At 42.3% G+C, this 267845-nt stretch overlaps 24 protein-coding genes and 3 long non-coding RNA genes across 53 annotated transcripts in view; 12 read left to right on the top strand and 15 right to left on the bottom strand.

The window, feature by feature from the left end:
- Positions 1-21905, top strand: part of fhod3b (formin homology 2 domain containing 3b) — a 79314-nt gene extending 57409 nt beyond the window's left edge. Inside the window, exons 6-28 of the mRNA XM_053432684.1 lie at positions 958-1052; positions 1691-1802; positions 2831-2925; positions 3089-3232; positions 3417-3664; positions 4888-5031; positions 5836-6003; positions 7102-7164; positions 7610-7717; positions 7824-7958; positions 8333-8383; positions 9064-9254; positions 9450-10091; positions 10182-11110; positions 11595-11753; positions 12666-12848; positions 13378-13497; positions 14462-14623; positions 14815-15005; positions 15198-15390; positions 17591-17777; positions 19070-19231; positions 19331-21905. Coding sequence (XP_053288659.1) covers positions 958-1052; positions 1691-1802; positions 2831-2925; positions 3089-3232; positions 3417-3664; positions 4888-5031; positions 5836-6003; positions 7102-7164; positions 7610-7717; positions 7824-7958; positions 8333-8383; positions 9064-9254; positions 9450-10091; positions 10182-11110; positions 11595-11753; positions 12666-12848; positions 13378-13497; positions 14462-14623; positions 14815-15005; positions 15198-15390; positions 17591-17777; positions 19070-19231; positions 19331-19413 — 4565 coding nt within the window. The 3' untranslated portion in view covers positions 19414-21905. The remainder of the gene's footprint in view (positions 1-957; positions 1053-1690; positions 1803-2830; positions 2926-3088; positions 3233-3416; positions 3665-4887; positions 5032-5835; positions 6004-7101; positions 7165-7609; positions 7718-7823; positions 7959-8332; positions 8384-9063; positions 9255-9449; positions 10092-10181; positions 11111-11594; positions 11754-12665; positions 12849-13377; positions 13498-14461; positions 14624-14814; positions 15006-15197; positions 15391-17590; positions 17778-19069; positions 19232-19330) is intronic.
- Positions 21906-22643: 738 nt separating this feature from the next.
- On the bottom strand, positions 22644-29863 carry rxrbb (retinoid x receptor, beta b). Of its 4 annotated transcripts, none has more exons than XM_053432686.1 (12): positions 29683-29863; positions 28501-28694; positions 27754-27907; positions 27307-27486; positions 26944-26997; positions 26221-26381; positions 25914-26043; positions 24927-25053; positions 24773-24814; positions 24579-24670; positions 24383-24488; positions 22644-24272 (listed from the first exon to the last, which is right to left on the bottom strand). In XM_053432686.1, exons 2-12 carry the CDS (start codon positions 28639-28641, stop codon positions 24125-24127), a joined length of 1335 nt encoding a protein of 444 aa, XP_053288661.1. In that variant the 5' UTR covers positions 28642-28694; positions 29683-29863; the 3' UTR covers positions 22644-24124. The 4 variants fall into 4 exon arrangements, with proteins under 4 accessions (XP_053288661.1, XP_053288662.1, XP_053288663.1 ...); XM_053432687.1 differs by lacking the exon at positions 29683-29863 and adding an exon at positions 29445-29643; XM_053432688.1 differs by lacking the exon at positions 26944-26997 and having other exon boundaries at positions 27295-27486.
- Positions 29864-32536: 2673 nt separating this feature from the next.
- LOC128449487 (C-type mannose receptor 2) lies at positions 32537-35873 on the top strand. The gene is made up of 5 exons (XM_053432685.1): positions 32537-32779; positions 33153-33512; positions 33619-33957; positions 34073-34420; positions 34538-35873. The coding sequence occupies exons 1-5, from the start codon at positions 32665-32667 to the stop codon at positions 34897-34899; spliced, it is 1524 nt and encodes a 507-aa protein (XP_053288660.1). The 5' UTR covers positions 32537-32664; the 3' UTR covers positions 34900-35873.
- A 3345-nt stretch (positions 35874-39218) lies between these two features.
- On the top strand, positions 39219-52302 carry c4b (complement 4B (Chido blood group)). Its single transcript, XM_053432683.1, has 41 exons — positions 39219-39379; positions 39572-39758; positions 39839-40007; positions 40109-40179; positions 40267-40355; positions 40431-40513; positions 40603-40690; positions 40805-40928; positions 41012-41153; positions 41498-41610; positions 41696-41854; positions 41942-42109; positions 42192-42383; positions 42738-42881; positions 43001-43124; positions 43475-43546; positions 43645-43857; positions 43953-44067; positions 44270-44340; positions 44438-44577; positions 44661-44876; positions 44999-45050; positions 45136-45225; positions 45310-45513; positions 46459-46534; positions 47232-47424; positions 47514-47609; positions 47929-48091; positions 48468-48661; positions 48755-48910; positions 49009-49068; positions 49142-49232; positions 49305-49476; positions 49588-49678; positions 49793-49867; positions 49939-50041; positions 50142-50231; positions 50668-50772; positions 51533-51616; positions 51718-51850; positions 51927-52302. Exons 1-41 carry the CDS (start codon positions 39309-39311, stop codon positions 52066-52068), a joined length of 5121 nt encoding a protein of 1706 aa, XP_053288658.1. The 5' UTR covers positions 39219-39308; the 3' UTR covers positions 52069-52302.
- A 6134-nt stretch (positions 52303-58436) lies between these two features.
- On the top strand, positions 58437-63225 carry tnxba (tenascin XBa). Its single transcript, XM_053432337.1, has 14 exons — positions 58437-58557; positions 58653-58784; positions 59023-60201; positions 60306-60428; positions 60527-60670; positions 60775-60894; positions 61513-61668; positions 61763-61875; positions 61966-62098; positions 62196-62347; positions 62439-62535; positions 62627-62788; positions 62873-63036; positions 63127-63225. Exons 1-14 carry the CDS (start codon positions 58437-58439, stop codon positions 63223-63225), a joined length of 2895 nt encoding a protein of 964 aa, XP_053288312.1.
- Positions 63226-64261: 1036 nt separating this feature from the next.
- On the top strand, positions 64262-67672 carry LOC128448907 (steroid 21-hydroxylase). The gene is made up of 11 exons (XM_053431766.1): positions 64262-64370; positions 64455-64544; positions 64632-64786; positions 64949-65044; positions 65308-65418; positions 65523-65609; positions 65886-65969; positions 66071-66184; positions 66271-66437; positions 67222-67325; positions 67413-67672. The coding sequence occupies exons 1-11, from the start codon at positions 64277-64279 to the stop codon at positions 67667-67669; spliced, it is 1359 nt and encodes a 452-aa protein (XP_053287741.1). The 5' UTR covers positions 64262-64276; the 3' UTR covers positions 67670-67672.
- Positions 67673-72043: 4371 nt separating this feature from the next.
- LOC128448902 (protein turtle) lies at positions 72044-76170 on the bottom strand. The gene is made up of 8 exons (XM_053431762.1): positions 74237-76170; positions 73617-73937; positions 73265-73531; positions 73117-73167; positions 72864-73040; positions 72727-72777; positions 72526-72588; positions 72044-72430 (listed from the first exon to the last, which is right to left on the bottom strand). The coding sequence occupies exons 1-8, from the start codon at positions 74301-74303 to the stop codon at positions 72420-72422; spliced, it is 1008 nt and encodes a 335-aa protein (XP_053287737.1). The 5' UTR covers positions 74304-76170; the 3' UTR covers positions 72044-72419.
- LOC128448905 (allograft inflammatory factor 1) lies at positions 74933-76794 on the top strand. The gene is made up of 6 exons (XM_053431764.1): positions 74933-75090; positions 75225-75286; positions 75373-75439; positions 75704-75745; positions 75879-76044; positions 76364-76794. The coding sequence occupies exons 1-6, from the start codon at positions 75072-75074 to the stop codon at positions 76449-76451; spliced, it is 444 nt and encodes a 147-aa protein (XP_053287739.1). The 5' UTR covers positions 74933-75071; the 3' UTR covers positions 76452-76794.
- A 167-nt stretch (positions 76795-76961) lies between these two features.
- On the top strand, positions 76962-80306 carry LOC128448903 (casein kinase II subunit beta). Its single transcript, XM_053431763.1, has 7 exons — positions 76962-77055; positions 77418-77490; positions 78556-78658; positions 78746-78861; positions 78946-79021; positions 79131-79320; positions 79562-80306. The coding sequence occupies exons 2-7, from the start codon at positions 77419-77421 to the stop codon at positions 79650-79652; spliced, it is 648 nt and encodes a 215-aa protein (XP_053287738.1). The 5' UTR covers positions 76962-77055; position 77418; the 3' UTR covers positions 79653-80306.
- A 47-nt stretch (positions 80307-80353) lies between these two features.
- On the bottom strand, positions 80354-112342 carry LOC128448899 (uncharacterized). 8 transcript variants are annotated; one of them, XM_053431751.1, is made up of 36 exons: positions 111807-112342; positions 102554-103986; positions 101869-102168; positions 101660-101764; positions 101007-101125; positions 100505-100723; positions 100299-100386; positions 99840-99992; positions 99176-99273; positions 98578-98750; positions 98387-98494; positions 97591-97794; positions 97253-97378; positions 96276-97103; positions 95441-95671; positions 95129-95356; positions 94820-95041; positions 94511-94732; positions 94204-94425; positions 93833-94066; positions 93489-93722; positions 93070-93261; positions 92696-92929; positions 92480-92572; positions 92271-92360; positions 91883-92074; positions 91075-91280; positions 90721-90789; positions 90556-90600; positions 89817-89879; positions 88302-88481; positions 83673-84050; positions 83035-83199; positions 82712-82819; positions 82542-82622; positions 80354-82086 (listed from the first exon to the last, which is right to left on the bottom strand). In XM_053431751.1, exons 2-36 carry the CDS (start codon positions 103976-103978, stop codon positions 82057-82059), a joined length of 7665 nt encoding a protein of 2554 aa, XP_053287726.1. In that variant the 5' UTR covers positions 103979-103986; positions 111807-112342; the 3' UTR covers positions 80354-82056. The 8 variants fall into 8 exon arrangements, with proteins under 8 accessions (XP_053287726.1, XP_053287728.1, XP_053287727.1 ...); XM_053431753.1 differs by having other exon boundaries at positions 83035-83157; XM_053431752.1 differs by having other exon boundaries at positions 95129-95350.
- A 1664-nt stretch (positions 112343-114006) lies between these two features.
- Positions 114007-115566, bottom strand: LOC128448906 (uncharacterized). The gene is made up of 2 exons (XR_008339821.1): positions 115483-115566; positions 114007-114249 (listed from the first exon to the last, which is right to left on the bottom strand). It is a non-coding gene; the product is annotated as an uncharacterized LOC128448906 (long non-coding RNA).
- A 3656-nt stretch (positions 115567-119222) lies between these two features.
- kcnk5b (potassium channel, subfamily K, member 5b) lies at positions 119223-125282 on the top strand. Its single transcript, XM_053431760.1, has 5 exons — positions 119223-119521; positions 120132-120243; positions 121477-121643; positions 121733-121901; positions 122020-125282. The coding sequence occupies exons 1-5, from the start codon at positions 119336-119338 to the stop codon at positions 122706-122708; spliced, it is 1323 nt and encodes a 440-aa protein (XP_053287735.1). The 5' UTR covers positions 119223-119335; the 3' UTR covers positions 122709-125282.
- On the bottom strand, positions 124740-128733 carry LOC128448901 (serum paraoxonase/arylesterase 2). The gene is made up of 9 exons (XM_053431761.1): positions 128458-128733; positions 128290-128360; positions 128150-128205; positions 127212-127374; positions 126678-126804; positions 126314-126514; positions 126142-126223; positions 125344-125472; positions 124740-125162 (listed from the first exon to the last, which is right to left on the bottom strand). The coding sequence occupies exons 1-9, from the start codon at positions 128532-128534 to the stop codon at positions 125001-125003; spliced, it is 1068 nt and encodes a 355-aa protein (XP_053287736.1). The 5' UTR covers positions 128535-128733; the 3' UTR covers positions 124740-125000.
- A 3324-nt stretch (positions 128734-132057) lies between these two features.
- LOC128449362 (serum paraoxonase/arylesterase 2) lies at positions 132058-135779 on the bottom strand. Its single transcript, XM_053432478.1, has 9 exons — positions 135612-135779; positions 135444-135514; positions 135305-135360; positions 134351-134513; positions 133758-133884; positions 133395-133598; positions 133231-133312; positions 132632-132760; positions 132058-132455 (listed from the first exon to the last, which is right to left on the bottom strand). Exons 1-9 carry the CDS (start codon positions 135686-135688, stop codon positions 132294-132296), a joined length of 1071 nt encoding a protein of 356 aa, XP_053288453.1. The 5' UTR covers positions 135689-135779; the 3' UTR covers positions 132058-132293.
- Positions 135780-138333: 2554 nt separating this feature from the next.
- LOC128449631 (casein kinase II subunit alpha) lies at positions 138334-143680 on the bottom strand. Of its 3 annotated transcripts, none has more exons than XM_053432900.1 (15): positions 143552-143680; positions 142739-142833; positions 142377-142453; positions 142117-142245; positions 141897-142008; positions 141691-141792; positions 141548-141598; positions 141392-141451; positions 141176-141259; positions 140973-141083; positions 140720-140821; positions 139875-139975; positions 139615-139763; positions 139395-139484; positions 138334-139209 (listed from the first exon to the last, which is right to left on the bottom strand). In XM_053432900.1, exons 4-15 carry the CDS (start codon positions 142215-142217, stop codon positions 139094-139096), a joined length of 1179 nt encoding a protein of 392 aa, XP_053288875.1. In that variant the 5' UTR covers positions 142218-142245; positions 142377-142453; positions 142739-142833; positions 143552-143680; the 3' UTR covers positions 138334-139093. The 3 variants fall into 3 exon arrangements, with proteins under 3 accessions (XP_053288875.1, XP_053288876.1, XP_053288877.1); XM_053432901.1 differs by having other exon boundaries at positions 142739-142830; positions 143552-143620; XM_053432902.1 differs by lacking the exon at positions 143552-143680 and adding an exon at positions 143505-143550 and having other exon boundaries at positions 142739-142830.
- Positions 143681-144360: 680 nt separating this feature from the next.
- On the top strand, positions 144361-148395 carry LOC128449632 (uncharacterized). Its single transcript, XM_053432903.1, has 11 exons — positions 144361-144505; positions 144967-145512; positions 145695-145756; positions 146040-146075; positions 146360-146404; positions 146559-146609; positions 146695-146727; positions 146814-147218; positions 147305-147343; positions 147460-147528; positions 147722-148395. Exons 2-10 carry the CDS (start codon positions 145493-145495, stop codon positions 147516-147518), a joined length of 750 nt encoding a protein of 249 aa, XP_053288878.1. The 5' UTR covers positions 144361-144505; positions 144967-145492; the 3' UTR covers positions 147519-147528; positions 147722-148395.
- Positions 148062-149791, bottom strand: tyrobp (transmembrane immune signaling adaptor TYROBP). Its single transcript, XM_053432904.1, has 5 exons — positions 149035-149791; positions 148915-148935; positions 148682-148825; positions 148536-148603; positions 148062-148431 (listed from the first exon to the last, which is right to left on the bottom strand). The coding sequence occupies exons 1-5, from the start codon at positions 149069-149071 to the stop codon at positions 148375-148377; spliced, it is 327 nt and encodes a 108-aa protein (XP_053288879.1). The 5' UTR covers positions 149072-149791; the 3' UTR covers positions 148062-148374.
- Positions 149792-151550: 1759 nt separating this feature from the next.
- Positions 151551-153827, bottom strand: hcst (hematopoietic cell signal transducer). Of its 3 annotated transcripts, none has more exons than XM_053432389.1 (5): positions 153737-153827; positions 152837-152907; positions 152617-152637; positions 152278-152412; positions 151551-152081 (listed from the first exon to the last, which is right to left on the bottom strand). In XM_053432389.1, the coding sequence occupies exons 2-5, from the start codon at positions 152880-152882 to the stop codon at positions 152002-152004; spliced, it is 282 nt and encodes a 93-aa protein (XP_053288364.1). In that variant the 5' UTR covers positions 152883-152907; positions 153737-153827; the 3' UTR covers positions 151551-152001. The 3 variants fall into 3 exon arrangements, with proteins under 3 accessions (XP_053288364.1, XP_053288366.1, XP_053288365.1); XM_053432391.1 differs by having other exon boundaries at positions 151551-152045; positions 153737-153822; XM_053432390.1 differs by having other exon boundaries at positions 153613-153753.
- Positions 153828-156857: 3030 nt separating this feature from the next.
- On the top strand, positions 156858-164500 carry LOC128449579 (NF-kappa-B inhibitor delta). 2 transcript variants are annotated; one of them, XM_053432830.1, is made up of 12 exons: positions 156858-157051; positions 159413-159549; positions 159666-159696; positions 160874-161067; positions 161167-161351; positions 162072-162177; positions 162268-162414; positions 162498-162549; positions 162660-162817; positions 163092-163205; positions 163313-163477; positions 163593-164500. In XM_053432830.1, the coding sequence occupies exons 1-12, from the start codon at positions 157036-157038 to the stop codon at positions 163662-163664; spliced, it is 1377 nt and encodes a 458-aa protein (XP_053288805.1). In that variant the 5' UTR covers positions 156858-157035; the 3' UTR covers positions 163665-164500. The 2 variants fall into 2 exon arrangements, with proteins under 2 accessions (XP_053288805.1, XP_053288804.1); XM_053432829.1 differs by having other exon boundaries at positions 159663-159696.
- Positions 164501-164852: 352 nt separating this feature from the next.
- LOC128449913 (uncharacterized) lies at positions 164853-166889 on the bottom strand. The gene is made up of 2 exons (XR_008339923.1): positions 165860-166889; positions 164853-165737 (listed from the first exon to the last, which is right to left on the bottom strand). It is a non-coding gene; the product is annotated as an uncharacterized LOC128449913 (long non-coding RNA).
- A 1641-nt stretch (positions 166890-168530) lies between these two features.
- LOC128449912 (FXYD domain-containing ion transport regulator 6) lies at positions 168531-177339 on the bottom strand. 2 transcript variants are annotated; one of them, XM_053433267.1, is made up of 9 exons: positions 177064-177339; positions 175100-175156; positions 172864-172887; positions 172549-172572; positions 171172-171246; positions 169465-169501; positions 168985-169022; positions 168873-168906; positions 168531-168781 (listed from the first exon to the last, which is right to left on the bottom strand). In XM_053433267.1, exons 2-8 carry the CDS (start codon positions 175149-175151, stop codon positions 168902-168904), a joined length of 255 nt encoding a protein of 84 aa, XP_053289242.1. In that variant the 5' UTR covers positions 175152-175156; positions 177064-177339; the 3' UTR covers positions 168531-168781; positions 168873-168901. The 2 variants fall into 2 exon arrangements, with proteins under 2 accessions (XP_053289242.1, XP_053289241.1); XM_053433266.1 differs by having other exon boundaries at positions 175100-175159; positions 177064-177327.
- An 849-nt stretch (positions 177340-178188) lies between these two features.
- LOC128450115 (IgGFc-binding protein) lies at positions 178189-203682 on the bottom strand. Of its 6 annotated transcripts, XM_053433577.1 has the most exons (39): positions 202993-203682; positions 202370-202918; positions 201980-202174; positions 201417-201555; positions 200771-201042; positions 199549-200588; positions 198885-199091; positions 198525-198689; positions 197867-198425; positions 197585-197778; positions 197378-197441; positions 197021-197210; positions 196317-196879; positions 194878-196233; positions 194601-194800; positions 194030-194218; positions 193902-193934; positions 192493-192540; positions 190243-191484; positions 189782-190131; positions 189028-189607; positions 188321-188919; positions 187634-188201; positions 187106-187371; positions 186333-186674; positions 185592-186165; positions 185266-185465; positions 184782-184923; positions 184359-184687; positions 183653-184232; positions 182963-183561; positions 182082-182649; positions 181398-181996; positions 180743-181310; positions 180452-180651; positions 179935-180315; positions 179536-179822; positions 178604-178655; positions 178189-178500 (listed from the first exon to the last, which is right to left on the bottom strand). In XM_053433577.1, exons 18-38 carry the CDS (start codon positions 192536-192538, stop codon positions 178646-178648), a joined length of 9030 nt encoding a protein of 3009 aa, XP_053289552.1. In that variant the 5' UTR covers positions 192539-192540; positions 193902-193934; positions 194030-194218; positions 194601-194800; positions 194878-196233; positions 196317-196879; positions 197021-197210; positions 197378-197441; positions 197585-197778; positions 197867-198425; positions 198525-198689; positions 198885-199091; positions 199549-200588; positions 200771-201042; positions 201417-201555; positions 201980-202174; positions 202370-202918; positions 202993-203682; the 3' UTR covers positions 178189-178500; positions 178604-178645. The 6 variants fall into 6 exon arrangements, with proteins under 6 accessions (XP_053289552.1, XP_053289550.1, XP_053289551.1 ...); XM_053433575.1 differs by lacking the exon at positions 199549-200588; XM_053433576.1 differs by lacking the exon at positions 199549-200588 and having other exon boundaries at positions 200771-200836.
- A 620-nt stretch (positions 203683-204302) lies between these two features.
- LOC128450113 (uncharacterized) lies at positions 204303-209155 on the bottom strand. The gene is made up of 2 exons (XM_053433573.1): positions 208783-209155; positions 204303-205277 (listed from the first exon to the last, which is right to left on the bottom strand). The coding sequence occupies exon 2, from the start codon at positions 205240-205242 to the stop codon at positions 204565-204567; it is 678 nt and encodes a 225-aa protein (XP_053289548.1). The 5' UTR covers positions 205243-205277; positions 208783-209155; the 3' UTR covers positions 204303-204564.
- si:dkey-262k9.2 (uncharacterized) lies at positions 205541-219382 on the top strand. 4 transcript variants are annotated; one of them, XM_053433569.1, is made up of 10 exons: positions 205541-205710; positions 208285-208343; positions 212130-212190; positions 212533-212568; positions 213497-213529; positions 214786-214854; positions 215290-215358; positions 215494-215562; positions 215784-215826; positions 217128-219382. In XM_053433569.1, the coding sequence occupies exons 3-10, from the start codon at positions 212139-212141 to the stop codon at positions 217171-217173; spliced, it is 417 nt and encodes a 138-aa protein (XP_053289544.1). In that variant the 5' UTR covers positions 205541-205710; positions 208285-208343; positions 212130-212138; the 3' UTR covers positions 217174-219382. The 4 variants fall into 4 exon arrangements, with proteins under 4 accessions (XP_053289544.1, XP_053289543.1, XP_053289542.1 ...); XM_053433568.1 differs by lacking the exon at positions 208285-208343 and having other exon boundaries at positions 205551-205710; XM_053433566.1 differs by lacking the exons at positions 205541-205710; positions 208285-208343 and adding an exon at positions 209221-209414.
- Positions 219228-228232, bottom strand: fxyd5 (FXYD domain containing ion transport regulator 5). Of its 3 annotated transcripts, none has more exons than XM_053433570.1 (10): positions 227990-228228; positions 226650-226695; positions 223579-223665; positions 222665-222784; positions 222518-222568; positions 221846-221950; positions 221433-221462; positions 220639-220713; positions 220487-220532; positions 219228-220132 (listed from the first exon to the last, which is right to left on the bottom strand). In XM_053433570.1, exons 1-10 carry the CDS (start codon positions 228137-228139, stop codon positions 220108-220110), a joined length of 735 nt encoding a protein of 244 aa, XP_053289545.1. In that variant the 5' UTR covers positions 228140-228228; the 3' UTR covers positions 219228-220107. The 3 variants fall into 3 exon arrangements, with proteins under 3 accessions (XP_053289545.1, XP_053289546.1, XP_053289547.1); XM_053433571.1 differs by lacking the exon at positions 227990-228228 and adding an exon at positions 227873-227972; XM_053433572.1 differs by lacking the exons at positions 219228-220132; positions 220487-220532 and having other exon boundaries at positions 220691-220713; positions 221433-221528; positions 227990-228232.
- On the top strand, positions 222534-226807 carry LOC128450114 (uncharacterized). The gene is made up of 3 exons (XR_008339950.1): positions 222534-222596; positions 226271-226392; positions 226485-226807. It is a non-coding gene; the product is annotated as an uncharacterized LOC128450114 (long non-coding RNA).
- Positions 228233-233141: 4909 nt separating the features above from the next.
- Positions 233142-266933, bottom strand: nphs1 (NPHS1 adhesion molecule, nephrin). Its single transcript, XM_053432336.1, has 29 exons — positions 266870-266933; positions 263785-263979; positions 260571-260693; positions 254868-254990; positions 254167-254248; positions 252805-252908; positions 250331-250452; positions 250002-250173; positions 248547-248704; positions 247163-247304; positions 246655-246779; positions 246379-246547; positions 245719-245848; positions 245366-245538; positions 244509-244649; positions 243792-243905; positions 242185-242306; positions 241439-241598; positions 241164-241320; positions 240609-240760; positions 237049-237160; positions 236340-236521; positions 236162-236206; positions 235734-235862; positions 235116-235164; positions 234637-234769; positions 233644-233722; positions 233357-233517; positions 233142-233234 (listed from the first exon to the last, which is right to left on the bottom strand). Exons 1-29 carry the CDS (start codon positions 266931-266933, stop codon positions 233142-233144), a joined length of 3711 nt encoding a protein of 1236 aa, XP_053288311.1.
- Positions 266934-267845: the final 912 nt, after the last annotated feature.

Raw genomic sequence — 267845 nt, 5'->3', positions numbered from 1 at the left:
CTTGCCCAATTTCTAAAACATCCCTGAGCTTGATCGCTCCAGACTCATAACCCATCGTCTTGAGGAAAAGCAGGAATCTCAAGAAACAACAGGCCTTTCAAAACTGTTTCACTGTCAATGTGATTGCCTGTTTATGTTTCAGCCTTTCCCCCCGTGTCAGCTAATGTATCACCTGAAGTTGCAGCGGGTCTAAGCTGAGCTCATCTCCTGTATTCGTCTGTGTTGACTGAATTAATTCCTCATGTGTGCACGGCCACTGAGATGCTGTTTTAAGAACTAAAGGGGGACTTTAGCTTTTCTCCCCACTCTTGTCCTCCAGTGTTTGCCTCCCTTCCCCCATCTGTACCTTCTTTAACAGAAGTCCTACACTTTTTTACTGCCCCTCACTTTGACCGCCCCCCACTGAGATCCCTTGGCTCTTATGTTCTTATTTATGTATCCTGTTACCGATGGAAGTCATGTCAGCATCCAGTGAGGCGCTCTGCTCAAACATTTCACCCCCAGTTGTGTTCTGTTACTTGAGGGATGGGGGGGGGGGGGCTGTTTTTTGTAAAAATTTAACTCTGCAGGAGCTCCAGTTAAATCACTGTGGACAGATATCATTGACCCCTTTTCACTAACTATACATGAGTTTGCTTATTTGTGTGAGTGTGTGCATGTGTGTGCACGTGTGTTTTTGCACATGCAGACTAAATACTGGTCTCTCGTATATTCATATGACATCATCAATCACTCAAAAATAAAGATTGGTAAAGTACCACTGAGATTTGGGGTTTTTAAAGTGCACACACATTCAGATCAAGCGCTTACTCCATTTGGTTCTTTTCATTTTGAGCAGGACAAATGTGATGAGCTGTCATAAAAGAATAGATGAAAATTAACAACTGGAATAGCAGATGATTAACCAGACCCTAACTCTCTCTCTCTCTCTCTCTCTCTCTCTCTCTCTCTCTCCAGCTCTCGGACAGATAATGCTGTACGTGGACGGGATGAACGGCCTAATATCTCACAATGAAACGGTCCAATGGCTTTACAGCCTGGTCGGATCCAAGGTAAGGAAAGACTTCCCTGCCTCATCTCTACAGAGGATGATCTTTAAAGTCAACTCAGCAGCATCCTCTCATCTGGGCCCTAACTAAGCTGTTATAACCAGATAATTTCCTACCTCACTGCTTTGTAAACATGCAGGCAACTCTCCTATCACGTGCTCTTCAGCCCTCTAGTGGCCAGACTGTGTTATGGTGCATATTTGCAGGGCTGCAGTGGCTCTCTCCTCTTCCCCCACTGTTTTCTGTTCTCATGAAATTTATTTTCTGCATTCCTGTGCAAATATAAACATAATATTTGGCAACTATTATGTTTTCATTGTTAAATCACGATACCGTCATCCTAATCTTTTTATATGGCAAAGTTCCCTCAGCAATACTCATTTTGACCACAATTATTTGGCTGTCGCTTGTGCAGCCTTTGTGCTGATGTGGCAGCTGTTCACAAGTGACGAGTTAATGCTGATGTGTTAATCACCTATTTAATTATGTTGATTTTCACTCACTCACAATTTACTTGCACATCGTGGCTGTTACTCCTCTCTATGGTTTACTCTCTCTCTCTGGAGATCTTCATGGGTCCAACAAAACCAAATAGGACTCAAGGAAATGTTCTGCATTAACTGTTGTTTTTCTTTGTGCAGTTCCGTCTGGTGGTGAAGACGGCGCTGAAGCTGCTGCTGGTGTTTGTGGAGTACACAGAGTCGAATGCCGCGCTGCTCATAAAGGCTGTGAACGGTGTGGACGCCAAAAAAGGTAAGAGACAATAATTCAATGTATAGGATGAGAAACACCTCACAACACATCATCACTAACACAATATAAAATGACTCGGACATATCATAGTTTTAATTTGTGAATTCAGATATATTCTTTTAACGGGCACATTTTTAAATCACTCTGATAAAATAAAGTTTAAATGGTCCACAAAAGGATTTTTTACATTAAAATCAATATCTGTATAATCACAAAGCAGTGCCATTAGATAAAATGTCTGTCGTCACCCCATTGGATATAAGACAGACTGTGGACTCATTGTTTGAGAAATTAAATACATACAAGTGTAATCAGAATGTGAGTTGCTCACCTAATTAGAAATCCCCCTTATCTCTGTAAAATCACGAAAGATGCTGTCATGGAGTCCTACGCTGCTCCAGAATTCAGATATTACTTTCAGTGTAGCTTTTCCCTTTTAATTCCGCTCATAAAACCAAGCCCAGCGGCTGCAGAGCTGTCCAGCTGATCACAGATCAGTGTCCAGTTACACAGTAGTCAGATCAGTTGTCCTGAGCTGCTCCTCAGCCATGCATGGCACGAGGCTTATGGAGACAGACTGTACACTCCCGCCCGCGGTGGGGTTCGGTTACCTGCCGCTCTAAAGGCCCCAAGCTGCACCGGGACATGAAACATTGGAGTTGAGCATCAGCGTGAAGGGCTCAGGTGTCCCTCCGTCTCTGCTGGGTTTCATCCCGTCACTTCTGCTGTTGCATTAGAAGAACTTGACCCGCAGTCCCCTGATGAGAAGGGGATGGACTCGACCCTCGGGGCTGAGGCACGGAGCTGCTTCTCTCTCAGTGCTGTTTTTCTTCTGTCACTTTTCTAGAGAGAAACTGTATTTCACCTGAGGGAGCCATTAGGTGAAAAAACTGTTGATTTTTTTTCTTTGCTGCACAGTAGTGGATTCAAATGTTTCAGCAGTTTTTACGCTATAAGATGAAAACATTAGGTCCTCGAGACTTTATTGTTTTTCAGTGTCCAACAGTGTCCGATTTGTGCTTCTGCAGCAACAAAGCTGTGGTCAAACGTCGTGGAGATCCTCGACGAGAAGGATGGAGTGGACACGGAGCTGCTGGTGTATGCGATGACTCTCATCAATAAGGTCGGTGAATTCTATTTAGCGAAAGCTTTCCACATGAATACTTCACCCCCCCCCCCCCCCCCTTTCTTCTTTCTGTGATGCCGACTTTCAGACCACATTGACTAAAAGGCGAGAACGCAACTTTTTTCTGAGGAGTTAAAATCTGTTTGTGTTTGTGGTTCAGACTCTGGCAGGCCTCCCCGACCAGGACTCCTACTACGACATGGTGGACTGTCTGGAGGAACAGTGCATCGAGACCATGGCCCAGAGACACCTGAGCAGGAAGGGCACGGACCTCGACCTTATAGAACAGTTCAACATCTACGAGGTCAGGAAGCCTACACTACCGCTACCATTATCACATCACAAACAAGTTCATGTAGTATAAGTGCTTGTGTTATTATACGCTCATGCTGCAACCATGAATTAAGTTTGCATCAAATGCCGCTATCAAAGAAAAACACAAACACAATTGCAGTACACTGTTTCTCTTTGATGACTCATTCTCCCAGACGACATTGCGCCATGAGGATGGTGACGACGAAGCCCAGCTGCCTCCCAGCGGCCGAAAGGACCGCCGACGGTCTAGCGTTGGCGGCACCAACGAAAGACGGGGCCTGGAGAGAAGACGCAGCCGGAGACATTCGCTCCAGAACAGCAGAGGCCACGCCTCCGCCCCAGCATCGCCCAGCAGCCCGCACACACGTTCAGGCAGCTTCCTACCATTCGGTGGCCAAAGTGTTGAAGACATCAGCGAAAGGTGAGGCGGCAGGAGCACAGAGAGGAAGGGGGAAATGGAGGATGTCCAAGGGAAGAAGATAAGACATTTTCCTTGCTTCCATTTTAGCTTGAATTTGATCTAATCCTCCTTATTAAAGCTTCAGACTGGTGGATTTGTTTTATATTTTAGACACGGAGAGATAACAAAATAGGAATCAAAAAATGAAATCTGGGTCAATGAAGTATTACTCATTCACAGGAAACATCCTGACTGGAAGTGTTGTATAAGGTTTCAGTCACACTGATCCAGAGCCAATGCAGAGAATTTAATTATATAGTAATTTAAAAGAAAAGAGGAGACTGCTGCTGCATAGTGACATTTAAATTAATTTTCCTCACCGTCAAAGACATTCTCCTGCCCCTGATGGAAATAGGAAGCTTCTGTAAACACATGATATCAGCTATCTGCTTCCTTCAGTGAGTGGAGTTTTATATATTTATATATTTTATATATAAACCACAACCGGTGACTCAGGCAAGAAGCAAATTACAATCTTGTTGAATTATACAGTGGCCTGGTCTGTGCTTTATAACAGCAGCTGAAGAAAATCGACACTTACACTGAAAAAAAGTGTTGTTAAAGCCACTACTGATTACTGTCTCTCTCTCAGTGCTGCATAAAGGAGCATACCTGCTAATATTTCTGGTAGCACTCAGGTCTGCAGGTAAACTTAAATTCAATCCAGCAGTGTCATATGATACCAGACTAGCTCCTTCCAGTCCACCACAGGAAATTCAAGCCGGCTTTGAAGTTCAACATTTTCCATGTTGCTAATGAAATCCAGACACCCACGAGGGATCCAAATGGCTGCAGACTCATGTGCGACGTGTATCTGTTCAAACACAGAAGATCTGCCCTGCAGCTTTCTGAGTTCAGTCTCAATGTACTCAGTGGAAATAACAGTTTTTTTATGTTAACACTATAATAGAGGTTGTGCCTGAATGTGATGGTAACTACCGATTATTAATACTTGAAGAGTCTTGAACAGTCTTGTCAAAACCTACTAATTTTCTCTTGCTCTCACTAATATGTCTACTTCTCTTCTGACGAGCATGTTTTCAGTGTCTCCGTGTTGTCTCTTCTGGGCCATCGTCTTCTCTGTGTGTCTTCATGTTGTCTCTGTCCAATCTCTCTCCCTTCTCTCGCCTGCCTACATCCTCCCTTCCCTCCTTTCAACCCTCTACCCCCTCCTCTCACCACAGAGAAGAGGAAGAGGAGGAGGAAGAAGAAGAAGAGGAGGAGGAGGAGGAGGGAGAGGAGGAGGAGGATGAGGAGGACGAGGAAGAGGCAGAGGCAGATGATGAAAGTCATCCAGTCACTGAGTCCTCTAGACAGGGCGCTCACAGGTATTTTGGGTCAGCGGGTTTGAGTGACCCGACCTCCCGTTCCCTTCACATCTGCATAGTTGCTTTGACTTAGTCCCTGTTCAGACTTGGTGTTAACATTCGTCCTGAGTGAAACGATCACAAGGGAGTGGTGATCAGTGCAGGTCTGAACGTTCCATCATGCGTCCTGAGATGCGATCGCTCAGGTGACATTCGGAGGAGCGCATGGGGCAACATTCTTTTCACTGAGCGATCTCAAATCTGTCCTGAGCCACTTAGACCCCGGCCTACTGCACTGACCCAGCCCAGATTCACTATGATAAAACTTTAAGCTTACAGGTGTCCATACGTTGATTTGCTTGTGACCACTGCCCAATATCAACACTGACCAACACATAATTTTAATATTTTTCTTAAATGGGTAAATTATTTCGTCATAGCAGAACCCCACAAGACCCATTCAGTCCCTCCGGACCCCTCTCTCTCTCTCAACTCTCGCTCGCTTACTCGTACAGACACACACAGACATACACACACACACACACACACACATACACACACATACACACACATCGACAAACACTGTGACATTGTACACGTCTATAAACTCAGACTGGGTGAAAACAACATCATTTGGTCTTTTCTAACACAAATGACGTACAGGTTTGCTTGATTTGAATACACGTACGAATACACGCTGTCTATGCTATGCTATTGTAATTGGATCTCTCTGGACCAGGTCTGAACAGGGCCATAGATTACCAGTATGATTCTTTCCCTCTACCCATTTGGACTCCTGCTTTTTCTTGTATTTTGTCATCCTAGTGTGGCTCCGGCTGTAGCAGACACTTCTGTCATGTGTTTGAACTTAAAGTGTATGACCATCCTCCCTAAAGCCAGTGACCCCGAAGGGCAGAGAGATTATCTCACCGTCAAGACCAGGACGTCCTCTCCTGTGTCCGTCGCACCTAAAAAGAGGACCTTTAGTCCTTGGTGTGTTCCCCCCCCCCCCCCCCCCCCTTACCCTCCAGCCACCAGACTGTATCTCCCCTGTTGCTTTGAATGGAATGCCAGAGTCTGCACACCCTCAGTGTCAGTCCACACCAACCTCACCCCCTCTCCCCTGACCTCTCCCTCCATCCACTGACCTGAAACAGAGCCAGAGCCAGGTGTTTGTTGGGTTTGCAGGTAGTGGACAGGAGCTAGTGTACAGTTCATCTTGAGTGGCCATCACACCTCACAATGTGGAAACCCTCCCCCATCACTGGTGTCTGTGTCTCTATGTCACTCACTGTACTCTAAGAAGAGACACATATGAGCATCATAAGAACAGCAGATTATTTTAATGCCAGATTTTTTTCTTTTCTTTCAAGTGTTCTTTTAAATTGTATCACACAGTTTTTTTGGTCAACATGCTTTAGCTTAGTTCCTCTCTACCTCTTTCATCCTTTAAAGAGTGATCCTAGTCACCAGAAACTCCTTGATTCAGATGTGATTTATGATTCATCTGTCATCTCTAAAGATGCTCCTTACATTCAGAAGGACGCTCATAATTACTTCCTTTTCTTTGTTGCTGGAAAGAATTATTTAACAGACATTTGCCGCTCATCTGTCTTTGCTTGTGGCGTCTACACCACAGTAAATCCAACACAAACCGATAAATTAATTCCAAGCATTAAGGAATTTAAATAACTCTCGTGAGTCGCTTGTCTCAAAGTCGTTCGTATTACGGCAGAGATCAGTTGCAATAACAGGAGACCAGATCTGGACTGGCAGAGCAGTTCCTCTGCGTGAAATCATGCCTTGTTTTCTATACAATAACACATGAAGCTATTAAATCTTTTTTACTTATTTAGAGGACCAATAGTTTCACTGCTTTCTAAACAGCACACTGAATAGATGAGACACACAGAGAGATAGATCCCCCCCCCCCTGCCACTGTCAGCTTAATCCTTTGTGTGGTCTTGCAGCCCATTTACCTTCTACCGCTGTCTCACTATCTTGTCCGTGTTTCTAACATTTAACTATTTCAATCTTTGGGGTTTCTGATCTGACTGATACTCTCTTTTTCTGTCTCAACTCCATCTTCAGTCTGACAGATACAAACGCCTCTTCTCCGTCTTACTCAGCTAGAAAGCCTTGCTGGGCTGAAAGGTAAGAGGTCAGGGGTCAAGAGGTCAGGGGACATGATGTACATATGACGGTTCAGAGGTTTACAATTTTTGTACTTTGATTATTTTAAATTTACACACAGTGTATGGGGAAACTATTCTTGGACAAAATGTGCACAATTTCCTTTTTGATTAAAAACAGCATGGACAAGGCCCCAGAGAAAAGAGTTATGCACAGACACGGAGGAGCGATGCACCTGCAGAGTTTGAGTGCATGAGTTTCTTCTCAGGAAAGTTGCTTAGACGCTTTGGGAGAAATGTGTTAGAGCGCTGTACTCTGATTCAACACAGTCATATCTCAGCGGAAACTGTCCAGCCACAGGACATTGGAATCACATCACATATTCTTGAAGTGCTGTCATTTCTGTCCTCAGTGAAAAAACATGTTATGAGAGAACAAAGCATTTATTTTTGTCTTCTTTGAACAGAATCAATGCCAATGGCACTCCGTACCCTGGCAGGCACCAGGCTCCCACATCAGCCGCACATCGCTTCTCCAGTTCAGCGGCCTCCGCACCAGAGCCCAAGCCTGACAGGTCAGCATGTCAACTTGGATTTAACTCAAATAATAAACACACAAACCAATCACTCAATTGTAATTATGTAATCACATGTTATTCTTTATTTCTCTTTGGCGAGTAGACCCACTTTAGGGGGCTTGTTAACGTCGTCGTACCGACAGCATCAAGAATCGCTGGCTGCAGAGAGGGAACGGAGACGCCTGGAAAGAGAGGAGCGTCTGCAGAGAATCGAAAGAGAGGAGAGGAATCGCTTCAAGTGAGTCTCACCTTACGAGTCAAGGAAAAACACTGCATGGCTTCATATGACAGAGGAGATATTTACATACTTGTAAATAGAGGCATACTGGATTTTAGGGGAGCAGCGACAGCTTTAATTCAGGAAGGATAATTACAAATCTCTGATGAGTCTAAGAAACACTGGAGTGTCTTTTCTTTTGAGGATCTTTCAATAGAATGAGTCATGGCAGGAGGACTAGTATACATTGAGTATAATCAGTTTGCTTTATTTGCTCTTATAGCTCTCAGTTAAGTAATCATCACATTTTAAAAGAAAGTCATAATTTATGTCGGCTATCAATGCATGTTCTAAATTGTGTCTTCTTTGGCTCTGTTCTCTTCTTTTGGTCTCAGTCGAAATTACGCAGACAAGCTGGAGGAAGTACGACACGCCCGGGAAGAAAGGTGAGTTTATTGCATCTCATGGTTTTCAGGTAAATTCACAATAGTGCGGCACTTGTGAAGGTAGATCAAAACCTCAGGTGTTTTTTAAATGCTTCTCTTAAATTGATAGCAGATGTAAAGTAAGTTGCAACCAAGCTCTGACTGAGTTATAGTCGTCCGGGCCCCTCTGGACCTGCTCACCATTAAGACGTCCCAATGTTAACTGGACAAGTGTGTAATTGTGTTTTACCATGGATGTGGTGTGGTTATCTCCCTCTGACCGAGTCAAAGTGTGTGTATGTGTGTGTGTGTGTGTGTGTGAGTGTGTGTGTGCACAGTATTATTTATAGCCCCTTCTTATGCCATCCCTTTTTTTACCCCTGTGAACTGGAACAGGCATCTCATTCAATTTCATAGAAAGTGTGAATTGAGCTTTTGGCCACATTATCAGAAGAAGGATGTGATTCGTCATCTTCGTTTGAGCTCATAAGGATCGATTTACATATCAGTCTTTCCAAAGTTACTGAGGAATAAGAAACATGGCGAATGTAAAAACCTGAATGAGTCTAAAAGAATAATTCCAGTTTGCTTGTACTATTGTGTGGGTCTACCTCATTATACCAGAGCTGTCAAATAGATGAGCTGACATTAACATTAACTGAGATAAGCAAACATATGAATCCTACGTGTTATTATTGCAGGTACAAGGCTGTGGAGAGGGTAGCTGCAGAGGAGTTTGAGCGGGAGCGACCTCGAGCGCCGACACGCGGACGGACAGAGATCACGTTGTGTTTGAGTTCCAATCCCGCCAGCCGCTCGGCGTCCCGCTGTGCCACGCCCTCGTCCATCATCTCACAGGAAGACGCCGTCCCCACTGCACAGCGACCGTCAGGTGAGCCGGGAGGAGAATTGTGCTTTGTAGAATCACTTCTACAGTCTGAATATGTACATTGTGTTCAGTCAATCTCTCAATTAAGGACAAGTCAGGAAACAATTTAAAGCTGTTTTAACTGAAGAATATCACGCACACAACTGAAGTGTTTAAAGTAACTTTTGTTCCCACTCATTGTTTTCACTTCTCTTCCAGGAACGGACCACACCTCAGAGCCAAACCTTGACCCACAGACAAGGACCAAAAGTCCTGCGCCAGAATTAACAGTATCAGGAGCTCCCATCACACCTCTCTCCTCCGAGCCAGAGAGTCAGCAGACTGAGCCAGAGTTGCCGGCAGAGACGGAAGATGTTGCTGAGTGTCATCAGAATGTAGTGGCAGAGCCGGCATCAGATGAACAGTCCGGCAAGGAGAGAGAGGAGAGACCGGAGCAGGAGAAGCCCGAGGAGCACGAACAGTGCAAGGATGAGGCAGAGGTGCAAGAGCAGGTAGAGGAAGCAGAGGTAGAGGAAGCAGAGGTAGAGGAGGCAGAGGAAGCGGTGGTAGAGGAAGCGGTGGTAGAAGAAGCGGAGGTAGAAGAAGCGGAGGTAGTAGAAGCGGTGGTAGCAGAGGTAGGAGAGACAGATGTGAAGGTGGAGGTAGAGTTAGAGGAGGAGTGTGAGAAGGAGCAGCCGACGGAAAGGGATGTAGAAGATAGAGTACTGCTAAGTGAGAAGGAGAGACAGAATGAGGAGGTGAATGAAAAAGACAACTGCTCTGCCTCCAGCATCTCCTCCACGAGTAGCACTCTGGAGAGAGAGGAGCGGGAGGAGAAGCTCAGCGGGGATATCGACGCAGGTAAGATTGGTGCTTATTTCTATTCTCTTACTTTGTGCGCTATTTCTATTTCTCCTTCTATTAAAAGTGTGTCCATATCAACTTCAACAGGCCAATGGAGTCAGTGCATTAAAGAAGCAGATGTGAACGACCAGTGCAACAAGATTCTCAACAGCAAGCGCTTCATGCTGGACATGCTCTACGCTCAGACGACCACCAACGTGGATGAGGAGAATGATGCTGAGACAGAGAAAGAGAAATGTCAGTGCGAGAAGGAGACGGAGCTCAGTGACTCGGCGGTGGCGAGTTTGGCCAGCAGGATCTCCACCCTGGAGGCTCACAGACAGGCCAGAGAGGAAAATGTGAAAAAGATGGAGGTGGGACATCTGGACAACCAGGGCAGTGTCCGAGCAGTGGCGGAGAAGTTTGGAGATTTGGTCAAAGGGTTGTCTTCTCCAGAGATGGAGGCCTCAAAGGAGCAGCAGCAGCAGCAGCAGACGGACAAATCCTCGTCGACCGCTGCCTCGTCAGCTTTACCTCCGAAGAAAGAGTCGGATTATATCTGGGATCAGCTGATGGCGTCTCCCAGGGAGCTGCGGATCAAAGAAATTGACTTCACGGACCTGAGGGATGAGGACGACCTGGACGTTTTAGATATGGACACTATTATGGGGTCAAGTGACCTGATACCACCGCCTCCCCCTCTTCTGTGCAACGCTGCCCTGCCACCACCCCCGCCACTGTTTGGGTGCCCACCACCTCCCCCCATGCTTGGCAAAATGATGCCGCCGCCCCCGCCGTTCATGATCCCGATCCCTCCGCCCTCCCCTCAGCTCTGTCGAGGGGAGGTGCCTCTCTTCCAGAAGAAGAAGAAGACCATCCGTCTCTTCTGGAATGAGGTTCGTCCTGTGGACTGGCAGTGTAAGAGCCACAAATTCTGTAAGGAGTCCCTCTGGTCCAAACTGGAGCCAATTAAACTGGACACGTCCAAACTGGAGCAGCTGTTTGAGTCTAAATCCAAGGAGCTGCCTGTCACGAAGGTAACTAAGTACTGTCCTGCTCTCACAGCATTAACGTATGATTTTTTTAGAAAGCTGGTTCGTTTTGCAGTCAGCCCAGGCCTTCCTGCTATCAGACATTTAACAGATTCATTCTGAGTAAAGATTTAAAGTAGATGAGCCCTTCTCTCTATTAGTGAGATGAATCAGGGCTGAAATTAGGGATTCTAAGCTCTTCACTAGCTCCTTGTTAGTTTACCCCCCCCCCCGACACCCACACATACACACACACAAACACAAACACTAGCATCAAAGTCTCTACATAGGCCACCATGTTTTTTACAGTAGCCCAAACTGGGAAAACTAAACACCTTTTGAGTTTTTATGACAACTGAAGGCTAACACAGTTTCTCTTTCATGTTTTGAAGGCATCATTTATTTAAGCCATGAAGAACTGCATCAACTTTTCAAGATACATGATCTGAGATGTCTCTTATTTCTGATTTCTGTTCTGTGTTTCTCATAGAAAGCAGCTGTTGATGGAAAACGACAAGAAATCATCGTCCTGGATTCTAAACGGAGCAACGCGATAAACATCGGCCTGACAGTCTTACCTCCTCCCCGCACCATCAAGACTGCCATCCTCAACTTCGATGAGTATGCATTGAACAAGGAGGGAATTGAGGTAAGCATGGAATGATTGGATTGCTGTTCGTCTTTCTTTTAGCAGGATTACACAAGAACTACTGGACCAATTATATCCTAACTTGGTGGAAGGTTGGCGTATGAACCAAGGAGGAACTTTTGAACTTTTGGAGCAGATTCAATTCATTTTTTACGTTCTCTCACATTGCAAGATAGAGTGTTACCCTTGGTGGAGCTATGCGCTCTCTGAATGCCCTTTCAGCTTTTAATGGGATTCTGTCCCTCGACACATACATAAAAATTTGCTCTGTATATTATAAGTTCTGACTAGTGCAATCACATCACATTAAATCCATTCATTTTCATTGGGTCCAAGATAAACACAGTTTTCATGAATGATATTTAACCCAGCACACCAAAATACACTGGTGGATTCCCCTGAAGTAGAGATTTAGCATTGGATTGCCCACAATGTTGACATATCATGTGAGTTTCTGGCTGCAGGGCTGGATTTTTGCCTGATCTCATTAATCACAGAGATTTTCGGCTTGTTTTTAAAAAAACATTAAAACCTCTGGGCGATTTCAGCAGGTAATGGTCTATGTTGTCATCACTCTGGTGTAATATAACCTGCAGGTGTCAGAGCTCCTGCTTGAATTCATTTTCAGCCGAGAGGAGGTTTCCTCTGCACGTCTTGTCTCTGAAGGGATATTCAGCCAGACAACAAACACGAGGTTGAAAGTTCAGATGTCACACAAGTTTGTGGGGAAGCTGGAAACATCGTAGATAATCAGAGTTAAACATGTCAGCATTGTTTTTTTTTTGCTCTCCATCGCTACGATTTACTACCTGACTTCTAATGTAAAAAGTTTTACACAGACACTGAAAAACAGGAATCTATAAGCCTGCTCCTTTCCTAACCCCTCCTCTCATTTCTCCCTCCTTTGCCCAGAAAATCCTGACAATGATCCCCACAGAGGAGGAGAAGCAGAGGATCCAGGAGGCTCAGCTGGTCAACCCTGATATTCCCCTGGGCAGCGCTGAGCAGTTCCTCCTCACCCTCTCCTCCATCACAGAGCTGTCTGCTCGCCTGCAGCTGTGGGCATTCAAGATGGATTATGAGCTTATAGAAAAGGTCGGACTCATTCCTGCTCTCTCTAATCACATGCAGATACATCACACTTTGGAGCTGCGTTAGAAATCATACGTATTTCTAACTTAATAATACACGTGCTGTTGTAATTTTTTGGGGCATAGTTGCCTTCATACGAGTCTACCCTTATTCAGATTGAAGATAAAATGTATATAATTCCTGAACCATATCGCAGCCAGCCACCAGGTGGCGATCAAGATGATCTGGCTTTCCTTTAAGGGAGCTGTCATATGGTCCATCTTAAAGTTAAAGTATGGGACTATCTGTTGGCCTAGTGGCGTGGCTGTGACAGAGTAATGCTTCATTAGCTGTTCCCCATGTTCCCGTTTTATATTAAGCTAAGCTAACAGACTACAGACGGCTGACTGTAGCTTCATATTTCCCATACAGACATGACAGTGGCATTATCATCCAACTGTGCATATTTATCAGGAGAGAACAAGAGCAGTATTAATTGGCAGAAACGTGAACAGGAAACATCCTCATTGACCGTGTTTTCATATTGTTTTAGGAAGTGGCCGAGCCTCTACAGGACCTGAAGGAAGGGATGGACCAGTTAGAGAAAAACAAGACACTCCGCTACATCTTGACCACACTGCTGGCCATCGGCAATTTCCTCAATGGCACTAGTGTGAGTGATCCTCAAGACTTATATGGCTTTGACGTTCCTCTGTTCACTCACTTCCTCCATTTCCTCCCACACTCCTCCTCCTCCTCCTCCTCCTCCCAAGCCAAAATATGTATTTGGCAAGGATAACAGTGGAGTCTGTGTGTAGAAGAATGTGCTGTCGGACTGTCTGCAGCAGGCGCTGTCCTTCTACAGTATAAAATGCTTGTGGAGGATTCTGTGCCTGCCTCTTTCTGTCTGTGTTTGTCTGTCTGTCTGTCTGTCTGTCTGCCTATCTGTCTGTCTGTCTGTCTGCCTGCCTGTCTCTGTTTGCCTATCTGTCTGTCTGTCTGTCTGCCTGACTGACTGTCATCATGAGAGGGAAAAGGCGGAGGGAGTTGTGCAATTGTTTTTTTTCTGGAGTTGTTTGTCTGGCTGCTTGTGTGTGAACTTCCATCTGGGTCTCTTACTTTATTATTTCCTATTTTTTTGTGAGTCTCAATTTGTGATGGGCGTATCTGTGTTTACTGCAGCCCTGCGAGGGAACATCTGGGATATGAGAGCCAAACATGCGAAAGGGAAACATAAGTAATCAACATCAAAACAAGTAGTTCCTGCTCTTAATGGCTGCATTTATATTTTGCAGTAAGCCATTTGAAACTGGCACGAGAACAAGGGAGACCCTGTTCAGATTATGATCCTTCGTGATACGTTCCGGCCTTTTACATTTTTTTATTTTAGCTCTGCTGTGCTTATCTGAGCAGTCGGTTAGGACTGAAGTAGATTGTGGTTGTGATAATCCCAGTTTAATGAAACTACATATCTACTGGGCACACTCCATTGAGCCCTTTTTTCCCTTCGACTGCAACAAAAAGGAAATTCACTGCAATTTGTTCCTGGAGTAAAGGCCCTTGATTTTTTTTATCTCAGAAAGTTGTTTGTGTTTCATATTGTGAGCCTGTTTTGCTGTTTGTTCATGTTCCTTTAGGCTAAAGGTTTTGAGCTGAGCTACTTGGAGAAAGTGCCAGAGGTGAAGGACACGGTTCACAAGCAGTCTCTGCTGCACCACGCCTGCGCCATCGTGGTGGAGAAGTTTCCCGACAGCACTGACCTCTACTCAGAGATAGGAGCCATCACCCGCTTGACAAAGGTCAGCCTAGTTTATTACTCAGAATCACATTAAAGAGAATTGGCTTGGATTTTTATTTACAATATCAGTCGCAGTGATGTTAAACTAGACGGACACATGGACGGGGCTTACCTCCACCAAGGCTGATTGCCCACTTTATCACCATATTACATGTACATGGTCGAATCCACTGAATCCGATGTTGTTGCCAGGTGGACTCTGACCAGCTCCAAGACAACCTAACCCAGATGGAGCGAAGGTGCAAAGCATCATGGGATCACCTCAAGGTCATTGCCAAACACGAGATGAAACCAGCGTTGAAACAAAAAATGTCCGACTTCGTTAAAGACTGCGCAGAGAGAATTATCATCCTGAAGATTGTACATCGGAGAATCATCAACAGGTATATTCAGCTGTAAAGCCAAAGACTCCATGTGGAATTGAATTAAAACTTTAATGCATTTTGCTAAATGTTAATCCATTATCACTCATCATGGTTTCAGTGACATTTCAACTGCAAATTTAACTACATATTCTTTCAAGTTTAAACATTGTTTCCACCAGAGTGTCTCGTGACGACATGATGTGTTTGCAGGTTTCATGCCTTCCTGCTGTTCCTGGGCCATCCAATATATGCGGTACGTGAGGTCAGCATTCATCGCTTTAGCAAAATCCTGAGCGAGTTTGCCCTGGAGTATCGCACAACGAGAGAACGTGTGCTGCAGCAGAAACAGAAGAGGGCCAACCACCGAGAGAGGAACAAGACCAGGGGGAAAATGATAACAGATGTAAGTGGTCTTCAGTCACATGTGGACGTTCTCAATTTCCTGATCCTTGTCTCTGTTGGTTTACATTTTCTCAATTCCAAGAAACAATATGAACAATCCCTCAACACTGGTTATATTCTTAATCTGGTTAAAGCACCAAACGTGGCCGTTTGTGACACACACACGGCATGCATTTGTCATGACATCAGCACGGTTGCTCGACGCTGACATGTCTAGGTTACTGTAACAACAATCAAGTGAATTGTTTTTGGTGTATCCCATTCTGTAGCTGCAGCGGGCTAAGAAAGGCCAGAGCAAATACCTCCCTGCATGATTAAAATCCCTTAAACCCAGAGGAGTCGGCTGCTCAGAGCGGACTCCGCGGCGAGAGCGTTGGCAGGGGCCCCTCGGTCTTCAAAGGGACTCTAATTCAATCACTGTGTGAAAATTCAAACCTTTGGATGTCCCTGAAGGAGAAATAACAAGACCCACACCTTAACCGCGCTCTTTCAGAGGTGTTTAGTCCAATGTGCGTCTTTGTTTCTTAGCTTGTGCATATCTGCTGTTTTCTATCTCAAAGCATATTTGTTTGAAATAGTTTGACATTTTGTGAAAGACCCTGATTCTTATCCAGGGTGAGATGAGTAGATTGATACAACTCTGTTATCTGTTTAAAATTATACTGACCACAGTGGCTGCTCAGCATAGCTTAACCAAACTAAAAGCAGATGATCACAGGAAGCATTGTTATATCCAAAAGTACAAAAAAAGCAAACTTCCAGCTAGAATGACACAGCCAAGGGCTCAAAAGCATTGATAAAAAAATGTCTGGTTCAGATCTGCACCAAAATCTATTATTGTGCTGCAGCAGAATTTTTTGCTTCTTCTTTTTCTTTTTTTCAAATCTTTTAAATTATTTCTTGGCCCATGTCCCATCCTACCATTAAGTTTCATAGAAATGTTCTGTAGTTTTTGCATCATCCTGCGGAAAATCTGAGAGCACGTACCTCCACCAAGGCCCACTAGCCCCTGAATGAAATCACACTTCATTTCACTAGATCCCAATTTTCATTTGAATCCGTACCAAATTACACACACTGATACATATCAGTGCCCTCTATGTGCCTGTTTTATTTCATTAAGGTCAATTATATATTCTCTGAGAAATATAGGAAAATGTGAAAGTGAGAAAGGGACCTCCCTGCACATCATTCCATCAAATTTCAAAGCCATATGTCAGTAGTTTTTGTGTAAGCAAGCAAAATAACAAACAAACAAACAAATAGATGGGAACATAACCTCCTTGGTGAAGGAAATAAACACATTTTGCACAGATCAAACTAAATATTGATTAATGTGCTTTAGAGGTGGTGCTAAGCTTAATTAATTTCCATCATCAGGTCGGTATCAGTCTCCTTATCACAGCATAAAAACAAATGTCAAACTATTCCTCTAAATTTAGAACCAAACTATGAGCTTCTTTGTAATTTGAGAAAAAAACGCTGCGTCATCATGTAAGTGTCGTCAGTTTACATGTCTGAAAACCTCAGACAGCTTCCTGGGGGATTTTCAATTGACACCAGCACTGAACACTTCTTTGTTTACAACACACCTCACTGCATATTTGTTGTCTATCTCCTTCATCTCTGTAGAGTGAGGATGACGATGAGTGTGAGGTAGGGTGGACGGGGCTGGGGGATTGTGTGTGCAGACAAGTGCATGCTAACTTTGTGTGCTGATTAACGTTCAACAAGACCGAAACGTTGAACAATAACTTGTGGATTGGTAAAGAATAACAAAGGATGAGTCATTAGTGAGATTGACATGTGTATGTATGCACACGTGTGTTCCTGTGACCGCTCATGAATGAGGAAGCTCGATGGTGTTGACAGGGGGAGGAGAGGCGGCTGCATGATGTCAGCTGAAGTGAATCTCAGCAGGAGGAGCCTGGTGGAAAGTAATGGCGCCCGGGAGGACTCAGAGCTGAACTATTCAACCGTGCATGTTCGCAATGTTGCAAGAAACAGTCATGAAGCAATTCTGTGGCTCTTTGAAATGACTAACTGTGTTGGAAATTTGCTGTTTCACTTGTTGACCAGTATAACAAGTTTGATATATAAACCTTTAACTCAAATAACTACATGTTGCAGAGCATGGAGTGGAGATTTAATGTCTTTTATCACATATCGTAATCCCCGTCTTTCCTCTCCACCCCTTGCAGAGTGGTAAATTTGGCAGTTCCCCGTCAGATGCACCAGAGAGCCAGCCTCAGGGCATCCAGTGCGCCGAAGACGCAGCTGAACATGAGAACATGAAGGCCGTGCTGAAGAGCAGCCTGTCGGAAGGAGGGAGCGGGACGTCCACGGTGCCCGGCCTCCGCACACGCACCAGAGCAGCCGGCGTCAGAGGTCAGTCTCATAAGCAACTGTTACAACCCCCCACACAGCTTCTTTAGTCATTTCAATTGAGACTCCCTTTGTGGTCATGAACGGTCCTGGAGCAATCTTCATTCTCTGAATCTAATTCTACCTATAGCCTTCAAGCTAATCTTTCACTAGCCCTAGTTTTCTTTTTGACAGCTGCATGATATCGCCATGAAGATGTCACACTGTCAGACACTTTGGTCCAGACTAAATTATACCAACAATCATGTGGGCTTGCCCTGAAATACTGAGATTCATGATCCCCAGAGGATGACTCCTTAAAACTTTAGCAATGACCTAAAGCAGCAGCGGCTTTATAGTTTTTTTGAGTGAAAAGTCTTTGGTGACGCGAGTTAAAAGGTCATTACTCAAATTCATGTCACTCATTGATTATTTGGTGATCCTGAAACTTGTCATCTGGTACATTTTTTGTCTCTACCAGGGAGGTTATGTTTTCATCACAGTTTGTTTGTTAATGAACAGGATTACGTAAACACTATCCAATAAATTTCCGTGGACGAGTCTACATATTATACTCTGTCTACATATTCTTACACTCACAGTATATTATATTATCTATTGTATCGCCAAATACTTATATTGATACCCGTACTATATATCATATATTATATCATACTCTTTGTATATTCTTTGTATATATAAGTCTATATACACATATTTTATTTATACATGTGTACATGTTATTATTATTATATTTTACTATTATTATTATTATATATACTGTTGCTGCTATTATTACTATATACTGCTATTATATTGGTATAATTACTATCATATATAAATATATATTATATACTATATATACTGTACTATCTTTTTATATACTGTCTAACAAACACATTACCATCACATCATCAGTACTATTACCATCATCTGCCACTGCACCTTATCTACCTATTTTATCTTTTGTTTCTGTTTTTATTCTTTCTACCGCAATATTTTATATTTTATTCTATTATATTGTATTTTATTGTATTCAAATGTACCGGCTGCTATGATGACTTAATTTCCCCTCGGGGATGAATAAAGTAATCTATCTATCTATCTATCTATCTAGCATGTCCTGAGGAAGAAATAAATAATTTAGGAGCTGATTGGAGCTGCCAAGATTAGGTGTTAGCCTCAGCGAATTATCTGCGCTCTCAAAGTGTCCTTCTAGTTTGTAAATGGCTACACGCCGTCGTATATAAAACACCTCAGCTGTATATCATTACACCTGTTTAGTATTGTCATGTCACTGTGCTCTTATTTTCTAGGTCGTGTTGCCCCATGGTGCTCTGCCACTGACGACCCAGTCAACTGCACAGACGACACGGCTGATGAGATCATGGAGAGGATTGTCAGGTCAGCCACTCAGGGGCCCAGCCAGCGGACGCAACCTCGAGAGAGGAGACGATCTCGCGTCAACCGAAAATCACGTGAGTCACGTCAGCTGAACCATAGCACACGACAAACACAAAAAGCTCATGTTTATAACGTGTCTTCCGTGTGTACACTTGTTCTTCCTGACGACACAGTGAGACGGACACTGAAGAACGGTTTGACGACGGAGGAGGCCAGCGCTCTGGGCTTGTCCAGTGGTTCGGAGATGCAGGTATGAGATGGGCCTGGATCCCATTGGACATTAAGATGCCTGGAATCCCTTTTACCGCCCCCTCCAATGCACACCACCAACCTGGCAACCCTCTGCTCCCTGACTTGGCACTTATCCTCCCTTAGCTTTGATGAGTTGATCTCATTTTTTTTTTTTGCCTTTGGTTTACATAGGCTTGACGCAAGGGCTTCCTGAGGAGAGTGGATAGAAGGCTGAACCAAGATTTGATTCACAAGCCTGCAGGGTGGAGGGAGCAAAAACAGAGCGCAGCATTCAAACCACCGAGCTCTGCTGCTGCTGGATAAACATCGTCGATCTGCACTCACAAGGCGTAATCACCATCATCCTTCGAACGTGACATCGCTCACAAACACTCGCGCTTAAAGTGTACTTTTTTAAAGACAAGGTCATGAAAAAAGTTGGCAGGGCGTGAGGTTCGATCTCGGTGGCCTTGACTGAATCAGGAGGGCTGAGAGTGTGGTGCAGACTCTTCACCGACTCAGGTTTAGTGTCGGTCCCGCAGCTTTAGCATCGAAATGGATCGAAAGACGCTTTCATCTATTGAATGGATGGATTTGTGCAGAGCTATTCTGTTAGATACTACTGTGGTAGTTTTGTGTTTCTGTTCCATGTTGCTCAAGAAGGTGCTCAAATAAGAAATAAATTGCACTGGATGGGAAAGTGAAATCCTTTGACACTGATGAACCACTCTGACATCTGAATCCGAAAATACACTCAACTATTTTACCAGCAATCTAACAGTAGCACAGTTTTTAAATAATATGAATCAAAGTCGACAGGTTCAAGGCGGAAGTGTGTTAGTTCACCGGCTGAGAAGGAATTTACCAGAGAAACGATGCAAGTACTTTTTGAGGAGAAAGAGACGGTTGCTGTGGTGTAGCTGCTCATCTCAGACTAATGCTCGTCTCAAACATTTTCAGTTAGAAGTTCCATCACGTGACCTTCTCTCACTGACGGTTGGGGACAGGTCGAGTTTTGGGGCAGAGATTTGTGAGCAACCTTCATAAGTTATGTCGTTTTATTTTCTAGAAACTATGAGCTGCACATTTCAGAGTGCCTTTAAAAGACCGTTATTTATTAAGATGTTTTCAGGGAAATAAAAAAAAATAAAAAAATTAAAGGAGATGTTACTACAAATGTGCAGTCTGTGAGGGGTGAGACCATCATGTTGCAATCATCCATGAGCTGTGATTTATTTTTAAACCAGTGTTTTTTAAACTTGTCCTGACAAGAATTTCTGTTTTTTCTTTTCACGTTATCTCTTGGATCAAATAGTTGTGTTATGAAGATAGCTTTAACGTATTTATGACAACTTAGGGTTGGTTATGCACATGTAGCTGTATCCTGTGGCCTTACTGTAGTATATTGGCGTGTGTTGTTCCACTCTAGTCGAGCTCTAGGTACAAATGTTACAGTAAAAACAATAAAAAATAGATCAGGCCAAATTAACGTGTAGTTCACTGGAGATCTCTGTTTGTCATGTGGAGTATTCTTTCATTATTTAACTATGAATGTGAACATCAGGGGTAACATGATAATCAGTAACAAGGGCGCACAGTAAAATCGAATTTATCTACGTTCAAACGTGTATAGAAGTGAATAAGGAGCCTGCAGTTCAAACTTTTCAATGTGTGTTTGAACTAGCGATGTACTTTTAATCTAGAATGGCCTTGGTTACACTATAACACGCTTCCTTAAACTCAATATCATGGCTTGTAATTTGCAAAGTTAACTCATCCACTCGCAAATTTTTGTGGTGGAAACACAGCCATTAAGAGAAAACTACCGCAACACAATGCTAAAGCTACGAGGAAGAAAACACACACCAGCAGTACGTTGTTTTTGTTTCATTTAGATTTTACTGAAAACTATTCAGCACCTTAGACTCAATGTGTAGCATGCAACGTAGACCTGAAGTTACGAGGGAAGTGGGCTCATTGTGTTTCCCCAGATTGTACTGACTATTGTCAAAAACGAGACACAATAGATGTGTAAAGTAATAAAGGGCAATGCTGTAAAAGTATGTACATGTCATGGCGATGTGTTTGTGTTCTTGTTTGTTTGTTTGTTTCCTGCTCCATGTGTAGAATAGTGTATTATAGACTAAAAGCAGTATTATTCTAAATATAATTTAAGGTGGTTTAAAAAGGTGTCACTTCTGCTTGATACAAAGGGAGGTTCACTGTGGTCGTCGGAGCTGTAGGGTTTGTGTGCGTGTTGATGAGAACGTTGTACTTTACGGACTGGTTTTTAATTTACCAGCTACTCCCTTAGAAGCCTTTTGATGACGTTGCATCCTTCGTTTTTATTCTTTTCATTTAACGTTCGCTTACCACGCACACACAAACACACGTCGCTGCCTGTGCCATAACATCACTATGGAACACGAGCACTACACAAACAAGGCTTCCGTTGCATCTTTGTGCCCACAGCAAAAACTATGTAACAACTACAATAAAAAGGCTCATTAAAACGCAGTTTGCCTGTTTCTTTTAATTGTCTTTCATTATGTTTTCACTACTTTGTTGTTTCTTTGTATTACATAAAAACAACGGAAAGGATTTCCATGAAACTAAGTGGAAGGAAGTGGTGTGGGTTAGGGAAGAACCCATTAAATGTTGGTGTGGATCAGGATCAGGGGGTAGATCTAGGATTTTTTTTATCTAACTTAAAATCCCTCCTCATGTCCGTATAGCCATCAATAAATAAAACTGAACTTAATTAAATGATAAACTGGCATACCTACCTGTCAGTGCTCTCGCTGGCGTAGGGCCCTGAAGCATAGACGATACCCAGAAGTTAGTGAGCTAGTCACACAAATCTCAGCTTCTAGCAGTTGTCAGTCCACGATCATGTGTTGTAGGGACGTACCGGGAGAGGGTAGGACGCACCAGTTGCATATTTTCAAAGTGTTGCATAATCTTGCGATGGCTTTTTCCAGGATAAGCATCCATAGATTCAACATTGTGAGAGGGTGTATTTGAACATTTTAACCACTTTCCCAGAGTATACTTCATGGATCTTGATTTTGGGGGGGGGGGGAATCTGGTACGTTTAAAAAGGGACAGACAAATCTATGTTTATGTGAAATTTGATGCCGATCGATTAGATTTAAAGGAACTGTTTTACCTTCGCGTAGTTGTGCGCTCTACTGAGTGTCCTTGAAGTTTGTGTTGTTTTCTTAAGTGTCACAGAAGAAAAACACAATCCCCAAAAAAACTTAAGCCTCTTTATTTTTAGTCCACACAACCCATGCTTCAAGTCACTTTATGATCAAGATCATACAGAGGTCAATGACAAGCTTACCAATACAGCTCATCGGGTGTTTGCACATGGCCAGCACACAGACCTAATTTTGGTCTTGTTTAAATTTCCTATTTCCACAGGTGTTATGGATCTAAATGTGATTATGGTTTGCTTTTAATAAATTGCAGAGACATTACAACGAACAAGACAGCTACCTTTAAAAAAGGGGAGGGCGGGGGTGTAGGAAATACAACTTAGCGTCCAAAAAGGGGGGGGGGGAATTTAGCTGAAACAGTCTCAGCAAATCCAGTGCAACCCAAGACACGTTCTGCTTTATACTAGCTGAAAACTAAAAACAAGGGAACATAATAAGAATTATATAATTTGTATCTCCTGATCATAATTCAAATTTATCAATGTACATTTTCCCTGAACAATTACTTTTGCACAGTACCTTAGAATTGTATAGATAAATTACAAAATGGAGTATTCCCTTTCCACCAGACATGATTTACTTTGTAAAACCCCTGAATGACAGGCAGAAAGCTCTTTTACATTTTATATTGCTACATTTTCAACAAAGATTAACAAAAAAAAAAGGATTTTCAGTTTTGCATATTTTTCTTAGGTCTGTGGTTCGATGTGCATCTGCACCAACGTCAAATTATCTCTGAAATAGCACCAAAAGACAAACGCCTGACCATTTTAATAGGCCAGGGGTTTATTAAAAGTATGTTTTAGAAATAGTACATAGCAAGTGTGCAGTGCAGTCTAATCGTCAACCACAAAGTGATTAGATTTATAAAATGGCAAAGAAGTAAACAACACTACCTGTATATTACTAGACACAGAGCTGATCCTCAATCAACATGTACAAGTCCGACCTGACAGTCTGAATCACCGACTTGTCGTCTATCCCAGGGTCACTGTTGGAATTTTATATTCTGCGATGGATTCAAGAGAACTCAGATCTGCTTTAGATCTGGTTGGAAATTATATAAAGACGACCACATCCTTGATGCATACTCACAATTCAGGTTACCTTCCTTTTTTTTTTTTTTTTAAAACAGAGTTTAGGTATCAGTTCATCTTGAGAAACAACTGAAGCTTAATGTTTAAGGTGTCTAAAAAGTTTATATAAAAATGTGTACCCAAATTATAGTTATTCCTGTGAGGGAAATATGTAAATGTTTACATTGTTTTTTAAAAATACTTTTTTAAAACCATAGTTACTCATGAAGTTATTTCAACATACAGCACCAGCATGGTGATCATGCCATGCCTTGGGTTTGGTCTAAAGAGCAAATCTGTGCTGCACTAAGAAAAGTGTAACCCAGAGAGAAGTGAGACAAATTGACAAATCTTCAATGAACTTAAAGTGCCACTCCAGTCCCACTCCAGCTTACTAGACTTCAGCTATCTCAACCTAACCACAGTACGCATTTCCTAACTAAGACAACTGATGGGGGGCTTCAAGCATTTCCATGAGGAAAGTGTCAATAGGTGTGTCACCGATCAGCTTGAAGAAGAAGAGATGCTCCAAGCACTTCAAGCCAATGGATCGTAGTGCTGGCAGTCGAAGAAGGAGCTTGGCAAACCTACAGGGAGGAAGAGCAGGTTGTTCATTTTGACGAGTTAAACAATACACCGGTGATGTTCAGCAAATAAATCAAACTCTGCTAAGTTGGTCAAAGCTGAAGTCATTTACCTTCCCTGCTGCTCGGGGTATTTCTGTTTGCAATAGGATTCCAATGATGCATAGACCTTTTCTCTCAGGAGCTCCACCTCACTGGTGTTGGAAAGCCCTTTAGCATCTGCAGGAAAATGCACAACATTTTTTATTAGGAGCTAGACACAAAAAATCTCTTACTGAAATATCGGCAGTGTTTTGCACAGTTAGGCACCTGGATTGAAGAGGACAATCGCTCGGAGGCAGCCCAACTCTGTTTTGTCCATTTGCATATCTCTCATTTTGTTGACAAGCTCAGTAAGAACCCTACACAAAGACAAACGGAAAAATTGAAATGATTGCAATGTAAAATTCAAAGGGAAGATGACAAAACATTGTTACAAATATTAAAATAATAAATTAAGTTACCTGTCAAATATGGCGCCGACCTCTGCACTCTGCACACTCTCCCTGTGTCAAATGAAAGCTTATGAAGATACTGAACATACACACAATGTTACACAAAGGCATTAAAATAAGCTGCAATTTAATAGCTGAAAGGTTTTTGTCTCTATTTGAGTACCTGTCGAAAATAGCTCCAACTCCTGCACTATGTGCACTGTCTCGCTGCAGCTCAGAGGCAAGGAGGACTCCATCTTTCATAGCGATGGAGCGATGGGAGAACGAGGCGATAAGGAGCTCATTCCACCCTGACATATGAAATACAAAAACAACACAGGTTAGTAGTGACAGAGAAAACACACTAAATAGCTGTTAAAACGTAAAACTATCAGCTGTGGTAAACACTTCACTGCGTGAAACCAGTTCTGTAAAAAAGACTGGTGGGATTTCAGTGTGCCTGTGTCCATGTCACATGAGGCTGCACCTGGACTGATGCAAGACCTGTAACCTGCCGACCAGTTCTCTTTGAGATCCACTTCCATTATTTTTGTGACTTAGTTTGTCAGTTCAACACACTCAAGTTAAACGTGTTCCCTTTAGACAAAAGACACTTGTGACACCAACACAGTAGGTGGCGGAGTCAATAACAGTCTGGTGTCATCTCAGCGAGTAGCCTCACACTCTTCTATATAAATCCAACCACCACTGCATTCGTTTTTGTATACAATTGTAGGACAAACACATCCTCAACTTCCTAAAAATATTTTTTGTGCTTTAATTTATTATATTCTTATCTTTAATTGAGACCACTTTTCGTAAATTTAGGTGCACATGACCAAATTAAGGGGTTTTACGGTTTGTAATCAACTATTAAGTTTAGTCTCTCTATGCAAATATTTCCATGTGTTATAGCTTTTACATTTAAATTGTTTGTTAAGTCAAGCAGTGAAATACAATATTGTTATTATTCTTTTCTGTCATTGTTTAAATTCAGGTTTACCCTGAAACAAGAAAAAACTATTCCAGCAAATGTTCTTGGCCTAAATACTGCAACATTCATAATGGGCCAGTTCGAAACTTGTGAAGATACAAGATCGATCTGATCCGTGTTGATTTTGAAGAAACAGTTTCAGGTGGATCATTCATGACTTCCAGTGCTGGATCGTACCTGCACGCAAAAGGATGACCTGGTCATCAAGGGGCAGTTCGGAGAAATGAGGGATTCTCTTTGCCCACTCCACCAAGGCAAACAGCTGTTTGTCGGCAGTTTGACAGATGTTGGTGACTGCATCATGGGGCTGAAACCAAACAATACATCAAGATAAGAATAGTTATATATCTGTGACAACAACCTGATGGCAGATTTTTCTCAAGAAGAAATCTTGAGCTAAAACTAATAGTGCTGCCAGGAAAAGCTGTTGACTGACACTTATCATTTATAAACAACCACAGATTGCTTTGTTCCAACCACTCACAGAGTTGCCTGCAGAGCCTCCATCTGAGTGAAGCTCGGTCTTCTGCTCCACTGCCGTCTCTGCCTCCAAGATCTTCTCCACGGGCATCTCCTCATTCACTCCAACGCTGAATTCCAGCTCTCCTTCGCGCTCTCGATTCCTCTGGCGCTCCTCCTGGACCGCTGCAGACAAAGCATAAGGAAACCATGATGATGAGAAAAAAGAAATGAGATGATGGTAACAAGAAAGAATGACAAGACTGCTGCATTGAGAAAGTCCACTGTCCAATTCATTGCACTCTCTCTCTGTCCTTCCCACTCCCCATTGGCCGCGTCAGTGTTTTTAGTTTCTACCATCCTGGCAGACGGACAGATCTCATCATAGTTTCAGCTGTAGCTTAGCATGTTCCCATGAGGGGCATGCTGTTCTCAGCAGTTAGCCAGTCTCTCTGTGTAGCCTGTCATTCAAGATCTGTTGCACATGACACCAAACTGCATGTGCTCACTCCCCTGCCCCCCTTTTCTGCTTCAATACCAATCCACTCCATGAGACTTTTACGCTACACACATTCAGCAAAGAACTACAGCTGGCTAACTGTTCACTTTATAAACTATCACACTAACACACATTTGAGTAAATTTTCACTCAGAAATCCCCCAGTTAACAATTTTGCATGTCTAACACAATGGGCTATTTCTCTGAGCAACATTTAAAAACAATATCTTTAGCATTTTAGTGCCATACTCATCCATCCCTCATCTTTTCCATCTTCTTTTATCCATTTTACATGTTTGACCACTATTGAAAGATGGAGAAAGGGTAGAGTAGGAGAGAGTGAAGGGGAGAGATGGAGAGTGGGTTAGTTGTATAAACCATCCCCAATAGGCCCTACTCCACCCTTTAGAGAATCTAATCAAGCATCCACCCTCACATAGGTGAGTTCTCCATAGGTGAGGGTGGATGCTTACGGATGGTACTCAACTCTTGTTTGTACAAATCTCTGATATATATATATACGTTCCCTTTTTGCAGCAGCATGACAACCCACACCAAACCAAGCAGGCTCTCAGTATTAATATAAACCTCTGATACAACCTTCTTGCATACCTTCCCTCTTCATGCCCATGGCCAGGCACTTCTGGTAGCGGCAGTACTGGCAGCGATTGCGCTGGCGTTTGTCGACCAGGCACTCTTTGTTATCCCTGCAGGTGTAGCTCAGGTCTTTACGCACAGTTCGTTTGAAGAAACCTTTGCAACCCTCACAGCTGTACACGCCATAGTGCTTGCCTGTAGATTGTGAACATTTCAAAAAATAAAATAAGTTTGAGGCCAATAGGAGGACCAAAGACAACCTATCAATAGTGAAGGCAACAGTCTGAGACTTTTTAATTTTCATTAGGTACAGTTACAGATTTATTTTGTTAAAATGTTGAGGAAACACCAGTAAAGAAATCAAATAGTAAGGAATTATCCACCCTATAGTTGCCACAGGATTAAACAGTGTCCAGCTGATGTTTCACTTTTGCTAATCCTGCTCTTAGTGCACTCACTCACCAGAAGAGCGGTCTCCACAGATGACGCACAGGCGTTTCTGAGACAACATTATTCCAGGGCTGTGGGCTGGCATAGGCCTCAAGCCAAATGGAGGCTTGATATCCTCTGAGCTGCTGATCGAGTGCATCCCTGATATGGACGCTGAGGAAGAGATCTGGACACACAGTGCAACCAAATTTAACTTTTGTATGCAGTGATAACAAAGATTTTTATTTTATCTGATATTTAAAATCACCTTTAACTAGGATAAATAATGATGCGATGAAAATGAAATAAACCATAGCACACCTGGAAAAATGTAAAAGCCTGGCTAATGCATGGCGAGTAATCCGCCCTTTACTTCACGGCCGTGGCCCCAATGACTGTGCATTTTTTTATTTCAGCATTGCACACCAATAAAGGCCGGTTTATTTTTCCACAGCAGACTGCCTTGGTTTATTTTATTTCTGAATCAAAATGTAACACCCTTGCACCAAAGAGCACCTTGTGGAATGTTTCCCTAAACAGACATGCTGCTCTCTTTTTTGGGGCCTTTCTCGGATAAATAATGTTTCTACATCAGTGTGTCCAGTGTGCACAAAATTCATGCAAAGTGATATCTACCACATTGTGCACATTGTCTAGAAAAATGCATCCCGGTATACCCCAAACTAGCATCTGCCTCCTGGAAACAACACCAACGCCGTAAACAGCTAACACTGAGTGGAGTGTGACATCAGTTCTCAGACTCTCATGTCTCCCAATTACCTGACTGTTGCTGATGGGTCCAAATCCCAGAGAGGGGGAGACCACGGGGGAGTTAAGTGAGGGACTAATGACTGAGAAAGGAGAACCCAGGATGTTGGTGGGGCTGTTGGAGGCTGAGCTGTTGGGCTGCTGTGAGGACATGGCTAGTGAGCAACCCAGTGGAGAGGAGGTTGTCCCGTCTGAAGGATATCAGTCTGGGGGGGACAAAACAACAAGACCATTAGGATTTTTTTTTTGATCGACCATATGCATAACATCGGTGGACATTTTAAGATGTGTCTCCCCCCCCCCCCCCATTGTTTTTCTATCATTTTAGTGAGTAATCGTGAGTTGCAGACTGACATTTAACACACAATGGCGACGCTTATCAATTTTTAAATACAACAGACACGCAGAAATGGTGGTTTGAAGGACTCATGTGATGGAACCGCACCAGTTACACGCTGTACTGGATCACACAATCCGCATTGTTTCAACAATATCACCCGCAGCTCGGTCAAACACACTGGTGGTTGATAACGCTGCAAGGAGCGTTGATAAAACTGAATAAACCAGGACATGCATTCAACATTTGCTTCAGTCTGCGTTTGATTAAGTTAGCTGGCTCCCGTTAGCATCGCATTGACGTTACACGTTTGCTAAATGTTGCTAGCGATACGCAGTTGCGCTGACATTAACGTCACACTTAGCAGATTAAACATTACAAAACGCAGAGCACAAACCAAACATGCGCTGACAACGAGGTTTTGCACGCGCTTACATGTGTATTAACCAGTCAACATAAACAACACCCGTATGTTTCTTTAATAGTTAGCTAGTTGGCTAGCTGCGAACGCGTAGATGTACGAAAGACCTCGGCTAGGTGACGTTAGCTAACGCTAGTAGCCATACGTTTGACCGCTGATGCGTATTTAACGTTTTATAAAACTAAGAGAAACACATACCCGGTTCGTCATCAAAAAACAACTATGGAGATTGATAACACGGCAGCGGCCGGACGACTTCAATAAAATCGCCCAACTGGCGCAGTGATCTCCTACGGTCGCCGCGATTAGCCTGTTAGCTGCGATTACGGCTAACTTAGCTAGCATCGGGCTAATGCGAGGCTCAAGGTGATCGTCTGGAGAGGCAGTGGCTAACAAAAACAACCGGCGGGGCGGTCGGAGGCTCGCGATCACTCACCAGACACTCCTCCGACGCATTGTTGGGAACCACTCGACGGCGCTGGTCGTGTTCGGGGGAGAACCGGGACGAGAGGCCGACACTCACATCCAGTTTCCTTCAACTTGACGCTGCCGCTGCTGTTGTTGTTTACAGGCCATGGCGGCTCGGTGCCAGCATCCCCTGAGCCGAAGCGTCTCATGGGACCACCCAGAACAGCGGTCATATGATCCTGCTGCACCACATGCTGCTTTTAATCACGCTGACTTCATTTGCCTCTCATAGATTGTAATAATACAAACAAATATTAATATAATTCTGATAAGACCGCTTTTGACTCGTGGTATTCTGAGATTTGAGCTACTGAAAAGTCATCACAGCTGGAGACCCCTGATGCATCGAAGTGTGTTTAATGGGAAATGAGCTGCACAGCACATCTGTATTTATACTGACGGACCAAACGTTTCTTTGTGTAAACTCATATGCTGTATTTGTAATGATCATAATTCAGGGTTGTTCAAGTATTCAGTTTTGTAAATAGTCGCTCTTTACAAATATATCCTTGTGTTATAGTTTTCCAACCATTGTGATTGATTTTAAAGTCAAACAGTGGAGTACAATATTGTTTTTATTCATTATTTAAATGCAGGTTTAGCCTGAAACAAGAAAAAAATATTTCAGCAAATGTTCTTGACCTTGTTATTTAAGTCGTCCACTTTAAAATACTGCAACATTCATAAACTGCCAGTTTGAAACTTGTAAAGACGCAAGATACTGTAGATCTGATCTCTCTGTTATCTGTGTTGATTCTGAAGATACAGTTCCACGTGGATCATTCATGACTACAGGTGCTTGATCAGAAGGATGACCTGGTCACCAAGGGGCAGTCCGGAGAAATGAGGGATTCTCTTTGCCCACTCCACGAGGGCAATGCTTTGATATTGCCTCTCATGGTTTTAGCCAAATATTATTGTATTGCCAAAATGTATTAAAAATGATTATGATAAAGACATGTGTGGTTTGCAGTGGTGGGAAGTAGCGAAGTAGAAATACTTGTTACTGTACTTAAGTAGATTTTTCACATCTGTGCTGTACTTGAGTACTGAGACCCTAAAAGTCCGGATGTTGGTCGGGCTGCCTTGGTCGACCGGGGTCAAACAGGCTGTTCTGGTAACGATCCCTCCGCAGGTTCACCTTCAGAAGCTTTGTTAAGAGTTTTACTTCCTCTAGATCAGCCATTACCAAACTTAAGAATGCCGCGGGCCAATTTGAAAACTGAAAAATGTGTGCGGCCCACCCACACCTTTAATCACAACTATATGATCCACACACAGGACTAGAATCATACATATAATTTTATAGAAAAAATAATTGTATATGAACGCAGGCATATGCAGTGCAAATCCAATAACATCCCCATTTAAGCATAACAATTTGCAAAGCAACCAATGTAAAAAAAAAAAGAAGTGCCAATAGGGGTGTTGTTGTTATTGTTATAAATATATTCTTACTGTTTGTATAACAGAGCACTAAAAGGATATCCGGGAGAAGACAAACACAGTTGAGGCGTAACCAAATATAATTAAAGCGTTTAAGCTGGGCCTGAGACAGGTACTCACTTGACTCCTTTCTGCGAGTCCTCTTTTTAGTTTTGAAGGATTCAGTTGGACTTTCTGATTTCAGAAATTTGGCCTGCAGCAAAACGAGACTGTGTCCAGTGGTTTTTCTTCTTCTGTGTACTAGCACCGTGCAGGCTGTTAACAAAAGAGAAACTATATTATTTTGTGTGCCCTAGGGTTAGGGTACTTTTGATACTTAAGTTAATTTCAACACCAGCTCCTTTTGATACTTTAAGACTTTTACTCAAGTCAATTTCTGACGGGTGACATTTACTTTTACCGGAGTCACTTTCAGGTAACATATCTGTACTTTTACTCAAGTATAGATTTCAAGTACTTTATACACCACTTTGTGACTCATGATATTCCTGATGATACAGCTAGATGCCACGGATGCATTCAAGTGTGCTTAATGGGAAATGACTGGCAAAACGCATCTGTATTAACTCTGACAGACTAAAAGTGTCCTGCCTCGATAAACTTTTATTGTTTGGAAAAGATAAACTAAAATGTAAAACTGAATCAAATCAGAGGTGCTGTGTAAGCTGATCCAATTCAAAGCTGTCACACCTGCAAAACTTTCTGTGATGCTTTTGTCTGTGACAGGATGGGCACAATGTATTTGGTAATATGTTCCACTATCTATTTCAACACAATGGTTTTATTTTTCTTTGAACTTCCTCTTCCTCGAGGGTGATTATGCCTGTTTACAGAAGTGACAGAATGACCTTTAAACAGCTGTTATGTCTCTTTTTCTATTCTCATGGTTAGATCGCTTCAGTAATAATTTAGGCATCAACATTTTAAAAGAAGCGGTTTCTAATCTCTGTGTCTGTGTAAATTCACACAAGAGTAGCTCTGGCAAAAACATGACATTTTCCAAAATACAGGTCCAACAGTATCAGTGGATCACGCTATTCTTTATTTTAAATTTTTAGATGTGAATGTTTTTTTTTCAAATATGATAAGATAAAATAAAACTTTAATGATCCCAAATTGGGGAAATTCCCTTGTTACAGCAGCAGACAAGTCAGGATGAGGTAGACAAGAGAGTAAAATATAAAATAATTCAACTGAATAATAAAAACAAAAATGATGATGACATGAGTGGTTTGTTGATTTAGGCACAGCTTTTAATCATATTTTTTTATTTCATCTATACAACCCTGTGTCATGTACATAGTGAAAAACCTGAAAAACTGCATTGGCTGTAGTTTTCTTCCGGGGACGTGTCTCCTAACAGGCCAAGTGGCATTCTTCCTGTTTGGAGCAGCACACTGTTGACAGCGTGCAGCTCAAAACAGCCTGACACACAGCCCTCAGCAGAGCTGCCGGTAGCTTGTGTCAGGACCAGCACCTGGTCGTAAAATTATTTTACATTAACATGTATGCTTCTTTAAGTATTTTCTTTTCAACATTTTTGTTTGTTATGATCATGACTGAAAACAGATCCATCCTGGCGAAAAGGAGTCCAATTTTTTATCTGCTCTTACTCACAGGTTTGTATTTTCCCTAATTTTTTCTGCTGCTATTCAAACTGCTGTGAGGACATTTCCTGCTGTATGATGTAAATGTAAAATGTATAAAATAAGTAAAGACATTGATGTTTTTAAATAGGGATAAAGGTTTATTTTTTTAAGAATGTACAGTAATGTCAGATAAAGGTTAGAAATGATCAATGGCTAAAATACAATTTTTGTGGCTGTTGTTGCTGGTATTCAAACTGATGTGTTAATTTCCCCTGCTCTACAATATAAATAAAAAAATGCATAAATTAAGTATAGACACTGGTTAGATACAATCATAATTTAGTGGTTGCTGTTGCTGAGGTTCAAACTGCTGTGACTCCACACACTGTCTCTAATTCTACAGGATTCAGCTCCTTTACTGTGGGATCCTCAGACTTTCACTTTATTAATGATGGAAAGACCTACAAGGAAGCAAAGAGTTACTGCAGAGCGACATACAACGATTTAGCCACAGTTCACAACTTGGCCGATATGAAGAGTTTGACCACTTTAGTTTCAACAGCTGCTGTCAGAGCCTGGATAGGACTGGAGGCCAGAGCTGTGAGAACGTGGCACTGGTCCTGGCCTGATCATGAAGTGGATTTTTTAAACTGGAGGGCAGGAGAACCACTAAAAAACAATGAGGATGCATGTGCGGCATTGGATCAAGCTGGCAAGTGGTTTGAAAGTGACTGTAGAACGAGGAAAAGTTTTTTGTGTCGTGGTAAGTGAAACTGTTTGCTTTTTTTCACATTAAAAAAATTCCTGGTTAAAAGCAAAACTGCATTGTATTGTATGTGATACAAAATGTCCATCCTTGGCACTTGCAGGTAGCAATGAATCTAGTCCTCCCATATTTATTGCCACCACCAAGTCATGGAGGAATGCTCAGACTCACTGCAGGAGCCTGTCAAGTGATCTGGTGAACATACTCTCAGAGAAACAGAATGAGGAGGCACATAATGTGGCCACGTCACAAATTGTGTGGATCGGCCTCTTCAAAGATCCCTGGGGGTGGTCGGACGGAAGCAACTCATCGTTCCGTTACTGGAAACCAACTCAGCCTAACTACCTAAGACAGCAGGACTGTACTGCTGCCATATTCAAAGATGAAGGGCTGTGGAATGACTTGAGGTGCAGGAGAACATTGAAGTTTATCTGTCAGGGGTGTAAGTTGTTGTTCTTTATTCCGAGAATACTGTAGAAAAGTGTCTTACACAATATACAACAGAGCTACATCTGTCCTCCTCTCAGTGTCTATTCACTCGTTACTGATTTTTACAGCAAGGAAATTAAGTCCAACAACCACCAGTCCGACAACGACACAGAAGACGACGACAACGAGTCAACTGCCAACACATGCGACGACTCTTCCCAACACCTCTCCTCAAGAGGTCATGACAACATTTACTTCCACTGCTCCTACCATTCAACCGAATACGACCAATCTTACCACAGAAGGAGAAACAACTGCCACTGACACGAAAACTGCGAATACCACAGATGTCGTACACAGCACCTCAAGCCCTGAGGTCAACAGCACAACTCGTGAGCAAGTGACCACCACTACCCAGAGCACAACACAGCTTTCAACCACAACTTCCACAGGAAACAATCAGTCTGTTCCTCCAGGTTTGTTGACAGTCATGTGCCATTAGATCATTTTGCATGTTTAGCAAAATTTGCATCCGATGTACTTCCTGCAACACAGATTTAAGGGTTGTTTCTCTTTGTGCTGTCTTCCTAAAGGAAATCTGATACTGATCCAGCAGAACATGACATGGATTGATGCGATGACGTACTGCAGGGAGCACCACAATGACCTCGTCCACGTTACCACCAGAGAAATTCAAGAGGAGGTGGCTGAAAAGGCGAAGAACGCCAACTCACCCCACGTCTGGCTCGGCCTACGCTTCACCTGCAAGTTGAACTTTTGGTTCTGGACCAGGTCGACGTCTGCCTGCTACCAGAACTGGGCCCCAGGACAAGGCCCTGAAAGGACATACGACTGTGGTGTTACAGGCGCCGCTGAGGCCACTGGGAGGCAGCAGTGGGTCGGCTTGCCTGAGACAGACCGACTGAACTTCATCTGCTCTACATGTGCTAGCTGAGTGTGCAGGGCCTGTGACACTGCAGATGAAGTAGAACGTGCAGTTGGACTCATTCTGTGTGAAGGATTAACACCTTTGTGCTGGTTATATTCATATTGTTTTTCATGGTTGATCTTACATTCATGATTTTGGCTATTGAAACGCTAAGCTTGTGAACTGTGACGGACTTCAGCAGCGGTATCATGGCTGTTTTAATGTTCACGTGTGACGTCATACTTTTACCTTTGTTAAAACACAGCTGCCTTCTCTATTGTTGAGCCTGAATTCCATTATATATGGAAAAACTGGTGCAGCGTGGAGGCGTGCACATTCACAGTCATGGGCAGCAAGAGTAATGCGAGAACACTGATCTGCTCTATGCCTTTCACTCGGGGGTTACTATTTGCATGTTGACCCCTTGGGTTGGGCCCCAAGATTGTCTTTTTTAGACCACCGGAGTACGGCCCTGTTTCTGACTGCCGGCTGCCCTCAGTGACCTGACCTTCGCCGGCAGCCACACGGAATACAGAGCTCACAGACCCTCACCTTCCTCACTGCACACACAAGGTACCTGGAGCATCTATAACCACAGGACCAAGCATTGCTGCATTTTCAGCAGCGAAAACTGCAATTATTAATTCTCAAACTGTACAACATGAATACAACCGTGAACAGACTCTTTTCACTCTCGTCGGACTGACTCAATCGTGGCTGTGAAATTTAACGTAAATTTTTTTAGCTTGCGCATCATAGTACAAGCTTCCTTACTTTTTTGAAATAATATCTCCACATACATGTTCGAATGAGCTTTAGTGCAGGTTAACATCAACGCTCCTTCTGGTCAAAAAAGAAGAAACTGTGTCAAATGAGTCACAACACAGGAAATATTCACTGTGATGGCTGTCACTTGAAACTATTGGAAAATAAATGATATTTGGTCTGTGCTGACTTCTTAAATGACCAACTGACAATAAAATGATATTTAAATCATAAAATATATCTGCTGTGTTTTCTGGTTTGGAAAGAAGTGAAGGTAATGTTTTTAACACTTTTGATATTATCCAGAGGTGAGGATATCAACAATTAAAACATTTTTATCAGTATATGACTATGTTTGCATTATTGAATGGAATAATCCTATAAAACCGCTGAATACTGGTGTGTATATAGTAATCGGTGCTGAATTCTGATTACGGCTTTTGCATCCTCAATGAGGGGCCTTGTCACTTCTCAATTACCACGGACCATTACACATGAGTGTGTCATAGCTTAGTTTCTCTCTGAATGGCCATTGGTCAGCGAGCCTCCCATCAGTTCAATGTTAATGTCCCATTGGGTCCAGTCGGTCGGTTGGTGTGCCGCCTCCCCCTCACCACCTTTTCTCACCCTCATCTCCTCTTGTGTGCTGTCCAGCTGGCTCTGACCTTTGACCCTTTCACCCTCACTCCTGACCCCTGGAAACATTCCCACGCCACACCCTTTTGTGTACATCTCCCCATGGTAACCCCGTGGTCACTCCATCTGCATTTGTAGAGATTATGGTCATAAACATAATTCACCTTCCCTAAGATCAGTGTAATGCAACCTAATTTGGGACTTATCCCAATTCAAGCGTGAGGCGCAACAAAACTGAAACCTATATTAGAATTGAAGGTGGGAGAACATTCTTAAAAAATTAAGAATACAAATTTAGAATATACTGTGTAACATGTTTTTTTCAGATAAGATATAAAAAAAAACTAAAGGTTAAATGCGGGAACTGAATGAAGCAATTCTAGGTTAAAAACACTTGACTGGATTTATCCATGAGTATAATCAGAAAACACCATTTCTGGATTTTTATTTAGTTCAGTTCACTTTTAAAGTTGAAACTTTTTGATTTATATAAGAGCGCAAATATTAGTGTTTAACTTTACATTTCTCTACCTGCCATGCACACTCCTGTCTTTCCCCTCTCCCCCTTTTTCTTTTGAGTCTTCACCCCTACGTAAATCCCTCCCTCTCTTTTCCTTCTGTCACTTTCACAGTTAATTGTAGAAAAAGAGATTTTCTCCATTGTGGCCGGGTCTCTTAGGTTACCCCACTCCTGCATGAAATGAGATGGATAGAGGGGAAGAGACAGAGAGGGGGGACAGGGACAGGCACACGGAACAGGCAGCGGTCGAGGACGGACGCAGAGGAGCGTGGACTTAACGATATTTGAACAACGCTAGAATGATAGAATAATACTTTAATATTTTATATGCAAAAGGACACATGATTAATAGATGCTTCTCTGGGACTATTATCATTTTGTTATTGATGATCCATAATGTGAGTATCAAAACTGTTAATTTTTTAACATATTAGAACAAGTTAATTTACTAATACAACATTTTATGTATATACAATAGAGGGGATTGGTAGATGAAGAATATGTGTATTTAAAAACAACATTTCCTCTTAAACTGTTTTAAAGAAACAGCTCCTCTTGGATTTTTAATTGTTTATTTTGACAGATCATTACTTCTCCTCTGTTTAAACAAGCAGCAACTACTGAAATTAATGTTTATAAGATTTTCAGCACATTCTCTGAGAGCCATTTTTGTATTAGCTCTAATTCATCTGTAATTATTTTGTTTCATCTTCCATCCTCTGCAGGATTTCCACCCCGGGCCAGGAGATGCCACTGACGCTCTTCCAGAGTTTGAGAGGGATTCTGGTGTTGATTGTCCAAACGCAATTCTTGTATCATTTGTCTGTACCTAGGAGTTGTGCATGGACATCATACCCCAGTCTCCCATTTACTTCGTTTTACTTATTACTGTTATGCGATCCAGATCACCATCAGATTTTGCTATCATCATTGCTAAAATAATATTGGTTTTACAGGGCTCAGACTGAATTAGGAACATTTTTAAGTGTACTATAATAGAATATTTGTAATTATCCAAAAATCGAGCTTATTAACATTTCCAGACCCTGGACTTGGACATTGCAATTCTATGAGTCAACTCTTTTAGGCTCTGTACCATCTCCAAAGCTGCAGAATTAAATCGAATTTCTCAATTTTCTGTAAATTTCCCTAAAACTGAAACTGTTATATTTGTTTACTAAACTGAACATGCATGTGGACCATCTTATTTAGTGGACAGCTAAATGTTGTTTATCTTGCTATGTGCGGTGAATAATATTATTTTGGTTGAGGAGATCATTTGGAATAGGGCCACATGGTTTGTAAAGTGAAATGGAGGCTGACAGATCTTCCATGTGCTGAAAGAATCTTTGGATTACCGACCTATTTCATTAAGATTTCGAATTAAAACTTACCATAAGCAAATTTGAGTTCATATTACTGCCGCTTAGTTTTTAAATCATTAGATTCTGGGATGTCTATTTTACACAATTCCATTATTGTCTCACATAATTTTTTATATAACAGAATATTACATAAAAAGCATAGAAAAACATTAAATTTATATATAAAATAGAAGAAAGAGTACATCACATTGGAGCTCAGGTTGACTCTAACATCAATGTGTTTTATGTTGAATATCTTGATGCCTCCTACATTACAGCAACACAAGACACATGTGAATTCATGACCTTCTTCACTAAATCTTTAATTGAGCTTTTCATGTGGAATAAATAAAGTTTCTGATATTGTCTACGTGTCTTTGTCATTAATCACACTTCTCCATTTGGCCTGAATCTGGTAGAGTTTGGCAGCTTTTTTAATTCCCTTCAGAATGCCATCAGTTCACTGATGACTACATGGATAATGGGGATTAGATTATGAGTAAACATGTATAATGGGTTATATAAGAAGCATAAGCAACTACAGATGAGTCACAGAAGTGAAGCTACAAATAAAAAAACTGTTGGATCACGAGGGTAAACTTTGCTCACACTAAACTAACTCCAGAGTCAAAACTGGATTTCTTGTAAACCACATGATTTGGGGGAAATGTGTCGGACTTGAACAACCAATGAGAGGATGAGTACTCATTGTGAAACAGAAACAAACACTTTCTATGCTGCATGTTAAGTTCTGCTATGAAAATAACTTCAATAGAGGCAAATATGTTTTGATATGAATTGCATCAAAAATCTGATTGTGTATTATTAACCTGGTATATTACATGAATCAATTTAGATCACCCACTTTTTGTTTATGCAGAAATTTACATATGACTTGACTGAACCATATAGTTTATGTCACTCATTTGTACTGGCACGCATAATATGTGGCAGAATGATGAGTTTATCACTTTATGTATTGCCATTTGGTGCGTGGGTCTGAGGAAGTATTTATTTTTCTCAAAGAGGGACTCAAAAGAGGGAGGGCAATGAGGGATCCAACGATTGAGAAACACTGGGGTGGATAATGCACAAAGCCCCAGTTGATCAAAATACTGTGTCAGAGCAGGCAAAGACACAGCAGCTGCACAATGAGGTGTCCTGCGGTATCATTGCTGCTCCTGATCGTCGCTGTGGAAACAGGATTCTCAACAGGAAGCAGGTAACAGCTTCTAATAATGCAATGTAATGCAATGTAATGCAACGAAAGTGAAGTGTTTATGTATGTTTCTATTTAATATAGTATATGATTATTATGTCATAATGTAATGGATAAGACATTGCAGATCTTAATCCATAGCTATAGATGGTATCGAATGTAAAATATGAGATCATTTTCCACCTCTGTGTGCAGATTCTTCATCTCAGCTCCAAATGTGTTTCATGTGGGAGTTAAAGAGAAAGTGTTTGTCCAGATGGGAGTGCCTCATCTCAACATGCCTGTCACTCTCTACCTGAAGGACCAGGTCAACCATGTTCTGTCCCAAGAGATAACCGTTGTGTGCACGAGCCAAACGGACATCCAAACAGCTGAGCTCATGGTATTGACTCACACAAAAATAGCAAACAATCAACACAGGACTGAGATGTCAATTCAACTTTAAATCTGCATCTTTTACAGATTGACAGTGAAAAAATGTCAACATTAGGAATAAATCCTACACACCTGTTGTTAGTGGCAGAAAGCCGAGCCTTCGGTGAAAAGAAGTCGACATGGGTCATGGTATCAAAGCACAGGGGTTATATCTTCATTCAGACTAATCAACCTATGTACAAACCCAATCAGAAAGGTAAGAAGAAAGTTAAAACTGGGAATAGATGTCAAACAATGTGAAATAAATCTTCTTTCTACCATATTCAAAGCCATTGACCTTAATGTTATCTCTTCAAGTGAGTTACAGGATATTCACTCTCGACCACACGCTCAGGCCTCATGAGGCAACGGTGCACATATCAGTATTTGTAAGTACACACATTTTTTAGGAATAAAGAGGGCTTTGATTTGAAGAAGTAAAAGAAATGTTTCATGCTTTTATTATTTTCTGACAGAATGCAGCTAGAAACAGAATAATGAAGACCTCCAGGAAAACAAAGGGGGGGATATTCACAGACACTTTCCCCATACCTGATGTTTCTCGGTACGTTATGACATATTTACAATACACCTTGACACTTAAACTAACATAACAATAACACATTTTGTTTTTACCAAGAACCGGCACATGGAAGATTACAGCTCACTATACAGAAGATAAAGCTAAAGCTGCTTCTCGAGAGTTCAAAGTTAAAAAATTTGGTAAGCTTACAGTTTTCTTGAATTATACTTAAAAAAATATATGTACAATACTTCAGCCTGAAAACATGTTATTGTTACAAATTCCATAGTTTTACCAAGTTTTGAGGTGAACGTCAAAATGGAGCAGAACTGTGTTTTTTTGAAAGCTGAAGAGTTTGTCTTCACCATCTCGGCCATGTAAGTGTTGATCAATTCGAAATTAAATCTGCGTATTGTCGAGCATTGGTTGACAACATAGGCTAAAGATAAACTTAGAGATTTTACATTTTGTTTCTGAATTTCTCCCTACAGGTATTCCCATGGTGAAAAGGTTAATGGGGCTTACCACTGCAAATTTGGCGTGTCAACAAGAGGTGGAGCTTCTGGTGAAAAAGGAAACACTGTCATTATCAAAGGACTGGAGCTGACTGGCTCGGTAAGAAATCTAATTTCTATCCAAAATTTATATAAAGATCTAATCATTAGTTGAAAACCAACAATTTGTGCCATTTCTTGCAGGTCCAGGATGGAATAGCAAGAGTTTCTCTTCCTAAGTCCGATTTAAATGAACGACTCATGAAGGACCTGAACCTGACCCTCTCTGATTTACAGCAAACACGAGCACAAGTCTATTTGGGAATATTCGTCACCAACATAAAAAGTAAAGGACATATTTCAAACCATGGTTCAATAAAAAACACACCCAGTGGGGTTAAAAGTGTAATTAGAATTAGTTATGATTTAATATTTAACTGAAATATTTGTTTCAATCAAATATCTTGTGTCTTGACCTATTATGTTGTAGGGAGAGAATTAGCTTACACTTTTGTAGACTTGTTTACATATAGGCATATATTTTCTGGGATTATATTTACAGAAATACTTGATACAGGTACAGATACGTGATATAATAGCTGATTACAAACCCTAAAGTACCAATTTGACTAAATAATTAAACACTGATAACTGCGGCTGATATAACTGTGTGTAATGTCTTTGGCTCAGGTGGTGAAATGCAAGAGACAGAAGTTTATCTTCCTGTCCTCTCCCACAAATACACCATGGATCTCTCTCGAACTCGCTCACACTTTGTTCCTGGATACCCACTAGATGTGGTGGTATGCATGTCACTCACAGATACACAGCTAAGTGTGTTACTGTCATGGTTTACTATGTCAAAGAATATGTTTGTTGTTGTTACAGGTGATCTTGCGTCTCCCAGATGGGTCTCCAGCACCTGATGTGCCTGTCAGGATTGACATACCTGGAAGTTCAGAGCTATTTATGCAAGGCACTACTGACCAGGAGGGGGCAGTGCACCATACCTTTAATATTAACACTGCAGATAAGATTGCTGTTGAAGTTAGTTTCCCCCAAACTCAGAAGATCTAAATGTTTCTTTTTGTTGTTGTTCAGTTTTAACTGTTTCCATCTCTTGGCTCCAAAAAGGTGACTGCAGACGACCTGCATCAGAGGAAAACCATTCAACGTGCTTCATCTCCAAGTGGCAGCTACCTTTACATGAGTTTTACCAACAAGCTGTACTCTGTGAAAGAAGTACTAGCAGTAACGTACAACACCGTGAATGGCCCAACGGATGGGTATATATACTACATGGTGAGCCACATCACACTGACTACCACACGGTGCGAGCAGCAGTTTGTCATGAAAAAAACATTTCTCTCTGTCTCTGCTGCAGGTCCTGAGCCGCGGCACCCTGGTTAAAAAAGGATCTCTCGCTTTTGGCAACTCAGTGAAAGACAACCTGCAGATAACACATGATATGGTTCCATCCTTCCGTCTGATAGGCTACTTCTACAACCAGCGTGGTGACATCATCGCTGACTCTGTGTGGGTAGATGTCAGGGATGAATGTGAGCTAAAGGTCAAGGTGAGTAAACAGAAGAGATAAGAGTGCAGCCTGGGCAGCGAGAGAGACAGTGGACAAACAGAACTTGAACTATTTTGAAAAGACTATAAAGTGGAAAAGAGTGATTCAACATAACTGAGACCCTTGTTTTATATTTTTGAATTTGTTATACACGAGGTGGAGGAGAGTGTCATACAGGCAACATAATCTAAAGACTGTAAATTGACTTGGGTGGGCGCCATCTCAATAAACACAACCCTACGACCCTAACCCAGCCTATGTGTTTTCATGTGTAGAACTTAATGTTTGGTTTTAATCTGACATTTGCCAACAACATTTATATGTCTCTGAAATTGCTTTACTTACTACTTTCAGGTTACACATAAAGGACGTTTTGAGCCTGGAAAACAGGCGACGCTGGAGTTTGACTTACCTGGTCAGAGTGCCAGAATTGCTCTGCTCGCTGTGGACAAGGCCTTCTACGCTCTCAATGCCGATAATAAACTCACAGCCAAACAGGTGGAACTTTTAAAAGCACCTCGCACATGATTGCCCTCTCTTAAAACACATTGATCTTGTTTTTTTTCAATCTATTTATTAGAATACGGTAAATACAGCCACTTTCTCCCGCCTTTCAGGTGTTTTCTGCCATGCAGTCCTACGACCTTGGTTGCTCATATGGTGGAGGATCTAACCCAGTATCTGTAATAGAAGATGCTGGTCTGTCTTTCATATCCCAGCACAAGTCAGAGAGTGGTGCAAGTATGTCAAAATATTTTTTTCATCAATTTATTTATTTATTTAAAATTTAAATTTGTCACGACCTACATTGACTGAATACTGTGTCACTGATGAGAAGAAGAGAATACCTTGATACCATACTTAGTGGAAATGTTAAATTATAGTTTATATTGTGTTTAGTATGTTTTTATATTTATTGTTGTTTATAGCTAACCACTGCTTTAAGTATCTGCAACCGGAAATACAGAATTCCCAGTTTAAAAAAAATGATTGTTTTCATTATACCAACAACCATCCAAACTGTATCTTAAAAGATGCTGTTCTCAGCCTATGCCATAAGCTTTCAATTGTTATGTAAACTATGATTCCAGAATTTGGCTGTGGTTCACAATCTGCACGACAGAGACGCGATGTGGACCTTCAGCTGGAAATGATGACCTTAAGTAAGACAACGTTATAGCATCACAACTTTGGTCTGCGATAATGTGAGATACTTCTGGTAAAAAATATTTTCACACAAATGCCATTTTTTTACTTTCAGAATCAAACTATTCCGATGAAAATCTTCAGAAGTGTTGTGGTGACGGGTTTTTTGTCATCCCCATGAACCTGACCTGTAACGACAGAGCAAAGAGGGTCTCTCTGGTGCAGAAAAGTCAAGAGTGTGCAGACGCCTTTTTAAAATGCTGCCTGGAGGGAGAGGCGCTGAGGCGCAAAAAGATACAAGAGGATGCCCGGAAAGGATTTGGCCGGAGTGAGAATAAAATCACATCTAATATATCATGTAATAGCTGTGGCATAAATGTAACAGAACTAAGAATTACACCTTTCGTCTTCTACTGTCTACAGCTGCAAGTCATGCTGACATTGAAGAGTTCTTCTTTGACACTGCTCAACAGTACATTCGACGATTTTTCCCTCCCAGCTTTGCATTCACTGTATTGAATGTCAATGGTAAAGGCAGGTAAGAGGTGTATGGTTTCAATGTAATATTTTCCAAGGAAATACTTTGAATAAAGACATTAAAACATTTGCTGACACATTCTTTAGTTTATATCCTTTGCATTTGTTCCCATCTATTGCTTCTAATATCATCAATGTGAGAATTTCAGCTTTTCAGTAAAATGAATCTGGGTAAATCCACCTAACAGCTATTTCTCTTTTAGGTATTCTCTGGCTCTGCCCGATTCCATTACTACATGGGAAGTTCAGGTCATCGCATTATCTGCAGCCAGTGGTGATACCATGCTCCCAATTTCACAAATGCATAATGGGTGTTTGACTAAAGTTTCTCAATAATAACAGCAACTCACTGACTCTGTGTTTCATTTCAGGTTTTTGTGTGGTTCAACCGACTGAGGTCAGAGCCTTTAAGAGGATGTTTGTGTCTCTGAGACTGCCGTACTCAGTGAAAAGATACGAGCAAATGTCCATTTCACCTGTTATCTACAACTATGGCGACGACAATCTACAGGTAGCTACAACCTACTGCTGACATTAAGTAGCAACTAAACCAGTAAAAATGAAAACACTGAATTCACTGGGTTTTTATCACAGGTGGCCGTTCATATGGAACAAACTGAAGGACTCTGCTCCCCTGGCTCCGCCACCACCACAGCGTTTGTTAACATCACTGTGGAGCCACATTCTTCCCAGTTTGTCTCTTTCTCTGCAGTCCCCATGGTAACAGGCTCCATACCCATCAAAATACGTCTCTATGATATAGAGAATGAGATGGGAGTGGACGCAATTGAAAAGACTCTGAATGTGTGGGTGAGTGACGAATAATGTTTTTTATATCTCATAATCCAAATCATCTTTTTACAATAGATATTTACAAATACAGCGACATGGAAGGGAAGCACAGTAATTTGTCTCCCTGTTGTTTTATGTAGACTGAAGGATTAGAACAGAGACTAGAAGAAACCCAAGTGATTAAGTTGGATGGTAAGTTGTTTCAGTTTTCATCAATTATTTCTGTTCTCAGATATAACATCTGCTTGAATCAGTTTACTTTTCTCTGTCATAACAGGGGTGAGCACAAAGACCTTGTTTATTGATGGAACTTTACCAGATGAAGTCATCCCAGACTCCAGCTCCAATTTTTTTATTTCAGCAGAAGGTATCTGCTTTTAGAGATAAACATGCAATTCACAAATCTGTGTAGATGACAGTGTCTTGACTTTCCAACATCCTCACTCGACAGAGAATGGATTTCATGCACAAGTGAAAAACCTTCTAAATCCGAAGAGGGTTGCCGGCCTGATCGTGTTGCCTACAGGATGTTTGGAACAGACAATGTCAAAACTTGCTCCTACAGTCTCAGCCCTACGGTACCTTGATCTGAGTGAGCAATGGTTATACTTGCCTCCTGGTGCCAGGGATGACGCTCTTGATAAGATTACCAAAGGTATGAACGCCTTAATTGAATAACGACTACAACTCTTTATTTATTTATTTTTGGAAGCATGCACACACAAATCTTTAGAGGAGTTAAACTTAAACTCTGTTGTTATTTCTAAGGCCCTCATTAAGTGCTCTTTTTTTCCTGTTAGCAGACTCTAAAGTTGACTAAGTAAACAGGTCTGTTTCTGTAGCACCTTGTCTTGAGAACCCCTGGCCATGATTGCTATGAGATCTACTGTGGATACCCATTGTGCCCACAGAAAGAATTCCTATCGACCTCTTGACCTACAGCTTCAAGCCAAACTTTCCTTTTGTGCACAATAAATATCAAAATAAGAAATATAACTTATTGCCTTGCTAGAATGACAGACAAATAATAAGAAGAAATATAAGCATTTCATTAAATGTTTAAATTGCAGACAACAAACACAGTTAGGAGTGAAAACAGAGGCATTAAAGCATGATGGGGGTAAACTAACTTGAGGTCTGAGAGTTTGCTGACCTGACCCCCAGAGGGAGACTGTTCCTAACCTGTGAACCAGGACAGAAAAAGCTTTGTGGGCTTTTGATGAGTCTGTGTCTTTGGGTAAACGACACAGAGCCTTTGTTGTGATGACGCCTCATGGACCTTCAGTATTAACGATCTTTATCTCATTGAGACAAGAAGCACATGGTTATTAGAGTCTGACTTATTTAACAGGTTGATTAATCATCCATTATTAGCTCATTAGTGAATTGCACATATTAGACGCCATTGTATCAATACTGGCATGTATGTCAGACACCAAATGACAAGAAATAGAAGTATACATAGAAGAGTTTATTTTTTCTTTACAAGTTAATTTTATAATATAATACAGGTTTATTTTTCAAACTCTAAAAACACCAGTCCTTGGTGTTACATTGCCCCCTCTACAGGTGACTAACAAGGACAATTTCTTTAAATCAGGTTATAACAGGATTTTTGAATTGACGAAACCTGGCGCACATTATGCAGCATGGCAGGCTGTGCCATCCAGTCACTGGTGAGTTTTTTTTCCTGTATCATTATTGATCTTGTAGGCTATTTATCTTTTGCTTATATTGGAGTCTTAAAGGTTCAGTGTGTAGAATGTAGTGACATCTAGTGGTGAAGTTGCCTGTTGCAGCTGAAGACCCCTCACCCTCCCCTTCCAAACATGAAGGAGAACCTGTGGCATCCTTCAGATGTCATAAAAACTCAAAAGATGTTTGTCCAGTCTGGGCCACTGTAAGAGAGGACCCTCTCTGATGTAAATGTAAAGTATTTAAATATAAAGGGTAAAGGAAACAACAATTTGTACAATTTAGTGAGCCCATCACTAGGATTAATTTCTGCCAATAGATTCTTTTCACCTAAATCTCACACTGAACCTTTAATTATTGACGAATAATTCCTGTATTATTGAGCACTTCACATGTGAGTCTCCCACCACAGAACACAGAAACCCAGCCATTAAATGTGGTAGTGATATTGTGATGAAAGTATTTGAAGGAAGTTTTGGTTCAGCAACTCCCCAAATTTGTCTGTGCAGTTTTTAAAATGTTTGGGGGGTTGGTTAAATGTAAAATCACAATTAAGAAAATTGATTTATCATATGATCATATGATAAATCAATTTTCTTAATTTCTAGTATGTCAACTTGTAAATCAGCTTATTCCTTCAACTTTGCTCCCTTCTTTTTTCTCTTCTCTTGTCCTCAGGCTGACTGCCTACGTAGTCAAATTTCTGTCTTTGGTGTCGCAGCGTCAGACAGCGGCTTCAGGACTGCAGGGCCGGATAACTGGGGTTGTGCCTGCAGAAAAGATCATGCAGTCAGTCAGTTTCCTGCTCTCAGTACAGGAGACAGACGGGTCATTCATTGACCCACGTCCTGTGTTACACAGAAATGTCCTGGTAAGCACAGTGTGTATATTACATGTCAGAGTATATGAAACTGAGCAACTGTGATTTAATGCAGCATTGTCCATGTGTGTTAAATGTAGGCGGGCAAAGACAAAGCTGCGTCCATGACGGCTTACATCGCTCTGTCACTGAAACTGTCCCATGAATTTCTGCAAAGTGAAGCACAAAATAATGTGGTAAGATGAAATAAAAAGGTGTTGATGTTATTATTAGAAATTAAACTTTAAAAAAAATTAATGTTGCCCAGAGGATAGATCCTGATGACTGTGATCGTCCCTGACTTGTTAACATCAATTCAAAATTGCGTAGTCATCAAAATATCTGCATGAATTGACAAATGTTGTCAATTCATGCCACTTTGTGCTTAGAACCAAATGGCAGAAGTAAGAGATTCATTATGAATGTGTATTTTAACACACTGTTATCAGTTCATCTTCTGTGCAGATGGTTTCAGGAGTGAAATGCAATGACCGCCTTTATGCTACTTTCTACCAGGATGCAAGTATTTCAAGATCAACAACATATCTCATGTCCAACTCGGAGGAGCTTCAGCATCCATACGCTGTTGCCATCACTGCCTACTGCCTCGCCGTTTGCATGCCAGAGGGAACAGATCTATCACCTGTTTGGACAAAACTTGAAGCAATGGCAACCGAAGGCATGTCCTATCATAACAAATAGGTGGTATATTGGAATTGGTAAAGGTCATTTCATTATTAATTCCATATTGCCAATGGAAAATCAAGCAATGGCTTGAAGATAGAATCCCAAATAACATGGCCAGTGTCCCATCTTCTAACATGGAGGAGCTGGGGTTTATGATCTATACTGTTGCTAGCCAGCGGGGGATGATCAGGATTAGTTGGCTTCACTTTTGAGAAACTGTTGTGTCATCCATCATTATTTATCTTTATGTCTATGAGCAAAAAGTGTTATCATTGAAAAGTATGTCTCATCTCATTGCCTGTATCATCATATTACTATCATGTTTATTTAACTGAATGTTTACTTATTGTATATTTCTGAACTATCAGGGAAGGATGGCTGTTACCTGTGGACAAAAGATGCTAGCACAAAGAATCAAAAGATGGCTGACAGCATCAGAGTAGAGACTACGGCCTACGCCCTCCTCACTGCAGTGAAACTAAAGAAAACCCAGGCTGCAGATAAAGCAGCATGCTGGTTAGTCACTCAAGAAAACTCCTTTGGAGGTTACAAATCCTCACAGGTGATTGTGACACAAGATTGACAATCGTAAAGTCAGAGTTTACTGTCGGATTGGAGTTGTAACATATCATTCATGTTTTGTTACCATGTTCAGGATACCATCATGGCACTGGAAGCCCTCGCTGAGTATCAGCTAAATAGGCCTGTCAGTTCCGATTCAACTTTATTTGCAGAGTTCACTGTCCCAGGAAGGACAGACATTGTAAAGCTTGAGCTGGAAAATCAGGAGAAGGTGGAAATAAACCTGAAGGTAACACAGATCATTTCAGACTCAACTTAGACGCACACAAATGTTTTGCCTCATAACTGACCTTATGACCTACTTTCCTCTTTTGTCTGTTGCCCCAGAAACTTATGGGGAACAACATCAATATGCAGTTGTCAGGAAAAGGAGGCATCAAACTAAAAGTAAGTTTCAAACATTTTCTGTATAAAGGCTGACCAAGATCCGTTCTTTACTGAACATCGATTTCCTTGGCAGATGGTGAAGGCTTTCCATTTACTGGATCCCAAGGATGCCTGTACAAAACTGTCTATCAGCGTCACAGTGGAGGGGAAAGTAAAGTACACTGGTAAGTTTTTGTTTACTGATTTCAACTTACAACTAAATGTATTGAAAACCACATTAACATCTGTCCATCTAGCTAAGGTCATAGAAACATATGAATACTATGATGACTACGATAACAACGGGGAAAAAGAGTCGTCAGTGTCACAATCAGCGATTGATCAGTCCAATGATCACACCCGAAGCAGGAGAGACGTCGATACCACCGGAAATTTAAACAATGTTGTCACCTATACAGTCTGTGTCCGGTCAGTTCAGTGACACATTTGCTCTATGAGCATTCATGAAGAGATCACAAATTCCAACCAGTGTCTCTCTATGACTATATTTTTCATTGTTTTGTTTGTGTTTCTGTGCAGTTCTAAGGTGAACAACAGTCTCACAGGAATGGCGATTGCTGATATCACACTACTGAGTGGATTTGAAGTTGAAACCGAGGACTTGGACAAGGTTAGTGGATCACAGCCTCCTCCTCATTTGTGTCATCCTTCTCAATGCAAAGTGGTCGGAGATATTTTGCGGATTTCATGTCACGTAAAGAGTTAAAATCTTTCCTCCTCCCAGCTAACAAAGTCACCTGAGCAATACATTTCCCATTATGAAGTCTCCTACGGAAGGGTGCTGATCTACTTCAATGAGGTGAGGCAGAAAACCATTTTAATTCACAAAATTGTACATGTCCCATACTAATAGAAATATTCTCTCACCAGCTCTTTGAGCCAAAGGAATGTATTAGTTTCGATGCCGTACAGAGAGTTCTTATCGGCCTTCTGCAGCCTGCTCCAGCTGTGTTCTATGACTATTATGAACCTAGTAAGCAATTTGTTTTTTATTTTTGAGCATTTTTGTCACGATAGCTGGGACATTTTAGTTGAATACAGGAATTTGGAGCTAATTGTGCATTTCTTTGAAGGCCGAAAGTGTACTGTGTTCTACTCTGCCCCCAAAAGAAGCAAGCTGGTCTCCAAACTGTGTTCAGAGGATGTGTGCCAGTGTGCAGAAAGTGAGCCATCACTCCAACACCCATAGGGACAAAACACCTGTGAATAAATGTAGCTTTAAAGGTTCAGTGTGTAGGATTTAGTGAAATCTAGTGGTGGAGTTGCATGTTGCAGCTAAATGTTGAGAGAGAACCTGTCGAAGCGTTCAGTTGTCATAAAAACTTAAAAGGTGTTTAGTTTGTCCAGTCTGGGCTTCTGTAAAAACATGGCAGCCTCCGTAGAGAGGACCCACTTGTGATGTCAATATAAAATATTCAAATATGAAGGGCCTGTTCCGGGGTAAAGGAAAGGACAATTCTTATAATTTAGATGAAACACACTAGTGAAAACGTAACTAGGATTATTTTAGATACTTTCTACTAAATCTTACACACTGGAGCTTTAAACATCAGGTTTTTGTAAACATCGAGAAATCCATTATGTTCATCTTTCCTTTAGGGCCGTGTCATAAACAAAAACTGACGTTTAAATCTGAAAGATCTGGAACACTGACAAAGAATGACCGCTTTGAACATGCTTGCTTCTTCCCCACAGTAGATTACGGTGAGTACTACACAGAAGACAATATTGTGTTATGTATCTAAATATCAATTTCATTCTTGCATACTGTACACTGACACTGAACCAAATTATTCCTCAGATGAATGTATTTCATGCCCTCATGATAGCGATAGCCAGTACCCGGAAGTATCAAACGTTGAGGTTGTCCATTTGTCCCAGTCTTGTGAACACGATAACTTCAAAAAAGCCTCAGAGGAATTTCTTTATATTTGGTTCTAACGTAAGGATGAATTGATTAGTATTTGGTCAGAAGCCGCTGGCACCTCACAGATCACATTTTTAGCTTTGTGAACACAATATCTCAAGAAAACCTTGAGGGAAATTTTTCTAGTTTTGTACAAATGTGATGAGATTTTGGGGGTCAAAGTTCAAAGTCATGGGAAACTGTGACATATTAGGAATGCTTAAATAGATTTTAAGAATGAGCTGATTCAAATTTGTACACAAAACCCCCTTTTACCTTGTGAATGTGTTAACTCACGTGTTAACTGATTCGATTTTGGGAAGTACAAAGTCATGGTGGCCTTTCAAAACAAGTTTTTTTCCTCTTGCACTTTTTTGACCAGGTGTCACTTGAACTCTTGAAAATGTGTTGATTAGATGTCAAAGGTCAAAGGTCACAGTGACCTCATATCCGAATGCAAAGATAGGGCATATTGATTGAAACAGAACTGGTTGGCGCAAGCATACAACTTCAGGATGTTTATGAGATAATAATTGGTTGATTGTTGTTCATCTGCAGCGTACATTGTTCACGTTGTCAGTGTTTCATTGAGGAGCAACTTTGAGATGTACAGGTCTACAATAACCAAGGTTCTTCGATTAAGTGAGTAAACCATTACTACAAACACTCACAGATTTATTTTCCTCATAAACCTTTAGTGATAAGACCCTTCATGAATATATAATCTTTCATCCGTCTGCCAGACGGAGATATGCATGTCGATGAAAATTCAGTTCGAGTGTTTGCTAAGAGGCTTCAGTGCAAATCACAGTTGATTCTGGGAAGCACATACCTCATCATGGGCAAAGATGGCTCCACAACCGACTCCAGTGGAGAGTAAGTAGTCAATGATATGACGGTAACGTTTACTGTGATCGATCCTCGTTTTGTTCACTCGCTCCTTCTCTTGTAGGATGCAGTATCTGTTGGACTTAAACACCTGGGTGGAGAACAAGCCTTCAGACAGAGAGTGTAACAAATCTGCTAATGAAGCTGCCTGCACAGGCTTTTCTACATTCGTGAACGAGTACAAGCTAAACGGCTGTAAACAGTGAAGCCAATCTGAGAGCTCTTTTCTCGCTGCTCATGATATCATACCTCTGCATTGCTTATAAACCATGATACATGAAGAGTCTCTCATATAAAAGCATCTTTAAGTGCTGAGACATTACTGCTCGCCTTATTCAGTCTCCACCATGGTATCAATTTAATATTTACCGCTTCAGTGACATATGTTTATGACTGAAAAACAGCAGCCAGTTTTCAAATAAAAAACAACAGCAAGTGCCTTTCTTTGTGTATTTTCTTTCAGCTGCTTGTGGGAATTTTAATGAAACTCAACTTATTCTCATCCACAAACGTACATTTGCTCTTTAATGTCTTTCCAAACAGAGTGATTCAGTTTGTTTTAGCCTTCCTGCTGAATACATAGATATATTTTTTTTACTGGCAGTAAAGGATCTGAGAGGGGTCTCTGTGTTCAATGCAGCCCCTCTCAAACTTACCCCCTCCTTACTTAACATCTGCAAGGTGAGGAGAAGGGAGAGGGGGGTTTCCAGGCTCATGAGACTGGCTCACTTGCTCCCAGTGGAGTCCCACAGTGGCAGGATTTGAATAAATTATTACCTCATAAGGATAAAGTCATTCTATTAGAGAGAGTTGATATTCTGCCTCTCAAATGTGGTTAGAAACATGCTGCAAAAAGATTTTCATTGCAATTATAATGTAGAAAGTTGTCAAGCTCATACTGCGGAGAGAGAGAGAGGTGATGGGAGAAAACCAGGGGTGCAATGGGAGGGAGCAGTGCCGAGGGAGAGGGAGGGAGACTTGGGCGGAGAAGTGAGGAACAAGCAAAGGCTTATGTGCTTATATTATTCTAATCTCTGAGGCCAGGTCCAATGTAAGCAACACGGGAGGACTGACCATCACTTCAATCACAGCCAGATCAATGGATGCACTGTTTCAGCCATCAGCCATTTCATTAAATTTGAATCAATAAAGGGTAAATAAATATGCAGACGTCAGCATCACACATTTTCATCTCAGGATGACTTTAGTGCCTTGTTAGTAGCAACAGTGTATTTGGAAAAAATAAAGTAATGAATTGTTTGTAATGTAATGAGTAAACAGGGTAAACTGTCAGCAGTAATATGTCACATGTTAAATATTTTCACCTGGTTATTTATTCATGCAGAGTTTTTACCAGGGTTGTGTGTGCAGCATAGTAAAATATATTAACTCTACAAAGACCGACTGACAGAGATCTGAATCCAGGTGTGAATCACCACAAGAGATTTATTGTAGCGGCAAATGTTCCATGAGTGCGTGGTTGACTGACTCTGACACACCAAAGAAGCGTCTGTGACACCGGACTGGGGAATTGTGAAATATGTTCAAATGACCAGGTGTATTTTCTCAGGTGTGCTGTACGGCCTTAGTCGCCGAAGGTACTTCTTCGGCCATTTCTTCCAAAGGGCCAAGCCGGGGTCAGCGGTTTGAGGGTGGTCTACGGTGCAGATGGAGTGGAGCGAAGGCGGAGCTGTTCCTGGAGGTTGCCGCCAGATGGATTCACTGATGGAGTGGGACCACCCACACAGGAGTCCACACCCCACTGACAGCTAGTCTTTGTGTTTTATCTTAATATCCAGGTGAGCTTATCAAATACCAGAATAGATATTTTTCACACTGTTCAAACAGGTCCCAGTGTAAAAAGCACAGGTCTACGTAGTAAAACCATTATGACCTTAGTGCAATTATCTGCTTCAGTTTCAGGGTCCTGGTGATATGAGTGGTGGCGCACTGTCAAATGATCTGATCAGTAAAAAAGGCCAAAGAGGTTTTACATAGGCCTACAAATGTTTTGATGGGGATGAAATATTATTTCAGTAGGCTATGTGACATTTTTTACCCTTGAAATACAGATTATCTGTATATACCTTATCAGACTGGTGTGTGTGTTAGTGTGTGTGTGTGTGTGTGTGTGAGTGTGTGTGTGTGTGTGTGTGTGCTCCTGTACTACAGAGTGAGGACATTTTTGGAAAGTAAGTCACTTTTTCAATGGGCTGTTTGAGGGATAAGACTTGGTTTGAGGGTAAGGGTTAGGTTTAGAACTAGGTTTAGGTTAGGGTAAAGCATTTAGTTTGGATGGTTAAGGTTACAGTAAGAGGCTAGGGAATACATTATGCCGATGAGTGCCCTCACTAAGAAGAAGTACAACATGTGTGTGTAAGTGTGTGTGTGTGTGTGTGTGTGTGTGTGTGTGTTTATGTGTGTGTGTGTGTGTGTGTGTGTGTGTGTGTACTCATTTTCTAGGCATGAATTGGTCATGGTTAAGTTTAGGGATAGATTTTGGTTCAGCCTCCACAATGAATGGAAGTCAATGCAAAGTCCTAATACGGATAGCTGGCAGACCTGTGCATTCATGTGTATGTGTGTGAGTGTGTGTGTGTGTGTGTGTGTGTGTGTGTGTGTGTGTGTGTGTGTGTGTGTGTGTGTGTGTGTGTGCGTGTGTGTTTGTGTGTGTGTGTGTGTGTCTGTGTCTGTGTCTGTGTCTGTGTCTGTGTGTCTGTGTGTGCACATATGCACATATAAGGATACTCATCATACACAGAAATGCACCGATTATACAGTATATTTGGACACAAACCAGGCAGTTGTACAGATGTATGTATTTGTGTGTACAATCCATGTACATGTGTTTGTCATCTGTAAATAAGTTAGATATTTTTTATCTTGTCAAACTTAACTGGTTTCCGTTGTTTGCTGATACGTATCATTGAATGCTTGTGGGAGGTATAATACAGTCCCCACTATTGAAACTTCCAAAGATAGGGAAAACCACCTGACATTTACATTTTGCAGAAGCAGCACACAACTGACAACACTACAGGTTCAGTACTGTATGAGACATTGTGCTACATCGCTGTGCTGAAACAGTGTTGGTTAGATGTCTGTCAGTATCAGTACACACTGTACTCACCAAGAAAAACTTGCTATCTCAACACACTTGCAACTGAAATACCTCTGGGTAAATACCACGTTTACTGTGTGGGTTCTTACTTCCCTGCAACGTATCAAACTGTACCCAGAGTGAGCACATGTGACAGGAACAGAATATGAGTGAGTTTCACGTACGTTGTTCAAAACTGTTTTGCATGCTCACAGTCTTGGGAAAAAAATTTTACCACGTTAATTACAGCAGTAAATAAAATAGGCAACACCTTAGGCAGACTCATGCTACAATGCACCTATATCAGTAAGCTTGCTGCATTTTTTAAGGCTTGGCCATGACAAATCTGGGTGATACCACCAGTTACCAGGAAGGCTTTTTAACTGGATTTAAAACTAATTAGAATACATTTTAACTATGGCTGAGTACTTGCTGTTGTAGTCCAACAAAAATAAAGCATTTTTTACAAAGTGTTACAAACTTTTGTTGTTGTTCTTCTGCAAAATTCTGAAAATGTCACTTACGCCCCTGTTTGCTCTTCACAACTTGAAACACTCTTCTTCATGTGGTTTACAAAAGGTGGGATGGTGGGTGGCCATTTGGTGAGAGATGCAGCGCCCTCACAGAGCATTCCTTAAATCTGGTGGATATTTGGTCACTTACATAACTCCCACGTAGTTTCATCTCATTACCTCCAACAAACAGCCGATTCATATGGCCAGAGGTTCCTGTCCCCCAGAGTCAGCGCTGAATACCTGCAGTGTTGATGCTGTGTATTCCAGCTGAATCATGATTCTCGGCCCTTTAGGCTTTATTCAATCACAGACTGTGTCGAAGTGTTAGCGATGTCTGGAATAAGTCAAGACACTTAGATGACTGTCAGGAGCTGTGAAAAGCCGAAATACGCATGCAGGCTTTTGTTGTGTTTTCAATTTTGTGCCACAATGACAGATCAGTCCGAAATCTCAACATTTTAGACTTTAATCTGCACACAAAACATAAATTTGTTTCACACATATTTATTATGTATCCTTCTCACAGCAACACATGACCCTGGATTGTTTGTAGCGTAACATATTTACCAGGAAAATGTACATAAAACACCTGAAAAATGTGTTTTAAAAAAGAAGGTGCTATAACAGAATTCAAGACAGCAGTTGATTGTATTTGATGCAGAAATGTAAAAATCTCCCTGGTTTCGTAAGTCCAATACAAATATTATCCGTGGTGGTTAAGAGAGTGGGACCACTAGGCGTGGAAGAGGGGGGGGTTCCTTAAGTAGGAGCAGACTTTATCACTCTCCTACTTTCTAGTGGTGGTCCTTTTTCTCACCTCTCTCCTCCCTCATCATAACCAGTGAGTCCATGTGAGCTGTTCCAATCAGATGGAGGGAGCAGCACAAAGACAGAGATAAAGAACTAAACCATTACTCTGGTAAGTGATTTATTCCTCATGTAAATGTTATGATCTCAGAATTGTAACAGCAGCCATTTGAATAAGTGAACTTCAATGTAAGTTGAAATTTGAAGAAATCATCATAGTTAAGGAGTGTGAACATATTTTGTTGGTTATTACTGAGGAAATCTGAATGCTGTGCTTCAGCTGCAGAAAAAAACTATTAAATACATTTCGCAATGAGTGAAGAACATGACATTTGTGATTTTTGTGTGCAAACATAAGATAACGTTATTATATCTGCTAAAAAAAGAGAATCTCCCTGAAAGTCGAGTTTAATTAACCAATTCTTAAGTTAAATTAATAAATTTGAGTGCCTAATACTGCAGCCTGTTAGTCAATTAATCAATGCGCTCCAATGCAACTTTTCAAAGTTGGCGTGCTGTGTAGCGAAGCATTTAAATGTGTTTACCTTTTGCACACTTTATTTGATTTTCTACAGATTTAAGGCCAAGGCTGGAAATATTTCTTTTAGTGGTTTTACGGGTTGTGGGTGCAGCGGATTATGTAACCGTCTGTATAGTGAAAGACGTACAGTGTCCCACAGTTCTATACAGTGAAGCTCTGTTACCGCTCAGCTTCGTCTCTCCAGCCGCACTCTCAGGATTTCCCGCTCAAGTCAACTTCTTCCTTCCTGTTACGAATCAGTTCATTTAGACTTTACTTGGTTTGGCAGCCCACCGAAATCAACTTTTACGGTTGACTGGAACCCTGCTGCATTTCTTTTCGTCACTTTTAAATGTGTTCCAGGAAATGTTTTTATTCACTTTGAGTTTAGATTTTTTGTTGGATTTGGAGCATAAATGTGTGACGGGTAACACTGTGAATGTTATAAGAGTGAGGGGGTAAGGACAGAGCAAAGCCATTCTTGAGTAAAAAAAATATATGTCTCAAGTTAATTGTCATAAAATCTTCTGCATTGGACCAAGTCATAATTCATGCCTTTCATTTGTTTCATCTGTAGGGAAATCCTGGCCCAATCCCCCTGCGCAACTTTGAGAAACATACAGGAGAGGGTTCCTGATTTTACAGTAACATACATACAGATTCTCCAGAGGCGTTACCATCAGTGGCTCCTGCTGCTGGCTCAAGATGCTGTTTACTCTGGGACTTCTCCTCCTTCTCACCCCATTTCCCTCCTTACAAAGCACGACCAATGAGAGGAAAAACTCCACAGGAAGCGATGTGCCCAAAGCCAACGCCGTTTTCACCCTTTCAAAACCAAAGACCACTTCTACTTTCCCCAAACAGACCGTTCGCCCCAACCTGAAACCAAACACAGTTGATCAGACTGTTCTACCGACGCCAGCCTCCAACCAAAAGTCTCCGACCTTCAATGCTACGGTGACCACCAAAAGCAAAGCCACCCCGGCAGTAATTCAAACTGGGGCAGCCAGTGGCACAATCACCAACAAAGAAAAGCATACAATCGCAGCCAATCAGACAGTTTCAGCTAAGGCTCCTTCAGCCGGTGAAGTAAAGAACAGCAAAGACAAGCCGGTCCCCACGGGAGCTCCAAATGTTCCCTCAGCATCCACAAAGTCTGTGCCAGCCAGCGGTGCTAAAACCCCCAAAGAAAAACTCCAGCCTTCGGTCAATCAGACTGTTTCAGTAAAATCTCCTTCAGCCACTGATGGGAAGGTTGCCAAAGACAAGCCTGCCCCCATCGTATTTCTAAACGTTCAGTCAACATCCTCAAAGTCGGCTCCTGCCAGTGGCGCTAAAACCACCAAAAACAAGCCCACAGCCTCTGTCAATCAGACGGTTGTAGCTAAGTCTCCCTCCACCGTTGATGTGAAAAACTCCAAAGACAAGCCCGCCCCCACTGCTCCGTCAACACCAGCAAAGCCAGCTACTGCCAGTGGTTCTGCAGCCGCCAAAGACAAGATCACAGCCTCGGCCCCCACCAAAGAGAAGTCTGCCCCTTCTCGACCATTCAAGGTGGTGATCAGTGACGGCTGGGACTCGAACAAAGCCAAGGAGCAGGAGGTGAAGCTGATGCCTGGCACTCCCTTGGTGATGACGCACAAGATAAGCTTGGTGCCCGGTGGGTGCGACGGGGCATGTGAGACTGAGATGGATGCACTGAAAGGACGAGTGGCCCGACTGGAGCGTGAGATGTCCCTCTTAAAAGACAAATGTATGTTTCCTTCATATTTAGCAGATCACTGTACTTCAGACAACTCATTAGAGCTGTGGAATCAATAATTTTGGTTATCTTTGCTGCTCCCCCAGGTCCATGTTCTGCAAATTGTCCAGATGACTGTAGCGGTAATGGTGAATGTGAGAAGGGGAAATGTGTCTGTCATCAGGGGTTCATGGGTCCAGCCTGTGTTAAGTGTGCCCAAGGGACAGAGTGTCATAAAAGTAAGTATCTTAGAACCTTAAAACAAATTGTTTCACTCGGTAACACCTAAATTAATTACGTTTTTTCATATAAAAGATAGCAATTGTGTTAATTTGTTTTTGTTCAGTTTAGCAAACCCAATTCATCTGTGAGTTACCAATTGAAGTAACCTTTTAAGTTGGTACAACAATTTTCTTCCGGTACATATACCAACATGTCTTTTACACTTTAATGTAAATCTCTGCTCTGTAATTTCAGAAGCTGCCAAAGGAAAGGCCAAGGAGACAGTGGAGACAGTGGAGAGAGTGACCCAGCAGAAAAAGGAGCAGAAGAAGGAGAGTGAAGCCAAAGAGTTTGACGTCAAACCCAGAGTGACCACTAATGTTAAACCAGGTCTTGTCAAAACACAGGGGAAACAAGAAGTTTCCGTTAAAAAAATTATCATCAAAGGTTCCTCAAGTGCAACAAAGACCAATCGCCCAACTGTTGGGCAAGTTCTCCTGAAACATGAGGGAAGGAAGCTAGAAGAGGCACGAAAAGGCAAAACCATCCAGGCCTCCAAAAAGGTTCTCCAAAAAACTGACCTCAAGCTTGTTAAGGAAGGAAGTGCCAGTAAAACATTGATTAAATCTGACCAGCTGAAAGATGAACCTCATAACAACATAACTCTGCAAGGTAGCGTAAAGAAATCTAATGGCACTGTTAAAATAGTGACCATTCTGTCCAAAGGCATAGGAACAAACAAAACCAGAACAGGAAAGGAGACTCTGGAGCAGTCCACAATGGCTGAGAAGAACGTCACTCAATCATCTGGACAGAAGCGCAAGACAATCAAAGTAGAGAATATAAATGTGCAATCTATTGACAACAGAAACACTGAAGCTGGAAAGGGGAAAGTCACGCAGAAGAGTCAGTACCTAGTGAACTCAACCATCACGGCAACGACAGACGAGGCTCGAGCTGCACAGAACAAAACAAGCATCCCCGGCACTGTGGTGAGCAGAGGGACGGGAGGATCCGGATTAGGTTCTGTGAAGGTGGTGAACATCTCCTCCTACAGCTTCACCATCACATGGTCAGCACCACAGGGCATGTTCAAAAATTTCACCGTGATCCGGAGAGAGCCGCGGACAGAGGGCGATGAAGACGACCACGAAGACTTTGAGGAGGAAGCTCTTGGATCAGAGAAGGTCACTGCAGCTAAGAACCCGGCCGAAGTCCATGTTCAGACTGAGAACACAGGAACCACTGTTTCTTCCAGTAAAACTACTGGATCAGGACCTAAAGCTGAAACCAAGAGGATCTCCATGGTGGTGCCCAGCAGCGTACGCTCTGTGGAATTCAGCAACCTTCGGGCGAACACACAATATGTCCTGCACGTGTATGGAACCGGTGCTGAGAGAAGATCAAAGATTCACAGAGTATCTGCAGTTACAGGTAATGAATCTCTACCAGGAACACAATCAGTACCAATCAATTACATATTCAAGGATGTTTGACTATAAATGTTAATAAAATCCCCTTATACTTTCTCTTGCCAGGTCCTGAGCCAGCCACAGAGATGGTTTTCAGCAATGTAACAGAGTCTTCCCTCACTGTGTCCTGGTCCAAACCCAAGACCACATTCACTGGCTTCAGGGTCTCCTATACCAACATTGTCACAGGTCGGTGAAATAAAGTGCAGGTCAATATCAACTTGTTTAATGTCTGAACCTGTGGATCCTTACTCATGATATGATATTAATGCTGTGTCCTGCTATAGGGGAGAGCCACTTTGTTGTCATGGAGTCTCAGCAGTCTTCCATGGTGCTGTCCAAGCTGTCTGCTGGAGCCTCCTACATCATCTCTGTAACTACCACACACAGCAGAGTGCAGAGTGAAGCCCTCATGGCCGTTATCACCACAGGTACTCAGTTAGATAAGTTTGCTCTTATGTGCGGACTATTGTGTGTCGTCTTGGCATTTAAAAAAACAGCAATTAACAGTGCATGGATTGTCTCTTGACTGCAGTGCCCGCTCCTCCTACGCATCTTCAAGTGGTCAATGTGACGGATACCAGAGCCGTGCTGCAGTGGACGCCCAGTCTGGGCAAAGTAGACCGCTTCATAATCAGCTATGAGTCCTCCAAAAGTAAGTGTGGCAGCACTGGTAAAATGATGAGTGATGAAAAGCTCCACGCACACACACACAGAAATATAATACAAGCCAAAGACCAAGGTTGTCCTGAGACACCGAGGGGCACAGTTGGCCGGTGCTGAGACAAACATGTCTGAAGAGCGTGGCGGTCCACAGCTGTTTGAATCACCGTTTGAATCACTCTCCATATTTCTATCGCAGAAGTGTGTGTGTGCGTGTTTGTATGTGTGTGTTTGTGTGAGAGCCAGGGCTGAAGCAGCCTTGTGTGAGGACACGGAGGGGCAGGGGAGGATGAGGGACGATGTGGTGGTTTTGGGGTTTAGTTTCAGCAACGGTTTGAAAATGAACCCAGCTTTCCAGATTCCTTCTCACGAGCGGTTGCTGGCGGCGGGATGCCGCCCACCTTGGATCTGAGGGTGTTAACCCATTAGCTACATATATAAATGTCATGACGCAGAGACAGTTTACTCTGAGTAGGCAAGGCCCAAGACGGTTTGAAACACAATGTGGCCTTATAAGTCATGTTCAAGCTATAAATTCAGATTTTGTTTAAATAAATTTGGTAATAAATGTGATCTAATCTTATCACTTTCATTCTCCTTCGTGCCACAGCTCCTAATGTGACTGTGACCGTGATGCTGTCTGGAAACTCAGTGGAGCACCAGCTGAAAGGTCTGCAGAGAGGCACCCTGTACACAGTTAAAGTGCTGAGCCAGAAGGACAGTCTTCAGAGCATGGCCATCTCAACTACATTTACCACTGCTAACGGTGAGTGGGGAGGCAGGGGAAGTCCGATCCGTCATGTTTACTGGCTCAGTTCCACAGTAATCTGTGTGTAACCTGGATGATCTGTGTTCCCCAGTGGTTAAAGCCAGTGAGGTGGGGGCTCGCTCTGCACTGATAACATGGAAAAGCTCCACTGTTGTCTATCACAGCTACAGAGTCGTCTATCAGGTGGCAGGAGAAGAGGCGAAGGTGAATAATATCCCTCCATCCTTGGCACTTGCAGAACAAACACGGCTTTTTGTAGCGATTAACTTTGCATGTGTTTCTCGTACACATCAGGAGGTGACCCTGGACTCAACCATCACAGAGTATAAGATGACAGAGCTGCTGCCCATGTCACGCTACATAGTTCTGGTGCAAGGCGAGAGAGAGGGACACTACACGTCTGTTGTCACCACAGAATTCATCACAGGTGAAAAATAAATGTGAAGTAATTCCAGTTTATTTGCTTCTTGCTTACTAAATAATAAATAATCACCCAACGAATTCCTTTTCCTTCCGTTCTTTAGGTAAACTACGATTCCCTTTCCCAACTGAGTGCTCCCAGGAGCTGCTGAACGGAGCGCTGCAGTCAGGGGAAGTGGACATCTACCCACAAGGAAAGGAAGGACAGGTGGTCAGAGTCTACTGTGACATGGAGACCGATGGAGGTGGCTGGACGGTGAGACAAACTCCTGCTGCTTCGACAAGACTGTATTTAATAGGAAAAGGGTAGAATGGGTTTGGAATCTGCTGTGGTGTGGTGTTTCCAGGTCTTCCAGAGGAGGATGAGCGGAAAGACAGATTTCTACAGAACCTGGAGCGAATACAGCGGCGGCTTCGGGAATCTGAGTGAAGAGTTCTGGCTCGGTACAGTTGGAAGAAACAATTATTATCCCATTATAAAGTATTAGCCAGTAGCCTATAATCTACGTCTTCTCTTTCACCCTGTCTACTTTAGGGAATGAACTTCTCCACAACCTGACCAGCGTAGGCCCAGTGAGTCTGAGAGTGGACATGGAGTCTGGAAACGACACGGCTTACGCTCACTATGGCAACTTCTCAATCGATTCCGAGGAGAGGCACTACACTCTCACCGTGTCCGGCTACTCAGGCACTGCAGGTGAACTCAAATGTGGTATTTTCCTGAACAAGTGCAGCGGTGTGTACTATATTTCGTACTATAACGTTGCTGTGTTTCTGTCAGGTGACTCTATGAGATACCATAATGGACGTCCATTCTCGACCCGGGACAAGGACGCCGATCCTCTGGGGATCCACTGTGCCCGGGCCTACATGGGAGGCTGGTGGTATAAGAACTGCTACAAGACCAACCTCAATGGTCTTTATGGCACCAACAGCAATAATCAGGTAAGGATTAGTCTCCAATGGGGTTTCAAACTGTTCTATCGTCTGTGCAGCAACACACTGACTAGATGTCATTCCTTTTCTCCGACACAGGGAGTCGTTTGGATAGACTGGAAAGGCAAAGACTCCTCCATCCCCTTCGCCGAGATGAAGTTCAGACCGTCCAGGTTCTCCCCTGCAACTCACGGCTGAGGGTTCACCAGTGGCCATCGGAAACATCACATCTGATGTAGAAAATCCAAAGGAGGGCGGATCACACAGTCTGATTCTCCGAGCATGTTTTGATCGCTATAATGACGGCTATCACTACAGTTGATTCAATGTGTGTATGAGATTTTTAGTTTTCTGAAGAAAAATATACCAAAAGAGAGGTAAAAGTTTTTAATTGCAACTTTTTGTATAAGTTTATACTGTTCTGCCTGACCCGTACATTTCCACACAGTTTAATACCTTCCTGTGCAGCGCCATGCCACCCCACTACTACTGTAATTAAATATGCACTGTCTCACTCCATTGGAATAAATGTGGCTGTTGTGGGTCTGAAGTGTTGTTGTCTCATTGTGTGCTCTCTTTTTTCCCCGACAACATAAACTAAAGCCTGTGTCAGCTCAGATGTGTTGTTTTGCCCTTCAGCGCATAGCTGCAGTGTTTATCAGGCTGTCTCTTGTTACATGTGATGCATTCATCTTATCGGAAGATATCCTGACCGAGAAAATATTTAGACATCCTTGAGTTTTAGTGAGAACATCAACATGCAGTCATGCAGGCTGCGAGAGGGTTGAGGTGACAATAAATGGGAGGAGCAGCGTGACCATCTGCTTTCTGCAGTGGGGCACCAGCAATAAGTCCCAACATGGAGCTCTCAGTGGTCAGTGTGGGAGCTGTGTTCATGGTTTTACTGCTGCTGATGGTACTCAGCTTCGTCTCAGCTCGGAGAGACGAATCTGTTCAGGGGAATCACATGGGAGGTAAGTCAACAGGAAAATAGGCTCATGTGCATATTTGACCACACTGGTTGTATTTCCCTATTAAGAATCAATATTAGTGTTTTGTTATTACACATATAGATAACTACAGATCACAGTACAGGTCAAATGGGATAATATATTTTCCCATCATCCTCTCTCTTTCTCCATCTTACCTTTCTCTGTACTAACTCTAACCAGACGTTCCATCTGGACGTCTCCCCAGGTCCTCATCTCCCTCGCTCCCAGGTCCCCCTGGTCACTTTCTCATCGGCAACATGATGGAGCTGACACACGATCATCTGCCAATTCACCTCACCAATTTGGCAAAACGCTACGGGAACATTTACAGGCTGAAATTGGGAAACTCAAGTAATCCTTTCAGGTTTCTTTACTGAATGTTGTTGTAATCAGGTTGAGATGACCACCAGACCAAACCCCTGTTTTTTCTTTCAGCCATGGTGGTACTTAACAGTAGTGAATTTATAAGAGAAGCACTGGTGAAGAAATGGTCTGACTTTGCAGGGAGACCAATCTCATACACGGGTAAAAAACTTAAACTGATTTTTCGATGTACTATGCATGAGTAGTTAGTTACAGTATGTCCTTGAAGCCTTTACTGACTTGTATCAGGTGACATTGTGTCTGGAGGAGGGCGCACCATCTCTCTTGGGGATTATAATGAGGAGTGGAGGGCCCATCGGCGTCTCGTCCACAGCACGTTGCAGCGCTGCTGTCAACAATCTTTGCATAACGTGATCGAGAGACAGGCCTTGTTTCTGAGAAAGGTATAAATGACAAGAGGAACAGATTGTCTGGACACATCAAGCTAATCTAAAATCGTAATAGTCTATAAAGTATAAAGCATAGATCTAGCGTACAAACTGGATGTTCGTCTGTTTCCAAAGTGGCCACATAAAAAGGCAAAGTGTGGTTTGGTCACTGTTCAGGTTTTGATGGATTATCAAGGAAATGCTGTGGATCTCTCCGAGGATTTCTCAATGGCTGCCAGTAATGTCATCACCACTTTGGCTTTTGGAAAAGAAGTGAGTATCTTTCACTCACCAGTTTGGTTTGTGTCTAAGAGGAGAGTTATAAATGAGCTTTTCATCAATGACCAGTTGTGGTTGTGGCAGAGCAGAGCTTCCCGTGCCTATTTATGCAGGAGACCAGGGAATTCCACTGTTTATGTTGTCTCTTTTTAGCAGCTTCCATTACTGACGTGTGTTCACAATGTGCTACTCAGTTTCTGTTACAGTGCATTTCATTTGCAGGAAGTATTAAAACACAAATCTCTGTTATTTTTTAGTACGAGAAACGTTCCTCAGAGGTGCATGAGCTGCACAACTGTTTGAATAAAATAGTTGCTCTGTGGGGCTCGCCCTGGATCACTGCTCTGGACTCCTACCCACTGCTCAGGGTCAGTAGATATGAACCCGACTGATTGTAGGAATCATGAGGAGACTCACAACAATGTTTACAATGGGACCTCACACACATTATAACATCTGTTCTCTCTCTAAGAAACTACCAAATCCAGTATTCTCCCGGCTCCTGAGAGAGGTGGCCACGAGAGATGAGATTATAAAACAACATATCAACAATTACAAGGTTGGTAACAACAAATACCAAAGAATAAAAGGCAATATGTGTCGGGTGGGCTACTCCTGCTACAATGCTCAGCTCACACATCGCTTGTTAAAATGAGACACGTTATCCTCAAGATGCTAATGTGAAAGTAGGTTTTTACAGCTAAAGAAAGAATAATAATGAGAAATCATCTCAGATAGATTCACCTTTCAAATCAATTATTCTTTGCAGAGAAGTTGTTGAATCCCAGATCTCATCTGTTCACATTGATCAGCTGTGACTTTCTTTTCTGTGCAGTCACAAGACAATAAGAGCGAGGGCGCCATCACAGGGTCCCTCCTCCAGGGCCTCGAGGAACAGTGCAACACAGAACAAGGAGTGGTGAGGAGTGAGGACCAGGAGAGGTCAAGATGAAATGTATCGAAACAGACTATGAACTGGATTTAAAGAAGTTTTTTATATTATTCACCTGTTTGCTACAGCTCCTCACAGACACTCACGTGCACATGGCCACCGTGGATCTTCTCATCGGGGGAACGGAGACCACCGCAGCCTGGCTGAACTGGACTGTCGCCTTCCTTCTGCACAGGCCCGAGGCAGGGAACCCTTCTACTTAAAAAACCTCGAACACATTTACAAAGTTCATATCCATATGTCTGTCCTCTGTTGTTTTAATCTCCAGGTGCAGACCATGGTGCATGAGGAGTTATGCACAGTACTGGAGAGCCGATATCCCAAGTACACTGACAGGAACAGACTCCCCGTCCTGACCTCTTTAATCAACGAGGTGCTCAGGCTGAGACCAGTTGCCCCGTTGGCGGTGCCGCACAGAGCCATCAGAGACAGCAGGTCCGCAGAGCGACGAGGATATTTTGAAAATTCTCAATCTCTATGCCCCACGTAACTGTGTGTGTTTCTAAAGTGAAAGAAATTCCTGGATCACCCCAAAATGTTTTGGGTTCATCCCGGGCACATCCAACATCATTCCACTAAGTTTCGTGGGGAAATCTGTTCAGTAGGTTTTGCGTAATCCTACCCACAAACAAATTTTTTAAAAAACAGACAGACAGATAGACAGACAGACAGATAGACAGACAGACAGACAGACAGACAGACAGACAGACAGACAGACAGACAGGTGAAAACGTAGTCTCTTTGGCAGAAGAAATGAAATGACACAAAAAGAGTTACGTGTGCTGGAGATAATTTCTATGTAGGTCAGAGCCTTTTATTGACATTGGTACAAGCTGGTACAAACACACATTTCCCCCCAAAAAGAAAACAACCATGAAACAGGACGGACTGGGACCTGAAATGATGCACAATCCTATCATAAACATTAAAGAACAACTTAACGATATTGTGTAAATTAATTATGTCAGACATGGAAATGACAAAGAGAACAAAAAACATGGCACACACACTAGAATATTTCTACAGCTACAAACCACGAGCATTAATTTGAAGTGTGTTGCAATACTAAACAAACACTTGAGTCCTTGGGATCCGGTGAGGCCAGGAAAAGAACATACATTTCTTTCTCACTAATTTTGTGTTCTTCTGTTACATTTATGTGCAATATTTGATCTGCTCTTCACTTTGCATGATGACAGATGTACAATCTCATATTCAGCATTGCAGGTTACTTCATCCCTAAGAACACAGTCATCATTCCAAATCTTTTTGGAGCTCACCATGATCCCGCAGTGTGGACTGACCCATGCAGCTTCAGACCAGGTACCGCTCAAACTATCGGATAAACACCTTTCACTTGGCTCAGCAGCAGGCCTGAAATAAAGAAGCGTCTTTCTCCCTCTCCCTCAGAGCGCTTTCTGGAAGGAGGAGGAGGCTCCACCACCCGCTCCCTGGTGCCTTTCGGAGGGGGGGCTCGGCTCTGCCTGGGGGAGTCTGTTGCCAAAATGGAGCTCTTTCTGTTCACGGCCTATTTGCTGAGAGATTTCCAATTTGTCCTTCCCGAAGGCGAGGCGTCTCTGCCCGACCTGAGAGGAGTCGCGAGTGTGGTGCTCAAGGTCAAGTCCTACAAAGTTAGAGCACGTCTAAGACCTGTGATTGATCCCTGAGGGTTAGGGCTAGGTGCAGAGGGTTAGGGTTAGGGTTAGGGTTAGCATAGCTGACTTGATGCTTAAACATTAGTTTGTCTCTGTGCATATGAATGAATGTTTCTTGTTTTGCTAAATTATCCTGATTAAAACAGCATTTTCATGGGTTCATTAGGGCCTAGTCACATGTACACATATGTTACTGTGGTGAACTTTTGCCTCCTGTTCATCTGTGAGAGCGAGGAGGAGGATCAATCACTTTGTTTCCTGTGGCAGAGCAAACTGCAGCGTGGCTTCGCATGGACTTAAACTTTTGGTGAACTTTGACCCGTGATATTCGCTGTGCGTGTTTGAATGACATGTCGACATGTTCCAGGTAATAATTTAGTTTCAGGCAGGGCAAACGCTTGATGTTTGATGTATTCTTGTACTTATTATTATTTTAATATTTTATTGTACAGCACTTTGATCAACTTACGGTTGGATGTTTTAAATGTGTTTTATAAATAAACTTGATTCATTCACGAAGTCATAAAGTACTGATCAGTTTAGCACAGTGCTATGACAGTCATCATGGATTACATCAAGGTAAAACATGGAGATAACACGGAATCACAACCTGGATCAGCTGCTGTCTAAGACAATCAGAAAACTGTGGAGTTATGACTGATCATATACCCTCCAGTAAAGTCCTCATGTACTGTGGCTGAGACTGAATTATGTCCTAATGGTTTCAGGTTAAGCTTGTTACAGGTTTGACTATCTACAGGTCATTTACAAAGTACTTCCTGTTTCATCGAAATATCTGAAATGCCCCACCACAGACCAGATCCACCTTAACTAAACACTTCCTCATATTAACATAGTCTGAAGACCACAAGGGCAAAATTTGAAGTTTATCAAATTGTTAAACATGTTTCCTTGTAAACATTTCTTATAAGTAGGATGTCAAAAATTGCATGACTAATGATAATGATTTCCAAATGACAGATTTCCTGTCAGGTTGAGGGTTTGGCTCCAGGAGCCTGTTCAAAGGCTCAACGTAACAGACAAGTGTTTACCAAAGTTCATACATCTAGTACATATTTAAAACAGAGGGCTTGGATTCTCAATACTGCAGACAAGCCATTTCACCACATGCACAGCCCATAATGTAGGTCTGACAGCAGCCCCCAGTGGACAAACACGGACCATGCTACAGAAAGTGATGATCGAAGATCTTTCTCATGCTCTCATGTTACAGCTCTGGCTTGTAGAAGTGTTGGTATTTTCTTGAACATGTTTATTTGAACATGTAAAAGGAAACATATCACAGTAAAATCACAACAGACAGAACCTCATGAAGACACAGTTGAGGGTTAAATGTGTAAATGTGTAATAATGAACACTGATTCCTCTCAGGGGCTGGTTACATATTAAACATGAGCTGGGACAATGTCATTTCTTGAAAATTTGTTTCGTAAAACCTCTGCCATTAGAAGATTTGGCAATGAGCAAGAAAATCTGTACGAGAAGAGACCCTGTGAGCGAGAGAAGAAAGATGACTTCTCCTTCTCTGCTGGAACTCTGTCTCCTCTCTCTTACATGGACAACAGCTGGGGTTCAGTCACCAGGTAATGACAAAGTGATTACTAACTATCACCAATGATTATGAAAAGGTTTTCTATTCAAACTGTTTTGATACATTTTATCTGTAGTTAATTTAGTGTCGGATATGGTTTGATAAATCCAGGCTTTAAGGGTCTGTTATCAATTCATATTTCAATACGGAAAATGGAAAATTGGAAAACAATTGATCTGATGAATGAAAAACAAAAAAATTGAAAATGTATTTAAATTTGTATCCTCTTTGACCTAACTTTCAAAACGTATACTGTAAAATGAATACACAGTTAAAATGATTGGATTCCAGATAGATTAACTATCAGCTGAGTTTACAGTATGTTGAGTGTCACTGGTATCACATACATAAATTTTTCAAACATGTAACCCTGGTTGAGGTAAATAATATTTTCCTCAGAGCTATAACTTGCACAAATAAATACTTCATTTCATCTTCTCCAACAGATCATCTGGTGATCTTCTCCTTCACTATGGACAGTATTTCTTTGCCATGTGGGATTTCCTCTATTAAATCCTATTCCTCTGTTAACTTGAGCATGGTTGGAGAGTTTGGTTGGGTCACTGAGGTGGTGAGAGCTGGAAGAGTGAGCGCTCCAAGCGTCCCCAGGTTGGGCCTGCTGCAGGACTGCTCTCTGGAGATCAACCGCCCTGGGCTCAACGATGCACGGCTTTACTCTTGTGACAGTGGAGCTCTAAGGTCAAGTGTTTCCCGTCTGATTCTCCAACGTAAGTGAGTTCCTTCTCCTGGTAGGTCAAACAATCCTTGTATTTGTTAAATCGCAATATCACAGTGGTGCCTTTTTTTTGTTTTCATTCAGCAGTTAGTGAGAGAACGGATCCTGCAGAGGAGATGCCAAGGGACTCAGAACGACGTTGTTAAAGCCTCCATCAGTCACACGACAACACGAACAGGTACTTATCTGTGCTCACGCCTAATGACAGATGGTGTAGAGGAAGTGTTCGCTGCACTGGCGGGGTCAGTGTCACTCTCCTGCAGCAGCACTTCCTCTCTCGTTGTCAGTGGCATTGTGAGGTGGGCAGTGGGTTGAAGACCCCTCACACACGATAGCTCACATGAAAAGGACCAATCAGAGGCCTTTCATTTGAAGAAAGACTCGTCACTGCTCATCAGTGAAGTGACGGCTCTGCATGCAGGAGACTACAAGTGATTAGAGGCCTCTGATGAGAAAAAGGTTTTAAACTATATCAGACTGCACACCCTCGATGGTGAGTATACCTCTCTTCAACTTAGAGGTGCAGTGTGTAGGATTCAGTGACCTCTAGTGGAGAAGTTGCACGTTGCAGCTGAATACCCTTTCCCCCACCCTTCTCTTCAAATCATGACAGAGAACCTGTGGCAGCCTTCAGTTGTTCTAAAAATTCAAAAGATGTTTAGTTTGTCCAGTCTGGGCCACTGTAAAAAACATGGCAGCCTCGGTAGGGAGGACCTGTTCCCGTTGTAAATATAAAGTATGTAAATATAGAGTGCCCATTCTGGGGTGAAGAAAACCCCAATTCGTACAATTTAGATGAAACACACTAGTGAAAACATCACAAGGATTATTTAAAATTCCCTTTCTGCCAATAGATTCCTTTCAGCTAAATCTTACAAACTGTAATTTTAAAATCAAGCCACGTTAACTGCCATTAAAACTTATTTATATTTATTCTTACTTGTATGTTTTGTGTTTACAGTTACTTCACAGTGCGGAGCAGAAGGACATATTCTCACCTTGACGTGTGTGCTTACCTGCACTGACACATGTGACAAAGACTTTAATTTAACCTGGTCTGGAAGAGGCCAAACTCTCCGGCAGAGTGGTTTGATAAACCGCGGTAACACTCTCATAAACACATTAATTCTCCCAGTTTGTTCTCCGAGCTCGGCTGAAATAAAATGCTCTGTGCACCGAGAGGGTGTTGTGATGGCAACAGAGGAGTGGGGCTCTGTCAGCTGTAAGCATGCGCAGTGATATCACAGCACTTTCCTGATTAAACCAACATGATGCTCCATTGTTTCTGAAACAGGGCTTAAATGATGATAATTCATTGTCCCCAGCTTTGCAGACGCCTGCAATGGTTAGTCCTTCCTCTGGGTCTTATGATGTGTGTAGCTGCTGGAGGAGTCTTCGTTAAGAGGAAGCGCAACAAGGATGCAGGTACTGATTCAGCTCGCGATAATGAGGATTCAAGAACCTTGACGTCAATGAACCATTACCTGGATGGTTAATGTTTTCCTTCATCTCTCTTTGCAGCACATGAACAGTCAACTATTGGAATGGTAAGAGGAAACTGAAGTTAGTAGAACGTCACTCAGTAGAGCAACCACATTTCACATTTGATCCAGACTTTTATCAGGATCTGCAAAAAATTTATCCCACACTCATAAATATCAGTCCCCTAAACATGCTAGATGACGATAACAAGAAAATAATGCTAAAAGCAGAGATTGCTGCAGATTCTTTTTGTCGAGCTGATATATCTTGATGTAAAAACTCTTCTCCAATTCCTCTTCACAGACTCACGTGTATGAGGATGTTAATAATGCGGAACTACAACAGAAAAAAGATCCAACTGAGAAGCAGCCACCAGCACTGAGTTTTTATGATTTATTACAAGCTGTGAACTGGATCCTTTTATTCTTTGTGTTTTTGTCCCTATTTTAACCTAAATGAATAAATTTCACACCCATCAATGAAATAAAAATCAAGTTTTCCAAAAATGTGTGACCATTTATCAACCTGCAGATATGAATTCAAATCGGATGAAGGGTTTTAATGAAAGATCATGTTTTTATTTCATTTAAAGTGAAATAGACGGTTACAAATGGGGAATATGAGCACAGTTACTCTTCTTTTCAACACAATAATACAGTTTTAGTTCAGGGCTTTAGCTCTTCTGACATAACTTCAAACTGCACTAACTACATAAACAGGTCCAACCTAAGGTGTTGATTTGTTTCTGTATCTGGGAAAGTGGAAAAACAGCAAAATCCAAACTCCCAAATACTGTATTTCTGAACTAAACTTTTCTCATATTTTTTGAAAACTTCTTGTTTTAGCCGATGTCACATATCTGTAGATTCAGCATCAATGTCCACATCCAGATTAGACAACAAGCAGGAACATCTTCTTTTCTTGAGCAGCTTTTAATAGTGAACTGCAATAAAGGAGAGAAAAGTTGTTAATGTGTCATTTGATCATGAAGAGAATTAAAGTATGCTTCTGTGATTTAATTTTAAATGTACCACTTACACGTCATCGGGGTTTCATTGTCGTATTGATGGTAGATACTGTTGACTCGTTGGTTTAAAGGATCTGGGAGATCAAATGAAAGGTCGTCAGTGGAGAGTTGAAAAAAGAAAGATGGTGGGGACAATGTCATTTCCTGAGGGGGGGGGGGGGGGGTAACAGTGACTGAGTCAAAACAGGAAATTAGAGAAACAAGGAGCTCACCATCTGAGCATGGCATTGTCTCATAAATGTAGTCGGACTGCATCAGTATCCCTGATCAACAACAAGAGAAAAAGCAGCCGTCAGGGAGACTTCACACTGCAGTCGTGTCAAAGCTGAAGCATGTGCACAGATCAGACCTGCTGCTGGTGAGCTCTGGGTTTGCTGTGGGAGTCTCTGGGTGTCACGGCAGCAGTAAATTAACACTCCTATCACTGCAGCAGCGACGACAATAAGGACTGAAGACACAACTGCGATAACTGTTCCCCCGCTCCCCTCCTGACCCTTCTCTGAGAGAGGTTCAGTTTTTGTCAGTGCTGAGGGAGACAGGAAGTGAATTAAAGAGATTAACTGACAAGATAAATACGGTATATATATAAAAAGTAAACAAACCTTGCTGAGTCTCTGCTGCAGTGACCGGAGACGGTGTGACCTCGACAGCATCTTCAGATTAATAAAGGACACAGAAAACGCACAGCTATGTATATTGTCATTTGTTGGTGTTAATGATGATGCCAAATATATTTGCTTGAGAAATTACCTTGGACTTGAATCTTCATGTCAAAGCAGCGTTGAGTTTGCTGGTCAGTGTAATTACATCTGTACCACCCGGTGTCACCTTCTCTCACAGACAGGATAACCAGTGATATGAGGTTCACTTGAACCCTATCAGAGGGGAGGGACAGAGGCTCACCTCCTTTTACCAAAAACCAGGAGATCTTCTGGGGTCTTGATGTTTCGGCCACTGGGCAATTCAGTTTGATGGGTGTGCTGGGTGTTGCCTTCAATGCTGGCAGGACTTTGCAGTCTGAAAGAGGAGAGATTATTGTTTTTATAAGTGAATCATTTGTGATTTATTTGCAACATAATGAAAATAAAACGTGTCATCTCACCTTTAACTACTAAAGATGTGTTTTTGACCAGCGTGCAGTCCCAGCCTTGGCACATTTCACAGCTGTAAAGACCCTCATCAGATTTTTGTACATTTGTGAGAAGGAGAGACATCTGTCCTTCCTCATCCTCTTCCCACTTCACACGTTTGGCGACCTGGGACTTAGGAGGCCAGGTCAGGACATCTTCCATCCGACCAGTGTCTGCGGAAAGCTTCATCCACCTGAATCTGTAGCCGCTCTTTGGATCCGTCGTGATTGCTTTGACACAAGGGAGAGTTGCATCCTCTTCTCGAAAAGCCGTTACAGTCAATAGTGAGTCGGCTTTGAAGTGGTGACCCCACCCCCAAAGAAAAGATCACGTTTAGAGAAGCACATGGAGGAAATACTGTTTAGTGTATTTGAAAATGATCTGCTTTCAGTATCAGAAATATAAAACAGATTATCAAAGATTGTACAAGACATTTATCAAATATACATTTAACAATACTTTATACCTTTGTAGTTATCTAACTGTTATAGTATATACTGAATACTGCAAAAGGATTCTTGTCTACTGAGGAAAAGAAAGAAACCAGATTCCCTGATTAAATCTGATTAAGATTATTCATGGATCGACTCACCTCTGCAGTCTGATACCATCATGGCCAGACCTGACAACAAGAGACACTGTGGAGAAAACGCTGCCATTCTCCGTGCAAGTTCAGACAAGAGGCTGATATCCTCTGGATTTGCTGGGGTATCTGCTGGTGTTTTTTTTGTCTCCACCTATTTTCAGTTCTTTAGGTCGCACAAAAGTCTCATACGGAAACTACCTGCACAGTGAGATGTTCCTCTGTTGTCTCGTTTACGTGGCTAATAGCGCCACCATGTAGCCAGGACTAAGCGTTACATCAACTTGACCACTGGCTACTATAAAGTACATCTTATAAGTTGCCCATGGGCCTCATGGTTAAATGTGAGCAGGGAAAGTGTAAAGAGAAAGAGGAATTGACTCTGTGAAACCTTCCTCTATAACAAAAAATAACCTTTGGAGAAGAAAAAAAAAAGGCCTCCTTAACAAATTATTATTCAATTAATGTGTATTTAACTCTGATCTTTTTTTCTGACCTAATTAAAATTTCAACAGATCTTATATGAGCTTATACATTTGAATAAGTCCATCCTCAGCCATTACACAGTTTTTATCCTATCAGCAAGCATCTCTCAATGAAGTGTTACAACAGAGCTGTTTACTTCCTTATCTGGTCAAATTCAGACTTACTGTGAACATTATCATAAGCCTCCCCATTTTGACCTCAATTGGCTGTAACCTTAAATACGACGTAGGAACCTCACTTATGCAAACCGAAACTTTGTCACTTCACTTCCTCTTCTGGCTCCATTTACAAAAGCACCATCGAAAGGCTTTCTCTGTCTCAGTGGAGTTTCCACAGTCTCTCAGCTCGGTGCACAGCAATGGACAGCAGGGTTCAAGGTTAGTCAGACCTTTTCCCACTCTGTGTTTGTTTGTCATTTTTATGATCTTGAAATTCTTTAATTTTGCAAGTGCAGTTAAAACAATAGTAATTTGTTTATTTCTTGAATGGACGATTTGTTGGTTTCTCACAGGTGGTAAAGCATTTGGCGTCCTCAAGTCTCAACAGGAAGAAAAACTGACCTCTACAAATGAGGTGTGTTGAACTGAAAGTTACCATGTTAGTAATAAAGTCCCCAAGTTAAAGAAGTTAAGTAAATGTTTTCCCTTGTGTTCCTCCAGGCCTTTCTTTCAGATCCCCAATATGCAGAAGAGGAAGAACTTGCCTCAAAGCTTGAAATGTTCAAAAGTGAGTATTTAAGGGCCACTAATCTATATTCCAATGTTTCCTTTCCCACCGGGATGTTTTATATTATGGTTCATGTATTTTGTATATTGTATGTATGTATCGAACACAACATTTTTTCCAATGTTTGCCTATAAAATGTTGGGTCGCAGGTAGTAAACAAATTGACTATGGGACTTAAGCATTCACAGAGGATTTCTGTTCAGTGTTTTATTTTGTGTCCGGTCAGGTTTCTTTTGAATAAGATTGTGTTTTCTTGTATTACAGAAAAATACATGGAGTTTGATATGAATGACAAAGGAGAAATAGGTAAGAATGCAACGGTGCAATTTTTTTTTTGACATCAAGTAGCATCTGCTCACAGTTGTGGCCCAGAATAAATGTCTCTTCACAGAATATGTGTTTGTATAAATCTGTAATAATCAGTATAGTCATTTCACAGATATAATGGGGTTAAAACGAATGTTGGAAAAAATGGGTCTGGCAAAGACTCACCTGGAGCTTAAAAAGATGATGTCAGAGGTGGTTGGAGGGACGTCGAAAGAGACTTTTGGCTACAATGACTTCCTGAACATGATGCTGGGAAAAAGAAATGCAATACTAAAACTGTGAGTATAAAACGGAGAGTGGCTGAAAACCCAAAGTTGTGTAACCGGAGGTTTAGTTCTGTTCCCAAATTGCGAAAATAAAGCTGTGTTTTGAAAATTCTGAAATTCATATGACGTAATTGGTTAGGTTGATTTCCTTTAGTCTGTTCAAATTAGAAATGTGTTAACAAGTTCAACTAGTGTCTCAGTCTTTAAACATGAAAGTATCCTAATGAAGTACAGTATTTAAGATGTCTGACAGTTTTTCTGAATCAAAAGCTGTCAAAACTTTACAACAATACATTTTCAAGCAGCTGACTTGTCTTTTTCTACATTTAAGGATCTTAGCATTTGAATGCATGGGGAAGGAACAGGAGCAGAAAGATGTTGGACCACCTAGCCGCAAAAAAATCTCAGATCTGCCCTGAACATGCTCGCCATCCTAAACTGGAATCAGTCTCATTGATACTTTTTTTTATGGTAACTCCTTAATGCTTTCAAATTCCTGTCAATAGAGGGAAATCTGAAAATGTTGATTAAATAATTGAATTTACAAAAAAATATTTGTGCATTCTGTGTTGTGTGATTATGACAAAAGCTGTAATGCTACAGAAACATTCTGTACCTTCAACAAAGTGATAAGTTAACATAACAATATGAATGTATGTTGTATTTTTATTTGCTCTCCTTTTGCTTTACATATTTTTGTGATGAAATGTTATTGGAAAAATAACCACATCTTTCAATAAATACATACAATAAAAGAGGAAACTGTTGAACTTATTATTTTAAAAAGACATTAAATAAAGGGAAAAAAATCGCAATTTCTATTTCAAATAGTTGATTTAAACTAATTGAAATAGAAATAAAAGAAGTGACAATAAATATATTAAGGTTTTTATTCGGTGGTTTTATTCCTGTTCCTATGGCTTTATTTTGAAAAGTCCGGATGACCGGAAGCCGCGTTTGTCTTCCGGTGAACGAGGTCATAGGAAACGAGCTGTAAAGTTTATGTTTATTAATCTAGAGAAGGTGAGTAAAGTGATTTAATACGAACAGCGGCTTACACACAACAGAGAGGACTCCTTTATACATGCTGCTCTTAGAATAAATTATTTCCACACAGTCTGCTGGACGTTTTTCCTTTTAGTTAATCCCTGCTAGCAAACAAGCTAGCGTGTAAATCCAGAGCTAACACAAGCAGCAGATCACACACACATTCAAAGGTACATTTAAGATTATACACGAGTCACATCACATAGTTAATAAGCAACTGTTTAGCTTGTAGCTCATATTGTGTAAATATAATGTTGAACCCGTGCTTTTAACGTTGACAGCGCTAGACTCATTTCGTTTAGCCTCGAGCTAACCGCTGTGTTTCGGTCCGTGAGCAGGATGAGCAGCTCAGAGGAGGTGTCCTGGATCTCCTGGTTCTGTGGACTGAGGGGGAATGAGTTCTTCTGTGAGGTCAGTTTTCTGGATGCATGTCAATCTTAAAACCTCCTCTTCCTCCCTTCAGGCTGCGACAGCTCAGCAGCACGAAGCCAATCCTACATGTCAAACACAAGGAGTTCACTGTGCTGTGTGTGGAGCTGCAACAAGCAACCACTAAAATACTTATTTAATAGTAAAGACAAACTGTCAATCAATAAATTAATCTGAAACTTAAAGAACGTTTAAAAGACAGAAGACTGCTTTATGAATCGTTAAACTGAGTTTAGTCGGTGGCCATAGTCTCCTGATGTGAACATTTCTAATAATCAGTGGGTGAATCATAAATATGATGAATCAAAACCCCAAATTATATAAAAATGCAATTTAAGTCTGCAATGAAGAGTGGGTGAAAATGTCCCATTCAAAACCATAACAATTCTTATCTGGCTTCAAATATCATAGTAAGAACTTACTGATTAACTTACATGTAAATGGAAAAATAACTCCTTATTTTCTATTTTTAGCTAGTTTCATTTTCACAACACAGCACATTCTTCCCCCCCCCCCCCCCCCCCACCAAAAAAAAAAAAAATCACATCCCCTTTCAGTTTTTACTTTGGTCCAGAGGAAACACATTTAATATCAGATGTATCTTGTGATAAAAATGAGAAATGGGTACTCCGGGACTTCCTGTGTAACACATTTCATTTCCTTCCCTTGAACAAATGCATGTTTCACAAATTAGCGATAATGTAATAACTACCACTCGGTAGTCGTACATAGGGACTTACAACTGCTATTTGCTGCTAATCTTTCCCACTGAAGCACACAGAGCCAGACTCACAGAGCACCTTAATGAGAAATGTTAAAGGAACACTTAGAATAACGATACTAGGAACAGTGGAGTTTGTTGGCATCAGTGTGAGCCACAGTTCGAACTCTAATTTTAACCCCATGCTTTCTTTATTGGCAGTATCAAAGTAATCCAGTTAAACTCTTATGTAATGTTTCCAAACCAGTGTGCCGTGACAATGTGCTGGTGCCAGACTAATTAATGCAATTAACTGCCATCCACGGTCTCCCACTGCTGCGTTACAGGTCGACGAGGACTACATACAGGACAAATTCAACCTGACAGGTTTGAATGAGCAGGTGCCTCACTATCGTCAGGCTCTGGACATGATTCTCGATTTGGAGCCAGGTGAGAGGCCATTAAGGAAGTTGTCATGTAAAATTAGACAAAGCGGTGGGAAGAGATTTAATTGCCTGAGTTTCTTCTAACTGACAGATGAGGAACTCGAAGACAACCCGAACCAGAGCGACCTGATAGAGCAGGCTGCAGAGATGCTCTACGGGCTTATACATGCACGTTACATCCTCACAAACCGAGGCATCGCACAAATGGTGGGCTGCTGCTTCACTTACTCATCTAATTTCAAATCCTTACGTCATGAAAGCACTGATTTCTAAATGTATTGCTCTCTGTAGTTGGAAAAGTATCAGCAAGGGGACTTTGGCTATTGCCCCAGAGTCTATTGTGAGAATCAGCCCATGCTTCCTATTGGTAAGTCGGACTTTTCCTCAGCCTTCACAATAAATATATGCAAGAACCATGCTGCAAGTAGATTTGTGACTAAGACTAAGTGTCGTCATCTATCTCCTGTCTGGTGTAGGTTTGTCAGACATCCCAGGAGAAGCGATGGTGAAGCTTTATTGCCCAAAGTGCATGGACGTGTACACCCCGAAATCCTCCAGACATCACCACACAGATGGAGCCTACTTTGGAACAGGGTTCCCCCACATGCTGTTCATGGTGCACCCAGAGTATCGTTCAAAGCGACCAGCCAACCAGTTTGTGCCAAGGTCTGTTGACTTGACACTTCTGGTCACTTATTATTAATGATGATATTGCACATTGACTAAGATCTTCTGTCACACGCTATACGAATATGTTTTCATCAGTTTAATGTAGTGATAATGATCGAAAGGCAGAACCTGCACCAGATATTTATTCATTCAAATAATGTGGACTGTTTACTGACTGTTATAAGTACTAAGAAATCTCTCTGTGTCCAGGAAGTGATCATATTTTTGTTTTTTTCAGGCTTTACGGTTTCAAGATTCACCCAATGGCTTATCAACTTCAACTTCAGGCTGCATCAAGTTTCAAGAGCCCAGTCAAGACAATTCGCTAGAGCTCCGCTTTGACAAAGATGGTGGACTCAAGGACTTTGTCGTTTACTACTCCTTTGGAGCAATAGATTATATACTCCTAATAAATGCCCATACAGTTCTCCAAACTCGCATCTGTCAATACACATTTTCACAGTTTTTTCAACAAGTTTTTCTGTATTGAACATGTAATTATTCCTAAAGGATCAATCTCTTCATTGATTTTTCAACTGATGTCAATTTATCTTTTCAGATTTGAAGGTTTGTTTTAAGCAGAAGTTGTTTTAAGTGAAGGCTGCACTTTGCTGCTTTGTGGTTGATTGAATGTAACAGGAAATGTCACCAACTCCCCCCTGATAGCTTTCAATACTTAAAAGTTATTATTAAAATGCGTAAAAATCATATTCACTTGTACTGCAGAGCTAATATTGGAATGTGCTTGAGATTGTATTCTATTAATTGCAAAGTGTATGCATAAGGTGATATTTCTAAGAAAATATGGAAACCAAATGGAGTAAGAGCTCATTTTTAAATGGACCTAAGTTTGATTTCACTTTTGTTTTGACGCTGTGTTTGCTCTAGATTCTTAGGCTTATTTGTAGTTTCATCCTGTTTACATTGCATTCGAGACACATCCACTATGAGAAAAGTAAATGGCATTAAATATTTATCCCTTACCAAGATCTCATTCACATGTGCTTCACACATACACAGCCCACCGGAATGCAAAGTAATGCATATTTTATTTTTTTTCATAAAAAGACGGATAAGTCACAAAGCAACAATATTTTCCATCGTCTAAAAACTAATTTTCTTCAAGTGGAATTCTACAATTTCTTCCAGGGGAGTTTGCTGTTGTTCTTGTAACTACAATAACTCCTTTTTTGGTTTAAAAAAAAAGTTTGCTAACAAACATTCTATCTAAAAAGGGATCGTATATTTTTTAAGTATTTCCACCTCTATGGAAAGATCCAGGATAACAGCAAGTGAGAGAGCAAATCTACTACGAGTATATGGTAAAAAGGCTTTTACAAACTTGGTTGATAATGAATGGAATATTTAACATTGTGACATCTTCAGTGGAAACCAGCTTGTGTTGAAACATCACAGTACATCAACTCACATGAAACATTTCCTACTTTACAAATAAATTACTGTATAGTAGAACATGTAAAAAATACAACTTGTGCTCCTATGAGAGAAAAGCCACATATACAGGGACAGCTGCCTTCACCTCTTATACATGTGTTTACCGTGAAAGACAAGCTTTTATATGAATTGACCTCACTCAGCTGAACATAAATGTACATGTAGGTAGGGTAACAGGGATGGATATACATATATGGACATTCCACATACAGTCATGGAGGTCTGTAGTCTTACAAAGAATATCAAAACCTGAGATAAACAGACTTTTTTTTGTTTTTAAATCAACCAAATATATTGAAAGCAGTTATGACTTCTATGCTACCTAATAAAACATGGCTGTGGGAAGCACTCCATTGTCACACGTAAATTGTGAAAAGGTTTGAGAAACTTGGTGGACTACAAGAGGAAACGAATAAGAATGATTCAGGGCGTCAGGCAAGACTTAAGATTCGGTAAACAGCACATTGGCAACCTACAATTTCATGAGAAGATGGATATGAATAACTTAAAAACCTCAATTTGTACAAATACTATAAAAGCATCAATTCTATAAAATAGAGAAATATTTCAAAATAGATCAATTTGTAATTCAAACTTTACAATGACGTGTAGGCTACCATTTCCTTCGCTGGTTTGGAAAAAGAAAAGATTTTAGGTTTTTGTTTTTGTACCTGAGCAGTGAACAAAGCGAGCAAACTGTCCAAAGCACAGAATATCTTTGTTCACATATTAATGTGAGGTATGTCATTTCATAAAAAAGAAAGAAAAAGGTCTCTCCTGAATTAAATAGACCCGCAAACAACAAGAGTTACCTTGAATGTAGTCTTAACGTTCTCTCACAGCACCAAGGGGATAAATGCTGAAAACTGTGTCTAAACTAGCATGGCAACAGTGCGTTTGTATAAAATTAACAATTTAAAAACAACTAGGAAATTAAAAGCATTTAAAAGCAAACATAACTGAGATCACATAACTGAAAATGCTGTCTTTCAACCAATAGAAGTGTATTTGCTAAGCGTATTTTTCGAACATCAGGATAAGCATTTAACAAGAACTGAACACCTGTGCTGCCGCTGTCTACCTACAATGAACATTCCGACTGAAAAACAAAAAAGATTCGACAAACATTTCGTCTACTCAAGTTATTAGATTTAGTTGCAGATGTGTGAAATATTTCTTTTGGGGTATTTGTGTGCGTAGATAGAGCTGGTCAGTTGGTGCCGATCACGGGGTGGCGGACGTGGAGGGTCCAGGAAATAAATGAAAGTGGTGATTCAGTTACAATGCTGATGCTCCGCCATGTTTCTTCTGCAAGACGGGAAAAGTCAAAAGGGTCATCGTCATCATCATCATCATCATTAGAAAGTTAAACACTTTGCTGTCAAGAGTTAGATGAGAAGATCATGACTACATCTCATGTCCTTTAAATATAAAGCTACAGCTAGCAGCAGATTAGTTTAGCTTAGCATAGGGGCTCCACAAAGTCATTGCTCCCAGCTATAGACAAAGACAAAGATGGCCGACATGACAGCTCCCAAAGGTGAAGCCAATATATATATATATAAATATGTTTAGGTTTAGTGCACAGCCAAAACATAAACATCAAATTGTCCATTTAATTTTTTATGTTAAACAATTAAGATATATATAACACATTGATGAGCTTAAGAGGCAATGTTTTGCCTATATTTATGCTAAGCTAAGCTAGCCATGTTCAGGATCTGCCCGGTACTGTTTTTGTGTCCTAGGTGGAAGGTGTGTACCTTATTCTGGTCAATGTCAGAGTCTCCAGTTATGACGATCCTCTTCTCCACACGAGTCTCTGAGGATCCACCTTTCACTACCTGGTAGAGGGAAGAACAAATATGTAACCAAGATGCAAATAAAATGATATTCAACTGAAAAAGGCAAGAGCTGGATTATTGATTCTTGCCTTTGAGATGTGAGTGGTAGTGGTGGTGACTGTCGTGCCACTAGGGGTCTCTGAGGTCTGGGAGCTGGACACCGTTGTGCTGTCTTTGTCCTCGTCTGTCCCATCAACCTGAGGACAAACGGAAATGAAAAGGTGGACTGAATATCATTTTAGATTTTGTGACCCCTGAGCATCAGCCAGGGAAGTTTCTGTGCTGCCTCATGCTCAATGTGGAGCCCCTGGCCTGGTCCTCCCAGACCTGCTGAGACTCAGCTTGTGCTGCAATCTCCTCCATGCTATACAGCCGAGACAGATCTGGGCTGAGCAGGTGCTGGAGCCCCTACCTTTGAAGACTCATAGGTGAAGGTCTTGGTCGGGACGATAGGGACCTCTGTGGTGGAGATGCCGGTGGGTAAGGAGATGGAGGCAGCTGTGATGGTGACTGTCTGGGTCTGCACCAGAGGGGGCTGTGGATGGGAGCATAGCCCCATGAGTTGTTGTCTGTTTAACTGGAGAATTGGCAGCACACAGCAACCATTTTATCTCATTTTTCTCCTCACCAAATTTCATTTGATTAATATTTTTGGAAACAACAACCTTGTTAATCCTCTTCCCACCACCAGCTATCACAGAGGGGAAATAGGAAACGGAAAATATAAAGCCAGAAGTGGGTTTGTAAAGATGATGAAAGTAAAATAAACGCGTTTTGTGGCAGAAAAGAACATGCTCATGTTAAAGTGACCCGTCACCTCAGTGGAGAAGAACTTAGCCCATCACTGTGCAACACATCTGCAGCAAGCCCTTACATTTGACCAGTAGCTGGCGTAATTCACACCACAACTCGCCATATAAGAATCACAGGTTTAATGTCATGGTGCTGCAAAGAAGTGAGCAAGTGGGGCTGGCGTGAAATCATACAGAGGCCATACAGAGGCCAAGCAGAGACAGAATCAGCATCACTCTGAGGGAGGCAGGAGACTACCTGGAAGCAACGTATGACCTGTGGACCCTGGCTCCTGAAATAGGAGGCCGGGGCAGATCCGACTATCCTCCCAGCGCGCTCCGACACTGCAGGACATGATCCTCCTTCCTCCTGGGTCTCATCTAAAGCTTTACAGCCAGGCTCGAGGAAGGCAGGCAACTGGGCCGTCTCCTCCTCTAGGATGGGCCCCAATGAAGTCTCAAAAACTACAACACCATCTTGATCACATGAGTCTTCCTCAACAGGAGCACCGTGGGCTTCGACACTATCAGGCTCCCTCTTGAGGCACACAGCGGGCCTGCATGCGCCTGATGAGCCCAAACTGCTGCTGGTTTCCTCTTTCTCTGAACCATTGCAAAGGGAACTAATGAACAAACTCTAAAAGAAAAAAGATGAAACATAATCACCATGTGTTCATGGACAGGTGAAATATTTCTTATCGATATAGTATAACAAGTTGAATTTACAGGGATTCAAGATATGGAAACAATAATATGCAGCTGTTTATGCTCACACTGTATCCAGTGTATGAGGCCCTACAGACCTACAGGGAAACGGTAGTGGTCAATCTTCACTGTTTTAGTGCCACACCTTAACAAAACATTGAAGGACATGTGCCACTATCTACCCTTTTCCATATAACAAAACAATGCAACGATAGGTGACCAAATAAAATGCATACTGAAAACAGCTTTAGCTGTATAATGTAATGAGGATAGTTACCTTTTCATTGCTCTTTGATTTTAATGCATTCAATATGCCATGGAGAAATAAATATGCCAATCAATTTAGGAAGACTGATATTCATGAGTGTCCACAACTTTGTGCAGATCCGGATGAAAATCCAGTTCTAGTGAATTTGAAGGTACGGTGTGTAGAATTTAGTGACATCTAGTGATGAAGTTGCAAATTACACCACTCCCCTTCCATACATGGATGAGAGCCTGTGGTAGCATTCACTTGTCATAAAAACTCAGGAAAGGTGTTTTCTGATTTAATATAAAGCATTTAATTATAAAAGGGCTCATTCTAGGGTAAAGAAAACAACAATTCATAGAATTTAGATAAAGTAACTAGGTAAAACATCACTAGGATATTACACACTGGACCTTTAAATGTGGTTTCATAAGGGGACTGTTTGGACTTGGTGGAGGTATGTGCTCTACTGAGTGACACTAGTTATGTCAAAATTGATTTTCTGGAATCTACAAGAGGGAGAGGTTACAAAAGTGATATGATATATTAGTACAGTTATAGACTTGAGTCTATGAGTGGAACTAAAATTTCAATGACAAAATCTACGCTCCTTGAAAGGAACAAAGAGTCAATGGTGCTGAAGTATATGGAATGCCTTTTATTCTTTGGTCAAAGTTGATTGTCATAAACATCATGCAACAATAAATCCCTTTAAATTCCTACATACTGTCTGGCCAAGTACCAGTGAAGGACAAAGAGGTTAATAAGTATTACAATTAAGCTGCCTCGACATCTCCGTTCACAGGAATCACTTTACTGTGACGAAGAAAATTCCCAGTAATCAGAATAAAATCAAGTCTTGGATTAATGTTTTCCAGTGATTATGTCATGTGTGTTCAAGGAAAAAAATCTTAAATATCTAAAAATAAACAAATACATAAAATCACATCACAGTGATCATCTTATCCAAAGACAATATCGGAAGACAACTGACATTACAAATGCACCTCAGGATGTGTATAAAATCAGGCTCAAATTGATATGGTCAGACAATAAAAACAGATAAAAGTCAGGTTATATATGTAAACTGGTTGGAATCTTTTAGGTCAAAGTGAAATCCCAGAAAATGCAAAATAGTAGATGGTTGATTGTCATTTTCAGTCTTAGTCTTTGGAGCAGCCGTCGGTTTCTGACTGGAGAGACAAACTGTGCTGCAGTTGGGAACAAAAAGAAACGGAAGTCTTTTCCCACGGAGGCCAGAACAGAAAAATAAAATGGGGGGGCAGCTTCTCGAGTGGAGCAGAAGATGAGAGGATGAAGAATGCTACAGTGATGTTGCAGAGGAGGCGAAAGAAGGAGGAGGAGGAAGAGGAGGAGGAGAAGAGAAAGCGAGTGGCTTGATGGGTGGATGGACTAGGTGCGGTCTCCACGGCTCACACTCACACCTGTGTGGGGTTTCCTCAGGGTCGAGGCTGCCCCTCAGCTGCGTTTGGAGTAGAAGTCTAGCAGGGGGCCGCGCGGGAGGCGGATGACAAACTGAGGGGGGGAGGGAGGAGGAAGGGGGGAAGAGAGATGAGAGGGAGGAATTTTTTTTAAATGTCTGCAATGGCCGACAGTGAACTGCACTTGTAAGACCCATCTTTAAAAATATGAAGTCTTGATATATAGTGTACCAGAATAGTTTTCCCCCACAGAGCATGAAAATGTTATAGGAACATGCATTTAAAAAAAAAAAAAAAAATTCCATGTCCAACATTCCACTCAAGACTGAGAAGACAGAAAGTCATCCACACTGGTAGGAATACTAAAAGATGGCATGTTACAGGTTTTGGTTTCTGAGTCAATCTAGATTCCCTGAGTAGTGGTGTGTCTGAAATAACATTGAGCTGTGTTAGAGGTAGCTTAGAGCAACTGCAGCTTGTTATTAATCACTCACCATTTCAGGGCATTTTCACACCTGAAACATCACGACCATATCTCTTGGTCAGACTGAATCTTGAACGTGGTCTGAGGGACGTTTTGTTCGGTTATTGAGCTCAGAATAAATTGAAAAGTCTTAAAGGTCTGCACCAAACTAAATATATTTGAAAGTCCCCTTTGTTAATTTATTGTGCCAGGCCATTTCTATTGCTGTGTGTCTTATAAGACACATTTATGTTGACTAAACGTTAAGCAGAAACACATATTAGCTGAGTATAAACAGTGAGTCTACTCCATTTCAACATTTAACAATTTGTTATTATTTTTTACATTTTTAACAGGTTCTGTCAAACACTTTTGAAAGTACGTTAGCTCAGATTACCAGCATCACTGCAGGCTCCAAGTCGTCAGTGTAGCTTTACTTTGATTTAATTTAAACTATTAATGCATCCTGACAATATGCTGATACTCTGGGGTCTTAATCTCCAAGTGGTTTATATCCAAGCTGTTACGACTTGAATTAATGTCTCTCTGAGGTGCATGCAAAATGAACACTACACCTGAGTGTTCATGTGACAGCGGCTCAACTAGATATCTGTTGTGCTTCTGGTCCACTTAAAAGCTTTAATGTAATCATTTTAACTGCACTACAACTATTAATGCCAGTAATAGCACAATTATATTGGTTACCTCTGCCAGGAGATTTTTTTTCAACCCTGTCAATTTGGTGGTTTGTTGGTTTGTATGAAATCAGGATTACGCAAATATTAATGAATGGAATTTCATGAAACTTGGTGGAAGGATGGGACACTGGCCAAAGAAGAACCCATTAAATGTTGGCAATGACACAAAGGATCACCTTCTCAACACTGCAAGTTTGTTTTTTATTTGACATTTTCACCAGTTTCCCAGTGAATGTATGGATCAGTCAGGATTACAGGACTGACATTTTGTGGGAAAATCTGATGTGAATCCAAATAAAATCTGGATCTATTGAATATAAATGTGGTTTCATAAGGGGACTGTTGGTCTTGGCAGAGGTATGCGCTCAACTAAGTATTTCCATACTGGAATTCATATCATAATTGACTATAGAGAGAACAGTGAATGAGGCCTTGTCTCGAAATGGAAAAACAACCAAGGCTTGGAGGAAGCAGCAGCCAAAAAAGGTAAAAGCAGCATGAAAAGACTTAACATAAATGTTAAGTATTAAAAGCAGAAAAAAAGCTTCACAATGAAGGAAGGGTGGAGGGGAAGAAGAGGGGGTAAGTCAATTCTGCTCGGCGCCAGAACGTGCAAACAAGAGAGTGGTCGCTGAGTCATGCAGTACAGTTTCAAAAGTCCGGACTGTCAGTCATGCAATACGAAGTTGTCGGGGTTCAGATGCTTCCAGTGCAGGTAAGAGGAACCAAAGTGAAGCTCTCAAGAGATTTAAACAAATCCCAGACTGCTGCGACCACTTCAGTCACATCAGTGAAACACAAGAGTACAGACCCTATTCAACAACTCAGACCGCATTCCTCATACACATGCATGTGTTATATACCACATGCCATCGTCTTGAATAGGTCTGTACATGCAAACATGATCCACTCAAAATGTCAGAGAACAAGAAGAGGAATGGCAACTAGAAGAGCCTGATTCCCCTCGAGCCTCAGATTGTTTTGTTTGAATGCTCAACTTATTCAAAAGAATAAACTATTATGCAACAATTTAAGGTTTTAAATTGTAGTCAACCCAAGATGTTTAATAGAATTTCAGGTTCTTCTATTCCATCGAAAATCCATGCATACTGCTCATATTAGTGCTGTGATTTTTTTCCCCAATCGAGTACAACGATAAAATCAATCTGAAGTTGAAAAAAACATGGAAAACAAATGTGATGAGGCACATTCATTCAACTTCAAAGAGGTCAGTTCAGGAATTAAAGATGTTATTGAGATGTATTTATTTGCATGATTTCATCCAATCCCTGAACTGACTGACAGCAGGTGTTTTCTGTGAAAGACTTACCCCATCTGCACCGAGCAGAGGTTGACCATTGATACCCAGGGTGCGGAACGGAGAGTGTGTGGACAGACGCTTGTCCCACTCACTGGGCCTCTGGTCCGGGACGGCTTCCATGAAGTTCTTCTTTAGCTTACTGATGCTGGCGTGATGCCTGATCAGCTCCTCCTGAGGCTTATCGAACTCCTAGATGGAGGAAAGTCGAGAGGGAAGGACAGTGTGGCGTTGCAGAAAGAGGGTGACCGGAAGTGGAGCAAGGAAACGTATAAAGAGAGGATAAGTGGGGACAGGTGGATGGGGAGGGAAAGGATAGATGAAAGATGTGTTCATAGTTGGGGGAGAAGGAGAGATTAACAAAAAGGAGAGAGTAAAGTCAGATTATGGTGCTTTTCTGCAGAGTTTCTGTTGATTTACTGCTGATTAAATATATAAGCAGAAGCAAGGTTAATCTGTGATTCTAAAGGAACATAAATTAGAGGGGTAAATTAATCTGGACGATCACTATTTGGATTCTTGATAGATTATCAGCGACTCCTTTCCAGAGTGTAATTTAGGTCTGGCAGTGGATTAATAAAGCCAGAGTTTGGTTTATAGAGGGAAAAGGATTAGAGGAGTCTCTGCCGTGATTTATCAAAGTCGATTATCACTTGGCGTTCTGCATGGGTGGAGTCTACGAATTACACAACACAGCATTAAGGATCTATTTCACAGCATTAGGCTAGCAGTGAAACATGTCGTTAAAAAACAGGCTGCAAATGAATGAGCAGGAGACAATGGCAGACATGGTGAGAGACGAAGCCTCAGTGTAAATGGAAACCTGTTCATTCAGCACAAATAAACAAAAGCAACAGTAGCAGCATTGATTTGGCAACAGTTAGCATCAAGTTGATTTTTGTGGATGTTTTTGAAAACCACCAAACACACTGCGGACAGCTCTAGGTGTTTGTTCACTTATTGTGGTGCCGAAGAGCAACTTAATGGTAAGTGTTTCTCCAAACCTCCTTTATTTCATACATACCAGTAAAATTCACAATTATTTAGATTTAAATTTTTATGATCAAAAGATTTAATTTGTATAAATGCTAAGGAAAGTGCAATGCATTACTAGCAAGTTACACAACAAGATGGAGGTAGAGAAAGCGGAAGCAAGAACAGGAGAATACTGATGATCTGGGAGAAAATATAAATATATCATAATAATGGAGCAGCTTGTGAATCCTGGGTTGAAAATCAAAAAGTGCTCGCTGTCTGTGGTTAGACCACATCATGATCATTGGGTTGTATATATCATTGCAAGAGTAGGAATCCTGATCACAGGTTCAACAGCACTCTCCTGAAAACAATCGGATTAGAGTCACATTGCCACACACATACACCCATTTATCATCTACTATACATTAACACTGATGCAAAGAAGTGTGAATCATGCCACATGCAAGCGTGATATTAAAACAGGAGCCACTGCGCCAAAGAGCAAGAAAATACAGCTCGGGATAAGACGTCTCCAGAAGGGATACAAACCTCCAACATTAAAAGGCTATGTCTGATATAAATTGAGTCACGTTCAATTTTCTTTGCTCTTTTCTGTGAAAAATGGAAAGAACAAAAAAGTGTAGGTTTGTTTCAGTTTCCGTGTAAGCAGGCGTCACACTGCTCCACGTCGGACATGCACACTACAACGTTCACTAACGTGTTAATACAACAGACAAGAGGAGCTGAGAGGAGACTGCATGCAAAATAGTTTGGGGACAAATGACCATCGGGGCCAAACTGCAACATTATAATGAAGCAGTGAACTTAAGGCTCTAGGAGAGGATTCACTCAAGATTACATTTTTATAATGAGCTAAGAAGTAAAGAGTGGTCGACTGAAAGAAGTGTGACAAAATATGTATCATGCCCCTTTTTACTAATCTATAAACATGCATGTGCACATTCCAGGGTTTACAACAGCAAGCAATGAGAAGTGATGAATGTCTTGTTAACCTTAACATAGCTTCTACGTGTGAAACATACTTTAGATCTGTATATATTGAAGTTACGGTCACTCAATCGGTACATTATCTATTTGAACATTCTTCTACCTCTTATTATATTCTGTATGAGCATCGAAACTGACGTGGGTTACATTTAAGACCTAGTCGTATGGAAGCACAACATGAAAAGAGGGTGATATTAGTATTTTGGATGAGATGCTTGATATCATCAGAATGGAGGCGGAGAAATGGCTACAGAGACATAGACGAGGCTCAGGACCTGACCTTTCGCATTCGCACCACCTCCGTGCTTTTGACCTCTGACTCGTGCTACCCCAGGGAGGAGAGAGGGTCACAAGTTAGCATCGTCTGCTTGTTGGCTTCAAAACTCACAGCTGAAATTGTGTGTTCTATGGATTGACATGCAAGAGGCTAATGTCTGACACTAACCTGAATGTCCCCATTGATGGTGGATATCAGTGAAGCGTTTACTTCTCCCTGGTCCCTCCACGCTGCTGGCTACAGCAGCAAGAGAGACACAGTTCATTCTCAGACACAGAGAACAATCTCTGCTCGCTACTTCAGCTTCTATCATCATTAAAGACTGTAACCAATTGTCTTATAGCTAAATTATCTATAGTCAAGATACCTTGGCAATCACTGCATGCATACATCAAAAATTATTTGTTGATATTTCACTGCCACCTGATATCCTCGTAGTCATACATGATCTACATACACACAGTATGGGATTTTACATTTTCCCACTTTTGGTGATTAACAGTGATGACAGGAATCAATCACCTTGACCTCAGTCACCTCCTCAATCTTTGAGGGCTCCACGGCTTCTACGGTGACCTCCAGCTTTCTCTCGTCCTGGCGGCTGGTTTTAATAGGAGTGGAGGTCTGGGGCTGATCAAAGGGGGCCATGGGGATCCCTGCCTCAGCCAGAGCAGCCTGGGAGAAGACCGGAGCGCTGACAGGACGAGTACCCCTCTGCGTGATCACCACTGGACACAAGAAAGACCAAATGGAAATGTGAGCAAAAGGAAACAAATTTTAGCTCAATATGTTATTGGGGGATGAGAATCGATACACATCGGACATGATCAAACCCTCAGTGAGTAAAATGCACATTGAAACAGATACAACAGCTGTAAACATACAGAGACAATAGCGCATACATGCAAACATCATACTTACCCTCTCAAGCCTTGATGTGATCGAGTAAATGCAAACACTGCAGGAGAATACTGTACCTTTATTGCTCCGTTAACTTTCTTTCATGAAAGATAAGCAAGTATTAGAACCAGAGGTGGGCCAGAAGCGCATATTCACAAAGTGGAATGAGAGCAAATGCGCAGTTTAGTTCTTGTTACCATCCAAAGATGGATGCAAAGGCAGATAATGTTAGGCTGTAAAGAGCTAAAAAGCTCAACTGTGGTTGAAAAGTGAGTGAGAGAAAACATGTTCTTCAATACGAAAAACAAAGCGCGATGAGAAGGTCCTTGAATAACAGTGAGGAAGTTAATAAGCGATTCATGGAGTGAGAAAAGCGTGACCATGTATGACCTGCAAAGCCAAAAAACAAAAACACATTGAAATAAAATACCTGACTTTTTGCGGTCAACATCAAGAAGAACAAACCAATCCTCATTGACATGTGTCTTTATGAGCGGAAGTCTTTCCTCCAGGATCCGGTCCTCGAACCGAGGTCTCCTCTCGGAAATAGTGACCTTCTTTTTGGCTACAGCAGATGGAACTCTGACCTCTGCTGGGAGCTGGATGCGTTCAGCGAGAGCAACTAACACAAATGTACAACCAGGTATTATTGTGGAAATAAGGTACAAATGATTAAGACCTTAGCAGCTCAATCTGAGTAGAACCGTTATTTGACACATTACATGGCTGACTTGTGTTCAAATGTCATAGAACAATAGACTAAAGATAAAAATGGAAATGTTTTTATGTTTAGCTGGAATAAATCATTTAGATTATACCTGATTTCTTAGGAGTCAAATCCAGAAGAATAAACCAATCGTCGACCACCTTTCTTTCAATGGTTCCCACAACATGCTCAACCACAGCAACTAACACAGAAACATAAAGGCAGGTGCACATCAAATGTCAAAGATTTTGTTTGAATGAAAAAATAAACTTAAGTGGAACTGTCTGTGTGCATAGCAGGAACAAATCATTTAGTTAATACCTGATTTCTTAGGGGTCACATCCAGAGGAATAAACAAAACATCCTCCACCTTTCTCCCAGCAACAACATCGACAGCATGCTCAACCACAGCAACTAACACAGAAACATAAAGGTAAATAAATCTGCTGCAAATATATTTAAAGATTTTTGATGGACCTATTTCCGATTTCAGGCTTTTAGCACAGTGTATGCAGACTCTTTGGTGATATGAAGTACCTGGTGGTACGAAAACAGGTTTTTCTTTGACGATGTCGAACAGGACCAACCAATCATCTCCTCCCTCCCTCTCTGACGGTGATGCCACTTGGATTGGTCTAATTTCAGACAAACGTGTCTCATCTTGTCTGCTGTCCACACCAATTATCATCTTCTTCAATGTTCTGGTCTCTGTGGTTGTCACCTCAACCTCAAACGTTTCCCTCACATCCAGAATAATCTCAACAGGGGAAACTGGTACAAATAGACGAACGTCAAGGGAATTGAGACACTCGTAAATCCAACGCACAAATGTTTAGACAGAAGACATGTCATAAAATATTATGTTTCAGAGAGCATTTGGACACTGGTGCAAATAAAGATCAACTGAATACCTGCTGGTATCACGACTGTTTCTTCATGAATAGCATCGAACAGCACAAACCAGGGGTCGTTCTCTGGATGTGGCCGGGGCGGCTGCGGTCTAACCTGGTGAAGTTCAACCTGACGCTCCTTCTTCTCTATGCTTTTCACTTCAACCTGAGGTTCAACACTCGGATAAATTTGGCTCGGCACTGCCAGAGAAACTGAAAAAAGACAAACTTAAACTTCAGCTTCAGCCGAAAAAGCCGAATCTGACAGAAGCCTCATATCTTTTTTATAATTTCTGGATTGTTTATTTGAGTCTAAAGCTGCTTCCAGACATGCAGGGGTGTCCACACATTTCCCTGAATTTTTCCAGAGTGTCTGGAGACAGCTTGAGAGTCTTCTTTGGTGCAACATGTGTGTAAAGACATTTGAAGGCCGTGTGTACCTGGTGGCACATATGTAGTTTCTCTGGGAACAACATCCAGCAACAGAAACCAGTCGTCATCTCTCGCTCTCACAGGCTGAGATATTTTCAGCTCTGAAATTAATTGCATGGGCAGCTTCCTTTCCTCCATTTGCATCACAACATCTTCGATCACAACTTCCTTCTTGGACTCCAATGCTATCATTTCAGCCACAGCAGAAATGCTTTCCTCAGGATAAACCTGAAGCATGGTAACTAATGACAAAGACAATGAATGAGCACTGTGTGTCAGAATAAAAATGTGAGTATTTGCAGAGGGACAGAGAAGGAGGTAAAGATAAGATAAAGATAAAGTTGGCAATTACCTTGCGGCACAAATGCTGCTTCTCTAATGGGAACATTCAGCAGGATAAACCAGTCATCTTCTATCTCTTTTACAGCCTGTGGGCGTGCAACTATTCCCGTTTCACTCGGCTCTTGTTTTATTTGTGCATCTTCTACTACAACCTCCACTCGAGTTTCCCTCTGCTCAATGGTTGTGATTTCAACCAGAGAGACACATTCTTCTGGTGACACTTCAACACGCTGCAGAACAGCAACTACGACAAAGGAGATACAAATCCTCAGACACCACAGACTGTATGCTCTTAGTTTGGAGTAATAGCATCTGCAAAGCTCAGGATAGTTCTTTACTTGACAAAGCTGCGAAGCACTTAGGGGGGGATCTTATAAGTACCTGGTGGAACATATGACGTCTCTCTAGGAACAACATCCAGCAGCACAAACCAGTCATCCTCTCTGTTGGTCACTGGCCGCTGTGCGATTTTTTGTAGAGTCGGTGCCTCTTCTATTATCTTTCTCTCTTCAACAACCAGAACTTTAATCTCCTCTTCTGCTGCAGTTCGAGCCACAGAGACAAAACTCTCTGCCTCCATCAGGTCTCGCTCCTTCAAGATGACTGATATTAAAATAAACAGTTACACACAAGTAGTGAGCACAGTAAAAAAGGTATGATATAAGTCGTAAGTGGATTTCAGCAGTACCTGGTGGTACATAAGGAGTTTCTCTAGGAACACCATCCAGCAACACAAACCAGTCATCATCTCTTTCGGGCACTGGCTGCTGGACGATTTCTTGTAAGGTTGGTGCCTCTTCTATTATCTTTCTCTCTTCAACAACCACAACTTTAATCTCCTCATCTGCTGCAGATTCAGCCACAGAGACAATACTCTCAGCCTCCATCGGGTCCCTCTCCTTCAAGATGACTGATATTTTAAAAGAAACAGTTACACACAAGTAGTGAGCACAGTAAAAAAGGTATGATATAAGTCGTAAGTGGATTTCAGCAGTACCTGGTGGTACATAAGGAGTTTCTCTAGGAACACCATCCAGCAACACAAACCAGTCATCATCTCTTTCGGGCACTGGCTGCTGTGTGATTTCTTGTAGTGTCGGTGCCTCTTCTATTATCTTTCTCTCTTCAACAACCACAACTTTAATTCCCTCATCTGCTGCAGATCCAACCACAGAGACAAAACTCTCTGCCTCCATTGGGTCTCGCTCCTTCAAGATGACTGATATTTTAAAAGAAACAGTTAAACACAAGTAGTGAGCACAGTAAAAACGGAATAATATAAGTTGTAAGTGGATTTCAGCAGTACCTGGTGGTACATAAGGAGTTTCTCTGGGAACAACATCCAGCAACACAAACCAGTCATCATCTCGGTCTGTTACTGGCCGTTGTGCGATTTCCTGTAGACGTCTCGGTGCCTCTTCTATTATCTTTCTCTCTTCAACAACTACTTCTCTAATCTCATCAGCTGCAGCTCCACCCACAGAGACGATACTTTCAGCCTCCATCTGGCCTCGCTCCTTGATGACGACTGATACTTTCAAAAGAAACCGTTTTAGCACAAGTGGCTTAAGCACAATACAAGACATAGCATGAGTCGTAAGAGGATTTTCAGGAGTACCTGGAGGTACGCAAGGAGTTTCTCTGGGAATCACATCCAGCAACACAAACCAGTCATCCTCTCTGTCTGTGATGGTCTGTGGGGACGGGATCTCAGGTGCACTCCATGCCTGCTCTTCTCGTATTATTCTCTCTTCTATTATTATCTCTGTTTTCTCCAAAACTGCTGTAGTCTCAGGCTTTGAGATGAAACACTCGCCTTTTTCCACTAGGGCGTGTTCCACAGCGACAACTAATGATCAGAGTAAAGATACAAAATGTTTGAACTTGGGAGCCATCATGTATTTAATGTTAAATTTGATGTATTCAAATAAAATAGACAATAAAGTTGGTTAATAGGTTAAAAGGAGCTTATGTTTTCTTTCATTTTTGTCTGTATGCAGGATTACGCAAAAATCGATTTCCATTAGAGCAAGACCAAAGGAAGAAGTGGGTTCAGTATGTACTCTCTGAGCAGCTTCCCCTTTGTTATTTTTGAGATTGAAAAGCCTGCATCTGGGATATCCTCAGTGCCCCCCCCCCCCCCATTGCACCATTAGGACATGTGAAGCAGATATAATTTAGATCAGCTTTACTGTCACTTGCACTACAATAAGTCCGTCACTAAATACAGAACTATATTCAGTACAGAGAGCACTTTTATCAATTTCTCCTTTTAACAAAACGCAAAAAGGGTAGAGCATTCAAACCGAGCTAGTAACCAACCTGTTCACGTCTCAGATTAGACTGTTCAATGTAAAGGGCATACCAGGGCAAAAGGGGAAACGTTATTGATATTAAAATATAAGAGATTGGTAGAGATCTAAAGCTGTTTTGCACAATAAAAAAAACTGTACCTGGTGGTCTGTAAAGAGGTTTATCTGCAGGACGATCAAAGAACATGAACCAGACATCTTTATCTTCAACCTCAGTCTGAGGCCTCTCTGTAACCTCTCTCTCCGTCCTCTCCTCCAGCACATCTGTCTTAAGCCATATCTGTTGTTTTTCTAACCTCTCCTCTGATATTGCTAAAGTCTGAACCTGAATGCCTACTCCATCTTCCTTTTTTTTGTCTCTCTCATCTACAATAGTCACTTTCTTCTTAGTCCTGCGCACCACCTTCTGTTGTGCCACTACGGATGTGGTGCTGACAACATCTATAGGGGCAAACTTCTCCTCCACTTCATCCTGCCATTCCTTTTCTATGTGACGTAGCGTCTCTCTCAAGCTGTCGTCTAACAGACTCACATCCATCACTTCTTTTTCAGCCTCTGGCTTCACCTCAGACTCTTCAGGCAACAAACCTTTTAAAAATACCTGCTTGATTTGCTCTTCCAGTTCATCCACTTCCTCCTCTTTTGCCTCCACACAAGGGAAATTTATAACTTCCACTTGTACTTCTGTTTCTACATCACCCTCTTCCTCCTCTTTTTCTTTTATTAACTTCGCTAGCTCCTCCTTCCCTAATTCTTGCTCTATCACTTCTTGAAGTTTCTCTGCCATCTCATCCACTTCTTCGAGCCTTTCCTCCAAATCCCTCACTTCCCTTAGCTTCCTTTCCAAAGCATTTGCCTCTATCAGCTTATCCACCAAGGTCCCCATTTCCTGAAGCCTCTCAATAACCTCCTCACTGGTCAGCTCCTGCTCGTCCTTATCCTGGATCTGCAACTGTGCGTGGGGAGAGACTGGGAGGAGCGAAGGTGAAAGTAAAATTATGAACCATGAAAACATTTTTTATCAGGGAACACTGTAAAGATATTTCATTAATTGCATTCAGGTTCCATTAATGTTTGCAGGTCAAGTGTCTACACAAGAGTCACAGTAAGAAACTTACATGGTTTTTCAACAAGTGAAGACAGGCTGAAGATTCGGTCAAAATAGAGGAACCAATCATCTTGTTCTCTCAGTGCAGGACTCAAGAGCCTGTCCTCATAGCTCATGGTTGTCAAGCTGAGCTCAGCTGATAAAATCAGAGACAAAATACTCAGCACTTCCATTGATAAGAAATAAATTCTCAAACAGCAAAAAGAAGAACTGTAACACCTGTGTTGCTTCTAAGAAAGCCCTGGGGTTAATGTAGCATATATATGTATACAGCTATATGGCAGATATTTTAGAGATTGCAAAGTTAGTTTTCCTGATTCCACACTGTAAAATTACAAGTGACGATACCTTGCTGTTTCACAAAATCAAAAGGTTGGACAAAGGGAAATGGAGGATGGCGATCCAGCTGGGCAGACCACTCGTCTTCCTCTGTTTGGCTGATGGTTTGAGAACCAGTCTGACCAGTGTCCGGCCGGGTCACTGTGACTGTCTGAACAGAACACTGCTCCTCCTCCCAGGACTGAATGAAGGTTTGATTAGACTCGGCTCTGGCTGCAAAGATATGACAAGGTCACTGCAGTTATGTCATGTTTTGTTGGAGAGACCAAGCAAGATGCCAAGCGTTTGTACCGGACGACTAATTGAGGTTAGTTAAAAGCTGAATGAAAGATGCCTCATTCTTTGAGGGGTAAGAGTTCAAGCTTTTATGGCAGCAACTGGAGAAGTAATGAGCGAGTGAGCAAATGAAAGATGTTGTGCAACACACATCAAGCAGCAACTTCTTAAATGCCAAAAAAAGAGGAAGAGTAGCCTCACGACTGGAAATGCCCTTGTGCACCTGTGCTTGTGAAACTCATTGTTCTTTGTTTCATAGATCACTCACAGTGACCCAAGCTACACTGGGATCAAGGAAAGTCCAAGGTGGGCGTCGACATCCGCACATCAGAATAGGATCACCTACCTGACAACGTAAGCATCTGTGCCAAAGCTGAATGACAATGTCTTCAAGTGTTAACGAGCATGAAAGCAAATGATCCAGAAAGGATGGGCACGTTAAATGATGCGATGAGGCCGTCCGGAGCAAGAATGAAATAAAAGCTGCATCTATGCCAAAAAGCGTTGGCGGACTCCCAGTTTCTTGTACCTGGGAAATCAGGAGGAGGCTGAGGTCTGTCAGACCCCAGCATCGACCACCAATCATCAGTCTCAGACCTTGTTGACGCTGAGAGTAACTGGAGAGTCTCATCTCCAGCTGCAGGAGCGAGACAAGTCACAGAACTTTAAATTCGAGATACATGTCAGTACAGTGATACCGAAACTGGTTCACACATTTACCTCCATCTAGGTTACGCGACAGCCTCTTGCTCGCCGAGCGTGTGAAGCGAGGGGCTGGACGGTCGATCATGGAGCTCGCCTGTCGGGTCTGGGCCTGTGTGCGCCCGCTGTACCGGAATTTTGAGCCCAAGACGAGGAAGCGACGCGATGAGGGAGGCTCCACTGTTGAAACCCTGAGGGACAGATGCACTAATAAAATTTTCATCCTTCTAACACTTGACAAACATTTGACAAAACCAAAAACCAGGGGTTCAAATAAATAAATAAATAAATATATATATATATATATATATATATATATATATATATATATATATATTTCATGGTATTACACTCTCTTCATAAAATAAATTTGCTTTGTTATGCAACCACCTGTTTATCTTATTAAGAAGACAAAACCTTTGGAGGTTTAATTCCAAGGTCAGGGCCATGTGTATGTAGCTTCTGCATCTGTTGTTAAACTGCAATGGAGCCAATATAGGGATTAGGCTAGAGACCAGTTAGCCAATTATCTAGGGACAGGCAGAACCTGCGATTGACCTCCGTTACCAGGCAGGGAAATGTCATTCAAAACAAGGTGAGAGTGACCAGCTCTTACCTGAAGAAGGTGTGGTTTTCAACACAGACTTTCCACAGCTTCTTTGAGGCTTTGTAGTTGGGCAGTTTAAAACCAATTGTGCTTTCGTACTGCTCTTGCTGTAGGTGAGGAAACAAATAGTCAGATTTGAATTAAAATGTCATGTTCAAGTAATAATATGCATAATGAAACGTTTATCCCAGAACTGGATTCGAAGAACAAACAATGGATAATGTCAATTCTGTAAGAAAATTAAATACACTAAATAAATAAAACACCATTTATTAAGAGGGTAATTTACAGAAATGTCTTGTATCAATTACTGAAATGCAATTTATGAACCTATCTATTAACTTTTATTTTAATCAATTCCAAATTCAAATTGATAAACCCAGTTGTATATTCAAGTTAAACCAATTTGTGAAATCAAACACAGGCTCACAACAGTTCTAAAATGGTTCAGAATAATGTGAAGTATAATAATCGGATAATAATCCAACACTATAATTCTAATACATATGTAGTCAATTCAACATTAGCATTTAAAATACTTGTGGGTTTACACCATCTATAAATCCTACTATAGATAACCAGTATGAGTAAATTCCTCCCACCATTCCAAGGTGGGGTGTTGGCGGATGGAGTTGGTATGAGGCAAAAAATAATAAAGTGAATTCAGATTTACCTCTGAAGGACGGATCTTGATAAAGAAGCTGCTGCGTTTATAAGAGATCTTCAGCACTTTGGGCCAAGGGAAACGGTTGATCCTCAGCTTGTCCTTGTAAACCATCAGACCACCGGAGCAGACCCCCAGTGTAATGTCGACACCATCCAGATCCTGCAGTCACAAAAACAGATAGAAACTGTTATGCACTTCCAGAGAACAGTCACCAGGGGGCAGAGTTTCTCACACAATGAGGGTATGCAGTTTGAGGTCAGTGAGCTTCAAACACTACTAATCTTTCCTTTTTTTCTGTGAGGGGGCTGACATCAATTTTGTAATTAAAATCCGGATGCTGCTGATGTAATACAAACATGCTGTTACAAAATAATGGCTAGCATTTTAAAAATGAAGTCAGTGCACATTGGAACCAACAACAAGTATTAATCTAGGCTTTAAACACAATTCAAGAAAACACTGTACCTTGGCTTGGTGCAGGTCGACTCCATACATGGCGAGTTTCTTGGCATTTTCAAGAAACAACGTGTCTGCCTGGGCGGGGCTCATTGACCTGGAAGCACACAGATGAGAAGAGTCTTGTAATTACTCAAACTTGGCTAAACTTAGTGAAACTAATTGGCTACATTAACAGTAGATTGCTCTGAACAAAGCCCATCCCTTTTGATTACCTGTATGTGCGGTGCAGCTCCATCACTTTCTCCTCCAGCTCTTTGCTCTGTCCGGGGGCCAGACTCAGATCTTTAACGTACTCTACTCCATGGAGCTCTGGGTCATACTCCCCGAGGTCTGACTGGGCCGCGTAGGAACCCAGCAAGGATAGTGTGACAAAGGAGCAGGGAAGAATTCCGCGCATGATGTCCTTCCTCAGCTGGAGACATAGAAAGTACCTGGAGAAGATGTGAGAGAACAAATAAGCTCACTTTTCAAGTCATAAAAACTTTGATTCTGTGTTTCATGAGAGTTAATAATAACATTTATTGTTCCACTTCTACGGTGAGAGCGATGCAATGGAACCACAATGCAGTACGACAATGCATGACATCACCACATTCAAAGTGAATGAGCAGAGTTTTGGTTGAAGCCTCCAACACATACATGTGAGTCCAGCATTAGGAAATCATAAGTTTTTCCAAAATGCTAAAGTATTCTCTTATCACTCAATACACTCACCTGGTGAGGTCCTCAGTAAGCTGTGCTGGATCAGGAGGGTAGAACTTCACATTGAATGTAAACTCATAAACGGCACCTGAAACCTGCTTCCTGATCTCTTTTGCAGGGTCCAGCCATGTCTGCAGGAAATAGAAGGAAAAAATGTATCATCTTCTCATAACCAGTATCTTATTAGTGACTGTTTACATGGACACTCATAATCTGACTGTTGACCTTATTCTGAATAAACAATTACTCCGTATATGAGGTTTATGAGTTGCTAATATAATATTCGATTCATATTCCCGTTTACATCTTACACAGTATAGTCTGACTATGGCTTACACCGACAGTACAACCGCAACCCCATACGTCCCATTACGACATAATCATAAAACGACTTTTATGATTATGTCACCATTGTGATGTTTGTGCCCAATCAAAAACTGAATTATGTCCTACACATGGCATAACTAGAGTTTCTCCCATGTCTGAATTCTGTTAATTAAGTTAATTAGAAAATGATCTTTAAATGGCAGTTTCTTATTCAGGCTATTGTCTTAATAAGGTTCATATTAGTGTCCAGGTAAATATGTCAGTTGACATTTATAATATCTGGCTCCTCTTTTGCAGAGCAAGATAAAAGCACAGGAGGAGAAAAATAAACAAGATACCTTGTTGGTTGGGGTTTCCCAGTTACCCAGGCCAAAGTAATCTTTCTCCAGCAGGTTGACATGGTCGTAGACCTTTGTTATAAGCTCCTGGCCTTTAGCATGTTTCTAAATGATAAACAGAAACACAGTGGGAGACAGGGGTTTAGCTGGAGAGACATTTAACCCAGAGAGACACATGGGAATGTGCACAAGTCAGGGAGGCCTCTTACATCAAGCTCACACTCAAACAGAGTGTCGTCCAGTAAGGTGACTTTGCATTGCATGGTTTTCTGGCGTTTGGGGCCTTTCGCCTCTTCAGTCGTCTTTTCAGTTGTCTTTTCAGTTTTCTTCTCTTTTGCAGGCTTCTCCTTCTTTGTCACCTCTGTTGCCGTTTCCTCTTCTTTTTTAACTTCTTCCTCCTTTTCCGCTGGTTCCTCCTCCTTCTTTTCCACGTCTTCCTCCTTCCCTTCTTCCACCGCTTCGGGCTCCTTCTTTGTTGCCGCTGTTTCCTTGTGTTCCTCCTGAGCTGGCTGATGAGTCAAAACAAGACACTTAAAAAATGTCGAAGACAGATGAAAAAAATTTGGGAGAAAACAATGTACTGTTTCTGTTTTTTTTTGTTTTTGGAAACGATGACGGCACTAAAATTAAAACAACTACAGATCTTGAGACAACTGTAAACATACTGCTGCTGTTGATGAGCTAATTCACAGCAGCACAGATAATTTTTGTCCAAGCATTCAGAATAAACCAGCACAGTTACTATCGCTGAGCAGGCTGTCCACATTATAAAAAATTCAACAGGAGGAAGAAAACATGGGTCTGTCTGCTACAATAAAATCTGCAGTATGGATTTGTGTGTAGAGAAAAGTTTCAATTATTCATGTCCTATTTTCCAAAGTAATGTTCACTCACCTCTGTGCTGCTTATCGAGTGCTGATCAGGAGCCTGTTCGATGTCCGGCTCAGTTTTGAGCTCCGGCTCTGGAGCAGCGATCGGCGCTTTCACCTGCTCCTCGCTGGCTCCTTTGGCCTCCTTCTTCCCTTTGTTCTTTCCCTTCTCTTTTTTCTTCCCTTTTTCCTCTTCCTTCTTTGGCTTCTCCTCCTTCTCTTTTTCCTCCTCTTTCTTCTTTGCCTCTACTTTTTTTTCCGACTCCTTTGGTTTCTCCTCCTCTTTCTTCTTTGCCTTCTCCTCCTTTGCTTTCTCCTCTTCTTTCTTCTTTGCTTTCTCCTCCTTCGCTTTCTCCTCCTCTTTCTTTTTGGCCTTTTCCTCCTCTCTCTTCTTGGCTTTTTCGGCCTCTCTGGCCTTTTCCTCCTCTCTCTTCTTGGCTTTTTCGGCCTCTCTGGCCTTTTCCTCCTCCTTCTTATTGGCTTTTTCGGCCTCTCTGGATTTTTCTTCCTCTCTCTTCTTGGCCTTCTCTTCCTCTCTCTTCTTCGCTCTTCCTTCCTCTTCTGCTTTCCTCTTGGCTTTTTCCTCTTCCTTCTTCTTTACCTTTTCTTCTTTCTCTTTTTTCTTTGTCACCTTGTTGTCAATCTTTTCCTCCTCTTTCTGTTCCTCCTCTTTCTGTTCCTCCTCTTTCTGTTCCACCTCTTTCTGTTCCACCTCTGCCTCCTTGTCTTTTACTTCAGCAGTCGGCTTATTTTCTTCATCTTTAGTCTCTGGTTGTTCCTCCTTTGTTTCAGCAGAACGCAATTCTTTCTCCTCCTCTGTTGGTTCTTCTTTCTCTTTCACAGGTTCCTCTTCATTTTTCACCTCATCCTTTTTCACTTTCTCCACTTCCTTCTCCTCCGCTTTCTTCTTGGCCTCTTTCTTTTTCCTTTTACTGCCCTTCTTCTCAACCTTTGCCGGCTCCTTCTTCTTTTGTTCTTTTTGTTCCTCTTCTATCTTTTTCTCTTCTTTGACCTCAGATTTCTCAACTTCTGCTTTAGCCTCCTTGTCCTCACTTTTCACCTCTTCCACCTTCTCTTCTACCGCCGTGTCAGTTTTTTCCTCCTTATCCGCCTTTTCCTCCCTGGCTTTCTCTTCCTCAAACCCCTCACCCTCTGAGCATTGTGAACGCCGTTTGAGGAAAGATGAGAAGAGGCGAGAAAGGCCTTTGCCAGCGGAGGTCCGGGTACGAGGCTTCACCTGCTCCTCCTCAGGTGAGGTAGCGACGTTAGCGGCCCCAGGCTCGGAGGCCTGTTCCTGGGCCTTCTGGCTGCTCGACTGCTCCCCCTCCGGCTCAGACGCAGCCGCCTCAGGCTTCTGTTTGTTCTCGGATTCGGGCTCGGGTTCGGCACCGCTGGCCTTCTGCTTGCCCTCAGTGTCCGCCTCGCTCACCGCACTTGCCTCTGTTGTCATGGTAGCCACTGCGAAGGACAACAGAAGGGAGTCAGGGCTGGACAGAGTGTGACACTGCACAGCGCGGCTATACTTGGAACACATCAAACAAGATTAGGAGCAGTGGACTATTAGTTGCTGTGTAGCCAACATTACAAAGCATGGACTGAACTATACGCTTACCATATGTGATGCTTACATATTTGTGATTGAACAAAACAAGCCTTTAGCTAACTAAGGGACTTTTTCCCGACTTTACAGATCAAACTGTTAAACCATCGATTAAAAAAAAGTAATCAGCAGATTATTCAATATTGAAATAAGTTGCAAACAACAAATATTAACGCTACACATGCCATTGTGTTTAATCTAAAAGGTTAAAATAACTAATTTAGAAAAAAAAAATTCCATATTAATAGTCTAATCTGTATGCATGCTTCATCCCTCTCAATACGTTATAATTTTAGCTGCAGCTCCAATCAAGAGCAATTTACCATGCGTAATATGACAATAAGTAATTTACATTCCTGCTTAATGTATTGTTGGCTGCCTGTTCTGAGCAGATATTCATTCTATTAAACATGAAGCCCACCATAGATTATATTTTAACTCAAACACACACACACACACACACAAAGACACGCACACATTACTTCATCACACAATGGCCCTCCTTGTTAAAGAGTGTCTGTGTCTACATTGAGTTCCGAGGGCGAGCTCACAACACAGCCGATCACAGACTCATTAAATCTCACTGACACAAAGGAGGCATTTTGTTTCAGAGCTCCCTATTAGCATCGGAGGGATCATCCACGCCAAGCATGCCTGGCTCCTCAACTCGAACACGCCCCCCCCTGCAGAGGTCAACTCAGGCTTCTACATACACACACAGAAACAGGTGACGGGATGATATTACACATTGGAGTGATTTAAATCTCGAGAGTTTCTTTTGTGTTTACAGAGAGGTGGATCTGCATAATTGCTAAATAGAATTTGAATGATTTTTACATAGATGTGTGGATACATCTTCCCTGGGTTATTCGAAAACAGAAATTCCTTACTGAGTATTTTAACAATAAACAATATCAAAAATGTATATATTAGAACCCAGCTGATGAATTATCTCTAATCTAATATGTTATTTATCACATATATCAAAATCATCATTTACATAAGTATGTCGCACATTATACACCAGTAACTAGAAATTTTAATATAGAAATTCGAATTGTTCATGGATTTAAAAACAAATATAAAGGAACCTTATTGAAAATGTTTGTTTTTATATTTCGATATCAGTAGCAGCCTCAGAATAACAGTATTTATGCATTTATATAGTTGAGATCAAGTTCTGCAACCATACCTTTCTCAATGACTTACATTCGCCACCGATGTTAGTCAGAGTTCAAGGACTGAGTTTAATGGACATGATTTTGTATCAATGTGGCAGCTCAAGGACCAATCAGGTATATTTAGAAACTTCTAACCAGCTAATTAAATCACACAAATACACTGAAATACACTGGAGGTATTATGCAAACACACACACAAACAAACAAGACACCTCCTCCTCCTCTAAGTGAGATCACTTACGGTGGCTCACATCACAATCAATTCTTAACTTTAATGAGACATGCACGCATCCTGTCTGGACTGGGTCTTGTGACTAATGTGGCTGTGTTTGTCTCTTCCATATGTAGTTCAAGTCCCAACCCTGCCTTGTATGGCGGTGGGGGGAGGGTACGTCCTAGACAGGCGGGCAGGCCGGTCTTCCAGATGTACAGGGCCGCCCAAAAGGGTAGTGCAGCCTCGCCCTCTATACCATACACTTCCCAGTGGCACTGCAGGACAGCAGGAGAGGAGGAGGGGGTACACACACAGAGACCAAATCCTCTTTAGCCCTCCCATTGTTTGTGTCCAGTGACCAATAACTGTGCTGCACACTATTACTAATCCTGCCAACCCTTCCCCCCACAAGACCCCCCATAGGCCTATTCCCTAGGTCACAACACACACACACACACACACACACACACGCCGGTATGCATCACTGCTCATGGGCTCCTCTGGGTCTTTCAATGCTCTGTCATCTCAATTCTGATTGTCAGGAAACAGACTTGCTCCTAATGGACCAGCTGAGCTTGTGTCTGCTGCCTCCTCCATTTTGTGTTTCCTATCTAACATCTCTGCCATCAGCCAGCTGAGCAGGTCTAACCTGCATCATGACTGATTGAGACAGCAGCAGCAACTGGATCTCTCAATATAGCATCAATCTCTCATAATATGAAACGTATTTCTTTTTTTCATGTGGCGGTAATTAGATGAAATATTGTCATACTCTGAAGAAAAAAGATCTGCCCTGAATATTACATAATTAGCGTCTCTAATGAGCTGAATTATAGATGAAGTAGGCCGCCCTCCAGCTAGATTGAGAATATGCAAAAAGCTGCTGGATCAGGTGCAAACACCAGGGCTGGAGTTAAACCAGGATTCTGATTTAAAGTTAATGTGACCTTTGATTAAATTCCATTTTCCCACAGGAAGCTCATTTTAAATCTAAAGAGCTTTTATTTGACTCAGGGAATTTTACTTAAGGGAATGAGAAATTTAAATTGATTGTTTTGGGGGAAATTAAATATTTTATATGCTTAAATTTACGGCGTTGGCAAAAAAAAGTTTGAATTGTTAACTCAATGCCTTGACTGCAACTAACACCAAAACCAACTCTAATTCGCTGCTAACCCAAGTCATCAGGTTTTAAAACATAAGAATTTGTCTAGACACTTGAATGGTTTACATTATTTGCTGCTGTGTGAATGTGTTTTGATGAAACATGATGAGAGAACTGAATGGGGGAGAGCTTGCAGCAGAGGAGGAGGAGATTCAGTATATAAATAGCTGCTTGTGCCCAGGATGCAGGGACTCATTAGTTAGCCTTTACAGACAAGCTCACATCTATTTCTGTTTACAGTGCACTGAACACAACACGCATATGCACATGAGCATACATGTGTGCACAGACACAAACACACAGTACTGAATTTATAGTCTTGTTTTAAAGAAAGCAGGGGAATCTGCAATTTGTTTTAAATTAATTCACTGCTCGTTCATCACCAATATCATCCAGTGACTGTCAATTTCCAAAATAACTTTACCTTGTGGGGACACTTGGACGTAAAGAAAGCAGGTTTCCTGGGTACTGAGAGCAGGCTTAAGGAATTAGAAGGAGTTTAGAGTTAATCAGCCCCCAAGTGACCAAGTAAGATTATCTCCATCTATCTACCTGCCTGCAGAATCTATCTCACTGTCTCCCCCCACTTTGCTTCTCTGTCTCTCAGTCTGCCTCCTGGGTGTGTGCGCATCTCTGCATGTGTGTCTGTGGGTGTGGGAGAGGGAGAAGAGCTGGCAGAAGCACAGTGGCGATCAGCTGTGCTGATTCATGGTTTTATGTGGGGCCCCGCCTACCTGGCTGAAAATCATCAGAAATGAAGGAAAGGGCCAACATATCAGACCTCTGGCCACATGGTGACTCCTATTAAACCCTCTAAGTAAACACAGACAAACACATGTCTACATACACACGAACACGTGCCAGGCTAAACTCTCTGTACTTTGAGCTAACGCACACAGGTCCGCCCAGCAACATCAACGCACAAAATAGGCAAGAGCTGAAGTCTTGATGGTGCATATATTTCCTTCATCTTAATTATTCTACTAAAAAACAACAAATGCTGGATGTGGATTTTAAAAAAGCGACAAAACTTTGAATGAAACACTATATTGAGAGATTCTGTGACACTGTCTCTCTTGTGGGAACTGGGGCTGCAAAGGTTTATTTGAGTCGAGCTCACTGTGTAAACCTACGCCAAACCCACCTCTGAACTAATCAATACAGACAGATGGTCTGTGAGCCCGGTGCTGTAACATGAACCAACATGGGAAAAGAATGAAGTAGCTAGATTGATTTACTGCGGTCGCCCTGAAAGCATCTCTGGATCCATTTCCAACCTGACCTCAGCCACAGCACATTGAAGGAACAGTGTGTCTGTGCATCAGTGAATTGTTTTTGGATAACACAAAATTCAAATCCCTTACAGATATATTGTTTTGTAGAATTCAATAATGGAACAAAAATTTGTCCTGTATTGTTACTCAATATATTTTACTAAAATAAAAGAATTCTGCTAATGGATGTTTTTTTTCTTCTTACATGGTCTTACAGTCAAATCCAAGCACTCCCTGATTCATGGGGAAAAGTCCACAGGAATCTGTTGTGGAGTCTGTTGCCCATTTAGTAATGCTCATACATCGGAGTAGACGTCTAAACTGCACGAATGCATCATAACTCCCAAAAGAGGATTAACACCAGCAGGCTCCTCTGGGACCATGATGACCTCACTCTCACAAAGCAGAGCCAAAAACATCCTCCAGCTTCACTTCAGCAGCTCTGTATTCACATTACACCACTGCTGATTCAGCAGTGGAGGACACACCGAGCGCCCAGGTCTTATCTCTTTGTCATTTTTTAACCACAGTGTTTACTTCTGCCGCTCATGCAAGCACTTCCCAGTCCACCTCACACTACCGCTGCCTCTGTCTCTCCCTCGTCCTTCCTACGTCATATCTGCAGCGCTTCATAAAAGATTATCTGACTATATATATCCAGCAGTATCATCAATGGAGACAAGGCTTATTGGATGAGTTTCTCCCTGAGTGTGTTCTAGGGTAGGCATGTGCATGCACAAGAACACACATACATTGCCCTCCAGCGAAGATGGATATTTTTAACCCATACGCCCATCCAGGAGTAAAAGCAAGTTATGTCGAGCAGAAAATGGAATCCGAAGAGCAGAGCTGTCTCTGCATGAAAAGGCCAAAAACCTCTGAACATCTCAGCAGTCGTGTTCTTCAAAACAACAACCACACCTCCCCTCACCTCCGAGACATACTGACACAAGGGGGACACACATGAATCATCCCGAACAGTGACTAATTAACACCCGTACAATTACAGGGCAGTGAAATATAACAAGCACGTCACCTCCTGCCAACTCATTATGTTATTTTTAGGATTTTGAATTTTATCACGCCAAGCATTGAGGCTAAGGCTGGGCAATACCGCCAAAAATGTAAGCAAGAAAAGGTTGCTCATATCAGTAGATATCGTTAATTATCACAATAAAGGTCACATTTTATTTCCTCTTAAGTTTAAAGACAGATTTTTGCACCTGAGTGAAGGTTGTGGGTTTAAACTTAGACACTAGATAAACAACTAAACATTTGACAGTTCTGGCATAGATCAGTTGTGTGTTTTACCTCTTCACTGTGTTTGCACATAAGTGACTTTTCGATATATATCAATAGTATTTATCGATATTGTTTTATTGCTCAGCCATAATTGAGGCAATTTTTTCTCCCATATAGTCCTCATTCACATTTTATAAGATATTACATTACTTATTTACAATAATATATTTGTTGTTACGCTGTATTTCAGACTCATCGGTTCAGGTTTGTATTAACATTTAAATCTAAAAATGGCAAAATAATAATGAAAATCTTAATAATACTCAAACAGTTTGAGGTGAGTTTTGTGGTTTACGATGAACAAACTAGGTGGTTTCTTTTAGCAGAGTGATAACTGGTCCATTCATTTCCACACAAACAAGTCGCACATCTCGGCTCGTATCCTCCACTAACCTTCACGAGGATGCTCTGTATCTACTGCCACGCTCTTTCAAACTGGACAATACTGGGAGTTATATTGGTTGAATTGGTTTTAGCAATAACACGCAATACGACTTCCACCCTGTGCTTTTTAATTCCAAACCGCAGAGCCTTGCAGGGCTGAATCGGAGCCAACGTGCCAGGGTATTTAAACAAATCTGTGTACGAAAATGGCGCCGAATGTCCCACAAAACAAACAAACACTAACTAGTCCTGCACCGCGGGGGAAGCGCGCGTCTTTTTAAAATGCTCGTCTTACCTTCTCTGGGGTTCGCGTCACTGCGAGAAGCAAACTGCGCTAAAAACAAGTCCCACAAAATCCAGATATATTCCGCTCGTTCACAGGAGAGACAACGTTGCGGAGCCGCACATGCTTTGTTGTGCCGGAGGTGTCCGATGCTCGTAAAGGGGCGGAGCCTCAGAGAGACCCGGACTGGAGCTGACCAACGGAGAGGCGAGGAGAACACGCACACACACACACGCACACACACACGCACATCGACACGCGCACACGCAATAGCCGTCTCCATACTATATGGGGACTTGATTTTAGGTCCCCACAACATGGGGAATATCTGGACACACACGCACACATTGCATTGACCTACATTGATTTCCTAGAGACACACTTTAACCTTATAACCCTACACCTTTTCATAGGCAAACATAATACCTTTTCTGTTTGCTCTGTTATTATTGGTGTGTTTTAGCACTTGTTTATCATCTCACTTTGTATTTTTAAGACAAATGGGTGATGATTAGCACTTATTACATTTTACTTTATTGTTTGAACTAATCAAATATGTAGGTACTATTTTATCATGCCATATTTGTTATTTCAATGTGTGCTCACTTTCAATTTCTGTTCTTTTAGAATGGTAAGCTCTTTTTATCTATTCACTCTTATTTATTAGTTAAATCGTCTTTATGTCATGTTAACATTCAGCAATCTTGAACCCTGAGTAATTACATAACAGGCCTTATCTCCTCCTGCCCCACCTGAGTCGGTGGTCCTTTAAAAACCTTATTCCATGATATGATTTATTGTGGTGTTTCCCCTCGTAGCACTCATTAAGAGGGCAGCGTTTTAACCCAAACTTAACTTTATTCTTAACGTAAACATGTCTTCCCTTTAAAATGTAATGATTTACGTTATGGGGACTTGCTCTTTGTCCCCAGTGAGGAGACAAGTCCCGTAATGTGACTGTGTACACAGATTTAGGTCCCCACAACATGAGGAATACCTAGTCCACATACACACACACCACATGTCCGAAGTGGAGAAGAGCAGGCAATTATAAAGTGACACTGATTAGAAGTGCCCCATGCCTCTAAATATATACAACTGCATTAGAGAAACACACGTTCACTCTGAGATCCCTGCAGTAATCTACACAAGTAATCCTAAACTTTCTAAATCTGCGTATGTGCTCTCTCCACCACCATCATCGAGTGCATATTTTCTGCGGACCACAGCAAATATTTATATCAATTGTCCACTTTGAATTCACAAGTCATCACCGAGTTGGAACAATGCACAAAGCCTCATTACAAAAAGTCCCAGCAGGCATGGAGGAAGGCCAGAGAGTACAATCATTAACAAAGAGCAATGTCCATAAAAGAGGAGGGAGGGAGGCAGACAGGCAACAGGAATACAACAGTGAGTCCGGCCCAGTCTTTTTCAAGCAACAACACGGTGCATTCATCTGCACAGTATGAGGCTGTGAGGAGCGCAACCCTGAGCCAAGTGGATTGATATTGAGAGAGGCTCACTTTTAAATGTGGAAAGAGGTAACAGCTGAAAATACTGTGTATGAGGATACCACGTCTTATCTAAATCTAAAATCGCAAAACAAACATGTGCGTCTAATCACTCACACACACACACATACAGAGAAGCTGTCTTTACGGACCCCGGCATGGTCCCCACCCATCTGCCTGACCCCATTAGGGCTCACAGAGGCAGAAGGGGGGAAGCAAGGGGGTTCATTATTCTCCTAACCACATGGGGTAAGGCACCATCACCTTTGTCTCACAGATACAAGTTCATGTGGCGTGCACAGCAGTGTCACATGTCATTTCTGGCCAATTTATCTGCCATTCACTGAAGAAAAAGTCTTACCAGTGTTAAGGTTACTTCCCCAAAGTCCGACGATTTCGACTTGTTTTAAAGTCCGAAAGTAGTTTACAAGAAAAACGAGAGAAGCCTAACGATAAGAAAGAAAAGTGAAAGATACCTCTCTAGCAGAGGGACAGTCAATAATGGCATTTTTTTTTTCTTTCACTTTAGACTTTGCTCACTGAGCGGGAGCTTTCACACATGCTGCTGTTAAACATTTACTGAGACAGAGAACACAGGGAAGAAACAAGGAAAATCCGACTTCTGGGTGTAGTTGAATAGTCTGTTTTCCTCCGCTTTGGTTTCAGGTGGAGTGAGGAAGTCAGGATAGAGCGGAAGAGCGAGGGACACAAACAAAAATGATGTGAAGCCACTTGCGTCGCCTCCAGTTGCTTAGATACCCCTGCCCTGCCCTGCGCCTATACTGCAAGGAGCAGGTGTCGAGCTGGACCCAGGAGAGTGAGGAGAGACAGAGTGGAGAGGGGAGGAGAAGAGGAGCAGCACTCACAGACCCACTGTCCCTTGAGACAACAACAGACTGGAGCCACAGACTCTGAGACGACTCACTCACGCAGCACACACCCCCAAAAAACTGACTCTCTTTCCCCCTCTGTCACTCTGTCACTCTGTCACTCTCCCCTCCCCCCCTCCCCCCCCATTTGGTCACAGGCGAACATGCACACACGCACCCACACACACACACAACAGTGCAGAGCTTTACGCCAGCTGAGTGCATGGGGGTTATGTTTGTTTGGAACATCTTTATCCCTCCCTGGCTCCATCACTCAGTGATTATATAACGTCCCATACCACTTCCACCCAATTCATCTCCCTTTGACTTTCAATATCGCATCTGGGTACGCGTCTCACACACAGACACACCGTGCAGCCTTCCCCCTCCCCGCCGAATCTTATGTAAAACAAAATGTGCCTGAAAATGCTTTAAATGTGAATTTTGAGTGCATGTGTTGGAGACATGGTTGCAGGGGTTTCATTTGTGCTCAGAATCTGAGCTCTCAAAAGCACTAACGGGATAGATGGTAACAGGGCATCAATATTCATAAAGCACCATTATGTTATGAAGAATTCATGAACCTGGAATGTTCCATGTTTCTGCCCCACCCTCTTCTTTAGCTTGAATTCTCTCACACCTTAGAGACTTTAAACCTAACAACATGATGTTTTCTCAAATGGAAAGATTCAGGATATGATGTTTTGGAGATTAACTATGTCACGTGCATCAACCCAATTCAGAGAACAAGACAGGACAATTTCCCCCTAATAAATTGTGAAAAAAAAAATGTTGCACCTACTATTAAACTACCATAATATTTGCATCCACCGATGAAGCAAAGTAATGTTACAGATTAGTAAATCATTTTATATGAATATTCACACACTTGAATCTCGTCTGAGATTTAAAAAAGACTGTTCCAAGCCGCGGGCCTCACAGCACACTGAACAAATTGCAGTCGACAGTCCAGTCCAGCTAAGTGCATGTTGTATTGTGTTTGATCAGCTGACGCTACTGCAAATGCTCAGGTTGTCTTACATTACACTGCCACCTGGTGGAGAGATGGTGACTCAATGAACTTTTTACAACCATTTTGCTGATCTGACTAAAAAGATACTGTGATGGGACTTTAAAACTATCTTTCTATTTCTCTCTTACTCGACAGCACTTCATTATAAAACAGATTCAAAAATCTTCCAATACACAGTCTAATCTTGATATAAATATGACTTTTAATAAAAATATATATTAATAATATAGTCCAACATTAAATATTTGTCTCAAGAGACGGAATCCCCGCCAACACTACTCTACATTAACACCGAGCTGTGATGCATGCTGGGAACGTGTGTTCATGAGAGATAAAGATGTGTTTGCCTCCAGATGCCTGAGGGTGTCACATATTTTCTACTCCTCCCAAAACAGTCTGATGTGGACGACAGCAGGTCAGAAAGAATATTCACCATAAACTCAGCTACAGGTTATCACTGGGATTCTTTCACAATGATTTGTCCCACTCATTTTTAGCCAGAACATCACAAATAATGTTATATATTTGCAATTATAAACGAAACACAAAATAATGTAAATCAATTTTTTTTCTTATAGGATGAAATAGTCATGGTGGAGAAATAGCCCTCTCAATACCAACCTCTTCTCACTCAAATCAGTGAAGGAATAGACAACATGTAAACAGGCATCTGCAGTTTATACAATGCAATTCAGAGGATACTGATGGAATCTGCAGTCAAATTCCATCACATCAAATTAATCAAGATTCAATTTACAACAATATTTTTGAACGACTGAAAAGCTTTGAATATAAAATGGTATTTTTCTCCGCCACTGAAGAGTGTAATCTCATTAAAATGGTCAAATCATATTCTGAACTGATCTGTATGTATAGTTTTTATGAAGGTCAAACAATTGTTACTACGTGTGTGTTGTACATGAGAGTAAATCCATATATTCAATGGTTGAGTGGGATCATGGCGACAATGGAGCTTAAATGGTATTTGATACTCACATTATGTCCGTGTAGAAGGCCATTGTTCAAAGCACGGTCAGTCCCAGAGAGTGTGAGCAGGTCAGAGGCAGAGAGAGAGACAGAGAGAGGAAGAGTCAGAGCAGCAACACACTTATTTTATTAACGTGAAAGGACAGAGTTAAATCAAATCGGCGACATCACACAGAATTCAGGTGAACATTTAATTGCATTTTCAACAACCTGAGGAGATCTCATTTAAATCTCTCTCAGGACTTGGAGTGTAGGGTCCCCTCCAACTTTGTATTTCTATTTATTTATTTACTAGCTCTGAACTTACCAGTTGTGGTCTTCTGTAGTCTAAAGCAGTGTGATCTTTAAATTGCTTTCAAATCTTCATTTCTATTTTTTAATTGCAAAGCACCTTGTGATTGTGTTTTGGAAGATGCTATATAAATAATGAAACAGCTATTAATTTCTCACATAGCTGAAGGGTCTGAATCTGAACATTAAAAGTTCTGTGAGCGTAGAGAAAATAGTTCCAGCATCATCTTGATAACAGAAAAAACTGAGGGGAAACCAAAAAAGGCCCAATATATATATAATTCTTATACAGATTGTAAACATGGGGAAGACCACATTTATCTGCGAAGATAAGAAAGATAGGAAGAAAGAATCAGTATTTATACTAAGAAAAAGTGCAAATGAGCCATTTATCGTGATAATTATTGTTATCAACTGATATATTGTCAGATCCCATATCGTCCTTCCCAGCCTGTGCACTTAAATTATTCCTATAAGCCTTTTTAAATGTTGTCTCACGTGATAAGACAAGTTGGGTACAGTCTATTATCTGGTTTATCAAAGTGTTTTGGGGCCCAGGCGTCTCCGGAGCCGATGAAACATGACAACAAGTCGACCACCTATTTTGAAATCATGTCCTCCAACACCACATCATGTTAGGAGTCCTGTGTGTTGGTTTGTATGTAGGCTAACAGCACAAATAGCCTCTGACCCTGTCGCGTTGGACATAATCCCTCTAAATACGACACCGCGGTGAACTCCACACGAACCGCACACACAAAAAACAAGTCGCTGGAAGAAGAGGAAGAAGAGGAAGAAGAAGCAAATAAAAAAGTGCGGGTCATAAAGATGGCAGCGGCGGTGTGAGGGAGACCTACCTGTGTGTTCACCCTCCTGCTCCACCTGTGCGCCGCGGTTCCGGTGCTTCCTCCAAACAGGAACCCGCAGACGCTCGGTCGGTGTTTCCTCACGGAGGCGGTGACGCAGCAGCGAATGACGAAGCAGCGAGCAGGGGGGAGGAGGAGGAGAGCTAAGTGTGGAGGAGATCAGAGGTGGAGGTGGAGGCTGCAGCTTCCCATCAGTCACAGATTACACTTCTTAGGCAGATGCATCCTCACAGCCAGGGGATTTGTTACCTAGACACATCTTAAGGTGTTTAGCGCTGACCTGAATCTTGTCTCACACCCTGGAGGCGTCAGGTGACATGGTTCTTGTTTTGGAGTTTGTGGTCGCCATGCTGATAAGGGGATAACCTCGAGGGCAGGGACGTGCACAGACATTTTGAGGGGCCCTTGCTTTAGCAGCCCCCCCAGCCTACACACACACACACCATGCTAGTCTAAAGACATTTTCAGACATGAACAGGAAAGGAGAAGAGGAACCATATTACACCTGCGTCATGCTCATTCCACAGAACCCCCTGGAGAGCTGAGCTCAGCTGCTCCTGGACGTACCACTCCATGTGAAATGTGCCCCACACAGCTCTTCTCTTTGGCCTTCTTTTCAAGTTGAGAACGTTTTTTTATCCCATTTTATTTTATTTGAATATCATTAGTATTTTGATATATTAAGAAAGTTTACAAATCTTCCGCCGCAAACTAAAAACATACCTTGATAACATTTTGAAACTAACAATTTAGTAGCACTTAAATGGCACTTACTTATAGCCCTTTGTAGTTTTGCTTTTTTGAAGAAATTTTACTTTCTTTGTTCTTGTTGTCCTGGGTTTGTGCCCTCATGGTTGAATGCACTTATTGTCAGTCGCTTTGGATAAAAGCGTCAGCTAAATGTAATAATATTATGTATGTCTTTTCTGATACTCTACTAGAGGCCTGGCAGGGTTCTGCACTGTTTTATAACTGTTCCTATATATTCCTAGGACAGCGCTGCTCTGGACAGAAGCTTCAGATGTACCTGATTTGCTGGAGCCCCTCTCCCAGTTCTAATTGCATTTCACCTTCCACCTCTTTTCTAGCTGTTCTTTATACATACATAATGATATCTATATAATATCGACTTATGTGGCTGTTGGTATAAGTAATCCGCAGAACATTATATAGACTAAATGCCCCAAAGGAAAAGTGATGAGAATAGTGTTCTATCTTTTAAATGAACAATGCCCTTTTTGTACAAAATAGAGGCAACTCTTTTGCTGCATTTGTTTATATATTATTGACACTATCACCAATCTCTACACCTTAGAACCGCACGTGCCCATAACTCTCTTACTGTATATATTGTTGTTCTATTGTTGTTTTTATATTGTTGTTTGTACAGTGCACCAACCACACCAAGGCAATTTCCTGTATGTGCAAATATACATGTCAATAAAAATAATTCTGATTCTGATTCTGATTCATGTAATTATAATGTGTGTTCGAACATTACGAATTAGATCGACTTCAGGATTTTCTCTCAGTTTTACAGTGCTCCTTCACAAATAAGTCTCAGATAAGAAAAAAAAAAAAATCCGCCCCCTTTCATGTGTACCAACTTGTTTTCAAACGGTACTGGTGGCTCCACACGGGGGAGACGCTGTTCGTGTGTGCATGTGTGGAGGTGAAGGGAAGTGGCTGCTTATTATGTTTAGGCAGTACTTCAATCTGAGTACACATAAGTACTTATTTTTATAGTCACCTGGAGGAACTAAACCAAACTAACAGTTGTTAGTGTGGTAGTTATTGTTACTGGATTTGAGCAAATGATTGGTCGAGATAGTGGCTGCTTCTCATGTCTCTTCACTAAAATACATGATCACTACTGCTTTTTTCTGTGTCCCTCCAAAACAGGGGTGTGGTACATTACTAATAAATTATGACCTTGTGATAATTTTTCAGCTGTGTATCAGAGAGTGCCCCAGTTTCAGTCTTTTTCTAACATTTAACACAAAGCTTTAGATGAGTATGTCACGTTATCACTGACATTTGTAACTGTTTTCTAAGATGGCCACTATGATTATTTATGTTTATTTATGTGATGTAAATTAGGTAATTAAGCCAGTCAATTGCTGTGAATGGTTGTACTATCGCTACTATGTTGTTGTTTAAATTTTTTTTTTTTCCAGCCCAAGAAGAACAGAAAATGCTAATTAGTTATATAGGGGAATCTGGAATGTCACATGTGTTGTTGTCCTTGATAAATAAACTTGTAAACTAGATCGAATCATTACCTACTGACTACTCTCAGGTTAATATCACAGTGTGTATTTGTTAAAATGGAACAGCTCCATTTGATGACCCTGGATGTCCCTTGAAAAAGAAGAGTGAAATCCCAGAGGTGGCAGTAGACCTCAGTCTCACAGCTGCCACAGCTGGAACATCTGTCACAGCTGGGACATCTGTCACAGTAAAACACAGAGACCAATGTTCACAGTGTCACAGTAAGTGAAGAATCTGACCTTAAACGTGATGTGTGCAATTATATATCCTGACTTTCAGAATCCTACACTTCTCAGGTAATTCTGTAACATCTCTGACAAAAGGAGGATTAATAGATGAGTAGATGTATGGATGAATGGATGGATAGATAGATAGATAGATAGATAGATAGATAGATAGATAGATAGATAGATAGATAGATAGATAGATAGATGGATAGATAGATAGATAGATAGATAGATAGATAGATAGATAGATAGATAGATAGATAGATAGACGGATGGATGGATGGATAGATAGATGGATGGATAGATGGATGGATGGACGGATGGAGTAGCCCATAAATTGTCACACCGTAGACAGCACCTCTCATCTATTATCACGCAGAACAGCCAGGGAACACCCAGTGTGGTTAACTCTACACACTGAACTCCAGCCCTCTGCACGGAGATAAGAGCAACCGTCATCACCAGCAGACACATGTTAACACACTTGAATACAAACAGTATCTGTTGCCCCCTGTTGAGTGCCTTGGATGGATGAAAGTATTAGATAGATAGATAGATAGATAGATAGATAGATAGATAGAATTGATGTACACACGAATAAACACAAAACTCATCAATAACTATAATCAAATAATGTCCAATTTAAATTAACAATGGACTATTATTCACAATATTTTATTTTGAATACTTAAAGAATATTTGATAAAATCAGCACTTTTACTGGAAATTGAAAACGTATTATTTAATTATACTATACCACTATTTAACTTATAAAAGTGTATTTCTGTTGTTGAATAATAAATTCTCATTAATTCATTATTAGAGCCCCCACATTATGGACTTTGATCCCCCACTGAACTGAAATGTATTTAGTTTATATATCTATTTTCTCCCAATATTTTATTCTAATCATTTATTCTAAAGCACTTTGTGACATTGAAGAAAAATGATTATTATGATTGTTATTTATCATCACCCCACCACTGAATTTTGCCTCACCCAAAATATTTAGTAAATGAAAAATGAAACATTGTGAACCTTTTTTCATTTTGTCCACTAGTAATTATCAACAGGGTGATAATGGAATAATGTGTAGTTACATTTAATCGTCCAGATGCTTTTAGGATTGACGTCATTATGTGACGTAAGTTTACAGTTTCTAAGGTTATGGATCTATAAGTGAATAATAGAGGTGAGTCTCCACAGAAAGCAGCAGCCTGAAGGCAGCTCTTAGTGATTCACCAGGAAGAGAAGCAGCAGCAGGGCGGGCAGGACGCGCAGCACCAGCCCTCCTGTGGACGAACAGGAGCCGGTCCGCGTCGCCCCACTGATGTTATGACTTGAATATGGCCGATAAGGGGCCGTTTTTGACCTCATGTATTATTTTTTACCTCTCGGTCGGGGCCGCAATATTCCAGATTCTCGAAGAACCCAACTGGATCTCGGCCAGAGACAGATATATCCTGCAGAAAGAAAACGTTTTGAAGAAGTATACCTGCTTGACTAAAGAAGCGCTGGATGAGATTTTGGAGGTATGAACCCATCTGTTTTCAGTTTACGACGGATAAGAACAGTGTTCCCATTTATCCTGAAGGGTTAGGGTTAGGGTTAAAAGTAAACCTACTTTTTGTAACTTTACGCACGATTGAGCAACAAACCGAGGAGCTCCCATAAACTGCTAAGAAGCTAAAAGGGATCAGGTAAAACCAAAGTTCAGATATTAGCCTGTATGAGACTGTTGCTCAGTGACCATTGTCAACTTGAGCCGATACACACATTGTGCAAGAGTACGTGAGAGGTGTGTGCGAGTCAGGACACACCAGGACTTGTTTTTCCTGATCACGAACAGAAAACAAGCATCAGGCCTGAGACGGATCAGGTGACAACACAGCTCGGAAAGCGTCTTCTGTTTCAGCCCGAATTTCTCTAAAGAAGAGTCAGAAAGTTGTGTTTAATCAGGACTGGACGTTATTGCGCATGTGTCCCTGCTCCAGAGATATTTGAACGTTTGCACAAGGTGTGTCCAGGTGCAAATGGCTGCACAGGAAATGACTTTGAGCCCAAGTAGTAGAGGACTGTGGAAGAGAATAGTGTCGTTACAGTCGTGTGTGAAATGGGTGATTTACTGTGTATTCACCACAGATCGTGTCGGAGGCTGCAGGTCAAGGTGTGACCATCACTGGCGAGAAACATCGCAACACGTGGGACTGGGTCAACTCGGTCGTTTTCGCTGCCACCATTGTCACCACCATAGGTTTGTATGTGTAGGCTTGGCATGCAGTGTAGTTGCACTTGCTACTATGAATTCAATGCACATCAAATATATTTCTAATGTTTACTTTAATCATCTAACTCACACATGTCAACATTTCTCATTTTAAATTTTTTATTAGCCTGACAATTATTCTTATTTTACTAGAACTTTAGAAAAACCATAATCTTGAATAATGATATCAACTTACTGACATCTATGATTGATGATATTGATAACAAATGTAATATGTATGTATGAATAATAACAATTAACACTAGCAATACTTGAAACATTGTTTATTATAATATTGACTAATAATAGTAATTTTGTACAATCATGCATTTGCAATGGTTGTATACTAAATATGTTATTGCCCAAATAAGCATTTTTCTTTTTAAACTTTTAACTTATCCTTGCTTACAGGGTTTCTCCAAATAAAGGTTCAATATTAGACTTTTTTAGGATCCCAATGACATTTAGATAGATGGATATTTTATTCATAACAGAAGGGAAATTACAGTGTTTCAGCATCAATTAAATACATAAACACAAGACGCGAATATTATATAACCCACAGAACACAAGCAGAGGCAGATATGTCGGCGATCTGTGTGCAGACTTAAAATGTTAAATCCAGATAAATAAATAGATAGAATAAAAAGGAAGTTGTATTTGTGCCAGGCACTCCCAGGTGAGTGAATAGGATAAAATATTTGCATTGCAGCTAAAAAGATGATTCTCCTCTCTCTGCTCAAAAGGGAGTCGTTATAAAGTGTGATTGCAGTCGGTAAAAACATCTACATCAAATACTGATATGAAGGGATATCAGAGAGCTGCTTACACTTCAATGAAGATAAGGTGAACAAAGCCCAGTAGAGAATGACCCCTGATTTGCTCAGTCATTTTGCAAAGTTATAAAAGGACGATATCCATGTCTTTTCCCACAAGCCGAGTTTACTGCACTAAAATCTGACCGAGGAGTTTGTAGGTTATAAGTTATCTGTTCCATGTTGGTCTTGTTTGTATTTTTATTACAATATGCTAATATCTGTTAAGAAAAAACTGCATGGCCAAAACATTCCCTTAAAGTAGCATTTCATAAGGCTTAATATAATCAATGGATTTTTAAAAACTTCTTATGAACCAGGGGGAAACCCTATTTATATAACCTTTAAAAAAGAAAAAAGTCCATATTCCGTGCTGTGATTCAACGTTTTCTCTTGTCATCCACAGGTTATGGCAATGTCGCGCCCAAGACTGAAGGTGGTCGTGTGTTCTGCATCCTGTACGGTTTGTGTGGGATCCCCCTATGCCTGGTATGGATAAGTGAGCTGGGTTCATTCTTTGGAGACAGAGCCAAGCGTCTGTCCCAGGTTCTGATCCGCAGAGGCGTCTCAGTGGTAAGAAATGACCTAATGGTGGAGTGAGTGTTTGTCTGAATGCTGAATAAAGTTGCAATATAACATTTATATTTTCTTCCTCGTGTCAGAAAAGGGTCCAGTTAACCTGTACGGCCTTGTTCCTGTTATGGGGGGTGTTTGTGCACCTGGTTATCCCTCCGTTTGTTTTCATGTCTATGGAAGGATGGAGCTACCTGGAAGGCATCTACTTCTCGTTCATCACTCTCACAACGGTTGGTTTTGGAGATTATGTGGCAGGTAGGTTTCTTTTACGACTTGATTTAGATAATTTCTCTGAGGTCATTGTGCATCTGGACTTCTTTTGTTCCCTTTGTAATGAAAGCAGTGCCATTCCATGCTTCTATTTCCATTTCAGGCGTAAATCCAAACATAGAGTACCCCAGACTGTACAGAACATTTGCAGAGATATGGATCTACATGGGCCTGGCCTGGCTGTCGCTGTTCTTCAGCTGGAACGTCCACATGGTAGTGAAAGCTCACAAGAAGTTCAAGCAAAGACGACACAGGTACCGACACTTAGATGACGAAGAGCTCCAGCCAGAAGGGGAAAACCAGAACCCAGAAATAAAGCGGTCCGTCATCGACATCTTCAACTTCATGTCTGAAAACGGGGAGGACTACAGCACCGTCATACACAATATCGGAAGTACGGCAAAAAAAATAAACCCTGCAGAGAAAGTAAACCGCTCTAAGAGCTGCAGCGACATCCTGTCCATCCGTACCCTGGATCATTCGCCGAAACACAAACACATGATCAGCATCAGTCAGGTGTTCATGACCGCAAAATTGGATCAAGAGGAGGAGCATCCGCCACAAGAGAGCAACAGAGACAGGGAGCCTCCAGAATGTGCGAGGACGGCAGGTAGCACGGAGAACAAAGACAGTTGTGCACTTGAACCAGAAAATGATGGTATCATCTTCACTGTACCTGCCAGAGACACTGCAGAGGAACAGACTGTACAGCAGGCGGGTGGAGGGGAGAGCAGGTTCCAAATATCCAAAGTACAGGAAGATTCGGTCATGGACAAAGATGAAAAAGGGTAAAACAATACTGTTTTGTATCAAGGGGACAAACTGCATCCGTGCAATTCAAGGGTGGACTGTTTAACAGCCTCCTGCTTCACAACAGCATTATTTCATGCAAATCTTCCATTATTGAAACACACAACCCATTTGGCGGACGCTTTTATCCAAAGGGATGGGGAAGACTGAGGCTCAAACTGCCGACAGTCTGACGACCGCTCTACCCCTCAGTCACAGCCGCCCACCCAATTCTCTTCTTCTTGCAAACGTTGAATAAAGATTGTTTTTTATTATTTTTCGATCCCATATCCATCCAGATCTTTCCATACAACATTTCTAAAAGTGACTAGAACACTTCAAATCCCAGCACAGGGCTTTATGGAGACAATATGTAACTTTCCCTCATAGGAAGCTGCTACAGTGGAGTCCATTCAGACATGGTCATTATCAGCCTTTTCCTGATTTACCACTGGCTGAATCAGGGGTAGAAAACAAACGTTGTTACTGGGCAAATTCAAACAATAAAGACACTGCATCTTTTTAAAATGAAGAAATGTAACCTCAGAGCCAGGTCGATCTTCAGGGTTGTGCTTTGACAGCTTTGTGCCGTTTGGATGACAGAGCAGCCACATGTCACCTGTCTTAACGTCTACAGGTAAAGCTACAGACTAGAAACATTACAGTACAGTCCTTTACAGACACCGACACAAAATGAGTGTAAATTACAATAAGAGACTATCCATTTAACTGAATTTAAATTAATTAATTAATTCGGAAACATGAGGTGTATTGCGTAATTTTTCAGATTTTCACTATTTGATTCATTTTTAATTCTATTATTGAGGGATTATTTTGTGCACAGACCCTTTCTTCCTTGTTCCATAGTTGAGATGCTCAAAATTTGTAGTCTTCCGTTACATCTGTGTAAACATTTCGTCATGTCAAGGGTTGAATGAGCCGAGGCCCATCTCTCCTCGGGGTTGCATCTCCACCAGAGAATGCTTTGTGTGCTTCGTTCAGTTTAGTCATGTGATTACAACTAATGTATGACTCATGACTGATCATAATGTAGATGATTCATAAAGGAAAAACTAATTTATAGATTCTTGCAGCTTAGCATTCTTTAGGACACACAAACTACTGACTTAAAGTTCCGTGATGTTCAGTAAAAAGTATCCAGTAAAATATTATTTTCATGATAAATGACAAAGCAGCAATATGAACTTTTTTAATTTTTTATTGAAAATTAGGGTTGCAAAGGGGTGGCAAATTTCCAGTAAATTTTCATGTGAATATTCAGCTCGGGAATTTTGGGAATTTTGAAAAAAAAAAATTACACAAATTAAACGCTGAGCACTAAAAACATCATTCAAAACTCTATTTTAAAGATGTATGGAATGCAACACACGCATGTTGAATTTCAACCCTGCACTGTGCATTTCTCCATCACATGCCCAGATAATTCCCAGCATCCTCCACACTACAGCAGGGCTATCGAGGCCTGCTGTAGTGTGCAGGACTAGTCAAGTAAGTTTCGATGATATTACTGGGGAAAATATACAAGCATGCTGATTGAGGATTGTTCATCTGTTCATTTAGCCTATTTCTATTCATTTATCCATCAATTGTCAAATATTTTTAAAGACGATTCCAATTGTTTGGCTAACTATTTATATCTCTGGCATTGCATTAGTGTTTTTTTACAAGCTTTTTTGCTCATCTTATTCTACAGAACATTGCCATGTGGAGACATTTCACACCAGCCAATGTAGAAGGAAAGGCTGTGTACATTTGCAAATACGATGCAAAGACCCATGTTAAGAATGACACAGATCCAGAAGCATATAGTCAAGTGCCCAAAGTTTCCTCAGGGCTCAAATCAGCCTTTGACAAAACAAAATGTTTATATTTATGTCTGTATATGACAAGGTAAATACAGTTAGTACTAACTACCCACACAATTTCCAGTTTATTCCCGTATATTCCCATGGAAAGTTTCCAGCTTTGAATATTCCCGGAATTTTGCATGATTAACGGCAAAGCAGCAATATAAACTTTTTACGTATTTTTATTGAAAATATGAGGATTTATTTCACAGCGGTTCAAGTAGTTGGTCAGTTCAGTATCTACAACCATTTGCAAAAAATGCTGAAATGCCCACGACCATGAAGAAGTCAGGAAAACAAAATGCATTAATTTTCCTCCCAAGAGAATAAGAAAAAAATAGCATTTTCCACATACGAGTGCTGTGATTTATGTTAATCATCATTCAAATCACCAATGTCCGCGCCTTGCAAAGAGGTGAGTCATTGCCTACTCCAGATCACAGACCAAGGCTTTATGGTACACAGTGCCAATGAGCAACTTTCCCCCATATGCTGCTGCTACAGACGAACCAATAAGCACACGACCATCGTCTTCATACACCTGAGTCACCACAGGCTGGTCCGAGTGAATCTTCTGGACGCGGATGACCTGCACAAAACATCATCACACAGGAGAAAGAATTATAACAAGAGGAATACATGTAAAACGATTTGTCATCTGTTTAAGTAACGAGAATTAGGGTGCAGAAATTAAACGCATAAAAACATATTTTGTTTTGCAATGTTGATCATCTCACAAGTTGAAAACTGATAAAAGTGAAAGGACAAACCTCTGATCCAGGTGGGTCGTTGGGGTCCAACATGAAAAGTTTCCATCCATTAGGATGACAGCCTAACCACAGGTCGCCTGTTTCGAGGTCGACTTCAATGTTGTCACAGAGAGAACCCAGAGCCACGGACTGGTGACAGGACCAGAAGGAGATATTTACCATAAACCATTAATGACAATTCTACCACGACAGGATTTTGTACTTGAAATTACCGGCATTTATGTGTAAATTGTCTCGAAACATGATAAGACCTTCATCTTAGTTACAATAATGAACAACTAGAATAGTAGTAGAGCGCACAGCTCTGCCGAAGCCCAAAAACCCTTACATTAAAAGGTTTAGTGTGTAGAATTAAGTGATATCTAGTGTTGAAGTTCAATGTCGCAGCTGAAGACCCCTCACCTCACCCTCCCCTTCCAAACATGATAGGAACCTGTGAGAGCCTTCAGTTGTCAAAAAACGTAAAAGATTTTTCGTTTGTCCGGTCTGGGCTACTGTAAAAAACATGGCGGCCTCCGTAGTAATTTCTGCCATTAGATCCCCTTCACATAAATCTTATACACTGAACCATTAATTAATAAACAAATAAATATCTAGATTTTTTTCTCTAGGTGTATAAACTGTTCGCTGGGAAATTAATGAAAATGTAAAAATAATGGCGTTTCTCGTAAAGTTAATGAAAGGGAAAATAACGTCCTGAATTTGACCCAAAAGTTGATGGCTTCTTCCGCAAAGTTTCATTGAAATCTCTCCATTACTTTTGAATGACAAATATTACTTCAAGTCTGAAATATTTACCTTCAGAGAGACCAGTGAATTGTTTTCTTTTCGCTCCAACACATGCACATTGTGGTCAAACACATCTGCCACATATATGTGTCTGTAAATAAAAAAAAAGAATACAACAATGAAGCAATCCACATGCTTCGCACGAATTATCAACATGTGTGACCCTGAGGATCATTCCTACCCTTTGTCTGGTGAGATGTTGATTCCGTTTGCAAAGTAGTAACCTTCAGAGACGACCTTCACATCCGTGGGACTGTAGTACACAACATTAGACCAAGACAGTCCCAGAACAGGCTCCACAGTTTTCAGGATCTCATGGGAGAAATAGTGATCATTTGTTGCATAGAAGCTGTCCACGCCCACTGCAACGATGTCATTCACACTGGAAAGAAAAACTGAATTTGAACATTATTTAAATGACACAATGTTTATTTTGTCGAGTACAATATGAAAGTTTTTTGTTAACCTTTGTTATGACGAGAGATATCAGATGCACTAAAGCTCAGGACTCAGTAAGTCAAACAGTAGTTGTCACTGTACTGTACCTGTAGAGAAGTTCGTGTTTTATAGTTTTCACGTGCATAAGGAGGTTGTTGTCCTCAACAAATTGGAAGACCTCGACTTGGCTTTTGTGTTGTGGATGATTGACAACAAACAGGTAAATTGTGTCATCTGAGGAGAAACAAGGAAAGCATGGTAAAAAAACAACAACAGATCACTGGAGACAAAACCGGCCTATGCATTCTTTGTACACATCAACACTTGTGAGTTTGTTTAGTATTAACATAATGCAAATGTAGGGTCCACAGGAGCTATTATAACAGGTTTGTCCACATACTCCACACAGGCACACACAGGCTCATATCCACCAAACACGAAATATAAACTTACCTTTTACAATTATAGCTAGTCACAGAAACTGAAAATTAAATCAATTTCTCTGTTAGATTAATGGAAATAAGTAAAACAGAAATGTATTGATTTCTGGATCAACTTGAAAGACAAGCACAAAGCCACTAGACTTAGGTTTTTAACTTTTGAGACAGAATGGTGTAGTAGTAACCAGGTGTGACTTTTACCTGTGGGATCGGTGTATGCACTGATGCCATGAGGGTTGAATGAGTCCAGGTCAAAGTTTCTTGGCATGCGCAGCTCCACCGGTTTCATCCGAGGGTCTTGTAGGTCGAGGGAGAAGATCTTTCCTGGCCCCTCTGAGGCTGGTAGTCCAGGAAACTTCAGACCCTGGACATATTGGAAATACATAAAATTAAACAGATGTCAAACTAATGAAAATAAATTCTGCACAGCAAAACTAGAATCATCACTGATTGGAGACCAACCCCCAGATTTATGATAATAATAATTTATAGAACGTCCTTAATACGTCCAAGGCTGCTCAACATTCTTTACAAAAGTAAGAGGAAATTAATAAAAAAAGTTAAATCATGAAATACAGAATATAGAGGTACATAAAACATGCTAAGATGCGATTAGGGAAGGCGGTGTTATTTATAAAGCACAGTTCATACACAGAGGTAGATTCAAGGCGCTGTACAGGGTCTTTGAACGCAACACAGAGGCCCAATCAGAACATAGAAGAGGTTAACAAGAGCAGAATAAAAGAGATTAAAAGAGGTACAAGATATAAAAAGAATGTAGAACTGGACCAAGCTAAACCAGGAACAATGAATGCTACGAGCAATAAGCCTCTGAATAAGTAGCTGCATGTTTTTTCTGCACTTTAGTCATGAATACAGGTTAAGTTGACTAAAAGAGCCAAGCACATGAGCAAATGGACCTTTATTGAAAGTGAATAGTGTTTGATATGGGATCAAGAACGTGTCCAAACAAGGATTCAGCATATCACAAGATTATTGTGAACACGGTTAGTTTTCTTATAGTTTTACTCATAAAAAAAAAGTTTGGTCACGTGTTTTATCCGCAGGACTTTAATTCCTTCAGTGACTGTTTGTTCAACCTCAGATCAACTTGGCTGCTCAGCAACTCAAACACTCACAGTGCTTATAAAGGCGAGTCCGTCTCCCAGAATCGTGATGTCTTCCGAGCCAGAATCTGAAAGCAGCGCAGTCCAGCTGTTAACTTTGAGTTTACATTTGTTTGTTTGGCTTTTATTTTGTTATTATTCTCTCTACTCACCCAGGTTTTTTAACGCCACACAGTTGGGCAGGTGATTCTGCAGCAGCTCTCTGGAGGCGAGGGCCCTTTTCCTGCAGAGGGTTCAACACAAGCTGCATGAACTCAACTTTATCTCCACAGGAAGCAAACTTCGTCACCACACACACTTGTCTTTTCTTTGTACTTTACCTCAGGTTGACGATCCTCTCTCCCAACAGCGCCGCGATGGCCGCTATTACAAGCGAGGCGCACACGAGCTTTCCCATTTTCAAATTATGAACAACTCAAATTGACAGTGGATCGAAAACACCAGACTAAACTAAAGCGGCTGAGGAGGGACACGCGCAGTTAATGCTGCCTTCATGACGTTGGAAATCTGAGAACCTTACTTCAATTTCTTCTCAGGGTTGCCTGTAGTGTTGTGTCGTTCGTTTTGAACGAATCGTTACAAGGACTCAGGAGTAACGAGTCCTCTCAAAGAGTGATTCGTTCATTTTCTCGTGGCCGCGCATCGGGACTTTTGCATAGGCTGCAGCAGGTCACGTGGAAAATGATCCAAAGACTCGTATCCGGCAGATGAACGAATCACTGATCCGAAGACTCTGTTGGCAGAAGAACGAGTCACTGATCTGAAGACACGGTCGTGAGGTGAACGATTCGTTCATCTGCCGGGTACGAGTCTTTGGATCATTTTCCACGTGACCTCCATAGGCTCAGAAGAGGAAACAGTTACCTCATTCCCTATCGCGGGACCGCTGTTAAAAAGCAGCCATGACTGACAGCTTTTGTGTGGCAGATCATATTTTTTTTAAGAAAACCTCCTCTATTATATAAAGTAAAACATGACAGTTTGTATGGTTTTAAATTGTCATTTATAGTCACACTGGCATTTAATTATCACGGGAAATAATTACACTGCACTAAACTGTAAGTGTAAATGTAAAGGGAAAATAACAAAACCAGTCATTATGACTTTTGAATAGGGCTGAACGATATGGGGAAATAATCTAATTGCGATTCCCCCCCCCCCCCCAAATATTGCGATTAAGATTTAATATGCGATTCTTTTATTTTATCCTCTTTCCCCCCCAAAAAAAACGTAATGAATGATTTAAATATGACCAACACAATATTAGATACTGTACAATATTCTTTCCCACATTTTTATTTAACTGCTCATTACAGAAACAAGAATAACAAATCGGTGTGCATTTAAGTAATTTAATCAAAGTCATTGTAAGTATAAACACAAGGCATGCACTTTTTAAAAAGTGTGTGCCTAACGTATTCTGAATACTTGGATTATTCCACATTGAATTACATTTTATAAGTGTAGGAATGCGGCGTTGTTATAGTCAGTGTATCAGCAGCAGTTTAAGCTCTGTGTCCGCGGATGCGGCGGGCCAGCTGGATGTGCTGGCAGCGTGCGGATCAGCAGCTCCGTAGATCCCCGTTCATGTCCGGGCGGACGTGCAGCGGTATGGAGGCGCCGGGCCGCAGCAGGAACAGCTTAACACCTCCGTCTCGCAGATGTGCATGTAGGTGACCGGGGGGCTCTGGAGCCCCGCCGCCCCGGAGCTCGGCTTGCTTTTCCGAGGAGCGATTTTCCCGTCCGCTGCCCGCATCGCGGTCACCGGCGAAATGAGCTCGCTCTGTGTGGCTGACACGTTGGCCGAAGACTCTGTGGGCAGATGAACGAAGCACGTCGGGAGTTGAACGACTCGTTCATCTGCCGGGTACGAGTCTTTGGATCGTTTGCCCCCCCCGTTGAAACGAACGAATGACTCAAAAAGAGATTCGTTCATTCTAGTGAACGAGATTCAAAGAACCGACACAGTAAAAAGATCCGAACTTCCCATCACTAGTTGCCTGGTCCATGGAGTTACCGCGGAATTTGGCTGCTTTTGAGTCAGTCTGTGAATGACTCTCACCTGCACGCACATCTCAATACCAACCTGGCAACTCTAGTCACCCTATCCCTCAAAGCAGACCTGGTACTCTGGTCCAACACCCAACAGTACCCTGGGAGGGTGCTAATGATGTATGAATGAGAGGAAAAGGCTGTGGTATGCAGTCATGGCATTTGAGGCAGAACAACGTGGCTTGAAAGCAGTAGTTTGCCCTGTGGAGCTTCAGGGTTGGGCCCCTGTGGCTGCGGGGACTTGTTTGGCCAGAGTGTTGGGGGCAGAGATGACAGGTGATCCAGCAATGTTAGCCAGTGGCTGTGAGGAGGACATTGAGGTGATGCCTAGGAGAGACGGGAGGTGTGTTAATCATTTTGAAGTGCTTGTATTTTACATGTCATCACAATCTTGATTCACAGATAGATTTGCAGCCATTCACAATCTATTTTGAATTGCAATTACACATGACAAAAACATCTCTTGAATATTCCTGCTCCTAAGGACAATTCATTCCAGAGAGGATTACTCACCGGCCATCATACTTGAAGAGCTGACTGGTGTGGAGCTTGCATCCATCCCTCCTGGAGTGGCCCCCCTTCCCTGATCTTTAACGATGGGATCTGCGAACACAAGTGGATTTGAGCAACTCGTAAACCAAATTCATGTGTTGACAAGAGTCGAGCCACTTTAAATAAAATGCTCCAGAGTTTGTTTTGTGTGCTTCGTTCAGTTTGTAGCGTAGGTTTTCTGAATTGAAAAAATAAAAGAGTTGCGCTCCAGCCAGGGATTCTTCACCTGTCAAAATGTATAATATCTCCCGGTACGAGAGGTAACCCTCGTAGCTCATTTACCTAACTACACAAGACATCAAAGGAAAATATATCACAAGCCATAAATTCGGTTAATCAAAATATCTTCAATTAAAATTATTCACTCAAGTTAACATCAAATCAAATAGGTACGATGGATAAACAGAAAAATAACTCTTTTGACCGCAATCAAATTCATTTCAAAATAAGAACAATCAACGGTTCCTTCAAAAAACATGTGAAAGAAACTTCCATTAAGAGTTCATGTTCAAGTGTTAGTTTGTGTGTGTATGTGTGTGTGTGTGTGTGTGGGTGTGGGGTTTTGTTGGAGAGGGGAGTTAGGGTCCAATGAAAAGGTGCAGTAAGGGAAATGTTTGTTCTTGGATTTGGAGGGCCTTTATCTCCAGGTAGAGGGAAGATGAGGGGTGAATTTTACAGAGCCAGGAGAACTCGGTGAATCCAGGAGAGTGTCAAAAGTGAGACTTCTCTGGTTTATTCCATCCAGGACTGAGGGAAGCGCGTGCCGATCCGAGCAGGTTAGATGGTTTTAAAATCCACTTCCGGCTCCAGGGATTAGCTTCTGTTCCTCATGGTCCAGGACGTTGGTGCAATAACTCCATTTAGTTCTTGGTCAACTTTCTTTAAACTAGTTTATCTGTTGTTTAGCTCTCCTTCCTACAGTCACGCTCCTTGACCTGTTTCAACTCCATGCTGCCTTTGTTTGAGTTTTCCATCTCCTTTTTTTCCTCACAGGCGTGTCACCTTTATTATCTCCCTCGCCCCTTCTTTTCCTGTTGAGGCCTAAAGGCCCATTCTGTCTTTTTAGTTTTCTTCTATCTGCTACAAGTTTAGTCAGTTGATTACAACTAATGTAAGATGTATGACTCATGACTGATCATAATGTAGCTGATTCATAAAGGAAAAACTAATTTATAGATTCATGCAGTTTTGCAGCTTTGCATTCTTAAGGACAGACAAAGTACTGACTTAAAGTACTGACTTAAAGTACTGTGATGTTCAGTAAAAAGTATCCAGTAAAAAATTATTTTCATGATAAACGGCAAAGCAGCAATATAAACTTTTTACATATTTTTATTGAAAATATAAGGACTTATTTCATAGCGGTTCAAGTAGTTGGTCAGTTCAGTGTCTACAACCATTTGCAAAAAATGCTGATGTATCCACGAAATGCATCCATTTTCCTTCCACGAAAAAAACAACAACTGCATTTTCCACATACGAGTGCTGTGATTTATGTTAATCATAATTCCAATCACCATTGTCCGCGCCTTGCAAAGAGGTGAGTCATTGCCTACTCCAGATCACAGACCAGGGCTTTGTGGAACACAGTGCCAATGAGCAACTTTCCCCCATATGCTGCTGCTACAGACGAACCCATGAGCACACCACCATCGTCTTCATACACCTGAGTCACCACCGGCTGGTCCGAGTGAATCTTCTGGACGCGGATGACCTGCACAAAACATAATCACACAGGAGAAAGAATTATAACAAATGAATTCATGTAAAACGATTGGTCATCTGTTTAAGTAACGAGAATAAAAGTTAAGAAATTAAACACAAACATATCTGGTTTTACAATGTTGGTCATCTCACAAGTTGAAAACTGATAAAAGTAAAAGGACAAACCTCGGATCCAGGTGGGTCGTTGGGGTCAAACAAAAAAAATGTCCATCCATTAGGGTGACAGCCTAACCACAGGTCGCCTGTTTCTAGGTCGACTTCAATGTTGTCACAGAGAGAACCCAGAGCCACAGACTGGTGACAGGACCAGAAGGAGATATTTACCATAAACCATTAATGACAATTCTACCTGGACAGGATTTTGTACTTGAAATTACCGACATTTATGTGTAAATTGTCTCCAAACATGGTAAGAGCTTCATCTAAGTTACAATTATGAACAACTAGAATAGTAGTAGAGCGCACCAGATATGCCAGATTTTTTCATCAAGGTGCATCAATTATTCCTTGGGAAATTAATTAAAATGTCAAAATAAAGGCCTCTCTCACAAAGTGAAAATAATGTCCTGAAATTGCCTCAAAAGTTAACAGCTTCTTCCACAAAGTTTCATTGAAATCTGTCCATTACTTTTGTGTAACCTTGCTTACAAAAAAATCAACAAATCAACAAACAGAAGGACAAGAAGAGCCACATTTATGAATAATAATACTGATGAAGCCCACTGATTGAATTAAATATATTACTTTTAGTCTGAAATATTTACCTTCAGAGAGACCAGTGAATTGTCTTCTTGACGCTCCAACACATGCACATTGTGCCCAAACAGATCTGCCACATATATATGTCTGTAAATAAGAAAAAGAATACAACAATGGAGCAATCTAACATGTGAAGTATGAATTATCAACATCTGAGGATCATTCCTACCCTTTGTCTGGTGAGATGTTGATTCCGTTTGCAAAGTAGTAACCGTCAGAGACGACCTTCACATCCGTGGGACTGTAGTACACAACATTAGACCAAGACAGTCCCAGAACAGGCTCCACATAACTTTTCAAGATGTCATGGGAGAAATAGTGATCATTTGTTGCATAGAAGCTGTCCACGCCCACTGCAACGATGTCGTTCACACTGGAAAGAAAAAACAGCATTTGAACATTATTTAAATGACACAATATTTGTCGAGTACAATCTGAAAATATTTTGTTAAGCTTAGCTATGACAAGAGATATCAGATGCACTAAAGCTCACGACTCAGTAAGTCAGACAGTAGTTGTCACTGTACCGTACCTGTAGAGCTGTTCGTGTTTTATAGTTTTCACGTGCATAAGGAGGTTGTTGTCCTCAACAAATTGGAAGACCTCGACTTGGCTTTTGTGTTGTGGATGATTGACAACAAACAGGTAAATTGTGTCATCTGAGGAGAAACAAGGAAAGCATGGTAAAAAAACAACAACAGATCACTGGAGACAAAACCGGCCCATGCATTCTTTGTACACATAAACACTTGTGAGTTTGCTTAGTATTAACATAATGCAAATGTACTGATTGCGTACAATACAAACAAACCCCAGTCTAACAATCTCAGCCATTACAGTAGGATCCACAGGAGCAATTATAACAGGTTTGTCCACATACTCCACACAGGCACACACAGGCTCATATCCACCAAACACGAAAGATAAACTTCCCTTTTACAAGTCAGATTATAGCCAGTCACAGAAACTGAAAATTAAATCAATTTTGTAGATTAATGGAAATAAGTAAAACAGCAATGTCTTGATTTCTGGATCAACTTGAAAGACAAGCACAAAGCCACTAGACTTAGGTTTTTAACTTTTGGGACAGAACGGTGAGTAACATTAACCGGGTGTGACTTTTACCTGTGGGATCGGTGTATGCACTGATGCCATGAGGGTTGAATGAGTCCAGGTCAAAGTTTCTTGGCATGCGCAGCTCCACCGGTTTCATCCGAGGGTCTTGTAGGTCGAGGGAGAAGATCTTTCCTGGCCCCTCTGAGGCTGGTCGTCCAGGATTCTTCAGACCCTGGAGATATTGGAAATACATAAAATTACACAGATGTCAAAGTAATGAAAATAAATTCTGCACAGCAAAATTAGAATCACCACTGATTGGAGACCAACCACCAGATTTATGCCAATAATAGTCTATAGAGCATCTTTCATATGTACAAGGCTGCTCAACATTCTCAACAAAAGACGAAATAATGAAAAAAGTTAAATAATGAAATACAGAAAAGCATATAGATGTACACAAAACAATAAAACATGCTAAAATGAAATTAGGGAAGGCAGTGCTATTTATAAAGCACAGTCCATACACAGAGGTAGATTCAAGGTGCTGTACAGGGTCTTTGAACGCAACACAGAGGCCCAATCAGAACATAGAAGAGGTTAACAAGAGCAGATAAAATAGATTAAAAGAGGTACAAGATATAAAAAGAATGTAGAACTGGACCAAGCTAAACCAGGAACAATGAAAGCTATGAGCAATAAGCCTCTGAATAAGTAGCTGCATGTTTTTTCTGCACTTTAAGTCATGAATACAGGTTAAGTTGACTAAAAGAGCCAAGCACATGAACAAATGGACCTTTATGGAAAGTGAATATAGTTTGATATGGGATCAAGATGTTTTAAAAAAAAACAAGGATTCAGCATATCACAAGATTATTGTGAACATGGTTAGTTTTCTTATAGTTTTAATCATAAAAAAAAAAAAAGTTTGGTCACGTGTTTTATCCGCAGGACTTTAATTCCTTCAGTGACTGTTTGTTCAACCTCAGATCAACTTGGCTGCTCAGCAACTCAAACACTCACAGTGCTGATAAAGGCGAGTCCGTCTCCCAGGATCGTGATGTCTTCCGAGCCAGAATCTGAAAGCAGCGCAGTCCAGCTGTTAACTTTGAGTTTACATTTGTTTGTTTGGCTTTATTTTGTTATTATTCTCTCTACTCACCCAGGTTTTTTAACGCCACACAGTTGGGCAGGTGATTCTGCAGCAGCTCTCTGGAGGCGAGGGCCCTTTTCCTGCAGAGGGTTCAACACAAGCTGCATGAACTCAACTTTATCTCCACAGGAAGCAAACTTCGTCACCACACACACTTGTCTTTTCTTTGTACTCTACCTCAGGTTGACGATCCTCTCTCCCAACAGCGCCGCGATGGCCGCTATTACAAGCGAGGCGCACACGAGCTTTCCCATTTTCAAAATATAAACAATTCCAATTGACAGTGGATCAGAAACACCAGATTAAACTACAGCGGCTGAGGAGGGACAAGCGCAACTAATGCTGCCTTCATGACAGTCGGACATCTGAGAACCTACATTTAATTTCTCCTCAAGGCAATCTGAATCTCACCTCCACGCAAATCTCAATCCCAACCTGGCAACCCTACTCACTCTATCCCTCCAACCAGACCTTATACTCTGGTCCAACACCCAATTAACAGTATTCCGGGAGGATGCTAAGGATGTATGAATGAGAGGAAAAGGCTGTGGTATGCAGTCATGGCATTTGGGGCAGAACAACGTGGCTTGAAAGCAGTAGTTTACCTTGTGGAGGTTCGCTGCAGGGGTGGGAATTACTACACATCACCTATTCCCATTATCATAACCACTTATGTTTAGTATGAGTTTATAATGTAACTTTGATTTTATTGTCACTTCTGTTGCTTTCTAGGCACAGTCAGCATTACGCTACAACACTTTATATTTTTATTCCCCCTATTGTACACTTTATACTTTTTATTTTTAGGGCCCGAGCACTGACAGGCAGTGACAGACAGTGAAATTTTAAGGATTATTATTATTATTTTTCCGGCAAATGAATTGGATTTTTGAGGGCTTTAACATGCCCAAATTCTTATCAAAATTTGCAGAACATTTAAGTGGTGAAAATGTACGTATTCTGGAGGAATTTTCAAAGGGCGTGCAAAAAAAGGCTTAGCAGTGCCCCTGAGACCCCTGGAACGTGTTCACATTGAACTCTGGAAAAAGTGCCATAAAACGTAAAGGTTTCAGTTTAAAAATAAACCAGCTGTAGGCCTGGTGTATGGCACACACACATTTTAATATATTGTTGTGTTTTAACAAAGGACTAATGGATGTTTACCACTCTTTTAATGTAATGTTATGATGTATATGGGTTATGTGTGACTACTGTTTGCAAACCAAATGGCCCCAAGTTATTATAATTTTTTTTCATGCAAATTAATTGGCTTTTTGAGTGAATTAACATCCTCAAATTCCTATAGTTATATTTGGAAGAAGTGGACTGCGCAGGATTAATTTAATTAAATTTAATTAAATTTTTTATTTTTTATTAAAACATCGTGATTTAATGTCTGTGATTTAATGTCTGTCTACATGGCACAGCCAACCTTCTTGTTGGAGAACGACCAATCTACCCACTAGGCCATTCCTATATTATCATTAAGGATTGGATTATCTATAACCTAAGCACAAGAAGATGGACAAATTATTGTGTGTGTGTGTGTGTGTGTGTGTGTGTGTCTGTGTGTGTGTGTGTGTCTCTGTGTCATTCTATGCTGCTTTTGATACACATTTCAGAGAAAACCATTGTATTTTCTACTTTACTACATATATTTGACAGCCTTACTTAAAGGTTACTTTTATATTTTTGGTTTTTAGATACTGGATGATTTAACGTGCTTTAAAAACCTATTGTTAGAGAACATTTAATTTAATATAATTCTGAAAATTCATGCAAAACCTTCTAGTTTATATTTTCACTCATATTTCGTAGACATAACATGCTATTGTTTCGTTTACTGTGCTAAATTACATATTGCGATCATGTAATCTTGGCTCAAGCAAATCCTTCAGGATTAATATAAATCTTATTTTATCTCATCTCATAGCTGAGTGTGTAGCTCCTCATTTGGGATTCAAGACTCAAAGGACCTTCAATGTCACTGTGCATGTGCAATGGAATTTTGTGTGGAGCAGATGCCTAATTGGCAACACAATTGAATTAAGACAACTAAATAATTTTGACACAATATAGACAATTAACAGTAAAAGCTTTGAGTGAGAAAACACAGTGAAAATGAGAGCAAAAAAAATACTAAGACATTTATATATATATATATAGGCGGAATTCAAATCGAGACAATAAACAGTGCTAACATACTACAGTGGTACAGCAGAGTGCAGTAATAGTATTGCAGATTTAACAGTGAGAAATAGTACAGTAAAAGTTTTTCTTGATTAATGATACATCACTTTCATTATAACAGAGCCACTAGACTAGAAACTATATGGTGTTTGACTTCTGGTATCCTGTGAATGTAGCATGATTTCAAGGGATTAGGGCAAGTTTTATATTGAATTGTCTGAACATGTAATGGATTTAGTTTGTTCTAGATGGATATTTATGAATCAGAAAGATGCTCTGAATCGTTGGACCATAATTGACTTTGGACATTTTGACCTTTCATTTCACAATAACTAATTGGGAGCCTGAAGGGGTCCAAGGTTTACATGTGCAACAACCATTTTGAGCTTCACTTTTTTTCAAACAATCCTGAACTGTGCATATTTAGGAATTTCCTGAAAATATATTTATGCAGGATTTATGCATTTGCATCGACATGTTCTCCCACACACATAAGTACAAATGGTGGAAGCAGTCACATTCACCCTGTTCAGACGGATACAAAATAAAAGGGGCTGTGAATGTAGACATAGAGCTGTGGGGTCCTGTTTGTTCTGAACACACCGTAACCCAGACAAACTATCTTGATGGATTAGCCGACTGTGCACTTGTTTTAAACCCACTCATCAATACCAGTGCAGCATAGTCAATGACATGTGGTGCCTGCAGAAACCTTTTTTTAATGTTTATTTTTGAAGTTGTTTTATTGTAGGTGATGACTCCCTCCCAACATAAAACAAAAAGTTACAAAATTGTCTATGTAATCAAAATCATGTGTAAGAGACTTCATAAAAAACAAACATGAACACATACATACACATACAGAAGTGAAAGTAACATAAAATTGGCAAACTATTGACCCTGTGATATTCAGCATTGGGTGCATGCAACCTGACAGTAACTGTAGAATATCTACAAAAAGTCGAATTAAAGAATGATAGCATCTAACAACTTCAAAACACCAACAACTCCTGCACATTACATCGTGTGCAACCAGCGAGCACTGTTAAGCGAGGGGAGGGGAGGGGGGGGCACACCAGATTCCTGACGCTTTGTTTTGTGAAGTCGTGTAAAGGTTCACAGTGTAATACAGCAGGATCCCCATCAAACAGTTTCAAGCAAGACTGTATATTTGGAACATACAAAATAAATTTTATTATCCATTCTCTTCATGTCTACATCTTATTAGAATTTCTAGACAATGGCATTGTCAAAGAACACACCCAAATTAATTCTAATAATCCTGACAGGTGCAACAATACATTTCTGTCAAGTCCAGGTGTCAAAATATAACTGAATGTGAAAAGCAATTTAAATTTTCTTCTTTGTTATTTTCCAACATAAAAAGGAGAGCCATGGCCCTGGGCTGCAGTGAGATCTAGGCAGGACATGGCCATGAGCACACATTAAACACAGGTGGGGGAGTGGCTTCAGGGTTGGGCCCCTGTGGCTGCAGGGACTTGTGTGGCCAGAGTGTTGGGGGCAGAGATGACAGGTGATCCAGCAATGTTAGCCAGTGGCTGTGAGGAGGACATTGAGGTGATGCCTAGGAGAGACGGGCGGCATGTTAATCATTTGGAAGTGCTTGTATTTACATGTCATCACAATCTTGATTCACAGAGAGATTGCAGCCATTCACAATCTTTTTTTATTTGCAAATTACACATGACAAAAACAGCTTTAGATTATTCCTGCTCCTAAGGGCAATTCATTCCAGAGAGGATTACTCACCGGCCATCATACTTGAAGAGCTGACTGGTGTGGAGCTTGCAGCCATCCCTCCTGGAGTGGCCCCCCTTCCCTGATCTTTAACGATGGGATCTGCGAACACAAGTGGATTTGAGCAACTCGTAAACCAAATTCATGTGTTGACAAGAGTCGAGCCACTTTAAATAAAGTGCACAAAAAACTTACGAGGAGCAGTCGGGGTGATAACAAACAGCTAACTTACAGAAGTAGGGATGATCCATGGCCTCTCTGGCCGTGAGACGGGCTTGGTGGTCATAGCGCAGCAGTTTGTCCAGGAAGTCTAAAGCCTCTGTGCTGACCAGGTGCTGGTTCTCGCTGTGCACAAACCTCTCCCACCTTTTGCGGGAGTGTCTGGAGAACATACCAGGGACAGAGTTATATTGAGAGTTATTCATGAGCCAAAATTGTGCTCAAAATATACAATAATATTGAAATTGAAGTCATACAGCCAAAATGTTTTACCTTCCCAAAATGTCATTGAACCGTGGATCCAGTTCAATGTTGTACTTGTCGATGTAGTCGTACAGGTCTTCTGTGCCGAGAACTTTTGCGATTCGCACCAGCTGAAATTCAGAAAACACAGATTTCAAAGTTTTTAAAGATACATAGACATTTGCTGCATCCCGAGTAGGGAATTTTATGGGTATGGATGTTTATGACAATAAAGTGGTTATTATTATTGGGGGAAATGTCAAATCTGAATATAGATTTGGCTTTATGAAATATCTGTGAAATGTGCCTACAGTTTGAGAATGCACATTCCTCTATTATAAAATCCGACAGAACCAGTGATCTTCCCTCTGCAGGTGTTACCTCTATGATTAATGGTTTATACTAGCATGCAAAATAAATAGACAAACAGAATTTCTTTTTTACTTTCATTCTGTTTGTAGCAAAGATTCATAATTTACAGGTAAAACCGGTTTATGTTCTGCATTTAATTTTTATATACATATCAAACTATTTGTTCAACTATATAAACACCACTTTAACACTTGTGTCATGCATACCTAGTGGTGGCAGGGAATGTGGGAGAAAATGTGATAACTTCATGTCTACTAGTACAAACAGAAATTTGTCTTTAAATCACTTTGTTCTACTTTCAGAGCATCAAAAAACCAAATAGGATAATGTCTACCCTTGTTAAAAAAACATTTGAAGTGAGTTTGAGAAAAACCTTGTTGAAAACATTTGTGGTTTCAGTGTGTAGAACTTAAATCTTTGTACTATTAGACTAGGCCTAAACACTGCACTACTCGAGCCACAAGGTCTGTTAACAGACCCACAAAAGAGTGAGTTCTTCATACCTGATCGTAGTTGTCATGACCGTGAAAGAAAGGCTCCTTCCTGAAGATCATGCTGGCGAGCATGCAACCCAAACTCCACATGTCCAAGCTGTAGTCATACATCTACAAAACATATAAAAGGGGGAAAGGCTTGAGGTGGATACATGAATTAAAGTTTGAAAAAAATGTGTCCTTCCTCTCGAATAATACAAATCCTAACTTGCATTTTGGCCAACTGGCATGATTTGACTTGCAGAATAAGAATGAGTCTCACCTGGTAATCTACCAGCAGTTCAGGTCCTTTAAAATACCTGGAAGCCACTCTCACGTTGTATTCTTGGTTTGGGTGGTAGAATTCTGCCAGACCCCAATCGATTAGACGGAGCTGGAAGTTAAAAAATTTAATATAATTTAGATCATATTGATAGCACAGGTGACAGATCACATTAAGAAAATGTTTGACGCATTAGACCATACCTTTCTGTGTTCGTGATCAATCATTACATTATGTGGCTTGACATCTCTGTGCATTATCCCCATACTGTGGCAGTAATCCAGGGCCTAAATGGTAATAGAGGAAAAAGTATGTGTTAGGAGTATTTTCTGATGTGAAGTATCTGGCAAATGTAAAAAGAACCAATGAGGGCCATAACATAAACATACAGTAAATATTCAGTATCAAAAGCTGTTTACCTTTAGGATTTCATACATGTAAAACCGTATGTCGAAGTCAGATAGGGTTTGGTACAATTGCTGTAAAAAAAAAAAAAAAAAAAAGAATCAGAATTTATATATTTATTTATTTTTGTATTCACAGATTGCAAACCAATAGAACACTGATCTTCTTACCTTGAAGTCTGTGTTGTTCACATGTTCAAAGACCAGAGCAGGGGTTCGTGACTAAAAAGGAGGGGGAAAAACATCTGTTTGTGCATTTATGTATTAAAATATTAGTCCAGAATTGTCACGATGCAATAAGGAGAACAAATTACCACGGGATCTTTAACGATATCTAACAGTGAGATGATATTTGGGCCACCCCGCAGATTCTCCAGGATCTTTATTTCCCTCTTGATTTTCTTTTTCTTGACCGGCTGTGAACAGGGACAGTTTGGTGAGGTACATATATCGCCAACAAAATGAAAAACTATTATTTGCTTTACAGTTAGAACATCTTGTTGAGTGATTATCTCCATACCTTCAGTATTTTGACGACCACTTTTTCATTGTTTGTGATGTTTATGGCTTCAAACACTTCACTATATTTGCCTCTCCCTAGTTTTCTGACAAGCTGATAGTCGTCTTGGTTTCTTAAAAAAAAAAAGAGAGAATATAACAGTCAGTTTAGTCTTTGGAACATTTCCCAGACAAAGCAAAATAAATCAAATACAGCAAACAGTCCAATCAATTTGTCTTACCCCCATTCAACAACATGGGACTCATAGTCCCAGTATTCCCGAGGTCTCTGTGTGTTTACATCAGGGTAAACTCGAGAGCGGCTTGGAACAGGGCCAGACATATTCTACACCAGATCTTCTCTAAATCTCCTGAACAATAAAACAAACAAATTCATTATAAATACAACTTAACAAATCAGGTAACCATTTACTGGGCATCCTTACAGCTACTGTAAGTGTTGTGGTGCGATTATGAATAATTGTATAGAACAACACGTTACCTGGGAGGATCCCTCCAGGATCTTGGTGATAGATGAATTGGAACAGGGGTGGTTGAGATGCCTTTATGATAGGAAAGCTACAGGGGCACAAAGATATTTAAAAACAACAGTTAGAGCATGACACAACCAACACCATATGTGTAACACTGAGCAATGAATGTAACAGTTGATCTGAATATGAGCCCCTCAAAAGGAAATACAAACGTGTGTCAGGTACTGCAGAAATGCAAAAAACTTTTACTATCCATGTAAAACAGCTGCATATGTGTTGAACGAGCACAGAGACAAACAGACGAGAGAACACAATGAAATGAGTGTTGTGCTGGTGTGTCTGAATATGGTGGCGTGTGAAATGGAGAAACCTGAATGTTAAATGGGGGCATCCAACCAGTCTAATCAGGAGGTACAGGATTCAATACAGTCATCACTGGGGGCTACACCAAGGCTGGATGTCCTGCTGGAAACAAAGTAGGTTGATTAAAATCAATGCTGTCAATTAGGCAAACATGAGCAAACTATGTGAGCCATCGTACGCCAGCCCAACACAGCTAATACGGCTGCGGTACATTGCTGTGTTAGTGAGAGGCGGCAAATCGACAAATCGTTTCTCCGGTAAAAACGTACTCGTTCAGTTTGGCCCGATTTTCCCGCTTATCGGTTTCATTAAAAAAGCAGAGAGTACGCAGAAGCCCTCGGTGGCCCCGGGCCTGTTCAAGTGCAGTCAAGCTAGCAGCTGGCTATCAGGCTAACCGGGCAGCTGGCTGGCTAGGTAGCATTAGCTCGTCAACAGCAGAGGGAAAGCCGGTCGGAAAGTCAAAACTAGCTCCCGGCCACAGTGAGGGCCCGGGACGGAAAGAAATCAAACTGCCGCTTAGAAAAAGAGTCGAGTCGTCATACCGGCGGTCGAAACGGACGCGGGGCCGAGCAGCAAGCTTCGAGAATTATATTTCACAAAGCTACAAAGTGCTAAGCTAACAGGCTAGAAGAGTGAATAGCCTGCTGGCTGGCGAGGCAACTGGCTGACAACGCCTTGAAAAAACATCCTACAAACACCGTGGTCGAGCGGCGGAGCGGCACCGCGACGTGTGGGGCTCGTTCCCTGCTGTCCCCGACACGTAAAACACTGACCCGGGGCTTCGAACCTGCGACGATTTGCCGTTAAATTACACGATTACCTCTCGGCGGCGGTTGGGACGTCAATATGGCGATGCTTGGGCTCAAGAGCTTAGTGCGAACAGCCTCTCCCGCAGGGGGCGCTCTGCTTTTTCCTTTTTCTTTGAGGGGGAGACGGTGGCTCCTCTGCTACCAACAGGTCTGCTCGAGACAGGAACTTCAGCCTGCAGCCACACAGCAGCACATGTTCCCCCCCACACACATCTGTTCAGTGACTTCTCTTGCAATGAACCGCCAATTCTAACTTAATGTGTATAGCCCACATTCACAAATCACTACTTGTCTCATGGGGATTAACAAGGTGCAACATGTTCTCTTCTTAACCTTCAGCGAGAGTGAAGAAATACTAACAAAGCCCCTTTTAACTGAGCCACATGTGAGGGATCCTTTAAAGGGCAGAAGTGGCTGTAGAGCACATAAACAACACAACAATATTCACAACATTCATGAGAAAAGGGAGCGTCTTACATAAACTGAGAGGTGAATCAATGATTGTAGTATTTGTACAAAATACATGTTTGTCAGATGATTTATGTAGCACCTTTAAATGCAGAGTTTACAAAAACAAGAATCGTCAGGATGCAGCATGACAAGAAAGCCACACAACAATGTCGAGGTGGTCAAAAACAAAGTAGTGTTCAATTAAATAAATATAAGACTATTTTGGAAAACTTGATCACATAGGAGCAGTTAAAGGACGATACAAGAAATCAATAAAATAAGGTGATAAGAAAACAAACAGAAGACGATAGAAGGACGACCTCACATCGAAGCAAGTCTATAAAAATTGGGTCTAAGAAGTGATTTAAAAGAAGTCACTGAGAGCCGTATCTCCTCAGGTAGGTCATTCAAAGGCCGAGGGGCCCTGATGAAGAGAGCACGGTCACCTTTGGACTTTTAAAACAACAAGCAGGGCTCAACTTGAGGAGCCAAGGCTGCAAACAGGCACATTACAGGTCAGTATTTCTATGCTGTAGCTTGGGACCAGACCCCGAGAGCAAGTCAGAGCCATTCTCTTGAACTCTTGAAAGAGATCAGTAAAATCTTAAAATCAATTCTAAAACGGATAGGGAGCCAATGGAGAGAAACAAGGGCCGGGGAGATGTGATATCGTCTGTTTAAACCAGTGAGAATAAATGTAGTGGGACATTTGAATGTCTAAGCAGTCCAGTTGTAAATATAATCCAAGATCATCTGCCGCCACCATCATGATCAAATCACAGACCACCGCAGTCCCAGCAGAAGCCATAAAAATATATAGATCTACATACTTTAGATATGAATAGTAGTTGTCCAGCACATATAAACACTCAACAGTTAGAATTCATTCTGTGATTCTGCTCATAACAGTCGTCAAAAACCACAGTTCACATTGCGCACGAGCCTGCATTTAAAATTGTTGTACTCTTCTTTTCAGGATATTTCTACCACACTGGAGTCATTTCTCTACACTGATGCTCAGCTGGACCTGTGTGTTTAAAAAAAAAAAGCTCTTTGTTCAGACAATATATTGAGCTAACACCGGCTAAATGGACAATGGTGAAACAGTGACAGAAAACAATGCACAGCCTGTGGCTTCTTTTAAAACGCTACCTCAGTCATGCACAAAGCCCCGGGGCATTTTCCTGAAGTAACCAATCACCTATAATCAGCACAAAATACACAGACACACTGATTCTTTTTTTCTGGTGCATTTGAAAGTTGAGAAAATGATGTTTCTCAAAAAATGAATAGGCCTTTGTAAACACATCAGGATAATGAGTGCTTCTCTGCTTTCAAGTCGCACTCTGTTAAACAAAGACAAATCCCAGTTTTAAACATTCATGTCAGAATCTATAATTAACCAGGACGAGAACTATTAAAGGGTAAAAAGCAGGATATCGTGATAGTATTTAAAAGCTGAGCAACGCTGCTGCTGCCAAACAGCCCGATACATCTGGAGAATGCAGTCGACAATGAAGCTGTAAGTATTGATATTTTATCATGTAGATAATTGTCATTTTAATGATTTACTACATTCAAATGTATTTTATCTCTGAAAGCTGCAAACATAACACTCTATAATGACATACATTAGATTTAAAGATGCATTTCTCACTAAAACTAAACTAAAACATGAAGTTATTGTGATTGCATTCGTTTCAGCTTCATGCCTTGCCTCCTTCTTCTGCCATTTACAACTATGGTGCTAACATCTCCAATCAAAGGTAAAGAAAAAATGATCTAATGTGGTTTTGAGCTGACTTAGCTTTTGTAGTGCAAGTATGTTCATTAAATAGCACAGCGGCCGCCAAACTTCCCCTCATTATTTTTGTTCTAGGTCAGAGAGTAAATGGGTTAAGCTTCCTGAATGGTTAGATTATCTATGTCCTTTAAAAAAAAAATGCTATTAAATGTTTTCAATCGTTGATGTAAGAAATCCGATTGTTTGATGTTTACATTGCTACTATGAGCCGTCATCTCATCAGTATTTTATTAATTTCTCAACAGGTGCACTCGACACAAGGACAGCACCTTCAATGACAGGTCTGTGATTCAAAATGGAGCGATGTCATATGCTGTTTTAAAACCGGAAGGACTTGATATCAGATAGTGACCACCCATTTCACCAGATCCTCAAAAATACTTGAGGTTCCTCTATAACAGAAATGGTGGATTCAAAGCCCAGGTTACAAAAGAGAACAGATGCCGTACATGGCATTTCCTTGTGGAACTTGATATTCAGGTTGTAATTACTTGTGGTTGTATCTGGTCGTGACAATTTAATACTACAGAAACTATTCTCTCCAACTATTTTCTCCTGTCTGCAGCACAGAGGAACCCTCCAAGCAGACCTCTCTATACAGACTCCAGAGGTACATGCTCAAGCTTCTCCAGAACTGTGCAGCAGTTTGTTATCCACGCATTTAATAATAACCAGAGCCGCCAATACACAGGCCACACGTTAAGATATAAAACCATTGTGGATGAATGTCTTTGTCATTGGTATGATTTCATTTTCATTCACAGATATGTCAAATTCACAATCCTTAGAGGTTTTTGACCCAATTGGATTTACAGGTGTGTGATTTTCATTTCACGTATAAATGTAAAAAGTATATCTAATTTGACACTATTGCACCTAAGATTGTCCTTTGTATTACAGGAGTATCTGTTAACAATGGAGGTGGAGGCACAGGTGCAGTATCTTAAAACTGAGCTTTGTTTTTTTAGCGATGATCATGTCTGATATTGATGCAGCTGTTTCTATCTGCCCACATTCAGTCATAGGCCTCCAGAGCCATGAGATCATGATCCCCCAAGCTGTGATGATTAAAAACACACCGTCACCAAGGCAAACAGGGGCAGACAAAGACAGGATGGACCCGGTGGATGTGAGCAGAAGACCGGGTCCGGACCACGCAGGCAGAGAGCGGACTGATCTCCACAGCCAGGAGGCAACAACAGTGGATACTCAGGATGGAAATATTTTGGGAAAACAAGTTAGACGCTTGAGTGGAAGCAAAGTGAGCGATGGAGCTCATCTCCAAAGAAAGGCAGAAAGAGTTAATGGGTCGGATGTTACATTGGCCCCAGGCCATAGCAGAGTAATGCAAGACCACGGCAGTTTGGAGCAGAACAATGGCAGAGTGGCTACAGTGGGAAACAGTACATATACAGACTATGATGGTAAGACCAGATACTACATCACACACAAAATACATATCAGTAAAGAGCAATCAAATTCTGAACAACTGATCTTAATATTTCCACAGAAACCAGGGAATACATCAGCTCTGAAACTTACCCATTAGGTAAGAACAGGTTTTATTTCTATATACTGTAAATGCATTGTTTGATTGATGAGGCCGATGGTGTGTGATCTCCTGAAAGATTTCACTGACTCTCTTTCTCATGCATGATTTAACAGCGGCAGAACAAATACCCGGTCACTTGTCTGTTCCAGCCAAGATCCAACCTTCCCCCTGATCACGTGAAGGTCAGTATTTTCTATGTTTGAATCATGTTTTCCGCTTATATTTCCATCCATCCAACCCAACTTGTTGTTACAGGTTTGTGATGCACATTTAAACTCCTCATATTTCCACTTCATCTAATTACAAGTTGATATAATATCCCAGATCTTGTTTTGTGAGTCAACAGTTGTGAGTTTTTTCCTGTCTTTCTTTCAGATTCTGTCCCTTCCCCATCATGAGTCAAGGGCGGCCATCTGTTGACTCACAGAGGCCAGTTAGGATTCTTCCACATACAGTCGCTCCTGGGACTTTTTGATCCAAATTTAGGTTTTTATATGATTTTTTTTGTTTTTTTAACGTGTCTGGAAATATAAGAAAAAAAGAGATTATGACAATTTTGTCTGGGCCTCATGGAAACTCGTTATTCAGCCGAGGCTTGAATTTGTTTTCCTTTTATCTCTGTATCAAGTCTTTGTACGTGTTCTGCATTGTGGAAATGTGTAACTAACCCTCTTAAATATAAAACAATAGGACAGAAAAGAATGCTTTTTTTTTCTCCACTTCCTTGGTTTTAGGATGTTTAATAGATAGTTTTCTTAAATACAAATACATATTTCAACACAGCTCAAGATTTACAAAAAAACAAGAATGTAATACAGCTAACATCACATAAAACACAACATAACAAATGAATAAATTAGAAATACTTTACTTTTTCCTTTAAAATAATATCTAATACTGTTATTACCTATAAAGCTGCAGAAGTGTATATGGCAAATTAAGATTTGTGCACGGGAGTGTGTAGTATATTGTGCTCATAGCTTTTGAAAATAGTTACAGTCTTTGTTGGGAGTTTATTCTCCTCTGTTTCATTTCCTAAAGTGCTGAAGCTCACTGTACACATCTGACTGGACTCCATGTAACTCCTACAAAACAGTAAAAGCATTTCATCATGTAACAACAAAATAAACCATCATTAAAATGCTCAAACAATACAATTTCCACATTAAGTATTGTAGTTCCGGTTTACCTGGTAGGGAGATTCTGTGACCTCTGCTGCATTTTTCTTTGATACAGATGAGGGTAGGTTTCTTCTTCCTGTCAAAAAATATTCACACGTCAGGTTATGTCCCATCTGCCGTATCACCACCACCCAAACCAGCATCTAGTGCTCACCATCACGAGAAGCCCATTCTCTCCTCCTCCTGTGATAAGTCGCGAAGCAGAACACGGAGACAGCGATGAAGATGGTCAAGATAAGGTCAGAGGCAATAATGGCCACCACAGACCCCATGTTTATTAGGTAACAGGACTCACATTCTGGGAAAGAGTCAAAACGTAAAGGGTTGAAACACAAAAAAGTAGATGAAGCTTCGAACTGGAAGTAAATGTTTGCAAAAGCTACATACCATGTTGTCCCATTGCAGAACCTGAAAGACAAGGAGATGGTAAAACCTCAAAGCATCAATAAAGAGAGTGTCTAGTCTTCTTTACCGTTCATTAAGACACATAAAAAACACACCACTCACCAAACAACGAACCCACAATACAAACAGCAGCAGACATTTTCTTTATGCTGGTTTCTGCCTAAGGAGGAAATGAAAGAGTCCGAGGCTGATGGTCCTCTTGATCTGTCTCTGATGGCCGTGTCCCCGCACATAAACAAGGTGTGACTGGAGGAGCGAGTGCCCACAGATGAAGAACTGTCCACAGGCTGAACTGTCAGCGGGGTGTGGGTCTGTCAGCCTGTGACTGTGTTCAGAGGAGGATGCAGCGTCCACCCACAGGAGAGGAAGCGTCTGTTTTTTTTTTTCTTGTCTGTGAGGTTTCTGGCCACACACAAACAGAAATGTTGTCACTCTGTCATGTTTGATGTGTTCGATTTTCAGGGCTTCTATTTCAACTTTTTGAACGGCATATTTCAAATGAACTGGTCCAAGCGATGCCAAGATAAGGAGGTCATCTTCAGATGCTCTTCAGTTTGAGCTGAAACACACATGATCGGATCTCCAGAGTATTTCCTCATGGCCTGTGGTTTCAGAGCAGGTGGGTGGGTCAGCCACACTCACTGCTACTGAGTCTCTGAGCCCATCTGTAACCACAGGTTTACCAGTAATGATGCTTGACTGTCAGAGAAATGAACGCTCACTTTCAAGGTGGTTTTTCCCCCTAAAACAAAAAACAGTTATGGTTCATAATATTAAAAAAACAATGATTAAAAAACAACAGCAATGATAATGTTGATATTGTAAAGTTTGGCAGCATAAAATACTTTCGATAAAAATTCAAATTAATAATAAATTAATCAAATAAACCCATATTTATAAAAACATATGTATATCAAAAGTCAAAACATAAGGAAAATAATTTAACTCTCTGATCCGACATAATAATAATAATAATAACAATAATAATAATAATAATTCCGAAGGTCATAGAAGCTCGGGGATGGTACCAATCGATCAGGCATCCCCATTGATTGGTACCATCAACTTATCCTAATCACAACCCTAACCCCAACCAAGACCATCTCCTTGATAGCAACCTTAACCCAAAGCATCTCAATTGAAGTTGATCTGATGAAAGCCCTGGGACCAGTTCGTCAAATCAAAAAATGTGAAAAATGGCGACTAAATGCAAAATGGCAGGCTTCCTGTGGCGTTTTTAAATGCTCCTTGAGACTTTTTTGTTTGTTTGGTATGATACACCTGTATATCGATTTTTGTGAAGATCTGTCAATGTGAACTCTGAGGCTGCGTTCCAGGGGGCGCTGTTGAGCCATTTTGCCAACCTCATTTAAGATTACTCCAGAATGCGTAAATTTCCACCACTTTCTAATTTTCTGCAAACTTTGGTAACGATTTGAGCATGCTAAAGCCCTCAACAAGCCAATTAATTTGCCTAAAATAATAATATAAAAATAATAATAATCCTTAGAATCTCAATAGGGCCTCCCACTGTTCGGTGCACGAGCTCTAATAATAATAATAATAATAATAATAATGATAATAATAATAATAATAATAATATTGAGACATCCCTCGTTAAAGCTATGTGCTTTAATACCTAATATCTTTATTAATGGCCAGTACATAATTTACTAGCACATCACAGATAATTTTCAAACCATGTATAAGTGTAACTTTAGGGTTGTGAAAAATCTCTTAAACTGGTTTAATTCTCATTGAGCAAAAAACATTTTTTTTTCTTTAAAGTTGAGGACATTTGACCTCTGACCTTCTATAAAAAAAACTGGGCCTCTGAATTAATCCAGTAAAAACATTTAAAACGTAAATAATGAAAACAGGTCACACTTCATAAAGCAAGATAAAATGCAAACTGGTTTGGTTAAATAGAAGAAAACAAGAGAGTGGGAGTCAAGGAAGTAAATACTGGACATTTAAAGAAAAGGTGAAATAAGTCATACCATAATCATACGTTACTAATCTTTCTTGCTAAATGAAAGATTAAATGAAAGATAAGAACATAAAATCTAATGATTATCATTTAAATAATTTTTTATAGTAAAGAATAAGCTATGAGGGCTGTGATTTCATGTGAGTTGTATGTGTGTGTGTGTGTGTGTGTGTGTGTGTGTGTGTGTGTGTTTGTGTGTGTGTGTGTGTGTGTGTGTGTGTGTGTGTGTGCGTGTGTGTATTTGAGTGAAATGGCAGACAGAAGTTTAACCACAGCATATCCTCAATGCACATCAATACTCTTCCCCAAATATAATCAGGTCTCCTGTGTTTCTGACAAGGCTCAAATGTCACTAAAATAAAACATGATGATTTGATAATGAACAATATTGAGAATAATTTTATAAGCCAGCAAACAATCAAACGAACCAATCACCCACGCACGCAAATTCACATAAATTATTAAAAAAACATATGGAACTTTGAAAAGTCCAGTCAACATAACTCTTACCAGACAGTTTAGTTTTAGCAATTTACAAAGCTATGTAAAATATCTATGTACAAATATATGTATTTTAACATTTTGCTGCTAAAAATCTGTTGCTGTATGGTTTACTTGACAACATTGGTAGAATTCAAATGTGTTTTATTCACAAGGTTGATGAACATGTTTCACACATATAAGCTTCTGCTGAGCAGTGTGATAAACCTTTAATAATATCATATAATAATTAGAATTATGCTATTATAATTAAACTACTATAAAATCTGTTTTTTTGGCAGATGGTTGTGGAGACTTTTATTTTTGTTATTTAGGACATAAACAAACACAAATGTAGCTCCATTGCATTTCTAAGGTAAAATCAAATTACTGTAAAAAGAAAGACTTATTTCTGTGTTTATAATATGTGTGTAAAGAACCAACCTCAAAAATAGACTTTGAAAAGACAACCTACATGTGTTTATTTCTTAATGTAAAATCTGTTCAATTGAATCTTTTACAGCATTGAGTAACTTGTTTTTAAAAAACAGTATATGAAAAATTCTTTATAATTTCACGATGTGCTTCACATTGTCCGATCACTTCTTGCAGTTGGCTCGTACATTCATGTAGACTTTGTCAGCTGTGGAGGGACGAGAAGACGGGGACACACGACGTACTGTCACCACAATGCAGAAGAATCACGGAGAGACATTATAAACCACAGAAATAGGAGCCTTTCAATTTTTAAAAAGAACTAACAAACAGATCAATGCTTCGAAAATATCAGATGTGCACTAAAATAAAACAGAAAAATACATGAGAAAGGCCTGTAGAAGAACCTGATAGATCTCCTCTCAGCCCGGTTGCCTTACCGTTCTCAAACTTTTCACGCCTGATGCTGGCACAGCGGTACGTGAGAGTGACGAGGATGAGGGTCAGAAGCACGTCGGCGAAGACGATGCCCGCTATTGTCCAGGGCTCAATCCTGTAGCATGATGAAGTGTCGTCTGGTAGAAACAGACACACAGGGGGAAAAAGAGTGGGATGGAAGAAAGGAAGCTGTGAAGACGCACGTGGAAATATCAACTAATCAGATGTGGTTGTGTGTCTGGCTCTGCATTTGTGTTGCTGTTAATTTTTGTAATTTTTTTAGTCTAAATTGCAACATTCATAAAAACTGAATTTTGGAGTTGTCCTTTTGGTTTACGTACCTGCAAACGCCAAAGCCGCATCTGAGAGAAGGAAAAGAAACAAACAAGAGCTTTAACTTGATAATATAAATCATGCAGCAACACCTCTGTCTGTTAGGTTTCCGCTGCATGTGCAAAACATTGTGTTTGTGGTTAGATTTTCCTGTGTGAGACCCCCACGAATGTTGTGCAAGTGTGTGTTTGCACAAAGACGAGAAATGAGCTGTAAAACCGTACTTACTGCAGAGGAAAAATAGCCACACGATGAAGTATCTGTTGTGTGCCATGTTTGTCAGCTCAGTTGTCGGCTTTCTGAAAGACAAAAACAGACCTTGTGTTATATTCGTCATTCACACAACACTCACACATGTCATATTTTCTAATTTCCTTATGTATGATTTCATTTTCAAAGTTAAATCCCACAAACTGTTAGACAAGATAGGGCCGATGATGTGTAGCACTGAAAATGCAACTCCAGCGTCAAAATGAGGCCGAGCTGCGAGATACTCTGGGCACATATCTCCTATCTTAAACTACATACACATCATCGTGATGTGACTTGATGGACATGAAATGGTTCAAAGTTGGGATGAGGAAGAATGTGTCCGTCAGTGGAAGTAGAGATCCTCATACCTCGCTCAGCTCCGACTAATCTGCTGCCTGGAACCCAAAAGATGATGTGACTCTAGTTTCCCTTCAGTTTTCTCTTTCGAGGGTTGAAGTCAGAGTTCCTTCCACACGCTGCTGCACTGATTATCTGTCTTCTTTAAAAATCTCAACACGGTCTGACAATCACTGCCTGATATGATGGTTTAAATAGGAAAAATTATAGATTACAATAGGGTAGAACAGAACAGCCTTGCTCTTACCCTCTTATATACGTACTTAAATATACACTAACACATAAACAAACAAACCCACATAAACAAACACATTCACATACATAAGTACATACGAAAGATACACAAAATATATGATTCACAGGCATAAACATGACAAAACAAGAGAAAGTATTACATGTAGTACAATCACCCAACACGTCGCCTCTTCCCCTCTATGCCAACACATCCAGGTACAAATATGTCAGCCGTTGTTCTAGTAATGTTAGATGTTGTGCTGGAGGGTAGAAGTTGTAACTCACGGTGGAGAACATGAGCTGGATCCTCCTCGGGGCCTGTTTCCTGCTCGTCTGAGGGGAGATCATCCACACACACAGAACTGAAAATGTGAGGGCTGTTGAAATATCACCCGTGTGCTCATTGTGTCGCTCTGCTGACTCTTAGTGGCCAATCACCTCCAAAATCAAACTGCTATTTCAATTCAAGACACAAAGGACATTCAAGGATCATTTAGCTCAACTTGGGTTTAAAATGTTTGTCCATCCTTCCGCTAGTTGGCCGCCTTGTCCAGTCGCCAGTTTGAAAATCAGGTTTAAGTTGTGGACATACTATGGCAAGCCGATTGAGCATTTATTCCATATCCTTGATATCAAATTTCAGTCCCCTCCACTAGTTCGGTCAGCACTAGTTGGACATTTGGTCGCCCTAGTTCAGCATCTTACTGAACTAGTTAAACAAAAAATTGTACTAGTCACTCTTTTTCAGTAACTAGTGGCACTTTTGTTTAACTAGTTACAACAGAAACCTTACTAGTAACACTGTGTGCCGCACTAGTAGAGCCAAAGTCTCTACTAGTGGGCTTTTTGCTGCACTAGTTGCCCTCTGGACCGAACTAGTAAGGCTGAAAGTGTTACTAGCTAACTAGTGAGCTGCAAAAGCTCTGACATGTAAGCTAGTCAAACATGGATTCAGCTCACTAGTAAACTAGTGGCCTCCAATTCTCTGCACTAGTTCACTAGTGGGAGCCCAAATGCACACTAGTAAACTAGTGCAGCAAAAAGCCAGTGTTACTAGTAAGGTTTCTGTTGTAACTAGTTAAACAAAAGTGCCACTAGTTGCTGAAAAAGAGTGACTAGTACGATTTTTTGTTCAACTAGTTCAGTAAGATGCTGAACTAGTGCAACCAAATGTCCAACTAGTGCTGACAAAGACTGAACTAGTGGAGGGGACTTAGATTTGATATCAAGGATATGGAATAAATGCTCAATGGGCTTGCCATAGTGGACCAAACAACTGACTTCACGCGTGTGGTTCGTCTCTGGTGTGAGTGGCTTTCCTTTGAGTTAGATTGATGTTGAGTGGTTGCAGCAACAGCAGAGGGAGCTGTGAGGCTTCCTACACACAACATGTAACACAACAAACAGAAAAAGTCTCATTGTGTGTACGTTTCACAACTTATGCTCTTCGTTGCATTCTCCTTTTTCAACTTCCGGCTCTTTCCCCAGAAAATAAGTAAAATTAGTCTTCTTATGAATGAAATGTTCCAAGATCTGTGTTATTCATAACAGATTGGTAATTATAGTCAGATATCTTTATTAACAAATACAGGACAAAAACTTCCACACAGACTTTGTACGTAGAAACATCCATGGTAGAAATACAAGTTAATACATTTCAAAGTCAATGACTTAAACATTAATAATGGATTCAAAAATACAAACCCATTTTCGTCTTTGATTAAGTGTTGGTTTCTTAGTTACTTATTTAGTTTCTTTGCTTAACTTTCCCTTAATTTATTCTCTTCTTACAAATATATGTATTTGACATTCAAAGATTTAGTTTATTTAAATTCCATCTTAATTTGAGTTGATAAGTCAGTCATGCCTTTATGCTATTTCTCAGTTCTGATATCTAAATTCTACAGAAAGATCCACTTTGAGTTTCCCTGTTTCCCCTTTAAAAGAAATTGAGAACATGAAACTGCTATCATCAATGTTTTCATCCCAAATATGTTTTCACTTATTATTTTATGGCATTTCCATCAAATTTCCTATAAATTCATTGGCCCTAGTTATTTATAGTAACTCTCATATGTCTTCTTTTAAATGAAATTGAATGTCTCCCCACTGTTGTCTGACAGGTGTTTATGGAACAAAGTGACACTAAAATATTAGTCATTTGGTAAAAAAAGACATTTAATCATTGTGTTCCAACACCGAGTCTTGTTTTTGAGGTGACACAGATGTTCCTGTGAAGCTGCAGGGCTTTTACCTTTAACTTATAGGAAATACACTTAATTAAAGACAAATCTGAGAGAATATTAAACCAAACTATCAAACTTCCAAAAAAATGTTTTCTCAAGTTTCTATGTTAATTGCACTATTATTGAAAGTTTGCTCTCATTAAAACAAAACAATTTAATCAACACTATGTATTTAAATATAAGTAAATACCATAATGTGGGATTTTAAAAACGATGTTTTGGAGTGTTTATTGATTTTTAGAGAGTTACCTATCAAATTGTGTTCAACACTATGTGGCTGTTTTATTGTGGTTATTTACTCCTCTATCTATTGTTTTCTATCCACATTGATATTTAAGATATTACATATTTATGTATTCAATTACATTCAATATTACAACCAGGATTAAAGGCAATTAATGCATAAACTGACTGACCAAAGTACAAATAATCTTAAGCTTATACTAATATTTCACAAAACAAACAGTTGATCACCATATAGTATTTGATTCTTACTATACAAAAAACTAACAATTCAGTAGTTGAAATTTGTAAAAATTACTTCAGCCCTGAATAAATACAACATTAAAATGTTACCCACACTTTATAATGTCAAATATAATAGTAGAAACTGGACATTTAATGCATAAACAATACAAATTTTGATTAAATTGAGTGTAGTTCTAACTAAATTTAAATGCAGAACTTTAACTTGCAATGAAGTTTACGATGCAACAATAATGCAACAATACACTGTGTTGATGCACATAGTATTAAACCAGAAATAAACTGTAATATTAAGTTTAAAGCAAGCAACGTGTAAAAAAGTCAGTAATGTACTGCCAGAAGTCTACAGTAAAATCAAGATAACACAGCAAAGGTATTATGACAGAAACATTGATTATTGATGTGAAATTAACAGAATACTACAGGTAATCCTTTAGTGTTGTATTGTTACCTATATTGAATTATCCGAACACTTATTGATTTACTTAGAATTACAGATTGTTGCTATCACCACATCTCTCCTTATTTTCTCTCTCTCTCTCTCTCTCTCTCTCTCTCCGCCCCCCCCGGAGTTCCGTGTAACTCAGTACTATGTCATGGGCTCTGGTTTGTCATAATCATGGTGAATGTGTGGCTTCCCCTTGAGGGCGTGCCGCAGCTGGGGAAGCGACGATGGGGAACGACTAGCAGCGGAGGTGAGAGACAACAAGCCAGACGCACACTTCAGAGCATCACAGAGCAACACAGAGCAACACAGAGCAACACAGAGCAACACTGTGGGAATCAGTTGATCCAGATTGGCGGCTCAGAAAAACGATCGGTTGAAAACTTCAAGGCAAACCCGTTTCTGACATGCACTTTGACAAATGTGAGTATTTGGGCTTAACATTACTTTTCACTGGTATCATATCATCTCTGTTTTCACTGAGTCCAGCTGTGTATTGAATGGTGTGGCAGTAAAGATGGCAGCTCCGTTCATCCATCCACGATGACAGCTTTAACTTTCACTTAAACTGATGCTTTATTTTAAAGTCACTGCAGTTATGGACAATACAGATCACTGTACTTGTTCTCATGGCAGCCTTAGAATGAAAACTTGAATTATGATTGTGAGGTATTTTCAACTAGTGATAGTGTGCATCCAGTCCTTTCACTGAAAAGTTCATGTAATATCTTAGTTTTTATTGACTGAAAGCACAATTTGGAAGAATCCAAGAGGCACAGCATCATCGGGGGAAACCCTGACACACCTCCGCACCTTCTTCTCTTGTTTTCATTTCCCCTTTTTAGTTCATTAATACCAGTCCAGTGAACTGTGTGAAGTGACGGCTTGACTTGCTTCGCTCAACTTTCTTTGCCGGGCCTCCTCCGCCAGAGTAAATATTTTTGTCGTGTGCACTGGGTCTGTTAAACCACAAAATGAGGAAGCTGCTCTTCACTGCTTCTTTCTTTCTCAGAGGGCCGAGCCAAACGAGAACGGTTGTTGGAATCCCCAGCCTCCCACGTACATGACTCAATGTCCAGGGGTTTCCACAGCCGCTATTTGAATAGGGCACAGAATAGCCCCAAGCAGTGGGTGGACAGTTAATGCAAGCAACAGTGTATGTGGGCTAAGTTGACCTACCCCTGGACCAGCTTTAAAAAACCATTTCCGGATGTCTGGTTTCACTCAGCTGATGTGTCAGAGGCGTCTGTAAAGTGTTGAGCAAATTCCGTCATCTGGCAATTCACTGAGTTACTCTTTAGAGATGACAGAATGACATCATCTGCATCAACAACAGGCCAAAGGTGGATTTTGATATAAAGATCAAATGAGTCAGGGTTGAGTAACACATAGTAACACCTTTTGAACTTCTAAAATGAAACTTGGCGGCACTGAAGTGTTCTGACTGAACCCTTGTATTCTCAAAGATCTGCCCTTTTCACGTCATGAGGTCAACAGGGTTTATTGTTCAGGCTTTTCAGCTCAGAGCCAAAGCGAAAGAAGTGGCCAGTCTCAAACCAGGAACTCACATTTCTCTCTCACTGGTTGAATTTGCATATATATATTTTATATCCATGTATTTGCTGTGTTTCTTACCACAGCAGACATCACTCAAACAGTTAAAACAAAAAGAGAAACAGACAAAAGAGCGTGTCATGAACCTCCCTCCCAGGCACTAGAAAGCACAAGGCAGGTGACGTGCAAGTCAAACACCAAAGGCAGGAAGATGTGGTTTGTGTTTCTGTTTGCGTAACGGAGCGCTGCAGAAAGATGTCATAGAAAATAAGCGATGGCAATCCCAGTGTGTCTGAATGGCCGCATGATCTGGGTTCCTAATGGAGGAGGTTGTTATCTCTGTAATCACGTTCCACAGACATGGGTGGAAAATCACGCTGTCTTTCACGTGTAGGGGTGAAGTTGTGATGTGGTCACAGCCTGTCAGCTGGAAACAGACAAATTCTGTTTTGTGATGTGTTTTTCCTGTTTTTCTAATTTCCTTTACCTGCTCAATGGAAATGAATTCACAGGGGAAAAGTACTCATAAAGGATTTGATGTACTTTGTTTGAAGGTGAGCAGAAACATGTTGCCATGGAGAAAGTGAGCAGGCTGTATCATCCATCTGATGACAAGTCAGCTGACACTTCAAATAAAGCCTGTCTCGATACACACATGTATTCCAGTGAGAGGGAACAAGAGACTCATCCACAATCTATGATCTGGTTAATTGTTACAAAAAGAGAAAGCTCACTTCTCAATGAAAGATCCATGTCTGTCTACATATCATTAGAGACAGGCGTCTGCTGACTGGATAAAAAAGTTTGTGTTTATTGATATTGTTATTATTATTATTATGAAGGATGAGGGACATAGCTTTTTCTAGAGCTGAAACAATTACTGTAGTTGCTGAATAGATTTCTTTTATAATAACTATAATTTGTATGCAATATATAATTATATTTTTCAAGCAAAAACACATCACTTAACAGTGCATTTGATTTATTTCTATTTTCTGAATGTATGCACCAAAGAATTAGTTAATTCAATTGAATCTATATATCATTAGTCCCATGACAGTTTCTTGATCTCAGACCAAAACCAAACACATTTGTTCAGTTATAATCTAGCTCTGATCTTGACGACTTATTCAAACATTTTATAATATTTTACTTTTTATATATATTTGTTAACTCTTTTATTAAATTATTATTCTTATTGTGCTCTAATGTCTTACTCTGTAATTTCAGCACCAAAGGAGAAGCCGTGTTGCACTCTGCCCACAGTGAAGAAGCTCTTGGAAGAGAAGAGGAGGCGTGAGTCATCGTCTGTGTCCCCGTCCTGCTCTGCAGCGAGCACAAGTCCTGGTCCCTCAAACACTGTGACAGTAAGTCATCAAACACAGGGGCTCGGCGTCTAAATAATAACACATATGTATTTATATAATAATAACACAGTACAAATTTGGTTACTTATCATTTCTTCTGTTCTCTCTACCAGCAGCTGTCCTCGTCAGAAGTATTTACCTGTTCAGGTAAGACCTGGGGAACATATACACAACTGTCTGTTTTATTGATATTTGTCTTATTTCCTATCAAAAACTCCAAAACTAATAATAAATTAATTCAAATATGTTTATTTATGCGTTCAGCTAATGCCTCAGATAGAGTCCAGACTATAATCAGCTGGACAATTAAACATCTCATGTTCCTTAGCACGAATGGATTCTACAAGTGTCAAGTCTCAGCTTCAATTTGAAGGTTCACATCAGAGTGTAACTTTGTTACATCATTTTAAAAGCGATGGAGACACTTACATTTAATATACATTGTTTTCTTCTCAAGCTGAATGAGTTGAGCCTGGTGATAGTAGATGTATTTATGTCAAAACACTTTAGGTCTGGACCGTTTGGTATCCCTCTGGTTCATGAAACTCCAGTATTGTCCAAAAAACGATTTGAAGCACATCAGATAGTTACAAAGTTGCTCACTCTGACACTTTCCCTCATTTTGATGAACATGGACATTCCAGTTTATTTTGAGTAATTTCCAAAAAGACACTTCTGCTGCTGTAAATACTCACCGATGCACCACATCCCCATCAGAAAATAGTCCCCCACTTATACTTTTGTCGAGTTATTTGCCAAGAGCTACAGTGGCCAAGTTTGTATTCATGACCTGTTTATTATAAATGAGTTTAGGAACAGTATGTCATGTTGACTACGCTTTGTGTTTCCCTGTTTGCATTTATATTTAAAACTTTTTATTTTTGTTTTACTCATTGCTGTTTAACTTGACCAGGACTCCCAGGCTCTTTTAATGGGACTCACTGAAAAGAACAAAAACACAGACCACTCAGAGCATTTTTTCCCTTCAAGTCCCATTCAAACAGAGCATCTCTATCATTCAAACAACCCATTCACACACAGCTGACAGCGGCAATTTGTGGGCCAGTGTCTTGAGAGAAGAGGAATCCTGCTCACTGTCCTCTTCTCTCACCCCACCTGCATTTGCTTTTTATCCTTCACACCCGTCCACTGTATTTTTGAAGGTGTCCATTGGCCTTGTCAGTGTTTTGGTGGCCGGTGTCTTGCCCATGGACACCTGGACTGGAGCAGACAACCCGCTCCACCTGCTGAGCCACAGCGGCCTCACATAATGTTGTGTGTGAGTGTGTGAATATCAGTCATCAGTCTAGGCTTTTCATTCCAGGTGCATCATCCAGCAGCTACACAGACATGGCAGTGAGCTTCGAGCCGTGGACCCCAGCACCAGAGCCGACTCTCGGCTACTATGGCAGCCACCCAGGACCCAGCTTCGCTCCAGCCTTCAGCCTCGCCATGGCGTCCGAATATGGCACTCAGCAGCAGCTCCCGGGATTTGTAGACACAATGACTCCGACATACGTAAGAGGACTCCCATCGTCGTGACCCTTCAACGGACGTGTTGGATTCAAGTGACAGCCTAATCCTATATGTTGTTGACCTCTATCATATTGTTTTTAGCAGGATTGCCAGATGCCAGTGGCAGATCCCACTCTGGCTTCATCTTGGTCACCTCTGGGTCTGAGTCAGAACACACAGATGAGTTTCGGTTCGTCGATGGACGCCGCCAAACTGGAGGAGGCCAGGATGCTGCTCAGAGGGATGGATTACAGCAGGACCACCGGGCAGGACGAGGACGGAGACACGTGAGTGGAATACACCAGTTTCAGAAAGTTTGTCTGGGACTGAACCCTCCAAAAAATAACATGAGTAAACTGCATGGACACACACACACACACACACACACACACACACACACACGCACACTCAGGCAATCACAGTCACGCTGATGGTTCACACATACACACAAACACACATTCACACACACACACACACACACACACACATACATACAAACAATACTCACACAATCACACTAACACTGATGGTATACACGCACACACGTATAAAAACACACACACACACACACACACTCAGGCAATACCAGTCACACTAATGGTACACACAGGCACACATATGCAAATACACACAAACAAACACTAAGACAATCACACTCATACTGAGAGTACATATTTTAAACACACACACACACACACACACACACTGAACTCTGCTGGCATCCCCGTGTTGTGTAAACGCTCACACATTATTTACTTCCGTAAGAGTTTCGTTTTCAGTCGTGACTTAAAGCGAGAGCCACGCGCTCAGACGTGTTATCCTGGCAAGATTAAGTCAAACCAAAGAAGGTGATGAGTCAGCTCCTCGCGCTCGATGATTAGAAGTACAGCTAAAAATGGAAAACAGAATTCAACTGTGAATGGGGAAAAGTGCGGGTTGGAATTACCAGCATCTTTTTTTTCCAGCCTCATTTATAACTAATTTATCATGTGCTCCCGTCCTGTCAGCATCCTGCACATCTACACTGCCAAGGGACTCAGGGAGTGTGCCTTCGCTGCTGCAGAGCGGCTGAGGGAGGTGGGGCGGCTGGATGCCAAAGAACACAAGGGAAAGGTACGGAAATATACACGAGCTTCCAACATGTGCAAAAGGCTCTTTTGGGTCTATTAAATTAAACATGGTATCATCAATGTGTTTGTGCAGACTGCTTTACTGGTGGCAGTGACCGCAAACCAGCCGGACATTGTACAAGATTTACTGTCACTGGGAACGGACATCAATGCTTGTGATGTTAACGGCCAAACTGCCCTGCATCTGGCCGTCCACTATGGCTTCCCTGAGGTTCTGCAGGTAAAGCACCGTTATGATTGGATCACTTTGGCATCAGATGAGTCATACTGAACGCACGTTAATTATATTTATATTGTTTTCAGGCTGTTCTGTCCAGCAGACCTGCCGTTAACCTGGAGGCCTGCAATTTTGAAGGTGATTTTATGTTGTATTTTTTGTTTCTAATTTATTAAACAACAGGGAAGTTGTGTTAAGGTGACCGTGCATTATAAGTCAAAACGTTAACGTCTTCTTCTTTGCCTCAGGTATGACTCCTCTGCACTGTGCAGCCATTTCTCACAGTGCCACCATGAAGGCTTTGTCCACCACTGGTCTGGAGGACGTTGGTCTCCACAGCAAGGCAGCGGAGAAGCTCTCCTGTGTGGAGATGCTGCTCAGTGCAGGGGCGTCCCTGTGCAGCCAGGTACAGTGCACCCCTCCCTTTCCTGAAAGTCACATGAGCCGAGCACATGACAGGATGATTACAGGGGCATCAAAGTCAAAATTCTAAACCCTGACCTTTCTTTGAATAATACACTTCATGCCGGGGAAGTGCCCAGGTTTTATCTCAGTGGGATGATTTCGTAACGCAGGCCGTTTCCCCTCCCGATTCTCTTTTTTGCTTTCCCTTCCATTTGACTTTGTGGTTTCAGTGTGTGTTTTTTTTCCCCCTGTCACTTTCAATTCTCCACTTCCAGGAAATCAAAAGTAACAAGACTGTGCTGCACTTGGCTGTGAAGGAGGGGAACATCGATCTGGTGCGATATCTGCTGGTTCCCCTGCCCAACATCAAAGCCTTTGTCAACATGAAAGTGAGTTCCACTCAGATGTGGATTTTGTACACGCATGTGTCTGTACACAGAAATACAGGATACACAAACGGTCCGAGTAATGATGCGTCTTCTCTCTTCTGCCTCAGGCGCATGGTCACACCGCTTTACACATGGCCGCTGGTCTCCATGGTAACCCCCACCAGGAGGAGATCCTGCAGCTGCTGCTGAGGAGAGGAGCTGATCCCAGCATCCGCAACCTGGAAAACGACCAGCCGGCTCACCTGCTGCAGAGCGGCCCCCGGGGAGAGCAGGTGAGCCCCCCCCCCCCTCATTTTAACAGCCACCTCTGCACCGAGCAGAGGCTCCTTTTCTTTTAATATTCCTCACCTCTCATTCAGTATCACCTCAATGTCTTTTCATTTCCAGCTCAAGCTGATGCTGAAGAAACGGAGCGCCTCCTCCCGCCGACGCTGCATGTCCTCGCAGGACCAGGAATGATTTAAAAACCACTTGTAATCCTCGTTTGGAGGGAGTGAGAATGTTTCCTCTGTTGATAAAGGGGATTTACACTGTATTGTTTGGAGGTTCTGGGAGTCCCTGGCCAATTAGTTGTTAACGAACCAGGTTGGCAAATTAATCCCTCGATATAATTCACATTGGATTTGACAAATGATGCTTTAAACGCATCAAGCTGAAATTACCTGTGATTTAGTGTCTGTGAGCATGTCATGCTTTATTTATTTCTCTACACACAGGCTTTGAGTATTCCAAAATAAGATCTCCTCCTTCAAGCCTTTTCACAAGATGCTCCTGCTAAAATGTGGGACTAACAGAGACATTATTTATCTGTTAGTCTTGGTGATACTTCACATTTTGAAAGAAAACATTTTTTATCTGAAGATGCTGTGGAAGGTGGAGTACCATTCGTTTTCTGATCAGGCCACACTCCCAGTTTTATGTTGATTTCTGTGAAATCGTTGGTTTGAGCCCCCCCGGGGACCACGTCCCTGAAACCCCTCTGACTCTCCTGTCAAAACCCCACCATCATGATAAGTTCTCATATTGATACACTGAGTGATGGTTTCAGTTTCAGTCCGCATGTGTGCTTATGTTAAGAATGCGTGTGCTGTAAAAATGAGAATACCCGATCATGTCATTTAATGTTCTGTCCGTATGCATCATACTTCTCGTGGTATCATTTTCTTAATGGAAGAAGATAAACTTTACTGTGTAAAACTGTTTCTGAATGTGGAAACCGAATGAATGAAGATGGTTCTTTCTCATCACAGTACATTCTCGTCATGAGTCATGAATAAAAGCCTGATAACACTGTGTGTAAAGTTCCATCTGATTGTTTTGATCTTCAGGACGGAAAATACGCCGCCCCACCACAGAGTGTCAACACCAGTTATTTACACTCTGTGATTTTAAATCATCCCTGACCTTTGCTGCCATGACAATCAACCTGAGTCATAGGTGAAAGTAGGTTTCACTTCTGAGTGTAATTTCAGTGATGAATAATTCCTGAGCTGTCTCTCAACAGTGTGTCATCTCTGTTATTAGACATGCTGTGAATTCCTGTGAGGCAAAACAAAGATCTGTCTAATTGGAAAAATGAATCATGATATTTTCTCATTTCTCTCACTCACATCAAACCAGATGATTAAAGACACTGTTAGAACCATGTTGAGTAGACAAGAGCTTTATTTGAAACACTGGTCTCATTGTATTGGCTTCAATTTCTCATTCCTTAATTCCTTTTTACTCGAAATAAAAACAAACTGCTAATACTAAAACATAAAAACAAACATTTTAAATACACATTTTCTTTTATATTTTTCAAAGATCTTTCAAATAATACATTGATCTTCAATCTTGATAAGTTATTATGGCCGCTGCTTCATTTTAGCTGGGTAATTTGACAACTTTTGATTTATTCCTGTGATTTGTTTCTTCATTCTATCATTAATTAATGCTTTTCTGGAAAAAGATATCAACAGAAATAAAGGAAAAATTAGGGAAAATAAAGGTAATAGACAATTGTTACAATTTACTGAAGCATGCAGTTCATGGGTCATTGATACAAAATGGCCAAGTCTATATATATTTATATATATATATTCATGCTCTTTATTTGACTGTCAGGAATAGAGACAATACTTGTTGCTTCTGTCTTTCTGAATATGCATATGAGCTTTTGTTTGTGCATATATTCATGTCTCTACTGCTTATAGTACCAACAATCACACAACACTGAGCAAAGTATACAAAAAGTTGTTTTGTACATTTCTGCAGCATTAAGAGAGGAGGCATCCAGGGCAGGGAGAGGAGAAGCTGTGGGAGGAGCTGTTCGTCAGATACCACCACTGGTTCAAAGAGGAAGCATCAGAAAACCCTGTTTATTGATCATCCAGCTGACAAGTTGACAACATGTGTGTTTATGTGTGTGTGTGTGTGTGTGTGTGTGAGAGAGAGAGAGAGTGAGTGTGTGTGTGTGTTTTTGTGTGTTTGCTGGCATGCTTTCTCTCTTTCAGGTCGGAGAGTCTGAAGTCTAAACAGTTTGAGGAGGAACTGCAAAAGAAAAAGAAAGAAAAGACACATTAGTACATTTCACAGTATATAATAATAATAATAATAATAATAATAATAATAATAATGACTTGAAACGCCCGCCTGCAGTTAAGTGAACTTACCCTCTGTCTTTGGAATCTGGGTCCCAGACGAGCTGGAGCTGAAATTACAAATAAGAAAAATAAGTAAAGATTCCTATTTTCAATTTCATCTTCTATCTGATAATCAATCACTGGCTCTGCAGTCTGAAGCCTGTGGCCACAACTTCAACTCGGGCGAGTTGCATTTAATCAAGTTTCTCCCTCACCAAGATTTCATGAGTCAGTCGAAGCCACAGGATTCTGAGTCAGGCTTTCAATAACCATAAATCAATATCCAGTTTTTATTTGTCATCCTGCTCAAACAGCAGCTAGGTGCTCCTCCTCTCTGGCCATTCAAGCAGCATGCGACCAGCCCGTGAAAACCCACGGCCACACACTCACTCCCAACACATGAGCAGAATGACGCATACCTTTGACTCAAATGCTTTTTCAAGAACAACCACCGAGTTTTGGGGAATGTGAAAGCACTGCCCACGTGTGGCTTGTTATGTGTAGTTGTGTTTGATCGTTAAGGTGTGTTTCAGGGTTGTGTGTTTGCAGAACAAGGGGGGAATGGACATTAAGAGAAGATGCATCCAGGGCAGGGGAGGGGAGAGGAAAAGCTGTGAGAAACTCAGCATTAGTCACATGAGCACACCGGTTGTGTTTCCCCCTTCAAGTCAGAGTCATACAGCATGCACAGGCGGGTCATCCACATGTCTTACTTGGATGAGGGTTTTACACATTTAGTGAATTTTTTACCTGTTTGAGGAATGATAGACGAGTTAGAAATTTGATTAAAGCCTCTGAATTAGAGAGATATCTTAATTAAAGTCTGAACTTACTCAGGGCTATTAAAATGCCAGAGACAAACATGACAATAGCGAGGACCATCCCTGTGGTCCGCAACGTCTCATAATCTACAGGGGGACAAAATCATTGGGAGTTTACCACACGGACGTTCCTCAGAAGCTGATGATGAACTTAACTTTAATCCAAAAAAATTATTACTGAGTCTTACCGTAGTCAAAGTCACTTTGGTCTGGAAACATTGTTCCTGCAAAGACAGAATCTGGTCAATTATAGAACAAATAAAAATAAAAGGTGTTGAGTTGAGCAGCAATAAGCTTAAAATACAGCAGTAATGAACTAGGATCTGTATCTGCAGCTCCTCAACTCCTCAGGGGCACGTTTTTTTTTTTCACAACTGAAGGCGCTCGATGCAGCATATGTGCTCAGCAGTAAAAGATGCACCACAAAAAGGGGGTTAGGGGCCAGCAGCAGCAGCAGCAGCAGCCAGGATACAGGGATTTCCTCACAGCAGCAGAGAAGAGAGATGGAGCAGCAAAATAACAGGAAATATGTTTAAGCTATTTTACTACGATAGATTTTCGACTCTCAGCCAATATATTGAATTATTTTGCGCTTAACATGCAGCCTGTATCAGACTGTTGAGGTATTGGTCTGTCAATAATGCTGCTGAACCCTCAGTCCCAAGTGGCTGAGCTGGCAGTTTACATTCCCGCCCATGTTTTTTCCTCTGCCACAAAGACGACTCCAGAGAAACCAGTTAAATATCTTTAATATTGTTCAATTGTTTATTTCAGTGAGCTTATTAAACTCTCTTTGTTAAAACACTGATGCATGCATCACTAGTACATTTGGCAACGATACTGCAGTCTCACTTAACTACATCAAGACAAGTATGGAAATAAAACAATATAATCACATATTTAATAACTAAGTCTTTTTTCTCAATCTGTAGAGCTTCTGTCTGATGAACTCTAGGTTGAAGAAAGAAAGAAAGAAAAGAAGGATCAAACCTGTGGTGGCCATGATGCACAGCAGAGATGCAGCAGTCTTCCAGAGATTTAGCAGGTTGCAGATGAAGACTGGATGTGAGAGGAGGCAGTTGGACAGAACAGCACTGGATTGTGCAGTGAACCTTCAGTGTGAACTCAGCAGGGCCCTCTGGTGGCCACACCCGAACAATGCATTCACAATGCTGCAGCCCCAGGGTTCACTCCCCTGTGATACATCTATCAGGGTGTGGACTACATAGAGGTTTACCACAGGAGCCCAAAGATAAAAACGAATAAAAGAATAACAGATGATAACATCTCATCACAAAATTGATAAGAGAATCGAACTATTCCTGTGAGCTACTGGGCACCAGTAGTGCGGTCTGTGTTCTCTGAGCATGAGAGGTGATGTGAAATAGATGAATATATATTCTTACTTCAAAATGCTATGGCTCTACTATTGCTTGGAGTTTCTTATTCATAATGGGAGGATTTCTTAGAGGAATGTGTGTGCACCTGCTCAAAATGCACCAGTTTATGTGCATGCGTTTTCTTTTGTGCAGTGCAGTGAGCCTGCTCCTGCAACTGTGGGGAGAAAATAAAGCCGACATCTGCATCTTCCTCCTGCCTGACTCCATACAGCGCAAAAAAAACTATCAATACACGGCATGGAAGAAGAACATCTGTAAAAATAAGAGTTATCTTTTTTTAAAAGAGTCTTGTCCGAGGGCTGCACAATGCAGCATTGATCATTCACGCTCTCGCTGCTGCTAGTTACTGCTGCATGTGTAACTGAAATGTCTGCAGTGTCAGCAGAAGCAGGAGTGCAGCACAACAGCTTTCTGCACTAGTCCAGTGCTAATGGCAGAGGAAATAAAATGATGCTGTCTTTATAAAACAAGAAAACAAAACCTTTTCCAACATTTGCTTTATTATTATTGCTTCAGTTTGGAAAACACTAAAAAATACAAATGGAAATCACTCTATTGCCAACATAAAATGAAGTAGGTACATAATCAAATACAATCTACTGATACAAAACATGTAAATGGCAAAAATAGGAGCATCATCGTGAAAATAAAAGCTTCATGCAATCTTGGAAAGATTGTCTTCGGCTTTGGTTGTGGTGTTTGCTGCCACCTACTGGCACTAGTGAGTAATACTGCAGAAAAGAGGAAGAAGATGATTTAAAACAATATCCGTCAGCTTCCGTCTGGAGAAAACCGTTTTAAACATGTTTGTAAAACACTCACCAGATCTCCACTGCTCCTCGCCTCTGTGTCTAAGCTGCAGAGAGAAATTTAGATTTGTTTGGAAATGCATTTATTTAATTTGTACATATTACTAAGGAAGAGAAAAACGTACCTCTTGGAACACCCGATTCCGCATCAGGACCCTTGGATCTATACAAATATTAAGTGTTAATGAAGAAATTCTGAAACATTGAAATTAATACATACATGTGTACGCAATTATTTCAGAGGCCAATGTATTAATTTCCATTCTAGTGAGCGAGCAGGCGAATAAAACATTGGATTTCTGTGGTGAAGCAAATCGCAGTGTGACTTCGCATGGAGTTCAACATTGGTGAACTTTGATGAGAATTTTTACAGTTTTCCCAGGGAACAATTCACGGATCTTAATGAAAAGAAATCAGCCACATTTATGGAACTGATTTCTATGAGTTTGTGCAATTTGGTGTGGCTTGATTTACTTTAAGGAGACTATTGGGCTTGGGCAGAGGTATTTACTCTACCTCTGCGCCATTCTAGTTGATATATATATATATATATATATAACAGAAAATCCTTTATAATTTTGGTTTCTGACTTCTGCTCAACTTACCGTGACTTTTCTCCTTTCGAACAGGTACATTTCCGGCCTGTTCATGGGGGGAACACAGGAGAAATTATTATACCAGTACACGACACACAGTTCTTGTCATACAAGAGGTTGCTTTGATACTACATGAATACAGTCTTTGTGCAGATAAGCCCGTCTGGGCTACGAGCCTCAGGAGGCTTTAGAAGCTTGCAGCTTAATGGCCTCAGCTCAGGAGAACATTAACCTACCAAAATCACTGCAGAGTTCAGCTGTTGAAAGGAAAACTACAGGCGCCAGTGGTATGAAGTCAGTTAGCATGTATACTATGTGTGAGACGACAAAAGCACTTTGATATTTAAACTCTTTGGAAATATAGTTATAGAAGGAGGCATAGATGAAGCTGTGCTTACTCATAACTTCAGCACGAGCCCATCACGTGCTCCATCAGGGCAGCGTCTTGGTGTTAACGTATATGAAACTAAGTAGATGTTTGTTTGCACCAATGACCCCAGTTGACCTTCATAAACCAGATCGTACAGGTTTCAGCTAACGCAGCATCGTACACAGTATCACACTGTCTGCGCCTGAAGTGTAAGACAAGACCACTGGCCAGTAGAGAGGCTGCTGTGAGCCAAAGAGATGGAAAATCCCAGAGCCGATCTGGTGACCTACATACTCAGGAGTCAGGACTAAGAATAAAGCGTCGTGAAAGGTAACACTCATCCTCACATCAGCCACTTTCACACTGGTGCCAAATAATACATTTCGAGGATTTTCTCTCTTATGGTTCTATGTTCTGCCTGGAAGACATTTTATCTCACACTAATGAGGTTGGAAGTTTGACAACCACCAAAAAATAAAGTTAATTTACAGCTGAGTCATTTGGGGTTAAATATGAATAATCTGTCAAGCTAATAGTAGTGAAACTTCAATAATTACTTAATGCTACAAAATCTTTAATCTTTAATCATTTATCAATTCATTTCATTTCAGCCATATCTGTAAAACCCACTGGAACAAACCACATATGCCAGGGGCCTATGTGCACACAAACAGTTAAACGAGAATACAAAAAGGGCAAGTGTGATAATCATAAAGTGCGATCAAGTGTCTAGGTAAGTTGATAATACAATTTAAATTGAAAATACTGTTATTTAAAACAAAATATCTAATAAAATAAAATTGAGGGTTAAGTCTTGGTTTTAGGTTTGGGCAAGGTATTTAGTTGTGATGGTTAAGGCAAGGGGTAAGGGTGGCATGTGCATTATGCCTATGAGTGTCCTCACTAAGACAGAAGTACAAGAGTGTGTTTGTGTGTGTGTGTGTGTGTGTGTGTGTCTGTGTGTCTCTCTCTGTGTGTCTCTGTGTGTGTGAATTATTCATTGGTTGGTTTTGGTTTCAGGGCTCCCCCTTGCAGTAGCAGCGTGTGTTGGCAGGTAGCGAGAAAGAACCATGGAAGGACACGGGTAGAGAGAAAATGGACGATGTATAAAGAGCTGCTGTGATACACGGAGCATGAGAGCAGCGAGTGCTGAGCCCGTGCGAGAAGCCTCTGTGCTCATCTCCCTTCCAGACGTCTGAGACAAACACTGGGCGGCTTGTTTTTGCGGCAGAGTGTACATTCGGGAGACTGTGAGGTCAACTCGCACTTACTGGGAACACAGTGTGGTGGAAAACGACACTTGACATTACACATCTGCTGTGTACTTACAGAGGCAAACCACTTACTGACAATGAGGGCGATACCCAGGAGGAACAGGACCACTGCGAAAACCAGGCCACCGATTCTCAGAGATTCATAATCTGAAATGAGGAACAAGGACTCTGTAATGCTCACTGACGTGATTAGCAGCACATGAAAGCTTTCAGCCACAAAATCCCCAGGATTCTAAAGCCTGTCGAGGCCTTTGTCACGAATGTCACCACATTTCGATTGAAGGGCTGCACTGCAGAAATGTCCAGCATGCCCCCTAATGGTCATGTCGGGTCATCGCAAATTCCTGTGAGCTGCAGTCACCAAAGCTGTAAAAAACATCACGGTCGAATCTGATTTTGAAGTGTCACAGTGACGCAGGGTGAGATGCAGCAAAGGAAATGTGACTTTGATGATTCTTGAACATAAAGGAGATAAACCAATAAATTATTGCAAAAGAAAGAAAGAAAGAAAGCAGAGCAGGCAGCAATCATTTTTATGGTTTTATATGTGGTGACTAGTTGATCAAATATTACTGTATTTATAATACTAACATCATCTATATATATATATTTGTATTGTGACCAATATAAATCACAGCTTTGTTTACATGCATGTAACACTGTCTAGTCTTTGAAACTAGAGATGAGTCGGTTAGTAATAACAACTATACACATTTGCATGATTAAAGCAAAAACACATTGAAAATAAATGGAAAATGACATTGTGTAATCGACAGGGTGTTTAATTGTTAGAGCCCCGCGGAGTTAAAATCAGCCAGAAAGAAAAAAGGGTATGAATTATTTTGTTTAACAGCTGTAACTTCCTTTTGTCTATTTATCCATGTGTATATCTTGTGACCACCTCAGATATGTCTTTGTAGCTCCTGAGGGGTCACAAGATATTACCATGGATCAGAAGGACATGAAAGCACCAACTACTTTACAAGAAAGGGGGAAAGACCGATTAAAGACAGTGTAAAGCAAACATACATCTTGTGTGAAACGTTTTGCGTTGAGATCTCATGACCCCCCCCCACCCCCCCCAGATTTATCTCTGGAGCTCCTGTGGGCCCCGACCCCCGAAGCTGGGTTCAGGACAGTTCATGGTGCAGTAGGCGATGAGACCACAATTTGAAACTGAAAGATAACAACTACGTGACTGATGGAAATTGTTCATAAAGCATCAAAGCAGATGTTTCGTCCTTCTGTCGAAATCAAACTCAGAGCGGAGCGGACAGGATGAGAAGAAACCCCTGACCCAGTGGGACGACTCCGGGGTCTAAGTTTTCCATCACTTCTAAAAAAAAATGTGGAAAAATGCAAACTCATCTCGACCTCCCAGATGTTTCCTGTGCAGAGGGCCGGCCATTAAAAAAAAAAGAAAGACAGGTTCATCTGCTCAACACTCACCGTAATTAAAAGCGCTGTCGTAATCTGGTGGAGAGAGAGAGAGAGAGAGAGAGAGAGAGAGAGAGAGAGAGAGAGAGAGAGAGAGAGAGAGAGAGAGAGAGAGAGAGAGAGAGAGAGAGGAAAAGAAATGAGAGATTTAGCCGCTGACACACTTCAGAGAGCACTTACGATATGACTGCTATTCAGCACTTTTAGAGCCCGGGCCATTCATCTATTCATTAGCCAGTGTGGTACCAGTGTTAATTTACATGAGCACGGGGCCCAGAGACGTATCTTAATTTGACTTTCCCCAGCTTCTTTTAGAATAATACCCACCTATGTCGCCAACTGCTGCCGAGGCTGTGAAAAGAGGGAGAAAAATCATTAGTCATAAGAAAAAGACATTCACTGGGTTGAGTAAGTCAGCAAACTGGTGATAATGGAGAAAATTCACTCCCCAGAAGCGTCAACGCCGGCTTCAAAAACTCAACTACGCTGCTTTCAGACATGCGCTGAACTTCAGATCTCCTGAAATAATCCAGAGGGGCTGCATGAATGCAAATGTATTTCCTGCCAGCCCCCTGGTAGTTGGTCCTGCAAGGGTGACATACATTTAGAAGATGCTGATGAAGATGTCAATTTGAGCTGCTTTCAGACATGCACTGAACTCTGCAGATCCTCTCCAGAGGAGGTGCGTGTGTGGATGTAAATGTCCCAGTGAGAGCTTCCGGATTATCTGCAGACTTTCTCCAACTGCCCCCCCACCCCCAACCCCCCGAATCCGTATTACGCTAAAATAAAAAAAATACCCCTGAAAAAAGTGTCTGCCTTTTACGTAGAAGACACCATTGAAGATGTTGAGAGTTTGTGGTGATAAGAGTGGACACCGGTGTTTCGCAATAAAATCACATGATTGTAGACGAATTAATACGGCACTTCCTTCCTGTCTGCTCCAACTCTTGAATAAGTCCAAGTCTGAATAACGCGGAGGATGTGTTGCTGTGTTCATGTGTGAAAGGCAAACTGAAGGTCAAGGTAAAAGGAGCGATCCAATTCTCCGGACTACACGAAAGATGAGGCGATGCGAGAGCCTTTGGGGATAAGAACTGACGCCTTTGTTGACTTGCTGTAAACAAAAACATGTGATCTACGTAGCCCAGTAGAGCCGTCAAGTCCTGCCCCCCCTTACCTGAATGTAACGGACAACCTCCTGCTGCGCAATTCACACGCGAAAGGCAAACTATGGAAAGTGACCAGACCCAATTTTCCACAGTTCAAGTCTGAAAACTGCTTCAGTGTCAGTCATGCAGCGTTCGTCACAACTTTCACAACAAACACGGACGTGCATATGTTCCACTCTCTTTAGAGTCAACAGATCTGCTCTGTGTTCGTTTGTGTCGTGTCACTATTGTGGGAAAGTCCAGACCCCTGTGCTCTGTCTCATCCCTCTGCTCCCATCTGGGGAAAACACACCGGCTGTTGTGTTCATGTTGTGTCTCCTCCACTCTCTGGGATCTCGCTACACAGCTCATTGTATTTGGTGTTAATCTGAATCATAAATCCCCCTGAACAGCAACAAAAACAACGAGAACAATTAAAAGAGACACGTTGACTCGGTGTGATAATAAAAACACAGAGGAGTTGGGAGTGAGAACGATGTGTCCCCCACAGTGGCAACATCTCACATTGTTGTTTTTTTTACAGCTCTATTTTAAAATACTCAACTGTGACTGTGAACGGCAGCTTAACATGTGAATGTGTTCCAGTATAAACATCAACAACTGAGGCTGGAGACAGTAAGAGGATAATGTGTGAAATCATTTCAGAGTGTGGGCAAACACGATGTGATCTCTGAACTTATGCAATTTATCACAGCCGCTCTACACGAGTTCAGATTATTGAGAAATGTTTCTAGCACATGATAGAAAAAAGATTATGACCGGTTGAAAGCATAAACTCTCAAATATGTTATATATTCTCGTTTTGCAGAGTAAGTGCCGGAGTTTACTTTGACCTTATTGTAAGTAGACAGTAAATCTGTGAAACAAAAAAAGCCCATTGTATAATACTGACAAGCCTCGGGACAAAAGGTCCGATGGAGAAAATAAGAAATGTGCTTGTAGAATCTGCTCAACATCAAGCTGGACTGAAAACCTTCATCACACACAGCCAAACTTAAACCAAAGCTCTGCAGCCACAAAGCTGCCAGCGCTCAGTCCTGCAGCGTGAGGACATATTTACACTGCTCGGACACAGCCTTCTCTCCCAGCCACACAATGACATGGAGTGGAAAACATGAAAAAATGTCAATGATGGTGGAATTCCAACACCAACCCCCCCCCCAAAAAAAGCTAGAGGCCATGCATTGCTGGTGACCACTTCTAATGCAGGCCAACTTACCCGACATTTCCCTGCCAAACGCTGATCCTGTTACACAGACACACAGCTGGTTTAGCACAGAGGAGACTTATAATAAAGCCACAGAGGGGAAGCTGAGCAGTGGAACCACAGAACATTTGCAAAGACGACACAAAGATCCTGAACAGACTTAGTGAGGGAAAGTTAAGCTCACCGAGTGCAGGAGCCAACCAGGAGCTGAACGCCACCAGCACCACGAGATCCATGGTTCCTGCTGGACAGAGACAGACAGAAAGACACAGAGCTCACACTTTGGGTCAATGCTGTTTCATGAGAGTATCGTGTCGAAGTGATATGCAAATGTTAATCATGTGATTTACAGAAAAAACTTCAAACGTACTGACTTCCTCATTAACTTAAAGAAACAGCCTTGTTTTCAGAGAGGAACTGGTTTCACAATATAAAAAAAAAGAAGAAAAAAGCAAAAAAATTACCAGTCAGGCCATTAAAGGTCCCAAGGTAGTTCCCTAGAGCAGTCGATCAGAAATGGGGAAACTTGTTCATCTACATTCTATTGCAGCTTTAAATGACGCTGTTGGAAGAACAGTCCAAGTCCAAAGAGCCAAATCATTGAAAGTTTATTATTGTTCTATATATTTGATAGCATTTGTTTTGTTTTATTAAGTTTATGGTTAAACTGTAAAATATCACGCTTCAAATACATTTCTTTGTTTCGATAATGGCATTTTAGGATTCATCGGCAATTATTTTCACGTGTACAGTGATAACTATCAGATTTGTTTACTCCCCAGTATTGGTATCAGCCCCCATATTTCACATGGGTGAATCCCTGGTAGGGACACAACAATCTTGGTTAGACGTTACATGACTGCATCACTTATATGATCAAGATCAGCATCTTGGTAACACAGCCTCCTTATTTGAGGTGAGAGAACAGAGTCTATTTCAGACTGGGCACCTCAGAAATATATATATGAAACCTACGAGTCCCAGGCTGGTGTTGGGTTCCACTTGATATCTGGCCAGTGAGATTGGAATGGTTTCTACGGAGTCATCCATTCTGCTGGCGCGACATGAACCTCGAGGGCGGATTTTTATGTCTATTTATTATCTGGGACATTCTCTGAGATTCTCTTACACCCAAATGTTTACAGGCTAAGGTTCCACTTCCGGACTTGTGGGTGGAGTTGCAGGGGGTCTGCACATTTAAGGACACTGCACGACCACACAGACGGCTGGTGGTAGCTTCCTCAGCTCCACAGCCCACTTGTCCCAATAACACTACTAAATATGGTGCAGGTCGATTGAGCTTTAGCTCCACACTTGCAGAAAATCAGATTCATGCATAAGGAGAATGGGGGTGTGAAGAGAAACCAACACTTCAACCCTGGAGCAGGATTAACAATAAAGACCTGCCAATCAGGTTTAATCAAACAAATACAGGCAAGAGCTTTTCTAACAAGAACCAATCCAATAATCTTTTTGTTTGTTAGACTTCTGAGTCACGTATAAGTAGAATGGGCAGAGGAGACCATGAAGCCGCACTTCAAAATCACAATTACCATGGATTAAAATAAAGTGGGATTGTCATGGACGAGTTTGCAATAAGGAAAATTGGCCTTGTTTAATCGAACCCTTATAAACAAGCCCCTGGCCCATATATTTAATTATACAAGGAACAGAAATTCAAAATCATGAGTGGGCTGCAACATACTTTTACAGATTGGAGTTTTCCGTCAAACAGTGCAGGATACGTTTCAGACAGTGAACGCACCGCAGACTGGAGAGCGCTTCACGGTCTGCTGGCACAGATCAGTGAGGAGATGAAGCTCCCGGATGGCGTGGCACTTTCTGCGCAGGAAGGAAACACTCTGACGCCAGCGCGGCAACCCACGGCTGAACGCGGGGGAGAAGACACGCGGATCTGACGCGTTTTCGTGACACATACATAACGGTGGTTTGGTGTAATTTAATGGTCAAGTTGGAGGGGGATTGGAAGTTTGTGGTTTGCAGCCGGAGCAGTAAAAGCGCAATAACTCCACAGGACAAAGAAACACGTGGACGCTGCAGGTTTGATCGGTTTGTGGTCAACGTGTTTGATAGGATGCATTCGCTGTCTGGAAGCTCAGAGGTGAACTTTCCCTTGAAGGAACTTACCGTGTTTCAGCCTCCAACAAACTCCCAATGAGGACTTCTCTCCGCCCGCGCTGCGCGTAAAAGTGTCACCCTCAAGTTAAAAGAAGTGAGGAGGAGAAAGTAAAACCTTGTCGTGTGCGTAAAAAACAAACAATAAAAGCCCTGATTAGAAGTGAGGTGTTCTGCGTTGCATTCTGTGGAGGTCGGTTCAGAAGTGTTCGTGCTTCGCTCCTCCTCGGAACTTGTCTGAGGAATGAAAGCGCGAGGAGGGGGGCGGGGTGTTGCTGCTGCTGGAAACGTACAGGAAAAACACCCTGCTGAGAGGTAAACAACAACAACTGTAGAGTAAAGTAGAGCTGCAGTCCAGTGCTGTTGAGAGGAGACTCTATTCCCACGTGGTTTGGTGCCATCACTGTGTTTAATACCCTTCAAATCACGCTCACTTCCTCCAAAAGACGCACAGAAGACGCACGCGCATGTGGGCCCGTGGCACAGAGGTGCAATTCTCACGCTCTGGGAAAGTGGCTCAGTGCAGTGAAGTGAAAGCATAAACATCAATGTGTTTTTTCAAAGGCCAGTCCACCCTTGTCAGTAGTTTTCCCCTCAGCTATTTAAAAACACCAAGTCCCTCCCAAGGCCTCTCTCCTCCCTAACACCAAACTGCCACATTCCCTCAGGCAGGGCCGAGTGGACCGATGGCAGCAGTGAAAACAGGCCGTCAGATATCACGACACACTGGTCACTTGTTGTGGTTTGTCATTGGTTAAAAGTGAGAAGTCGTGAGCTGTGTATTCTTCACACCAAACAACCTTAAGAGCAGTTATCAAGAGATCAAGGTTACACCAGGTTTCTTGGTTTCACAGCCGCACACCCACAAACACCCACACGCATATCTCCATGACTCCAGAAGACATTACATTGATTTTCTGGAGACTTACACTAACCTTAACCAGAGTTACTACTTGCCTAACCCCTGATCTAATGTTATTGGTCCCCCCCCACCATACACACACATACACACAGACACACACATACAACACACACACACAAACACAAACACACAATATGAGAGTCATGCGTTTCTAATTTAGTCTAGTCCAGAGGTTTTGTGAGGACACATTAAATAATCAAATCACTGAAGCACACTGAAGTAAGAATTAATTTATTGATCCGAAGATAATTAACAGTTTGTACACAAGTAGTGAATAGTTAGAGTTAAAGAGTTATAAAGACTTGGAGTTGTTGTGCGGGAAAGACCATCAGGTTCTCCTCCACTAGATGGAGGTGTTGGTCAAAGTATGCAGCAGATTTTTCTGCTCCTCGGAGATGAACAATGGAGAACCCAAGCCCCAGTAAACAACCCAAAACATTCCAGGAGGAAAGCATGAGAAATATGATGAGTAAGGCTGGATGTAAACATGCCAGCTTTAGCCGAGCGACTTCACATTCCTCTTCATCCTGTTTAATGGGAGTAAAAAAGCAAGGATGAGAGCCACATTCTACAGCTGCTCCTTTCACGAGCAGACAATCAGTTCATGGCTTTGAGAAGAGACAACCTTACCCCGTATAACAGATGCTTCCCATCACCACAGAGCCAACATCTCTACAGGCCACTGAAATGGAAAAAAAGAAGCATGCAGTCAATGGGCACTGAAGCAAAGTCGTGTTCACTCAGGCACAACAGAGATTACAGGCAAACACTTCTGAACATTGTATTTTAAAGGTAAAAGCAAAGGGGAGTCAGAGCGTGTGTGTTCTTGTGCTCCTCCAGTTCAGGGCAGGGGGGCGGGCGGGCAAGGGGGTGGTTAAGAAAATTCCTGAAAATACGACCACCACTTTGAATGAAGAGAGGCCGAGGGGGGGGGGGGATTCACAAAACTTAATTCTCTAAGGCAGCGGCTTAAGGCTAGAACACAGAAGTAAGGGCTCAAATTAATATTGTACCCAGATGAGTCTTAAGTGTCCTTGGATGACAAGCGGTGATTGGATTGCAAGCTTGGTAGCTTTTGATGGCCATGCCTGTCAGCCTCACCTGCTTTTTAATCAGTAATTACCATAGGGGATTCTCTGGTATTTCTTAATTAAATTGGATCAAATGCAATTAAAAACCACACTCTCATTCCTTTAAAAGGGCTCGGTGGACTCCTTGTTTAGTTCTTGCTGTTAAGAGAATAAGCGGTTGAACGGTCATGGAGGCGTCCCATCTCTCGCTGATCTGTACTTGATTATTTCGGTGGTCAAATTAGGTTTGGAGTTTGCATAATAAAGGGCAAAGTGAGGTTCAAGATTAAAACTTCTCCTCTAACTAGAACTGCGGGTTAAAAGCGTAGACAAGCCGGCAAAGTCGTTATGCTATTAAAATAATTAAAGTTAACATCGGGAAGAAAGCAGCTAAGCACTTTTATGATCCCAGCACTAAATACAGCAATGTTTCTCCGCCCATTACATTCACACCGAGGTTGTACAGAGTGCTGCACTTTTTCCTATACTCACCACTGAGAAAAGTCCCCGGCGCTCCAGGAGGCGATAACCACAGACACGTCAGTGGTAATTTTCCCATCTGCAGTCGTCATATCGTCTTTGGACTTGTGATTGTAGTTGCCACAGGCGCCGCACATTTTGCCGGACAGTGCGCTGTCAACAGTGACGATGACCTCCTGTGAGATTGAGTACGTGACCCGCACGGCAGACGCCCTCTCGATTACCACTTTCCTCTCAGAGATTTTGACGGATAGATCATCAGTCACTTTTCTGGGGAGAGACACTTTCCTGCCGTTTACCTGGAAGACATGAAGAAGAAGACAAAGATGAAAAAATATCAAATCAGTTGGGACAGATTGAAAAAAGTCATAATTATAATGATTTAAGAAACTATTCTTTATCCCTTCTCACCCAGGTGACATGTTGGCTGTTCACTGTGACGACTGTGTCCTTAAAGAACACGTGCACAGTGGCGACAGCGGTAGGTCCTCTCTTACTGCAGACCCTGACGTCCACGACCACACGGAACCACAGGTCAACGTTCTCGTCACACAGAGATGCCAGCTCCACTGCCCCCTGAGCGCCTGCGGCTCCGGACATGCGGTCGAAGGAGGCGAGGTGTCCAACATGGTCGATGCTGCAGTGGCCCTGTGTGACGTGGCAACCTCTGACCCCGTCTCTCACACTGCAAACCTCCCGATCGGCACAGGACAGCTTTTCACACTTCATCTCACCGGACGCCCGGCACTCACACTTGGACTTGCAGTCTTTGTCCACCACAGCTTGGCCCACCTGGAAACACAGTGCGCATTATTACAATGAGTTATCTTCTAGTTACACAAACACTGGGGCAAGAATGGAATATTTTAGTAATTTTATGCTATAGCACAGATACTATGTATGACAACAAAGAGAATCTCCATTTTACCTTCAGATATCTCCCGTCGTGCACACACCCACAGCTGTCCAAGCGAACACATTGGATGCCATCAAAAACAAAGCCGTCGTCACACTGGCATCCTTCAAAACATTCTTTAGAGCAGTACGACGGGTAAATAAAGCTGGAACAGGTCCCACCACACGTGCTGGCACACACCTCATAGTGACTGTGTTCAGGGCAGGAAGCAGCTAGAGGAGAGGAAGATATTTGTAAGACTCTGAAATACACTTTAAAAAATCTGTAAATTCTTCAGCTAAAATGCAGTGTGGTGTAACTCACGACAGAAAGAGCTGCTCCTCCATGACTGGATCTGAACTCCGGCACTCTGGCAGGCCAGAGCGTAGGCCTGCACGCTGTTACACAGAGTATCTTTGTCGCCGTCCACAGCGCACACGTCAAACACGCAATTAGACGCGTATGCTGCGGGGTCGATTTTGCCGTGACAGGCTTTGAAAGGCCCTGTAGGTTCACTTATGATGCCGCAGGAGTCAGGTTTCCCATACAGCGTAGCCTTGGCCTTCTCACACGCTGGGCACTGACCGCCACAGCCGCCGCATACATACCCGGGCAGGTCCACCACCCACGCCTTTCCAAAGTTGTCAATGTTTTTCGTTCGTTTGCCATTAGGAAGGCTGAATTCATCACGGTGCTTCTCGTTGTAGTTGCCACAAAGACCACACATCTTACCCTGGTACGTAGACGGCACGATCACCTCAACGTAATAGACGGTGTCGTAGAGGACAGTGAGTCCAAAGTCGGTCCGGACAATTATGTTGCGACCTTCCTGGGTGATTTGGAGACGCCCGTTGTCCAGGGAGAGAGGGAGGTTTAGTAGTTCCTCGTCGACCTGAAGGGATGATTTTTTTTAAATCGCATTAAAATCAGGTAAATAAATATGTACAAATGTTTTGGGGGATAAAGTTGTTTAACTCACAAGGACTTTCCATGGCATTCGCTGCTGGATGTAAACGTTAAAACCATAGACCTCCACAGCAACCGACCTGGTAACAGCCACTTTTCCATTCCCGTACTTCTCATTCCCCTGAGTGACAGTGAATGGCGTCAGCTGGCCTTTGTCGTCATCACAAACCTTGGCCAGCACATAGACGCAGGTACCCTGGAAATCGAACCTCCGTCCATCGAAGGAAATGTAATGAGGGTCACCGGAAGCGACGCACTTGCCCTGCCCCTCGGGGTGGCAGCCTTTCACACCATTTGCAACCTTACAGATCTCCCCGGACCGACACTTGGCCTTCTGGCAAGATACCGCACCGTTCTCTCCACAGACACACTTCTCCACGCACTCGTTTTCAGGGTAGAAGGCGTCTCCTTTCTTGTAGTAGTGACCGTTGTAGGAGCAGCCACAGTCTCTCACAGGCACGCAGGTGACCCCGCTCAGCAGGAAGCCTTCGTCACACTCGCAGGCCTCTGCACAACGCCTGCGACAGGTGGAATGGGAGGTTAAGCTTGCACAGGTGGTTGGGCAACCCGTGGCACACACAGTATAATGGCTGTTAGCTGGGCACACCATTGCTGCATGAGAGGATGAGAAGAGAGGGAGACTTAGAATAAGATTTAAAATTGAAAACAAAAAATGAAAACACCGTCACAAACTCACGACAGAAGGAATCTGTTCTCCAGGAGCGGATGACGATTCCGCGGCTCTGACAGGCAGAGACGTACACGCCCACTGCGTCGCACACCGACTCGCGGTGACCGTGGTACCGACAGGCATCATACACACAGTCCTCCAGGTAGGGAGTGGGGTCCACGTGACTGTGACATTCTCTGAGAGGCCCTGCTTTGTCAGCGATAATGCCACAGTGCTTCATGGCTTGGTACTCCTTCGTCTGGGAATCGGAACAGTCCTGGCACAAAGCCCCCTGGCAGGCTGATGAACAGCCTGGTGTAACGGCCACCTGCCAGCTCTCCCCCAGCTTGTCTCCATCACGGGCAATCTGGCCATTAGGCATGGTCAGGTCATCCTTGGCGTTCCCATTGTAGTTGCCACACAGGCCGCAGACTGCCTCCTGGTAGTTGCTGGGCAGAGTGACGCTCACGGTGCTCCGCCAGTCAAAGGTCACGGTGATACCAGCGACCGTCTCCACAACAGCTGTCCGGCCACTGAGAAACACCATCAGCTCATCATTGTAATCCAGTGGCAACAAAGCCTGCTGCCCATTGAGCTGAGGAGCGGAAAACAAGGAAGGGAGGGAGGAATGTTTACAGGAGATTAAAGATTTAATAATTACGTGGTCGTTAATATGCAATTAAATAAACAATATGCAGAAGAACATGAGGGATGTCAGAATTAGCGCGACGACAGAAGGCATTATGATCCACTAATGTAAAATGAGGCTCAGAGTATCTGTCCTGTTTTCATTTTCAGAACTGCATGCTGTGTCCCATTTCATTTCTCCCTCAAATCCACATAAAAACAAGCCTGAATCCTTCTGCAGTCTTTCATCATATGCATCACATTATCCACAGTGTACTTACCAGGACTGCGTAGGGGTATTCTCTGCTGATGGTGATAGTGATTCCATATACGGAAAAGTTGACAGTCTTTGTGTAGGACACAGCCTTGCTTCCCCGGTGGTCGTTCTGCACAGTCACCTTGAACGGTACAAGCCCGGGCTGCTTAGAGCACAGTCCCACCAGCTGATATTCGCATGTTCCCTGGAAGTTATACCTGCGGCCATCAAATGAGCGGTAGTGTGGGTCACCTGAGGCTGTGCACGTGGCGTGACTGATGGGTCGGCAGGCTCGCTCTCCGTCCTCTATGGTGCACCTCTCCTTGGCGGAGCAGGACGCCTCGCTGCACGTCACCATGCCCAGGGTCGAGTCGCACTCACACAGGCGACGGCAGGCCTCGTCGGCCCAGAAGCGCTGGCCTTGCTTGTAATAGCGACCCTGATAGGAGCAGCCGCATGTTTTAGCGGGCACACACACCCCAGCGCTGAGGACGTAACCTGCATCACACACACAGCTCTCAACACAGGCCCCGGCGCAGGTCGGCTTGTTTTCAGGGAAAGGACAGGATGGCTGGCATGGCTTGGCGCAGTCCTCATAGTGGCTGTGACGCTGACAGTTCATCGCTGGATAGAAATTTAAAAGGCAAAAATAAAAAATATGTTCGACTGATTGAATAGTCGGTTGAAATCTTGAGGGGGAAAAATAAATACTCACGGCAGCCAAACTTTTTCCTCCAGCCCTTGATGATTTTCCCTTCCTCACGACACTGCTTACTGTAGGAGGCCAACGCCTGGCACAGCATCTTCTTGTCTCCCTTGGTCTGACACATGTCGTACACACAGCTGTTCATGAAGGCCTGCGGGTCCAACTTTTCATGACAGATCTTGAACACACCGTTTGTCTTGGCTGCGAGGGCCCCGCACAAAGCCTCCGTCTCGTAGAGCTTAGTCTGGTCACCGTCACAGATAGGACAGTTTGTCGTGCATGTGTCCCAGCAAGGACTGTCCTTGTTCTGGTCAGGCGTTTGCCAGCTCTTGCCCCACTCTATCACTGACGAGACGACTTTTCCAGCCGGATTCTGGAGCTCGTCCCGATTGTTGCCGTTGAAGTTTCCGCACAGACCACAGACACTGTTGTAGTAGCTGCTGGGCAACTTGATGACGAATTCCCAGTTCCAGTCGTAGGTGACCACCAGGCCAAAGTCTGTTTCCAGCACTGCGTCGTGACCTCGCTGAATCACTGACACTTGACCGTCACCCAGTTGGACTGGAAGATTCAGCAGTTCCCCATCCACCTGAGGGAAATAGAGGAGATGGATTTACAGGCTGATAGATGTATGCACACACTCACACACACACACACACACACACACACACACAGCTACAGGTCAAACACTTCAGACAAGACACAAAAATCTTACCGTGACTCGACCAATTTGGTTCTTGACCATGACCACGCTGAACCCATACACGGACACATCCACCTCCCTGACGTAGGAGACCGCTGTGTTCCCTCGGTTGTCGTTCCTCTCTGTGATGGAAAACGGCACCAGACCGTCCAGATTCCCACAGGTCTTAGAGATGACGTACTTGCAGGTGCCCTGGAAGTTATAGCTGTAACCGTCAAATGAGTGGTAGTGGGGGTCTCCCCAGGCCCAGCAGGTGCCTGTGTATTTGGGGACGCACACGGCTTCACCCTTCTCAACACGGCATGTCTCCTGCACCCGACAGTTGGCATCTTTGCAGGGATCTACGCGGGATGCACAAAGATGCAATTTAACTCAATGAGTGTTCAAATTGTTAATAAGTTTAGGACGATATAAATACACAGTTATTTGTCTTGCCTGTGTTGTAGCATGCTCGTTTTCCTTTCTTGACCATGCATTTGGTGCTTTGAGGGCAGGAGTGCTTCACACAGACCAGACCCTTAGTGGGATCGCAGGTGCACTTTGTGTTACAGTCTTCCTCGTACAGAACCTCAGCAGGCTGGGGACGCAGAGCAGGTTCATTATGCAGAGAGAGGGGAAAAAACATTGGAAACAACAGGTTCAAGAAGGATCCACATTATTCCATTGCTCATTCTACCTTGTAAAGAAACACAAATTTAGACAGTCTGCTAATTAAGACTCGGGAGAATTCCTCGGTACACAAATCTAACATCCAGCTGGCTAATGTCCAACACTGTGGAAAATAAAAGCTATAAACATAAAAACTAAAGGCAACTTTATTGCTATGTCAGCATGCATATTATGATGGATATTTGCTTAACCCACTTCGACAGTAAAAGGCTATTTCTATCACTATATAGGAAACCATGTGGAATTCTACCTTGTAGGTTTTTCCATTCTCATAGCAGCCACACCCAGTGTCTTTGACACATATCTGTCCATTGAATAGGAAGCCTGCATCGCATTCACAGCCTTCTATGCAGCCGGTGGAGCACTGGACCAGCTCGGTGAGGCCTGGGCAGGAAGCAGAGCAGGGGTCTGCACACACCTCATAGTGACTGTTGGCTGGGCATTTCATGGCTGGAATAAATCAGTACAAGACAGAGAAACGTGCATCAGAGAGGAACCTGTGCTTGCATGTAATATATGCAATGTTAGAATTAATCTGTATAATAAGAAGCTGAGGTGGAGGAAAAAACAACTCACGACAGAACGATGGCGTCCTCCAGTTTTTCACGTCCACTCCTGCGTTGTGACAGTTGAAGGCGTAGGCTGCTGCGCTGTTGCACAGCACCTTTCCGTCCCCATTGGAAGCACACACATCGAACACACAGTTATCGAAATACGGCTGTGGGTCCAGTTTACTATGGCAGACTGCAAAAGGACCTTTGGGTGCCGAAAGAATGCCACAGTAAGCGGGCTTTGAAAACACAGCCTTGCGAGCTGGGTCACAGTTAGGACAGGTGTTGCCTTCGCAGCCATCCTTGCACACCACACCGGGGATGGTGACCTTCCAGGATTTTCCGAACAAGTTCACACTCTTTGCGAGTTTGTGGCTGGGCATTTGGAAGTCGTCCTTTTGGTCTCCGTTGTAGTTGCCACACAGTCCACAGACCTTATCTCGGTAGTTGCCAGGTACTGTGACTGTCACATGGTAGACCAGATCATAAGTGACCCGCAGTCGAAAATCTGTTGCAATTACATAATGCTGGCCTTCCTGATAGGCCTGCACAGCGCCATCATTCAGACTCAGGGGAAGGTTGTTAAAGACCCCGTTTACCTAGAAAGGGAAAAAGAAAGTTGTGATTTAAAGAGAATGATGACTGACGGTAGCAATGATGAAAATACATTTGTCAAACTAGTTTTACAACACGTGTTTCTACATCACTACATGAGACTAGCAGTATATTTCCATTCCACTGGATCAAATGAAGAGCAAGTGTTCACCAGGACTCCAAACATGTTGTTCCTCATGATGAGTGTGAAGCCGTAGACCTCCACAGCAACCAGCTTAGTGACCGCCACCACTTTGTTGTTCATCATCTGGTTCCACTGCACGTTCTCTACGCTGACAGAGAAGGCCGTCAGGTGGGTGCCTTCCAGCCCACAGCTCTTGGAGAGTGTGTAGGTGCAGGTGCCCTGGAAATCGAATTTTCGCCCATCGAAGCTCCGGTAATGGGGGTCACCGGAGGCGTGGCACACAGCCTTGCCAACAGGGTGACATTTTTGGATGCCGTTCTCCACTTTGCATTTCTCATTAGGGCCACATGTGAACTTTTTGCACACAACCTAAAAGAATTGAGAAAGAGAAAGTTTGATCAAAATCCAGCAACTGCAAGTTCACCCTTAACATCAAATTCTTATTACCTCCGCCAAGAAGGTTATGTTTTCACCCGAGTCCGTTTGTTGGTTTGTTAGAGAATTAAGAAAAAACACTTTGGATCGTGGTGTGGAACTGGGTCACAGGGCGGATCCAGGAATTTTTTTTGTTTCTAACTTTCTTTGACATTGTGAGATTGGGCATCTTTTAATATTTTCACTGATTGCACTGATCTTGTGAAAAAAAAGAATCATCAAATTTATGTGTGTGTGAAATTTGGTGCAGATCCACATAAAAATCTGGATCCAGTGAATTTAAATGTGGTTTCATCCGGGTACTGTTGGGCCTTGGCGGAGGTACGTGCTATGGAACCTAGTTTTCTTTCTTCTGGATTGATTACCTCTCCATCTTGTGAGCATTTACACTCCTCCTGACACTGACCATTGGGATAAAACACTTGGCCGGCGCGGTAGTAGCGGTCATTGTGGATGCAGCCACAGTTTGAGAAGGGAACACATGCACTTCCACTGAGGAGGAACCCCTCGTCACAGGAGCAGCCCTCCTTACACAGCTCGTGGCAGCCCGGAGGAGGAGCCAGACTCTGGCACGTGGAAGGACAGGAAGAAGCACAAACTTCATAGTGGCTGTTGACTGGACATGTCAATGCTGTACATAAGAGACATAAAAGAAAATGTGAATGTTGTTATATCTATATGTACAGAACAGATTCCAAATGTCAGAAGTTATTTCAAAACTACATAAAATCACAGAAGGGGAAAAAGCACTGAACAAACAAAGTCTTAGCTCAGAGAACACTAGACGAGGTTTTAGTGCCATTTCCTTTTTTATAATATTATTGTTACACTTACTATACCACTATAGTAAATCATTTTGTAAGAGATTTTATGAAAATGTATGTGACTCTCACCACAGAACTGTTTGGTTCTCCAGCTGTACACCTTGGCCCCTTCAGCTTGGCATGCAGTTGTGTATGTCGTTATCGCCTGACACAGCACATCCTTTCTGCCCTTATACAGGCACACATCATAAACACAGTCCTCAAAGTATTCAGCTGGGTCCACCTTAGCATGGCAGTCACGGAAAGGCCCACGGGGGTCTTTCACCATACCGCAGAAATCATCCTTTTCATACTGAACCTTCTGGGTGATGTCACAGTCAGGACACACCCCTTTACAGCCCTCGACGCAGCCCGGGATTTCAGCCACTCGCCAGCTGGTGCCGAAAGCTACTGGGGCGACATTTTTGTTCCCGTTCTTTGGAAACAGGTCATCCTGGGCTTTGCCGTTGTAGTTGCCACAGAGGCCACAGACGGCTCCCATGTAGTCGCTGGTCAGCGTCACGAACAAGGCACTTTCCCAGTTGAAGGAGACTTTGAGGCCGAAGTTTGTGGTGACGACAGCGTAACAGCCGCTCCTAAACACAGACACCTGACCTCCAGCCAGGGTTACAGGCAGGTTCACCAGCTCATTATTCACCTGGAGGAGAAAACACCATCTTTATAAATTATACTGAATAATCAAATATATTAAATATTGAATAATTATATAATTATGACCTAATAACCTTCATGTGTTAAACCGTATGTAGTTCTTACCATTATCAGGCCCTTGTGTGTCTTCGTGATAACAATGCTTAGGGAATACACCTTGACTTCCACTAGCTTGGTGTAGGAAACCACTTTGTTGCCCCGGTAATCATTCTGCACCAGCACTTCAAACGGCACTAAATCTGGGTGGTTGGAGCACAGAGCAACCATTTGGTATACACACGTGCCCTGGAAGTTGAACCTCTTGTTGTCAAAGGTCCTGTAATGTGGGTCCCCTGTGGCCTGGCATGTGCTGGAGGACACTGCTTGGCACTTTCTTATGCCCTCGACCACCTTGCACTTTGTCCCGGCCCTGCAGCCTTTATTCTGACACTGGACTTGTCTGCTTCCAGCCACGCAAACACACCATCGCTGACAGGTCTGGTCGTCCCAGAACGACTCTCCGGCTGGGATGTACAGACCCTTGTAGCTACAGCCGCACTGATCGACAGGTACACACTGACCTCCGCTCAGCACAAAGCCTTCATTGCAGGTGCAGGTCTCCACACAGGGCCGTTTGCATTTGGAGGCAGCGTTAGGATCGGAACAAGTGGCAGGACAGGCATTGCCACAGAGCTCATAGTGGCTGTTGGCTGGACATTTGGCAGCTTTGGGGAGGCCAAGGAAAAAAAAGTGTGTTAAATGGTTTGATCGATAATACAGAAAAAAAACATGCGTGGGAATTTAGGGATTCATTTTGAACAAACATTACTTACGGCATTTTGCCATCTTCCTCCAATCTTGGACCTGGATCCCAGCAAGCTGACAGGCTTCAGTGTAAGCCTCCAGTGCCCTGCAGAGGAAATGTCGAAGGCCGCCTCCCATGCAAACATCGTATTTGCAGTTCTCCAGGTAGGCTTGTGGGTCAATGGCGGCGTGGCATTTGCTGAAGGGGCCATTTACTATGAGTGTGATGAGCCCACAAAACAGGTCGCCCTGCCACATCTTCATCAGGCTGTTCTCACAGCGCTCACACCCGCCCACACAGTCGTCTCTGCACGCGGCATCTTTCACCAGCCCCGGAACCTTCCAGCTGCGGCCGAAGGCCACCTCTCCGTCCGCCTGGCTGCCAGAGGGCGTCGTGAAATCATCGCTGGACTTGCCATTGAAGTTGCCACAGAGGCCACAAGTCTTACCAGCATAGCTCCCAGAGAGTGTGACCACAAGCTGGTGTTCCCAGTCATAGCTCACAGTCAGGCCAAAATCCGTCTCCATGACCACCGAGCGGCCTCTTTGAAACATCACTAGTTTGCCATTGTTCAAGGCTGCGGGCAAACTCCACAGAGTGTTGTCAATCTGAGCAATGAGGAAACAGGAAATACATTGTGAAGATATTAGATTTCTAAACTAATATTCAAAATGAATGGAATAAATTCATTACCATACATACTAATCATTATTTTAATGGAAATAATATACTATGCATTTACATGCCAATAAACTCTTACTAAGAGAAATTGAAAGCCTTACCCTCACACGACCAGTCTCAGACCGAGCTACTACGATGGTGATGTCATACACCTTCACGATGACCAGGCTGACATACGACACCCTGAGGCTTCCCCTGTTCTCGTTCTGGGCGAGGATCTCAAAGGCTGGCAGATCATCCTTTCCACAGTTTTTGGCGATGACATACGTGCAGGTGCCCATGAAGTTGAAGTGTCGTCCGTCGAAGGTCCGGTAGTGAGGATCCCCCATGGCCCAGCAGGTGCCAGGCTTTTTCTCTACTGGCTTGGGGACACAGGAGGCGTATTTTCCCTTCATCTCACAAACCTCATTGGCACTGCAGGTGACACTGCTGCAGGACAAAGGTCCACTTCCTAGAGGGTTTAGAACATTGAAAAAAATGTATCTTCTGTTTATCATATCTGTTTGGAACAAGCAGATTATTTATTTTCACACAGTAAACAGTTATAATATGGGCTCCTTACCTTGCTGTATACATTGTGCTGGGGAACCATAACCATTCATCTGGCTGACTCCTACACTGTAGAGAGCAAAGCGGGAACCAGAGCTGGTCACTATGTGTCTCTGGTTGCCGGGGGAGAGTTTGTAGCTAATCTCCGCCCAAGAGAATTCTGTCCCTGTAACCGTTTTCCACTGCACATTACGAGGCAGGCTCGCACCATCAAAACGCAGCTCGGCCATTGCATCAGTCTGTGCCACAATCAGGGCTTTGTTGTCAAAGCTGTCTTGAGCATGAAGTGAGTAGGAGCCGCAGAAATGGTCTGTGGACAGGACCATCATCAAGAAAGGGTCGTAGAATTGGTACCAGCCGTACTTGAGGCCGTTGAAGAGAAAGAGGACTTGAATGCCGTGATCGGCCTGAATGAACAGCGTTGCTGGATTGTGGTACAGGATCTCCTTCATCTGCCCCCTGCTCAGGGTGAAAACATCTTTGTGGTTGCCATTTTGGACGGTGACTCGGGTGGGCTGGGAGGCCTGGACGTAAATGCTATCGTCTCTCGTCTGCATGCTTAGAGGAGGAACCATGAAGGTGGATCCCCAGCTGCTCACTGGCAGCAGCTGCTCGTAAACGTGGTTACATTTCGAGTAGCGCCAGGTGCATGTGTGACCCGTGACAACAGCGACAGGGTGCTGCGAGGCGACTCTGGTGCCGGAGAGATCCGACATGCTCTGGACCTGCAGACTCTCATACGGCTTGAGATCTATAACCATGCTATTGCCGGCTCTGTAAATACGATGCTGGTACCAGATTGGGCCTGTTGGGAAAATCTCTACTTTGTTGCTCTCTTTTCCATTTGTCACAGCAAACTCTTTGTAGGTGCCATAGGGAGACTTTGCAGGTGTAAAGATAAAGTATTCTTTACCCCAGTCAGTGATGGGATACACCACAGAGGTGTCTTCTGTGTACAACTTGGAGTTCAAGGAGGTCACAGTCACATCTGCCGAGGCATGAATGCGCACCGTGTTAGGAGACTTGGTGTTGCCAAACATCTCAACCTTGTTGGGGAGGGTGATGGTGACCCCTTCTCCAGCTTTGATAGTTTTTTCTTGCTTATGGTTTAATTTAGGCACTTCCACTGTCACTTTAGTATTTGCCTCAACAGCGGTGATGAAGAGCTGCATGCGAGGAGTGCCGTAATTTGCAGCATAATTTTGCATGAATGAGAGAGCGAACTCCTTGCCTGCCGATCCAGCGCTCGACGGACCTGAAAAGAAAACACACGTCAAAAGAAGAGCTCTTATTAATTTACCCAAAATAATGCAGTCAGCCACAAAACTGTGTTTAAAAATTCCTCGCATAAAAAGAAAATGTTAAAAAAATAAAAGCATTAAGAAATGAGTCTATGTGTGCTGAAGCATCAAGGGATTCTCAGACTGGGAATAGAAACTTGACTAGAGACATCGTGAATCACATGCAGCGCACAAAGAAACAATGTGACACCAAAGAATAAGTGACTGAAAAATACCTCTACTTCAAAGTTAAAAAGCAGAGATGAATGCTGCCCTGTAATGGATGGATTTTTTTTTTTTTTGATAAGCATTGTGAGAGATTTAGACCCAGGAGTAGTCACTTGACTGCTTCCCGGCAGCACTCAATAAGTCACTTTTGCAGACAATATAATTGCATAATGGAAATATTATCAATATCTGTGCCTATTCTGTGAAAAGAACATTTTCTGTGCTCAGTCGGGGCCTGCGGGATTTAGATTACACTCCTGTTTCAGCTATTCAATATAATGGTTGCGACTCAATAGCAGCTGAAGGTAAATGCTATTCCCAACAAAAACAAATTTCATTTTAGATGGCTATCCTTTATGTGCTGCACCCTCAAACGCTTCACCCGTTTAACATTCTGCTTCATTCACACGTGCACCTGGTATGGCTGCACACAATGCTCCACTGATGGGGTTGACAACCCGGATTAATTCCCTCAAATAGAGCGATCACTTGGCTCCACGTCACGCCGGGGGAATTCTGAGCCAAGGTTTGAGGCGCGCTCCTGTGATTGATTAACTAAGCTCAGTTCACGTTTAATCAGGTTTAATAGCCGTTAATAGCAGGGCTGGAGTTTTGATAGATATTTTTTTTTTAGATTTGTTCATCACTGCTGCATTTGTTCAGAAAAACTGGAAAGAAGATAGGCACAGATACATCACATATATTCTGCCACAGTGCAAAAAGAAAAAATCCTGAATATGACAAAATATACTTACAGCTGAGTAAAGCCCCCAAGGCACAAAGCAGCAGCAGGGTACCCATGGCTGAAAGACAAATTTTAGTTTTAGTTATATATATTAATATGAATACAACAGTTTGACCAGAAAATCCACATACCTGCTGCGAGTGAGGTGAATTTTTTGACACTCACCCTTTTATATGTTCTGACGGACAAAACTCCCAAGAAAAACCCTTCCTCTAAAACAAACTAAGGCAGAACTTGGCACTGACATAGGTCCTGCTGTATGTTGACATGGGTGTGAGGTCTAATACCAACCAGGGTAATAATAATATGTGATAATTGTTTCCCCGAATAACACACCCAGTCAGATGCTCATCCTGTCATCCCTGTGCAATTGTACCAATATTTGAGTTTTTGGATACATTTATTCCAACTTTTTTTTTTTTTTATATGTAATTACTTATATAGCAGAAAAATCAGTTTCCATGTATGACACAGAGGATAAAGGTCATTATAATGTGCCCCGATCTCTCCTTCATTGTATATCCTGGTGTAACCAAATAATATTATCCATTCTGGACTGGGCAAGGCAAGAATGTGATAAGACCAACATCAGAACTTATCTTAAAAGTTAGCCGAGTCTCTGAGAAGACTCTCGTAGTTTCAGAACAGGGTTGGTTGATCTCTCAAATAACAGCATGGGCAATTTGTTTCTGCTCAATTTAGATACATTTTACAACAGTTTCCATTAAAATGTGACTTGATTTTATTAAGATACCCTTAATTTCTTAACTTTATTTTCCAAACGCTTCCTTTTGCAATGTAGTATTTGTCATTTGACTTACAACATCTAGGACATACGCCCTACTCAAATCTACTTCAGCCAATGTTTATTTTGTGTCTTTAAAGCCAGCTCATGTTTGTATTGTTACTGATGCGTGTAATTTCTCTTATGGGAACTGATCCATTAAAAAAACAAAGTGGCTCGTTGGAAAATGCAGTCGTTTTAATTGGGAAGTTTCTGTTGGGTTTGTGCATCACATAAGAAAAGCAGCATGATGTGGAGGGCGCAGTAGCCATTTGTATTAAAGCCAAAGTAAATAACTGGCCCTCAAAAGATGGTATTTGTTATTTTAATTACTCAAATATTGAATTGGTGATTATTTGGTACGAAGCACTTGGGCAGGGCAACAGTAAGTCTAGTGAGGTTACTGTATACATACTGTGGATTTAGATTAGGGTGTGCCCTCTTTTTTTGTTCAATCATAATCCACATTGACCCAATATAACCTTGTTTAAATAAAGGTGTATGGTTCTAACTGATAACAGTGCTGCATTAGAACATATGGGAAGGGCTTGCACACAGTTCCAATGACTACACAATCTTGTTTAAAGGGTTTTTATATATGAAATAGACATTCAACCAAACACATTAGCCAGGACCTTAGAACAGTCAGTTATCATCCAGAGACGTGACTGTGGAAGAAGCAAAAAATAATTAATAAGTACCATATACAGTACATACATTATTGAATACTCATAGTACTGTTGTTGTGGAGAGGATCACTTACCAGAAAGGAAAGTCATTGAGAACTCATAACTCGATTGAACTGTGCGATTGGAGGTCATTAAGGTTTCCACAGTTTCATTTTGCCCAATCATTTCTCAATGTTTCAGTTAATGGTTATTAAAATCCTCAGTGGGGTTATACCTTCACTAGCCCCCCCGTTTATGGCTACTGACAATCCGCGCAGGAAGATCTGAAACAGAGTGAAAAGCCTAGATCAGACTGAACCACTGAGCACTGGCCTCATCGCACAATGACATCACACTGCAAGTTAACCCGGGTTCCAAGTTCAGCTGCTGTCAGTGTGGTTCTCAGTGTGGTGCCCAGTTTACAGACTTCAGGTCTACCATGACAGCCCCAACAGCCGTCCCTCAGAGCACACTGCTGATCCGGGTTGCAGCCTGCTGGCTCACATATGAGCCCACCCAATGCGTGACACCAGCATATCTGTGTGCAGTCCTCTGAGGTACGGCCTCTCATCCACCCGAGTGGAGAGAAAACTATTTCTGCATGTGAGATTTGATTGCAGATAACGTGCTAAGCTTTTAAAGACTGTATGAAGCTTTTAGAGTCACCTTGATATAAACATCTTGGTGGACACACCCACACTGTAAGGTACACATTTGTTGCCATCAAACACATTTCCATCGCAGCACTGACAGCCCTCAGAACAGACAGCTGCTGAAGAACCAGGCCGGAGCAAAGCAGGACATGACTTGGAGCCGGAGTCCACACACACACACTTCTGGTCTGCTGCTGTCGGGACACTGGGGAGCTGGGGGCAGAAAATGCAAATCATTCAGAATTGATCACATACTTATTTTAAAGCAACTATCATCATGATTCACTTACAGCAAAGCATGTTCTCTCTCCATGGGTCCACCAGTATTCCTTTAGCATGGCAGGCTGCAGAATACGCTTCCAGCAACAGACAGGTCAGATGCCCTGCCCCAGCACAGACAGCCCTGACGCACATCTCTCTGTGAACATCACACTCCACACCACTGTTCCAGCAGTGCCTGAATTCTATACTACTGTTCAACAGGAGGTAACAGATCACATTTTCAAGCGGGGACAGGGTGCACCCGTCACACTCACAAGTGTCACTGCGGTGCTGTCCAGGAGCTACGACTGTCCAGCTGTGCAGGAGCTCCACAAAGCTATTTTTAACCAAACAAAACACAATCGTTGTACTTCAATCCTACAGAATCCTTCTCCATAAACCCACCCATGCTGTTTTACTGTCAATCCCACTGACTCTAATGGTATAAATGTATAATAGTATGACAGTGCAGAGACTGAAAACTGAATTTATGTGGCTTAAGAGTGAAATGTGTAGTTCACCTTCCACCTATAATAAAAACACTGATGGAAGGTCAAATTAGAGGCATATAATAAATTAACTTCAGTCATGTTTAAAAAAAGAAGGCTCATAAGTAGCTATACAATTAAACTTGCTCTTTTATGCGTGTGGTGCTTTCCAGGTTTCTTGTGTCATTCCCATTTTTATTGTTAAGATGATATTGATTTTCTTTTTCTGTGCATTTCCCTTCGCAGCAAGTTCAATGTTTGCTGTCGTGCATAGACTGTTCATAAAAGCCTAAATAATCAATAATGAATAAGTGAGCCCTTGTGTACTTTTCACAGTGATAGTGCTCTGAACCCAGACAGTGAAACATTAAATCAGCTTTGAGGTGTTTGCTGCAATAACCAATAAAATATGAACTTGTATTCACCACAGAAAGTGTCAATCCTCCAGTGTCTGATGGGCACCTGAGCTGCTTGGCAAGCGGCAGCGTATGATGCAATGGAATTGCAGAGTGCTGAATAGTGTCCAGCAAAAGAGCAGGTATCCACCACACAGCTGCGGAAGTAAGAACGGCCCAAGCTTCTTTGCCTCAACAGGACGATGCTTCAGGGCAGACGAATAGTTGGACCTACAGGTCTCTGCTCCAGGAGACCTCCACTTGTGGGCAAGCTCTTCAGTGGACATCATTTGCTCCTCCTGAGGGTCACTGTTTGCATTCCCACAAAGCCCAGAGACAGAGGAGCCCTAACTGCTGGGGAGGATAATCATTAGCATGCCGCCGTTATAGATAATCAGCTGTAATCCCAAATCAGTGTGAATGATGAGCGATGTAGGTGTTCGAATTCATCTACATGGCACGTCTGGTGAGAGTACGGCAAGGGTTTATACAGTCCGTCCATCTAAAAAGTGAAAAGTAGGACACACGAGGATAAAGTGCAGTTGTTCATTTTAAAGACTTAATAAAACCTTGCAGTATACTCACCAAAACCTTTGCTGGGTTGTCTTCTTACCACAACTGCCAAACCATAGATTGAGAGAGATAAAGTTTGGCTATGAAAAAGCCTTTTGTGGCAACTTGCATCAGAGACCTCGATACTAAATGGCGTTGGTACAGTTGGGTTGGAGCTAGTTTGAACTAATAAGTATTCACAAACCTCTCTGAAGGCAAATTTATGTCCATCTAAGGTTGTAAAATGCAGCCCGGTAACAATGGTTCAGTTCTGGGGTTTTCAAGTTGACACACCCTCCTGTGATGAAGCTGCTTGCAGACCATTCCTCCTGGGAACTGGGCGGCCGTGGACCTCTTCAGTAGCTGGTCCACAAATACAGAGTTGACCGCAGTTGTCTGAAATCCAGAAAGTTGCGTTGAGGCTGCAGTATTTGCCTCTAGAGTCTGTGCAGCCACATTGGTGTGGACGCACACAGCCCTGTGGACTCCTGAGGACGCCAGGGTCACAGCAGCAGCCCTGAACACAGGCCTCATGACAGATAGTGGCATTCAATTCACAGGGTGGAGGACAGGCTGAGCCACAGGTCCTGTAGAGGCTGTTTGGAGGACAGTGCACATCTTAAATGATTTATTGGAAGGTTATTAACATGTTCTAGCTGAACAGTATCCCAAATTTCCCACTGCCTTGGCACTTATTCTTCTTTGAAACACTGAAGGGCGTCAGAACACCTGCTGACCTTTTGCTGGCTGTGAACACATAGGTGCAGGTGCGCTCGAAGTCATAGCTGAGCCCATCGAAGGTGTGGTAGTGCTGCCCTCCCCAGGACCAGCACAGACCCTGATGGCTCGTTCACACAGGCAAGCCCTCGCTCAGGGAGCATTTCTCTGTTTCATCACATTTTCCCTCAAAGGGATCCGGGATCTGTGCTGTATCAAAGAAAAATATCAAATTTTAACTACACAGAGAAATAATACACTAGCAGGCAGATAAGGATCTAAAAATGGTTCTTCAGTTTTAATAGCATTCTTGTGGCATCCCATGATTCCATCTAGAACTGTACAACTGTGCAGTGGAGGACAGGAGTATTTCTCACAGACGACAGGAGGCCCGCAGGTGCAGTTAACTGTGCAGTTTTGGAGAAGTTTGCTCTCAGAGGCCTGAAAAAAGGAACAAAATTTGAATAAGTTAATCAAAGAAGGTAAAATATTTAAATAAGATTCCCTAACACTGTAAAGGAATGTATTAATTCATATAACGGTGTAAGACAGGAAGAGGCAACAAAACAAAGTTGAATTCTGACCTTAAACCTTGTTCCGTTCTGGACACACTGTTCAGCTGGTACACAGACATGGCCATCAAAAAAGTGATGAGTGTCACACATGCAACCTTCCTCACAGTCTCTGGGGCACTGCACTGCCACGCTAATCTCAGGGCACAATGAGGAGCAAACATTGGCACATTGGCTGTAGTGGCTGAACTGAGAACATTGATACGCTGAAAAATAAAATAAGTGAAAGTCATTGTTCATTATTTTATGCGTTTTATTTAATTAAAACAAATGAACCAAGCTGATGAGACTTACCACAGCCTGTAGTGTTTGTCCAGAGGTCAGTCATCCCTCCTGCTTCCTTACATGCTGCATCATAAACCCACAGTGTCTCACACAGGGCCCTGTCCTGCCGCTTTGCAGGACCGAGTATCTTCATTCAGAGTGAGTAGTAATTCTGTGGATCCACTAAATGGTGACGAGAGGAGAATGGTCCCCTTGGTTGGGTGAGGAAGCCACAGTACAGGTCAGAGCTATACTCTGACATAGGGGTCTGGCAGAGTTGACAGCTGCTATTACATGTGTCGCTGCAGGAGGATTCATTAGACAACTTCCAAGATGGCCCAAAAATGTCAGCCTCGGAGATCACAGTGCCATTGGGCAGCTGCAGGTCAGTTTAGGGATTATCATTATAGTATCCACAAAGACCACAGGTAGACTGGTGGTAAATGGCAGGGATCTTGACCTGAATGTGGCCTCGCAGGTCTGAAATAAGCTTCTCTGACTGTGGGGTCTGGATGATGATCCAACCATTCCTCTGACGTACAGTGACATTGTTCTGGGTGAATGGCAGATCCTCATACACTCAGTTTACCTGGGAGATAGCGTTTTAAACAACAAACAATACACTGGAAAAAATACAGTGTTATTGATCATAAACAGTGAGTCAAATTTAAATGATTCCACAAATTACCTGAATTTGTCCAGGAAAAACTGTTGAGGCCTCAAAAGACATTGTATTGACTTGCAGATTGATCTGCCTGCCAGCGAGGTGGTTGCCATGTGCAGTGATAACAACAGGCTCAACATCCAGGTTCTTCAGAGAGCTCATCTGCCCCAGAGTGTAGTGACATGAACCCTGAAATTCAAATGCCCATCCATCAAACGTGGTGTATTTGTAGCAGTCAACAGATCAGTGTGCCACTTTGGGTTTGGGGTGGCAACCTTGAACTCCCCTAATAAGCTTACACTCCTCATCCTCTCCACAGGAGACATTACAACAAGTCATGTTTCCCCCAGCATGACATAAACAGCTTTGTCTGCATGTACACACCTCTTGTCCTGAGGTACTCTCCATTCTGAATGCAGCCACAGTTTTCTGGGTAGACACACAGGCTGCCACTGTGAACTAACCCTGTATTACAGAGACAGTTCTCCCCAGTGTTGGGAGGCATCTCTACAGTGTTATTCTTCCAGCCGAGGCAGAGGTGAACAGAGGCAGAGCCTGTGTTTTAACTGCTACCGGAGGGACAGGACTGGACTGTGGAGATACAGAAAGACACTGGTTATTAAGGGTAGAAAGACAGGGACATGCTGTAAAGGTAACGGTTGACCTGTGATGTATTAGTACCATCTAGTGGTCTGATAGTATCTTAAAAGGTTGAGGCCTCCCTACCAATGAGTCACAGCAAACCGTTTCTAAAATTGTAACAAGACTTTTAACCTGCAATAAATACAAAAAGGAACAAATCGGATCTGAAAGCAAATAATCACTAATCAGTTTCCTCATGTTGGATGATCAATATCAACAATCTGAGCATGATGAAACCATAGACTGTATGGGGATGAAACGCGTGCTTGCACAGGCCTTGTGCAAACTCTCCATATTTCATTTGGTGTGTGATGATGCTGAACTTCAAAGAGCACACAGTTACAACCGTGGAGGATATTAATTAAATTCACTGGCACAACAGAGCTGAGAGTAAATTAACACTCACAGCAGAGTCCAGGGCTTCTCCAGGTGTAAACTCTAGCCTTGTGGGAAAGACAGAGAGCCGTATACTCTGCCAGGGAGTGACACAGTGCAGACTGGAGACCTCCATGAAGACACAAGTCACTGACGCAGCACTTGTAAAAGCTGGAGGGGTCCACTTTGGCATGACAGTGTCTGAAGGGTCCATTAACCTGCAGAATTTTCCCGCAGACTTCCGGTTCAGAGAAGCGGGCCAAACGCTCAGATGAACAATTCGGACAACTTCCTCCCAGACAGCCCTCCACACACCATGGATTCTGCTCACTTAGCCAATCTTTACCAAAATGCTCCTGCGTGTCATTTGCTGGGAGGTCGTTGGCTGTGGACCACAAAGTCCACAACTTGCATTCACAAATTTATGGGAGAGACTATTCCCTCTATACTGAGCCTAAATTCAAAGCCTGTGTCTGTGTAGATGTAAGTGTGCAGCCCCAGACAGTAAACCAGCACAGTCGGGTTAAAATGATATGGGACGTTCCTCTTGACACCATCAACCTGTAGGGGGTGCCAAAATTGCATTTGAAAGTCAGCAAAGTGTAAGACACTTTCAAAATGAAACTCTGCCAACTTTGCTTAGGAGATATTAGTGTAGTTTAAAACTTCCAAGCACATGTGGAAAGAGCTCTGTGGTGACCGAATGTAGTCGTGCAGAGAGATTAATTGACAGGTAACATTTTCCAGACGAAGCTGGTCAGCAGAGCAGCGTGGGCATGAAGTCCGCAATCTGCTTCACCCAGAGTGTCCTGATCAGGAACTCCAGCCAAAGGCGGTAGCATCAACTACCTCACCCTGTGGGGTCCTGAGGTCATCCTCTTTGAGGCCATTGTTATTCCCACACAGGCCCCATACATCAGTTGCACTAGAAAGGATGGTGGCAATATGAGACCAGTCATACTTAATTTGGATTCCCCGATTGGTATCCACAAAAACAAACATGCCAGTATGTTTGATCCTTGCCGGTCTAAACTGTAGAGTCACAGGAAGTCACCTTTTATCACCATTTATCTGTTAAGAGCACAGACATGTTCTATTCTATCACTTCAGATTGAATTCTACCTTCATATTTGTTGAAAACTTTCCAACTTCAGTGCATCTACTTTACCAAAAACATACATACAACAGTTTTTCTATAGTTAAATTATATCTCGAATAAATGATAAACTGACAGACTCCATATTCAAACTTACCCAAACATAGCCTTTTTTACCCTCTGTAGATATTAATATTAGCTTGAACCACTTCGGCATGAATAGCTGTAAGAGAGGAGCCGTTAGTTAGCTATTCTGACTGGTGTCATTCAGCGTAAGGACTAGGGTGTAGGTACAGTTTCCTTGGAATTCAAATGCCTTCCCATCAAAAGTGTAGAAGTGGGTGCCTTCATGCACCCGACACTGAGTTTGCTGAGGTTGGCTCTGGTCAGCACAAGTCTGTCCAGTCTCACAGATTTTATAATCATTAGCTGAAACAAACGAGAGCGAAATAAGTATATTACTGTCAGTTTAGGCCGAGGACAAATGAGCTGGAAACGTCTGTAGACAATAAGCACATATGAAGCACAACTGAAGCTGAAAAAATAAAAGTAGCTGTATCATCATTTTTGACTGACAAGAGGTGCAATCATTCTCAGGGCCTCCAGGCAGACAGGTACAAGATGACAGGACAGTGCAAGAAATTACACATTTGTGGTGTGTATGAGGTGCAAAAAAAACCGCCCTTCCAGTAAATCAGAGTCACGTAATATTTCATAATATGTAACTTGTGAGTGTTGCATGGTGCCGCTCAGTTAGCCTGCAAGGAAAAGTCACCCAACCCAGCAGAACCAGCTGGGCCTACCTTTCCTTGCACAACCCCAGGTATTGTTCAGGGTGCAGCTCTCTCCCTCGGGGCAGGAGGCTGGCTCACGGCGCACGGTCGACTTGGCAGAGTAGATACACTTCTCGGAGCATCCCTCAGTCCATAATATCTCCCCAATCTGCAGAAAACAGTGACTCACAGTTGCTGTGTCTTATCCAGCTATTCTCTAAACACCAGGCAAAACAACAAGCACCCAGGATAACACAAAGGCCTGTGATTAGTCATGTGTCACGCATTTAGGCGGGGCATACGGTTGGACGAGACGTTAATGAGTCACATTAACGGCGCATGGATTAAGCAAAATTCCATCACATGTTGTTTACAACTGAATGTGCAGTGGGGGTCACATGTAAATGTGTCAGCACACCCTCAGGGCAGCAACCGATTAATCAGAAGTCAAACAAAGCAGCAATATTCAGGTCAGATCTCACCCCTAGTATTTAGTGTCACTGCATTAAGAGGAAAATCATACAGTCATTATCATGATAAAGGGAAAAGGTACACACAAGTTAGTATAAGCCAAGAAATCTATAGCTACTTACCTCATAGTCGTGCCCATGATAGAAACAGCCACATTGCTCAGGTTTGATACAGCCATTTCCATTCTGCATGTATCCAGACTCACACTGACATCCCTCATAACAGGGCCACGGTCAGTGGATATCAGATGAAATACCACAGGACTCAGGGCATGCACTGACACATATACTGTAGTGAGAGGTTTCAGGGCATGAGTGCTGTAGGAGGAGAGAAAAAAAGTTTAGATACTGTGCAGAGTTCATGTAGTCTTACATCAATCTTCCAACTTCATAGTATTGGGCTTGCCAAAGTTCTACAAGTACAACAAAAGCATGTGTGCAGACCTGTGATTTACTGGCACATCACCACACTAATGAAACAACACGTATAGAGTCAAGATTAATGATACTCACAGCACTTCTCACTCCTCCATGGTTTGACTTCAGCTCCTGCCCCTTGGCACGCAAAAGTGTATTCGCTCACACTCCTGCAAAACAATTCTTCATTCCCATTAGAAATACACAAGTCGTTCACACAGTTTTGAATGAAGGGCTCTGGGTCCACAGCAGAGTGGCATTGACCAAATGAGCCTGCAGGAGCAAGCAGCGTGCCACAGATGTTATCAGATGCAAATTCAGCTGCCCTGGTACAGTTGCATGCTGAAGAGAGATCACATTCTTCGGAGCAGTTAGTTCCATGAGGGGAAAGTGACCAGGAAGAAGCAAACAGGGAAATGATTTCTTGATTGGCTGCAATTCGGACTCTGTTTCTATTCTGTAGCAACAGCAATGATACAAACAACACATTCTTCTACGAGAGGCAGATAATACTACTTGTATCAGGCGAGGGCCTCCATAATTGACAACGTCCCAAGTGTGGACAACAACTCGAGTGAGCAGGCCAGAATGGAGTATTTTCACATGATCCAGTTGGACGGGAAGACTCCACAGAGCACCGTCGATCTGAAAGTTTAAATGTTATAGTCACAAGCAAGTCACAGAAAGAAGAATGCATTTGTAAATGTGCAATTCCTTACTTTTACTTTGCCTAAATGCTCCAATGATACGTTTACTCCATGGACCTCAGGTGCAGCTTTTGTTTCTGAAGAGCAACAACTGGTTCAGATCCTTCCTCATCACAAACCTGGGAGAGAACATAACTGCAGTTTCCCATATTAAAGTCAAAGTTTTCTCCATCGTAGTTTCTGAAGTGTCTTCCACCCATGACTGTGCGTTTAACGGGCTGTGATGCGTGATATGCCCTGTGACCCTCTTGGATGCCACATTTTGTTCCATTTGGACACATGTGATTGGTGCACTGTACCGTGTTGTGGCCCACACAGACACAGTGCAGCTGACAGCGCTCATCAGGGAGGAAGTTCTCATGAATTTCATGGTAGATTCCCTTGTAAATGCAGCCACACTCAGTCGGGTACACATTTGCCACCACTATGGAAAAACCCAGGTCTGCAGAAACAGCCCTCTTTGCATGTCACTGCTAGAGGACTTGGGTTTTCCACACAGTCAGAGATGTGACTGGAGCACAGTAGATATTCACTGTTAGGTGATCAGGTGAGATTTGAGGAGAAAGAAAAGAATAATTGTATTTTTTAAACTTAGTACACATTTAATATTAGGAAAACATTGGATTTCAAAATGTTACTTACTCCCTCTGAATCAAGTAACCGTCCACAGAAATACTCTACCTGATAAAGAGCCATATTTCTGTCTCCTTTAACTATGGAGATTTTAAAGCCCTGGATGCTTCTCTCCACTGTGTGAATGGAAGAGACAGTGGCGCTGTTCAAAAGTGCTCTGGCAATGTTGATCTTCAGTGGAACAGCGGAGCCTTCACACGTAGTCTGAACTAACGTGTAGTTTGTTTCCTCTCAGGACAAGATCTCTTCTATCAAACATGCAGTAGTAAGAGTCACCCCATGCAGAGCATATTTCAGTTGTCAAAGGAGAACAGAATGGTTCACCATCTTTGATAAAGCACGTCTGTTTGTGACCACAGTGCACCTCTTCACAAGATGCTGCAGCTGAAATGGAAAAAAAGAAAGCGACGTTCTCATCTACAGGTTAGTGTTCCCATTGAGCCACTTTGTATCATTAACTGCCAAACATTTGATCAGTGTTAAACTGTTGGAACACTAACCTATAGAACCTATAGGTAAGTGTATAGGTCTATAGTATAGATGAAGAGGCGCTCAGATAAGGTCCCACTTCTGTGTTTGCTTGAGGAGGACTGAGCGGAGCACTATCAGACTGATGAGTGATGTGGGCCTTCTGGGAGAATTTAACACCAGACTTAAAATCTCCTGAGTGAGCATTGTTACCTTCCCCCAGAGTCACGTCACTGGAATCAAATATAGGTTCTGAGTGGCAGATAACCTCCGCAGAAGGCAGCACAGTAAGAGTTGAAAACCTCGGTCCAGTGTCATGACTGAAGTAAATAAGCTGAAGAGCATTGTCACTAGCAATGTGGATTTGATCTGAGGTCCCAACTGGGATGATCTTTATAACGCCACCAGTCAGAGACATTATTTTGTCCGGTGCTGCTGGTGACGTTCAGATCAGAGTTAATAGGAGCTATTGCCAAGAGGAAACTAGAACGAATTCCTGTGTTTACAACCGGGAAGGAAAATGTAATCCAAACTCCACTGAGAGACGGGTTTCAGCTCAGCAAAGCCATACCAACAATACCCAGGTGTGAGTTTGGAGCAGGTTAAACCAACGACAACACCTACAGCTCCTTTGGAATTTAACTCCGAGCCAGAAAGGCTGGTGCTGCTCTCGATGTAAACGCTCTGCAGCGCCCCCATGTTCAACTTAAGGACAATACCACTGGGGTACATATTGCCATTAAAGCAAGTATCCCCGGAGAGGAGCATGTTCACTGGTGTGTCATGGTCTGCGCTGGTGATCACCATCTGGCTGACAGCAGTCTGGTTAGGGAAGTGAGGAGTGACGGGATAGTAGCGCGTCCCCCAGGAGGACACGTCATGGAGAGAGCTGTGGTCACAGCCAGTGTGTGTGCAGAATGAGGCGAGGACTGTCACAGGCTTTGTAGACATCACACTGAGGAGACTGGAGGAGCGATCACTGGCAATCCCCACAGACGATGGCAGGTGAATGGTGTTCGACTGGCTGGCAGAGAGGAAGATGCGCTGCGTGAAGCTGGTCTCCAGAACCTTCACGATGACGATGGTCCAAACACCAGTGGCTGTGACCGTCACTTGATGGGTAACATTTGCTGCTGGTTCATCATGAGGGGGAAACATCATCAGAAACGTTCTAGCAGTACTGGCCCCAAATAGGCCTGCAGAGGAGAATGTATAAATAAAATCTTTAATTCAATATAAACATTGTGTTTCTGCAGGAAAAAGTGAATATGAAGTAGACAAATTATTGTATGACGGTTAACACACTAAATAACACTTGCTCACGGCACAATGAGGAAGTGTCCCAGTAGTAAGCACAGTTACACTACTTGTGTAACACTTGCTCACAGCACAATGAGGAAGTGTCCCAGTAGTAAGCACAGTTACACTACTTGTGTAACATAGATAAGATGGTGGTGTCAGATTTCAACCAGCTCAGCAGCCAATGGAGGACACAGTTCCTGGTTCCTGACTGAGTACACCTGTGTTAACGTGCACACTCACTCAGGCAGTTTCCATGATAACAAGGTTCTTGGTGTTGGAGCCGTGACAGACCAGCGGAGACAATCGTAAACAACAGCCCAGTTAAATGTAAGTTTACCTTTCAGCCTATGTATAACACATACATAGGAGTTTTGCTTACTTTCTGTCAGGTTGATCTTTAACACAAGTTTCCATTGTCGTCATTGTAAACAGTAGTAAAAGTTACAATTTAAATATATATATATATATATATATATATATATACACAAGAGGATTGTGTACTTTAAGTCAAAGGATATATGTTTGGTGTAGTGCTTCACTTCTTCAGGTTCCGTTTGTGTATACATTAAATACATAATTTAAAAGGCAAACGAGTTGTTTCCCCAAGAAGTCAACTGCAGACAATAATTCCCTTTAACAGCTCGCAGATTATCTTTTGTCGTGACCACGGGCTGAGACGTAGCCGCACCCCGCTCATCACTCAGAACCAGGCAAATACAAGTGCTGGGGGGGGGGGGGGGCAGCAGAAGTGTTGAGACTTGAGATGCAGGTGAGGAGGCGAGTGAACTGAGGGAGAGCAGGTCTGAAGGAGTGCGTGTGTGTGTCCGTGCGTGAGGGAAACCAGTCCGCCTCTTAATGTGGATGCAAATGTCGCCTGATCCGGTTTAACTGCGACCCGACGCCTGCAGACAGGGGCTCGTGAACCGCGACACTCACCGAGCCCCAGGAGCCACGAGCAGAGCAGCAGCAGCAGCCGCACGCGCCTCATATCGGCACCGGAAGAGACGGATCACATGAAAGAAGAGAGAGAGAGAAAACCTGCGTTAACTCCCCCCTGCAGCTGGTAGATTATACTAACACAGGGGAGAGAGACAATATCGATACTGATATTGATAAGAGTAACGCAACGCAGTCACAGTAACGCGGTGGTGACAGCGGGCCAATCAGCGCGCGTACTTGGTAAGTTTGCAAGTGACGTCGTCAGGTGTGGACAGCAGGTGCCAGGTGATCTGCATTGGCGTTGATTGGCCGCCGCGATTCGTTCGCGAGCTCCTCGGACGTTCCCATTGCGCGTTTGGCTTGTAGCGTCATTGCTGATGTGTTCATGTAGACATAAACAAAGCAAAACATGGATGTTCTAAAACAAAAAGAAAAGTGTAGTATTTAGGGTCAGGAGCTGGTCACCTCTTTCCAATATTTGCACGGTAGCGAAGAGCAAAGGTGAACGATCAGGAGGCCTGCACTACGAAGCCAGGGTTGAGTTATTGAGTTTAACTCTTCAGCAGTCGGAAGCTGGTTAACTCCTAACCGAGGTAAATCACCATTGTAACTTTGCACCAGGTTAAGTTCGAGATAAGAATCAGAACTTGTCACGGCCCAACTACTGACCATTCAGATCACTGGAAGTTAATCTACAGGATTTCTGCACATGAAGAAAACATACAAATAAATAAAAACATTTGTAATTTGCTTAAAACAGCTCCATCATGTTTGATGTCAAATGCGCTGCAAAAAGTTTTGCAACAACACACAGGAAATTCGGAAAGCCGCAGCAAATTGCGTAAACAACAATGTTTCCAGGGGACCCAAAAAAGTGATGAACCTGGCTGTAGTTCACTGCTTTGTGAAGTGATTGAAGTCTGATACTCACCAGTGGGGTTAACTTTTTCGGGTTACCTGGAAATTTTTTGTTTTCGTTTAGTTTTCGCTATTTGCATCGCATTTCTGTATTTGTATTTGTGACTTTTGACAGCGCATGTGTCCTCAAATTGATGAAATACCTTTCTTAATTAGCACGGGTTTCTTCAAATTTTGTCATTTGCAATGAAAAAATTTGCTCTCTCAGGCAATGTAGTATTTAGGAGGATTTAAACACCTCATAACAAAGAGCAAAGGAGCACGATCAGGAGGCCGCCACTACCATAACTTCAAGTTTTAGTACCAAGCTGGTTCAGAGGGCTTGGAACCAGTAAACAATGGAACTACAGACCTATCAGATCACTGGAAAACCAGGGTCATCGATCTACAGGATCCAGACGTGAGCAAAAGAGTAGTAACCTAAAGTTTAACTGTTGAGTTATCAATCTGAAGCTGGTTCACCATGTTTACTTTGGAGCAGGTTAAGTCCAAGGTTAGAATCAGTCAGTCAGTTCAGTGGAAGTTATCGATCTACAGGATCCTTACAGGGACAAAAGAGTTTAGGTCACAGTAAAATAAGAAGTAATGAACGTCAGCAGATATCTTCATAGACGACTGGACTTTTTGTGAGTGACAAAAGTGTGAGGAAGTTCACATTAAATAGAACAATTAAGAGCCGATGTAATTTATTTATTATTGTTTTTGTTTTTTTTCTAATGTGTCCAATTAGTCTAAAAAACCTGAACACAAAATAACAAGCCTACAATTTACCTTAGAGGGGAATTAATCACCAGTTATTATTCAACTTTAACCTAAATGAACACAACTTCCCATACAGGCTATTTAGCTCGTATGTTGTTGTGCAGCATCAGTATTTTAACCTTATTGTTTAGAGGAAATCAGAGCAGAGTTCAGAGAAAACACAGGGAGGTATTTCCCGCTGACAGGCGAGCGCTGAGGGGCAGTTCAGCTCTGAATGAGGTGGCTGTGAATCCCCTCTTACTGTAGGTGAGAGTAAAGTTGAGCAGAATTTGTCGCACACAGCAGAAGCAGCTCTTCCTGAGAACGAGGCGCCTCATCTCCTCCACTGACCTTCATCTCGGGTGAGTCAGTGCGTCAAGTTTCAGTGCAGAGAGGATATTATATGAAAAAAGAAACTTTCATCATCTTGAAAGGAGAACATTAGAACTGGCTTTCTCTTGCATAGGTAGGTTATCGATTGGTGTTTTTAAATGTAATGTGATACACAATTACTACCAGTGGCCGTTTTTGTTGGATAATGAGAAACAGTCTATATCCTGTGCAGTGCTGCTTTTTCATTCTATTTCCTCCCATTTCTATTATTTTTTCTGTCTCCCCAACTTCACCCAACTCTATGGGAGTAACTTTTTCAGAGTGTGGCAAGATATTTCAGCTCTAAACAGCCGCAGCTCTGTTTGTTTCACTGTGAGTCAGTGTGACACCTTTTTTACATCCATTCAAATCTGCAGACTTCCTCCTGCAGATGAGGTTGCAGTACAGAAATGAATAGAACTCACCCACCTATAGGCACACACTGGAGAACCCCTCATTCCACTTCCTGCGTGTGTTCATGTGGCTTTATTTACTACCTAAATGTGAGTCTGCAGTCAAATAACAGTGTCATTTCTGCTGCTGTTACTTGTGCCAGAGGTGAAGCAGATGGCAGCAGATCCGCGGTGATCTTCTCCGCTGAGTCTTGTGTTGCTTGTTTGTTGAGGGAGAGATGATGCGTTGTCAGACAGCTCAGCGGGTCTGAGACAGCAGCTTTGTCTCCATCTGATAAAGAAGTAAATCTGAGGTGTACGTGCCCAGTGTGCCGTATGTTCCGAATCCGGCTATTTGCTGTGTTTTGGTCAAAACAGAGGCAGTCGTGCAATCATGAGATATGCTTAAGCTTGTATCTATTAACAGAGAAAGAGAGAGAGAGAGAGAGAGAAAGAGAGAGGGAGTCTTTCACAAATACAGGATACCCAACACGGCTGTCATTGTCACACACACACACACACTCATATCCTCTGAGTTGTTTCACTCTCGGCCTTCTTCTTCTCAACAAGTCATTCGCAACCCATTTGCGCTGGAAACAACGACTCAGTTTGCAGACTGGTTGTTTGTCAGCAGCGGATTGCTCACTGGCATGCACGGCACCGACTGAGGTATTGTGAATCTGCTTTTTCCCCAATCATGTTTTTTGTTTTTATTTCACCATTGCTTTACCTGTTACTTTTGTAGCGGTCCATTGGCAGCTCACTTAGATAAACAGCCACAGTAGAGATGGCAGAGTTGAGCACAAAAAACATTTGAATGAGACTATTTTCTGTCTTCATCGGAGCAGAGTGAGCTTCTACCACTTTTGTAAAAACTGATGAACAACAAATGATCTGAGTGCTTTTCTCGTGCCCGCCTCTCTCCCTCCTTGTTGTGCGCTCAGTCGTTTTAGAGCAAGCCCGTTTCAGCGTTGACACATCGGCGCAATAATCAGAGTTTCTCTCTTTGCTATCTGCTCCCTCCTTTCTCTCAATTCCTATCTGTTTTTATTAACTCCGCGGGCTACGGCAATTCTGATATCTTTGCATGTTCGCGGCGCCTATCGCCGGTGTCAACGTCTTGTCAGAGGTGCACAGGGGTTGAGCAGATGGTCGTTATCTGTGCGAGCAGATAAGAGAGAGGCAGTCTGTGTCTCTGCATGCAGGTCTGTTTATGTACATGCAGCGAGCCTCTGTTTGTGTGTGTGTATTTTGTTGATGTAGATTGCATTGGGCGGGTTGGAGGGAGGTGGAAGGTGTTGATCATTCACATTTAAACTTGGTAAACAAGATTTAGGCGTTTTCTGCGGGCCGGCCTGACCAGACAGGAATGAGGTTCAGGTTTAACCCTGTCAGTGGAAAAGTGCACTGGGGAAAACTGAACAAAAACAGGACTCCTCCACCCTCCAGCCACAGCACAGTGTGTCCCTCTCCTGCAGCACTGTGCTCTCCGGTTGTGTGATTTGTACGTTTCTAAATTTACTGGCTATGATCTTTTACATCTCCAGCCAGAAGGCAACTGGTATGTCGGGCTCTGGCGTTAATTCAATTGGTATTCAAATGTACAAGAATATATTACCCAATCTGAAAAAAAACTAATACAGGCGTCAGGAGCCGTTTTAATGTGGAAGCAGTGGGCTGGGTTGATAAATATTTCCAAATTGGATCAGCTTATTATTTCACCCAAAGTGACTCTGAAAAGCAAATTGGATACAGAGGGGGATTTTATTTGCGGCTTCTTAGGTTATTTGTGTTGGGAGATTTAGTGCAGCTATTCAGGAGGCCAGAACAGCCCACACTGCACTCCCTCCTCAATCAGCCTCACTCGTGTGATTAACATCTTATTTTTTTCCAATATAGCCAACCAAAATAGTTCTCGATGCTGTTGTGCTAATTTAGCATGAAGATAATCTTGTTGTGGACTGAGCCGCACTCGTTTCCTGCGCAGGGTGGACATTTGTCTCGCATGAACCACGTCAGCGCCAACAACCGTGACAGCATTACCGATAAGATTGCGGTTTATGGACAGATTCCTGATGCTGTCGTCTTTTCATAAAACTGCCAAAAACCTTATTATGAAAATAAATTGATGTTGAGTAGTGCCTCCGTTCCTAATGTCGATGACACTTCTTTTTTCATTTCCCAAATATGGTCATTGTGAGTTTAATCAGCTTCCTTAAATTGTAGGAAACTGTGACGGTAACTGCGGGGGGGGGGGGGTTTAGAGGTTTGCTGCTGAGGCTTGTTTGAGAACCCAGCGCATTAACCGCGTGGGTCACTCCAGTTCTTTTCCCAGTCATTAACTATGGAGGAAACAAGGACACAATGAGCATGGCGAACAATGAAGAGGCGCCTACAGTACAACGTTTGGCACAAAGGTCAATGGGAGAGTTCCCTCTGTGTACACTATCAAACGTTGCTTGAATAACTATTGGTTCCTGAGCCCGTGCCAGCCCCAGTGGCTAAATCTGACCAATGAGGCATCATCCGGGACTCGGACCAGAAGAGAGGTCATTCCCATGTTTTCCCCATTTTAAAAATATCAGCATTCATATTGTGTTGGAAACAGCTGGGGCTTTGTTTGGCAGCTCATGAACATCTGCGTTTCACATCTCCAGCGTGGTCACTGAGAGCGGACGTAGAGTTTGTCTTGGGCCGTGTGCCATGAGGAAGCCAGGACTGTTTTCCTTAAGAACAACGACACACACAAACTGGAATCTGAGCCAAGATATCTTAAATGAGATATAGCTGGCAGATGCGTGTATGTGTATGTAAGTTAAATAAAGCTTTTTCCTGTACCAATTAGTATGACAACAATATTGTTCAGCAGAACACAATATTTAAATAAAAAACATAAACCTGATTCTTTTTTTTTAACCTGCGGAAATGATTGGATATGTTTTTTTTGTTTACGAAACACGTGACCCGGCACCTGAGCTGTGGAGTGAGAGGAAAATGTTGACTAGACACTCGTGGCCAGCCGACGGTAACAGAGATCTCAACACTTTTTTCTGCTGAGCACTATGGGAAACAAGGCTGTCATCCCCCCCCCCCCCCCCCCCGCCGACTCCCACCACAGATTGCAATCTAGATTTGCATGCACATGACAAACCAGTTAAAACGGTTGAGGGACTGGTTTGCTCAGAAAGTTCGTGGTTTTTCCAACGACTCGCATATGTGATTCTGAAACTCAAGACGAGTCCCAATAATAGACAGCGTTTTCTGCTTTCCATCACCCCCCCCATCTTTAAACCAAAACACCAAGATTTCACACACATCAATGGCTCTGAATATATTAATAGCAGGTATTTTTAACTTGGCTTCTCTCCCCCCTTCTCTGCACAGCATTTGAAGATGATGCGATTGCTGTTCCTGTGTCTGCTGCTGCTGCTGCCAGCCGCTTCTGGTATGTTCTCATCTCTGTGACGCTTTCAGGTGATAAATATCTAATCAGGGTCTGCGCGTCTCTGCGCTGGCATATTTTTCTCACCCAACTGTGTATGAGCACCGTCTGTGCTGCGTGCAACAGGATTAGTGTGTGCCACGTAAAAAAGAAAGGGTGCCACAGTGAAAGACAACAAGGTGTAGTCACCCCTAAAGACAAACGCACTGTGCAATTAGTAAACAATATTCCCATTGCTTTACTTGGTTGTTGTAACGCATACCAGAGAAATATAAAATGAAAGGATGCCATGTAACTTACTGTAACCCAAATACATTTTATAATGAATATTAATCTTTTTTGCAGCGGCTTCAGAAGATACAGAGGGATCTGGTGTTGACGGTACGTGATATATCTTATTTATGAAACAGGAAAAAACTGAAATACCTTACGAAGCTTTTCACTCAGCTTGGCACAGGTCACATGGGGCCACCCGCAACCATCAACAAGGGAATGTAACTTGTAAAGATATTTGACAGAAACGTTTGAATTCACTCATTATCTACACACCAGCCAAGAAAAATATTTAGTACATTTGTTTTGAAAGAAATTATCTACGTATCTAATTTTCGTTCTCAAGTCCTTTTGCTCGTCTCAACACGTTTCTTGTACTCATAACGTCAGTTTCGAGATTTTGCGTTCGGGTGAGCTAAGTGGGTCCTTCAGGCCACGTGTTAGGTGTGAGTACCACGTGTCAAGGGTCACACCAGACATGTTTGTGGAAATGACCTTGTGGATTTCATGTCAAACACAAAACACGTGATGTACATATATAACTCAGCCGGCCGGGGGCCCGGGGGGAGGACCTGATGCTCAGCTTTAGCAGCTGCACTATTTTAATTAATACACTTGTAGCTCTCCCACTTCTTACTTTATAGTTTCCCTTCCTCTTTCTGAGTTTTGCTGTCTACTAACAGTTTTGGTCTCTATTTATATATATATATATATATATATACTCTGGCTGTAATTTCTTGTTTTCAGTTTTGTTGTTTCCTAAACTTTAGATTTCTTGTGCATGGTTTCCTTTGTGCAATATTGATTCTTGTTTATAGTTCATCTTTTGCTCGCAGACCTCTTGGCCCTAAACTGACTTCATAAAACCCTCAATCAATACTGTTGCTAAAAGATTAAATGTGGTGTCTGTATGCTGACTCTTATCCAGGAGGAGAAGTCTTGCACTATTATGATCTGCCAAAAAATGCTCGACAACCAAGGAGTCTGCATTTTTGTTCCATAGACAGCTAATTTGTTTTTCTGTCTTATTTTGCAGAAATGGACGACGAAGATTTAACTACGAAAAAGGGTGAGTTCTCAAGAATAGATCAGAGGGCAGTAGGATTTTCTATATTCCTCTGCGTCACACCCACAAACACAATAACGGCCGCTATCCAGAGGAGAGTATGTGAACTGTTCTGGCCTCTGTCATGTTGTCAGTAAGTCAGCATTATGTATAGGGTGTTCCATAGATGTGCGAAGGGCTGTGGCCTCCGCCTCCCAACCATTAAACGCTGAACAGAATCAATTAGCTCCCTGGAGGAGCCCTGCGGATTCTGCCGAAAGGCCAATGAACACGTCGACCATCTCCACCATCCTGCCGGTCAGCTAATCAACATTGGCATTCTCATTCTCTCTCCACGCCTCCGTCTGTCACTCCTCATCTTCCCTTTGATTGACATTTGATAGAATCACAGATCTGTTTTGGATCAAGGCTGCAGCCGCACGGTTCTCGGAGAAGCAGCTCGGAAGCCTCAAGCCTCTGAAGACGCAGACACATTAATTCAAATCAATATACGTTAACATTTTTCCTCAAGGAAATATTTAATGAGTCAAACAACTCTCAAGTCAAGATGATTACCTGCAGGACAACATTTTGGCAAATAAGCTTCTGCTCGCTCTTGCTGAGAGTCAGATAAGAAAATTAATACCACTCTCGTGTCTGTGTGGTAAATATGAAGCTACAGCCTGAAGTCAGTTCGCTTAGCTCAGAACAAAGAGTGGAAAAGGGGTCACAGCTGAACTGGCTCTGTCAAAAAGTTACAAAATTCACCTACCAGCACTTCTAAAGCTCACTAATTATAATATTATATCTTGTTTATTTAATCCAGACAAACACACTATTGTGGTTTGTGTACCCAACCTTGGTTTTTGAACAGATTAGCCAAACAAGTGTGTTCATTTGATATCACTGCAGGATGCCTATCAACATCTGGCAAACTGACGGCCAATGAAAATTATCAGCTGACTACATTTTTAGGATTATTGAATAATGCACATTGTCTCTTTTCAAATAGAAAGATAGAAAAAATGAATTGGGCTGCTGGCTTTGGCTACATATTCATTTTACAAACAGTAGACTCAGCTCACTCTGAGCGAGAAAGCTGATCACCATGTTTTCCAAACTGTAGAAAGAGAACAACTTCAAACCTCAATAATAGCTGGTACTGTTGTAGTAGAAGTACTACTTTAAGTGTAATTTAGGTGGTCGAAATATGTAGTGAAAAATGAAATGTACATCTGAAATTGGCCTGACTCTGTGTTCTCTCTTTGCATGGTTTCCAGGTGTTGCCATCCCAAACTCCGGTGGTTCTTCAGTCTTAGATAAAACCACAGGTGAAGAAGACAAATCAGGTAAGACATATATTTGTATTATAAATGCCAATATTAAGGCAAAAGTATAGGTAATACTTATCAATAAATATGAAGGATTCATCTCGTAGTGGTATCACCTAATGAAAATGATCAGCTGAATACATTTTTAGGATTATTGAATAATGCACATTGTCTCTTTTCAAATAGAAAGATAGAAAAATGAATTGGGCTGCTGGCTTTGGCTACATATTCATTTTACAAACAGTAGACTCAGCTCACTCTGAGCGAGAAAGCTGATCACCATGTTTTCCAAACTGTAGAAAGAGAACAACTTCAAACCTCAATAATAGCTGGTACTGTTGTAGTAGAAGTACTACTTTAAGTGTAATTTAGGTGGTCGAAATATGTAGTGAAAAATTAAATATACATCTGAAATTGGCCTGACTCTGTGTTCTCTCTTTGAATGGTTTCCAGGTGTTGCCATCCCAAACTCCGGTGGTTCTACAGTCTTAGATAAAACCACAGGTGAAGAAGACAAATCAGGTAAGACATATATTTGTATTATAAATGCCAATATTCAGCAAAAGTATAGGTAATACTTATCAATAAATATGAAGGATTCATCTCGTAGTGGTATCACCTAATACCCTTATACTCCATGTGTGTTTCATCCTACAGATCAGCTCACCGTGATTATCATCATCGTAGCTGTGTGCGTGTTGGCTCTGTCAGTTGCAACAATAATCAGTAAGTACTCTGTGTTTACCAGTGAAATGTGAAATAGTGGTTGTTTCGTTCACTACGGTTGACAAATGCTCCGCTGTAGAGACGTCCATGGCTCGGCCTGAATCACCCTGTTTGCCTTGTTAACCTGCTAATACCTAAACAAATAGGAACCTTTCTCCTGCGTATCCGTGACCTTTCTCCTCTCTTCCCCCCCACCCCCCCCCCCCCCCCCCCTCTTGCAGCTGTACTATTTGTGAGACGCCGCATGCACAGTCGGCAGCAAGGGTAAGGTCAAACTTCATGGCTTACAAAGTTGATATTTGATTATACATTTTTTTCTGTTTGTCGTTCAGTTTGAAGTGGATTTGAAATATGTCATCTAATTATTATATTTATTTCATCTATGGCTGCCAACTTTTGGCCTTACCGGTTTTCTTGCTCTGTACAGCTAATGCTCATACGTTATCTGTAAGACATGCGTGCTCCATTAGACGCTAAGTCAGCCTGCAGGTGACAGAACCAGTCTGATGGTAACAGCCTTTCTGCTGCCTTTGCAAATTCGTTTAACTTCATCCAGCTTGTCAACATCAAAATCTGGCAAAAAAAGAAACACTTGAAAACACACCCAGCATCCACCCATCTGAGCCCGTCCAGACTTGTACTGCAATTAGTATCACCGCCTGAGGCTTCACACCACCACCACCACCACTGAACATTCCCTTCCTCCAGCCCTTTCCATCTAAGACATCAAACAAGAGCCGTAAGACAGGAACGCTCTGTATGACCGAATCGGGACAAGACCGAACCTGCTCCAACGCTTACCTCATGGACTTCAGCGAAGCCTGAGGAGATGACTCCACTCAGGAATCAAACAACCCTGTACACATGATCCTGGCGTCATGACAACAATCTGCCACCAGCGATCAGACGGCAGAACAGCCTAAACCAGTTATACGGAGAGACGCTCTCCCTCTGACGCTGTTCTCGTTTAACCACAGTTAGCTGAGGTCTGCACAGCAGTCAGGACGTTTTGTTCTGGCATGCAGTCCCACGTGACCTGCAGGTTGGGTCAGAGAGGTCACACATGCAGTTCAAGTTAGTTCTGGAGATCCTCCCCATAGCGGGGGGGGGGGGTGGGGGGGGGGGGGGGGGGGGGGGGAAGCGGCCTTGTGGCGCAGACACCCAAGTCAATCTGCAAGGGTTAAATTCCTCCACGGGATTACTGGCTGCCTCCCAGGGCTGCCGTCAGCTCTGGCAGTGTTTGGGTGCTGACTGATCGCTGCACTGAAAAGAGGCTTAATCACACAGCAACCTCTGGCTTGTTGGATCAACAGAGCCTTTCCAGGTTTATAAGTCCCACCTGGGGATGAGGTGTATTTTGAGGTGATGCAGTCTCTGTGCACCCTGTCAGGAGCCCTGCAGCACGAGGAGGACGTGTTCTTCCTCAATTCTGACGCATGGCGTGAGGGGGGGGGGGGGGGGGGGGGGGGGTAGCTCCTCGTGTCTTTCGTCTCTGTGCTAACGACCCGAGAACGGGCCTAAGAATATCTCTAAATGATGGCCTGCTTCTGTTTCTGCCCCTTCAGGATCTACTCCGTGCCCGCAGAGCAGGACAACAAAGGGCCCGTCTAGTTCCTGGCGGAGCAGCAGTTAAATAGCACACGGGAAGGAGAGGAGCTGTGCTACGTCATCTCCCGCTCTCTGACTCAGGACGTCTCTGCACATCAGCCTGCTTCTCACCTTTCAGCTCATTGCTCACTCCTGCACAACCTCCTATCGATGCATATGCACATGCAATGTTTTATGTTTTCTTTACTGTTGTATACTTGTGTCTACATGTGTCCCCCGCCATTTTGTTCTCCACATACACGCGGTTTAGCCCGGGACATTTGGAACACATTCAAACCTTCTAATTGGATTCTATTTGAGGAATCCAAATCAAAGCCACTGGAAATGGCTTACAACGTCTTTTGTTAAAAGGGATGATTTCGCACAGCCAGAGCCCCCCCCCCCCCTTCTTTTTTGTTTTTTACCACCTGATACAAGAAATTACTCCCTCCAGCTCTGCAGTGAAACTATATTTTGCATTTGATTTGGTGCATGTGAAACAGACCTGACGTGTGAAATGGTGGTTGAGTGAGACAAACCATGCTAATCCACACTAAGCCAGCCCAGTGCTCACTTCAGTCTCCTGTTCACCTGTCTGACATCTTCTGTTCCCGGCCCATTAGGAATAACAAGAGGCAGTGCACTCGCAAGATAAAAACCTGTTCCCCGTCTTCTCAGCCTCTGTAGGAAAAAAAGAAACCAGTGGAAATAGCCAGTGTGAACGTCTTATTGCAAGGCTGCAAATTAATGGGCTGCTGTGAATGAATTGTTTTCCTTTGGTTTCGAAAGTCTTTCACTTTAGTCTCGCAGATTATAAATGGCTCTGAATGTTGCAGAGGGTTAGATTGATGCCTCGCACACTGGGAGAGAGAAGCTGGGTGTGAGGGAGGGCTCAAATCTTGCAGATCAAATAAAAGTGTTGGGGGTGATTGGGTAAATACCAACAATGCTTTGTTTCAATCACTCAGAGCATGATGGCTTCTCCGGTTTCATTGAAATGAAAATCAATCACGGCCTTTTAGAAAAGCTGTCCCTCTCTCTCTGTAGGAACCCTAAGCGCTGGTTTGCTCTAGTGCGGGGGGGGGGGGGGGGGGCGGCGACACACCCCTGCTCGACACGTCAGTTTTTCATTTGTGGCTTCATGAGGAGTCAGCAACACTGGGCAGGGCAACGCTGGCTCCACTCCAGACAGACGTGAGGCCAAAAACTATTATGTTACGTCTTCATCAGGGTTTGCAGTGACTGCAGGTCTGAACCATCCCAGTTTATTTGAACACAGACGAGCAGGTAGATCCTGTTGATGCTTTTGTTTTACTGTATTTTTCGAGCCCCGTGGGATGTTACACTGTGTTTCTTCTCAAAATCATAGAGTCGGACACTAAGCCTTACAATCGGGGCCAGCATTTCAAGGGCAGGACAATTGGACAATATAAAACATTTCAGTTTTCTATGTCTGTATAGTCTATATAATCAGATTTACTTATTTTTTACTTTGGTTTTACTCATATTTCGTGTGACACCAACACGACCCAGTGCAACATTTGAATGCAGCAGGGAGTTGTTTGTGAAGCGCAAACAATAGTGGGAATTCTTTTCTACAGTATTTTGTCCAAAGTCTGCTCTGCACCTCTCTGCTGTGACACTACTCATGTAAATCTCCTGTATCATATGTAACTACTGAGCTTTGTTTCTATCTCATCGTGACGTTAGTGGAAAGGGTCATGTTTTTTATTTTTGAATATCTTTTTCTGTCAATGTGATTATATGCAGCTATTCTATCTTTTAATCTAATATATTGAATTATCAGATTTACTGATCTATGCATTTGTCCAAACAATATTTGGCAAAATGAATGTTCTTTTTTTTTATGTTGAGTTTAAGGGACATGGTCTTCACTGTTGGTTAATAAGTGGTGTGTATGAAAGTTGTGGGTGGGACTTGTGGTTGTTTATATGCACTATGGTGTATGCAGATGAACCCAAGTATATTACTTTAGCCAAGGACACTCAAAGTAGCTTTTCCTCATATAAAAATTGACACACATGTAACACATGACCCAGAAAACGATTGCAGCAGGAGACTTTATATCAATGAATTTATTCCATTTGCACAGTTGAATTATATCTTTGGTTTTGTTCCGACAGCAATTAAAAACATCGATTACAATATTATTATGTAGCCACGCTGACTTGCATTGTGTTTATTTTTACCATTAAAGCTGTTATTAAATGTGTGTTTGGTTTCTCCCAGTTTGTTGTCTCCACCGTTTCGACTCCATATGGATGCAGAGATAATGCGCCCGTGGATCTTGTTTAATCTACGGCTTAATTCACTTACAAGCATAGAGCCACTAAGAGGATTTGACATCGCTTATCAAACATCAGGTCTTTCCCCCGGTTCAGATTTGAAATTGTAGGGTACGCAGGGAGAAGAAGTGACCCGGCTTCCCTTCACTTTAGATCCTGAACAGAGTGTGTCAGTGTTGTGCAAGAATGTCAAATAAGGGAACGCCACAGGGTTATTCTTCGTAACCTTTAATAATAATCCTGCCTGTGAGACGCCGGTGCTGATGGCTGTGTTATCAGCTATAAGATGCAAAGGTCATTAGACACAGGGCCGCTCCATGGCTGAAGGTGTGATTCAAATAATGATTCATCTTTTCATTATTTGTCAGGATAAATAATCACTTTACCTGTTCTTTTTTTTGTTTTTTTTGAGGAAAGTAATGAAATAAGTGACACAGATAAAGCCGGTGATGGTTCCACCTTTTCTCGTAAATGCGTGATTCATGTGTGTGACACAGTGACACACTCGGCCCACATGCACACACATGTCGCTGGGTATTGGTGTTGGTGGAGTGTTTTTCTGCTGATGGAAGGACTGGTTTCTGTGTCACTGTGTGCATGCTCTCTTTCTCCCTCCCTCCCTCTCTCTCTCTCTCTCTCTCTCTCTCTTTCTTCATCTTTGGTCCACTCGATATGACCTGGAAAGCAAATACACAAATCAAACACTGCGCCTCAGCTATGAAAACAAGCGAGGTGCTGTGCAGTTGTTGCAGCTGCTCCGTTACGCTTTTTGCTCGACAAATAGCTCAATCATAATCTTTCTGATCTATTAATCATCACAGTGGTTTTAGTCAGCATTCTGTTGAGCTACTATGGCCTGCGTCTGATGTGACTGATTGTTTGCCATACATCATCCAGTAGCCTGTGATATAAATTACTTCACGCGCTCAGCTGCAGCATGATATAAGCACCGTGCACAATGGACTGTATATTATCCGCTTTTTGTGTTTCAGCATTTAACATCATTCAGGATTAGGACTGTGCATATTTACTTTGAGGACCGGTTGCGACACTTGGGCGGCCGACAGACTTTGCCACCTGCAGTGCGGGAGAAGAAAAGGAGTGAGAAGGGCGGTTTGGAAACGATTACACTTGATTACGAGGGATTACCAAACACAATGGTGGTTCTCAGTGTCATACTTACAGGTAATGACCATTATGCCCATGATGAAGAGCACTGCTGCGATGGCCAGACCAGCGTGGCGCAGGGACTCGTAATCTGGAGCATGTGAAACACACATCAGACACTCAACTGGACGCAAAGACCAACAACAGAAACTAGACCGGCACTCGGAGCGCACACCTTCCACCAAGGCCCAGCAGGCCCCATATGAAGCCACCTTTAAAACCACTGGATCTGACTCTTTGTTTGGAGCTGCACTAAATCACACACTCTTATAAGAATGAGTCCCCTAAACATATCAGATTCTCTTCATCAAGATACATCATGAAAAGTGTTCAAGAAAAATAAAAAGTTCTTCCTTTGGTCAAGCCCCACCCCTACATAAACAAAGTATGTTTTTTTAGTAATCCTGCAAATTAACAGAAAAACTAACAAGGCCCTAAAGTCCCCTTGTGAAAGCCCATTTAAATTCACTAGATCCAGGTTTTTGTTTGCACAATAAATATCAGATCCCTAAACATGCCCAATTTTTTAATCAGGATCCATAAATTGTTCTTTGAGAAATAGTGGAAAATGTTGAATAAAATCTCCTAATGTTAAAGAAAATTAAATAAATTCTTCCTTGAGTCATTCCGCATCCTCCCATCAAGTTTCATGGTAATCCGTCAAGAAGTTTGTGTGTAATCATGCAAACCAACAAACAAACAAGGCCTAAGTGCATTGTTAAAGTGGTAATCCTGCTCGCTAACAAACAAATAGATGAAAACATAACCTCCGTGGCAGAAGGAGCAGCACAATCAAGTCAAGCTTCTTACCATAGCTGAACGCTTCGTCCCACTTCGGATCTATAGGAAGTCAAAGTAGAAAGAAACGCAGTGAATTAGGTTTCGTCTGCAGAACACAGGAAGCCTCTGAAAGGAAATAAAACAGGGGCGAGGATCACCAGGGAACGACAGGCACATCCACCGGCCCCTGTGACACGCTGCTGCTGCTGCTGCTGGTGTATCAAAACCCATATCTACAGTATACGGCACAGCGTGAGGACTCAAACGTCTCATCTCTCCGTGCATAGAGTACAATCAAGCATTAATCTGCTGGCAAGAGAGGAAGTGAGGTGCTTTGGAAGACGGGGAATAGTGACACTGTCAGTCGGCCCCGAGATAACAATAAAACAGCTTCGCCTGTGGCATTTAAGGTAGCTCTACGGAGCAGGGACGTTTTTACTTACCCCAGTTAGCAGCTCGACGGGTATCCTTTGTGGTGGTTTTCTCAGTGGTGGTTTTCTCAGTGGTGGTTTTCCCAGTTATGGATCGGGAGGATGTCGTTGTGGATGCTGAATGGAATCAGACATGGAAAACATTAGTTTCCTCGGCTCCTTTGCTCCGTTCATCAAATATTTCACAAATGTAATATTCATAATGCACAGTTCCATTTTTTCAAAAGCATAATTTCATTATATTGGAACACATTTTCTCTGGGACATTTTGGCTTCTTATCTTTCTAGTCCACGCATAATGACTTCCTGTTAAACTGCAGGTGCGTTCCTACGTTTGACTCCATTTTTAATTGAATCTCTGAATATTTTGGCGTGAGGACTCTCAATGAAGATTCAGGCTGAGACTCTTTTTAAAGCACATCAGTGTCTCACTCCGTCTCGCTCTCTCTGTTTCCTCGGGTGCAGAAACACTCCTCCCTGTATCTCAACAAGGACAGGGAGTTTAACGTTTTCTAATTAGCTCATAATGAGTTTTAAAGCTCTCTGCATGCTTGATGGGAGGCTGTGCTATACTGGTGTGAGGGGATGTTTTAGTTGACTGGAGTGTTCTCAGTCTGACATGTACCAGTCAAACTCAATGGCTCCACCAGCTGGTGTTTAAAGAAGTGAGGGAGAGGCTGTTACCTTGAGTGGATGTGAGCTCTGGTTGTGGTTTTGGGGTTTTCTCTGTGGCCGCTGAAAGAGACGGAAGCAGAAACAGAAAGTAAGCAGAAAGTAACTTTGCTGATGTTATGTAAATATGTTTAATGTGCTCACGGCACATGAGTCCACCTGACGAGGTCTTGGAGACGTTCGCTGGGCTGCTGCTGCTCACGGGTCGTTTTGTGGCTCCTTCAGTTTTCGGAGGAGAGTCGGCGACATCTCTGGTGACTCTGCTCAGGTCTAAACTTCCTGTCACACAGAGGAAACAACTTAATATATGAACCTGGCAGAAAGAAAGACAGACAGGAAGAAGAAGAAAAAAAAGAAAGACAGAAAGCAGAAAGAAGAAAGAAGAAAAGAAAGAAAGCGAGCGCGCAAAATAGAAAGCCGGAAGACAGACTGACAGACAGACAGACAGACAGAATGATAGACAGATAGACAGATAGATAGACAGATAGATAGATAGATAGATAGATATATAGATAAATAGATAGATAGATAGATAGATAGATAGATACATTGATAGATAGATAGATAGATAGATAGATAGATAGACAAATAGATAGATAGATAGATAGATAGATAGATAGATAAATTGATAGATAGATAGATAGATAGATAGATAGACAAATAGATAGATAGATAGATAGATAGATAGATAAATTGATAGATAGATAGATAGATAGATAGACAAATAGATAGATAGATAGATAGATAGATAGATAGATAAATTGATAGATAGATAGATAGATAGATAGATAGACAAATAGATAGATAGATAGATAGATAGATAGATAGATAGATAGATAGATAGATAGATAGATAGACAAATAGATAGATAGATAGATAGATAAATTGATAGATAGATAGATAGATAGATAGACAAATAGATAGATAGATAGATAGATAGACAAATAGATAGATAGATAGATAGATAAATTGATAGATAGATAGATAGATAGATAGATAGATAGATAGACAAATAGATAGATAGATAGATAGATAGATAGATAGATAGATAGATTGATGGATAGGGACAGTACCAATTGTTTCCACTGTCTGTATGTTTTCCATGACGCTGCTCACAGACTCCATCTGATCTGCAGTCGATGGAGTCTGAGCCCTCGACACTGGGTGGAAAATAAAAATGACAGATTAGAATCACGAAGAACGGGAGTTGAGATGAAGCCTCACGACGAGGTCTCCGGACTCTTCACCTCCCAGGAGGAACAATGCATGGCCTTGTTTATTAACCCAGTGACTTTCTCAAACAATGCTGTGATGGATTCCAGAGCAGAGACTGCGTCTGAGCATGCAGGGGAGAGAGAGAGAGAGAGACGGAGAGAGAGAGAGAGGCCTGCAGATGCACAGAGAGCAGGTCACAGTCTTAGTCGTGTGAGCGGCGCAGTCACAAAGAAGTGGCTCTTAGGAAAACCTCTGTCTACAACAGAGCTGGTTTGTTGTGTGAGGCGACGGCACAGTGAGGCCGTTGTGTGTCTACTCACTCAGCACCTTCCAATTAATGCTGCAGCTTTATAAAACCTCCACTTTCTCAGGCTGATGCTCTGATTCCAACTACTTTAATGAACCCACAATAGTGTAACATATAGCAATTACATTTTTTCATATGTATGCCATACCTATTACCTCCTACTAAATCTATCATATACTAATTACTATCAGTCTGTATATGCAAAAATGAGTATATATTCATTTCAATATCTTCTCATACATCTTTACATATAATATGTACATTTTCTCTACATTTCTTATTTAATTTAGATTGTATTGCCTAATTTGGATTCTTTTATTCTTTAATGTTTTATTGTTTCTTGTGAATAGTGAATTTCCCCAGTGTAGGTTTGTATGAAACCTGTTATTAAAGTAATGTTTAGAGTCACAGCTTTAAAATGTTTTATCCCATGTATATAAGATAAAATTGGACTTCCGTCACTGATATATATCTATATAGAAAGATATATGTATACATATACACACTTCCGTTCAAAAGTTTGGGGTCACCCAGACAATTTCTTGTTTTCCATGAAAAATCACACTTTTATTTATCAAATGAGTTGCTAAATGAATAGAAAATATAGTCAACACATTGACAAGTTTAGAAATAATGATTTTTATTTGAAATAATGATTTTTATTTGAAATAATAATTTTGATATGAAATATTAATTTTGTTCTTCAAACTTTGCTTTCGTCACAGAATGCTCCATTTGCAGATATTACAGCATTGCAGACCTTTGGCTTTCTAGATGTTAATTTGTTGAGGTATCTGTAGAAATGTCAGCCCATGCTTCCTGAAGCACCTCCCACAAGTTGGATTGGCTTGATCGGCACTTCCTTGCGATTAGCAAACACAAGGTACCATTAAAACACTGGAGTGATAGTTGCTGGAAATGGGCCTCTATACACCTATGTAGATATTTCATTAAAAACCAGATGTTTCGAACCTAGAATAATCATTTACAACATTAACAATGTATAGAGTGTACTTCTGATTAATTTATTGTTATCTTCATTGAAAAAAACAGTGCTTTAATTTGAAAAATAAAGACATTTCTAAGTGACCCCAATCTTTTGAACGGTAGTGTATATATATCTATATATATACAACTGTAGTGTGTGTGTGTGTGTGTATGTGTATGTGTGTGTGTGTGTGTGACAGAGAGTGAAAGACTCAATGTCCCACAATGTAATGATGAATATTCAGTATATTACTGAATTTTCTTGCAGTTAAATATTTGTGACAAATCTCTCTACAAATTCTTTAAAGGGGAACATCCACCTATTTTTCATATGAAGATCAATTTAGTCATAGCGTAAAAAGTTCTACCCATCCTGTGGAGAAGTGGTTTAATGTTTTCTGTGACTCTCGGGGAGGAAAAAAAGAACCCTTTTAATGTCAAAGGGACATTTACCAGGCTGTTACTGGGTCTAACTCAGGTTTTACTGGGGACTGAACATTGAGATCTCCCAGCCTCGGCAGTATCAGTTTCAAAATGACATTTGATCTTTAACGAGTCCTTTAACTTTATGCTGATGATGAACTCAATAGGTTGCTTCCATTTCCAGATGCTAGTTTCAAAGTTGCAGCTTAAAGTGACAGATTGTGACTTTTGAAATAAAGAAATAACAATATGTTGAACTAACTCACAATGAACATCACTTTGTCATGTCAGCTAGGCAACTTTACTGACCTTCACTATTTGTGCTACTCACAAAGAAAAGGTGATTTACTGCCCTCTGAACTCAGGAGGACACGGAAAAGACAAAGAGTCGATATCTTTAATCATCATTATACATTTTTTTTTTTTTCAGATTTGTGCTCCCGGGTGAAGGCTATGTTTTTCAAACTCTTCAAACAGCAAATCATTTGATAAATCTGAAGTGGACCAATTATGTGTTTGACCTCGTTAGACTGTGTTTACTCAACCTTCAAGCACTACATCAATATCTATTGGATTTTTCTTGAATTGCTATTGATAAAAAATGTGATAATTATTGATATCGTTTTATTTCCCAGCCCTAATTTCTACTTTAACTACGATTGGTTTAATTACTCCACAGAGTTACGATCTAGTGCACAGCCTATTTTCTATTGGAGCTTCCTTTCTCTCATCAACTGTATTGAAGCTCATAAAATATGTTTAGGTCAAAGATGTAAAGCGTCTCTGAAAGAACGTTTTTTAATTCTTAAACATTTTCCTCTTTTTTTAACCAGTTTATCTTCAGAGTCCTCAAAGCCTCCTCCAACCGTCTGGATTCAAACCAAATGTGTCTGTCCACTGCACGATAACAACGATTTCCAGTTCTCATCCCAAGTAGCCACCCGGTTTCCTACAGGTAACTGGAGGGCTGCCATCTTTGTCTTGATTTGAAATAAGAGGTGAAAAATGTGTTTCATTGTTCAGCTGACTGAATATTTTTTCATCCAGATGGTTGAAAGAGTCTTTGTGGTGATTCGGATTACCACGCCAAGTGTTTTCCAACATGACTGTGTGTTTTAGAGGAGATTGTGGCTTCTCCTCTGACCCAACCTACGCTGGTATTGTGATTTGTGGACCAGGAGGCCGGTCATTAGTGTCACTTTGTGAACTCACCTTTAAACACGACAAACAGGAAGACAGTCAAGGAAACCAAATGAATCTGGAAAAAAAGGAAAAAAGAGGAAGAGGAGGTGAAATGCCGTTGTTGAAAGAGGAAGGCCTGGCAGGCATCTATGTCTCTGACTGCAGCTTTAACACAACCTGTGGCTTTGAGACTGAAATAAAATAAAGACAGATCATCTAAATGCTGCAGAGGATGGAGCAGAAAACAAATGTCCGCTTCTTTGTACACAGTCTCTTTAGCCATGTTATAATTGAACATGCAGGGATCTGGCACTGGCACATTACAGAATCAGCAAGACTCTGGAACATTTTGTTCACTGTAAATGGAGCCGACAGGAAGACGCTCTCATTGAGGTTAGCGCCACGTGGCCACTTCTCCTTCCTCCTCGAGCACGCGGGCACCCACACACACGCAGCCTAGTTGAAAACCCATTCTCACTTTGAAGGTCAAACCATAGAACTTAAACATATCGTGACTGTAGTTTTTTTTTTTTTTTTATTTGTCAAAAAAAATGAGTGATTGAAGAGGCAGACTGCGAGCGGCATCCTCCCACACGAGCCTGTTGCGAGCTTGTGGCACTATTGATCACACTTCATACCTTCTTTTTTTTAAGCCGCCGCTGTCGCCAATTAAAAAACAGCATCGGAGGATGTGTCAAAACAATTATTTGTAACATAATAGAAATCCTGTGCCGGTGAGCAGCATTCTCCCTCCTCCCCAAAAAACTGTAGAAAAACAAACTTCTTCCTCCCCCTCACAACACACTGACCCCAGCTTGAAACAAAACACTATATGGAAAAAAGAAATATGAAGAATAACCTGCACGATATTGTGTTTGGATTTTCTTTTAGCATTGCAAATGACAACAACTGCCAGGCAAGGTACAGCAAAGGCAGGTGGGGTAACAGATGGAGGTCTGGGCTGGTGGCTTGTTTAAATCCACCCCCAGCACAAAATGAATCGATCTTTGACCTATCCTGGTGGCAGCTCGTCCTCCGGGCTCGCAGCGGGCTGACAGGTGAGTGTCTGTGGCCGTCATGAGCTGTGACAGCTCAGATTAGCCGGGTCTTGCCAATCTACATTTAACTCCAGAGCATATGTCAAGACGAGGCCCCTTTCCCCTGGGCTGTACAGGCGTCTCTCCCGCTCTCTCCCTTCCCCTGGCCTGACCCCCCCTGCCTGTCCGTCGCATCCAGCTCACTCACTCACTCACTCTCTCTCTGTCTGTCTGTTCATCCGTTTGTCTTGTCATCCTCCATCAATCTCCTCCTCTCAGTCACCAAAACACCCCCCGGCCCTCTGGTATTTAGTCCAGGCTGTTACGCTTTACCTTAGTCTCCATCCTGTGAGGTGCTGCCGCCCAGAGATTCATCCGCAGCCTCATGGTCCACAATGCCTCCCCTCTGTGTGTGTGTGTGTGTGTGACTTCTGACGGGGGGGTGAACTGCTCACCAACCACACCCATGAGAGAAGTCATCATCACGACTTCCTCGTGCAATTGTCTGAAACTCTAGTTTCACTCTTTCGTCACCCACTCTTCCTCATACCATGCCTTCCTCCTCCTCCTCTTTCTGTTGTACACTCTCACTCTCTCTGTGATGATCTGTGATGTGCACGTGTGTGTGTGTGTGTGATAGAGCTGTCTCCCAGCATGATGGCTTCTCTTCCTTCCCTCTTTATTTCTGTATTTATTACACCACACTCTCTGTGGTTTGGTGCCCGCGTGTTTGCCTGTCTGTCATCCTGTCTGCTCCACCTGTCTATATCCGTGTTTGTACAATCTTTTCCATCCACGAGTCCGTCTGCAATCTGTCCTCAATGTTGCTGTCTCAATGTCCCCAGCACAAAAATGAATTACCTTATTATAACGGGAGACATTTGATGTGACATGTTGTTGGATATATTAATTATACGGCCTGTTTATAACGGTGAAGATTCTTATTGGATCATTTCCCTTCAACCTGCTGACACTGGGGATGATCTGATGCAGCATGCTGGGCTGTGAAGTTCTTTTCTTTACTTTAAATACCAACCTTTTTGAACAAGCATCCAAAGAAGGCAATTCAGTTCCATCCGTGAGTTTCTCTTCTTCTTTTTAAAACCTCATTAAAAAGTCCATCTTGCCTTTTAAGAATACTCACCTAACTCCATGACACATCACCACGGTGTAGTGCAGCAACTCAGCGACATAACCAACCTTTTAAATCTACGTTTTTGTTTTATTCTTTTTTCAATTACAACTTCAAGGCTGCATGGTTGATGTGTGTGTGTGTTTGTGTGTGTGTGAAACAACAGCGTGACCACACCGAGAAACACAAACCAGGACTGTTACAGCACACAAAGCCTTCAATTCATCCACCCTCTCAGAGGACAGTCTTTGTCCAGAGTGCCGAGGACACTTTTGAGTCAGCTTGTCCTGGAGTCACATTCTCTACGCAAATATCCAACACTTTATAATAAACATCTTAAATACAGTTGGCTTCCATCCTGACCCTCTTTACTGGAAACAGATTGTCTCCGACACAGAATATGAGTTGACTCATTTAAATCACATTCCTGCAACACAACACTCTTTCCTTGTCTTATGCTTCCAGCTAATTATACTAGGAGATGTACCCAGACAGAAGTAATTAGTTACTGATCACAATCTGTTTAGACACTGAAATGATTAGAGGCACAACAATCTAGTTAGAAATGTGATTTCATACAACTGTACTTAATCATTTCATCTGTTTTCCCCTTTGATCACGCTCTGCAACATGATTATTTCCATCCATCCATCCATACTGCACCGACAGTCAATTTACAGTCTCTGAATCTTTATGTCCTTGGACTGTGGGAGGAGAACGGATAAAACTTGAAGAAAACCCACAACCCACACAGAAACAATGAGAATGTGCAACATCCCGGCTGAGCCACCTACATGAAAACAACATTTATTTTGGCAATGTACTTTATATCACATAACTTTTTTGTGCATGAATACAGGTTTACATTTACATGTATATATATATAGGTAGATAAACATTTGAAAATATATTTCAGACATAGGTGAACACAGTGGAGTTTTTCAATAGTAATGATAGAAAATATAAAAGATACATCCAGGTTTAAGTGGGGCTTGAAAAAAAATAAAATTGAAAAGGTATTTAGCTTTAAACCAGGAGACTAATGTCTGTCTGGATATTTATTTCAAAGTTTCCATCAACTAACAGATATAAGTCTTTTGAAATCTCTCTATTACTGTGTCAACTTCTCCATTTTACACACACACACACACACACACACACACACACACACACACACACACACACACACACACACACACACACACACACACACACACACACACACACACACACACACACACACACACACATTATACATATAAGTGTGTGTGTGTGTATTTTCATATTTGCCCTCATCAAAAGAATTCAGGAACATTCTTTCCTCCACATTGAAGACATCCTCAGTGTGAACAACAGGATATGAGTCATAATAACTGACAGAAAATTCCTGTTATACTTAGTAAAAGATGTGGTTGCTTTTGATTTGATTTCCAAACTTCAAATTGCAGAAAGCTGAATAACGAGAGCGAGGACAGGTTTGAGCGTCTGGAGTTCAGTTTGAGTTAGTTTCCCACATGGTGGCACAACCTGTTACAGCGATGGAGGGATATTAGTCAACTCATATGAGTTTTGTATTTTTAAACCTTCAGGAGAGGAGTGAAACGGAGTCGAGGTTATTAAAGTCTCATTTGTTTCTCTTTGACGTTATTGCACCCTCATGCAGCTGCTGTGTTTGAGCTTCCTTCAGGTTGTTATGAACACAATATCAAAATGTGCATGATGGCGACGAGGAGAAATAGAAGTTGTCACACGGCATTGAGCTGTCAAGCCTTCAGTTTAGCAGATTACCTCTCCCGCCTGAGCTGAGACGATGCATCATGAGCAGTCTTTGGTATGAACGCGGCAGTCGGCTTGACAGGAACTTAAACAATTGCTCAGTAATGAGACAAACACACCTTGACAGCCCATGATGGAGAATAGTGAGTGTAATTGAGAGAACGCAGCCTAGTGAAACATTGAGATTTATCTCAAGGCAGTCAGGCCCCATTGAGGAAACAGAATTTTGTAGGTTAGACAAATGTGTGGGCCATAACAACTTCGTGAGGATTTAATGCCATCTCTCACACACAGTGATTAAATATTTCCATATAGCAGTAATAATCCAATAAGAAAAGAAGCTAAAGAAGCGGGTTCTCATTGGGCGTTGTGTGTGCTACATGTAAAGAGTGAGTCCTCGTGAGACAAAATACGTGCTTGAGGATAAAGCAGAAGCTGAAAGCAGACGCACAGTGTGTGTGTCACAGCTGGGAACAACCCAGTGACACACATACACACCGTGCTATAATGTAGCAGGAGGCTAGAAGGACAGAGGAAGCATTGAGGAAGTTTCTGATACACACATTTACACAAATACACAGGGAACACAAACCCTATCATTATAACACAGGTAGAAAGACAGTACTCTGAGTGTTCAGAGCTGGTATCAATGGCAGCAGCAGTCGACAGCTTAACACACATGTAATCAATAGATATATTGGTCATATATACTGTATATACTGGGTAGGGCTTCATCCCAGGTCCAGCACCCTGAGACTGTACAATAAACAGAAGAAGGGAGGCTGAGAACTACTGAGAGTCAGAGCCACGATCCAGTTAGAGACAAAGATCCAGTAGTACATCAGGAAGATGGCCCCAAGTGATGATCTGCTAAGTGAATACCTCAAACAGCAGCAACCTGATGAGGAGGAGGAGCCCCTGCAAAGGCCTGTATCACTGACATAGTGGTTCATACCACCATCTGGAAGAGACTGGTCTGAATGACAGCACAGAGGCACTAATCATGGCAGCACAAGATCAATAGAGGCTCGGGGTCTACCACACCAGGCAGGACCCCAGGCGCAGGCTGCACATGGAATGACAGTGAACAGGAACATCTGTGGGCTGGAAGTTCCCAGGTCAGAATTCCAAGAAGGAAAGAAGGCGGTTCAGAATGAGCTCAAATCCTGTAGGACGTGCAGATCTAGACCGATAAAATGGGGAAGGCTAACCAGCAGGACATCGTGGTGGTCGACAAACAGGAAGTCGAAAAAAGGCAATTGCGATAGATGTAGTGATCCCAAGTGGCAGCAACATCAAGAGGGAGGAACACGAGGAGCTCAACAAAGACCACAGGCTGAAAGAAGAGCTAGAGAAGATGGGAGTGTCAGCTCCAAACTGGGAGAGGGACTCCAGCAGATTCCAGGAACAACATCTGAGATCTCTGATGAGGAGCAGCTAAGATTCTGCAGGACCCTGACGCCAATCTTAGATTTTATGTTTGCTTGTTTAATTTATTGTTTTGAATATACAGTCTTGTCTAAATCAACTTAACAAATAGAGATAATATTATTCCATAGATTTCACTTCGTCTTTGAACCTCAATTTGAAACCAAAGAAGAGGAGGATTTGTTTTAGTAGCAGTAAGTAACCATAGCTGCAGCTTAGCCGAACCCTCTCACCCTGTCTCTATCTCTCTCTGACTTCCCACAGCCACTGAGACAAATTCTCTCTGTCGGTTTTTCCTCTCTCTCGCTGATGTTGCGAGCTGAACTTCAATTTGAGAGGAAACAGGATTAGAGTCTGGCCCGAGATATGGCTTTACCTTCTGAAGACATTACCATGCTAAACACCACTCAGTACAATCCTGTTGTCGGGATTCCCAGGGACTAAGCGTGAGGTCCGAAAACTTTGCATCACACGAGGGGGGGGGGGGGGGGGGGTCTGGGTGCACGTCGGAAAAAGTGGGGATGGCTTGAAAACGATGATATTTGCTTGAGTTGCTCTGTGAGCTGCACGATGCGCCTGCTTCTGCCTCACTGATGTTCTTCTGACTCAAACTAACTGATTCATGTCTAACTGCAGGCCAAACAGGGAAAGGAGGGGGGGGGGGGGGGGGGGGGATAATGACGAGCACTTGGCTCCAAATCGAGGGTAAAGGTGAAACAACAGATCAAGGTCCAGGGAGCAGGAAGACGGAGGATGGAGGAGGAAATGAGCTGAGTCGCATGACGTATTCGAGGCTTTCGAATCTGTTTTTTTCATTTTTCTTTTTTTAATCCCGCTGCCCTTCTCCTTTGCTTCCTTTCAGTCTGCTCAGTTTGCCGTGCTTTAATAAAGCTGAACCCGAATCTCCGAGGAAAACATTCAGTGTTCATAATGTATACAGTGAAATTTCTGACATTTCCACATCAAGCCTCTCTCCTTCTATTCTGCTCTTTGCACAGGTTCCCTCAAGGTCACTCGCGAGACACTGACATAAAGAGGATGAAATAAATAACATTTTGCTGAATGTCTGCTCTGCATCACTGGGCTTCGCTGACGATCACGGGGTCTTGAGTGTGTCACGGCGTGTTCGTGTGCTCCGACCCGCTCTCTCTAGACCAACTCGCCTCGCTGTTCAAAGGGAAGATCAGGAACCCGCGGCAGTTGTCGAACATCTGCAGAATCCCTCGCCCTCTCAGCACCCGGCTGAGAGACAGAAAACATCTCAGTTAGTGTGGTGCACAACAAAACTCCACTCATCTTTCAACTGCAATGTGAGATTGAAATGTAAATGAGAAATTAAATAAGTTGCGGTTTTGTTTACGGACCTGACGGGCTGTAGATGATGTCCAATTGTTCCACTGATGAGGCAATCGGTGGTTGAACGAGGACGGAGGAGAAGACGCCGTGATCCCGTGGTGCAGACCCCCCCCGTCTCTTACATCCTCATACACGTGGCTGTGAGGGTCCACAGGCTGGTGCGTGACATCTTGGAAAGCAATACGGAGAAACACTTTGAATAGAAGACGCGTTTCCTAATTGGCTCAGACTGCGTCATATATTGACATGAGGTGTTTACTGCTTTTGTTTACTCTGAGGTGTATTTGCGTCTCACCGCGCCTGTGTGTTTCCTCAGGGTGCGGACTGAGAGCTGGCATGTAGTCAACGCTGGGGTAATAATAATACTGGGAACTCTCCTGAAATGATTGAAACGGAGAAGATAGCATCAGATCAGCTTTGACCTTACATAACTTCAAGGTAAACAACAATTTCACATGTTTTACTCCAGAGCAGAGGGGTTAACAGGGAATCATTGGAGGGTCTGTTCACCCTAATTATTCTCTGACTCGCCTCTAAACGTGTACAACCATACAGATAGGGTGGATTTTTATTTGCCTTGTTTTAGATAAATATCTCTGAGGTATAAGGGATGAATTTCTGCCAAATCCTCCAATTTGATAGAGGTGAATAGAATTTACAAATAGTCTATCAAGGACAATAGACTTGGACAGATGATAAAGTCCCTATAAAAATGGTAAACAGTGAAGTTAACAATATTCAGAGGATAAATTCTATATAGAGATAGACGAAGAGTCTCCACTTCTTCCCACTATCCAGAAATCTTTGAGAAAAAATATTTTGGCTCTGACTTTAAGGTTTGGTCCATGCCCCGTTCACTATCATTAGACTAGGTATGAGAGAAAGGCTTTCTCTGTAGGGATGTGAGGTTTCATTATACCCCCCCCCCCCGACAGCAGCGCAGCGCCGGCTGCTTTCTCTCACCTCGCTGATCGGCTTTCTTCAAGGTTCAAATCCTCGTTGGCCTTTTTAAAGTACGAAATGATAATTTCTCAGAGATCGATGCGTATTTTGAATGCTAATTGTGAAGTATTGATCTGCGTTCCGACTCTGTGCACAGCTAAAGGTTTCATTAGTTTATATTTCCATTTTCCTTGTTATGGCTGAATTCTCAGCTTCCTCTTCTGCCAGATCCCCTTACCCTCTGCCGAACACCCCCCCCCCCCCCCCCCCCCCCCCCTTTCTGTTTACTCAATCTTCTCTCTCCCGATTGCCTCTCTCTCTTCCCCTCGTCCCGTCCCGTTCTTACCGGTGCGTAACTCTCGTAGACGTTGCTGTCGGTGTCTGATCCAGACTCGATGAGGAGGGTCCGCTGGGCTGCGGCGTTGATCTTTTCTCTGCTCTCATACTTGTTGGAGTTACTTATAGTTGACTGACTGGACCTACATGGAAAGAATTTGCCATCTATTTTATTGAAATTCATTTGATTCAATTCTAACTATTAATCCTCATTGTAAAGCAACAGAGATGAAGCACACATTGAAATGTATTACATGCATACATTAAGTACTTAATAGCAATGTGTTACATGGTATTTATACCTACTTAATGCAGGATTGTGGTGCAAGTTTGACGACACTACTATAAATGGATATTGACAGAAGCTTGTTGTTTGGCCGGCCTGGCTGTTTTAGTAGCTGGGTCAGCCAGTGGATCAGGTCTCAGTCTTATGTCTGTGGAGTGGATTGGATGTGTGTCTATTACTTCTACTGCAGGGCTTTAACTCACCCCTCCTCCTCATTCTTCTTCCCTTCCGATACACTCCCTCCTCCACCCCCTGCAGGAGGAGCAGAAACAGGAGGAAAGAGACTCTGTGTTGGGAAATTAGAACTTGAAGAGAGGATCATCAGCTTCGTTTCATAAGCGCCGAAATTGATCAGAGCAATAAAAATGATGGAGAGCGAGAGTGAGCGAAAGACAAGTATGTCGTGAAAAATCTTTGTAAAAACCAGAGGGCAGAGGAAGGTGAGGAATGAAAAATAACCGACTGGGAGGAAGAAGTTAAAAGTTGGACTAAAGAACAAGTGGAAAGCGACAGAATGAGAGGTAGAATACGGGCATAAAACGAGCAAATGAGATAAAAGATGGGGACAAAATAGAGCAGTGAACGCTTTGAGGGATGAATGTGGCAGGAGGTGGGAGCCTGGAGGATGAGCAGAAGGAGAGGCGACAGGATAAATGGATGGAGCGAGGGACACGGGGAGATGAGGAGGGAGTGAGAGACGGTTGCATTGAGGTTCAGAGTAATCGCTCCAGAGTGTTGTTGAAGAATCAGAAAATTATAAAGACAGGAAAACGCTTGGATCAAAAGATGGAATCCGTAGATAACAAGGTCGTTACGGCTACCTGTCTGACCCCGCCTCTTTTTCCACCTGAGTCCAAAGAAGCAGCCCAGTGAGTTCAACACCAGCAGGACTCCAAACACCACAGTAAACACCACGGTCAGATACACTGGAAGCCCTCCTGCACCTATAGCTCACAAAAACATCACAGACATTAGCTCATCGCATAAGAAGGAAAGTTATATGGTAATGCTGGGAGATAAAACCTGACAGAAGTGAGACCGACCCCACCGCTCTCTCAATTGTCTTTATTGATTAAACCAAGCAGCGGGCAGAACGTATGGGTGGGAGCCATGACAGCCGTAACTCCGGTAGAGCAAACATGAGCAGCCTTGGAGGTGCATACATTAACATGATTCAGCCAAATGAAGCTAGCTGCTGTGCAAACAGCAATTTCCAGCTGGATTCAGAGAGTGGTGATAAAAGACTTACTCCCTGAGTCATCGTCTGCTGGGGTTTCCTCCTCTTCTCGCGTCTCTGTGACGACAGAACAAGGATGAATAACACTTACCAGCCACCACTTCACAACACAACAAGCCGATGATAGATTTATTAGATGCTGGACAGTAAAGTCCTCTCAGTGGCGAGCTGGGGGTTAGTCTGAACTGACCCTTGGTGGTGATGGTCAGTACTGCATTGTTGTCAGCATAGCCACTCTCCCCCATTGTATTGAGGGCGTTGACAGAGAAGTTGTAGGTGGTGGCCGGCTGCAGGTCGGTGACAGTGAAGCTCGTCGCTCTGGGAGGAAAGACGTCCACGTAGAGGAAACTGACGGACTGATCCCAGCGGTACCTGTCCACAAAGAGACACTGTCAGGGACAATTTCTAAACTGTGAAACGGTTTTGACAAGTTGAATTTAAGACTAAGAATGTGAGATATGAAGGAAGATCAGAGTCCAACGATTTATATGCTTCCCCATAATTGAAGATAAGGTGACATAGAAATAGAGAAAATGGAAACCGGCAGAGACAGCAGGTATCCAAAGAGCCAAGTGCTCTGAGGTATTTGTAGACTCAGTTACCAGTTCCATGTTTGTCTTGTTTGTAGTTTAATCACAGCATTCGGATTTCAGTATCATTAATAAACAACTACAACACTGATTAAAACATCAGACTATAAACTATGCATGCTGCCAAAACACTGAAAGAAAGAAACAAAATATATGCATCTAAACCTATTTAAGAACTGAAAAATAATATTTTAACATTTCTAAGACTTTTTTAGGCCTAAATTCAAGTGATTACATTTTACATTTTGAAGACCTCACCAAAAATATGCTGTTTTATTCATTCACCCAAATCCTTCCTTGACATCTCACCTTACACGGAATCTTTGCCGCAAGCCTCCATTGAAGCCGGGGATCCACTCCACAGTGACAGAGTTGTGGGTAACACTGACTTGGCTGAATGACGAGGGAGGATCTGGGTGACCTTGGTGAGGGCGGAAAAAATAAATGAGAAAATGTGCTCTTGATTTTGTTACAGAGTGGAACACCTTCACACACACTGGGTGGCTGTTTGAAAAGGTTTAAGGTGCTGAGGAATTGAGGTGTGTGCCATGAGAGAGTTGAGTGATTATATCCGCTGTCGTTGAAATAACACATGGGGGCTCTGCTGGCCTGCCGGCCTGTGACGTCCCTGCAGCCCTCTCCCCAAGGAGATGTTATAAATGGAGTTCCTGAAAGGGAGCGGATGTTCTTTTTGACGGAGAGACAAGAGGAAGAAGAATTATATTGAAAGAAAATATCCCACTTATCTGATTGGCCACTTTTTTCACAAGCAGTGCCATCACAATCCTGTTCTATTCAATTGAAACACACATAACCTGTGATTGTCACAGAAAGATGAATTTGTTTGCAAACACAATTGTTCTTATCAGACAAAGGTGTCAGAAGAAAATGATAACCATTTGCCTCAGAGTTGATTTGATAAATATGTTTTGGTGGAACAATGAAACTAACTGTATTTTTAGGTACAAAAATATTGTGTGACTTTAATTACTGATGATAAATAATGAATGAAATAAAAAAGGAATTAAATTAAGTCAGGGAGAAATTATGATCACTGTCATAATATCAGTCAATGAGTCTCCAAAGCCTTTTTTTTTTTTTTTTAACAAATCATCTCATTTTAATCACAGTTAATTCCACAGGCTGCCTTTGACAGCAGCATTTCATCTACCCTACATCGGCTTTTTTCTTTAAGACGCACTCTATGGATGATCAGGACACATGGGCAAAGCTATTGCTGATCCCCCTCAGAATAGAAGCGGCTGATTTGTCCAATTTATCCATCCAACATCGTACAATGAGGGATGAAGTCTCTTGATTATTATCAATATTGTGAGCAAAGATCAAAAGACGCTAACCAGGCCTTTGGTCTGACACAAGGCACTACTCTAGTCGGGCTAGTGAAGCTAAAGTGGATTATTTTGCATTTGGAGCATGAAAAAAAAAAAAAGTCGGGTGGCTTTGGGGGCAGAGAGATAGTCAAGGAGAGAGGGAGACGAGATAGTCGAGCGGCTACATAAGATGGGGCTGCTCCGCTCGTCTCATGGCTCCAGGCTGCTGCCCAGTTTGCAGAGTAAATAATTCCCACTATCTGCTCCGCTCATAAGATTCCAGGGCAAAGAGGTCAGCCTTATTTGGATCTCAAATCCAAAAAGCACCGCGCTAAGGAAAAATAAGAAAAAACTCTCTCTTCCTCTTGGGCTCTAAAATGATAAGGAAGCATATTAAATTTATTATCACTGCGTCAGATTAATTATGAATATTCACTGCAGTAAAAAAACTGACTGGGAAAAACAGGGCCAATATGGGATTGTATTTTATGGTTTTTATAGTAAACATTAAACGTGTCCAATGATGGCTGCGGGCCTTTGCTTGGAGCCGGACTGTGTTGATAATGGGGGCAGTGGATGGGTACACTGGCAGCTTGCAGCCAGGCAAGTCTAAAAATGCTGGGAGAGCTGAGCGTATCACTGCAGCATTTATCTGAGGGACAAGTGACATGGTGCTATAGGCTCTGTGATAAGGTGGAGATAGAGAAATGGAATAAAGTCCCTTAAAAGGCTGACACTCTGGAACAGCAACTCCCTCCAGTTTACAGAATTCAGCATGTTTTACAGCACTCCCACGTTATTGTAATGTGGCTGGAAAAGGATGTTGAGTCTCAGACAAGGCAGCACACACTCAATTATTTTAAGATGCTGCAAAATTAGAACCAAAGAAAAAAAAGTTCTCCGCTGCCAAGTAGGCGATATGCATAATCCCAGCGTGTTGTCTTGCGTTACCACTGACTTTGATCATTTCCCCATTTATTTAAAGCCGCCGCAGGTGAGTTTTGACCACTAGGGGGCAAACAATAAATCCTTAAAAACTCATTACCAAGAAGATGTGTACACACTGAGAAGGCACATAGGCTTGTGAGTACCAAAATACACATGAAGTTTAGATTTGGTTTAGCACAATAACTCCATTGATCTAGGTCTTTACCATCATTTTGACTTTCTCCACAATCCCCTTAAATGTACAATATGTAACCTTTTCCAAAACGGGCCTCTAAAATAAATAACAGAGATGTCCAAGGTTTTTAGATTGTGGTAAGTGTGTTGATGGGTACTGTGAGACTGAGGCATGTAGCCTGCTTTAGCTTTGTGCAGCTACAAAGTTAGAGTTTCATCCTCACTTCTCTGGTATTACTAGAGAAACATTTAAAGATAAAAGTAATTTAATAGAGTTGAAAAAAGTCTCCACTTGTGAATTGAGGCACATTCTTCCTTTCATCTGAAACTAAATAAACTATTGAAGAGATTATTATCGAAAAAAATGCTTTGCAGCAAGGCTGAGAGAGAGAGTTGTTTTTCTTTGCTCATGAAATGTTGGCATTTTCAATATACAAGGTTCTTGCGGGACATTGACAAAGGGTGTTGTAAAGACAGCCTCTGAAACCCAAGGACACAACCACTCACTCTCTCTCTCTCTCTCTCTCTCTCTCTCACAGACACACACACACACACACACACACACACACACACACACACACACACACACACACACACACACACACACACACACACACACACACACACACACACATTTAAGAGGGCTTGGGGGTCCTGCAGGCAAACAGTCCATGTGGAAAGCAAAAGAGGCGGAACACATCGACTGAAATGCAATCGATACGGATTAGCCAAAATGGCGTCATAACGTAAACACCTTCAGAAAGTATCGCTGTTTGTTTTTTGCAGCAAACAGAAGACGGAGTCTTGGCCCTGATATCCGCTGTCAACAGAAGCCCCAAAATATGAGCTGCTCCCCCAAAGGCTAATTTTTTTTCAGAAAACAGCCGAGGGGCTCGGGTATAGGTCTTACGGATGTGGACTTAATAGACTAAACAAAACAGTACCACCAAAAACAGTGGGGGGATAGGGGGGGGGGGGGGGGGGGGGGGGGTACTTCGTGCGAGGACATAAGGAAGAAATTCAAACAATAGCAAAACTTTTTGAGAAGGTACTCGTTTGTTGTTGTCTTGACTCTGCGCTGCTCTCTAGTGGATATATTGCTTAACAGCCATGCCAACTAATAGGACGCTTGAAAGTACAGTATTCAGTAAGTGACGGTTACATCAAATATCTCTCTTTGAACTATGACACTAACCTTAACCCTGAATAAAGGACGCACTAAATGTTTTTTTAACACCTATGGTGCCCATGTGCCTTCGCCTCTCGTAACGCCCATCGGGAACAATGCTGTTTTAGCTCATTCAAACCCGTTGCCCATGAAGAGCACATTTTTTGTCCCCACAAGGATATAAACAAGCCCACACACACACAAATGCACACACATACGAACCAACACACATGTACATGTTTAAATACTTGTGCTGACGAGCTGGATGTCTAGCTTGTCCTCTCCAAGTGCGTTGAGAGCAGTGCAGCTGAAGACGGCATAGTCATGAGCTGCAGTCACATTTATTACTCGAACCGTGCTGGTGTGGTAGGAGCCCCCCCTCACGGTCTGCTCCTCATACCTGCAATGCACGCACGCACGCACAAACACAAACACACACACACACACACACACACACAAACACACACACACACACACACACACACACACACAAACAGAGAAGCAGAGAAAGAGATAAATCCTTAGCAGGCGACAGCAGGGATTGTGATGTCCTGCAGATTGCACTAGTTCACCCAATTTCACACATCAAAGAAGCATTAAACAGGTATTTGCATAGTGAAAAGCAAAGTATAAAATGCACTTAATCCGGATTTAATGGTGAAATAGCACGAAATGGCAAAAGAATATATTACATTAGGGTAGAATCTAATGTAATTGTGAGGATTCCTCAATATACAACCAAATGCTGACAGTAGCAGGGGAGTTAATGCAGGAGAAGATTGGAATAATGTCTGCTGTCAGACCTTGGGTTTGTAAAGTCCATGCGTAAGCCATTTTTTTCCCAGGAGAAGTCGACCCGAGGAATACCATCTGCCTGACACACAACCTCAGCTGTCGTGGTTCCATCCCCTCTGCTGGCCACCTTCCTCCACTGGGCTCCTTTCTGAAGCTCCGGTTTGACTGCACAAGGCAAAGTAGACATTGGAGGTTATTCATTGAGAAAACATTTGCACGGGAAATAATTGATCCCAAAAACATGTGTATGTCCCTCCCCGACACAGAGAACAAATACACTCACATTGCACAACCAGCTGCACATCTACATTGGCAGGGGGTGCTATGCCATTATTGGCTGTGCACTGGTAAATACCAGCATGAGCCCGAGTCACATCATGGATGGTCAGAAGGCCTGATTCGTCTTCCTGGGTCTCCTCTCCCATCTCCGCCTCCCCCTCTCCCTGCGGAAGACAGAGTGAGCGGCAATAAGCGGACGACAGCAGCAATCCCTCAATACCACACTCCCATCCTCCCGGGTGAGGGCTGGAGTTTTGGGCGGCTGTTTCGAGAGCGAGACAGGTAGACAGTGAGGGAGAGCCGAGCCGGAAACCATCAGGGCTCGAGATTGGGGATGGGAAGGGCAGCGGGGGAACGAGCTCGGACGACAGAGAAGGATCATGCCACGGGTTGAAGAGCCACAGGGAGGGAGGAAAGGAGGGGCTGCACAGGTTGAGAGCGGGAGACACAGCACCGCCGGAGGGTGGGTGAGACCAGAGAGGCATCAGTAGATGCAGGGACCACGTCGCATTGACAAATGTGCCCTTTCGTCGCACGGCAGTAATCAAAGCTATTTTTCTGGATTTGGGCTGAGTGCAGAGCGGGGAAGAGGTGGAGAGGAGGGGTAGTTCGAGTTACTGAAATATGGTGCATCTCTGCATTTAAAAGGCTGTGGATAAATGGCAAGAAGAGATAAAACAATAGAAAGGAAACCAGATAAAGGAAATACAATTTAGGGGGGTGATTGCATTCGGAGTGTCTGTTACTCACCAGCCATTTCCAAGAGAACATGTCAGGTATAATGGGGTTGGCATCTGCCACACATATCAGGTCTGCTGTTTCCCCCATGTTCACAAACACTGGGTCTTTCTCTGCCTTGACACCGGGAGCATCTGAGAGTAAGAAAAGGGGGATGGAGCTGAAGCAGGACCAAAGGTTAATATGCCAACCTGGGGCAAATCATTCTCTGAACCATTAAACCGGCATGCAGCGTTGCTATAATTATTCTTACACTCATTTCCCTTTGAACGTTTCCATAACCCCGTCTTAATTGGCCTCTCTCTTTCAGATACAAGGCCATTAACCTCTCTATATGTTGAGGCATTGCAGATACTTTTGCAATCGGCCATGTGACCCGCACCAGGCCCTAGGCTAACACACACTAAGCAATTCCCCCTCCCATGATTCCACTCTCCCTCTATCTATCCATCATCATCTCTCCTCCCCGACTGCACGGCTCCTGCACTTGTCTTTGTTCGCCTCTACCTCACAGGCTTTTAATACTTCTCATGGGTGCCATGTACTTAGAGCAATAAGGCCATTAGTGCCTGCTTGTCTAAGCCTGTGTTCACACTTGGAGAACATTGGTGGGGAACAGAAGAGAGACACTGACCTCTGGGTGGGTGGGATCCGGCCGTGTTGGCCCGCTAACCAACAGCGACAATGTTAAGTGGGCTACACCGTCACCCTTAAAAGCTACGACAATTCTCTATGCATAATGAATACCTACAACTGTCAAGACCAGTCATATCAGAGCAGCAAAATCCATTAGGCGTGTACCATGGGCTTTGGTGAAGCAGGCAGACCTACATTTTCAACACTTCCATTATTAAATCATCAGAATCGGGGCAGTGGGCCTTCTGCTCCAGGCAGGGCCTCGGGCAGCAGTGGAGGCGCACGGCCTTGCATGGAGGCCTAATGAATGAGGCATGTTTACTGGGTAGGAGCTGAAAGTCAATGTTGTTGTCTGGGTGTGTCAACGTGTTCGGATGCTCTGACGGTTGTGTTACTTCACAGCTTTAGACATGTTCCCAAAACAGTCTGTTTGCAGGCTACAGAATCAAAACCAACGCACAAATCAGCCAATCATTAGCAAGAAGAACTCTGTTTGTTCTCCACATTTACAAGAAGACGACTCTTTAACAGAGATAAATGATGTATTTGAATGGTGACCCACAGGGCCTGGATGTATACCTGGCATATTCGAAACCTGAACAACATGAATTATAAATGGACTGCAGCCAAGTAAAAGTAATGATTATGAAAAAGTACCATTTCTATATTTTCTCTCCCATCCATTTCTCTCATTTTCAGTGATCTGGAAAAGTTTCTTCACTCCCTAGAAACTGCTGCACACTATCAATCTAGCTTTCACATGTAAATACCGAAATACTCGTATCATGGTGTGACATATGATATCTTTCACACGTTCAAGCTAATCTCAAGGTATTCGTATTCACTGTTTTGTCGTATCAAATTGAGTATCATCATAAAATCTATTTTGTTCACATGGAATAGTACCCGACAAAATCGGGATGTGTGTGGGCACAAAGATGTGTGTGTGTCTGCCACTTCTTTCTCTGTGTGGAGAATCTTACACTGAACATCGAGCATGATGGAGGTTTGGTTGACGCCCTCTTCATTTTCACACACGGCGGTGTAAACTCCTGCATCTTTCCTCGTCACATTCTTGATCTCCAGTGAATACTCGTCTGACCAGCGGTAGCGCAGATTCCACCGTTTTCAGAAACACACACACACGGACAGACACACACACAGACACACATGCAAACCGATGGTAAATTAAGTATTCATTACATGCTCATCAACGGCATGTCCTCTGGCCACTGGTCTCTAAGTGACATCTAATCCTGCATTATTGATTGGCTTGGCGGGATTCCCACATCAAGCCAACAATAGGCTGCATTAGAGACACCTTCTGTACCGCAGCACTCAGAATGTAATAGGTGGGTTTCTACATTCAGGATACAGTCATCTTATGGCGGGGGCGTGTGGGGCGTTTGATGGAGCTAACAGAGTTAACAGAGAGAGAGAGTGGGTGCTGTGGGGCCCTTGATGACACCGGCCTGGAAGCGAAGCCAGGTTTAGATCCGTTGTGTTGTATTCAGGCAGACAGCAATCCTCATTTAGACTGCATACATTAGAGCCATAATGAGAATCACATTTGGCAGGGTCCCATGCTGGCTAACCTGCCATGTTTTATTCAGACCCTGAATGGCAGAGCTGAGTGCTTACTTGCTGGCTCAGCGCAACTAGGACCTGGTTTATAGAGCCATCACACGGCCCTGGATCACCTTTGACCAGCACCTCCTTGCGATACAGCCAAAAGCAGGAGACCTCCTCTGGGTTCGCGGAGACCAGCAGAGGAATGGCGGCCGTTTCGTCCTCCACCACCTGGACCTGTGTCGGCTGGTGAGGGCTGAACTCTGGTGGGTCTGGGACAGAAACAGCACACAAACACGGCGACACTAAGTTGGAATTACAGCAAAAAAATTCATGAGCAGAAACTCAGGCCGACAGGATGACAAGAAACAGCCAGCGCGAATGCGGAGACACACAAAACAATTTTGAGCATGAAAGAAGTACGAGACACTAATGAGAGTCAAACCAGTAGAAAGTCGACATCCCACCAAAAATCCCAGATCTAACCAACTTCGCACAGCGAGACAGGGGGGAGGGAGGGGACGCGGGAGGGGGGAGGGACGGGCATTCAAATGACGAGTGACAGTGCTGTTGTCCAACTGCAGCTCTGCACAAACACACAGTGACATTCCTTCATGCTCATACAAAGCACCGAGCTTTGAAACTGTGGCTGGCTGCTGCCTGTGAAATGGCATCAAAGAAAAACATGGCCATGCAGCAAAGCAAATGCACAATTAGGACACACTGCTGCAGAGCTCAACAGACCAACAAATCACAACAAAGGTTTCCAGCAAACAAGAAACAAAAAAAACACACACACGCAACCCAGTGCAAAAGGACCCCGGCAAAGCAGCTTACAGCCGCAGCGTTATAGATCATCATTATGCATCGTTTAAGATTCATGCAAACCACATCTCTTGGTCACTCGCCAGGAGGAGACAAAGAAACACACAAACAAACCGAGACAGAAAGAACTGCAGAAAAAACAAACAATTCATCCTCTACTTACAAAGAACGTTGAGTTTGAAGAATGTGTTGGTCCCCTCGACGAGCACGGGGCTGTAGGCCTGGCAGATGACCTTCTGGTTGTGATGCTGTGAACTCAGATTCAGAGATAAAGAGCTGAGCACTGAAACGCCGCCATACTGAGCCGCCCTGGGAGGCTGCTCCGATCCCTGGAACCTAGCACACAAATCCCATCCAGCAAATCCAATCAGCCGGGGAATTAAAGTTCACCAAAAAACAATCCTGCATATTATCGCGTCTAAACGGATAAACATCAGTAATTCAGACTCATTCTGACAATGAATGTCATTGTGTCATTGTCTGTCATGGGCCTATTCAAGCACCGCCTCCACAAACCTTTGGGCGCCCAGGATCCAGGAGATGTTGGCCTTGGGATTACTGCTCCCAGCCTGGCACTCCAGAGTGACCGTCTGCCCCCGACGAAGCTCCTCCTGCGAGGTGGTGATGGTCATGCTTAATGCTGTAACTGGAGAGGAGTGGAATGAAAAAAGAAAACCCATTTAAACTCAAATGTATCAACATGAAGAGAGTAAAAGGCTTTGGCCAAACATCTGTGTTTATGTCAATTCTTATTATCTGATTTAGCTTTTTTCTGTCCGCCAAGTTAAATTATAATATATGTTGCTACCTCTGCCAAGGAGGTCAAGTTCTCATCCAGGCTCGTTTGTTTCTTATTTAGCAAGATTACGGAAAAATGACTCCACCGATTGCGATAATATTTTGTGGAGGGGGGGGGGGCATGACCCAAGGAAGAATAAATAAATTTGGAGCGGATCCAGGATTTTTTTTAACATTGCAAGATAGCGCTATTTTCCCTTATTCCTTTATTTCTCAGATAATATTCTTGGACCTTGACGAAAAAATATTTGGCATATTTATGGGACTGATATGTATGAGTGTTTGCAAAATCAAAATTAAAATCTGGGTCCGGTGCTGTTGAGACTTGGCTGTGTGCTATTGTAGTTTGCATGTGTTAAGAGTTCTGGTCCAACTTACATTGAACCTGAAGCTTTGTGTGGGCAGAGATGGTCTTCTCTGCCTCATTTGTGGCATCACAGCGGAAGGCAGCCATGTTGTCGCTGGCTGTCAGGAGCAGGACCAGGTCTCGGGCCACACCCCGATCGGAGGGGGTCTGCTTCGGCGCATAACTCAATGGCTTTGAATTCTAAAACAGGACGGACATTAAAAAGACAACAGCGTGTGTGTTCAGGACAAAGTAACACACACACACACACATACAAACAAACGGACAGACTGCACACACACACTAACCTTGAACCAGGTCAGAGCCCCAGTGGGATTCCCTCCAGTGGAGAAGCAGGTCAGACGGATTTTGGTGCCTGCGTGAAGGGGGACATCTTGAGGAGGTGCTTCAAGCCAAACCTTCTGAGGGGGATCTGTCAATAAATGATCCAAAAGGTTTTAAATGAGTTAGAATATATTAGGTAGTAGTGGATAACATACATATCTAGAAGAAAATAGATAAACCCAGTTATTAGCAGATATACTTGCAGTTTGAACATTTCTGCTGAAAACATTTCCTCTCACACAAATATGACAGGGCAGGAGGAGAAAAGAGTTGTTTACTCTGTGTCAAGGATTATATCTGTGAAGAACTATAATTACAAGTGACTCCTCCTGAACCATGACGGATGTGTTCTTGATAGCATGCAAAAACAAATTGTACCAAATTATAATTTCATTCTCCCTCCTGATTTTTTCATGCCGGTTGTTTCGACTAAAAATAGAAAAAAAAAGAAGTAGAAATGAACTCCCTCACAGAATACGGTGAGTTTGGTCATCTGGCTCTTGGAGAAGTGTGTGCCCCTGTTGAAGGCCTCGCAGGTGAGCTTGAGCCCATCCTCCTCCCTGGAGACCTGGTGGGTCATGTTGGACATGGTTGTCATCCCACCATTGTCTCCCTGCAGACACAGAGCACACATGACAGTTCAGTCGTGGGGATGGACATTCATTGTCAGGCTCAGGAGGAGAAATAATGTGAGATAAAAAAAAAAACACCCCACACTGGTTTGTCTTGGCGAATACAGAAGGCAAATTAGCTCCTGCAGAAACTGATACATATTTATCTGAATCCGGCTGCATGAATTAGGCAAAGCGTCACGTTGCACCTGCCTGACAGTGGTCATGCCTCTGCGGCACATCTGGTTATTAAAGCCATTATTGTGATGATTACTGTAAAAGCCACAGTGAGGCAGACTAACAGACACGTCAGTCTTCATTAACCTCACGCCGTTTCAGATGCATTAAAGCTCACACACAGCGCACTGAGTGCCTCCTGTAAGATCAAATGAAAACGCTGCTGCCAGATGAATAAAGAGCTTGTTTAATAACGCTCATCTTCTGTGTCAGCTTTTATTCACTTTGATCTTATTAACGTACACAAAAGAGGAGAAGAGCAGCAGAATACCCTTTTTGGAGTCGGCGGTTGATTTGTTTGCGAGCTGCAGCAGGTTCTGTTCAGAGACTGCTCATGGTCACAGCGCTTTTTCTTTCATAAAGGAAGGTCACATTTTTTATGGTGGATTCTTTTGATTCAGTTGTAGACGTTTTCATAATATTCGTTTATTCCCTATAGGCAAGATTGAGTGAACCAAAATGCCAAAGTATTTCCCCTCTGACTTCTTATTCACAAAATGGAAACAGAAACACACACACAGACACACAGATATACATTTATTTATTTGTTGGGTTAATTGTTAGGCAATATTGCGTAAAGTCAAAAAGACGGATTTCCACAGAACTTGTCGAAAGGATGGATCGGAGATGGTCAGAGAAGAGCTCATCACATTTTTGTGAGGATCCAGATAAGGGGGCAAATCCAGGAATCTTTCATCTCTTTCGTTAACGTTGCAAGATAAGGCCTTGTTTGACTAGGGAATAATTTATAAATCTCTACATTCAGGGAACTGATATCGATGAGTGTTTATGAAATGCTGCAGCTTGGTTGAATTTAAGGGGACTACTGGGCCTTGGCAGAGGTATGTGCTCCACTGAGTGCCATTCTGTTGTATCTATACTGACCAGCGTGATCACCAATTACAACCCTGTGTGTTCACTATCTCTTGCCAACATGCGTATATTGTCTACCTGCTCAGTTCCTGCAGATCAAAGCATTGTTCAAAGATACACTGTGCAGTCCAAACCTCCTCCGTAGTGATGACAGTGTTGTTGAGCTCCTTGTGGCCCAGCCACCAGCGAATCTGGACCAGGGGATTACTGGAGCTGGCAAAGCAACCCACGTTCAGCACCTGTCCTTCAACGGCCGTGAATGAACCCCAGAGAATCACTTCAGCAGGTTCAACTGATGCACGCACACACACGCGCACACACACACACACATGCACGCACACACACACGAGAGAACATACGAAGACAAAACAAAAATGATATCAGTCAAAATATCGCCCTGTGAGTAGCACATTCAACAGCTCCCTATTCTGATCATCACAGTGGCAGCGCAACTATTTTGGGATGTAAAAACATGGAGCTGTATCAAGGGTGAGAGGGAAAATCACTTTGAGTGGCAACTTGTTTTCTCAGGAGGTTTTCAATGTGGTTTCTAAAGTCTGCTTCGTTTCAGCCACAGGGGGAGACGGTACAATAGCTACAGGCAAAGTGATGCAGCTGCATGAAGCCTTCGGGGGAATACAAAGCCTGGGGACTGAGCTGGCAGACACGGCATAGGAGGGGTCATGTCTGAAAATCTTACACACAAATATGTGTCTGTCCCGCGAGGCCCAGAGTGGGACTCATAAGTGCAAGCCACACACAAAGACGGCTGAGATTACACAGGTGCCGTATAGTAAAAGAGGCATATTCATATCACACCAGTGAGACGTATCCTGTGCCCTGCAGCTTCTGCCAGTGCCTGGAGCGCAGTCAGGGAGTCAGCAGCTCATTTCAACATCCCTGAATGGATGACTGGGAGGCAAAGCACCGGCGCCTGTTGGGGGCTCGCTGAGTAAAGGAGGAGCACGGGAGTAACTTCCTCCACCTTTACACAGCATGAGTGAGAGATTTCTGCTAGGGCCAATTCAAATTCAGATCATAATTACATGGAGTAGGCGCATCAATCCCACCGCACTTAAAGCTCACACTGACTTACATTGTCTGGCTCTGCGGTGGAAATCACGCTATTGTTAGACTCGGTGCTCCAAGGCTGCGGAATATTAATTCTTATTTGTTTTAATGTTGCTGAAACAAACATTTTATAATCAGGGAGAAAAGTATAATCTATTAACCATCGGCATTACTGTCGCACAGAGTGCAGCCTTTACCGCCTCGGGACTGTACGTTGAAGCAATTCAGCTAAATTAGTGGAGCAGCTATGAAAGAGCATGCAGTGATACTAATCTGGAGGCATTTGGAAATATGGGCTGCAGCCATAATAACCATTAGTTTCATTAATGATATTAACATTACAATTTATGCTGGGCCAGCAAAAGAGTTGGTTTTGGAGGTAAGATTCTTATTATATCCCTCTGCCTCATGTCCATATCCTTAATAATCTATTGCTGCCAGGGCTGTGTATGTGTGTGTGTGTGTGTGTGTGTGTGTGTGTGTGTTTCCTGTGCACAAGGAGCAGTATTTTCACTCACAGAGCACAGTGATTTTGCGGATGACGGAGCGAGGCGATAGGGACACCAGGTTGCCACTCTCACAGCACAGATCAGCCTGGTTATCAGCAGGGGTGATCTTCAGGTTGAGGACACTGCTGGACTTCTGCGCCACGACGTCCTCTTCCCAAGTCTTCGACAGAACTTTTCCATTCTTACACACAGATGAACACGTAAAAAAAAAACGCAGTGTCGAGAGAATGCAGTCAATAAAGGACAGAAGCTGCTAACAGTGGCGACTAAAACGGCTCATTTCGCCAGCCTGACAGAGTATTGCAAAGTTTCCTTAACAGATGGCGTTGGAGATTTACCTTGGTCCAGTGGAGAGTGGCTAGGGGGTTTCCACCATGAGACACACACTCCAGCGTGAGCATCCTCCCCGCTTTGACCTCGTCTGAATCCAGACCCACAATAACTGGAGGCTGAGGTGGGACTGCCAGGGAACAAGAGATAAAAATAAAAATGGGCTTGACAAAGGGGAATGGAACAGAGAGTGACAGAAAACCGTGGAGAAGAAATTGAGAGGGGAAAAAGGATGTAGTAACTCAGGGAAATAGTGGGGGGGGAGTGACCATCAATAGGATAACATAAAAAAGACCTGCACTGCGATGAGAACACTCTTGGCAATTGATTAGGGAGCATCCCTATTTGCTGAGACAGGGCCAATAAATTGGGGCACATTGAACATGACTGTGTGTGGATAAGAGGTCCAGATCTGATGAAAGCATTACGTATTAAGGGAGCAGTGATCTGGATCCAGTCCATAAAGCAAAATAACAGATGTTCAAACAGTAATAAGTAAACGTGAAATATGAATAAATTACAGCCTCCTCGAATAAAATATATGCCGTAAAATAAATTAGAGGAGGACGGCCCTTTGTTATTGCTGCAATCAGTTACAGGGAGCAGGCCGCAGATCCTGGGCCAGCATGACAAATTGCCACCTTGCTAACAATCTGGCTGGCGGAAAATGGCCACCGCGCTGGCTTTGATGGGCTGGCGTGCTGAGTGAGATAGCGCCGATGGTCCCCAAGATCTGCAGCATTAGCGCTCACTGCAGAGGCCGTGCCATCTGATACAGAGCAGGGAAACACAGAGGACGGGGGGGGGGTGCACGCGGTTACCTGCGGTTGTTAAAAAAGCGGCAGTGGTGTCTAATGTGGAGCGGTATGGATAGAGACAACATTAAGGCGTCTCGTCAGCCGGTGGGTAATACGGCAGAGGGAGCTGGAGGGAGTGCTGCCTGCCGGAGGTGTCAGCAGCCCTGCTTCACTTTAATCAACAACATGATTTAGGCCCGGGAGAAGCAGGTGGGTAGACTCTCGGGCCTAAGCAATCAATTACTTCAGCTGATCAACAGAGTAGAAAATACTAAACCTACAGTAGTAAACAGCGGCTGCGGCGAGACACTGTTTGTGCATTCAATAAAAGCAGCTTTCATTGTTGCCTTGTCAAATAAAAGAAAAAGGAAATGCCAAATGCAGCGTGAGCCGGAGACAGCGCGTGTGTCATCTCACCTGCCTGCGCTGCAGAGAAGAGTTTTATTGTATCAAATCACATGGTTCTGTGATAATGACATGAGAGAAAAAAGCAACATAATCCAGCTCCACTCGTGCCTCAGTGGAGTCGAATTCTAATTTGAGAGTTTTGTACGATTCATTGTTATTATCAACTGTACAGGCTTGAGCTTCATTTATTAGTTCTTATAATATTGTTGAGAAATTCAGTCCTTGAAGCCTGGCTGATATCATCCATCTCACTGACTGTAATGATTGGTTTGAGTATTTTGGTTAAAAATAACATTTAACTGTGGCCGATAGATTCTCTCAGTCAAAACAATTATTAAAGACTGAGTTGGATGACGTTGTGAAGCAGCATGGGATCATGGGAGTTGTCTTCACCATTGCCGATAAAAATCTACCTCATTAACACGTAAATCATGTTCACAGAAGAGCTAATGTATTAAAATTAAAGCAAACTGCAATAAATAAACATGATCCATAACAAGTTACTAGCTAACTGGCTAACAATGCCTTTTTCCTTTGTCATATGAAGTTTCTACTGGAAATTACAGCAGAGACAGGTAAAGCTGATATGATGCAATTAAATGGCGACCGAAATTAAGCATCCTGTTACCTCAAATACAATTTTGGATTTCCCTGGGTTTAAACATGGTTGGGAACATTTGGATAATGTAAGTACAAAGTCAACAAAATATACAACAAAGGTCTTGTTGTTTTTGGAAGAGTGGTTATATATTATATGTTGAAGATGGGAAAATAAGACAAATCTTATTTGACTAATCTTATTTGTCTTATTTGACAAATAATACAAATTATTAACTTGTATTACCAATTACAAATTAATAACTTGTAACTTGTAATAACTCAGTACAAGTTATTCTTACTGAGTGAATCTGTAAATGTTAACTTAAATAATAAAGATTAGGTGATCATTGCACGGTTGGTATTATATTGTACTGTTTGTCCCCGCTGTTCATTATTAAGTGCTCTTGCCTTGGCCATATCCAACCCGAGTCCACTGTGGGCAGCCTTGTGAATTGGAGACAGTCTCACTCATGTTGTCTTGAAGTAGGTGCGAGTTTGCCTTCAGGTTGAATTTCTCCCCTTTGTCCGCTAACACACACCGAATGCACAAGGCCAACCCTTGTGGATCCCTGAGGTCGGGTTTCTGGTTGGTTAAGTGTGAGTTTGTATGTGAGTGTATGTTTTCTGAAGGAGAGGGGGTGGTGACTGTCAGTCCACAGACAGGTTGAGACACTCACAGAACACACTCATGGTCATCCTGGTCTCCACGGGCCGGAAAAGGGGGGAGTTCTTGGCGCGACATGCCAGCTGCCTCCCGTTGTCAGAGCCCACAGCAGTGACTCTTTGAGGTAAAAAGAAAGAAGAAGCATAACAATGTATTATCTGGACTCCTAATGAGGTGTTTAAAACATCACATCATGGTTATGTCTGGTCAGTGGTGGAAGGAATACCCAGATCCTTTAAAACTGCAAATACACTGGAGTCAAAATCCTACTGAAGTAATTCACTGATGCATTTGCGTTCACACAGTAAGAAGAATGTGAACACTTGTGTACCAGGAAACCACTGAATGTGTTTTTTGTGATCAGATCTCAGTAAGCATTGAACAGATTTTAATACCAGATCTTAAGCAACATTAAGAAAAAAATGGTTTTGCTATACAGAAACATTTTTCTCTAAGCTTTTTGTAAAATACTAGACAATTTGAAAAGATTTTAAAAGGAAATCATCGGATTACATCGATGTAAATGTGAATTTTACAGCAAACAACTCGCTGACATCTGAAGTGCAAGAGGAAGCTCAAACTATACACTGACTTTTCATGAGGGAAAGCCAAGAAGATTGGGAGCCACTCAGGTGATCTTATCGTTTTTTTTATTTCCTTTCTTTTCCTTTCCTTTTCTTGTGACATCCTAATCTCTGAGTAAAAGTAGCATCAAACTACTAAAGTGAGTAAGTATTCACACTTGCCACCTCTGTTTGCCCATGTGACAGTGAATTCAGTCATGCACGTTATGTGATGCACTGCACACTCAGAGAGCGACTACACTCCTCCATGCAGTGGATTTGCTCTGCTCTACTTTGCCTTTTCAGTTTATTTCCTCTGTATCAAATTACAGTACAATGTCAAGCGGAACAATCACACGTGGCCCACTGCTGTGTACGCTCAGTGTGAATATGAGGATGGAGCATCAATATTGCCTAAAACCTTTTTGCTGCTCTGCAACAGAGCTGAACAACGCCGCAGCTCCTCAGCACCAATGTTATCTCAGGATATGACAAGAGGTTATTATCTTTGACACAGAGGAGACAGGCAGGATTAAAGTAATCTATGGTCCTGTTTAATGTATAGGCACCTGGCGAACCGGTGAGGATCGGATCTGTCCCGCAGCCCGGAATGTAATTTTGTGCGTTTGACAGAAGCTAATTCAATCTTGCAGTGCCAAGTAACAGAAATTTATTGTGCTCGCGAAGACAGAAGGAGAAAATAAGAGCGGGGGGGGAAACAAGGGGGGGCAAAAAAGAAACAAAGACAGACTTGGAGAGACTGAGCAGGTTTTGCTGAGAAGAATGAGTCTGGCAGGCGGGCGCACACATACGTTACGTTAGCATGCGTGTTCAGGAGCTTATCCTTTGAGCCATCCATGTTGAAAGACTCTGCACCTGTCAGCTCGACTCCATCTAAAAGACACAATAGGGGGGAAGGTGCATAATACGGGAGGAGGCTGTGTGTAAATTTGTTATTCTCACGTGGTGGAGTTGTAAATACCGAAATACAACAAATATGTCTATCTTTGTATGTGCAGTGTATATCTGCATATAACTGTCTGGCTTCATATTAAATTAACATAATGACCGAAAAATCACTTTGAAAACATCAGAGATTTAGGAAGATAGAGGAAGAACACGTCTCGGGAATGCACAGTATGATACATGTGAGGGGGGGGGGGGGGGGGGGGGAGCAAAGGGTAAAAACTAAAAAATGGGAAAATTGCTGCTGTGTTTTCAACAACTAGGAACTTGCATTACATCTGTACAAGCAATTGCAAACCGAGTGGAAACTGGAAATTCAAATGTTCAGGCTATTTCCACCCACACAGTGCTGTGCTCTTTTCAACTCTTCTATTTGAAGACTATGAAAAGAGACATCTCAACTAAACCTCAGCTGTGTTTTTATGAAATAAATATTCTGGACCTATGGAGATCTCAGTATGTAGAATATCAAGGCTGTTGCTCTATGTTCCAGGCTGTCGGGCGGACCACCTCCTTCACATTCAGATCCATTGAAACAGTGACTCACCTTTATAAAGTGTGATTTCAGCCATGGGCTTTGCATCAGGGGCAACACAGGCGACCGTGTACTTCTTTCCTGCGACCCATGGTGTTGCCATGTCCACCTCAAAGTAAGGGCTCGATGGAGGAACTGCAGGAGAGGAACAGAAGCTCGGGTTTTTTCACATTTATCACATCAGTAACCTTATGTCCAAAACACAGATTTTGTGGAAGCTTCTGCTGTCACAGATGGATATTAGCTTATGCAACGATATTATAATAAGCACTTGTAACATTTGGGAGAGACTGGAGTGTCACGCTGCTGCCAGCTTTTGAGTGATTTACAATGGCGAGGTTCGATGTTCCGTTGAGTGAGAATACAAATTGTGGACAAGAAGAGAATGCAGAGATGAAATAGTGATGAAACCAATCCAGTGCTAATCTATCATAGCAAACACCAAACACTTCTCTTCTCAGATCCCCCCCCCCCCAAGCTAAATATGTGCTTTCTGGACAGATCAAAGCACTCCTCACTTCTCCACTGTTCTACTCTGAAAACCCTTTTATCTGACCATAAATAGGAATTCCAGAAACAAAAAAAAAGATACCTTTCAACAGAAGAGACAAAAAATTGTTTGGAGGTAATTAAAAAATCTGTCACCGTCAGTCATCAAAAAGATTTCTGCAGATCAGTGAGCCGCTCTTTACCAAGACTATCAGTTTAATCAGGCACACACTACTACACAGACCTGTTCTCATCTATTGTGCCAGCCTTCGGTGAGCGGGTGAGCTTCTAGAATTAGAATCTGGTTACTGTTAAGGTTGTTTTTTCTTTCATCAGAGATCAAGTGCAAAGCGCTGCCTGAGTTCAGAGACGGAACAGGGTATTGGAAAGTACAGGAATGGTACGTGTGTGTGTGCGAGAGAGAGAGAGAGGGAGAGAGAGAGAGAGAGAGAGAGAGAGAGAGAGAGAGAGAGAGAGAGAGAGAGAGAGAGAGAGAGAGAGAGAGAGATGGGGGGTGAGAAGAAAGAGTCTGGCAGAGAAGTACAGAGATATGGCACAAATGTGAAGTGAGTTGAAGACAGGCTGCAGAGGAGAGGACAGGAAGTGGAAGCTGCTGCTGCTGCTGGATTTGGAGATAAATCCGCTGTTAATATGTGGGTAAACAGCTGGACGACAAGCAACCAAACCAGCCAGCCATGAAGCTCCCCTTCACTCACTTTTGGCAACACAAAATAAAATTCCTGGCCACTAGGAGGAGCTGGTGTGCACGGCCCCCCTTTTGGCTCCATGCTGCTATTGAGACAGATGAGATGTGGCTGCAGCTTCAAACTGATTTAAAAGAAGCAGATTGAATCTGTGTGGACTGTGATGGGTTACCGGAGCACTGCAGAGGCGCGCACTGCAATAATGAGATGCATTTGTTTTGTTTCCCCCCCCCCCTCCTCTTCCCTGAGAAGATGACTGGGCCATGCATCTATTGACAGCCCCTGCACTCTCTATCCTACTCAGGCCCGCACGCTTCCCATAAGCGCATCACTTGTTGTGCTCCAGGAGCGTCTGGCAGCCGAACGAATCCGAAAATAAGAATAATGATATGCTCGCAAATGAGGAGGCAGGCAGGTATCTAATTTTTCCCTCGCTCGCTCATGCCGGCCCATTCCTCTTATCTCTCATTCACTCCATCATCCCCCGCTGTAGCAGCCGGTGCCCACCCCCTCTCTCTCTCCCCACGCTATCCTTCTTGACCACTGCAGCTAAACTGCAGAAGTGCTGGGGGGACGGTGTGTTCCAGCTTGGACTGGGGAATTACAGCCCTCCATTCATCACATCCACTCAGGCAAACCATGTGACCCAATCAGTCCAGTCGGATGAACTTGCACATACACGTGCAAAGTGTGCTAGTGCATGTGCACGGCAACAAAACACATATTATGTTCAATTTACCAGACGTGCACTCAGAGGAAAGAACAGACAGCAAACACGCTGTTCTCTTAATTAACTCTTTCCGCCCCTCCTTTGTCTACTTGCCTGTCTGCTTTTTCATTTATTCTCCCTATCTGTCTCTCCGTTCTCTGCTTTCTAGCACCGTCTCTCTTATTAAGGTACATATACGCACACGAAAATATAGGCAAATGTTTCCGTCTGCCGTTCAGATGAGAAACAGTGAGCCGCAAAATTTGATTCATTAGACAAATACAGATGGGGTGGATGGATAAGGCAGATAAGAAGCAGATTAGCAGACACACATCAATATGCATAAGCAGCTTTTTTCCACATATCGTTCTCTCTCAACACACAAACCTCTTTTTCTCCCTCGCACACAAACACCCAAAGATCAGGTCGACAGTGCGGGCACATTTGCACGCACAAAAACACTGACACAGGTGAGTGAATGTGCAGACAGGCTGCACTCATCTCACTGAGTGTGCACAGTCCAACATGTGACACCAGATGATTCTCTGAAAAGTCCCAGAGGATAAAACAGCCTCTTAAAAAAAACAGCTTATTATACAGAATTAAGACATTTATGGAGAGCAGAAGATCAGACTTCTCAACCACAGACAGAAAACAAGGTCGTCAGTATCATCTGTGGAAAACAAAGACCGATTGACTGGAACCACACGTGCATGAGCATGTACATGCACACAGGTTTGTTTTGCGTCCATTAAAACACAAAGTCACACACACACACACATACACAGTAGGTCTCAGGTGTGTGATCTCCGAATCCGCTCTCTTTTTCAGTCATCCCTTCCTCCCTGTCTCCCCCCCCTCCTGCTGTGTCTCCTCTGTTAGGGGTAAGGTTGGTGAGAGGGGGGGAGCAGGTGCCTAGGACAGAAATAAGAACCCTCCCCTCTACACCCAGCCTCCCACCGTCACCCCTCCTCCCTGTCCCACTCCTACAGTGTCTCTTACTTTTTGTTTTGGGTTCATTACATAACGGTTGATTTTCGACTCATCAGCCTCCGTCTCCCAAATGACCATTTACAGAAAATATCACACACAGATGCAAGGTCGGAGCCGACTCTATGTTAAATGGACCTTAATGACAGATTCAATATAGTAAAAGCAAACCCTTGAAGTGGCTCCTTTTGCTATTTAGCAGAACTTCCCCCGCCCCAATTTGGAAAGACCCTGACACTGTAACATCAGTCAGGCGCGGTAATAGGAGCAGTCTCACCAGTGTACAACACGTCGCCCTCTGATGGGGTTATATCTTGGGCAACTGTCAGAACTTTCCCGTGGACGGAGGAGAATGAAAGTCGCCATGTTCCACGTTGCTTGTGCCCCCCATTTATAAGTTGCTCCATTATTCATAACAGGGAATCATGAAATGAAGGCTCATTATATACTCTTCAAGTGCTAAACTCATTAGCTACCGCAAAACCTCACCATAGCCTTGGTTCCTAAAATGTCCTCTAACCTCCAACCAACACTGATAATAAGCTTACACACATAGGCGCACACGCACACACACACACACACACACACACACACACACACACACACACACACACACACGCACACACACACACAAGCACACACATGCAAAGACAGAAGTATCTCTGACCCGACTATGGCAAGCGAATGAGTAACAGAGTCTAAAACCAGAACACATCAAATAACTGTTTTGAACATTTGCAGCAGGCGTCGGTACAGGCATGCGATGCGGCAGCCAGGGAGAGAGTTGTTCATTAACAGGATTAAATGCTAAGGCTAATGGTATAAACCGAGGACACAGGATGTGTCAGGTATGTGACGGGCACAGTGCGGGGTAAGTTTCAGCAGGGGAGGGGGGTATCAGCAGAGGGGGTAGAGGTTTGTTATTGTCATGGATTACTCAGTGCCACTTGATCTGCCTATTGCAGTAATCCCCTATCTAAGCCCTGCAGGAAAGCAAAAACACACAGGAGTTATGTTGCACCGATGGAAATGTCTTGAAAACATCTCTTTGTAAGCCTATCGATGGGGATTATTGACATTTTGCCTCCATCCTTGCTATTTACTGCCAGTGGTGATCCATCTCGAATTAGCCAGTCATTATAACCTCTCCACCTAACCCGAGAATCCAATTATATGACCAGCAATCTCTGTTTTTTTTCCCCACATTCCGCGCCTCTTCCCCCTACTGTATGTCCTCATAAAGGGTTTATAGTGTTTTGATGTGATGCAGGGCTTGATGGGATATGCCCATGGTTGACTGGCCAGGGGTGTGGGCCTTGGGAGCTGTAGTTCAGTGATGGAGAAGTCCGCAGGGAAACTCATCAGAGACAGTGCTCTTCAAAAGGCATGCACAGCTTCTAGTCCCAGATCAGCACTAACAGGAGATTGAATTCATCAGCTAATTATCAAGCCCCAGATTAGTCACGTATTTTGAGTCTGTTGAGTTGGTGGGCTGGAACAAATGACCCTTTAGGACCGAGGCTGCAGAGTGCTTTTTAAAGTCAGTCGCTTCACGGCCATTCCCTTTGCAGCAGTACAGCTGCGACTGTCCATCTCAAACAGTCAACAGCTGGAACGTGTTCCCGAGACACCGAACAGAAACACCAGCTGTGACGTGCGGAGCGGATGCAGATCCGAGCGTGCCAGGAACACAGGGAAACAGTAGGTTTCAGTCACGCTGGAGATGACCACTAGGATTCCCACACAGTTTGACCTTTTCCAAAGGCGATGTTGTCAGCCCCTTTGTATGTGGGTGCATCTCAGGACGTAATAAATGTGGGAGTCAAGCCTGCTGGGGCTGCAGGTGTAGGCCCGCCGTGGGACATGAGACTGCTGCAATGCACAACAGAGCCCAGCCGTTCAAAGGAGGCGTCTGCGGACTGTGCCTCTTCCTCTCCCACACCACCCGCCTTCTCCCCCTATACCAGCCCATTGATGTCAGAAAAACCTGCTTTCTTCCCAGAGGAGACTGAGGCCACTAGAATCGCCACAGCAACACCCCCCCTCCTTCCCACCCTACCCACCCCCCACACACACACACACCAAAAAAAATGGTCACCAAAGAGAAACGAGAAAGCTTGAAAGCCAGGCAGAGAGGGGGGAATTGTGCAATGGAGAGAATGGGGAGGGGGGATGTAAGTAAATGAACTGCGCCGGGAGAAGAAAGGTTCTTTTAGAGTCCTTTCCTTGCCACATATGGGCTCGCTCCCACCAGCACGAGGGACGGGGAGAGAGAGAGATACCGCTTGTTAAAGGACGACAACAGGTGGTCTGATGCAGTTGCACAATTTGTCCGTGTAGGAACTTTTCAATCACCTCCGCTGCAATTTATTCCTGTGCAAAGGGGGAGACACGGATCGCCCTGAGGCTGGCCAGGGACACCAGGCTGCACTGATACTTCACATTGTGTCGCTGCTGTGTAAAAGCAATGGAGCTACTGGAACATGTAGAGACGGCACAGCGCTTGTGAGAGAAATAAATACTTTCTTCACGGTTCATACATGCTTCAAATATGATTTACGCTTGAAGGAAGCCGAGGACACACCGAATTACAGCTCTGATTCAAAACGCAGCTGCCTTATCTTAACCAAATTAAAGCTCTTTATCAATAGAAATTAATATTTAACATCTCTTTATATGCTGATTACCGGACAAGCGGTCGTGTATGTTAGTGGAGTGCCGAGGATACTCATTGAGCATTATTATGCAAATGATTCCATTATTCTGTCAGAGAAGTACATGTTTATAAGCCCCGGCGTCCCCTGTGTTCATGCGTTTCCTCACTTATTACGTTGACCCAGGCTGCACCGGAGACAATCGCTCGACTGCTCTCAGACTGGCCCGCTTGACATTCATAGGGGGTGTCGTCTTCCAGTTGGGCCTTTTCAATCTGAAGATGATACTGCCCTGGAACAGAGATGGAGACATGAATTGTTTTTGTGACATATTATGCTGCGATAATGATATGTACACTAAACAGATGTAAATAATTACAAATAAGAGGGCTTTGTATTGTTTTCCTGCAAACACTCCACCGAATACAAACCTCACGGTTCCCTGTTGTTGCATGTGTATTGATAAGTGCCTCCTGTAGCTCGGTTTTCAGCTGGGGCTTTCAGTGTCTTGAATTATACTGAAGGCAATTTTCTACTTTGAAAACAGAAAATTTAACAATAAAAGCAATTTGTACTACAACAGCCTGCCGTTTCAATTCAGTACAGTAATCTACTACTGATGTTTGGGTGTTTGATTTGGTTAAAAATAAACTGCTTTCTTATTCTTCTAGAATGAAAACATCTCACTTGCGGAGAACCTCCCGCTGCAGGCGTTTCCGCTGACATGCAAGTGGTTGTCTACACTCAGAGCAGACGCATTTTGTTTCAGAATGAATTTTCCACTGTTGCAAATAAAATCCAATCTCAGATTCACAACATCGACGGAATAAACTGTCTATTAATTGATGCCAGGCAGAGTCCTTCTCTCTGTATCTCTCTTCTGAGATTGGTCCTGCCAACAGGGTTTGATTTGTTTGATGCATTGCCATAACCGGTGGGGATTAGACAATGTTCAGTGTTGGTTTTCCAGCTCCTGATTCTCTGGCTCACAGCCTACTAACATGTGCAAAATAGTATCTTGGTCTGACAACCACCCAGTCCTAAAAATGCATGTGTCAAGTAAGCTGGCAAGATAATTAACACCAACCAGAAGCAATTTTCGTGTCCAAGTTATCATCGAGTGCAGAGAGAGAGAGACATTGAAGTTATTAATCATTCCTCTTTCCTGAAATCACAAATGCGGGAGTGCCATCACGCTGCTGAGAGGGTGTATTTATGGTGGGGGAGATGGCAGATGGCTGCAATGTGATTTGCCTACTTGTCCATTATCCTCTATTTATTTCGAAATTTACATAGCCCATATATGAGCCGCAGGGTATATTCTCCCCTCTGCAAACCTGTATTGTGCCTTAAAGCTGAAAATTCATAGTGTTAGATAAATGGGAAAAGCTGATCCAGTGGGAAGGAAAAGGGAAAACTGAGCAGTGTCAGTAAACGACATTTAGACAACCTATTCGCCGCAATCAGACAGATATAATCAATACAGTTGGCTGTAGTTTATATCTCCCAGAGTTTTTTAATTGTAATATGCAATATCCTCTTTCATTTTACGTGCTACTGTATTATGGTTCCGTGCGACCCCCAAAGAATAGGCAGTATATATGTATATGTATACATATATATAGGAAGAGAGACTATATATATATATATATACATGTTTATACGTTTTTCTGATGTTCAAGGCTAACAAGATTTATTCAACTTAACAACTTAATTTGCAAAGACATATTTACCGTTGCCAATATGTCATGTACAAGTGGTGTTAAGATAATGTAGTGGTTATATGTAGTGGTGGAGTTGATAATTATATCATTCATAATTAAACTTGCCTTATTTACTGGATGCATGCCAAGAACCACAATTAGATTATACCTTGTAGATCAATCATTGAAAATAAATAAAGAAAAAGTCCCTCGTGGCTCCGATGCCTTGAACAGTGCTGTTTTATCTATTGCCCTGTGTGAGTGTGTTTGTCTTTGAAATTCGACATCTTGGCTCATGTCGATATTTACATTACGGCTCCAGCTCAGGGGAAGAAAGGGTGCTACATGTCCTGTAAGTACACACTGAAATCAACGCTGGCCTCTCCTGTGTGCGAGCTCCAATGTGTGATTTCGGGCAATTTTTTAAGCATCCCTAAATACCCCTGATGGTGACAATCAGTGAAAACCGGTGGAGTAACAAGTGCAGTCAAGTGCCGTCTTCAACGATTTTGCTCTTTGTGTGCAGTGTAAAGTGATTGCATACATCAGCCGGCAGTTTGCCGTCTCTCTTCCTGGTAAATTGTACCTGCGCTGATGGATAATTTATTCACGAGTGTATGTTTGAGTGTGTGACAGCTTGTGCATGTGGTCTGCTCTGGACAGACATGTTCTTGTTTTGTTGTGACGGATGTTAAAGGAAGCAAGTTAATACTTTTCCAGTCCTGTAACTAATCAGCTGAGAAACACATCTTTTATTTTTTAGTTTTATACATTTGTTCATAAACTTAAAGAGATTAACAAGCTGGGGCAATGTGTGCACGGACATTTCTGCATCTCCTCGTGTCCGCGTGTCTCTGATGGTCTCCAGCACTGTACCACAGTGAAGTGCGGCTTGTCGAGTTGCAGGCTGATCAGGAACAGATGCTGTTCTCCTACTCGGGATTGCCTTCTAATTGGCTATTACTTTTTATAGACTGTAGTGCAGATTCTGCAACACTTTATTCCCAACCACATTTCACTGATTTGCTGACACTCTTGACACTGTTGCTTCAAATTCATTTCATTTCTTCTGACTTTCCATGTGAGGGACAGCGGGATGTGTGAGATGCTCTTGACAATCACATCACCTCCTTTGTCCCAGATGCTCCCTGTATAGATAACCAGTGTGCCATAAGGTTCCCATAATGTCTGTGTTGCTTTATCACAGCATTTTGAAGCCATAGCAACGACATCATCTCATTTTCTTTTAGAGTAGCCAACATCAAACTGCGCAGTTAGAAGCTTCCTCCGCTGACAGTGGCATTTCAGAATCTAAAATGTCACAGGAAAGTATATAGAATTAATGCAAAACTGACGGTTGTTGTTGGGTTGCTATCTTTGCAACATGATAATTTCCTCTTCTCTTTCCATATCTCACATGTTCTGGCCTGTAAAGCTTTACCTCCAGCAGCGTTATTTTATCTTATTCCACTCGGCTGGATTTTCTGTGTTGATCGTTTTTATGAGATTTTTTATTTTCTTTAGCAAACCCATAAACTGGAAGCCTGTTTACGGGAGATTTATGCTTACTAATTCCAGGGTATTTTTTAGTGATTTGAAACAAATTCATTTATCTAGCTTGGATAGGTCTATCAAAACCCAAAAGGCCATAGACCTTATTCTGTGTGTATCCCTGTTCACCTCTCCTGGGGTTTCCAATCATGCTGTAGCGTGGAAAGCCTGGCAGGCTTCTCTGAGGTCCCAGGAGGAGGCCATCTTTCACCCACTGCACAGTCCCTGAGGCCCGGAGCACCTCACACCTCAACACAGCTGTGCCTCCCATCCGCACAGTGAGGTTACTGGGCTCAATCCTGAAGGCCTGCTGGGCCAGCGTGCCTGGAGACATAAAGAGAGAAGAAGGAGAGCAGCTGGAGTGGATGTAGAGCAGGAAAAGGATGTGATGGGGTTTTGATGTAAAGACGTGGAGAAGACCAAGGGGTGGGTATGCGTGAGGAGTGTCTGGGAGGAAATAAACAGGAGAAGAGGGAGCATGGCATAAACATACACCGCAGGGGTACAGGCTTGTGGTCTTTTGTCTGAGAAGGCACCCCACTGTGTCTGGCCACATTATTCATCCTGGCATATGTTTTATTGATGGGAAACTGCAGTGATACGGCCTTGAAAATGAGTCAATAAAGTAATTACTGCAAATTAAATCCCCCCTTGGCCATGCAGATAGGGTATCGGGAGGAGGAGAAAAGCACGGGGTATCAGAGACCTCGTTCACCTGCGGTTTTTCCTCAGCGTCGATGTCCCACCAGCTAATTCCTCCTGGGAAGAGTAATGATTATCACTTTAATCCCCTTTGTTTGTCATAGGTGGGGTTCAGCCATCCTTCAACCAGGCTCTTCCCTGACACTCTGTGGTGCAGCGAGCCGGAGTCAGGAAGGGAACTTTAAAGCAGACCTCTAGCGATGGGTCTAGGTTTATATGACGATTTAACACAAGGGTTTATGAATAGTCAAGTTCAAGGAGTGAAACACAACCGCATACTCCAATTAGGGCTAAATATCTAAATGGGAATCTCGTTTAAACAATGCCCCACAGAGGAGCCAGGCGGGATTGTGCTTGGCTGTTTGAATCTTGACCTTCATTGAAGCAATGACCAAGTTGTTTGTGAAGTGCATGCTCTGTTGCGTCTGACAACATGAGTGAGAGGCAGAGCTCTCAGATCAAGGCTGAGCCAGTCACCTCACGTCAAATATGAAGGGCAAGATTGGCCATTACAGAGGATGCATACAAACAACCAAACACAGAGGCGAATTTGCATACGGTTTACATAAATGAATACTCAACAGTGATCCACTGTGGCCGCTGAAATGGGATTGTACTGTATTATTTTTGAGATGCAGAAATGCTTACGACCATATTAAAATGTAGTGATGAGACTTTTCATGTCGAAAAGTGAGTGAGAGTGTGCAGCGTTTGCATGATAAACAACACAATCTTTCTCTTTTAACAAGCGGGATTCATCATTAAATTGAACCTTTGCTCAGTTTATCACATTCAGAGGTTGTGCCACTACTGCTTTTGCTTAACTAGTAGAGTCTGGTGGCTCATATTAGCTCATGTTCGCTAATGTTGTGTTAGCATGAGACAACCTCACATCTGAATGGTTTGATCACAAAAGTAAAACCAGATACCTCGACAAGAAGCGTATTTGTTATTTCCTGCTGGTGGTCCCATTCCACCGCTCTCCTAACTCTCCTAATGTAGATGTCTATGTCTCGAAACCAAAAGAGTCAGTTCAAACTGAGGGGAATTCAATATCTATTACCATCAGTGGCTATTTCGCCACATTTCACTGAAAGTGTTCCGACTGAAGTTTCAGTATTAATGCTCTATGTTAAGGGGTTAGGCAGGTGGTTTTTTGTAATGAAAACAGCTGACTGGTCAAAGTGACAACCTGGAAATAAAAGTTGATGACAGCGGTGATACTAAATGAAAACATTAAAGCAGGCTATAAAACCCGAATAATGAATGATAGTAAAAGATGCTCAAAATGCTGTGTAAAGCAGGGACAGGCAGTAATTCTCTGGTAATTTGACACAAGCAGCTCCTCTTAGAAGTATTTTAACTTTAGCATTTTTCAGACATTATCTCCAGAAAATCATTCTCCGGATTTTGCCTTTCACAAATGAAGAAGGTAGCAGGAGATTGTGCTGTCGTTGCAACAACAGGAAAATGTCTGGGACAATCAAACAAGGGGGCGGGAGGAGTGTAGATCACACCTTCTGGTCAACAGCACTTCGATATTGCTGTTAGCCCATTTCACTAAAAGCTCTTGATTCCCGTTGTCTTTCAAATTTGACGTCTTCTTCAGTGCCTCTAACTTCTTTCTGCAGTTTTGTGTTTTTCTTGTGTTAGGAAAATCATTGACGCTCCCTCTCCTGGGGAATTTCTCCATGCTGTATTGTCACAAAATACTGGGCTGGTCATTTCTGCTAAATGCTCAAAGGCCAAAAGAAACCACATTATTGTTTGGACCTTGTGAAATGATTATGAGTAAGCGACCAACGTCAAGTGCTCTGAGTGACTTGTTTTTTACCAAGGAACTGGATCTTAATATCTGTCCAAGAATGTGAAAATGATGCAGCTATTGGTTTCTCAATTGAATGAGTGTGTGTGTGTGTGTGTGTGTGTGTGTACATGGTTAATTGTTTGTGTCTGTATATAGCACCTTTACGTCTTGATGACCACTCAAAGCGCTTTACAGTCCAGTTTTACATTCACCCAATCACAAACACACATTCATACAGTGCATCTATGTGCAGCAGTCCTCTCTAAGGGAAGGGGCCATTTGGGGTTCAGTATGTTGCCTAAGGACACTTAGGCATTCGGCATGGGGAACACTTGGATCGAACCGCCGACCTTCTGGTTAGAGGACGACCGCTCCTTCCCCTGAGCCACAGCCGGGCGCGCGTTTGTGTGTATACCACAGTAAGCCACTAAGTTACCTTAAACAAGATTTTCACAGAGATTAGGAGATAAGCATGAGATTACCAGATAACCAGGTTAATCTAACTGTCTTACATTCACACTGACAACCGGTGTTACCTGAGCACGCAGATAAAGAAGGTAACTCATGCATGCATAGCAGCTATTATTATATACTGACCATTAAATTAAGCTTGTGAGGTTCTGGTTGGCTGAATGCTTTGAACTTGAATGGGACCTGAAGAGGCCACAGTTACTGTAACAACATAGTGACGCCAGATTCTCTTACCCCAGACGAGACAGAGAAAGGGTAGAGCTGAAGGAGACACAATCCACCCCGACAGGAAGTCCATTTCACCGTGGACACCTGACCTCCGACAATCCTGGAACAATCAAGATAGAAAAAAAAAAACGCACAAACATGAACACCACATCCACCACAAGGACATTCATTAAGTCTAGCAGTGTGGTACTCTACATGCTGCTGCCAATTCAAAAGAAGCCGTTTTATTTTTTCCATTTCTGATTTCTGACGTACAAAGCTTGTGTTTGCGATAATGAAAAGGCCTGACAAGATGCCAAGCACGTTGACATTGGTTCAACAGCTTTAAATCAATCAATCACTCAATCAATTAGTCCATCAATCCTGCATTAGCCTGCAATTAAGCCACAAAGCAAATTGAATGGCCTTAAGAACAGTCTGATCACAACCTCAAAGGAGCAACAATCTCTTTCACAAGTATGGTGTTGGTGATTCGTTTTTTGGATGCAAAGGCAATGCTGAAGAAACGTTTATGGCTTTGTTAGGTAAACATGTGTTTCCTATTGAATCCAGCTCAAACCCCTTAGAACTGTAAAATGTGTGATTAGTTGTTATAAAGACCTCTGTGGCTTCTTTCAGTATTTCTTGAGGCTTCAAAGCAGATGTCCAATATGTTTCTCTTGTAGGTCCCAACACAGGGCAAATAAACACATTTGACAATGGTTTTAAACAGTAGCTACTGCAAAGTAATAGAAGTCAAGGGCAGCATGGCCAGCAGGAATGTGTTTGTAGGTACAGAAATTGCTAAATGGTTAAATACAATTTATTGTGAAAAAATTTTTTTTCAAATATCTTTGGACCCTGGCCAAACTAATACGAACATTTTGCTAAATAAACTTTTTCCTCTGCCCTTTGGGCCGTAACGGATTGTTTATCAAAAACTTGAAGGGACAAAGAGCACATACTCTAACCAAAGCCCAATAGTCCCCTTAAATTCAATCAA

The sequence above is a fragment of the Pleuronectes platessa genome, chromosome 10, assembly GCF_947347685.1.
Source record: "Pleuronectes platessa chromosome 10, fPlePla1.1, whole genome shotgun sequence".
NCBI lineage: Eukaryota > Metazoa > Chordata > Actinopteri > Pleuronectiformes > Pleuronectidae > Pleuronectes > Pleuronectes platessa.
Note: the sequence above shows the minus strand (reverse complement) of the source record. Positions and strands in the feature narration are given on the sequence as shown.

What these genes read in the sequence shown, in the direction of transcription:
- LOC128449632 (XM_053432903.1), top strand. Translation starts at nt 145,493, where the DNA reads ATGCAGTCGACAATGAAGCT. An exon ending in CAATGGAGGTGGAGGCACAG is followed by an intron (nt 146,728 to 146,813) that starts GTGCAGTATCTT and finishes GCCCACATTCAG; the next exon opens with TCATAGGCCTCCAGAGCCAT. An exon ending in CTCTGAAACTTACCCATTAG is followed by an intron (nt 147,344 to 147,459) that starts GTAAGAACAGGT and finishes ATGATTTAACAG; the next exon opens with CGGCAGAACAAATACCCGGT.
- si:dkey-262k9.2 (XM_053433569.1), top strand. Translation starts at nt 212,139, where the DNA reads ATGATGCGATTGCTGTTCCTGTGTCTGCTGCTGCTGCTGCCAGCCGCT. An exon ending in AGAGGGATCTGGTGTTGACG is followed by an intron (nt 212,569 to 213,496) that starts GTACGTGATATA and finishes CTTATTTTGCAG; the next exon opens with AAATGGACGACGAAGATTTA. An exon ending in AGGTGAAGAAGACAAATCAG is followed by an intron (nt 215,359 to 215,493) that starts GTAAGACATATA and finishes TTCATCCTACAG; the next exon opens with ATCAGCTCACCGTGATTATC.
- tnxba (XM_053432337.1), top strand. Translation starts at nt 58,437, where the DNA reads ATGACGCACAAGATAAGCTTGGTGCCCGGTGGGTGCGACGGGGCATGT. An exon ending in AGGGACAGAGTGTCATAAAA is followed by an intron (nt 58,785 to 59,022) that starts GTAAGTATCTTA and finishes CTGTAATTTCAG; the next exon opens with AAGCTGCCAAAGGAAAGGCC. An exon ending in CACCACAGAATTCATCACAG is followed by an intron (nt 62,099 to 62,195) that starts GTGAAAAATAAA and finishes TCCGTTCTTTAG; the next exon opens with GTAAACTACGATTCCCTTTC.
- LOC128449579 (XM_053432829.1), top strand. An exon ending in GCTTCCCTGAGGTTCTGCAG is followed by an intron (nt 162,415 to 162,497) that starts GTAAAGCACCGT and finishes TATTGTTTTCAG; the next exon opens with GCTGTTCTGTCCAGCAGACC. An exon ending in AAGCCTTTGTCAACATGAAA is followed by an intron (nt 163,206 to 163,312) that starts GTGAGTTCCACT and finishes CTTCTGCCTCAG; the next exon opens with GCGCATGGTCACACCGCTTT.
- LOC128448905 (XM_053431764.1), top strand. An exon ending in AACTGACCTCTACAAATGAG is followed by an intron (nt 75,287 to 75,372) that starts GTGTGTTGAACT and finishes GTGTTCCTCCAG; the next exon opens with GCCTTTCTTTCAGATCCCCA. An exon ending in AGAAATGCAATACTAAAACT is followed by an intron (nt 76,045 to 76,363) that starts GTGAGTATAAAA and finishes TCTACATTTAAG; the next exon opens with GATCTTAGCATTTGAATGCA.
- LOC128449487 (XM_053432685.1), top strand. Translation starts at nt 32,665, where the DNA reads ATGTATGCTTCTTTAAGTATTTTCTTTTCAACATTTTTGTTTGTTATG. An exon ending in GAAGTTTATCTGTCAGGGGT is followed by an intron (nt 33,958 to 34,072) that starts GTAAGTTGTTGT and finishes TGATTTTTACAG; the next exon opens with CAAGGAAATTAAGTCCAACA. An exon ending in CAATCAGTCTGTTCCTCCAG is followed by an intron (nt 34,421 to 34,537) that starts GTTTGTTGACAG and finishes GTCTTCCTAAAG; the next exon opens with GAAATCTGATACTGATCCAG.
- LOC128448899 (XM_053431751.1), bottom strand. Translation starts at nt 103,978, where the DNA reads ATGACAACAGAGGCAAGTGCGGTGAGCGAGGCGGACACTGAGGGCAAG. An exon ending in GAGCTGCACCGCACATACAG is followed by an intron (nt 100,387 to 100,504) that starts GTAATCAAAAGG and finishes GTGTGCTTCCAG; the next exon opens with GTCAATGAGCCCCGCCCAGG. An exon ending in AACTCCTTATGTACCACCAG is followed by an intron (nt 95,042 to 95,128) that starts GTACTGCTGAAA and finishes TTAAAATATCAG; the next exon opens with TCATCTTGAAGGAGCGAGAC.
- LOC128449631 (XM_053432900.1), bottom strand. Translation starts at nt 142,217, where the DNA reads ATGTCTGGCCCTGTTCCAAGCCGCTCTCGAGTTTACCCTGATGTAAAC. An exon ending in TGGTCGTCAAAATACTGAAG is followed by an intron (nt 141,793 to 141,896) that starts GTATGGAGATAA and finishes CCCTGTTCACAG; the next exon opens with CCGGTCAAGAAAAAGAAAAT. An exon ending in TGAACAACACAGACTTCAAG is followed by an intron (nt 141,452 to 141,547) that starts GTAAGAAGATCA and finishes TTTTTTTTACAG; the next exon opens with CAATTGTACCAAACCCTATC.
- c4b (XM_053432683.1), top strand. Translation starts at nt 39,309, where the DNA reads ATGAGGTGTCCTGCGGTATCATTGCTGCTCCTGATCGTCGCTGTGGAA. An exon ending in GTGAAGCACAAAATAATGTG is followed by an intron (nt 47,610 to 47,928) that starts GTAAGATGAAAT and finishes ACTTTCTACCAG; the next exon opens with GATGCAAGTATTTCAAGATC. An exon ending in TGCTGATCTACTTCAATGAG is followed by an intron (nt 49,868 to 49,938) that starts GTGAGGCAGAAA and finishes TTCTCTCACCAG; the next exon opens with CTCTTTGAGCCAAAGGAATG.
- LOC128449912 (XM_053433267.1), bottom strand. Translation starts at nt 175,151, where the DNA reads ATGGATCTCGTGGTGCTGGTGGCGTTCAGCTCCTGGTTGGCTCCTGCA. An exon ending in GGCAGCAGTTGGCGACATAG is followed by an intron (nt 172,573 to 172,863) that starts GTGGGTATTATT and finishes TCTCTCCACCAG; the next exon opens with ATTACGACAGCGCTTTTAAT. An exon ending in TCGAAAGGAGAAAAGTCACG is followed by an intron (nt 169,023 to 169,464) that starts GTAAGTTGAGCA and finishes ATATTTGTATAG; the next exon opens with ATCCAAGGGTCCTGATGCGG.
- rxrbb (XM_053432686.1), bottom strand. Translation starts at nt 28,641, where the DNA reads ATGTCCTCACAGCAGCCCAACAGCTCAGCCTCCAACAGCCCCACCAAC. An exon ending in GTCGGCGCCATATTTGACAG is followed by an intron (nt 24,671 to 24,772) that starts GTAACTTAATTT and finishes GTCTTTGTGTAG; the next exon opens with GGTTCTTACTGAGCTTGTCA. An exon ending in TACCCCGAGCAGCAGGGAAG is followed by an intron (nt 24,273 to 24,382) that starts GTAAATGACTTC and finishes TCCTCCCTGTAG; the next exon opens with GTTTGCCAAGCTCCTTCTTC.
- LOC128450113 (XM_053433573.1), bottom strand. Translation starts at nt 205,242, where the DNA reads ATGATGTTTCCCCCTCATGATGAACCAGCAGCAAATGTTACCCATCAA.
- hcst (XM_053432389.1), bottom strand. Translation starts at nt 152,882, where the DNA reads ATGGCACACAACAGATACTTCATCGTGTGGCTATTTTTCCTCTGCA. An exon ending in GTGGCTATTTTTCCTCTGCA is followed by an intron (nt 152,638 to 152,836) that starts GTAAGTACGGTT and finishes TCCTTCTCTCAG; the next exon opens with ATGCGGCTTTGGCGTTTGCA. An exon ending in TGCGGCTTTGGCGTTTGCAG is followed by an intron (nt 152,413 to 152,616) that starts GTACGTAAACCA and finishes TGTTTCTACCAG; the next exon opens with ACGACACTTCATCATGCTAC.
- kcnk5b (XM_053431760.1), top strand. Translation starts at nt 119,336, where the DNA reads ATGGCCGATAAGGGGCCGTTTTTGACCTCATGTATTATTTTTTACCTC. An exon ending in TCCGCAGAGGCGTCTCAGTG is followed by an intron (nt 121,644 to 121,732) that starts GTAAGAAATGAC and finishes TCCTCGTGTCAG; the next exon opens with AAAAGGGTCCAGTTAACCTG. An exon ending in TTTTGGAGATTATGTGGCAG is followed by an intron (nt 121,902 to 122,019) that starts GTAGGTTTCTTT and finishes TTTCCATTTCAG; the next exon opens with GCGTAAATCCAAACATAGAG.
- LOC128448902 (XM_053431762.1), bottom strand. Translation starts at nt 74,303, where the DNA reads ATGGCAGCGTTTTCTCCACAGTGTCTCTTGTTGTCAGGTCTGGCCATG. An exon ending in GATGGTATCAGACTGCAGAG is followed by an intron (nt 73,938 to 74,236) that starts GTGAGTCGATCC and finishes ACCACTTCAAAG; the next exon opens with CCGACTCACTATTGACTGTA. An exon ending in CCAGAGCTCACCAGCAGCAG is followed by an intron (nt 72,778 to 72,863) that starts GTCTGATCTGTG and finishes GTTGTTGATCAG; the next exon opens with GGATACTGATGCAGTCCGAC.
- nphs1 (XM_053432336.1), bottom strand. Translation starts at nt 266,933, where the DNA reads ATGGACTTCCTGTCGGGGTGGATTGTGTCTCCTTCAGCTCTACCCTTT. An exon ending in AACACGCATGCTAACGTAAC is followed by an intron (nt 252,909 to 254,166) that starts GTATGTGTGCGC and finishes TTTACCTCAAAG; the next exon opens with AGTCACTGCTGTGGGCTCTG. An exon ending in AAGAAGAATGAGGAGGAGGG is followed by an intron (nt 234,770 to 235,115) that starts GTGAGTTAAAGC and finishes CTTTCCATGTAG; the next exon opens with GTCCAGTCAGTCAACTATAA.
- tyrobp (XM_053432904.1), bottom strand. Translation starts at nt 149,071, where the DNA reads ATGTCTGCTGCTGTTTGTATTGTGGGTTCGTTGTTTG. An exon ending in TATTGTGGGTTCGTTGTTTG is followed by an intron (nt 148,936 to 149,034) that starts GTGAGTGGTGTG and finishes CTTGTCTTTCAG; the next exon opens with GTTCTGCAATGGGACAACAT. An exon ending in AGAATGGGCTTCTCGTGATG is followed by an intron (nt 148,604 to 148,681) that starts GTGAGCACTAGA and finishes ATTTTTTGACAG; the next exon opens with GAAGAAGAAACCTACCCTCA.
- LOC128448901 (XM_053431761.1), bottom strand. Translation starts at nt 128,534, where the DNA reads ATGGGAAAGCTCGTGTGCGCCTCGCTTGTAATAGCGGCCATCGCGGCG. An exon ending in TGCATACACCGATCCCACAG is followed by an intron (nt 126,805 to 127,211) that starts GTAAAAGTCACA and finishes GTTTCTCCTCAG; the next exon opens with ATGACACAATTTACCTGTTT. An exon ending in ACGACCCACCTGGATCAGAG is followed by an intron (nt 125,163 to 125,343) that starts GTTTGTCCTTTC and finishes TGTTTTGTGCAG; the next exon opens with GTCATCCGCGTCCAGAAGAT.
- fxyd5 (XM_053433570.1), bottom strand. Translation starts at nt 228,139, where the DNA reads ATGATGACTTCTCTCATGGGTGTGGTTGGTGAGCAGTTCACCCCCCCG. An exon ending in CGTCTCCAAGACCTCGTCAG is followed by an intron (nt 222,569 to 222,664) that starts GTGGACTCATGT and finishes CGTCTCTTTCAG; the next exon opens with CGGCCACAGAGAAAACCCCA. An exon ending in AGAGCTCACATCCACTCAAG is followed by an intron (nt 221,951 to 222,517) that starts GTAACAGCCTCT and finishes GATTCCATTCAG; the next exon opens with CATCCACAACGACATCCTCC.
- LOC128450115 (XM_053433577.1), bottom strand. Translation starts at nt 192,538, where the DNA reads ATGGGTACCCTGCTGCTGCTTTGTGCCTTGGGGGCTTTACTCAGCT. An exon ending in CTGAGACTGGTCGTGTGAGG is followed by an intron (nt 189,608 to 189,781) that starts GTAAGGCTTTCA and finishes CTCATTGCTCAG; the next exon opens with ATTGACAACACTCTGTGGAG. An exon ending in ACAACATGTTTGGAGTCCTG is followed by an intron (nt 186,166 to 186,332) that starts GTGAACACTTGC and finishes TTCCCTTTCTAG; the next exon opens with GTAAACGGGGTCTTTAACAA.
- LOC128448903 (XM_053431763.1), top strand. Translation starts at nt 77,419, where the DNA reads ATGAGCAGCTCAGAGGAGGTGTCCTGGATCTCCTGGTTCTGTGGACTG. An exon ending in GATTCTCGATTTGGAGCCAG is followed by an intron (nt 78,659 to 78,745) that starts GTGAGAGGCCAT and finishes TCTAACTGACAG; the next exon opens with ATGAGGAACTCGAAGACAAC. An exon ending in ACCGAGGCATCGCACAAATG is followed by an intron (nt 78,862 to 78,945) that starts GTGGGCTGCTGC and finishes TGCTCTCTGTAG; the next exon opens with TTGGAAAAGTATCAGCAAGG.
- LOC128449362 (XM_053432478.1), bottom strand. Translation starts at nt 135,688, where the DNA reads ATGGGAAAGCTCGTGTGCGCCTCGCTTGTAATAGCGGCCATCGCGGCG. An exon ending in GACTCGCCTTTATCAGCACT is followed by an intron (nt 134,514 to 135,304) that starts GTGAGTGTTTGA and finishes CAATATCTCCAG; the next exon opens with GGTCTGAAGAATCCTGGACG. An exon ending in AACATCTCACCAGACAAAGG is followed by an intron (nt 133,313 to 133,394) that starts GTAGGAATGATC and finishes TCTTATTTACAG; the next exon opens with ACATATATATGTGGCAGATC.
- LOC128448907 (XM_053431766.1), top strand. Translation starts at nt 64,277, where the DNA reads ATGATGGAGCTGACACACGATCATCTGCCAATTCACCTCACCAATTTG. An exon ending in AGGCCTTGTTTCTGAGAAAG is followed by an intron (nt 64,787 to 64,948) that starts GTATAAATGACA and finishes GTCACTGTTCAG; the next exon opens with GTTTTGATGGATTATCAAGG. An exon ending in AGAGCCATCAGAGACAGCAG is followed by an intron (nt 66,438 to 67,221) that starts GTCCGCAGAGCG and finishes TCTCATATTCAG; the next exon opens with CATTGCAGGTTACTTCATCC.